Source organism: Parasteatoda tepidariorum, chromosome 4 (assembly GCF_982258835.1).
Source record: "Parasteatoda tepidariorum strain Cologne lab strain chromosome 4, Ptep-v5.0, whole genome shotgun sequence".
In the NCBI taxonomy this organism is placed as follows: domain Eukaryota; kingdom Metazoa; phylum Arthropoda; class Arachnida; order Araneae; family Theridiidae; genus Parasteatoda; species Parasteatoda tepidariorum.
In genome coordinates this window covers 67,317,022-67,583,989 of record NC_141758.1, presented here as the reverse complement: position 1 = coordinate 67,583,989, position 266,968 = coordinate 67,317,022, and the positions used below count along the sequence as shown (strand labels likewise).

The following is a 266,968-nucleotide window of genomic DNA, read 5'->3' as shown; positions in this document are numbered from 1 at the left end:
CGAGTCCTCCAAGTTGGGGTACCAGGGATTGATCCTTCTCTGGATCAGGTCCAAATTACGATCTGGGGGTGGATAAATGAGTTCTCCCTGCGAAACGTGATGTGACGCATGTGTGGTCAAGTCATTCTTGGCCATAGATAGCGGCCTTCTGTCTTAAATTAGCTTTGTTCTACCTTATACAGGGTGCGTAGCGTTTGTAAAAAGTACTTAAAGGTGCTTTTTGGGAGATTTCGTTTTTAAAAGCTTTTAAAGGTGCTTTTTTCAGCTGGCGTTTTTAAAAAGTGCTTTTATCACGAATAATTTTTTTTTTCCTTCAGTGATATCTGGCGGATCCCCTGCATTTCACGAAAAATGGGGTGTTTGCTACGTAATCATTCACACTAACACTTTTTTGATGTAGGGGGTAAGGGTACTTTTGTTCAGAGTCAAGTTGAATTCACTCGGTGATGTGGGGAAGTACTGATTGTTTTGATTTACGTCCGTTTCTTTTTTAGTTTTTTTTTTTAATGCTAAAACTGTTCATAAAAAGTTTTTGTTTTTCAATAATATCATTGATTCAATATGAATTTTTTGAGTGCTTGAAAAGTTTTTAAAAAGTGCTTATTTTTGATTCAAAGATTTGGCTACGCACCCTGTTATATTAGTCGCTGGTTCTACCGAAGCAATGCTTGCCGATTTGACAAGTAGCATCTTTAACAGCAAATTGGTTTTCATCAGTTTGAACTTATACATACAATTAAATTTAAAAAATTCTACTTTGAATTAAATGTTAAATTTTAACCTCTGGCGTTTCGAGTAATCAGTAAATAGTTATTATATAATTATAAACTCAAGAAAGAAAGACATACCTGTAAATTTCAATTACTTCTCCAGGTCATAATAGGTATGTGTAAAATTTTAAGTAAACTATATTGAGAAAGAGGAAAAAACCCTTGTTAAAATTTTTTTTTCAATTTAAACTTTTTTTTTTAAACTCACGAAATTTTCCGGAATTTTGACTTGGGCTCATAATTACCCCTGGATACAGAAAGAATTCCCTTTTTTCAGTCCTGATTCGAACTTTTTACTTGTATGTTGTTGCAAACCTTTTTTACAATCATAGATTAGTGTTGGCATATTGTTCCAGCAGCAAGATAAAGTTCATTTTACAAATCATTTAGGTTTAAATTTCGAAGTTAGTATATTGTTGACAAGGTAGGAAATGTTTTATAACTATTCTTTTTTTCAAATTACGATTCTTATGTTTTGAAATGACAGGTCGTCAATTCAAGATTCTTATAACGATTCTTTTTGTTAAATACAAATAATAAATCGGGTAACGAATCCACGTATACAAGAAATTCTACCCGCGCAAAATACACAGGAAGCAGTAACCCAGAAATATAGGCAGTGCATCCTAGTGTAAAAAGCACCACCCATTAAAACAGTGGTGTCAAGCTCAAAAGCTAACTTGGGCCAAATAAACAATGCTTAACTTTAGGCGGGCCGCAAAAAAAATCTATGTTCATAGGAACAAATATTTTTATTTAGAATAGTACATTGTAATAAGCATATAGTAGTATAAAGTTAAATTATTGTTTGAGTCCTGATACTTGGCATCTCTTCTCTGCTACTATCTTTCCTATTTCGGGAGAAATTTTATTCAAAATTGACCCAACGTGAGCGTTATTAATACGGTTTCGGACAGGAGATTTATTTCCACAGAAAATAATTGCTCGCACTGATAAGTACTTCCAAACATGGAAATAATTTCATATGCGAATTTTCGAGTATTTTCAAACCTTGCCTGTAAATATTTGTACATCCACTTTAATGAATATTAACTCTTTAATGTCTTGAATATTAGCTTACCAAGCAGAGAATAGCTGCACAAATCAATAAGCAATAATCATAACCCCTAGTAAGATAACGTATGTATAACTACATCTTATTAGGTAAGGTGTGACAGCTGATGCGTAGCAGTTTGCTGCTGATAGCTTAGTGTAAAACGGACTCCATTTCAGTCAATTAGAATTTAAAAGTTTCGCGCGTACAATTTAAAATGATCCGTATAGTTTATAAATAAAGTATATTATAATTTTATTTGCTGGTTTCGTTTCTAATTCGCATTTCTATTTTACTTTTCACCGTTATATTGACTGGGCCGCGAGTTTGACATCCCTGCATTAAAACATGCTCGCCAAACAAACACACACACACAAAAAAAGAATTGCGAATTTTTTTTTTCGAAATGTATTTTGAGTTTATTTTGAAGAAATGATTTCAGAGACTTGCATTAATTCTGTTATTGCTTATATATATTCATTCTTGCAAGATTCATAAAAAAAGCGCATGTAATTCTTTTTATAATTTTTTAAAAATAGCCCGGGTGTGGTCTTCAAGTTTGGCAAGAAATGTGCTTTAACACAAACCTTTCCTTTAATCTTTATGCTATGAATAGTTAAGAGAATGAACGTTTTCCTAATGAAAGCGACGATAGCTATATTATTACAAAATCTTTTTTTCTTTATTTGATAGTTTTTGGAATGAAACAATTTTCTCCATGAATACTAGTTTTCCCCTAGGGACCATTTATAAATAAAGTCACTTTAAAAAAAAATTGACCCCTTTGTCACATGTGTTGCACTATATTAAACATATACCAGCAGTTCATAATCATAACACTTGCATAGATCACATTTCAAATTTTATTTTTATTAACTATGTATTTCAATGATATCTATGATTCAATACTAATTAATTTTGTTGAAAAATAAGAAACATAAAAATAGCTAATTTTTCAAAAATGTTTAATGTGCTCACTTAAAATGAACGTTAACCAAATTTACTTCTTGGTGTCTCCTCTCTCACCCTAGACATGAATTGTCACAGTTTTAAGAACCCTTTCCCGCTCTCTCAATCGTGACATCATTTATGAACGGCCCCTTGAGATTATTACAAATAAAAGAATTGCTTGGAAATGGTTACAACTGTTAAGGGGGGGGGGGGCATTTGAAAAAAATTTGTCTTAGGTGCTGCTCGATATTCGGGTGTGGCAAGTTTCTAAACTTAGCTATTTTTAAATTTATAACCAAAGTTAGTGTATTGTTCTATGAGGGAAGAAAAAATATTTTTGTTCTGAGCAGTTGGAAATATTATGTGCTAATACCGTGTTATCCTTAGCTGTTATACACAGAGTATGTGTGTGTAATATATGTTTTATAATGTAAAATTCATGATGAAATAAAAATATTAAGGGGACCGGAAAGTTATACCGTTGCGGCGCATCAAATATTCGTTAATCTTAAAAACCAATTCATTTTTTTCGACCCGGCATTCAAAGGTTGTTGCTAATGGGCGTGAATACATTATTGATTAAAAATAAAATCTTTGTAACAAATATCAAATGCACCGAAGCGATATTAATTTCAGGTCCACCTAATAATATTAAAAAGAACAACATAAAAGAGATATCTGCATTATTTCTATAGTGTTTGCAAATTACACTAAACTTCAATTTTCGAGAGACATAATTGTAGGATTCTATTTCTTTGAGGTTTCGAAATGTTTAGTTTTTGTATAAATAAGTAAAAAAAAAAAAAATTTATATTAATGAAAAAAATATGAATAACATAATTTTTTATTGTATTAAGACATTAATTTCAACGGATAAAACTAATTTTCTCGGCTCAGGTAATTTATATGAGGTATAAGTTATTTATTATGTAGTACTTATTTAACTGATACAAGATTACGAACGGAATATGTTTGGTTACATAATTTAATGCAAAAGCTCCATGACCGGACATTCTCCATCGGGCATTCCCTCACAGTATCCGCCATATTGGTTTACCCCTAATCCATGTGAAGAACTGTATTCCAGTCCAGCAGCTATCACAACTGAAGATTTTTTAAAATTTATAATTACACAACTGCAACCATGAAGATGCAGTTGTGTAATTATGAGCACTCAAAAAAATTATTTTTTCCCACACAATATTAGTTTGATAATTATCCATTATAATTATTTGTTACATTCAGTCAGAGCCTGTATAAAATGTTGACTAAATTGTTATTACAAGCATTTTACTGTTTAACAATCAGCTCGACGATTTTGAACTAAAACCATTGATTTTACCGCCTATTCGCAATTTAATGTATGTTTTAAATTCTTGGCCATAGATGGTGCCAGTGGAAAACAAGAACAATCGCACCCCCTGCCTAAACAGGCATACGTCATCAACAATGTATGCTTTTACTCTGATTAAATGTAGTAGATGGTATTAAGAGCACTGTAATACTTGTTCATCAGTACTTTCCCTGGCTTAACAGTTCTTTCATACTTGTTAATGAGTATTTTTTATCACTAATTAAATTTATTGTAATGCTTTTGATGTTACGAGCATTACAATGAAAGAAATAAGTGATATAGTTTCAATAAATTTTCTCAATGATTTGAAAATACATTTATGATTCTGAGTTTTTAATTGTTTTTTTTTATTAGAAGTTTTTAGGTTTTTGAAAAACGTTTGTGTTTATTACGTTTTTCGTGAAAATTAAAGGTCAAAGAATATTTTCATTCCATCTGAATAAGTCCCGCAGTGGACTGATCGTTAAGACACGGTTCCCAGCAGATCACCGAAGTCAAGCATCACTGGCTACGGTCAGTGTGCGGGTGGGTGACCACTTGGATCAGTCTGCGTAGGGACCGAGGGTGTGCGGTATTGGTCCTCGTTAAACTGTGCTCCCGTAAAGTGCTCGACTTCGCGCACAGGTCGTCGGGCTACCGAAGCGGGGGTGCCATCCCTTCCGCAGAGGATCAAAATTGTGATGGCATGTCTTCGGATCATCCTCCGGGATGTTTCCCAGACCGTCGCCAATACCCCATTGTGCAGCTCTAGTGCGACGTAAAGTAACAACAACAACAACAACCATCTGAATAAAAATAAACTTTAAGGTTATTTTCCCCCCCTACTTATTTAGTCCAACTTACAAATATTAATTTCCAATTTACTAGCAAATAAGATACAAGGACATAAATTTATTACAATTTTACTTACTTAAAGTTATTTTCATTTCAACTTTTTGTTATTTTTATGCCAAATGAATGAATTATTTGCCCTTCAAAAATCTTGCGTGATGTTCTCTATTTTCAATATTTAGTTGAAAAGAAAACATAAATAATTTTGCTATTTTTAACCTGAAAATAATGAAAGGAATACTGAGGCCGTGAAAACAACAAATATTGATCAGAAATCTGTCGATTTAAAGAAGTTTGTTTTGAAATAATCTCTTCCCAAAAAGCTTTGAAAAGTAGAAAAAGCCGCCAACTTTAAAGGCAATACCCTATTATACAAAAACAAAAAGGAAAATCTTGCAAGTTTTCGTAATGAAAAGAAAAAAAAAAGAAAAACACCTAGTAAATATTTTTTTTAATAAACAAAAGTCAAGATGAAAGACTAACAAGTAATATAATTTTTTTTTTTTTAAAGTCAAAGAAATTTTTTATTTTAGTTACTTTTTATTAAATAATTAAAATTTTTTCTCTTATATAAAACTAAAATTAATTAATTAAATTTAATTTAAAAATTAATATTTGTGAAAACTGTATTAATATCAAGTGTCATCTATTGCAAGTTTAAAAAAAAATGTATTTGAACTAAAGTGGATGAATAAAAAGTATTTCATTAACGATTGAAAATTTGAGCAAGATATGGATGGTGTTTTCTACACTAGGGAGCGCTGCAAGCTCGGAACTGCGTAAATTTCCGGGTTACTGTTTCAGTTGTATTTTAAAGCCATTTGGCATCATTGTGTTTTGAGATTCTTGCAAACAATGCATTTGATTACTTATTACTTATGTTTACAATGCTAACAATACTGTTTACAATACTAAAAGTGTTAACACTAACGTAAGATGGTGCACAGCTTGCAACACGAACAAACAGTAATAAACAAATGGAAAGAGGCCAAATCAAGACTGCCAAAAAAGCGAGTTATTCAAAATCTAGCAACCATGTCACCTTTTTTAATAATAAATAACAAAATAACTAAAACACATTTTCACTCCAAACTCCCCAGAATTACATAATAGCATTAATATCTTATGAAATACGGCAGATTTAAGCTCAGAAATTATCTAGTTTATTTCTTTTATTGAAAACAAAATTATCCGTTTGAAAACATCGCCTATCAGAATAACATGTAGTAAGCAGCTGCAAACTTTTTAACCGGAACTAGAGTAGGTCCCGAGCTCGAGATTGTTATTGTTTACATTTCTATTGAAAACACCATCCATAGAGAGAGTGTGAACTAATAGTAGGAATTGAAAAAAAGAATATCTAGGAATGCCCACCTTAGATTTAAGTTTCAGGTCAACAGTTCCCTCAAAAGTAATTGCTTTCTGAGGATCACATGCCACTTTGGTTTTGTAGTTGAATTTAAGTTCAACTCCTATAATAATTTCGCGGTATGAGGTTGGTGCTTGTCTAAGTAATTGGCACAAATATTTGCGTTATAAGTTTAAATTAATTTACAACTGCTTTTACAATTTAAGCCGATATAAAATGGCTGGTAATCCAAAGTTTCATAAGTTTTTGGATTCTTGTAGATTTAGTTTTCTAGATATTTTGAAATATAGAGGATCTGTATCAGCATAAGTTTGTTTAATTATAGGATTTATTTTTAGAATTATTTAAAACCGATTGTGGCTCGGATCGACGAGAGAAAGGGAATCAGTGGAGGGGGAAGCTCCCTTCTTTGAAATCAGCTATTTCTTTTTTCTACAGCAACAGACGGCCTTAGACTTTGTTGCGAGGGGAGTTCTTTCTATAGGCAAACTATATGTGTATCTAATTTAATATGAATCGGTAGGGAAAAACAGATTTGTATTGGAAGATTCAAAGAAATATTTTATTTAATTAATTATATACTAGGGGATTTTACTCTCTATTTTCTTCGCTCACCAAACCTTATAATTGCTGCAACTTTTTTTTTTTTTTTGTTGTTGTTGAAGAACAGTTTGTTGTACCTTAATTAATGTGTTCAACTGAAAAATTTCAAAATGTATTAACATAGGACCGGGATAGCCTGGTTGATAGGACACTGGGCACATGTCCAAGAGGTCGTGGGTTCGATCCTCGCAGGCCGAAGACTCCCCGTGTAGTAAATGGTGACTGATGCATATTAAATCTGTCGAGTCTCAAAGTCCTCCATGTTCCCATAACAAATCAAACCTCTGGGGGTACTGATCCAGGAGTTTCCTTGTCTTCTGGATCGGTTCAAAATCACAAGGCTATGGAGTTGAACATTAGTAGTCGTAAATCCAAAATTGGGTCAGCTGTTCAACGATGGTTATAAAAAAAATGTATTAACGTAGATATGGTATTCAATAAATAGTCCCAAGAAGCTGAAGTGGTAAGATATCACCTGATTGGAAAATTCATTCGCTTCAGAAATAAACAAATATAAAATAACAGTCAACAAGCGTTACGAAAATAGGCACCCATTTTAAAGACTTGCCAGACGTGAAGGCAAAGAAAACAAAAATGATTTGAAATAAAAGATGTCAAGTTGCCAACGAAAAGTGGAAAAATAAAAGTGAGAACAAAACTAGAAAAACCACACAAGCCGAGGGAGAAAAAAGATGAGAAACATAACAAGAAAAATCACACTGGTCTAGAGGCAAATCAGGGTAAAATATATGGGCAGAGAATATATATAAATAAATTATGTAAAGAAAATATATCCAGATATGGTATTTCAAACTTAGCTCCCGATTCTATTGGAATAAAATTTGAATCTAATCAGTTTTTTGGGTTACCATAACTTCACGTACAATTTTTTTTAAAGAGTGATTAAAGTTAATTCCTAATAATATTTTATAATAATCATAATAGTATCTTATAATAAAAATAAAATTATTTTATTGTTTAATAATTTTAAAAGGGTCAATGGTATTAGGAAATTATTAGATTATTATGTAGGAAATTATTATGTTGATTAGATAAGATTGTTTTATTTATTGATTCAAAGATAAAGTTGGGTGTTATTGTTTAAATAATTTAAATGAATAAATTATTTTAAATAAATATTTAATTTTATTTAAAACATAATTATTTTAATTTTTATGAAAAAGGGGGGTAGACTAATAAAATGTGCGTACTCTAAGGGGGGGGGAGTAAGACCTTATGTACGGTAATGTACGAAGGGGGGAGGGGGTTAAAATTTCTCCATTTTTCTGTACGTACTTTTTGAACGGCTCCTAAGTTTAGATGTCGATTCAATGAAGCTTATCATAAAATACTATGTAATAGAATAATAATAAAGAAACATTACTTTTAGAGTACTTTTCAGTTAGCCGGGAGCAATTGAAAAGTCGTTAAAAAATACCTACTTATTTATGATTTCCTTAAATTAAAATGAAACTGAAATTTATGAGAAAATGTTAACTACTTTAAGAAGTTAATGTAGAAAGATGACCAAAGTGCGTAGAAAACAGGAAAGTTAACTAATATATTTTATTCTTCCACCTCCATATCTTTTTATTCTCTAATAGTTATAACTAACTCCATTCATGAATCATGGTCAGAGCAATCCTAGTAAAAGCAATGCCTGTCATCAGTGTGTCCATTAATAATTCGTCATGCTTTTAAACTGTCATCGTCCCATACTTCTTCCAATTATATTTTGTCTTCGCCCTCCTTTATTTTTGGAAAAGACATATTTCCTGTTACGCGAGAAGTGGATAATCGTCGTGGTAAAAACTTTTTATTGCTATGGAAACTATGATTTATGAACTAAAAATATTTTTTTGTTTTGTTTTGTTCGAAATTAGAGATGGAGGCAGCAGAAGTAAACACTGACGTTAACACATTTTTTGGCCGTGTAGAGAAAGCTTTGGAATATTTGATCCGCTTTTTACAAACTTTTTTTTCCATCTGTTTAAACAATTATTTTTTTCTTTAATTCTGAAATACTCCTTTTTTTTTTATTTGTGTAGAAACTGGGATAAATCTCCAGATTTGGGGGTGTCATGTCAAAGGTGTATTGTCTAATTGTCTTTCATTTTTTTTTTTTTTTTTAGTCTTTCTTAACATATTTTGTTATTACTCTCAATAACTTATGTTCTGTCCTGTGAAATTTTGCAGGAAGTTAAAATAACTGCTGTCATAGAAAATATTTTAAATAAAAGCAATGAAAAATTACCGTTAATAAATTTATAAGGCGTACAATTACAGAATTATGTAAACGACATCAAGATTTTTTTTCTTATTTTTACTTAAAATAATTTCCATTGATTCGGCCTGCATGCTTCTGTTACATAAAAGTAATTTTCATTTAAAGTGCCAATATATATATATATATATATATATATATATATATATATATATATATATATATATATATATATATATATATATATATATATATATATATATATATATATATATATATATATATATATATATATAATCTGGATTACGCCTAACAAGCTTTAAGAGTTTATGATTCATATATTTAAAAAAGATAATAGCTGTGTATTTTTACTTTATCTTGATATTTTTAAAATATACGCGTTTTTCATGATGTTGATAATTTTTATACTTAGCTGCAAAGGAAAGATTTACTGGTTTTAAAGTTTTTTTTCAGTGTACTGTATATTATATTATTATTTTAGATGTACTGTCATTGATTTTGAATTTAAAATTTTTGATCTTTATGGAAGATATTTAAAATTCGAAAGTGTCACTTGAATTTTTTCCTCGCATAAGATTTAAAAAATTTTTTTTTTATCGGAAACTGTAGCTATTATTATTTTACAAATACTTATAAAATAAGTGATAATTCTAATATTTTTTTCATAAATTTTAAGTTAAGAGGCTATAGAGTACATAAATAAGGTTTCATTAGTATAAACAATTTTATTTTAATTAATTACACTATGCACACAGGAATAAATACACTTATAGATTGTTTAGACAAGCATTTTTCTTTAAAAAAAAACAATTTTTAATGGTAATCAGTTTTAAAACTGATTTTAATTGTCCTAGCTCATTGGCTGTCATGAAAACACCTCTTGTTCTGATAAAGTCATTAAATTTCATCAAGCGAAAGCAGTTATTGACTTTGAACAGATTTTAATCAGCATTATCACTTTGTTAACAGAATATCTGAAGTCTTGATTTAAACCTCGAATTCAAATTTGGCACGTCTCTCAAAACTCAGATTCCTGTTTTCTTCCATTTTAATCTTTGTTTAAATCAGTGTACAAAAAACAGTTCATACATTCCAGAACACTAAACTGTTCATAATTCACCACGCGAACTGCTGGAACTCCTCTCTTGAGGTTCCTCGGCATCTGGGTTATCTTCTGGCCTGTTATTACCCAAAATGCCACTACCATTTCTCTCTTGGTATTTACCACTATATCTTTCATTATTCAGATTATTTAATTCTTCCAAAGCTGTTGTGGCCGATAGTTCTGCAGTATCAGCATTACTGATTGCTTCATGTTCATTACCATTTTCTTTTTCAATGGCTTCTTCCAGATCTGTTTGATTCGTGGTATCACGTTCTTCTTCATTTTCAGAGCTGTTCACCTGGTTTTTCTTTTCATTAGCCTCAGAATGTTGATCTAAAGAGGGAGATTGACTATCAGCAGCATGAACTTCAGCTTTTGTTTCAATAGTTATAGACTTTTCGTCATTTGAATCGGAATCATTGTCGACAGATTTATAAATTGTTGTTGCATTTACGATTCCATTTTCTTTTGTTTCTGATAATTGTTCATTAATGGAATTATTTTTCATAACCTGCATTACTACTTCTGGTAATTGCGAATTGCCAGATAATGCTTGATGATCAGAGTTTGTTGATTTTTCTAAATTTTCAGATTTTTCAGACGAGTTTGCCAATGTATCTTCAGTTTCTTCTGGTTCAACTTTATCTTCATCGTTCGTTTCTTTGTTTTCATTTGCTTTGCTGGAATTATTTTTCATAGCCTGCATTACTACTTCTGGTAATTGCATATTGCCAGATAATGCTTGATGTTCAGAAGTTGTTGATTTTTTTAAATTTTCAGATTTTTCAGACGAGTTTGCCAATGTATCTTCAGTTTCTTCTGGTTCAACTTTATTTTCATCGTTAGTTTCATCGTTTTCATTTGCTTTATTCGAATTTCCATCAACATTCTCTTTATGATCTTCAGTCTCAGAATTTTCTTCATTTGATTCATCTTTTTGAGAGTCTTGATTTGGAGCTTCATCTTCGTTTTTCGTGCTATCTGAGTGATTTCCTTTAGCATCATTTTCCTCTACTTTATCATCTTCCGTAGCATTTTCGGCTAATTCAGTTTCACTTACGTTGGCAGACGAGTTTTCTTCCTCTGACTTTTGTTCGTTAGCATTTTCAGATTCAGTTTTCGGTTCCTCGCCATTTTCATTCTCAGAATTTTCCTTCGTGTCACTGTCTGCTTTAGATTGCAGTTCATCATCATTTTGTTTCTCATTTTCTGTTTCATCGTCTTTGTTTTCTAAAGAAGTTTTTTCCTTGTCGTTTTCAGTTTCTGATTGTAGTTCATTATCATGTTCTTTAACCGAATTTTCATTACCATTAGTATCAGAATCAGGCTTTATTTCGTCGTTGTTCTCTTCATCTGAATTATCTTCTGCGTCATTTTTTACTTCTGAGTTTTCAACACTTTTCTTTTCGCTCTCTGTCGTAGAATTTAGACTAGTATCATCTTTAATACCTTCTTCTGGCATATTTTTAAATTCTTCATCTTTGTCCAACCTTTCTTCATTATTATTAGTATTTGCAGCGATTGAATTTTCTTCTTTGATTTTATTTGCATCAAGTTTTGGCCAGACATTTATTATTTCAGACATAACTTCCTTCTCTAATTTTTCTTTTTCGATCGAATCTTCATCAGGTTTTCCCGTTTCATCGGCAAGTACAGTTGTACCATCGTCGTTTTTATCTTTAAGCCTATCCTCCGATTCTTGAATATTATCCGAATTGGCGTTATCATTCGAGACACTTGTTTCATTTTTATTTTGTTCCTCTGATTTAGCTTGGTTCTCACTTGTTTTATCTGAAAGATTGCTAACTTGAGATGATTCATCATTGTCTGAGCCATTAGCAACGTTCTCCTCATGTGGTTCATTTTCATTATCATCTGTTTCTTTCATTGATGCAGATTCATTTTGTTCGTTGGCAGCATCTGACATATTTTCCTCATTTGTGCTAGCTTTCACCATTTCTTCAGAAGTGTCCACCGAGTTCTTTGTATTATCTTCTTTTGCCTCTTCTTCTTTTTCATGAAGATTTGCACTTGAGTTCTCATCATTCAATGGTTCTTCAGATTTAGGACAACTTTTATCTGTGTCACTTACAGCATCAGGTAGTTCTAAAAGTGAATCCTCTTTATTATTTGAAATATTTTCCCCAGTCTCAAGATTATCACCATTATCACTATCTGGATTCTTTTCTGCTGTTTCAGATTTATTGTCATTTTCACCTTCTTTAGATTTTTCAGATTCTGAAGCATTACTTATTTGTGTACTAGCCAAATTATTTTTCATAACTTGCATTACTACTTCTGGCAGTTGTGCATCGTTAGATAACGTTGGTGGTTCTTGGCCAGATGAAAAAGTAGCTTGTCGTGTCAGCTTATTTCTTGAATTCAAATCAGTGTCGTTTTCATTGTTTGCACCTGTTTCGTCTTTTATATGATTATCTGATGCATTAGAGATACTCTCTGAGTCAATCTCTAGGTGATCCTGCCTGGCAAGGACAGCCTTCTCTCTTAATGTTTCGGCCGAAGAGCTTCTCTCCATGGACGTTTCAGAAAGAGTATTTTTTGAATTTTCTTGTTTGTTAACATCTTCATTTTCTAATATGTCGGATGATTTGGCTCCGTCTAAAAGGGTATCATCAGTTATTAAATCTTCAACGTCTTTGCAAGTACTATCTTCATTATCATCTCTGCTTGTTGTTTCCTTATCTGAATTTTGATTTATTTCCTCGAGCCCAAAATTTGGATCAAGTACTTCTTTAGTACTTTGCAGTTGAGGTTCTACTTCTTTGTTTGTCTCAACAAGTTCACTCTTTGGTTCAGTAGGTTCATTATCACCAGACCTTTCAAGTGATGCATTTTGGTTTATACCTAAATTCGTCTCTTGAGAATCAGAATTTTGATCAGATTTCAAATTTGCGGGGAGTTCATTCGAGGATTCGTCAGTTTTGTTAATTGCCAATTCTTGTAGGAAAGATTGTAGTTCCTCCATGAGATTACTTTCAGTGACAAAAATTATTTTAATGCTATCGCTTAATGGTGATTTAAACAACAAGTCTTCTTGTGAAATTTCATCTGAATCTTTTTCATCTCTTTTTTCTTTTATTTTACATATAAAGGTTGCCTCTCCGAGTTTAAAAATGTCTTCGATTTTGTTTTCTTTTAACAGGAAAAAGGGAAAATTCGAAATGAAGAAACCGTTTGAGTAAGAGACTGAATCTTTCTTTAGAACTTTTTTCAATATATTAATCGAGTCACTGGTGTTGAAACGCTCACTGCTTTCGTCGTCATTTCTTACTAACTCATTAAAATCTATAAAGCACATACCCTTTTCGCTTACAATGAAATCTTTCAGGCTCTCTGAGTCGGTACTTATATTCTCAAATGCAAATAGAAGGGGTACTCTTTGATTTAGATCCCTTTTTGATCTTGTGGTGGAAACATTTTCTTCAGGGGAACTTATCTCAATTTCGTTGGGCAAGTTAGTCTGATCTGAATTATTGTTTGATGCCTTAGAGCTTTCGTTGCCCTCAGTAGCATTCGATGTATCTTCCATTAAAGTTTGAACGTCATCATTGGCTGTATTTTTGGCGCTGTTTCTTGTCTCGGCCTCTATTGCTTTTATATCTTCTTCAGTGGCATCTCTGATTTCAACAGTTGAAGGTCTTTCTTCTGCTTCTGGGGATGGTAGAAGAGCTTTGCAAGGTCCATCCAATTCACATTCATGACTTCTTTCATGTGATGAAACATCATTGTCGTCATCAAGTATATCTTTTCGTTTTTCAATTACCTTCTCAACTGCTATTATGATGTCTTCAACCATTTCTTCCACATCTTGGTCACCCACGACAACAGTTAGTAACTCTTTCTCGTCGTAATATTCCGCGACAGATATTATATCTTGTTTATATTTTTCTAACTCGTTTTCTATGTCACCAATTCTGAGTGTTCCGATGGACACTTCATGCTTAAGGAATCTTCTTAAGGCATCTTCTTCGAAATCAACCAAGACGACACCATCCATTCGAACTCTCCTACTGCGATATTCTTCGATGTCACCTCTGTTTCTTGGAAAACCAGCCACTGAAAAAAAAAGGAAACGTTGTCATTAAAATTTTAAAATATACTGCATTAACTCTAATTTTAAGCAACAATTACATCGGACAAAAAGAGAATTTTTCAATTCATGTACCATTTATTATATAAGTTTTGAAAATAATATTGTTTATTTATTTAATTTCCGAATTTTTTTACCGACATTATCAAATTATATTTTTTAATTTTTCCTAAACTCAATATTTATGACGGTTCTAAAAAAAACTACTAAACTCAGTGGCACGACAGCCCATAGAGGGCCAAGGCCTACTCTGCCCATCTCAGTTTGCTTGACCTTGGGCTCTGTGGTGCAGGAGCAGATGTTCCGGTTAGGTGGTCAGCCGAACGCGAAAAGCCCAGTGTTTAGTTCCCAAGCATGCTTGGTACTCATTTATCGACCCACTGAAAGGATGAAAGGCTGAGTCAACCTTGCCCGGCCCGAGATCGAACCCAGGACCTGTGGCACGGGAACGCGAAGCGCTACCACTCAGTCACCGGGCGTCATTTATGACGGTTCAGTATTTAGAAAACATTGAAAATTTAAGCAACTCTATCCTTTGCGCTAAGCCGACCAGATGCCGAGTGGTTAGCGTGCTTGACTGCAGAGTCGATGGTTGCGGGTTCGAATCCCGCTCAGGGCATGGATGTTTCTTTCTCTCTGTGTTCTACGTCCTTTCTCCTTTGTGTGATTGTGTGAATGTGACTCGCCCTATAAACGGGTTTGTGGTTGTGTGACGTGGGAGACGCTACTCCACTGTTGCCCACTGGGTAACGAGAAGAGAGTAGCAGTTCTGGCACTCCTGGCCAATGGGACAATACATCCCAAGTGCCAGCCATTAAGGGTTTTTTTGTGTGCATAATTTAATGTGGCTAAGATAAGCATAAAGAATTGGACATTGCCCAGTTATATTTTTTCTAAACAAAACCTAGTAAGTGTTAAAGAGATTCCGAAATGATTAAATGGCACCCGCTGTGAACCGAATGGACCCGCTGAATTAGTTGATTAATTGGAATTAGAGAATTTATGCTCAACACAAATCTGAACTACATGAAGTAAACATGGCTTTGATACGAAGGAACAAGTCCATATCCAGACGTTGATTAATTAAAATTAGAGAATTTATGCTCAAATGAGCGAAATATATTATATATTCATAATGAGCAATATTATATATTCATAATGAGCGAAATATTGGTGAAATATTTATGAAGCATTTTTATATGAAAGGAAAGAAAGCACAAAATGAAGCAAAAGTATCTTTGCAGATTGAAACAAATTTTGTAGTACTGTGTGAAGAATATTTCCAGAACTCACTATTTTCCGCTCACTTTCAGATTTTTTTTAAGGATATAATAAACTGAAAGATTTCTCAAGGTCAAGAAATTCACCTTAAACTTGAACTCATTGGATGATTAAAGTGTGCTTCGTTTAATAATAGACCAGTATCGATTAATTTTGACGGGAAACTTACATGTTCGTGAAATTCCAACTTCCATGGCTGAGATAAGATGACCACTATTAATCGATTCATAACAAACCAATTTCTTGTAACAGACAAGCTTTTCGAAGAATTCGATTAACTATAATTGAGGCATATGAATTGAGAAAGATATTAGAATTTTATTAATATATTTTTTTCATTAAAAAGGAAGTTTTATCTCGCATTGTTAATTTATTTATGGTATTTCAGATGTAGTGATTCTCAGTAAGCATGGAAAATATGGTGGTTTGGGAACAAAGCAAATTGAATTATCTTTTTAGAAGAAACCATATGTTTAACAAAGATGCATTTATATTCAACATTATTAGCATCAACATTATTAGCATATATTAGCATTTATATTCAACAAGCATTTACATTTAACGAACACGCATTTAACATTAACACTTAACATTAAAAATATCTACATTTAACAAACCTTTAGTATTAACAAATACTTAGCATTAGTGAGCATTAAACAATAACAAATATTTAACCTTCGCAAACATTTAACGTTAGCAAGCATTTAACTTTAACAAACGTTTACATTTAACAAGCATTCACATTATTTGGGCTAAAATTTGACCCAAACAACGGCGCTCCAGCTTCGAAGACATTTTCTGATTATTAATTCAGCCTATAGCCGCCATTTTAAAATTTACATGACAAAATGGCGTATTAGACCAATTAGATCAAATTTTTGGCAGACTGCGTGTGCTGTGTTTGCAGTTAACAAATATTTAACAAACATTTACATTTAACAAAATTTTTAATTTAACAGAAGAAAAGAAAATAAATAAAGTAAATAAATAAATAAAAAATAAAATGAACTGCAATAGTAAAAAACATATACCTTTATAAACTATTCGTATTTAACAAATATTTGCTTATAATAATTATTTACATTTAACATTTACATTACTTAGATCAGACTTTTCAAAAAGTGAAGCTGAAATTTAAAAACATCTTTTTAATTAAGGCAATGACGGTTAATGTCAGTGTAAAATTTCAATAAAAAAAATTCAAAATTTCTTATAATACTAAAAATTAAATTCAAAATACGTTTCTGGATTAAATAAATTTAAAAAAAAAGTAAAGTATAAATGAAAATGCTAAATATTTAAGATTTCACATTTTGCAATGAAGATGACATTCCAGAAGTCTAACTGTTAAAAAAAAACTACAGCAGCGGTTTCCAAATGGTGTTCCATGGAACCCTGATGGGTTTCGAGGAAAAGTTAAAAGGGGTTTAGAGAGTTAGAACTTTCTTCTATCAACAATCATTTTGGAGTTTTTTTAATCTAATCAATAAGCCAATATTAATTTAATATTTCATAATTATATATTAATTTAATTTTAATATAATTTAATATTAATTTAATATTTTATGAAATTATTCAAATTGAAATAACAAAAAACTTTCCTTTTTATAAAAAGAAATATACATAGTTTTTTTAATACTAGTGTTTTGAATAAATAAAGAGAAATACATGCATTAAAAAAAATGCATTCGTATTTCCCACTGGGATTTTCAAATCAAACTAACTTAACTACATTTGAAAATAAAGAATTTGTTTCTCAAATAACCATTTTTAAATATATAGCAGTTTCTTTTTAGTTTTAATTTCAAAGAAAACCATAATTCGGCACATTTTATTTGTTTTCAGTTTATGCATACATACCAAAAACAAATTCAGTACTAAAGACAAAGCTCCAGGACAGCGAATTTAATTGTAGGACATAAAACCTAATTTAAGATTTTTAATGATAAAACAATGAAAAAATTCATTCCTTTTATTTTATTTTATAACCGACATTAAACAGTTGTCCCGATTCTGAGTTTATGACTCTCAATGTTCGACTCCGTAAGCTTGTAATTTTAAACCCAACCCAAAAAAACAAGGGAATTCCTGGATTAAGCATAGGAACAAAGTAGCCTTCGAGGAGGATTTTTTGATGAAATTAACCTGAATTTGCGTTGCATGGAGTGGACAATGAAAATCTCTCATGGATAGCCCGATGACAAGGAGATTTTAATTCATGATCTGTCGTCATGATCTGATATTTTTACGTCTGCACTATGGTCGATGCGAGCTGGATGCAGAATTCTTATCAACCATCCACTGCTGATGCTGAGATTCGATCATGGTTCACTGGAAACTGGAATGCTGTATCCCTTGAGCCACCACGACTCCTCTTTCGATTTATTGTATATATATATATATATATATATATATATATATATATATATATATATATATATATATATATATATATATATATATATATATATATATATATATATATATATATATATATATATATATATTGGGCTTGCGACTACTAATGTTCAACTCCGTAGCCTTGTAATTTTGACCCAATCCAAGAGACAAAGGATCCTGGATCTGTACCCCCAGACGTATTGATTTGCTACGGGAACATGGATGACTTTGAAACTCGACAAATTCAACGTGCATCAGTCACCATTTACTTCGACCGGCGGGGATCGAACCCACGAACTCTTGGATATGGCCCCAGTGCCATATCAACCAGGCTATCCCCACCTTCTTTCGTTTTATTAAACAATCTATATTATATAAAACGCTAATACGTATGTATCAATAAAACCGATGATATTTCTTTTCTCGCGTTGGCAACAGTTTTCATTTTTAATTGATAGGATTCGGCGCGCAGGAGCACGTAGTGAGCATCATATGGCTAATCTATATTATATAAAACGCAAATACGTTTTAATTGATAGGCTTCGGCGCGCAAGAGCACGTAGTGAGCATCATATGCCTAATCGGGTGAATTCTCACCGAATTATCAAAACAATTCTCACAAAATTATCTTCATCGAAGCCGATGCTTTACATCCGGCATTAAGTACTATTTCATATTGTTTTACAACACCTGGTTTTAGCCCTCTGGTGGGAAAGACTTTAAAACGAAACTTACAACAGTTACTTTTCTCAACAACTGAAATTTAAAATAGTGTGATTAAGAAAAATATGCGAACTGTTTTCAATTTTAAATTAATATTGAAATGCACAGGTTTAGAATTTTCTACAGTGAAAAGTTTTCGGAACGTCAGTGTTCAAAAAAGTATACAAAAGCTAGACGTTAAGAACGTATCCAATGAGCGAGCAAAGCGAGCATCGGATTGCGAAGCAATCCGAAATGAACTGCGAAAGCAGTTTCGGGGTTGGCGAGCGCCAGCGAGCAGGGGGCAAAGCCTCCTAGCTTTAAAATAAAATACTATATTGTTGTTAAGTACATTCATAATTATCTTTATATACTTTATTTTATGAAGTTGGGGTTCCGGCGAAAAAAGTTTGATCATTTAGGGTTCCACTGTCGAAAAAAATGAAATTTAGAACTGCTGGACTAGAGTATATTGATTCAACAGAAATTTCTCCAGTGCTTAATATTTTCAACTAGGTAGTGTTTACTACTGTGTCCTGGGTTATCAAAAGCAGTACCTTATGAAATAAATTCAACAGTAGTTAAACTTAAAATCTAGATTGTTTGTAGAAAACTATTCGGATAATATGATGGAATGAAATATTTTAAAATTTCGATAAAATTTAATGTTATTAATGTAGTTTATTGGAAGAAAAATATCAAAGGACTTAACACTTCAAATATGCTGATATTTGTTATGACAACCAAAATATAGTAATTAGGTCTTTTTAATATCTGTATTAAAAATTAAGCTCAATATAATTTTAAAATTTAAGCCCAGTTTGAAAAAAATCGTTATTCATGTGTTTATTTTCAAATATTAATTCGAAAACTGATTGATTTATTGATTTCTAGCTAAAAGTTCAATGTTAATGTATAAAAAAATTTTTTTTTACTGGGATCAACAACTATTGTCCTTGAATTTATTTCACAGTTGATGATGACTTCAATTTAAATGTTTTATTATCGTTTTTTAAATGGAGTTTTTTTAAATGGAAATCGACCATACATTCTCCAATATTTAAACTTTTTTTTATGAAATTCAATTTCTGCTAAACGTGCTATACAGAATTTTGGAAAAAATAAAGCTTTTTGAAATATTTAATGTAATACGACATTGAAAGTAATATTTAAAAAATCCTGCATGAAACTTTTAACATTAAATAGTAGTAAGAATTACTAAATATGCAAATTTTAAAAATCAAAGGGAAAAAAATAAAAAAATTTCTTTTTACTAAACTTGTTTTATAATAGTCAACCTAACAACGCCATTTAATTCTTAATGAATAACAGGGAAAAAAACTCTGATATAATTGCAGTACTGTATGGTAGTAATACTTCGGGGAATAAAACAATATAATTTTTGTTAATAAAACCAAAATATATGGTATTTAAACCATTCATTTGGTAATTTTTCTGTAAAATTTCATAACGTAGTTGTTTAAGTAATATATACTTAACTACACTGACTCAATAAATACTGTAAAAAGTACAGTATATCAGATTTGTACTATTATTACAATAATGCAAATATATTACTATAGAGTTTATCTACTCGATACAATTCGTATTGCTCTTGTCACCGCAATACATGATACATCTTGCGTAAAACATTACGCATTGAGAGTTTACATTTAATTGCAGTCCCCTTAATCCATCAATGCAGTGCTTTGGGTCCTTACACTGGAAAAAATTCCAGATAAAATTACTTACATTTTATCTCAAAATCCAATTTTACTGTAAAATTTCATAACGTAGTTTTTTAAGCAATATATGCTAAACTACAGTGAGTCAGTAAATACTGTATAAGGTACGGTAAATCAGATTTTTTTTTCATTCCGTACAATGAGAAAAAAATAGCATGGTCAAAACTACTAGAATAAAATTCACCGTGTTTCTGGCTCAATGGGAACACTAAAAAGCTCGGTAATTTTCACCGAAGTGCTTTGGTAATGATTCTGGTAAAATTAACAACAAAATATAGTTTTATAATAAATATAGTCTTATAGTAAAATATAGTTTTATGATAAAATTGCGTACATATATGGTAAAATATGGTAATTTTATCAGAATACATTAGAGCATGGCATAAAAATCATTTATTCGGTTAAATTATTTCTCAATTTTGTATTTTTTACTAACTGTGTGGTAGAAAAAACACTAATTTTTAAAAACAGAATTTTCTGTTAACTATTACTATATGAACAGGAAAATTACGAAATGAATGGTTTAAGTGCCATATATTTTAGGTTTATTAACCTAAATTATGTTTTCTTATTTATTTTTATTTTTTATTTTAACCAGAAATATTATTATTGGTATAATTTTATTAGATTTTTTCTCTGTGTAAAATTTCACGGTAAAAATTGATTTACGGTAAAGAGTACCGGCACTCTAAAAGCCAGTACTTTTTACCGCAATCGTATATGCATTCTTTTACAGTATAGGTTTCAAATGTTTGTCTCTGACTCCGGCTCGTTCTGAGAAACCGACCCCAACTTTCACTCGATTAAATTAAAACTTCTCATTGAATTAATATAATTAGTAACATTACCTTATAGAATTTAATTTTTAATTATATTTTTAGAAGGATTAAGGTTCTTTTTCTGGAAATAATTATTGGTTCTAAAGACAGTACTAATTCTATTATATAGATACACTGTAAAAAATTTCGATAAAAACTACAGGCACTCAAGGTGCCCGTACTTTTTACCATAATATCCATTTTTACCGAAACACGTGAGCACAAAAAAAAATTGATTTAGCATGATTTTTATAATAATAATTACCGTAAAATTACTGAATCACACAAATTAAAGAAATATAAATAACAAATTAAATAGTAAAAATTACTATTTAATATTTTGCAATAAAAATAGATTTTAAGGTAAAATGGATTTTATGAATGATGCTCCTAAAGTGCCGGTATTTTATACCGTAATTTGATCCGGAATTTTTCACTGTGCAGTCTCAAAAATGTTCAAATGTGATAAATTAATTTTGTATGTAAAATACAATAAACTATACATATATGAATAGTTTATTTTATGTATTTTCACTCTAAATGTACATATAAAAAATGCTTACTCCTAAAAATGCTCACTCCAGAACCTTTAATTTTTGTGAGTTAAGTTTTAAATATAATTTAAGATCAAGTCATAAGTAAAGTTTGAATCAATAATTAAAACTCATCAATATATTGTAACAAAATAATAGTTACACTTCAGTTTAAATATTTATGTTTACAAATCATTGAACTAATATCGAATTTTGTAATGTAAACCATCTTTAACAGTTATATATATTATGAAAGGAGAATTGTCGTCTTTCTCTTTCATGTACTCTCATTCGTCAAAAAAATGACATGATATTATTACATTTAATGCACAAATAAGTTTCATATAACTGTACTTGCCATCATTATAAAAGAGTAATCCAAGTTATAACTGTATTTATAGTATGGAAATATTTATTTGTCATCCCTTCTTAATGTTATTATCTAATACTATTACATTTTTGATTTTCATTATGATTCAAACTTAAAAGCGAGAAAAAAATTTTGTTGCTCCTTCATTACATAGAAATTTATGGTAAATATGCACCATATTACGATAAAAATATTTCGTTACGGCTTTTTTAATTTATTATATTGATTTTGTTTAATACATTTTAAATAAAATCGTGTGAATTACAAGCATGTATAATGTATGCAGTTAATGTACGCAATTTAAAAAATGAACTCGAAATAACTATTTAAAACTCATCAATAATAAAAATTAACTTTTCGCACTGAATATTTCCTCGAGCAAAAAACGTTAAACAAATGTTTGTTGTAACTAAAAAAAAATCGAAAACTTGTTGGAAATATAGTAGTTGTAATTTAAAAAATATTAGATTTAAATTTCAATCCGATGGAATCAGAAACAAATGAGTAAACATAGCTAATTTTTAATTGAATAATTATTTTTTATTTTGATTAAACAATATGTTCATCGTCAAGAATCAAGAATTATTTTGAAGTGATTGAGGCGGTTGGTGAGCGAAGTGAGCAGAGTTTAGTGCCCCATAGTCAGTTCATGTAATATGATACTAGTTGAGATTATTAGCGAAGCTAATGAAATTAGTCAAGGAATGAAAAAGTTTGTTAAACACAAAATTTGATGAAGATCTCGCGATATAAAAATAGTTGTAATGTTTCATTATGTTCAGCAGCACATAAATGTTTTTTTAGGAGACATAATGAGGAATAGGGTGATATTAAATGACGGATATGTGTGCTGATGTGCATATGGCGTTCCGCTTTCACCAAACCGAGACGCATAACTTATTCATCAGCTGGCTTCTCTTATTTTGAAGTAAATTGGCGAGATTGAATGAAACGAAGCTTTTCGCTTGCATTATGTATAGGGGAACAAGATAAATTACGCGTCTAAGGAAATTAAGCTACGGAATTTTAAAGAGATAATTTAAGAAGCTAGATTAACTCAAAATCGATTTTTTTCACGAAACTATACGACTGGTAAAACAACATTTAGAAATAACTCTCGGAGATTCATTATTTCACATACTATCTGTACAGATGATGGCTTATGATGATTATATAGACATAATTAAACTGAAAAAAAAAAGGATCAAAACTACCGTGCTTTTGACTCTATGTCTCCAGCTCTATGGAAATCTCCAAAAAGTCTGTAATTTTTTTACCGCCGCGCATTGTAATGATTTTGGTAAAATTAACTATGAAACATGGTTTTGTAGTACCTATGTGATTAAATTTGCTAAAGGTGGAAAAATTTGGTACTTTTTTATGTTTGTATTTTTTACTAAATGTGTCGTAAAAAGATCTATTCTATAATTGAGAAAAACCAGAATTTCTGGTAAATCGTTACTACATGAATGGAAAAATTGCAAATCGAATGGTTTAAATACCGTATATTTTGGGTTTTTATTACCGGAATTATATATTTTTATTTAAAAATGTTATCACACAGATCGGTAATTTTACCAGAATATTTTTCTCTGTGTACAAAAGCAAGGATGATCTGAAATTTTTTTTTGCAGGATGAAAAAAATATTTTGTTAGTTAACGTTGGAAAAATTAGTTAACTAGAGATAGTTTATTTTAAACTAGATGTCAGCACAATCCAAATATATATATTTGTGATGCGTATAGCATAAGTGGCTCAGCTACGTATTCTGTTTGTATACATGGAAAATTCAAGTTAAAAAAAAAACCAAAAATCAAAAATGAATACATAAATTGTGCTTTTTTTATAATATAGTTTTCTTGAAGAAAAAATAGGCACTTTTATGATCATTTTCTTGAAAATAATAAGATCGTTAAGGAGTTAAAAAAAGTACTTTCAATGAAAATGGATCTTATAAGTTTGTAAAAATTGATAACTTTTCTTATTTCATGAATCGAAAATTAACATGAAAATTGATATCCAACAAATGCAGGACGCCTCGTCAGATTGGAAGGAAACAAAATGTTCAAGGAACATGTTCCTACTATTTTTATGGTCAAACCATATTGTGTATGAGCTATAGGAAGACCTAAATCTACGGTGCATTCATTGTCTTTAGGAAGATCTTAAAATATTTTAAATAAGAACTGGAACATGTTGGTAAAAATCATAATCTTTTATTGAGAAGGTCGTGATCCTCTCCAGAGATTGTTACTCCATTTTAAAGGAAGAAAGGCACTTTTACTTAACAAGTGTAAAGTGTTCAATGTTGCGTATGGTTCAATGTATATAGCAATGTGTAATTAATTATAAATTATAATTAATTATAAATTATAATTAATTAAAAATTAAAATTAATTAAAAATTATAAATTATAATTAATTACAAGTTATATTTAATTAAAAATTATATTTAAATACAAATAATATAAATTATAATTAATTATAAATTATAATTGATTATAAATTATAATTAATTACAAGTTATATTTAATTAAAAATTATATTTAAATACAAATATAAATTATAATTAATTATAAATTATAATTAATTTAAAATTATATTATAAATTATAATTAATTATAAATTATAATTAATTTCAAATTATAATTAATTTCAAATTATAATTAATTTAAAATTATAATTAATTTAAAATTAATTATAAATTATAATTAATTATAAATTATAATTAATTATAAATTATAATTAATTATAAATTATAATTAATTATAAATTATAATTAATTATAAATTATAATTTGTTAAAAATACAATATTCATAAATTTTAAAAATATTGAGTCCTCAGTTTTTCTTCTTATGAAAACTAAACTTGAAATATTTTTGGACCATTAAGGTATAACATTTACCCGAGGAGGGATCAATTTCATTTTTACTCCTTTTAAAATAATTGCTTTTCTGTTTTTACCTACACATTTCAAGACAAATATTGTTGGGTTTTATAGTATTAACTGTGATATTACTGACACATACATACTAACGTAAACTAATATTATTATTGAAATAATTTATAAAAAGAAGATTATTTTATATTATTGCTATACTTAGCGAATCTTAAATTAATAAGTTCATTTTCAGATTAAATCATACATTAAATGTAATACTTGTTAATGAGCGCTGCTTTCCTTAGTAAGTTAATTTTCAAATTTAGAGCATTTCAAATTTAGAAGGAACTTGATTAAAGTAATATTTCCTGCCCTTTGCAAAATGTTTTCTATAAAGTAAAATTAGCTATTAATTATTTTTAAAATTTTTTTATTTTTTGGAGATAACATGAAAAAAGTGGAAACAATTGATCAATGTGATTAAATTTTGTAAATGTCGTTAATTTTGGAAATTTTATCATGATACTTTAAAGCATGGCAGATAAGTCATTTATTTGGTTAAATTTACTTTTCATTTTTGTATTTTTTATTAAATGCGTGGTAATCAGAACTATAATTTTGAAAACCAGAATTTGAGTTAGATCGTTACCAAATGAATAGTTTAAATACCGTATACTTTGGTTTTAGTTCTCAGAGCAATTATTATTTTTTTTACCAGAAATGTGCGATTCGGTAATTTTGCCAGAATTTTTTCTCCGTGTATTTTGTCTATTTATGTAGCATTATTTGTGTTTTTTTTGCGTTTTTTTACTTTAATTGATACACATATTGTGTGTTTTTTTAGGAGGTTTTTCAAATATAAACAAAATAAAGCTTGATTACAGGAATAAAGCACAAATAAAGCAGAAAAAAAGAAAAAAAACAGACACATATATTTCCGATTTTATATTCAAGAACTTTTCTCAGGTGCACGGAGATGCTGAAGAAAAATTATAAACAAGTTACAAAAAGGGAAAGAAAGGCGGTTTAATCAGAAGGGAATGGAGAACAAGCTTGAACAAGATAAGAAACACCTGTTTCTTTTTTTGTTCAATCTTATTTTCTTGTCTCCCCTCTTTTATTGGATTAGCTAGTTCAAGCTTGTTCTCCATTCCTCGTAGTTAAAACATTTTTTCTTTCTTCCAACTTGCTTATTTTTCTTTTGAACTTCATGTTTTCCTTCTTCCTACTTGCTTATTTAGCAGCTTCTTGTCTTCCTTCTTCCAACTTGCTTATTTTTCTTTAGCAGCTTCTTGTCTTCCTTCTTCCAACTTGCTAATTTTTCTTTTGCAGCTTATTGTTTTCCCTTTTCCAACTTGCTAATTTTTCTTTTGAAGCTTCTTGTTTTCCCTTTTCCAACTTGCTAATTTTTCTTTTGCAGCTTCTTGTTTTCCCTTTTCCAACTTGCTAATTTTTCTTTTGCAGCTTCTTGTTTTCCCTTTTCCAACTTGCTAATTTTTCTTTTGCAGCTTCTTGTTTTCCCTTTTCCAACTTGCTAATTTTTCTTTTGCAGCTTCTTGTTCTCCCTTTTCCAACTTGCTAATTTTTCTTTTGAAGCTTCCTGTTTTCCCTTTTCCAACTTGTTAATTTTTCTTTTGAAGCTTCTTGTTTTCCCTTTTCCAACTTGCTAATCTTTCTTTTGAAGCTTCTTGTTCTCCCTTTTCCAACTTGCTAATTTTTCTTTTGAAGCTTCCTGTTTTCCCTTTTCCAACTTGTTAATTTTTCTTTTGAAGCTTCTTGTTTTCCCTTTTCCAACTTGCTAATTTTTCTTTTGCAGCTTCTTGTTTTCCCTTTTCCAACTTGCTAATTTTTCTTTTGCAGCTTCTTGTTTTCCCTTTTCCAACTTGCTAATTTTTCTTTTGCAGCTTCTTGTTTTCCCTTTTCCAACTTGCTAATTTTTCTTTTGCAGCTTCTTGTTCTCCCTTTTCCAACTTGCTAATTTTTCTTTTGAAGCTTCCTGTTTTCCCTTTTCCAACTTGTTAATTTTTCTTTTGAAGCTTCTTGTTTTCCCTTTTCCAACTTGCTAATCTTTCTTTTGAAGCTTCTTGTTTTCCCTTTTCCAATTTGCTAAGTTTTCTTTTGCAACTTATTGTTTTCCTTCTGTCATTCTGTATTTCAGCACAGAGAAAGGTTTTTGATTATAGACGCGAAATAATAGTGTATTTTCATGTGCTTTTTTACGTGCTTCATCACACAATGGCGTAGGCAGAGAGGGTTAAGAGGGGACTTCTGTCCCCGGGTGCAGACTTAGAGGTTTGTCAAATTTATGAAAGATGATTAAAAATGAATTCAAGGATAAAATGCTTTTTTTTTTTAAATAGTCCTAATTTCATTAGCTAATTACGAGCCCCATAACTAGTTCAAATTTTTATACGATTTAACTAAAAATTCAGCAGAATATCTATTAATATTTTAGTTTGCTTTGCACGTGCATTTAAAAAAAAAAAAAACAAATTAGCGACATGTTGAATGAAAAATGTCTGAAACATTCTTATTTAATTATCAGAACATACGTGTAATAAAAACTACATTAGTAATGTTTTCTATTTTAGTTTTATGAAGCACATAAAACTACGTAAGTAAAACACTGTTAAATTTTAAATGGAATCGAGTGAAAATTTAGAAGTTATTGAGTTACGTTGTTTTAACTTTTTGTTACGTTGTATTAACTTTTTTTCAAGCTGCGGAATCTTATTCAATTAAAAATTTATAAAAATTCCAAGTGCCGTAGATTTAAGTTTTTACATTATCTGAAAATTAAAATGTTCCTTTTAAAGTTCTACATCATATTCCAAGTTCCTAAAAACTAAGTTTGTCTCCGGGCACTGCTAACTACCTTTGCTCTGCATTCACATTGTTTAGCTTTGTTTTCTCTATGGTTTTCATACACAGCTCATATTATACACATCCTTCAAATAATAATTAAAAAAAAAACGTTACAAATACTAATTAAAGAAAAAAATGTTTTATTACTAGCACGTGACATACTGTAAAAAATGGATACTCACTCAAACATCACGAAACTTTCTCCGTATTTGACGAAACCGTTTCTCGGTAAATGCTCCGAGCGAAGTTTTTGTCAAAGTGGCGAAATAACTATCGTCATTTCTTCATGGAAACACATTTCGTCAAAATTAGAAAAATATTTTGTCATTTAATTTTTTATAAAAAAAAAAAATCGCGGTGTCTAATATCTTACTTTTTAAATAATTACTTTATCGTGGTCACCATATGGGCGGAATAGTGTCTCTCTAACAACACAAGAAGAACAAAGAGAGCGGGGTTATTGTTCGATGCTGGGTTCAATACCGGGATCCTCCTGCTACGAGGCCAATTCCTTGTCCACCATACCGGCAAGACGGCTTACTTCGGCACTTTGTTTTGATCCCTTAGTCTTCATTTCAGTTTCGTTTTTTAAATTTTCTTTATTTCAACAATCTCCCACGATGCACTACCATGAGGTTTCGAGTTGAGGAAACATTTTCGTCATCATTTTATTAAAGTTCACTTTTCGTCACAAACCATGAGATTTCGTAGCGAAATTATTCTCAAAATTAACGCAATATAGTTCAAGGATTTGTTAAAAGTGAGAGTTTCATTTCTGAGAGTGTAGTCTATGTTTGCTAACATATCTCAAAATCTAAATATAAATAGCATAAATCGACATCTCCGCGCGATGACAAATGGAAAAGATCCATGCGTTAATGTTTTAAAAATAGAATGGGTAAAGTATCCGATAATAAACGTAAAACCCTACCCAATGAGAGTGAAGCATCATTTTCGAAATGAAATACTCACCTTTCAACAAAATGAAAGCGTCCTTTAAAAATAGAGCTAAGTTGAACCTCACAAAACTGTTTGATATCCGATAACATTGAGTAAAGTTCAATAAAAAAGCTCAGATATTATCTGTTAAAAAAAAATTCCTTCATAAAGGTTGGCACTTTTCCAACACTTACATTTGGACAATGTAATGATTTGATTGGAAGTGCTCACTTCCGCAAAAGCACTCATGCACTTTTAATGGAATAGGGTGAATCACTGAATCTGGAAAAAAAAAATTTGTTTATATTCAGGTTCTTGTTAATTTTTATATCACAGTTTTTTTTTCAAGCTACCAATTTGACTAAATTTGAACCTTTTTACATCATTTTTTTATTTTATCAACCTTTGGTACACCTTCTTAGTGATTTTTCAATTTCTGCTATTAGTTCACACTCTCCCTTTATGTACTTATATATCTTGTCCAAATTTTCAATCGTTAATAAAATGCTTTTTATTCATCTATTTAAGTTCAAGTACATTTTTTCAAAACTTTTAGTGGATGGACACTTGATGCCAATACAGTTTTTTCAAATATTAATTCATTTGTTAAATTTAATTAATTTTTCTTTATTGACTTAAGTAGGAATTGACTTTAATTTTGTTTTAATATTACTTGTTTATTATTTTTTTAAAGTAATCGTTTTTAGTTATTTGTAGGTAAATTGTGACAAGAAGTTTCAACTGTTTTCTGACTGTAGATATTAATGTTTTCTGTATCTATATTTACCAATGTTATATATCAATATTATGTACTACATTCATATACAAAACACTCCAACGGCCTGTGATCCGATATGGTAGTGAGTGCTGAACTCTTAATATTTTATTTTATTTTATTTTATTTTATTTTATAACCGTCGTTGAACAGCCGACCCAATTTCATGGGTTTACGACTACTAATGTTCAACTCCGTAGCCTTGTAATTTTGAACCAATCCAGAAGACAAGGAAGCTCCTGGATCAGTACCCCCAGAGGTATTGATTTGTTATGGGAACATGGAGGACTTTGAGACTCGACAGATTTAACGTGCATCAGTCACCATTTACTACACGGGGAGTCTTTGGCCGGCGAGGATCGAACCCACGACCTCTTGGATATGGGCCCAGCGCTCTACCGACCAGGCTATCCCGGCCTATGAACTCTTAATAGAAAAGAGGAGAACAAATTGCTGATTTTTGAGAGAGGGATACTTGGAAGAATTTTTGGTGCAGTCTATGAGAATAACAAACGGCGCACCCTTTACAATCATGAGTTATATAAAAAGTATAAACAACCAGACATAGTTCATGTTATTAAGGCCAATCGCATTCGATGGCTGGGACACCTTTATAGATCTGAAGACCCCGCAAATAAGTAACTTTTTTTTTAAATCAGAAAGTACAAGAAAAAGGGGTTGTCCACCGACTAGGTGACTGGACGCAGTTGAGAGGGACCTAAAGATGATAGGTCAGAACAGATCAAGATGGCAAAAACTTATTGGGACGGCCTTGGCCTGTCATAGGTTGTAGTTCCCAAAAAGAAGAAGAATGTACTACATTATGCTTGTAGCTAAGATTCTTAACCTTTTTACAACAGCATTTCTTAATACAAGCATCAATGTTTTTCAATCGAGTGTCGGGTTGCCCGACTCCGTTTGCCTGACAGCTAATTTACCCTAAATGTTCATTTGCTTGTCAGTTTTTTTCTGACGGTAAAGTTTGCCCTACGGAATGGCATGTGAGGTAAATGATTTTAAGATTCCCTGTTGACAGTTGTTTTACTTTTAAATAAGGCATGGAGTTATTTTTAAACTGTTTCCTTCGATTTTTCAAGAAATTTGTAATTGAAATAGATGAAAATCTCTTTTTGCTTTGCGCAAACGTAATTAATCATTAAATTACATCAATAATGTTGAGTCACTTTCTGAGCTGTTTACCTATTTTCCTTAAATAATTATTTTCATTTTAAAAACTCATTCAATACTTTTAATAGCTTTTTTTATTTTAAAATTCGAATTGTTTTTTTTAGTGTATTTAGTATATTGATATTTTATTTAGAATATTTAGATTTTATTATTTAATCAAGAATATTTAGATTTTACTATTTTATTTAGAATAATCCATTAATTGAGTTCATTAATTGCTTGACTTTTTAATCATATTTCATATTATGAGTTCACTTGTAGCATGAATTAACCTCAACTATATTTTAATTCGATATCTATGTGGTATTTTAAACTGATTTGCTCTTTTTCCCCGACGCAGTTAACTTTTATCTGTACCAATAATTACTTTGGCATGATAGCAAGAAGTTTAGCATGCGCAGCTAAATGTCAAAAGTCATATCTTGCAGTTATATAAATATTCAAGTTTTTATGACAAGTTATTGCCTAAGCTTACTCAAATTTTTTTAGATTATAAGTAGTTTACAGTAATGAAGTACGTTTGCAGACTCATCAAAAGTCTACTAATATTTACGCTGGTTTTCATAAATGTTTAGTAGTAGACTGGCATTGCAATAAGCCAATTAGTCATTCCCCGAGTTATGATGACTAATGAATGCGTAGAACTACCTGTCTCTTTAATTTTAGGGTGTGGCTGAGCGAAACAAATTCAACAAGAGCCAATTCCACGAACTGCTTATTTCGTACAATAGCTGCAGCTCTGAGAGTTTCTTATTTTAAACTAGATCAATATTCTACCCAGAAAAACTGGGAAATAATTTTTCAGTTGAATTTAGTTGTATTTATTTAGTGAATCATAGCAACAGAGACACTGTAAAATTATTACCACCTTGAATTTGAATACCTCTAAATAAATTTGAATTTTTGCACTTAGAAAAAAAGTATGGTCAAAACTACCAGGATATAGTAAAATTTACTATGGGCTCTATGGGAACACCAAAAGCTCGGTAATTTTTGCCGTTGCGCTCCGAAAATGGTTGTGGTAAAATTAACAATGAAATATGATTTTATAATATGTAATAAACTTTTGTAAATGTGGTAAAATATGGTAATTTTATCATATTACCTTAGAGCATGACATAAAAGCCATTTATTCGGGTAAATGCACTTTTCAGTTTTGTAATTTTTACTAAAAGTGTAGTAATAAGAACTATAATTTTGAAAATCAGAATTTTCCGTAAACCATTATCATATGACGGGGAAAGATAAGTAAATAAATGGATTATATACTGTATATTTTGGTTTAAATAACCAGTGTTATAATTTATGTACCAGAAATGACATTACCATACAGTACGATAAAGTTACCAGAATTATTAAAATTAGAACTAGAATATTATATTTTATTAAGTATATATTAACTGAATAAAAACAAATTAAATTGTACAGAAGCACCGTAATAGGTGGAAATCACATTTATATAATATTTCGAAAAACATGCACAAACTCTTATCCTATACTTTAGCATAACAATTAATAAATAATTAGGATTTTTTTAAACACATTTCAATTTAAATATCGAATTCAAAAATAGTCCAAGTTCAAAGAGATTAAGCCCCTTTACAGTTTTGGAAGATAAGTTACAGTTTTGGTTAATAAAAATAAATTTATCCTCTTAAGTTTTAATTAAGTTAATTGGTACGATAAATTTTGTTATTTGTTATGTAATTGTTATATCCATTTTAATTTTGCAATTTATTTTGAATTTTGTTGAATTGCTCGGAATTTAAAAAAAATTAATTAATGAGCATGAACTGAAGATTTAAGAAAACAAAAGTTAAACTTAAAAGAACATAATCATACGCGGAGAAGAAATGTTAGACAAAATTACCAGATTGTAAGGAAATGACATTGCTGCTAAAGAAAAACAAAACTCTAGTAATAAAAGCCAAAATATACGCTATTTAAACCTTTCATTTTGTAATTTTTCCTTTCATCTGGTAACGTTTTAACAGAAATTCAGGTTTTAAAAATCATAGTTCGTATTACCCCAATTTTAGTTTGGAATAAATCTAAAAGGAAAATTGAACAGAATAAATGGTTTTTATGCCATGCTGTAAGGTAGAAATTAATGGCAGGCCGCAACTTTATCAAAATTTTATGTAGGATTCTTTTATGTTTGAAGGAACATTAAATATTACAGTCAGATTTTTACCAAGTTGTACAAAACAAAAGTATTGAATTACAAATTAGAATAAGAAGTAGATTTTTGAAAATATTTAATTGTTATTAATAACATTTTTAAAAATATTACATAAATAATAAAAATTCGGGTTACAATAACTTTAAAGTGCACTTATGTATTAAGCAAATAATGTACAACAGATATCTAATTGTTAAGATATACAACTTTAAAAAGGTTGGTATTAAAACTTACATAGTAGCGCACAAAATATTCAATGAGAAAATTGAGGTTTGCCTGCTGCAACCACCAGAGAATAGATATTTACATCTCAAATTTAAAATTTATAAATGTGTGTGCAAATATTTTCGGCCAAAATGAGTGGTTTCAAAAAGTTTTTCGGAGAATTTCTTCGAGAAAATTTCTGATATGCAAATGCTAAATTATATTCACAAAATACAAAAAAATGAAATAAAATAGAGCAACATACTCGATTATTTTTGTATTTGAATAAATATTTTCTTGGGTGCAAAACCTAAGAAATAAATTTCTTTGCACTGTTGGTATGTTAAACTTCACAGAAACGAAGAAATTAGGTTTTTATTAATGAGAAAAGTATTTTAAATCCATATAGATTTTTTACGAAAATTGTCCGCAAAAAAATGACAACTAATATATTTTAGTTCGCGGGCCACAAAAAAATGCCTCTCAGGTATCATGATAAAATTACTAAATTTTACCACATTTACCAAATTGTATTACATTTTATAAAATCATATTTTCTTGTTGATTTTTTCAAAATCATTTCGGAAGAACTTCGGTTAAAAATTTACGAGATTTCGGGTATTCCTATAGATTCAGGAATACGATAAATTTTATCATGATTGCTAGTTTTGACCATATTTTTTTCTCAGTGCGCGTGAATAGAAGTAAGGTTTATTCATTTTAAAATTAATGCAAGATAATAAGTATAGTTGATTTGTCCACTAATAATGAAATCCGTTTGACCACCTTAATTTACTAATTAACGCCCCAAAACAAAGGTGAACTAAAGATTTATGTCATGGTCAAAGTAATAAATCCGGTTATTATTAATGCTTACCAGTCACTAATAATAATAACCGGTTCTTTTGGTCTTAGTGAGAAATAAAAAAGGGGGAGATTTCTATATCGTGATCTGTGGCAGAATAATCGCTAAGTCTTGGTAATTTTTGGGCTGCTGCCCGTGAGAAACTAAAACAAAACATCATAGAAAGGAACCAACTCGAAGGGTATAACTCGTAGGCACCCACGAGCAAACATTTATATGTTTTTTTTATTTATTTTTATTTATTTATTTTCATTTATTTTTTTTAAAAATTTTCCAGTTTAAAATCAATTTGGTGCCTTGGCGATTGCAATTGGCGAGGAAGATCACGATACGGAAATATCCGAATTAAAAATACGAAAGAATGACATTATCCAAACTTCGTTGGTTATTATTAATAATAATAATGTGATAAATGCGCTTAACTTATTCACTTATACCGGCTTATTTGGTTATTATTAATATTGACCAGTTAGTATTAATAATAACCGATTACTCAAATTCGTAGTAACATATATATAAATTTGTATTTGTATGAACACTTGTAGGTCTGTTTTTTCATCACAACCACTTTGACAGACAACACATTTAAAGTAATCCTATTAAAAAGAGGATGTTAGAAATAATATTTAAGATGAAACTATTCTAAAATTGAAATAATATAATGCAAATGTATAAACTATAAGCTTTTATATTTCTTTATCCTTCAAATTCCTTATGATACTTTAAATTTGAAAAGGGATATTTTTATGTTCGAATTTCTATTGAAACATCACCATAAGTTCTGTAGAAAAAAAAACAACGTTCTTACAGGTATACAAATGGTATTAATGGTAATGGTACATTCTTACAGGTATTCGTACAACGTTTCTACAGGAAACAATGTACAAATTATTATTCATTCACAACAAAAGTTTGATTTCAAATCAGCTAATTTCTATTACAAATATCAATGCCAGGCTGACGACAGCAAACGATTCTCCAGTTACAATTGACCTTAACTGGCAAATCATTTGCTGTCAGTAACTAGCGAATTGTTTAAAAAAAGTTGTCGTTTTATTTTTTATTTTATTTTATAACCGTCGTTGAACAGCCGTCCCAATTTTATGGGTTTACGACTACTAATGTTTAACTCCGTAGCCTTGTAATTTTGAACCCAATCCAGAAGACAAGGGAACTCCTGGATCGAGTATTGGGAGAAATTTGCTTTCGTAGAGGACTTTTTTGATGGAGCTAGCCCACATTTGCGTTACATGGAGAGGAAGACCCAGAGAACCTCCCACGGTTAGCCTGACGGCAAGGGGACTCTAACCCATGATCCGTCTACCACTTAGGATATCTCACATCAGCACTGTGGTCGGTGCAAGTCGGATGCAGAATTCGTATCAACTGGGATTCGAACCCGGTTCGCTTCATAGGAAGGCGAACGCTCTATCCCCTGAGCCATCGCTGCTCAAGTTTTCGTTTTAGAATGAATGGTTGAAAATGAGCTACAATCACGTGAGTTGAGATATCTTTAGGAATATTAATTTGACGGTGGATTATGGTAGTCCGCTTATGCTCTCATAATTCAATGAGGAAAAATTCACAAATGATCATCTAGATAACCTGGCATAGCGAATGAAAAATAATTAAGTATTACAGAACGCTCAGTAAACAATTTTTAGATTAAAGCTATAAGTTAGCAATTATAACTGATGTTATCATCAAAATATTTGAAAGAACTGAATTGCTTATAGTTTAATTGGGTATTTGTTATACTCGAGAAGACGATTACTGATACAAAGACAAATGACCTATGACCTAAGCGCCAGATGATTGTTTATAAACAAGGTGTGTTAATGTCGAGCTATGTCTCTCCACATAAGTTAATTAATTAACGTTAATTAAATACATCTCCGTATCGCAAATCATATTTGTTAAAATATAATTATCTCCCTTCTACGTATGATATTTTACTTAACTTAGATTTAATATTTGTTTATGCATTTTATTGTAACCGTGATGTATTTTTGCTTTGTATATCTTGTGTTGTTTGCTTATGTTCTATATGACATCGTGCCTGTCTTTGCGTTAAATAAGAATTATATAGTGAAAGATTGGTAGAAATATTTGTGAAAGAAGGTAGAATGTGTCACATAAGAGAATTGATACTGGACGGGCTAGGCTTACTTGAAATATAACGGAAAGGACAGCTGATAACGCAAACAAATGACACGTTTCAACATCCAATCAGGATCGGGATAACCAGGCTACGTCACTTACAGGTATAACATTTAAAACAATAGCTTCCTCTATACCAATGAGAAAATTTAATTTTTTAAGTGTCTCTGATCTTACAAATATATTTAAAATTCGTAAATCAGCGTTCGTAATTTGCTTAAAATTTTATTCAAACACACAGCTTCATGTTGAATTTTGTATTTTAGTGCAATCCGGTAAACAAAAACACATCCTTTTTTTATTATACGTATATTGATATTAGTATATAGATATAGATATTATAGATATTAATATACTGATCATATATATATATGTATAAATATTCCATTCCTTACTAATTTAATTAAACTAAACTAATTATTATAAACAAATTATAATTGATAGCATTTAACTAAATTATCAACAGTACATAACCATGCATTTACACTAGTTGCATCATAAATTAACTTCATCATAGGATAATATTTCATATTATTTTACACTATTATTTAAAATAATATGTGTTACTTTTAAGAACATTTTTTAAGTACTAAGGTAAAGTAAAATAATTCATATTGAGAAAATTAAAATGACTTTTCTAAGGTTTTTCAATTTCTAAAGGGTAAAGTTGATTTTCTTGGACAGTTTCCTAAATTACTTTTTTCAAACCACGTGCTTTTTTCAATATTATAGAACTTCTTGCGCATTAAATTCAGGAATATAGACTTAAAAATATTCTATTGTATAGTATTTGGTGCAACTATAACGGTGTCCATGGCAACAAACTATGGCTGTTTTCTGCTGTTTGTGATCTGACTTTCCATTACTTTAGCTGTATTATAACAGTTAAACGGTAGGAAAAGCTAATATAGCATATAATTAATTTACTTTCGAAACATTTTATCTTTACTGTCTGTCGAAAGAAAGGAATAAAAAATTAAACTTTATTCTTTAAACATTTATACTTTTCTGCATATGTGAATAATGATAACGGTGAAATTTTAGGAAAGGAATATTCCGATTTTTGAGTATTTGCATGATGAAAACGGCATTATTACAATAAAAACAGGTTGAGAGGTGATGGCTCAGGGGATAGAGCTTTTGCCTTCCAATGAGGTGAACCGGGTTCGAATCCCAGCGATGGCTGGTAGATACGAATTCTGCATCCGACTTGCACCGATCACAGTACTGACGTAAAATATCCTCAGTGGTGGACGGATAATGGGTTACAGTCCTCTTGCCGTCAGGCTAACCATGGGAGGTTTTCGTATTTTTTCTGTCCATGTAACACAAATGCTGGTCAGTTCCATCAAAAAGTCCTCCACGAAGGCAAATTTCTCCCAATCCAGGAGTTCCCTTGTCTTCTGGATTGGACTCAAAATTACAAGGCTACTTAGTTGAACATTACTAGTAGTACATTCAAAAATTGGGTCGGCTGTTCAACGATGGTTATAAAGTAAAATAAAATAAACACAGGTTGCACAGCATTGATCATCCTTTATATAAATGTTTTTAGTATTATCAAATTGGTTTTCATATCATCTATTTTACATGTGATTTCGCAGGTTTCGGGAGTGTTTTTTTCTCTCTTAAGAATTAGTTTGCAACCCCTAAACCAGGGGTCGCCAAACTTTTTTGATGGTCGACCCCTACATAATTTTTCGAAATCTCCATCGACCCCCATAAAAGTAATTTTCTGTTAATTAAAATAAAACTCTATTAGATACTGTGTTCAGAGCTCATTCTAGGCAGAAAAAAGGGCAGGGTGCAAAAGTTTAAAAAAGGGCATTATTATTCTAAAAAGGCAATAATTTCACATTCTACACGGATTCTTTACACGTTCTATTAAAAAACATTGTCAATTAGTAAAAGAATTTTTTTTTTACTTAACTGAAAGTAGCAAAGCAATCATTAATTACTTATTTTCATTGATAAATTAACATATATATCGAGTTAATGAGCTAATTAGCTTAGTAATTTATTTAAAATGCTTGCATATATTAATAAAATGATAAATGTATGCTTTTAAGTGTCTGTAGTTATGATTAAATAATTAAAATGATTAATAATAATTATGATTTAATGATAGTGGAAGTAACTGCAAACTTTCAAAGACAAGTGCAACAATGGGTTGTAATGGCTATTTTTCCTTTCCCATATTAAACTATGTATTGACAGCAATGGCAAACTAGAGTTAAAAATAACAGTTCATGAAATCCATTGTAGAGTTTGGGGAAAAAGTAAAGAAGGGTTGAGGAAAGAAAGGGCAAAAAGGGTATGGAGTCTATTACATCAGGGCACTAATTTACTTCAGGGGCAACAAGGTGAATTCTTTTGACTAAAAGGGCAGCAGGGTGCTGCGCCCTGTTTACCCTGCCTAGAATGAGCTCTGCTGTGTTTGTACATTTATTTTATGATTTTAAACATTTATTAAAGTAATAGTACATTGTGTAACAATAGTTTTATGAAAAATATATTAACATTGAAATTCAAATACCTTATTATTAAATAATAAGTAATTATGCATAAGTAGATATACTAAGTAAAGAAACTGAAGATTTACTGCTTCTTGATCAATGAGAAGGGTGTGCCTGGTGCTTTTTTGCAAGGTTCGCTATATTGGGTTCAAAATTGGTCAATTTTGTAATCTTCGTGAAAAATACAAAGTGTTCTATAGTTTTGTCGTGGACAGTACTAATCCATATTATTAATGCTTACCTTCTTTTTTGTGCATTGATAATTAAAATTGATATCTAAACTAAACGAATGGTTTTATCGAAACAATAACTAATTATCCAAAACTATAAAAGTTTTAATAATGACACTGCAAATATTCAACACAGTTTGCAAAGATAGCTGAAACTGCGTATGATATTTGCATTTGTAACGTCAATGCTCGTCACACGTGACATTTGGACAAGTGCACATATGCATATGACAAGTGCACATATAAACTGCGCTGAGTTCGTGCCACTGCGCGGTGGTACGTAAATACTTGTTTCACCCCGGTAAATATACTTTTATTAATTCATGTTTTATAAAGAAGCTGATATTGAGTCAATTATAAAAAAAATTCTCAAATTTTGCATACTTAATTAGGTATGTGTGATTTGCGTATTGAGAACTGTTGTTCCCACAATCGACCCTTCCGATTCGGATCGACCCCCATTCGCCCCCCTGTCTTAGATCGACCCCCGCTTTTGTTAAATAGACCCCTGGGGGTCTATATAGACCACTTTGGCGACCTCTGCCCTAAACTGTTACATTTCTTTCAGTTTCATTTTTAGCAAAGATTGTAAAAAATGTAATTACAGGGTTATATATTATGGAACTTCCTACATATTTAACAAATATATATGGGTTTCGTATGGTATTTTGCGCATCATTTCTTAGATTATATTCAATCCAAGCTTAAAATTTTCGAAAAGTTTCTAAAATTATCACTAATAAATTTGCAGTGATTTTGCAGTGAATTTTGATAAGTATATCAATGCTGGTTGTTAATCTGTGTGAAAATAATATAGTTAGTATGGTTGATTATCTAAAATTAGGACATGCGCATCTACGAACATAAAAATAACTTCGATCATCAATTTCAACTGTTCAATTTAATATTTAAAAAAACAATAACAAACAAATTGCCGTAAACTGGTGTTTCAATACTTTCATACGACAAGGCATATTAAGAAAAAAAGTATAGTCAAAACTATCAGAATATTGTTAATTTTACCGTGCTTCTGGCTTTATGAGAATATCGCACTTGTTTTCCTTTGTGTATCAATTGTTTAACATTGTAATGCAATACGTTAAAAATAAATACAAATACGAAGTATATAAAAAATCTCCTAAATAGAAACCCATTACATGTATGTTTAAATATAAAAGTATTGCACATAAGCTTGTGCTAAACATGTAATTATTAAAAAACTAAAGTGTGTATAATAATTTGGTATAATTATTATAATATACTATTATAATACCTGATATAATAAATATTCTATATAATTTCTCTTGATATATAATATCTAATATAGATAATTCTCCTACGTGGCTCCGAAATTTTGGCTGTATTTCTTTTCCGCCGGTGGCAAAGTTTGCTTTGTTTTGTTTACGTTACTATTTCTCTTACACGGCGAATCGACCAATGATTGTCGCAAAAATGTCACATGCCAAATCTAGCTGAGGTAGCTCAACATATAGCGCTTTTAAAAACGGAAACTGAAATAACCAGAGAGCATCAGCTGCGGCAATCTCATACTATTAAGCTAGGCAAAAGTGAGTAGTCTTTGTCGATAGATCTCTATTTTAGTATTTTGTCGAAAGCGCTTTTTTTCACGAATTTATATATTACGAATTTATTTGACGATTTTTGATTTATACCACGAATTATACTATAGCACATTTCTAATAGGTTTAACGAATTACATGTCATTTGTTTGAATTCAAATTTATTTTAATGACTTAGTATTTACTAAAAAGATGTAATTTTTTTAAAAAAAAAGTTTTTATATGGATTTGAATGATTGTTTTGAATTCTTAGAATTTTGTGCATTTGCAATGTACCTAAGTTAGTAGCGAGCGAAGCGAGCTTGGTTTTCGAAGCAAACCATATAAGATTGCGTAGCAATTTTCGGGGGTTGGCGAGCGTTAGCGAGCAGGGGGCGCAGTCCACTAGTATCGTATATTTTATCCAATCATCGAATTTATATTATATATCGTCACATTTAACCAATTAATACGCGAACGTAAACTAGTGCAAACCGGTTTCAGCGACGTAAAAACAATGAAGCTGTATAGTATCACTTGATAATTAAGGTTTTACATATAATCTTATATTGCGTCTAATTTTTGGTCAGGAACTGTACCAAACAACATATTATTTTCTTACGAGTCTTAAGATAGGCAAATTAATAAAAACTGCTTCACTAACTGTTGACTCTTTTTTAATTATCATAGATTTAATATAAGTGCTATTGTGGTGACACAAAGTAAGAGAATATTTAGAAATTTTGCAAGCAAATTATGATAAAATGAGAACTGACATACAAATAAGCTAATGAACCCGAAAATATTACATAAATTATGCTTCTAATTTGGTTTATGTGTCAATAATGATCTATAATGGGGATAAAAGTCGGATTACTGTTGTTAATTTTTTTTCATCATGATGGTACTTCCTTTAGATATGGGTAAAGAAAATAAAAAAAAAATTCTAAGTGGAGCACAAAAAACTGAGCTCAATTTTACATTGTTTTTTTTATTTATTTATTTTTTTATATTTTTTCTTTAAAATTCAGAAAACACTTGTGTTAAATTCTATGAAATATTTTAAAATACGAAGGAACGTAAAGGTAGAAGTTTGTTCGTATTAAAAATTTTTAATACGTTAATTAATTTAAAAATGCATAACTAATTTCATTAGTTCTAATTGAGAAAAATTAAAGGGCAAAATATTCATGACATTTTTGAGACGTGTAAGAATCAAGCGATAAAATACCAAATACACAAGTCTTAGTATAAAATATAGATTTTATTTAAAAGGATATATGAATTAAATGAAATATTTAAATGAAATGATGAATTTTCCTTTCATAACATTTTTCGTTTGCCCGAAATATTAGAGAAATTGATGAAATTGATGTCTTAATATATTTAAAGTTTTTGTCATTTCCAGAAAAAATTTGCATAGATATTACTCTTGAAAACACAATGAGGATGATTGATTGGAGAATCATATTTTTTTTCGTATTGATGATGACTTTTATTAAACACATGTTTTTTCGTCCTTCAAAATTTATCAAGCATTAGATTATTTAATAACATTTATTTAAAAAACTTCGGGTTTAAAACAAATTTTTATTTTTTTGAGAAGTAAAATTTTATACATCTATTCACTGTAAAATGTTTTTTTTTCTCCTAGAGCAAAAATATGTAAAAATAACTCCGAAATAAATGCAGTCGAATTTGAAAACCCCATATACTAATCATTGAGAATAGGGACTTGCTCAAGCTTGAAACAGGTCTTAGAATTCGTCATTTGTAAATAACCATAGCGTTGAAGTAAGAAAAGGTTGATTATTAATCAAAAGATTTTCTTCTTTCATGAAAGAAATTTGGAATGAAGTTAAGTACGGTAAACTTTTATCTCATTTAGATTTTCTTTCCGAGTATTTGATCGTTAAACGCAAATAAAGTTTGAACTTCGTTACATTTGAGGATGCGTAATTTTGCTATAATGTGCAATTTTTGAGACTATTCAATTTTGAGCAAGCCACTATACTTAATAATGAGTACGTGGATTTTAAATTCAACTGCATTTGTTATGGAACTATTTTGATAAGTTTTTGCAAAATTTTGAAAAACTCTTTTTTACAGTGTTGCCTTTGAATTTGTCTAATACTAAAAAAAAAAAGAAAATATCATTTAATTCCATTTAAATATTCAGCTTAATAATACAATTGCAGTATTATATTGATATCATCTAATCTATTTTCTGATTGACACTGAATACATCATCATCTCAGTCGTAATAAAACAGTGACAGCAAACTTTTTTTGATAATTATAAAATATAACAATAGGAAAAATAGTTTTTTCTACATTTACGAGCAACAAATAATAACATTTCATGATATGCAGTAAATGTGAAATAAAGTAAAGGTGAAATAAAGTAATCATACATAAAAATTTTGAGCCTTATAACAATGATAAATTTATATTCAGATTAAAACCTTCAATTTTTAAATTTCTGGCAAAATCGTTTAAGGAAAAGAAATTATTAAATTTTTATTAATTAATAATCTGTTCTTTTTTTAAAATTTTTTTCTTGAACTTGTAATAATGAAATAAGGAAAAGATGATTTAACGCTAATTACAAAATTACGCTGCTAAATAATGCAACACATAAAATTTGTTTTAATTGATGCTACAAAAGTCACAAAGTTGCAATGTTACAAAAGTTTTAATTGATTCACCGGGATAACGCTAATTACAAAATTACGCTGCTAAATAATGCAACACATAAAATTTGTTTTAATTGATGCTACAAAAGTCACAAAGTTGCAATGTTACTAAAGTTTTAATTGATTCACCGGGATAACACTAATTACAAAATTACGCTGCTAAATAATGCAACACATAAAATTTGTTTTAATTGATGCTACAAAAGTCACAAAGTTGCAATGTTACAAAAGTTTTAATTGATTCACCGGGATAACGCTAATTACAAAATTACGCTGCTAAATAATGCAACACATAAAATTTGTTTTAATTGATGCTACAAAAGTCACAAAGTTGCAATGTTACTAAAGTTTTAATTGATTCACCGGGATAACACTAATTACAAAATTACGCTGCTAAATAATGCAACACATAAAATTTGTTTTAATTGATGCTACAAAAGTCACAAAGTTGCAATGTTACAAAAGTTTTAATTGATTCACCGGGATAACGCTAATTACAAAATTACGCTGCTAAATAATGCAACACATAAAATTTGTTTTAATTGATGCTACAAAAGTCACAAAGTTGCAATGTTACTAAAGTTTTAATTGATTCACCGGGATAACACTAATTACAAAATTACGCTGCTAAATAATGCAACACATAAAATTTGTTTTAATTGATGCTACAAAAGTCACAAAGTTACAATGTTACAAAAGTTTTAATTGATTCACCGGGATAACGCTAATTACAAAATTACGCTGCTAAATAATGCAACACATAAAATTTGTTTTAATTGATGCTACAAAAGTCACAAAGTTGCAATGTTACAAAAGTTTTAATTGATTCACCGGGATAACGCTAATTACAAAATTACGCTGCTAAATAATGCAACACATAAAATTTGTTTTAATTGATGCTACAAAAGTCACAAAGTTGCAATGTTACTAAAGTTTTAATTGATTCACCGGGATAACACTAATTACAAAATTACGCTGCTAAATAATGCAACACATAAAATTTGTTTTAATTGATGCTACAAAAGTCACAAAGTTGCAATGTTACAAAAGTTTTAATTGATTCACCGGGATAACGCTAATTACAAAATTACGCTGCTAAATAATGCAACACATAAAATTTGTTTTAATTGATGCTACAAAAGTCACAAAGTTGCAATGTTACTAAAGTTTTAATTGATTCACCGGGATAACACTAATTACAAAATTACGCTGCTAAATAATGCAACACATAAAATTTGTTTTAATTGATGCTACAAAAGTCACAAAGTTGCAATGTTACAAAAGTTTTAATTGATTCACCGGGATAACGCTAATTACAAAATTACGCTGCTAAATAATGCAACACATAAAATTTGTTTTAATTGATGCTACAAAAGTCACAAAGTTGCAATGTTACTAAAGTTTTAATTGATTCACCGGGATAACACTAATTACAAAATTACGCTGCTAAATAATGCAACACATAAAATTTGTTTTAATTGATGCTACAAAAGTCACAAAGTTGCAATGTTACTAAAGTTTTAATTGATTCACCGGGATAACACTAATTACAAAATTACGCTGCTAAATAATGCAACACATAAAATTTGTTTTAATTGATGCTACAAAAGTCACAAAGTTACAATGTTACAAAAGTTTTAATTGATTCACCGGGAAACATAATAAGAATATACAATAACATAAAAAAATGATACACGTTATAAATTAAAGTTTTTAAACTCTGTTCAAGGGAAATGGACTGGTTGCGAGATTTTAATTGTAAGTAAGATATTTAGTACAGGTTTTTATTTGTTTATTGATTTTGCTTTTTATAATCTTTTTTATTTTTTATTTATTAATTTTAAAAATGTTTTTAGCTTGCTTTATTAAATCAGCATCAGGAAATTAAACATATTTTTGCACTTTAATATAACATTATAAATTCTATGACCTAAGTTTCTTACAAAATATAAACATTGCATTAAGATTAGTGCGGAATAACTAATTGTAAATTATATAAAACTAGGAGGCTTCGCCCCCTGCTCGCTGGCGCTCACCAACCCCCGGAACTGCTTTCGCAGTTCATTTCGGATTGCTTCGCAATCCAATGCTCGCTTTGCTCGCTCATTGGATACGTTCTTAACGTCTAGTTTTTGTATACTTTTTTGAATACTGAAGTTCCGAAAACTTTTCACTGTAGAAAATTCTAAACCTGTACATTTCAATATTAATTTGAAATTGCAAGCAGTTCACATATTTTTCTTAATCACACTATTCTAAATTTCAGTTGTTGAGAAAAGTAACTGTTGTAAGTTTTGTTTTAAAGTCTTTCCCACCAGAGGGCTAAAGCCATGTGTTTTAAAACAATATGAAATAGTAGTCTGCCGCTGAACGCCGGATGTAAAGCATCGGCTTTGATAAAGATAATTTTGTATTTTTAATTCTCTGAAGGGCGCCACCAATAATAATATGGAATTTGTAAAATAAATGTATATATTTTTGATTGTTGAAGAAGCATATCATTTTGTGTTTTCATCAGTGTTCAGAAGCAGAACAACTATAAGTTTTTTATTTTATCACAAAAATATAAAATGTATAAAAAACAAAGAAAAGAGTAAGAAAATGAGTATAGTCATAGAAAAAGTTAAAATCATAATATAATATTTGTCAGTTAAAATAAAACTTTTTGTTTAAGTCATTGCTAACAATTCAAATTTCTCCGAGGCAATTAATAAATTAAGGTAATATTGTTAAGTTGAAACACAATATTTTTAGTTTTCATGTCAACAATACAATTCAATTTATCACAAAAACGATTGTTTCCATTGTTAAGTTCAATGCCAACAATTCAAATTTTTCTGAGGCAACTCTTAACCTCTAAATATTTTTTTATGTACACATTTCTAAATGTCAGTATTCAACCACAAAACAACTTAAAGTCCTCAAATTTAGCATGAAGTTGTAAAATGTAATGAAAGAGGGTCATAGCAATAATGAAAGTAGAAGTTAAGTTAGTACTGTAAAATTAAAACAATATTTTTAATCAATGAGCCAAGTTCTTCAAGAAGCAGTTGTAGAAGTAGGTTGTTTATTTAAAACTTTTTATAGAATTTCTTTAAGAGCACAATTGTTAATTTGGGCATTTGGCGATACAACACTTTTAGAATTGAAGGATTTGTTACGTCTCATAAGGTATCATAATTTTGATCTAGTTGCGCTTCTATGTCATTTTGATTTATGTTGCTAAGTTAACTTTCAAAAAATTCTATGGCTGGCAACAGCATTTTTATTTTTTAAGTTGTTTATTTTTATTTCTCTCAGAATTCGTTATTTTTTTAGCGAAATGTTTTTTAACCTAACAAAATTCTTTGCCGACTGTTTTCTCTATGAATGAAGAAAATAAAGTAAATATTTAACTGTTGTGAAAAGAAAAGAAAGTAAATATTTAACTGTTGTGAAAAGAATCTTATTTAGTTGTACAAAGTACTTCAGCCAAAATTTGGGAGCCACGTAAAAGAATTATATATTAGATAAGAAACACATCATTAAAAGGCAGAATGCTTTGTTTTCAAAACAAAACAAACGTTGCCACTGGCGGAAAAGAAATACAGTCAAAATTTGGGAGCCACGTAAGAGAATTATATATAATAGATGCTTGCAGCAGTTTAAGAATAGAAAAAGTATTTTGTTTATTAGTTTAATTACTAAAAGTAATAATTTAATTATTTAATTACCCAAGAGTAATAATTGTTGCCACGCATTTAGTAAAAAAATACAAAATTGAAAATAAAATTTAACCATATTTGATTTTATGCTATGCTCTAAGTTATCATGGTAAAATTACCAAATATTACCACATTTACCTAAATTTATCACATGTTATGAACCTACATTTTATTTTTGATTTTATAAGAGGTCATTACCAAAGCACTTCGGTAAAAAAAATTTGAACTTTTCGGTGTCCAAATAGAGCCGAAAACATATTCTGATAGTTTAGGTCATAATTGTTTTTCTTAGTGCAGAATGCAAATATTTGTGCACAATTGTTTCTGAATTTATCGCCAAATAAGTTGTAATCTTCGAAAAAATTCACAAGAATCAAGTTCAAGTAAATCGTGGGAAAATTTCATAGTTTAGAGCAGCATTTTAGAACTTTTTTTTATGTTTAGAACATAGTAAATATTAGGAACCGTGTACTTTAAAATTCAAAAAAATCTTGTTTTGCGTTGATGAATTATTTTTAACGGAATTTATTTTAAAGAAAAATATTACACTTACATAACAATCAGTTCATCGTTGAACTACAATGTCTATACTTTGAACCAAAATACGGTGAAAATTGGCTGTAGCCTTAATAAGGCGGTAAATTTACCGATATTTTTGTTCAAATTGTATCATAATATCTTGTATGAAATACGATAATACACTGTCAGAATTTTCATTCCGAAATTATGGTAAAATAACCGGCAGCAGTCTGTCCATCCAACTAACCGTAAAGCTCACAGTACAGAGCATTCTGCACCTTTACGGTTTAGAAACCGCTTACAACTAGTATGGCTAAAAAGCCATAAATACAAAACTATACAGGGTCACAAATTGGGGAGTGGGGACACAAGAAATTTTACATGTGTTGAAGGGAAGAGAGGAAATATTGTCATGCATGCTGGAACTCTCGAGTCCTCTGTCGGCCATGGGATTGATAGATTAGCCCTTTCGGCTATAATATGTACCCATATGCATTAACGCAGTGTTTCCCAAACTTATGATTTTTGTGTACCCTTTCTAAATTTTTCGTAACGCTGTGTACCACTAATTAAAAAATTAATGTATTTTTTACGATAAACAAATTGCACTTAAGTTAAAAATCATAACTGGCTGTTGACACCACTAATTATTAACTGTTAACTTTGGAAAAAATACCCAATAGAAAAATACGTAATGGCAAATTTTCATGGCTAGCTTTGTTTTTAAGTAAAATTTTTTGAAATTATCGTTTGCTGTAAGATATTGCGCATACGAACGCGTACCCTCTCTGAACTGTTCCCGTACCCCTGGGGGTACGCGTACCACACTTTGGGAAACACTGCATTAACGGAATGGCTTTATTAGGTGGGTCTAATTGGTGCGATGAAATTCTGTTTGCTTAATAGCATTAGGTAAAAGCAATTATTAAATGATTTTTCTCACAGTTAACTGTTTGAATACCATCTTATATATGGTTATTTGACTGTTTTGTGCGAATATGGTAAAATAAAAACTAAATAAATTGTTATGTAACCATTTTTTCCATAGAAATTTCTAACAGTGTATGGTTCAATTCAGTACTATATTAAGGCTCAGAAGGTCCGAGTAATTTTATGGTTCAACACACTTCAAAGCTTTCAAAAGTTTATTTTTTGTTTATGGCGCAAGTGGTAGAAAAGAAAATGATATGGTAAATAATCCTATCACATGAAGTATATTAAACAAGGAAGTTAACCTGCGAGCTATATGACACATTATAATTTATAATTAAAAATGTACCAATAAGTACATTTGAAATAAAATTTAAACATTTTTGAACTTACCCATTAAGGCATTAGAGCTTTGCACCATGGACATAGCCTGTAATACAGAATCCACAACAGCACATGCTGGTATGGAAGTAACTCTATAAAATCCTTCAATAGTCATACGAGTTTTAAGCATAGAACAAGTGGATATATGCACCACCCCACGTAACCTGCTCACTGCTTTCTCACATAACTCATCAATTTTAGAACCTAGTCCTCCCAAAACAGAAATCACCGGTACTTTGGGTTTTGCCAGTACAGGTGGTGGATTATGATACAATATGTATGTGTTCCTCAAGTCCTGTTGTTGTTGATCTGGCGAGCCTCTGGTTCGAACAGTTTTTGCACTAATTGGTGGCAAAGGTGTACTTTGTCTAGAATTGTCTGACCAAGACGAGTTAAAAGAATCTTGCTTCTTAGGGGTCAAAGGGGGTAAGATTTCTTTGGACTTTCGTTTTTTGTTGACGAATGTGCTCCAGTGGATTTTGGTTTCACTATTTGTTTTCACTTCGTCAAGACAACTTTGGAGATATCCTATGTGGTTTTCTGGTCTGTGGTACATAAGTCCAGCCATCAGGCTTTCGAATAATTGGGGGATTTCACGTTTGGACAGGTAATTCTTTACTTCCGCGTAGCTAACCATAGTGCCGGAAGGTAGCCGTCGATTCCGGCGTTGGGCTACCGGCGGCTGCGTATGGAACATTTGTTGACGATAGCTACAGACACCTGAAAATGAATGTTTCTCTCGAAAAAACCGGCAGTTTGGGAAGCGTCTGCGTAACTATGGTGATGTGTGACGTCAGATAGTCCAAACAACCTGCCAGCAGGCGGGAGAGAAAATTTCTTCTTTTTGGTAATTATTCGAGGAAAGGTCGCATCAGGACGACGAAGAAAATGTTGAAGCGATTGGGGGAAAAAAAGTAAAAATAAAGAAAATCGAAATAACAGGTTGGGCTTTACGAACCCTTAATGAGCGGTCAGTTAGCTATTCCAGAAAATATTACGTAAACCTCTTTAGTTAATTGGGAATACATTATTCCTTTATTTTGATTTTTCAGATAGTCGCAGATTTATAGGCTTTTTCTTAATTTGTGGAATGAAATTTGTTATGTTAATGAGTTTCGAAACTTATCAACTATGCCAAGTCTCTGAAATATTTTGTAGTTTTTTTTCTTCTTAAAGTTAAAGGAAAACGAGAACTATTACTTTTTTTTTTTGATTAATGTTTGAGTAAATTATTTTTAAGTCAACGTAACTTCTGCTGAAATCAAGTTTTGCAATTAATTTTGTCACGATATTTTTGAATTTATTACTTTCTGCATTTATGGAATAATCATTTATACATTTTTCCAAGGAAATAATTATTACTTTCAAACTTTTTATTTCAATAAGTTTTCTTTTCTAAAATAATTTTGAGATTAAATTACTGCTTAAAAATAAAATTGCATATAAGTGGCTCCGTTATTTTTATTTTGTAGCAGAGAAATACACAGAAAATCACTTGAAAATTAAATGTCAAGTCGTTTCAGATATGAAACTAGCTTTACATAAAAATCTAAATTTATGCAGCTTAATTTGAAAAAGCATAATGTCATTTCCTACATGATGTCATATGTATGAAATAACATTATGCTTACTCTTATGCATATTCATTATGTTTATTCATTATGCTTATAATGTCATAACATAATGTCATTTCAGAATAATGAAATGACACACAGTTTTCAAAATTTGCTAAGTATTTTTTTCTTCCAAAATTTCTTTGATAGTAAACAGCTTAAAATATAGTTAAGTTTCATACAATTTCTTAAAGTTTTAAATAAGCAATGTACTTAATATAGAGAGAATACACAAAATTGATATTTTGACTAGTTGATTATTTTCATCTTATTGTTCTTGCTATTAATTGTATACAAATTTTTTATAAGGAATAAAAAGTATCTTAAACTTCTAAGCAGATGCGAGAAGAGTTTTGAGGTATAAAGAATCTCAAAACTTGATTACTTGTGGCAAGTTGTTACTTATTTAGGAAATAATACAAAGGAAAAGTTTGTAAAAAAAGCTTAAAAAGTCATGAAGAGATGAATTACAGAAAACACTAAATTTCATCAAAAATGTGAAGTGAAAATTTCTAACTTTCACTTCACATTTTTGATGAAATTTAGTGCAGTAAATTCCTCCTTTCTTGATTTATGGATTTAAGTTAAATCTGGAAATTATTAAATTAAAAAACAAATACGAAAAAGCTTGCTGTTTTCCATATATGTGGAGGAAAAATAGGGGAAATTATATTTCATAAATAACAGTTATCAAAATTATTGCTATTAAATATTTTTATTAAAAAAATTAATCTACTTCTAAGAGAGAGGATGGTGGTTTTGCACTTAATAGCACTCATAGCATATCAATAATTCAAACGCATGATTCGAGTCTTTTTGCAATGATTTTTGTGAAAAAATTCTTGGTTGAATATATTAAAAAATAACTTTCTTTTTATCATATATTTGCTAACTTTTTAAGTATATAAAGGACAATCTTTGTTATGAATGTATCGTATAACACAATTATTTTGAAGTTTCATAAGTATTTTATTGTTAAAGTTTTATTTTTCCTAAACAAAAAAAAGGAGTAAAAATTGATTAAGTCTTAGATTTTAATAGAAGTTAAAATTTAGATGTTTGTGACTCTAGCGGAATTTAATTTTATACAAGAATAAATTTAGTTGAAAATTTTACATTCTTTAAAGGAGTTTAGGAGAGAAAAAAGGTGTTTAGGAGTGAAACAAGGAGTTTAGGAGTAGAAAAATATTTTAATATAAGTAACGAAATATTTTATAAAATGTCTTTGTTATAAATCACATCTAGCTAGAATGAGTAAAAATGAGTTCTCTGAAATTTATTCATAAGCAGATTTTGTTGCATGTAAATGCAAAACTAAATACTGTATTAAATAGCTTATAATAGGAATTTTAAAGACTTGCCTTCTAAGAAATTATTTTAGATAAATTATCTTTAATGTAATGCAGGACAGTGGTAAATTGAGGCAGTTGTGACATTTAACTGCCAAAATTTAACTCTTTCTTGCATTATATTATAAAGAAATATTTGTTAAATCATATTTCTTGATTACACTGGAGAAATTTTTTTTTTTTTACATTTATAAAAGAACTTGATCTTACTTAATTTAGACGAGGAAATTTCAAATCAGAAATGAGTTTTTTTTCGGGAAGCAATGGATTTTAATTATTTTTGTTTTAAAAATTCGTATTTTTAGTTCAGTTTAATTATTGTCTGAATGTACAGGTTTATAAGTGATGCATTGGTTTACGTACACGCGTATACGTATACCTACTCTTTAGAAAATAATACTTAGAAAGAAAGGAAAACATATGATCTTAACGTATCATATCATAAATTAAAATGCGCTATTGCCTTCTTCCTACCACTCCCTACGTAGCAGAGAAGTGAGGACACATAGTATTCACTCAGTGAATTTAAAAAAAATCCTGGTTCTGAATATATTATTAAATTGCAAAAAGCTGTAACCTGCAGTGAAGAATCGATTGTAGATTTGAAATCAGTATTGCGACGATATCTGAGATCCGTATCTAATGTAACTGGAAAAAAAATTGTTCCATATTGCTGAGAAAGAAAACTGAATAAGAATATTAAAATATTTTTTGAAAATGTAAAAAAGCTGCTCCACTGCTATACTACTAAAATTATGCGAAAAATACAACTTTGTTTGCACGGAAAAATAATAGAACATGTCGATTTTAAAATTTTCTAATTCCGTTATACTCCTTGCATCGGGGGAAAAACAACTTTGATTGCAAAAAAATCTGATGAAATGACAATTTTGAAAATCTGTTAAAGTTGTTTCACTGCTATACTACTTATGTTGGGTGAAAAAAAATTTTCATAGCGAAGGATGTTATTTTGAAAATCTGTAAAAGTTGTTTCGCCACAATATGAATTTCATTGCAGGAAAAACAACATTTTAATATAAGAGCTGCCTCTATACTACGTGACAGCATAAACTATGTTGCTTAAATAGCTTGGTACTTGTAAATATATTTTGTTTAAAAGCATGATCTACTGAAATGTGTTGTTCTCATTTGTTAAAATAAAATTATCCGTGGAAAAGAAACATAATCAGTTTCCATAATCGGGTCTTATAGCGCCGAATTTAATGGAGGTTAAAAGAAAGAAAATATTTTAGAATTCATTTTATTTTATTATTATTTAGTAATAATAATTTTATAAAATTTTTCATCAAAATATAATTTGATTACACGAAATCAGAAGGTAAAAAAAGGAAAGATATTACTATTTCTTTCATGTTAATGGAATCTCATAGTTGTTTAATTCTTATTTAATGAACGCTAGTTTACTTTTTTTAAAACTTATTTTGCCTTTGAGGGTTGTTAAAAGTGTATCACTTTTGAAAAGTATCATTCGACAAGAAGAATAAGATGTAATAATTAAAATGAAATGTTATACAATTTGATTAATTTAGGGCAATTAAAATTATACAACTTTTGAAAGATGTAATTGAATGAGATGAATACGGCGTAATAATTTAAATGAAATGTTATACAATTAGATTAATTTAGGGCAATTAAAATTATGCAACTTTTGAAATATATAATTGAATGAGACGAATACGACGTAATAATTTAAATTAAATGTTATACAATTCGAATAATTTAGGGCTATTCAAATAATACAACTTTTGAAAGATGTAATTGAAGGAGATGAATAAGACGAAATAATTAAAATGAAATGTTACACAATTGGATTAATTTAGGGCTATTAAAATTATACAACTTTTGAAAGATATAATTGAATGAGATGAATACGACTTAACAATTTAAATGAATTTTTACACAATTTGATTCATTTAGGATTGTTAAAATCATACAATTTTTGAAAGATATAATTGAATGAGATGAATATGATCTAACATTTTAAATTAAATGTTACACTATTTGATAAATTTAGGGCTGTTAAAATCATAAAATTTTTGAAATGTATCATTAGATGAGATGAATATGATTTAACATTTTAAATGAAATGCTACACTATTTGGTTAATTTAGGACTGTTAAAATCATACAATTTTTGAAATGTATCATTGGATGAGATGAATATGATTAACTGTTATACTAATTGATTGATTTAGGGCTGTTAAAATCATACCAATGTGAAAACATATTATTGAACATTTAAAATAAAATTTTATCATTTGATTACTTTAGGGCTGTTAAATTCATACAACTTTTGAAACATATCATAGAGTGAGATGAATACGTTTTAATAAATTGGTACTTAATCAAGTCCTCAATGAGTAAAGTAAAATAAAATATAGTAATAATAATAATAATAATAATAATAATAATAATAATGAACTTAAAAAAGAGAAAGGATAGCTAAAGACATTAGGAGTCGTTAAAATCCGTGTTTTATATTTCTGAGATCATCTCTACTGGGCGCATTACACTTTACAAACTTCTGTATGGGATTTGATGGTTCCTTTTCATCACACTATACTTAATGCTTTAAATATCTATATTAAGATTGATAGATATTTAAAGAAAGAAGAAATCTCTATGCAGTTGACCCCTTCCGTGTTTAAAAGTTATTCATTTTAAAAATCTATGAGTATGTGTTAATGAACTTGCAGAATGATTGATTAGACTATCAAAGCAAGAAATAGTTAAATCTATTTTAAGCCAAAATGTGCTTCAAGTAAAAAAAAAAACGAAAGATAGCGTTTAGCAATTTTCTTGCATAAAATTCTTTATAAAAATATATTTTAAATATAAAAGAAGCCTGAGACCTTTCCTTGAAGGTATTATAAATCCACGTTCCCTTTTATTCTAAAAATCCAGCTCCGGTTAATCTTATATCAAGTTTGAAATGAAAAGTAAATTTATATTAATATTTCAAAATAATGGAAAAGAAAAAGACATTTAATAAGCTTGAAAATATTTTGGTGTTTTAGACCTGTTTTATTGTAAATCAAATCAGGCCTATAGCTTGACCAAAATGCTAACTTAGGGATCAAAATCCTCTTACTTTTATTAAGAGACTAAGATCCATTAAATATTAATGAAGACCCATTTAATTTCATTAAGAGACCAAGATCCATTTAATTTTATTAAGAGACTACAAGCTATTCAATTTATTAAGAGACCAAGAACCAAGAGAAAATAAATTTTTAATTATCATAAAATCATGATAACTGCATTCTTTTTCTGAAGAGAAAAAGCAAATTTTTTTTGTTGCATATCTGCTTTATTTAGACTTATATGGAATACTACACTTCCTTAAAGAACGTCTTTTCTTTTACGAAATATTCTTTAATAGTATTTCTTTCACACGTGTAGAGATGTAAGAGTAGATGTTCTACTTTATGAAAGAAAGGAGACACGCGATGAGTGACCTTATTTCACACCCCTAGGGAATCAAGAAAGAAAGTGTAACAGACACGGACATTCCCCCCACTGAACTACTGAAATTCATTTTCAACACTACATCTACTAGAGAATTTTGAAACATATATTATAAAACAGTATTTTTATTAATGTTCCATTCAATACTATTTAAATTGAAAATAAGTGTATTATTGTTTTAATATTAAGTTGGTGAGCTTTTTATTTTAGACACAGCTCAAAATGCATGCTTATTACAATGGAAAAAGCTTAAAATGTATGTTTACAACAATGGAACAGCTTAAAATACATGTTTACAACAATGGACTCAGGTCAAAATGCATGTTTACTACAATGGAAACAGCTTAAAATGCATGTTTATAACATAAGGAACAGCTTAAAATACATGTTTACAACAATGGACTCAGCTCAAATTGCATGTTTACTACAATGGAAACAGCTTAAAATGGATGTTTACAACAATGGGAACAGCTTAAAATGAATGCATGTTTACTGCAATGGACACAGCTAAAAATGCATGTTTAGGACAATGAACGCAGCTCAAAATGTTTGTTTACCACATTGGGAACAGCTTCAAATGCATGTTTACTACAATGGAAACAGCTCGAAATACATGTTTAAAACAATGGAAACAGTTTAAAATGCATGTTTACAGCAATGGGAACAGCTTAAAATACACGTTTACTGCAATGGACACAGCTAAAAATGCATTTTTGCTGCAATGGGAGCAGCTTAAAATGATTGTTTAACAACAATGGAAACAGCTCAAAATGCATATTTACTACTATTGGAACGGCTTAAAATGCATGTTTACAACAATGGATACAGCTAAAAATGCATGTTTAGGACAATGAACACAGCTCAAAATGCATGGGTACAACAATGGACACAGCTCAAAATGCTTGCTTACGATAATGAACACAGCTCAAAAAGCATGTTTACAAAAATGGACACTGCTTAAAATACATGTTTAAGAAAATGAGCACAGCTGAAATGCGCATTTAAGATAATAGTCCTTACATTGTATTCCATTTTCAAACTTCTTTTATGAATATCAATCAGTTTTCAAATAATTAACTAAGGAATCCAAACAAACTCGCAATCTAATATAGTCCATTTACATCAACCATTTTAAGAATCATTAAAAGACAACAGTTGCTTTTACAAGGTTGTTACGGGTTCTATAAATTTTAAATATTTGTAGTATATTTATCTTGTTGGGATTTTGAGTTTTAAGACTAAATTTAGCCTTCAAAGTTCTAAATACGACGATATCGCTTGAAAAGTCACAATTTTTGGAGTTTTTTTGTCTTGATTTCCTTTCCCATTATTTATAATAGTTTCTGTGAACCTTACATGATTTTCATAAAATAGGGGAATCATCAGCTCATTAAAGAAATGTTCTATGAACAGGTTTATTATAATTTGCACGATTCTCATTTCTTTAACACTGCAACCAATATGATAAAAATTTCTTATTGAAAAACACAAGTATTGTAAAGAATGTTTAAATAAGACATAAACTAAGGGTTAGAAACATACACATACTTTATTCTACAAGTGATTTAGAGCGGAAAAAAGCGTTGCAGTGAAGATTCCAAAGAATTTCAAGATAGCTGCTTCCAGTATTCAGGAATGGTTACAAATTAAAAAAAAATTTCTAGATACATCAATTCAGAAAGAAGAACGTAGCTAACGAAGCAACTTTACCACATTATTAAAAACCACTAGTCTGTAGAAGTAAATTAAAGATCCTCGACATATTATCTGCTAGAAGATATTAGATAAGTTATCTTAAAAATCCTATTTTCGCCAAGAGAAGAAACCAGTCTCCAGAGATTTTCCGAAATCGAAGAAATATGAGTTGTTATAGTAGTTTGTGATACCATTGAAGTATTAATTTTTTAGTAAAGGCTACTGAAGAAGTCATTAGCATCATCTTCTGCCATACGGCTAGTTAGTAAAAATAAGGGGCATTGAGATTGGTTGGATAAGTTTTTGCATTTTTGATGTTGTTTTATTTTGTTGTAAAAAGGAAAACAAATTTATGGTTGTGTTTTTATGACCATTAAGATCAGATCTACAGTTTTCATTGCGTGAATACTTTCCTTCTTCTGTAAAACCATTAATAAGATAAATGTAGACAGTTTCCAAAGAAATGAAAGCAGTTTTGCTGCGCATTTGGCTTTGTTACCATTAAAGCAGGTATGCTGTACAAGATAATTTTTAAAGATGACCCAGCTGATCGTTAAAAATGACTAGTTATTAATAAAGTGAAATTAGTTTAGCTTTTTTCAATTCATGAATAAAATTGAGTTATGATGATTGATAGCGATTAATTTACTCTTTTTTTTGAAATTTTATTCCGTATGAAGAGCGAATATTCTGCTATTTATAAATAATTCTTTCTAGGATTTCTTTACGTGCATTATTGAGTAACAAATTTTACAAAATATTATGCTTAAAATTAAAAAATCAACAAATATTTTTATTTTTTAACAATACATTACTTTTGCAAAATTACATCCTAGAAGCATCTTTGAGAAAAGATGGACATTGACAGTTCAAAATAAGTTTTCATTAATTTTTTTTTTGAAACTTTAAATGTGTAAACTGCTTCGAAGTTTGAACCTAGAACATCCCCCCCTTCTCTGAGGCATCTTACAATCTTGCTCTCCTTTTTGTTTAAAAAGACCTTAGAAACTATCGTTAGCGTTTTTTATAACCGTATTTTAAATTAACCTTATTTTAAATAAATCTTATTTTAAATTGATCATATTTTAATTAACCTTATTTTAAAATAACCACTTTTCTTTATGTTGAGTCATCTTATTCATGTTCGTGAAGTTTAAGGGAATCTAATTTCACGATAGCGTGATTTAATTTCCCTCCGTTTTAAGGTTCCAGCAAATTCAAACTATACTATAGTTCACTACTATCCAACATTTTCATCAGTGGTTATCTGATCAAACCAATAAAAATCTTAAATCTTTTTTTTATACAAACTAACTATTACTTTAAACATTCTCTTTCGTTTCTTGAGTTAAAGTTATCGATAAATATTATTATTAAGCAGGAAGTCTGTAGATTTATTTGTAGCCCGGAAATAAGCTTTTGCTCAGCACAAAAGCACTTAGAACCATTATACTTTTCCGTTTGCTTATAAAGCAACAGCATTCTTGCGTGCATTAATATTCCTCTTCTTCAAAATCTCAGGAAAAGAAAATACTAGTCATTAAATCTCTATCCAGGTGCATTCATTGGCGATGAACTAGAAGTACTTAAGTTTGAAATTTTGCCAAAACACGAATACACCTTGCACGCAATAACCCTTATAAGATGATGATAAGCAATAGGAAAAGGCTCAGTTAGCTTACTGAATACATTATTTGCAAATAAATTTTAATTACTTTTGCTATGTTTATGAAAGAGCGAGACGAACAAATGAAGTCAATATTTTTTTTTTCTCATTTAAAAATGTTTTTCGTGATATTATGAAATTAGTTTTATTATGAACTACCTTAATGAGCATTTGTAAAGTGCTCGAAACAAAAAACAAACCATCCCGAGTTACTTTTGATCTAATGATTGAATCTTCACTTTCTAGGATTTAATCTTAATGGTTTGAAGATTGAACTCAAATATGCTAATTAATTAGTGCAGGTGATATTTTAAGCAACGAAATCAGACACAAAAACGCTTTTTTTCATACATACCTGAACACATCTTTTCTTACGACCAATTCGGACTTCTGACCCCCAAATATAGGGGTTAGCCGCAATCTGGGAAATATGGTTCTAACAGTCTGGTCAGGAGAGCGATCTAAAGTTTTAACTCCTAAATGTTAATTTTACTTTTTGCATATTTTACCATATCTCAAGAATTTTTTAAGCAAATTCAAGAAATTTTGCACACAATTATGAAATTCGCTCATCCAAAGTTTTTGCGAAAAAAAAAATTTAGTAAATACTTTTTATTTCTTATTATTTTCTCTAATAATAGTTGAAAAAATTTTGAATTTTAAGGTATAAAATTTGTGCATAATTTTAAAGTGACGAAATGCGAAATTTGAATGCAATTGGTCAACTAGTTCCTGAGAAATCGAATTTTAAATATGTCATAATTCTTATGATAAGTTTTAATGATATTGTAAGGCATTAATATAATTAATGCCTAGCAATAATCATTCGGACACCAAACTGTGAGAGTACAAGGAATGAAGACAGGCTAAAGAAAGCATTCTATTATGGCGTATGATTCCCTACAATGCCGATGTCATTTTTAATAAATCTTGCATAATGGTGCAAAAAGAACTTTGTGCAAAACCCCTTATGAATTTGAGCTTTCTTTTAAAATGTGCAAAAACTACTTAGAAAATTGCTTGAAACTCTTTAAATTCTTAAGATAATTTGAATCATAATTTTTTCATTAGTTGCCAAATGCGATTCACTTCAAAATTATAAAGAAGATTTTTTATTTTTTTCTCACGCATGCGCAGTATTACTCTAAACACTATTATTTTGCGTAGTTCTTAACGAATTTTTTAGAAACGAAGTTTCAAAACAAAAATTTTGTAATTAATTTTTAATTGCTCACAAAATTTTGTGTAATTTTATTGAATATTTAGTTATAGCAAATTAGTTATTTATAGCAATTTAGTTTTGGCAAAGTTATAGCAAAAAATAAAAATAAAAATAACGTAAGACAAAAAAAATTAGGTTTTTATAAGAATGTCCATACCCTCATAAATATTCCATCTTGGCTTGAAAAATTTCATACAGTTATTGAAAATACAACCAAAGTAATCGATATAAGTTACAAGCTTATTGCTTGATTTTCAGGCATAGGGTGTTCAAAAATATTTGCTTTCTTTCGTAATTTATTGTCAGTCCCTAAACCTTAGAAACTTTTAAACCTTATTGCTGAGTATGAAAAATCGCATGAACTAATTACATCTAAAGTAGTAAAATAATTCTCGAAATATTTCTTGAAAAATTTAAAAAAAAAGTCTTCTGCTAAAATGTGCCCTGTTAAATTAATAAAAACGTGTATTTTCCATTATTGCAGGGCAGTGTATCTTAATTGGTATTTATTATTTATAACAATATCATAACTGAATTATTATACTTTGAAGCTTGGCGTAATAATTGATGCAACTGAATTATAAAATTAAAAAAAAGTAAATACATGGAAAAAAAGTTCACGTCAGATTAAAACACTATATGGTGTACAGTCCGCAAAAAAAAAAAAGATATCACCCTGAATAACTTTCGTTCTAATGATCCGATTTTCACGAACTAAGTGTCAATCTTAATGGTTCCTGGGGGTGACCTCAAATATGCTAATTAATTAGTGCTAACTATTAATTAAGTTACGAAATCAGACACAAAAACGTACTTTCTCTGAATAAACATATATTTTTTTTTACATATTTGGAATCTAGACACTTGAATTAGGGGGGGTAGACAGAATTTTAAAACAAATGGGTCGTAAATTGGGTTGCAATAAAGGTTTATATATTTGGCGATAGTCCAGAAAACCGCCAAAAAAGTCGCCTGCGCAAATAAATATTTTAAGATAACCCATTGACTGATTCAAAAGAGAAACGCTTAATTTTACTAGGTTGCTAGGCAACCAATTTCTGACTGTAAAAAAATTGAAATAATGTTTTGTGATTGCTCTGAGAGGTTTAATTAATAGTTAATAGAAAACATCTCGAAGTTTCTAGGCAATAAACAATTTTTAAGTTCATTTATGTCCAAAAAGCAAAAAAAAAAAAAAAAAAAAAAAAAAAAAAAAATTATTTTATTCTCCTTTGAAAAGAAAATTTGAATCGATTTATAAGTTTTTAGAATTTAAATACATGAACTTTTTATCTGATATTATTTAGATTAAGCTATTTTTGCTAAGTTTATTCGAGGACTTCATACTAAAATCAAATTAACATAACTTATACAAAATTTTAGCTATATACAAAATTAGCTATATACAAAAATTTAGGGATAATGATTTTTACAGCTTTAATCGAGTCTTCTAAGCATGAAAGTTTGAAGAAAAAAAAAGTGCTTGAAAAATAAAATGTAGATTGTATAGTAATTCTAATGCACATTCACAAGGTTTTTTATAATTTACGATATTTCTTTTTTCTATAACTCAATGAATTGCTGAATGTTTAGTGACATTTTAAAAACATTGAAATATTTTATGTTTAAGAATAAGATATTGAAATAATATGTTGCATATTGTATGATTCATTGTTTAAAAAACTGCTTCATTTTGCTAGATATTTACGTTACATGGTTTTCTTTGGATAAAGATGATTAGCAAATAGCATCCACATGTTTCGATACATTCTGAAACTTACGTTCACAAATTCACCATAAAATGTCGCACAGCATATTCTTCAATTACGATAAGTTACATTTACCACCAAATACTGCTACTATGATTATTTTTGTTTTCTTATATATATATATCTGATATGATACTCTCTTTTTAAACAGAGCTCGTAAGGCCCTTAAGATACTGAAATGGGGGCACGAAAACTTAAAAGATTTTTTTTTCCTAATGCCCGCCTGTGTTAACATCCGTCAATTCAGGCATCTACAGGGCGACAGATATCTGAGTGGCCTAAGGATTCCTAACGAGCATCAAACATTCTCAAAATTAAGTGTTCATTCACTGGAAAATTTAGTGTGTATTCAATTTAAGAACTGTTCCTTCACTTGGTTATCTTACTACTTATTATTTAAACCACCTAAAGCTTAAAACAATATTATGTAAGTTATCAAAATTTTTTTTATATAATTTGCATTTAATAACAAATATGTCGACATGCATTTAATAACAAATACGTCATTTAGCTAAAATTACAAATTTTGAAATTTTTATGATTTTTTTTAAAGACAAGCTAAGCTTAAGTATTCCATCACTGGTTAGTTTACCCTATAAGATTTTGAGAAATTTGCGATGTTGTGAGAGATGCTTAAAAATGTTGACTACGTATTTTTATTAATATTTATAAAATATATATTCGAGAAATTTATGAATATTTTATTCCAAATTTATTCATTCGTATGTATATTATTGAAATTTTATCAGTTATTGAGAGAAAAAAAACTAAAAAATAAAAAATAATCACATTAAAGAAGCACAATCTGTTGTATAATCATATTCAATCAGAAGCATGCTTTTATAAAACTCCACATTCTCTGAATAAAATGTATTTTATTCAATAAAATGTTTTTTCAAATTTCTTTACTAAATTGCAAATAGAATTTTAGACGACTAAAAAAGAAACATCGTATTTTATAGCTTAAAAAATAAAAATGAAAAGATAAGCAAACGATTATTAGCGAAAAAAATATGAATGAAATTTTATGCTAAGCGCGCGAAGTCAAGTTCCTCGCAAGTTTATCACATTTTAATATTAATCGCCTCATTTAATCATTTCTTCATTGTCGCCAAATTATTTTTTTAAAAATAATTAATTTTAATTTTTCTCAGCTTCTAATAAATAAAAACAGTTGAAACTTTAGATTTTTCAATTGAAAAATATGTAGATTAATATGGTATAAAAAAATTCATACCTTATAATTCAAAAATTTTTCATCCTTAATTTAATTAAATAATAAAAAATAATTAACAATTATTAAAAATTATATTTTTCGTGAAATGATCTTTGGGTAAATGAGTTTTATGACTGGGTGAAATTTTCTTCGAATTGCTTTATTAGTTTTTAAAATATGACTAAAAACGTAAAAAGTGAAATTAACATTAAGGGGAACGAACTTTGGATCGCTCTCCTGACCAAACTATGGGGACCATATTTCCCAGATTGCGGCTACCCCCTATATTTTGAAGGTTAAGAATCCAAATATGTAAGAAAAAATATATGTTTATTCAGAGAAAGTACGTTATTGTGTCTGATTTCGTAACTTAATTAATAGTTAGCACTAATTAATTAGCATATTTGAGGTCACCCCCAAGAACCATTAAGATTAACACTTAGTTCGTGAAAATCCGATCATTAGATCGAAAGTTATTCAGGGTGATATCTTTTTTTTTTTGCGGACTGTACATACTTCTAGTTAAAAAAAACAAAAATATATGGTATTTAAATCAGTCATTTGGTAATATTTCCGTCCATAGAGTAAATATTTACTGCAAATTTTGATTTTTAAAAATTATGGTTCTAATTACCACACATTTAATAAAAAATACAAAACTGAAAAGAAAATAATTTAATCAAATAAATGGTTTTTAATGCCAAGCTCTAAGGTATCATTATAAAATTTCCAAACTTTACCGCATTTATCAAATTTTATCACATATTATTAAACGTTAGTTTATTGTTAATTTTACCAAAATCATTACGGCTTCGGTAAAAATTAATGATCTTTTTGGTGTTTCCATAGAGCCAGAAGCACGATAAATTTTACCATATTCTTGTAGTTTTGATCGTATTTTTTTCTCAGTGTATAATTTTTAAAGTTATTTTATTAAATTTTTTTAATAAAAAAATAGCATTTTTATTTAGCACTTTTCCGAGAGTTATACTTTTTAATAATTAAAAAATTCCTCCTTTTTTTACACCGTTGAAACTAATTTTTAATACACCGTTAAAACCTATTACTTATTTTTACACGTAAAATTCAATCTCTAATTAAAAAAATAACAGTTATTGTACTTTATTCTGGTACTTTTAATCATAATTTTTTTCTCTGTGCGTAACTTTAAAAGCTGTTTTATTATGTAATTTTTCTTTTATAAAAAATTAAAATTTTTATTTGGAAATTTTTAGAAGGTTACATTCCATTATAAAAATTAATAAGTTTGTTCTTTTGCTCAGCGTTAAAAGTGTTATTACTTATTTTTACACCTAAAGTTCTATCACTAAAGAAAAAGAACAGCATCTGTCGGAAACAATATCATGAGTTATTACTAATTTCCGCGTTATCAACCAGGCGCGATCCATTATTATAATGTAGACAGAATGTTTTCATTCGATACTCGGCTTCGAAATGTAAGTTTTGTTTCAGCCAAAATCATGCAACTAATGCCTCGAAAACCGCCAAATATAGAAACAATAGGTTGATGACCGTGAACTACTACATTTTTGGTCAATAACACTAAATTCTTTTTTTGTAGACAAATTTCCATAAAAGTGGGCTTTATTTCTTGGAATTATCGTTTGAAAATAGAAAGTGAGGTAAAAGGGGAGTAAATATGCTTTTAAAAAGAATTAGCTGATTAAGAATTTCTTGGTAACGGAGAAAAGCAAAGCACCTGTCATTTTGATCTCTTTGCTAATTTTTTTTTTATCTGGTAATGACTGTTGAATATGGCCTCACGGAGAGAATAATAATGAAGCGTCTCGGGTACTAGACAAGAGTTTTTTTTTTTTGGTTGTTAGTTATAGTTTCTTGACTGATGTTATTAATCTAAAGGTTAAGGAACTCGTTTTAAAGGTTACAAAATCGAACTTAATGATTCCTAATTTCATTGATAGTTTTTTTTTAGAAAAATTTTTATGCTTTAATTTTCTAACTTATAAAGACGTGATAGAAGTATGTTTTCATTATTCTTAAATTCATATTAATGTGAGATTTTTTTTTGTTGATGAAAAAATATTGATCTAATTTATTGGTTGTAAATTAAGAAAATTCACTACAAACAAAATTTATAGAAAATTAATAAGTAAACATACTGGTTTGATATGATGTATTATGTGATTGTGATACGTTTTATTTTAGTTTTCAGTAAATTAATAAAAACGTAAGACATTTTTTGTTAAAATTATCAGATATATTTTATTTGTACTCAAATAAAAAAAATTTACAATAAATAATATTAAATAAAATTTAATTTACTGTTTCCATGTGATAAGAAATAATGAATATTTGTGAAATGTTTTTATTTCTTTTTAATAAATAGTCATATTCATAATAATGTGATGCATTTTTTTCAAATAAAAAAACTGCTATATTTTAATTGTTGTTTATTGAGCAAAGGACGCACCGAACGAAAGCATTTTTTCAACAAAAAAAAAAGTGAGTAGAGTCGTGGTGGCTCAGGGGATAGAGCGTTCGTCTTTCAACTAGGTGAACCGTGTTCGAATCCCAACGAAGGTTGGTCATTACGAATTCCGCATGCGACTCTCACCGACCACAGTGCAAACATCCTCACTGGTAGACAGATCATGAGTTAGAGTGCCCTTTCCGTCAGGCTAACCATGGGAGGTTTTCGTGGTTTTCCTCTCCGTGTAACACAAATGTGGGTTAGTTTAATCTAAAAGTCCTCCACGAAAGCATATTTCTTCTAATACTTGATGCAGAAGTCCCTCTGTCTTCTGGATTGGGTTCAAAATTACAAGGCTTCGGAGTTGAATATTAGTAGCCGGAAACCCGAAATTTGGTCTGTTGTTCAAGAATGGTTATAAAATAAAAGTAAGTACGAAAAAGTAACATTGTGAATAGTAAAAAAGTATATATATTTGTACATAGTGTACAATTATACTATGTACAATTATTTATAATAAAGAATAACATTAATTATAAAAGTAATAAAATAAAAGAACCGTTGCGCTTTATTTATAGTAATTGAGATAATTGAGTAATTATTTGGCGGAAAAGTAAATAAACATGAATCAGAAATAAAAGGAATTGCAACAAAGTAAATGAATTTATAATAAATTTACCAGTAATTCTTAGTAATTTCTACAGATAATCAAGGGAAAATTGTTATAATTTTGTTTACATTTAAGTTTATCGTATAAGGTAATTGGGTAGATAAGAAAACTGACTGTAATTTTTTTATTGCAAAAAAGGTAGATGAGTAATTGTTTAGCATAGAATGAAGTAAACAAATATCAACATAAACGCAAACGGAATTTAATAAAATCGTACATTTTTATATTATTATAAATTGCAATTCATCTGGAAGTAAGCTAATAAAAATCAACCTGCCGAGCTAGATAAAATTAGTTTTACCATTTTGTTCACACTTCAGTTTATTTACTGGAATCATTATAATAGGATTTTATTAATTGTGAGTAATATTGAGTAATTATTTAGCACAAAAATGAAAAAATAAATTGCTGGAATTAAAGTGACTAGTACATTCAAAAGCCCTTTCCCTAATAAGACGATAAAAAATTTCAACATCACATACATAAAAATTACAACGGACATACATACAACGAAATTCTAATTCTATATCGTGAAAAAAAAATGCTGGTAAAATTGCTGTAATGCATTGTTATGACATTTCCGTTATAAGAACATAATTCTGGATTATAGAATCAAATATACTATATTTAGACCATTCATTTGCTAATGCTTCTGCTCATATGGTTAATGGTTTACCGGAAATTCTGGTTTTTAAAAGTATAGCTCTTGTTAACACATATTAAGTATTAAAAGTACAAAATTGAGAAGTAAATTTAACCGAATAAATTATTTTTAAGCCATATCATGATAAAATTACTAAATTTTACCACATTTGCCAAGTTTTATCACCCATTATAAAACTATTTGTTATTGTAAATTTTACCAAAATCATGAAAGCGCTTCGGTAAATATTACCAAGCTTTTTGGTGTTCCCAAACTGCCATAAACACGATAAAGTTTACCATAATCTGATAGTTTTGACCATACTTTTTTCAGGGTACATTCTATTCTATATATTCCATTTTCATACATAATTCAATAAGGACAGCTGTTAATATGTAATTTTAGATGATTTGTAAAAATGAAAACAAAAAAGTGTACAAATAAGGTTTCAGACTATTATTTGTGTGTAGAACTAGTAAAAATGCTATCGAAATCTGTTAAATTGCAGTTGATGTAGGCTCATGTAATAAAAATTAAAACATACATAATTGGAGAATGAAATTTGCATGTGTTTCAAGCAATCGTCTTTCAACTCCGCTCCGTTACCTCCTGCAATCAAACCTGTCTTATTGTTGTTCAGTACGTCCTTTTTCCTGTACTGCCATTTGTCACATTTTGATATCGTTTTTGCTTTTTGCCTGCTTAAATATTTATTTCTAAATCTCAATGAGAGTAATTTTTGGGTTTGAGTTTTGATGAAGATACTAAAAATATGTATGAAGGGTGATCTTTATTGAACACCTTGTATATCCTATAAATATTTTATCGCTTAGTTAAGGTACCAGTACATCACCATACTTCTATAAAATCATCAAAGTAATAGTAAACATGATGTACTTCAAATATTACATTAAATTTTGAATATAATCCATATTTCTATAAAAAATATAAATAGTTTTTGTTGATATATCAAAAAGACTTTTCTTGTAAGGAAAAGGATGTTGATTTCAGATTTGCTACGTAATTTCAATGAAATATCTTTCAAGGTTTATAAGATAGCATTTATTTTTTTTCGAAATATTCCATGGCAAAAGATATACTAATGTGTTTTTCATAGGAAATCGATAAGGACTTTCCAATCCCAAATTAAGGTTTTATTGATTTTTTTCTATGAAATTGGTTTATTAAAATTTTAAAAACAAACACATGTTTGATATTTACTACTATATTTTTGAAAAACACTAATATTCTAATCATTTTTTTCAAAGTATGGATCAGTTATATAAAAAGCATGAAAATATTAATGAATTGCAATACAATGAGAGACCCACAGAAGAGGATTTGTATTCTTTTAATGCCATATAAATAACAAAAACTATTCAAGCACACCATGAAATATGATTCAATAGAGGATACGACACCAACCAACCAACAATGAGAGACACCCAAGACAACTTTTGACTTAGTGGTCGGTTTTTTATGTACTAAAATGGTGTTTTGATAATTTAATCTTGCATACTAAAATGCATATTTAATGACTCAGATAAATATCACTTTCTAATATTCCTTTTTTAAGTGTTGTAAGTGCAAAAAACAAGAAAGGATTAAATGGTAGTGGATAGATTAAATAGGAGACACCTAAAATAACTTTTGACTTAGTGAGTGGGTTTTTATGTACTAAAATACAATCTTGATAATTTAATTTTTCATACTAAAATGCATATTTAGTAAATGCATATATATATATATAAATATATATATATATATATATATATATATATATATATATATATATATATATATATATATATATATATATATATATATATATATATATATATATATATATATATATATATATATATATATATATATATATATATATATATATATATATATATATATATATATATATATATATATATATATATATATATATATATATATATATATATATATATATATATATATATATATATATATATATATATATATATATATATATATATATATATATATATATATATATATATATTCTAAATGCAGATAAATATCACTTTCTAATACTCCTATTTTAAGTGTTGTCAGTTCAAAAAACAAGAAAGGATTAAATGACAGTGGTAGCGCAATGAGAGGTAATCTGAATAACTTCTTAACTGGTGATCGGATTTTTGTCACTAAAATGCTATTTCATGGTTTTACATTGTATAATAAAATTCAATTTTACTTATTTTAATAGATACTACCTTTTAAACCATATTTTTTTAAGTATTGATTGATGATTAACGATAGTGATGCAATAAGCTAAGAACCCTGAATAACTTTTAAAGTAATGATCAGATTTTTATGTACTAATACATAATTTTAATATCTATGTAATTTACGATATGCTAAGAAACTAGTACAAATAATAATTTAAACAGCAATCAGGTGCAAAAGTTTACTTTCTCTGAATAAACATACCATGGATTTATAGGTACATATTACAGGTAGTCAAAATTTCGTTATAAGGAGTGTCCCGTAATCACCACTTTTAAAATGTATTTTTAAAACCATCATCCAAGAACGAATTTAAAACAATTTGCATTTATAAAGGGATGTAACTGAATGCTTAATTTCAGAATAAAACAAAACAATAATTCTATCGAAAAATAACGAATTACTACTGAAAAAGGTGTGCAATGCCTTTTTAGTATTGATTTGTTGTTAGTGGTGTACTTTAAAACCTGTTTAGCTGTCTGATTAAATTAGAGGTGTCTCTAACAATCGTGTTCCATATCTATTCTGTTTTTAAGCCATAAAGCAGGTTTTGATAAATGTTTGATGCAGGATATGAATGTTTTTTTACTTAATTTTTGATAAAAATTCCAAAATTATATTTTACGGGTGGTCATAATAAAACATCCCGTATGAAATAAGTATTCTATAAATTTATCATGAGAGCTCTTCGCATTTAAAAAAAGCAAGCTTGAAATATATTTTCTTCACATTGAAAACAAAATAAAGAATTTTTTTTTGTTTAGATGAGTTTCTTGGAAAATCAGAAAAATATAAAAGCTACATTTTTAAATACTTAAGAAAATCGTAAGATTGTTTAAAGTAATTTGTTTTATTTTATAATATAATCAATCGGAAATAATTGTCTAATGTCTTGAAATTGTAGAATTAATTTTTTTCATAAAACAAACAATAGAATAGAGTCACTCATTGTCTGGCGGAGGGAATTATCATCGCCAAAAATACCACCGTTTACGAATTCTAGTTAAGTTGCTCGTGTGACAAGTCTCCCTAGGTAACGGTATACAGGCTATTCTGTAATAAAAGGACTTACATATTTTTTTAAGCCTCGTCAAAAATCAAATCAAAAACACATTCATATTAAGATTCGAAAATTAATATTTAAGCGATGAAAAATAAATATATTTAAAAATTGTAAGCGTAGAGAGAAACACCGGTTAAAGTGCTTTAAAACCAGTTTGCTTGACTGATAAATCTTAGAGGTGTTCCTTAAAAGCACCTTTAAGATCCTCTCTTTTCAACCAAAACGAGCTTTTGTGCTATTACCCTCGTTTTTTTCAGCTGTTATTCGGCAGATTTCAATGGATTTTTTTTGTTTCTCCCTCCCCCTCAATATTAACTAGTGATGTGTATATTTTTTTAATTCAGTTTTGAAAATAATTCAAAAATGACATTAAGTGTCATTCCAATCAAGTCACTCTGATTATGATCTGCATAATTTAAAAAAGAGACCGGTCAAAAGTTTGGGCTCTTTATTTATTTATTAATTTTTTTTTTTGCGTTCTACTCACAATTCCTAAATTAAGAGCTATAATCAAAAACCTGGTTTTAAAATTATTTTAGCTGATGGTAATTTTTAGTAAGAGTCGTTTTCTTTAATTATTTATTAATATTCTGCAAAGAAATTGTGATTGTTAATTTCAAACGACAAAAGAAGAAACAATTGTTATTCCCATTTTTTTTACACTGCACAACTGTTTGTAATAAAAATCAAAATTGAATTAATACAGAATTAATACAATATAAACAAAACCTGCATTAGTGTTTCTATTTTAGTTAACCGTTTCTCTCAAACAAATCTTCACCTTTCGAAAAGTCAGATTTTTGGCAGAAATATCACCCAGACAAGTCTAACTACAAAGTCAAGGTAATTTAAGAATTTTTCATGTTTCTTTTATCCAAAATCTTGGTAAAGATTACTGCAATTTGTTGAAACAAAAAGGAAAGAGGCGTGATAAATTTTCCCTACCCAACAATTTCGGTAGGGACTCTGGGGAAAAACAGGCATCATTACTGCTGTTAATCATCTTGTCGTATCATTTCTAAAGAATTTGAATATTTGCCGAGTAATACATATGTTTCTTGACTAATGGAAAATTGGAAACACTGCTGGGTGTATTGTTAATAACGAATCATTATTCACTCATTTTGTGTTAAAAATAATGGGTAATGGGTATTTTTGGATCTAGACGAATAGCCATTAAAGGTTAAAAGCTATTTTGTCTACCCAGCTGTACGTTGTTATTTCCAGAATGTTGCTTATAAATCAAGGCACTATAAATAAGTGATTAAATTTTTTTTTAAACTTTCAAACGCTATCTCTGCAAATATTATACTTTTTATAACACAAAGAACGACAAGTTTAAATTAAATTTGGTAAAGAAAAATAATTCAGAAATCTTTAGATTTTAAATATTTTCCTCTAATGCAGGCATAATGTGGTACACTTTCGTCTTTCGTATAATTGATGATTATTTTATTATAATATTTAAGCAAAGGAATGTCACAATGTACTTTAAATAGGTTGACAGAGAATGATAGTCATATGATATTCTGTTTCAGAGATGATTCGTGTTATAGACATATCAAAAGTAAAATGTTAAGTGATAAGGTGTTATTTTCTAAACACCCAAGGAATAAAATAATTTTAGAATTATATTTAAGAATGATAGTGCTTGGATACCCTGTAACAAAAATGGTTCATGTTAGAGCCGTAGTAAAAGTAAAATGTTAGATGATAAGTTGTTATTTTCTAAAAAAAAAATTGAAGAATAAAATAATTTTAGAATTACTTTTAAGAATGGTAGTGTTAGGATATCCTGGAACAAAAATGGTTCGTATTATAGCCATAGTAGTAAAAGTAAAAAGTTAGGCGATAAGTTGTAGTTTTGTAAACAACCAAACAATAAAATAATTTTCGAATTAAATTTGAGAAGGATAGAGCTTGAATATCCTGTTACAAAAGGATTCATGTAACAGACGTAGTAAAAGTAAAATGTTATTTCTTAAAAAAACAAACAATAAAATAATTTTAGAATTACATTTGAGAATGATAGAGCTTGAATATCTCGTTACAAAAGGATTCATGTAGTAGACGTAGTAAAAGTAAAATGTTATTTCTTAAACAACCAAACAATAAAATAATTTTAGAATTACATTTGAGAATGATAGAGCTTGAATATCCTGATACAAAATGATTCATGTAGTAGACGTAGTAAAAGTAAAATGTTATTTCTTAAACAACTAAACAATAAAATAATTTTAGAATTACATTTGAGAATGATAAAGCTTGAATATCCTGTTACAAAAGGATTCATGTAGTAGACGTAGTAAAAGTAAAATGTTATTTCTTAAAAAAACAAACAATAAAATAATTTTAGAATTACATTTGAGAATGATAGAGCTTGAATATCTCGTTACAAAAGGATTCATGTAGTAGACGTAGTAAAAGTAAAATGTTATTTCTTAAACAACCAAACAATAAAATAATTTTAGAATTACATTTGAGAATGATAGAGCTTGAATATCCTGATACAAAATGATTCATGTAGTAGACGTAGTAAAAGTAAAATGTTATTTCTTAAACAACTAAACAATAAAATAATTTTAGAATTACATTTGAGAATGATAAAGCTTGAATATCCTGTTACAAAAGGATTCATGTAGTAGACGTAGTAAAAGTAAAATGTTATTTCTTAAACAACCAAACAATAAAATAATTTTAGAATTACATTTGAGAATGATAGAGCTTGAATATCCTGTTACAAAAGGATTCATGTAGAAGACGTAGTAAAAGTAAAATGTTATTTCTTAAACAACCAAACAATAAAATAATTTTAGAATTACATTTGAGAATGATAGAGCTTGAATATCCTGATACAAAATGATTCATGTAGTAGACGTAGTAAAAGTAAAATGTTATTTCTTAAACAACTAAACAATAAAATAATTTTAGAATTACATTTGAGAATGATAGAGCTTGAATATCCTGATACAAAATGATTCATGTAGTAGACGTAGTAAAAGTAAAATGTTATTTCTTAAACAGCTAAACAATAAAATAATTTTAGAATTACATTTGAGAATGATAGAGCTTGAATATCCTGATACAAAATGATTCATGTAATAGACATACTAAAAGTAAAATGTTATTTCTTAAACAACCGAGCAATAAAATAATTTTAAAATTATGTTTTATGCTAATACTGCAATTACATTTTTATGAAATCAAAATGGCTGAGTGTTTTAAACTATTTTTACATGTCTTTACATAATTTCAGATTTATGTAATCTTTTTAAAAATCAAACTGCATCAATAAATGGAATAAAAAATGATGTTTTTTTGCTGCAATATTATTTTACTATAAATTGAGTATGTTTGTGTCATTTGATATGCGTCATTTTTCTTAAGACGTGAATGAGAAAAATTAAAATGATTTGAAATATATCTACCTATCGTGTTCCCTAAGTCTAAATTTTAGAGCGTCTAGTCTAATTTAAACTTAAGGAACACGATAGATATATCTGCTATCGAGAGTATGAGAAATCATCAACTGCTGAACATTTCTGGAATCTTTGGCATTTAATTCAATCTCAAAATTATTTCTACCCCGGTCGAATCAGCTCATCTTGATACACTAGAATCCTGTTTTATTCATATGAATGGTGATTCCCATCTTAACAACATTAGTTTGAGTTCCATCCACTTGATCCTCCAACACTTGCTCTGGAGTTCCTTTGCCTTCAGGATTGGGTTCAAAATTACAAGGCTACGAAGTTGAACATTGGTAGTCGTAAACTCAAAATTGGGTTGGCTGTTTAACGACGGTTTCAAAATAAGATCAAGCACATTCCCATATCTCTTCATATAAATAGTGCAAAAACAGAGAAAAAACCAACAATAAATTTGATCTCTTTCTCTACTCTTCCCCAATCCCAGTAGCGGCTGAGAGGAGAGAAGGGTGAAACCCCGATTCAAAAATCTCTGCTATTGTGTCCCTAAATGTTGCTTTTTCCATTATATGCAAGGACTGCACAAAACTTTGAGGGAGCAGTTTATATTATGTCTATTGAAACTAGCCTTCTTACCCTGTGTATTTATTCTTTGACGCTGCAGAGATTTTGATGGAACGAGGAGTAGGTTCTTTTACTAAATTTATGAGGGCTAATTTGAAAAACTGAATCGATTCTTTTAAAAGTAAAACTCTTGGCCCACTCTGAAAATAATGTTGTCGCAAGGGAATGAAAAAGGGAACAAACAATCAAAATAGAAGTGCGGCTGATACCAATACTACTATCATTTATCGATAACATATTAAAACATTCTCCGTTTGTGTTTCTGACCCCGGAAATCAGTGTATTTGTTCGAGCATGGCGCTCTCGGTTTCGGTCATGGTTACCTGATCCTTCCCAGTTCGCGTGCCATATCTTATTAAAAAATATTTCTCTTTTTTATCTGTCACATAGTTTAACTAGTACAAGCAAGTGATAAAATCGCCCACCTTGAATTTGCAAAGCCGGCACTTATTCGTTTCTTGACTTCGTCGTTCGCAAAAAAGGGTGGAGTTCTAAAAGCAACGTAAAAATTATTTCTGTACACGTTTTGGCATCAACCGCTATTCATTATTCAAACTTTGGGATAAATGAGCCTTCATTGTTTCTAGATTTGGTTAGGTTTATTCAGATTAGCTGCTATGGAAATCATGCTCTAGGTCTAGTTTAATGATTTAAGCACGCCAAGGTCGAGGTTTTTTGGAATTTAATATTCCAATAATCGTTACTGTGTACTTAGTTTTTTCTGTTAAAAGAACATTTATCGGCAATAACTGCTGCTTACCATTTATTGTGATGTAAAAGTAGAATTTTGGAAAGTGGACGATAAAAGAAGGGCTGCTCGTAATTTCTTTTATGGTCTGTAATTTAATAAAGCTTGCTAAAGGTCTTTGAAAATTATAATAATTCTTTTGAAGAAGGTATAATTTTACTTTCGATTGCAGTGAAGAGAAGCAAGTTAATTTTGTTGGAGCTAAAATTACGCTTATGTTTCTTTTCTGATAATGATTTGAACTGAAGTATTCAGAAGATCATCCACATAATGATTGAATTTACAGAAAATAGGAGTTACAAATAAAAATTTAAACGAAAATAACAAGTAATAATTATTGCTGTTTTTTTTCTGATATTGTTTTGAGCTAAAACATTCAGGGAATCATGCGCAAAATGAATAAACTTACGAAGAGTACAAACAACAAAGAAAAATTTAAAAGAAAATAACAAGTTAAAATTATTTCTGTTATTTTTCCGATAATGTTTTGAGCTAAAATATTCAGGGGGTCATGCACAAAATGAATAAATTTATGAAGAGTACAAACAACAAAGAAAAATTTAAAAGAAAATAACAAGCTAAAGTTATTTCTGTTTTTTTTCCGATAATGTTTTGAGCTAAAATATTCAGGGGATCATGCACAAAATGAATAAATTTATGAAGAGTACAAACAACAAAAAAAAATTTAAAAGAAAATAACAAGCTAAAATTATTTCTGTGTTTTTTCTGATAATGTTTTGAGCTAAAATATTCAGGGGATCATGCACAAATGAATAAATTTATGAAGAGTACAAGTAACAAAGAAAAATTTAAAAGAAATAACAAGATAAAATTATTTATGTTTTTCTTTCTGATAATATTTTGAGCTAAAATATTCAGGAGATCATGCACAAAATGAATAAATTTATGAAGAGTACAAACAGCAAAGAAAAATTTAAAAGAAAAAAGTACATACAAAAAAAGTAAGATTCGATTGAAGTGAAATGAGGTAGGTAGGTACTTTATTTACGTCACATTAGGGCTGAACAATGGGCTATTGGCGATGGTCTAGGAAAAATCCCTGAGGATGATCAGAAGACATGCCCGCTCAATTTTGATCCTCTGCAGAAGGGATCTCATTTGTGAGGCTACTTCCTCAATTTAGATATAGATCAGAAGGGGAGGAAAATTTTCAACAGATCCCTGTACCTATGATACTGTTCAGAAGGGAACGGAAGGAAGTTCATTTCTTTTAGAGTTAAAATTACAACTGTGTTTTTTTAATTTTGTTTTTGATAATAATTTGTGCTGAAATATTCAAGGGATCATGCACAAAATGAATATATTTACGAGAAGTACTGAACAAAAAAAAAAAAAAAAAAAAAAAAAAAAAAAAAAAAAAAAAAAAAAAAAGCATTCATGTTCAATTTAAGTTAAAGAAAAGCAAGTTAATTTTATTGGAGCTAAAATTGTATTTTTTCTGATAATGTTTTTAGCTAGAATATTCTGAAGATCCTGCATAAAATTACTGAATTTACAAGAAGTGCAAGCAAATTTAAAAGAACGTTTAAGTTTGATAGATTGACCGGGTCAAAATGAGTTACAAATGTGTCTGTGACACATAAAATGGACATATGTCACTGTGCAGTTTCATATTTTGGTTTTTTTCTTTTCAAAATTTAAAACAGAACTGCATAAAATGACCGGTAGCATTCATGACCTGCATGTTCAAAAAGACCAGTCCGTTCAAGGATCACACTATCTAAAAATATTTAGTCCGGAGAGGATTTTGAGTAAAAGTTTTTTGAAAAAATAAATGTACAGAAACGCCTTTTTGTGTGAATCTGTCAAAAAAATAGACATTTAAGTAATAATTATGTTAATCAGAGGAATATAAACAGATGTTGAATCAAGATTTGCCGCAGCGCAACAGTCCAGACAGACCTTATTAAACAAGAAACACTGAGATGAGTAGTGAAATATTTCTCTTCAAGGCTAATTTTGTTTAGTTTAAATCTTTTTGCATTGTTGGCAGAAAGATCTACGTAGTAACTAATATACGAACGATCCTGTTCACCTTCACCTTTAACCACCTGTGATTTCTATTACCTTCGTGAGACGAATGGTCAGGAAAGATAAAAAAGAGTAGTTTGTTAAAAGGAAATCTTGGACAAGGAATAAAAAAAATCATACAGTTAAGCTCGAAGTGATTTTAAACTTTAAGTATTTCCCCAAACTATAGTTGCATTTTTGAATATAATTGAACAAACTTTGAGACACGCGACATCTGCAGTTGTTAAATAGGTAAATTTACGATAATATTTTTACTATTATGCAAAGATTTTATGTATTTTATCGAGAAAAATTCATATTAAGATTTTTGTGCAGTTTCATTATATGAGATTATTAGTACGTTTAATTTTTAAAAACTTTATTTTCCTAATTGTTCTAGTAAATATTTCAGACCAGAGAACTCCGAGTTAATTGTAATATATTATAGGATTACTTTTGGAAGTCCATAATATTGTTATAAATAAAATACATAACAGTAAATAATTCTATTTTTAGAAATAATATTTAATTTTTTTAATTCTTTACTGTCGAAACAGTTTTTAATTGCTGTTTAAACTATTATGATTGGCATTAATTAGGGAGATAAATATTTCGAGGTGCTTGATTTTTTCTCCTCTAACTTAATATCTAAATTTCATGAATTGAAAATGTAAAAAATAGTATTATTTATATCTTTGTATTTATTACTCAATAATTTCATCAGTATATGCGCATTTATTTTAACCTTTCAATCATTTTTCTGTAATTAACATGAGCAAAATACTGAATTCATTACTGCTGGCTTGAGTTACCTCATATTGAGGGGTAACTTAAAAACCACCCCATGTTTTCTTCATTCATTAGAATGAAATGTGGAATTGTTTATACATATATATATATTATTATTATTATTATTAGTTGGAGGTATTAACATGATAAACACTCGAGTTTAATTTTTATTGCGATTCTTCCTAGTTGAGGGCATAGAACACCCAAAAGTGTTTTGAAACAATTTTTGACTGTATATTATAAAGTAATATGATGTTTGCATCGGGTAAACAAAGTGAGCATTTTAGCCAACCACATATTGAGTTGTTTCTACAAAAATCATGCAGTGAGCAAACAAGTTGAATGTAATTTTACTTCAATTAATGCTTTAAGTCTAGGCCAATTTTGTAGTTATTTTTTATCCTTTTTCATGCACTGAAAAGCGAAGTGAATAATTTTGAGGCAAATTGTTTTCTTAACCTCAAAGCACTTTTATCAACCCACTAATGTTTTGCCATAAAAAGTGGAATATATATGAAAAAAACGGATGAATGAAAGACGTGTGTACAATTTGTTAATCCAAGTGGTTTCTGCTATCTACCACTTTAGTTTCAAAAAGCATTGTGCAAACATTGGAAACAGATTTAAAGATAAATATTTATATTATAGTAAACAGAACCACTTTATTTCTGCGAAACACTTGTGTTGCGAACCATAGCGAAACACTTGTGTTGCACTTGTTTCTTTTTCGAAAAAACGCGCTTACAGTGAAATCTCCTTCAGGCCACGAATACCGCTGTACGAAGCGTATTTTGCTGAGTACCCCCACCGATATTTTAATAATAAGAGTCTCCGGTGGTCATTGGAATAATATATCGCTCCGTTTGTTTCCATGGTATCATGTCTGTTTATTTGTGTCCGTTGCTTCGCATCAGTTTCTGATCTCGCCACTTTACACAATCAGTTTGAACCTTTGCCGAGTAAAGAGGAGTATAACTTGAAATATTTACCCTAATAAGTTGAAATTTCGAAAAGAAAAATGGAAAACTTATTTCTTAGTGAGTCAAATAGCAGTGAACAAGAAAGATTTCATGAGGCTCACAATAATTTTCTTAATAAATCATTTTAGTAATGCTCTTATAACAATTCAATAGTTTTGTTACTTCCTGTGAAATATCTTTTCAAATACACACGAATATTTTTCGCAAGTAGTCAAATAAGCGTCACCCCAATACGGTTGTGGCGGCCCGATCAGAAACTTTGCTGTCATCCGAATATGGGTGACGCGACAGTCAACGCGTTAAAAGGGCTTTAGATTCAAATGGGTTACGAAAATATAGAATATTTGATCAATAAAAATGATTTTTTAATACTTGAAAGATTTTATACAAGAGAAGGATGTATAAAATATAAACTTTTAATATCTGTGCTATATAAAATCTTAATATATTGATTTCATTGTAGACTAAGAGAACCTGTGCCTGGCTTATCCACTCATAAACTGCCTTAATTACTTCTTAGTCATCATTAGTTTTGTAAAGTTAATATTTCTTTGTAGTTTTATGTATGAACATTTTGTGAACGTGTTATAGTTATAACAAAATAAATGATTTCCAGGATTTGAAAGAAAATCATCTTTGCCTTAAAAAAAAAACCTTTTGGAGAACTAATAACGTGATTCGATAAGAAGAAATAAAGGACAATTATACTCGTTAACGTAAACTTTTATCAAAACTTTAAACAATACTACTGAAAGCAATGAATTTTGATTTTGCATTCAGGTTAATTTTTTTTATAATAAAAGAGGAGATATAATATAAGAGATATTTTGAAAATGCAATTTGAATAATTTTTGATAAAGCTCTAGTCAGTAAAATTATAAAAAAATGGTATGACAATGAATAAAATTAAATTTTGGAACTACTTGAGATTTGAATTTGGGGCGCACTTTTATCATACATGCTACTATTATGACTTAAAGTTCCTAGCTATTTATTCTTATTCTGTTAAGCTGTGTTAATGCTTTTTTGAAGAATAAAATTGCAAACCGTTAAAATAACGAAATCAAAGCATTGGAATGACTTGGTTCTTTCTTATTTTTTCTTTTAAAACTAATCGAATTTTATAGTCTATATGAGATGCATAATTAAAGTAAAAAATAGAATATAGTGTATGCGCAAAAATGTTGTTTTTATTGCAAAACAAGCTTGATGCTTTTGATGCCTTTATCAAGCGTTGCTGCCTTGATCATCGAAAAAAATTCTAAAGAATGTTTACTTTTATAAAGATAAATAAATCAATTCCCTATTTTCTCATGTTTCTCAAATCATAAAAATGTAAAATTTGTTTTTACTTTCATTTTTTCCTTTTGCAGTTAATTTATGATGTATTTTATGCATAATTTAAGTAGTTTACTTGCAATTAAGTGCCTAGGACATAATATTATTATACAACAAGCATGTCCGAAACTACGATAATGGATTTTTTTTAAAAATTGTTAAATTATTTAAATTTTTTATCTTAATGAAAATACACACATGATTCTAATATGTGTATTCTGACATTGAATAATTTATTCTATAAGTTTTAAAAAAGTTTCATGTTAATAAAACCTTAGTGTTTAGTTATTAAAATTCCATTCATTAACAATTTCGATTACTTTTTCCCATTATTAGTATTAATACAAATTGATTGCAATCATTTATGTATATTATGTATCTGTAGATAAGTTATAAAATTTTGAAATTAAAATAACTATGCTTTACAATTTTTCCTTACTTGTTTAATTTCAATTACTTTCTGTAGTTTTTCTAACGTTTTGGTCACAAAACTTAAATTTGATTATTGCAAGGAATCACGTTTGCATATAAAAACTCCAATCCCCCACTTTTCAATTAATTAAAGGATAACAAAGCATCAATAAATATATAAACACTGTTATCATATGAAAATGACATGAGTCATGTTTTCACTTTAGTATAGAAATAAGAAAAAAACGAAACTGAATTTCAAGGTAATCAAGATAATATATGTGTCTAGCGCAACATTTTTATTTTCCTTTACATTCATTTTTAACCTTGTATTTTAAATTGCTTTAAACTTCCTCTTTAAACGCGTGATTCTATAGTTAAACAGAGGCAGAATAATTTACATTTAACAGAGTAACATTTTAATACAACGGATATTTGCATCTTTTGCGGTTATAGGTAAGCTGCTAATAGTATTTTTTTCATGTTCAAATGTTTTTGTTCTTCTCTTTCACGATTGTTTGCATATATATTTTTCTATCTTAAATAAGATTTTCTTCCAGATTCACATAATGGCAACAGCTGGAAAAGTAAGCTGAAAAATCAATTTTGTACTCTTATTAATTTTATAAAATTATTAAAATTTTTAATTTGTTTAAGTTCGAAAATCGTACATGTCAAATTGATAAATGCAGCTCTGCCTTGAAATCTTTCTGCTTGAATTTAGAAATTTTATTTTATCAGTATCCTTGTAATTTCGCAATTATGTATTTTTCTTTTTGGTAAAAAGTACTCTTTTTAATTAAGTCAAATATTGCTTCGCAAAGTCTTTTTTTAATAGATGGCAATATCAGCCTTTTCCTTCTTTTATAGAGTCATATTTCGGATGCAAATAGTACTGTAGTTTTGTGTATATTTTTATGTATAATGATCTACGCTAGAATTTAATGCTATTTAAACATCTGATTGTTGACAGTATTTGCTTTTTAAGATAGCCGACTGGAAGGAAGTCTACGATTTTAACGAAAATTTTTATTTTTTTAATTACTCATATTTCAACTTCAGTTTATTAGCTTTTTAAAACCCATTAAAATTTTTATCACCGATTTTTAGAAATGATGTTAGGGTTGCTTTTTCTTATGTTGACAGACGAAAATGAAACTAATTTTTTTCTGATTTGCTTTTAATATTTGGACTCTTATTTAAGTGAATAAGGACAAATGAAATTAATTTTCACAAATTAATTTTTGACTTTTAAATTCTTTTTGTGGTCAGAATTTTCTAACATTTCAGAATTTTCATGTATTTAAAATACGTTTTTAAATGAATTTTGATTTTGATAAAATTCCTTTTCGCACACTAACACGCATAACAAAAAAAGTTTATTATGTAATTCTTTGAAATTTTGAATGTTGATTTTATGTTAAGTTTGTTGTTTTGTCTAAATTTGAATTTTGTTATTTTTATTGAACAAAAGTAAGAATATTTAGAATTTTTCTTTAAAAATACGAAATTAAACAATGTAATTAGGTATACTGTATTGTTTTTTCTTTTAAATTTCTTTAAGGTTTCAGTTCAAATTACATTATTGATCTAGAAATTTTTTTTTATAAATTTAGGAATAATAGGTCTTTGTAGAGCTGTTAGCGTAACATAAGAAATATATAGTTTGTAAGAGCGAATTTGCTCTTATTTTGAAAAATATTTTATAAATTTTAAACTTCATTTTAAATTTATAACTGTAGGACTCCTGCTTACCTGCTTAGATTCCTACTTATAAATTAACATTTTAATTGTGTCTTTTTTAAAAAACCAGTTCTTAGAAAACCAGTCAGAAACTTTAAGGTCTATTTCTATATTGTTACCAAAACTAATTACAGAACCCAGATAGCAGAAGTTACGTACGGTTTCAAATCTATCTGAATCAACTTCAAAGTATGGTTGTGTTGTTCTAGCTTTAAGTAGAACCATATATTTTTTACTAAATTTATTTTAATGTAAAATTTTTTATCTGGCTTTCCAAATTTAACACGTGTATCCTTTGAATCTCTCTCTCTGTTCTAGCAAACAACAAGAATGTGCAGCGTCAATGTTTTAAATGATGATATCATTCAACATTGCTGCAACCATTATAAAGTGCAGAATTAAATAATATTTTTGTTTTTAAGTGATCAGTAATATCATGCAATCAAATTAAAAAACGATAAATTTATTAAGATAATGTAGTTCAACTTGTCACTGTACTAATATTTGAAAAATACTATGGATTAAAGCGATTTAAAATTTTCACATAAGTTTAATTATTTTCAGAAATTATATTTTACTTAAAGCATTTACATTATTACGCGCTTTTTATACGCTCAACTTCTTTGAATATTGATCAGTGTATCGATATATTATATTGAACTATATATTTTAAAAGAAATTCTTAATTTGTAACAGAAATTCTTAATTTGTAACAGAAATTCTTAATTAGTAACAGAAATTCTTAATTAGTAACAGAAATTCTTAAATTGTAACAGAAATTTAAGTAACAAAATGTTAAGTAACAAAATGTTAAGTAACAAAATGTTGAGTTACAAAATGTTAAGTTTTAAACCATATTTCAATCTTTGTAGAACTATGCTATCTTGTAATCAAGTTTAATCCATAACAATCCGGAAGTTTCAAGTTTACTTCCCTCTAGGTATACTTAAAATAGTTTATCATAATATTAATCATAATTATAAAAATAATAATTACATAAATAATAATTACATAAATAATAATTACATAAATAATTATTAAATAAATTGCAAATATGATGAAAATAAGTGTAATAAAAAATGGTTTTAGCTAATCATACGCGCGGTATTGGATCGAATAAGGAAAACTGTCAATGGTCCATTAAGGGTTAAGAAACGCCAGAAAACAAGGCAATTTAATTCAATATAGCAAAGTACAGCAAATTGGCCCTATGTCAAGCTTTAAAATGTTTAAACTATTTTAACTGTGAAATTCATATAGTTATGTATTTTACAGTGTTTCTTTTGTACGTTATTTGAAATTAATGTCACGAGGTTTTGTCTTTGCGTGTTTATAGTGTAACACGAATAACGACTTCTTGGTGTGACTGAACTCGTTTGAAGTACACTTGTTTCGTGCGGTCAAAAAGTTTGGCCGGCAGTCTGGAACATGTGCCACTAGGATTGATTTTTAATGTTCCTCGTGGCACTTCTTAAGTCACTGATTAAACAATAGCGTGGAAAAAGTTCTTTTGATCTTTTTATTATAATTGAACGCCATCTCTCTAAGAAACTCGTTCAAAGGCGATAGAGTTAAAAATGTATGGCTTGCGAAAATAAATTTGAGACATAGGATTGAAGTAGATTGTTAAGATTCTTTATATATGTATGACGCGTATAGTTCTGATTCCAGTAGTTGCTTTCTTTTAGTTTCCATTTCGAAACATTTATTATTAAATTTCGCAAGCTAAAAGTTTTATATTTTACACATTCTAACTTTTAGAAGTACAATTCTCAGTTTTTACCCAGTGCTCCAAATATGACTGACGATTTAAAAATTCAATTAAAAAAAGTAGGTAAAAATGGGAGGTTGACTGCAGTCTGAATGGAAAATCATAGAATTTATTCTTCTGAAATTAAAAATTAAATACAAAATTAGTCGACAGATGGTAGATGAATGTGAAAACAGGACATTCTGCTCCATGTCAGACTGTAAAATTTGAAATATTTTCAAGAGTGATCCTCCGACTGCCCCCCTTGTTTCTTCAACGCTGTTTTTCGAAACTCGGTTACCAAGGAAAATAAAAAAAAGCTATAGTTTTAGTGCCTTACACTTGAAGCAATGAGATAATTTCATACTATATATATATAATCTTGCCATAAAGAATTATCTGGGCTTTAGAACAGGCAAATAACTTAAACATTTTAAAAGTAATTAAACTTTTTTGTAAAATCAACAATTTGGTGCTTCTTTGTACCTACATGAAAATTATCAAAATCACTGCCATATTCTCAGTTTTTGAAAATTTTTATAAACCCCGGGAATTCAGAATTGGAGTAAGTTTTTAAATATTAAAGAATTAAATCACAAACGATTTTCATTTTCATTAAACTGTGGCTTTTCTTTATATTGACGTTTTGCGCCATTTTCAAAATAAGCGTAGAAATCGCTGGCTTTAGATAGGCTAAACTTGACCTAATAGTCATGAGTAACAGTTTCAAACTCATAGCAGTTATAAAAACAGCAAATTATTAGCAAAAAAGTATCATTTCATGCCTGAATACACTGCTCTTTTAAGCTTTATTCATTTAGCTATGCCATCTATCGGAATTCTTTAAAACTAAATTTAAAACTTAGAATTTCTAAAGTATCTAAACAAAATGCAGAAAACTATACATTGTATTTTGTTTTCTACATTGTGAGTTATCTTTGGGATACGTGGACCATTTATAAGTCATTCAAGTATGTCCATATGTTCTCTACTATTATATTCTAAATTTCTCAATACATGTTTTTTTTAAAACACGCTTTTCACAATGTTGCATTGAAAAAGTCTGAAGAAGATATGTAATTTTTACTTTACTGGAAGCTGTTTAAATGTTGTAGCATAAGTGATAAACACTTAAGGCTCCATTAGAAAACTCTTTAAAACTGTTAATTGAATTAGCTGTTAACAAATCTTTAGTCAAGATCATAAAGAATGATTTATTTTCTAAGCTTTACTTTCAAGGTTACACTTATCTCTTCAAATCAGAGTTAACCTTTCTGTATTTAATTACATTCGCAAAATTTTTAAATATAATGTTAGTTTAACATAAATAGTTGATAAATTTTCAATTTAATTAATTTAATAAATATTTTTGATTTTTTTTCCCAAGCCAATTATATGCCGGGCAGCAGTTCTATGGGAAAAGAGCCAACCTTATTCACTCGAGAATGTAGAAGTTGCTGTCCCTAAAAAAGGTGAAGTGAGAATTAAGGTGAGTATATAAACATTTTGTTCTCATTAGATAAAGATGTTTAAAGATTGACATGTTAGGTATATTCATTGTATTTCTTGACATCAAAAGGGTATATTAAGAAATTAGATTGTTAATATTTAGTACATTGCATTTGGAAGGCCGAAATAGCCTGGTTGGTAGGGCACTGGGCCCATGTCCAAGAGGTCGTGGGTTCGATCCCTGCCATCCCAAGACTCTGGTGACTGATGCGCATTAAATCTGTCGAGTGTCAAAGTCCTCCATGTTCCCATAACATATCAATACCTCTGGGGGTACTGAATTGGAGATTGATCGTTCTCTGATTCAGGTCAAAATTACGATCTGTGAATAAATGAATGGGTCCGCCCTATAAACGGGTGTGAAGTATGGGTGTGACAGAAGTCGAATTCCGTGCCATAGATGGCGCCACTAGAACACAAGAACAACTTCCTTAATGGTATACGTCAACAACAACAGCATTGCATTTAGAGGAGGTCCTACCAACACCTGCTACAAGATATGAAGCTTTTACAGGGGTTACCATAAACAAGAAATCGATCCTTTAGTAGTGCGAACGCTGCTATATTCTTATTTTCCCCTACTGCGCAGTTTAGTTGTTCGGAGATTATGACATTCTTATTTCCCCCGAAATGAGCATTTTACATTCGTTACGTCTGGATTACTGAATTGATCCGTCTAGAAGCCTTCTCATTAGGAGGAGTTGCTACTACTGAAGAAGCTAGATTTTTCAAGGATTTTCCTAAAAAGCTTTTTTACTAGAAATATAAAGAGATAAATGAGCAGAGAAACGTAGACGAAATTGTAAGTTTGCAAAACTCTACAAGAAAAAAATAAGCTGATTGATATGAGTTAATAAAATTGAAAAAAAAAATTTTTTTTATTGACTATCTCAGTACTTTTTTTAACTTTATTCTATTGCCGTCGTAGAACAACCGATCCAATTTTTAGGCTTACGACTATTAATAACTAGCTTCACCCCCCCCAAGGGGCATCCGGAGACATACCGATAACTCGAAGTGCGCGCAAAATAATCACATAAGCAAACATATTCAAAAAGTTTCAAATTAGAGTTTTAACAAATGGGGAGAACGTTAAATATGAAATCCAGAAAGCAGCGTTACTTACAACTGAACTAAATACAAACAAACATTACAATGAATGTAAACAATATTAATCAGAAGAGATTATTGATGTTGCCTCTTCACTAAGGGTAGAAAATTAAATAAAAAGAAACAATTATACATGGGTAACTCAGAATACAATCACAGTTGACAAAACAGTACTTAAAGTATCAAGTTCTAGGAAAAGATTTTTTTTAACACAGTGAAGTGCAGACGCGAGTACGTTTCTCAATCTATTCGAATTCATGCAGTGACTGAGTTCACTTATTCTTTTGCATTAACTTATTCTTTTTATTTTACGTTGTTTTTCTTAATGAACTGAGTTAATCGAAAAGTTGCACTACGCAAAAGGATTTCAAGTAAATTAATCTTCTAAAACAAATCAAAATAATAAGTGATTTCCATAGCATGACGAAATAATCGTTTGGAATCATTTATCAGGATATGGTTTTGTCAGCAACGAAAAAAACAAACAAAATAGGAATTTTAAATAACAGTTTTTTTACAATGTTAACAGGATCCCTCGAAATCAGCACTTTTTTTGAATCAGAATTTGTTTGAATCCTTCAATATTAACAGGGATTTCTCTACTTATTTTTGTAGATTGTATCGTCAGGAATTTGCCATTCTGATGTCCATTTTCAAGATGGAATGATGGATAATTTTGTTTTTCCTGCAGTTTTGGGACATGAAGGTGCAGGAATAATTGAAAGTATTGGCGAAGGTGTCACTAGATGTAAAGAAGGTAAAATTTTTCCAAGGTTAACGCATTCTTTTTATTAGGAGAATCATTGCACAATGCGCGCGCACACACACAAAATATTGATTGATTGATGTATAATTTATTTAGGTCAAAGCTAATTAAAGTCTCTGCTAAAACTAATGAGTCCATTTGGCAAATTTAATTTAATGTAAAAATTTTTGAAATCGGGTAGAATGATTGCTGAAAATTGTTATTTAGCACTTTTTGAGGATAATTTCTTAAGGCAAAATCATAAGGAAATTACCATAGTGATTGAATTAAGATTCAAACAACGATTTCAAATCCTAAAATGGTTCTTAATTATAGATGGATTTATCCGTTTGGGGAACATAAAAAAAACTTTTAAACAATGATATCGATGATTCGGCATTTATTGATATTACTACCTTATGAAGTATTTGATATCTTGATATTATAATTAAACAAAAATTAAGTTTTCGCCTTTTTTTTAAATAATGCTTCAGATTATTTGAAAAAAAGGTATGTTTTGTTCAACCGGAATCCCATGCTTTGTTTTTATTTTCGAGATAGTATATGTTAATATTCAGATCACAAAATGGAATATCAAGTCTAGAAAAATGGGCATTTTTGACACCTGCTTCTTTTTATTTTAAATCAAAGTTCAAAGGCCGAAAAAGATGCTCGTGACATTTGTACTGTGTATGGAGAGGGTGCCATTGCTGTAAGAACAGATCATGATTGGTATGCCAAGCTTAAAAATCGAAATTGGTATCTGAAAGACGCGCCTTGTTTTGGCCACCCAATTGAATTCGATAAAGAACGATGAAATTAACTTTTGCACGAAATTTTGCATCAAACGACTAAAAATTTTGTAGCCAACCAAATTCATCATAATTGTTTAAGCAATTTTAAGATTTAGAACATAGCCAACCCCTGCAATTAAGTATACTCGCTCAGATTTTCGGAGGATTTCTAAGATGCGAATCATCTTAATAGATTTTCCCATCTCTACTTTATGTACTCCTAGACGTAATTAAAGATTTAATTTATACATGCAATCTGAAAATCTGTACTATGTTATGTTGCATTACTTTTCATGCACAGATTTTTCATTGTAGTTCTAAAGCTTGCGACAAAGCGATGCATCACGATGACCTTATATGACCTTATGACCACGTATGCAGCGCCTTTCTAAGATAATGAGCTTAACTACCGGTTAGAGTTAGACCATCATTATATTGCTCGTCTGTAATTTTTCATTTCAAATTTATGGTTGTTTAGATCCAATAATAACTGTTTGGGTGTTTTTTTTTATTTCAATTCTATAAACTGTTAGAATGTTTCTTTTTTAAGGATGTAGTGATGCACGAAGCACGTTTTATCTTAGAACGTAAGCTAAATTAGGATTTGATTAAATATTTTAAGATATCCCTGTTTTCTTATTTTTAATTTTTTTTCTACAAGGAATAATATGCATATTTATATGCTTGATAAACATCATTCCTCTTATTAATTTAATCGAAGATCTCATACGCATTTGAAAGATACTGCATGGTTGTTTTTCGATAAAATTGTCAATTAAGATTGCCTATAGTTTGATTACATCATAGAAATAAATAAATTAAAAACGGAACATAGACAGAGACACTAATCCAAAAGTTGCTGAGTATCAATTCTTCAAATGAAATAAACGTTTCCTTTTAGTGTTGCTAGTGGACTATATTGTGAGTAAAGAGAAAAGAAATTTTGAAAAATTCGGTGTGGAATGCCCTTATTCATTATTTGTTTATGCTTTTTAACAACTATTTAGAAAACTAAAGAAACTTCGAAAAGACATGATGAATCTATACTGTGAAAAAGTATCTTGTTTTTATCCTGAAATTTACTTTTTATTCAAAAATGCTTAGACAATGAGACGTTCAGATTACAATCGAGAAAAACATGTCCAATTGAAAATATATGGTTGGTTGAAAAATATCTGATAATCATTAAGGTTGAAAAATCGTGGTTTATATATCAATCAATCGCATAAAATTATCCTTCCATATGTTGCTTCTTGCTTATAGATGGAATGGAAAAAATTGCTTTACTTTATTTTCAGGGGATCTAGTTGTGTTGGCTTTTGAATCTTATTGTGAGGAATGTGATTTTTGCAAGAATCCAAATTGCAACATGTGCATGAAACAACCGGTAAATGAAATTACACTTTTACATTTTTATTTTAGAGAGTAATTTATCATATGAATTGAAAACTATTTCTTCTCTTTTAAAAAGTGAATTTATGCAATTAAATATTAAAAAATAGACTTTCATGTCTTTTTGTGCATCAGTATGCACGTTTTAAATGCAAATTCAGGAATATACCTTTTTTTTAAAATTATTTTTTATTCTATTATTTTTTTAATTGCAGAACAAAATTGATATCTGCAAAAGATTAAATAAAATAATAAAAAGTATAAAAAATAGAATAATAAAAAAGTGAAAAAAAAATATTTAAATTTATTTGCTCCGAGCTAACAAAAATTACCCAAAAGTAAAATAATCTATGTACTAAAAAGTAAAATGAACGAATTAACGGTACTAACTCGTTAAAGAAGAAAGAAAAAAAAATTGCTTGACAATTTTTGACGTCAATGATGCTTAATTAATTTTGGTACTAAGTACTACAACTTTTGTGTACATCGATGAATCTTCAAAAGGTACAAAAGGTATTAATTTAGATATAATCTATTATATTAGTACATTTGTTAACTATTAAAACTGCATCAATACAGGGTGGATTTATTATAGATACTGTGGAAAGGGTTTTTTACTGTCCCTCAACAAGAACAAATACTACTCCAAGAACAAATACTGGAGAAAATTGATTGGTATACACATTATATACAATTATATTGCATTTTAGCTTCTTCACTAATGAAAAATATCCTAGAAGAATCTAATTCACAAATTTATATGTTTTTCATCAAAAAATTCAATATGTTTTTATACTGGTACCAATTATTTTAAAAAGCATTCACTTTTTTGTTACAGAGGAATAATTTGCAGATGGATGGCACATCTCGTATTACATGCAAAGGAAAATCTTTGACTCAAATGTTTTCAATCAGCACATTTTCTGAATATACTGTAGTTTCACAATTTAATGTGGCAAAAGTAAATTCCTTATAACTACAAATTTCAGCTTTGTGCAAAAATGCGTAGTGTTACATAATACTTTACATCCATTGATAATTTACGATTTTTTCTCCATTCGAAGTGATGTATTTAGCTACGAGTTTCCATGAAAAATAATTCCCTTTCATTTGTGGGAAAAGTGAAATACTTTTTTTGTCGTATGCCTTATTTTTTCTTAATAACTTTTGTGAATTATTGCCGTCAGTATTTCTTTGCTTTTTAAAAGCTTATATAAACAGTACCTAACAAAAATTTAACCATTTAATTACATAAGTGCAATAGTTCTTATAGTAGGATATAAACTCAGTGGCACGACAGCCCACAGAGAGTCAAGGCCTACTGTGCCCATCTCAATTTTCTTGACCTTTGGGCTCTAAGGTGCAAGGGCAGATGATCCGGTTGGGTGGTCAGCCCAACGCGTAAACCCCAGTGTTTAGCTCCCAAGCATGCTTGGTACTCATTTTATTGACCCACTGAAGGGATGAAAGGCTGAGTCAACCTTGCCCGGCTCAAGGATCGAACCAGGGACCTGTGGCACGACAGCGCGAAGCACTACCGCTCAGCCACCGGGCGTCATAGTTGTATATAATGGAATTTAATTAAAAATCAAAATCTAGTTAAATATAGAATAGTTAAAATTTATCTGAAATTTTAAAGACTCGTATCTTTGTTCTACAGGATGGACCTGGCTGAAACATGCCGAGGTTTCAGTCAGAAAATTAAAAGTGAAATTTTACCAGTAGGTGGTACTCTAACGAAGTAAAAAGAGAGATAAGAGTACAAAACTAAAAGAACAGTGGAATATTTTAATTATTTACATACTTATAATCACATTTTGTAGGTAAAAAATATGCTAAAAATGTGCCATGGTACTATCAACATATATAGGCATGTTTTTTTTTTCAAGAACAGCAATATCTAGAAGCAAGGTTTTCAACTATTTCTTTTAGACAGAAACTAATATCACGTGATCTACGCTACATATATCCGAAGTTTTATTCGAATATGTTCAATAGGATAAAACCTATTGAATAGATTCATAGAGCGTTCGCCTCCCAATTAGGTGATTCGGGTTAGAATTCCAGCGATGGTTGTTTGCACCCGGCTCACACCGACTACAGTGCTGACGTAAAATATCCTCAGTAATAGACGGATCATAGGTTAAAGTTCCTTTGTCCCTCAGATTTACTGGGAGTCGTTTTCGTGGATTTTCTCCCCATGTAAAACAAATTATCGCACCGGCCACAGTGCTAACGTAAAATATTTTTAGTGGTAGATGAATCATGGGCTAGAGTCATCTTGCCGTCAAGCTAACCTTGAGAAGTTTTCGTGGTTTTCCTCTCCATGTAATGCAGATGAGGGTTAGTTCAATCAAAAAGTCTTCGAGAAGGCAAATTTCTCCCAATCATTGATTCAGAAGTTCTCTTGTCTACTAGTGTTGGTCTAAAATTACAAGTCTACGGAGCTGAACATTAGCAGTCATAAACTCAAATATTGGATAGGCTGTTCAACGACGGTTTTAAAATAAAATAAAATAGTTTCGCATTTACTAACATCCGAGTACTGCTAATTAAATTTAAATTGGCCGTTGACAATATTGGCACAGGCTATTGACAATGTCAACCGTCATCTATCGAAAGGTACCTTCATATAGAATCAAGTCAGCATGTCTTATATACTAGTGAATAGGAATTGAACAGTTGTAGTTACGCTACATTACTCTTCCACCAGAATTTTATCTGTTATAGATTTCTATGAATGGATACCACTAGTTGATTAATTGCTGTTTTACGAGAGACTGTAAGAGCTGTATTAAGGTCACCGGCTTTTAAGTGCTGGTCGTGAGAGCTATATTAAGATCACGGTTGTGGGTGTCATTTTTCGCGTGCTAGCAGTCAAGTTGTGTGATCGAAACTGAATAGCAACACAATGTTGCAGTCACAAATAGCAAGTCAACTGTTCACTACTGACAATCCATTAAAAGCAGTGTTCAAAGCAAAGTAGATGTACTAGTCGAGGTAGTTCAGATCACGCCCGGGTCGCCAATGTGGATGCACGCCACCGACAATATCAACCTTCATTTATCTGAAGGTACTTCCTGATAGAATCGAGTTAACATGTCTTATATACTAGTGAATGGGAATTGAATAGTTGTAGTGGTAATTAAGTAACAAAACCATATTGATACTATTGTTGCAAAATTAATAAATACTAAAACCATCTTAATGGAAAGATATTTCCTAATTTGTGTTGATGAACAAAATGTCATGGTGTCATGCATAACTTAAAAAATGCTATTGTTTGGAAATTTTTTCAATAGTTTTCAAACCAAAATTTTCAGAAAAATATTTTTAAAAAATCTAGTTTGATGAGCTTTAACATTAGCTTCTTAAATAGGTTAACCCTAAGGCAAACCTGTCCTCTTTATGCCTGGTGGGTTGCTGCCTGCCGACTGGTTATGGAGCTGCCATAAACGCTGGCAAGGTGACGCCTGGATCTTCCTGTGCAATATGGGGTCTCGGAGGAGTTGGCATGTGTGTTGTCATGGGCTGCAGAGATGCTGGAGCTTCTAAAATTATCGGAATTGATCTTAATCCCAAGAAATACGAATTAGGTGATTTTATAATTCCCTAAGGTAGTTAATTTTGCTTTTCAGTTTTTAAATAAAAATTCTGCAGAGCTAGTTCCGATCATTTCGTTTTCTTCTTCTAATACTGATATCATACCATTGCTATTTTTGGAGATTTTATTCTTCGCCAAAAAGGAGAAGAGTACAGTTTGTCAAAATGGCATCTGAACTTGGAAACAAATGAAGTTAGCTTTTATTTTAATAATGGCACACGAGATACTTTTATAAAAATCAGAAGTAATTTTTTTAAAGTGAAGATGAACGTGGGAAAAAGAAATAAGTTCAAACTAAATTAGTTATTTTATTTTGGTGAAGCGAATCAAAAATATATGTTTTTCGATACTTTATAGGATAACACATTATTTCTCAGAAGAAAAAAATTGCAATGTGTTGCGAAATTCCCGCAGTTAAGAATGAAAGCATTATTTGGTAAAAATAGTTCATTAAGTTGTAAAAAAGAAAAAAAAAAGGAATTGCTGAACAATTAAAATCGTGGGAGGGCCATAAATGTGAAAAAAGTTCTTATGCTATCTAACAGGAACGTGTAAATTTCAAGTACATATTTCTTGGAAATTAAAGCTCTTAGCAATGTTTTATGTTATTTATCTTCTCAAATCTTTGAATTTGCTTTATACATGTTAAATAAACATAAAGCAACTTAAGGTCCACATCGCCAGGAAATTTAAATGCAACATCGCTCATTCCCTTTTTAAGATATTAAACTAATTTTTAAAGACTCTTGATCGCAAAAGCGGTAATTTCGAAAGATGATAACAAATGTTCCTAACACTTTCAGAAATTATGTGATCATTAGGAAGTTGCAAAATTCCGTGGTCTATTGATATAAACGTGAAAACAATTCATTGGTTATTGTAAGATCAGTTCAAATGATGGTAAAGTTTTGCAAGTGCTTAAATGAACTTTTTAACACATGCGTGGAGGTTTTGTAGTAGATAACCAGTTCTGTACTTGTTGATAGTTTCCTGTTTATAATTCCTTGTTCCCAATAGTAAGTGACATAAGTGTTAATGTTAACTCAATGATCGAACTCATGATCGTCCTTCTTTCAGCTGGAGTTGTAAGAATTTTTAATTATTACTTTTGCTGCAGTTCATATCTTGTTGTCTAAATTATTATCGTAAAATAGCCAATGAAAACTATTTTTACGATAGTTAATGAAAACTATTTTTTACAATTATAAATGAATACTATTTCAAGCTCATTTTTTTCATTTTAAAGTTAATTATGGGGTACTTGAATTAAGTTTACATTGTACTTGAATTAAGTATTCTAACCTATGCAAAAAATAAGCACAAATTAAAAACAAATCTACAATATTTTCATACTGCAGTATATATTACAGAAAAACTTGTTACACGAATTATTAAACTTCAATAAAGCTTTGCTTTTAACTAAGATGTAAATATTGACACTCAGAGAAAAATTTTATTTTGAAATAAGGCATGTATAAAGTTTTCTTTGTATTTTTAGCCAAGGAATTGGGAGCTACTGATTTTATAAATCCAAAGGAAGTTCCTAATGTTCCAGAAGCTTTAGCGAAAATGACGAATGGAGGAGTTGATTTCTGCTTCGTGTCTGTTGGAATACTTTCTGTTATGGTAATAATTAAGATATTCCTTAATAGTCATAAAACAGCTTTGTATTACGCATAATATTAAAAGCATATAATTGGAATAATCAAAATTACTACGAGAATATAGTATCAGATCAAGAGTTGCACCAGTGTATAAACAGGTCGGAAAATTCCAAAATATATTTTTTTAATTGAATGTATTGAATTGAATTGAAGGAATTTTTTTTAATAATCAAATTATGGAATTTTGTGAATACGCCATGAAAAATAGAGAAATTGTTAAGTTTTACTACTTTTTTGAATATTCATATTTCGACATTAATATTTAAATATTAGAACTTTCTTTTATCAAATTGTGATAAGTATTAATTACCAAAACATTTATTGTTTTAAAGAGTTCCATATCCTTTTTTATATCCCAATTTTTATATCCCAATTTTTATATTCTTTCTTATAAAAAATATAATTACTTATTTTAAGATTTCACTTAATTAAACTGTGATAAAAACTACGTCTTTATTACGCATCAATTAGTTTTTGAAGTAGATTTACACCCCTTTTTGATTCAATAGCTTTTGCAGGATATTTTTGAACATTTATTTACTATTACAAGGATTTTACTTCATAAATTGAGAATACATTTAAATATGAATCCATAATTAAGCAATAAAACACAATCATAAAAGATAATATAATTGATACTTACACGATTACGCACACATTTATTTACTTTAAAAAATTTGTTTCCCTATAAACATACATAAAATATTTACTTTACTTTAAAAGAAAAGTACCTTAAAACAAATAAGAAAGCACACTTAAAGTCGTAAAATTCTTTTTTCTTTTCTAAAAATATTTTTCTTTTGTTTTAGATTCATATTAGCTTCTATATTTTTCACGCAATTTCTAATTCCAAATAAAACTCTTAATTTAAGTGGAAATTTATGTTGCCACGCTATAAATACTTTAACTGAAGGACTCCAAAATACAGTAATCGATAACTGCCAATATTCTACAGCTGCTTTTGATATTTACGGAAAGCAAATAAATCGTCTGCAGGCGAATGGAATTCGTGCATTTAATGATAATACAATTCTTCTTCAAGAATATGAATGTCGGATGATATGAGAAGTGCTTTTTAGTTCCTTAGGGAATGATAGATTATTATTATTACCTGCCTTTTCGCTAATGCGCGGAACTTTTAGATGAAATTGGGGTAAACGACCGACACACTATTAAAAGCGGTTCTACCTTTATTTGTAAATATGACTCCAGTATAAATAAGCATTTTTAAACGGTTCGAAAACTGTACATTTTAATATATGTTATCTTTTAAGTTTCTATATATGGTTTAAAACAATATTTTGTGACATTTTAACGTATTAGAAATTCCAAAGAAATCGATTTATTTACTTAAATTTTTAAGGACATTTCATCGCATATTATTTTACATATTCGTAATCAAATTTTTTTCTATTTAAGTAGTTAATTACGTTTTGAGAATTATTACAATAATTTATGCTACACTGTTGTGTTTAATTTACTTTACTTTTAGAAATTTGTCGATTATATGTTTGTTTTATTGAGCACTAGAAACAAAATCGAATATGAATGTGTAAAGAAATAATTACCAAAACCAAATGAATAATTATCGAATTAGCGAACAGTTTAAATGTGTTTTAATGCTTCAAAAGTATTTAATTTCAAATGAAACTAAAGGAGGTTAAAGGTAATTGTTGTTAACGTGTTACATTTAAATATTGCACTTTATTTGAGTAAATTTTTGCTGCTGCTTTTAATTCCATTTTCCCCTTTGCCATTTTAGTAACGGTTTCTTTACATTGAAATAATAAATTGAGTTCCGGAATGCAATTTTATTTTTTACATATATATAATAAGGCTATTGATTAAAGAACATCTACTCAGCAAAAAAAATTACAGTAAAAAGTACTGACATTTTGCATGCCGGTACTTTTTACCGTATAATGTCACGGAACCTGAAAAATCTGATATACCATAATTGTTATAGTAATATTTACTGAGTCACAGTAATTAAACAAATTTTACTGTAAGTACGGTAATACGGTATAAAATTTTATGATTTTAATAGATTTCGAAGTATAATGGATTTTACGGATGCTGCACTCTGGGGGTCAGTAATTTAATCGTATTATTCGTAGTTTTATACAGTGTAATATATGCATATTATTCTAGATAAAATTTTTTTATTAGAAGTTATTTTCTTAATATGAATTAACTTGCATCTTGCGTATACATTATTATGCTTGATTAAAACTTTTTATTAAAAATTACCAGGTTTCGTCACAAATGCGCTTTTTCGTTTTATCTACTTTACATATTTATTTACTTATGCCTGTAAAATTTTTTCGAATTATTTTGTTTTAAAAATATGTATATTTTTTTCGCATTTTCCTAGAGAAAATTAAATGCATTCATATTGATATTTATTGATTTGTTTTTACTCATCTCATTATATTATTCTTTGGATAATTTTCCTAAAAAGGTATAAATACATATTTATCGTTTAGAAGTTTTGAAGATAAAACAACTTATTCAATTATTAACGCTGAGAAGACACTTTATTAAGTAATATTTTACAGACCTTTCGATCTAATAATACTTTGTAAGTTACTAACCAAGGATTTTTATTAATGAGCTATTTTGAGTCATTTTTTCAATATCATTTCAGAATGAAGCATTTAAGGCGAGTCATCCCCATTGGGGAAAGACAGTTATAATAGGAATGGGTGATATGGGAGCAGCAGTCAAAGCGGGAGTTCTCGATCTTCTTTTTGGAAGGCAATTGATGGGAACATTCTATGGATGTAAGTACCGCATAGAGCATTTATTAGATAGAATATTATATTTCGCGGATTTTGGATTGTTTTGATCTCGATTCTTACCAGGCAAAAGTTTTTTTACTAGAGAATCTACAATTAATCTATGAGGCCGGAATAGCCTGGTCGCAAGGAGTCGTGAGTTTGACTCCAATCGACCGAAGACTCCCTGCGTAGTAAATGGTGATTGGTGCTCGTTCAATTTGTCTGGTCCCAAAGTCCTTCAAGCTTCCACAACAAATCAATACATCTATGGGTACTGGATTGGAGATTGATCATTCACTGGTTCAGGTCAAAATTATAATCTGTGGATGGATGAAAGAATGTATGAATGGATCCGCCCTATAAACGAGCTGCGACGCATGTGTGACTGAAGTCGCATTCATGGCCATAGATGGCGTCACTTAAAGACAAGAAACGCACCCTCTGCGTTACGTTTTTCCTACTATACGTTTGTCTTTCTTAAGGATGTCTCGCTTCTGAAGTAAATTTACTAACAATCCAGAGGCCCTTAACGACTGGCTCTCTTTTATGGAGGTTTTCCTCTTGGTTGTAGTTTGTCGTAATTATAATGCAATCTCTTGTTTCTTTTAAAGTTTGATACCTGAACAAAAGTTTACAGGAGATCCGGCCGTTAAATGCAGCTGGATTAGAAAATCGTGTCCCGGAAATATCCCGATGATTTATCCTCTTTTTTTTAGCTTGATAACAGACTTTCAGCGATTAAATTTTGTTTCGTGCGTTTGTTTCGTAAACTTGAATATCGTTTATGTCTTACGAAGTTTCGTTCATTTCAGCTCTAATGACATTAAATCATCCTTCCTTTAAATTCAAAACACGTTTTTAAATGTATAGTTTCCTCATCATAATGTCATGAAAAATTCTGCAACCATTAAAATGGTTTGAAAGATTGCATGAATTCATTTTCAGAAATTTCTATAATAGAGAGCGAGCAGGCTTGGATATTAATGTATAAGATTTCAATTTGAGTTATTTGTTTTGGTACATAAAAAAATACAAATGTTTTAAAATTAATTTTTATTATCAAATCTATTTTATTTTCAAAATTTTTTTTTAAAGAAGCATTTTTTACTGGTTTTGACAGAACCGGTTTTGTTTGACATAAAACTAATCTAGATTTCTTCTTTTTGACAAAAACCTGTTCTAGATTCCACAAAAAATAAAATTTTCTTAATATTTAAAAAAGGCATTTGCATGAAAAATTTTATTCCATAAAAATTTATTTGCATTTATATTGCTTTAAAAATGTATTGTAAAGAAAAAGAACGATGTTTATTAAGAAGTTAAAACTGTTTTTAGACACAATCGGGTAAGATGTTGGAATTTGAAATGCTGTTAAATAAAAAGAAATTTAGTCTTGTCAAAGCAAATGAATTTCTCCAAAAATTGTTTTTTTTAATTATTATTTGAGTTTAAATAAATGTAAATTCACATGGTTCAATGTGAATAAATGAAAATTCTGCATTTCCAGTACTTTAAAGTTTTTATTTACTTTTCAGCCTACAAAGCAGTGAGAGACATTCCACAACTAGTGGATAAAATTGTGAATGGAAATATACAAGTTGAAAAGCTCATAACGCATCGTTTAACACTGGATAAAATCAACGAGGGCTTCAAAATGTTAAAATCCGGTGAATCGTAAGTTGCTTACTGCTCATTCTCTATGAATGTTTCTTTTTTAACAAAAACATGTTTCTTTTTTAACATACAATTTTCATTAAGATTGTAGTATACCTTTAGAATTAATGTTTAACAAATTTGAAATAAATTACTCAAACTATGGATTTGTTATACAGAATAACTCTAAATTATCATTTTAAACCTTGATGTACGATAGCAACTCATTGTAAAAAAGTAAAAATATGCAATATAAAAGTTCAGTTACAACTACAGTAGATCCTTAGAAGTATACGAAGTTTATATTTTCTTATATGTTGGGTTCATAGTTTTTGATTTATGAAATGATAACTTTGATATTTATAAAGACGTTTCTTTGAAAGATCGATTTTATCATCTAGTGTGTAATTAATTATGATCTGAGGAATTAAATAAAATGCATTTAAGAATTGATCGATTAGAAACTTTATTCACTTCAAATTTAGTATATAAATTGAAAATAACAGCCAACTTGCTTCGAGCACTCAAAAAAAGGCGCTCTTTTTCAAGACTTGCCAGAGAGGCCAGAATAGTAAGGGCTAGAATAATAGGACGGGCTAGAAGTAATAAAGGTGGTTTGAAAAATCTAATGTAGCCATCGAAAAATGGAAAAATGAAGTTGAAGAACAAATTTGAAAATAACACAGTAGCTGAGAGAGAATAAAGATAATAATAGAACAAGAAAAACCACAGTGGTCGAGAGAGGCATATCGGGGTAAAATGCATTTTCTCGAGCTCTGGAGAGGTGGTGAGGAACTAATGTCGTTAACAAGGGAACATATTAGAATAAAACAAGATTCCAAGGCATTAAGTTCAGCTGATGTGACTAGGGTGGAAATAATTTTGGTATAGACGAATCTATTGCCTTTAAGTTGGACCTTTAAGTTGCCTTAAGTTAAGTATTTTATTGTCATGCTCTAAGTTATCATGATAAAAGTACCAAATTTTACCCCATTTACCAAATTTTACCACATTTTATTGTTAATTTTACAAAATGTTTATCAAAGTGCTTTAGTTGAAATTGCTGAACTTTTTGGCATTTCCATAGAGCCAGAAGCACGGTAAATGTTACCATATTCTGGTCGTTTTTTATTACCATGCTTTCTAACTTAAAGTTTCTCTATTTTCATTATTTTTCATGTATATACACATCAATCTATCACAAATATAATTCGTTAAGAAATTGTCCTGATTTGGAATTTTAGAAAAATTTTTAATTCTATGATGAGACAATTTCGCCTACATTTTTATGTAAGTAATTAATTTTAAATAAAATGCTTTTTACTTTTTGCTGAAAGAGTATACTTTTACTTTTTTAACTAATAAATTTCATTTTATTCTTACAGGCTAAGGACTGTGATAGATTTTAACAAGAAGGAATAGATAAAAGAACAACAAACTCTGGCAACGTTATTTTTGATGGAAATTAAATTCAATATTGTAATAAAGATAACAATATTATGCTGGCTGCTTAAGATTCAATAACGCATTTTATTTTTGTACAATTGTTTTTTTTCTTTTAATGAATATAATAAAATATAAAATTATTTTTGTTTAATTTTGAAATAATTGTTATTCTATGACTAATGAAGCTGGAATGTATTTATTATGTGCTTAGTTAAGTTGACGCCCTGTGGCTGAGTGGTAGGGCTTCGCGCTACCGTGCCACAGGTTCTGGGTTTGATTCTCGGGCCGAGCGAGGTTGACTCTGCCTTTCGTCCCTTCAGTGGATCGATAAATGAGTGCCAAGAATGCTTAGGAACTAAACACTGGGGGTTCCGAGTTCGGCTGACCCCCTGACCGGAACATTTGCTCCTGCACCCCAGAGCCCAAGGTCAAGAGAACTGAGATGGGCACAATAGGCCTTGGCCCTCTATGGGCTGTCGCGCCACTGAGTTTAGTTTAGTTAGTTAATGTTGAATAAAAGGTTCAAGGTTTAGTTATTTCTTATGTTTCAACATGAAGATCTTATGAGTTCTTATTTACCGACTGGAACTTATCTCTACTCATATAGGTTCATAATATTTTGATTTGCAAAATCAAGGAAATTAAAAATACCCTTATGGTGTGAGGTTTAGCTGTAAACTCAGTAAATATCTACGATTTTTCTACCTTGTGTTAAAATATAAAACTTTGCTAATCAAAATATAATTTTTAATCAACTTAAAACCATAAATGAATTAACAGAATATATTTACTTTTTTTTGTTTCATTTTTAAAGGAAACAATTTAAGGGTTCTCTTTCACAAAAAAGGCATTTTACTAATTCTTTGCTTATACCAAAACAGTCAAATGCCATTCTCTGCGGAGTGTTAAATGTTTGAGGTCTTATAGAATTAGCAACATTTTATAATTCTGTGATGCCAACTAAGAACGTCTTTCTTATTTTTGTGATTGCTGGTTTGCGGTGACTCAGGACTGCGGTTCTCGCCTCCCATTGAGGTGAGCCTAGGTTCGAATCCCAGTTTTGTCTGGTCGTTACAAATTCATCTCCCGGCTTGCACATACCACATTGCTGACATAAAATATCCCGAGTAGTAGACGAATCATGCAATTGAATACCCTTGCCATTGGGATAACATAGGGAGGTTTTCGTCTCCATGTAATGCAAATGCGAGTTATTTTGTCCAGATGTTTAATTCAAAAGTTTCCTTGTCTTCTGGATTGGGTTTAAAATTATGAGTTGAACATTGTCATAAATTCAAAACTGGATCGGCTGTTCAACGCCGGTAATAAAGTAAAATTTCTGCCGACGTGTAGAGCTTGTCGTGAACAGTTTTTGTGACAAAAACATCCTGACGTATGTAGCATATGTTATCTAACACAAGTTGTCTATCTAGCACAAGTTGTTAAATTTGAAATTCGTAGTCAAAAAAGAAAATTTTGGATCGCAACGGATAATTATTGAACAGAAATAAAAATGGATTTCTCTTTTTAAAATAACTAAAGTTTTAATGAAATTAAATTAACTATGCGTGAAAATAAGTCAAAAGAGAAGAGGAAATGAAATGAAAGTGAATTAAGAATGTCGGGTATATTATTATAATGCGAAAACTTTTATGATTCGAAATTTTCTTTTGTATTGAAATGGTCCGAGCTGGTTTTGAATCAAAATTTCTAAATCAAAATAATCACAAAACAAATAATCAAAAACAGAATAAAATTCCCTATTGTAAACATTTAAATATTTTCAAATTAATTTTCAATAAATTTTAATCAATTTGGTGCTGGAATAAACATTTTTGGAAATAATAAGAAAAGCAATCTAATATACAAAGGGCACAAAGTATTAGTAATTTCCAGTAAAAATTTTTAAATTTCATTGCCTGAAGGACATACCAAGAAATAAGACTGATTAATTAGTGTTGAAGATTTTAATGCTATAAAGCGAGGTATAGTTTTAAATGATAAATTTAAAAATAATCGTAAATAGTTTCTGATGAAGAAAAACTTAAAAATGAGACTTTTGAAAATTTTTATTTTCGAGGAATTACTAATTTAAATTTTAGATTTTTGTTATTTAAAACTACGAAGTTTAACTGGATAAGGTACGTAAAATTCCGATCATTAAATCAAAAGTTACACAAACCAGAAGAGTCGTACCTCAAAAGAAATTGTTAAATGGGGCAATGCTGGTTACCTACTATTCCTCTCATGTATTTTATAATCCTGGTCGAAAATATATAAATAACAATATATTACAAATATAAAGAGCCTACTAGTCTTATTCATAAACAGATAATACAGAGAAAAATTCATAATTAAAAAAATGAATTTCGAATTAATTTTATACCCTATTAGCGATAATTATTTTCACATTTTTCTTATTATTATATTCAATTAAATTTATTAGAAACTCTAAATTAATTGATATTCTCTTTCATTTTTTATTGGATGTAAAAAGGGTTGCAAATTACCCTAAATTAAAAATTTAAATTTGAATTTTGATTGCTGTCTTAGATTGCTCAGAATACATGTGAAGTGAGATGAATCATTTGGACACTGGTATCAGAGACAAAAATATTACTAACCGAAATCATTCGTGTGAGAGGTATCAATCTCAATGGAAATAATATTGTCTCTGAAATTCTGTGCAAAATAACCAATAAAATTCTCAGGAAGGGCACGATAATCATTGCTTATAAAGGAAGTTACTCTGATGAAGGGAAGATTTAAGAGGTATTAATATACCTCTTAAATCTTCCCTTATCGTAAATATGAATTCTATTCCTTAATCTTAAATATGAATTCTATTGTGTTTTCAAAATTATGTATGAGAAAAGGTTTCTTTGGTCGAATATGAAAGATCTTCGTACCACAATTCATTGTTTGGCACAATTCTTGGAATAAATACGAAAACAATGGGTGGATTATGGTTCATGATCGAAAACGCTCCGTTAGCGCAGTCGGTATAGATTTCACCTATTTCGCTGCTGGAGAACTGGGTGTCTTGTTCGATCACGACAGCTATATAAACGCTTGGCGTATATACATAGAGAGGATATTTCCGTATCGTGATCTATCGCGCCAATTACAATAGCCAAGGTGCCAAATAAATTTTAAACTTGCAAATTAAAAAGAAAATCATGTAGATATTTGCCCGAGGGTGGATGCAAGTTATACCTTTCGAGTTGGCCCCGTTCTGTGATGTTTTTTTTTTAGTTTCTCGCAGGTCGTTGCCCTGAAGTTGCCAAGATTTGGTGATTATTCTGCCACAGATCACGATACGGAAATCTCCCCTATATGACAAGGTACACGTTATATCTGTTGTGACTGAATGTCCCCAATTTGGTAGTGGCCTAGAAGTTTAGAGAAAAGGGCACCAACCTATGCGCTATCTACGTCATAGTCAAAATTACGTGGTTCAAATTCTAAATTTATCTAATCAAAAATACTTGACTTTCCTGCCATGGCCGTTAAACGATAGAGCCTGAACAATGGGGTTAGATGCTTAGCCATGGTTGGGTAGTCTGCGGAGTATGAGCAAGTGGGTACTTTATTTACGTAGCACTAAAACTGCACAATGGGTTATTTGTGACGGTCTTGCAAACATTCCTGAAAGATGATCCGCAGACATGCCATCATAATTTTGTTCCTCTGCAAAGAAGGCTCCTCTGCTTTTATAGTCCGAGGAATTGCGCGAGAAATAGAGTATTTTGTGACAGAATAGTTCAACGATGACCAATACCGCGCATCCCATGCAGGCTGATCAAAGTGGTCACACATCCGCTTACCTGACATCAGCTAGTGATACTTGACTTCGGTGTTCTATTGGGAATGGTGTCTTTACGTCTAGTTCATTGCGGAAACGAGAGTGGAGCATAACTAATGAGTGGCAGTGTATGCATTGATCTAAAATCTTTAATATTCTTATTTTTAATGATACATTAAGAATGGTTATAAAAATGTACACTTTATACAATAATACTCTATATATAATAGCAGCTCCTATACATTTTGTGAGTTAAATTACACTTCAAAAAAATGCATTTGTCCTAAGAAGCAGAATAATTAAAAGCATTCTAGGTCAAAAATTTTACCTTTTCATATTATAAAGAAAACAATCATCTTGTAAGTTAAATTCAGGTATTTTAAAATATTAAAAAAAATTGCCTTTATCTAATTTTTGAAAACTTAATATCAATTTGTATAATCAAACAACACGTCAATTTTGTTTTCCAGAAGTTTTGCTTTTCGTTCAGCACTATCACGAATTTTACGCAAACTGTCTGTAAATTGGCATCTAAGATTGTCAGTTTCCTTTTCAACTCTATCGATTTCTTTTTCGAGAACTTCGTTCTCTTTTCTTAACTTTTCGATTTTTCTTTGCCTATAGAAATCTTTCGATATAACTATGTCATTACCGATGACTTTTGCACTATCCAATTTTTTTGTACCTCGTCCAGATTTTCGTTCAGAATTAGTTTCTAAGTCTCGGTTTTCACTGATAATATATTTTAGCTTTGATTTAGACTTTTTAATGCTTTCTTCAAGTTCGTGTATTTTCTGTTTCAGTTCTTTTATAACAGCCAAATCCTCCTTAGTTATGTTTTTGTAATACTCGTGTAATTGTTCTTTGTACGATAAACAAGAATTACGAAACTTGTGTTCTGCGATTCTCTTAGTTTCTAATGCTTCCGTTTCAATTAATTCAATATTGAATTTCAAGTCGAATGTGGTATCCTCAAGCATTTTTGTAAAGGCCTCAGTATTTTTCTCTATTAACTTTTCCTGATGCTCTTCTAAATCTTGTATTTTTTCAGCTGCGCTATACATAGCTGCTCTTTTTGCAAGATGGACCCTACGGCTGTTGACTTCCAGAACTTTTTCACTCTCAATAAACTCCTCTTTCAAACGATTTAGCTCTTTTTGGTGGCGTTGAGCAAGATGTGCTATTTTCGTTTCTGTGTCAGAATTGACCATTTTTTCATGCTGTATACTAGAAAATTCTCTATAGTTTAAGCCTTGTTCTTTGTCATTGATTTCTTGCTGCACTTTTAGCTGTAAATCTTCCATTTCTATGTCCTTACACAAAAGTTCATTTTCCATTTCCAAAAGATCTTGCTGCCGTAGTTGGTAGAATTGTGCCAACTTATCGCCAGAACTTCGGTAGAAACTACAATGTTTTCTCATTTCTTCAATGCCTTTTTCTAACATACGGGCGTATTTTTTCAATTCGTCGGTCGTCATTGTGTTAACATCGTAGCCGACTTCTTCGTCCTCTTCTTTTTTCTTTTTTTTATCTTTCTTTTTCGGAGGCATTGTTTTTAAAAGTATATTTCACTTATATTACCAGAAATCAGAAACACTTTAAGTCTCTATGAAGTTGGTTGAAGAATTTTAAGAAACTGCTTGTAGGAAACCGAATCGAATAAAAATTTGAAAGTTAAATAATGCAAAAACAAGCAAATTGCTGAAAATTTAAATTTTTCTTAACTTTTTAAAGTGGAAATATCATCTAGAAATAGTTGAAATCAATAATTAAATTTCCATTTCTCAATAATACATAATCAGAAATTTTTTACATTGCATCTTTCTTTAACTTTTTATATTCTCATGTTAACCTTAGAGTTTCTGAATCATCAAGACAGGTAAGATACTATTACTGGACAGATTTTAATACATATTGATAGATAAAAACAATGAGATACCTGCAAGTGACGTAATATGGGTATCTCAATCCTGATTGGTTGTTGAAATGTGGAATTTGTTTACGTTAGCAACTGTTCGTTCCATTCTACTTCGAGAAAGCCAAGCCCTTCGAGAAGCCAAGAGAAAAAGGCGTGTACTGCATAAAAAGATAGAGTTTCCATATCGTGAAGCTGCTGATGCATTAATGTATCTTACGGTAGGCACTAGACCAGACATGGCATACACTATTAGCATTGTTTCACGTAAATTAGAAAATCCCTCCAAAGAAGATTTTATCAAAGTAAAGCGAGTATTTAGATACATTGTAAGCTCCAAGCAAAAATTCATTATCATGCTAAAGACCCGGAGTTCTGGAATGCTTCTGTGATACTGACTTTGAAGCTTACATGAAGATGATAGGTCGACGAACGGTGATGCTATATCCTAATTAAATCAACGTCAAGCTATGGTAGCAATATCAGCCAACGAGGCTGAGATAGTTGCAGCAAATGAAGCCAAAAAGGAATTCATATGACTTAAAAAACTTTGTAGAAGAATTTCCTCCTTAAATAAAATGTCAATAATTTTTGTTGACAATTGTGCATCTGTCAGACTAGCTCAGAATCTTGAGTTTAATCGTAGAACTACGTGCATCAGACTAAAATTTCTTCATTTGTTAAAAAAGTTTTCGAAGAAGAAATTAGCATACAGCAGGTCTCAACAGAGTTTTAACTTCAAACTTTGAGAGATGTGCAATTCAGTTTTCTTTTTTTTCCTTTTAAAAAGGGTAAAAGTTGAAGTATGCTAAATAGAAAAAATTGCAATTTATATATTTTGTAATCTGGTAATCTGGCCAGGTCAGTAATTTCATATATGAGACCAGCTTTCTGTTTACATTTTTATCGTTCTTTTTTTTTCTTTTTGTTACTGTGCTGAATAAGCACTGATTTAACTTTAAGATATCAGTTTTAGTATTTAATTTTTGCTTAACTCAATAATTTCTACAAAACTAACATTTCAACGATGCTAAATAATTCTCACAAGTAATTGAACAAAAAAGATCTTAGGACGGAACTTTCGAGATATCGTTTAACTTTAAAAATGATTCGTTTGTAAAGATTCCTCTTCATGTAGTAAAATACTAATATTACCGTTCGTTCGGCGATTTCTTTATACGCATTACGTTAGCATTTTTAACTAGAGGGTTTTTGCAAAATCTCTTTCTATTTTTCAAGTGGCCCCAAAGTACCAAAGAGAGATCAAAACAATGTAATTATGGTGTAAAATTTCAAATTTTAAATGGATACATTATAAAGGAATTTAACATTTTAAAACCAAAGGGGGATGTACCTCCATGGTGAAATTTTGAGCAATTTTCATTATTACTATAGAGAGCGAAGTTAAGATGAAACAAAACACTAATTTTTAACTAAATTTCATCAGTGAAGTACAAAAGATGTACAGATATACAGTCTTAAGTTAACGTATACTTTTAATTAGTCGCAATTAATTTATTAATGTACAGCGTAATGTTTATCGACAACTGGATAAATTTTACAGATACAAGTTTGATGATCGTTTTTTTTTCTTTTTTTTTTTTTAAAGTTTATTGTAAACAAATAAGTAAAACATGCCTTGATTAACTTCAGTCAATTCGTGATAATCGTGATTTATTTATTAAATAAGTAAAGTTTGCGTCATTTTATCATTCTCTGATTTAGCAATTTAATTTCCTTAAACGAATTATCTTTCATTTTCCGCACGGTAGAAAAAAAATTTCCTAATAAGAATTTTGAAGTTAATATTCATTTTTGTTTCATGGTAGAACATTTTTGTTTGTTTTGGGTTTTATTTTCTAATTTGAAAAATATAATTATATTTTCGCAATACTTATTATACCAATTTACTGGTGATTATTTTAAAAATAAATAAATACATAAAATGTGATTATAAATATCCTAGTATTATTATAGTTAATGTCTATTAACCTACGTCGTTCAATCATGTCAATCATGCCTTTTATAGACTTTAATTTGTAGAGGATGTTATTATTTCTCGTAGTAATTTTTCATTCTTTTTTTATTGATTATTTGGTATTTAAAAATAAATTATTTGTTTCTGTACATTATATCAAGAAAACGAATCTTTTGGCAGTACTAAGTTACGCTTGTACCGGAGATCCACCAATCAACATGAAGTATCAACACTCCTCAAAGGGTACGCCGACATGTCCCTCATCTGTGGTAAGTTACTTACACGGATTCTGAAAAAAATAATTCAAAATAAGCAAATAAATAAATAAATAAAACCTGAAATTAAATTCAATAACAGCTGTTGTAATTATAGCAGAAAAAAATAATTTTGATTTCACACTGAAAAGCATTCCGGATCAAATTCCGGTCAGAAATACTGGTAACCGAGTGCAGCATTTATAGAATCCATATTACCATAAGAAATTTTAACCGTAATTTTTACAGTATTATTCATTTAGTTACAATCATTCGATAATTTTATAGTAAATATTACTGTATTTCAGATTTGTTGTTCCGTAAAACTTTACGGTAAAAACGCATTTTACGATCAAAATACTGGTACCACGGTACTTTTTACCGTAATTTGACCTGGAATTTTTTGCAAAGCAATTAGCAATCAGCTCGTTAACCGAATATTTAAAAACTATAAGAATTTTCTTTTAAAATATGATAAAAAATATTTAAATGATCTCCCTAGAAATTTACTTTTATTAGAAAGGGACCGAATGTCAAAAAATTCTTCGATAATTTTAAAAATTAGAAAGATGAAATTTAATAATTTTAGAAAGACGAAGTGAGAAAAAAAGTTTACGTTTTTGAATTTTATTATCTTGTACTACAGTTTTCTCCATCTAATTTGTTTTGGGATGTAACACTGGAGTAAATGTTTTGGAATTCAATTGTTTGTTCCAAAAGTTATATTAACAAAAATAATGGAATATTTATATCGTTAAGCAGAGAGCTTGAATTCTTAACCGTAATTTAGAATAAACATTTTCCATCTATTAAATTGAAATGAAATATTTATTATTAGTTGATAAATAAATAAATAATCAGATTTTATTTTTTATAATCATAAGAATTGCGCTAGACAATTTTATTGAAATTGATTTTAGATATTTAAACATTTTAATAAAGTTATTTTTGACATAAATCCAATTTTTATTGTTGCGAAAACATGATTTGTTGATTTATTCCATTACTATAAACATAAATGATTTTTATAGCAAGAAAGTTTTCTAATTTTTGGGTTTTAATAACTTTCACAATAGTATTCGGTCTCAAAAAATATTCTTAAAATTCTGTGCATACTAGATCAACCAGATGTTTTTCTTCTCTTTTGGTATTGTTTCTAATGCTGCTTACCAATACCAGTATGCCTGCTTGGTGAGGCCAGAGTGTGCAATTGTTGTTTTTCAGTGGCGCCATCTAGGGACAAGAATATGACTTCACACGACACAGACAAGAATAAGACACACGTTACAGCCTCTTTATAGGGCGGACCCATTCTTATATCAATTCATTCATCCACAGATCGCTCTTTTGACCTGAACCAGAAAACGACCAATTTCCAATTCAGTACCATAGAGGTAGGATTTTTGTGGGAACATAGAGGACTTTGTGACCAGACAGATTTAACACGCACTAGGCACCATTTGCTACACGAGGAGTTTGCAACCCACGAGGATCGAATTCACGACCTTTAGCACATGGGCCCAATGCCCTACCAACTTGGCTATCGCGGCCATTCTTTTTTTACTTCTTTTTTAATATATAATGAGTTTAAAATAAAAATGCACAAATGCAAAAATAAAAATGCACAAGTTAATAAACACTGTAAAAAATTCTGCATTTATATAGTTAAAATTAGCTTACATTTAAAAAAAATTATTTTGTTTAATAGTAACAAAAGACGAAACTTAGCTTATCGTAAATAAGATTTACGTTAACATGGAAAAGCATCACTCAATCAGAAAAAAGAGAACTCTCTTTCAAGGACACCGCTTCATATCTTGCTTTCAGAGACAAGGATTTCTGAAAGCTCTCTCAGCTTGATAACGTCGCGGAAGTTACTATGAAACAAGCGTTTTAAATTGAACAACAGATTCTTCCTCTAGTCGCTGCTCTGTTTCCTGTTCTGATATAATTAAGTGAGTAAGAATAAAAATTCGATTGTACTTTCTACTTAAATAATTTTATGTTTAGTGTTATTTCAGTTGTTATTCACTTTTAATGTGTTTGAAAATTAAATCTTATAGTTGAATTGTCGAATGTATTGTATTGTCGAAATATATTAAATTACAGACGCACTGAGAAAAAAAAAGTATGGACAAAACTACCTGAAAATGGTAACATTTTCTGAATCTATGGGAGTGCCAAAAAACTCAGAAATATTTACCGAAGCACTTTAGTAATCATTGTGGTAAAATGTAATAAAATATTGCCTTATAATGTGTGATAAAATTTTGTAAACGTAGTAAAATTTGGCTTTATTTGGTTAAATTTACTTACGTGGTAATAAGAACTACAATTTTGAAAACCAGAAATTCCGGTGCACCGTTACAATATGAACGCAAAAAAATTACCAAATTAGCGATTTAAATACCGTATATTTCTGTTTTTATTACTAAAAGTATGGCTTTTTTTTAAAAACGAAAAGTCATAACTATACTGTGCACTAATTTTACCAGATTTTTCATTCTCATAACAAGCTTTGCATTCATATTTTTTTTAAAAAGAAAATATCAAAATTTACTTTCACGTTTTAAATATGACAGGGACTATTTTTTTGCAGCTCCATCATAGCGTAGTTTGCAACATAAAAGTATATTGATGTGTGTCATTTTATTAATGATTAATAGAACACATTTTATTTCAGAAAACCGCCTTTAAATGGTTTTAGGGAGTCTTCTATTGCTTAATTTTAAACTTATAATCAAATAAATAACCAAAAAAGGCAAGGCACTTTTTGAGTAACTAACTGAAAAGTAGAATTAATAACAAAATTGCTGTTCAATCGACGAATTCAATCGAAGAAAGAATTTTTATGTACTAAAAGAAACTATAGCTGTGAATGACTAATAGGTATGCAGATATTAACAATTTATTTGTAAATGCATATATTTGATCTAAATTTTATTAATTAGCACTGTTACTTTTTTCTGAATATCAGAAAAATATGTGAATGCATTTTTAAAAGAATGTTTTGGGAGTATGATAACTAATTTTGTTAAGCGTGATTTCAAATTGCGATGCTAAATGTGCAAATTAATATCCATGAATAGTTTCAGAATCTATCTTTAAGTACATGAAATATATATTATTGTTTGGGGGTATTGACTGAAAGTTTTCATGCGTACTCAACTTTTTTTCCACTATATTATCAATCGATTTTTCTTTAGATTCTTACGCTATTTAAATACCCTAAAACCTTTATTTCGTTCTTGAATCATTTCAAATTTTTTTTATACGTTTTCCTGTATCACTTATCATTTTTTAAAAAAGATGATGAAAATTTTATACAATTAAAAACTAGATTATGATAAATATTTTATTGTTGTTTACAATATGTAATTTAATAATTTGTAAGATTAAAATATATAAATAAAAATTACAAAACATATTTTTGCATTTCAGTTCTTGGCTATGTCTACAGCAGGTAAGGTATGAATTATTAAAAATATTATTTTATTCCTAAGTTTTCATTTTAAAAACATTTGGGAGAACTCAATAAATGCTTTGAATTGATATCAGTAATTTTCTTGAGTACTATGGAGCTTTTGCCCACAATTTTGTTAGTTTTACATAAAAATATCGAATGTTTTAGATTAGTATTTATTTCTGCCTTATGTTCTATATATATTTGTGACCATTACATTTATTAGAGTTATTATCAATCACTGAATTGATAGTAATGACTGTCACATGTCTTTTATACACAAGTATTTATAACCGTCACATTTATTAGTGTTAACAATCACTGAATTGATAGTAATGATTGTCATATGTCTTCCATGTATAAATATTTATAACCGTCATATTCATTTGTGTTATTAACAATCACTGAATTTAAAGTAATGACTGTCACATGTCTTTTATACACAAGTATTTATAACCGTCACATTTATTAGTGTTAACAATCACTGAATTGATAGTAATGATTGTCATATGTCTTCCATGTATAAATATTTATAACCGTCATATTCATTTGTGTTATTAACAATCACTGAATTTAAAGTAATGACTGTCACATGTCTTCTATATATAAGTATTTATAACCGTCGCATATATTAGCGTTATTAACAATCACTGAATTTAAAGTAATGACTGTCACATGTCTTCTATATATAAGTATTTATAACCGTCGCATATATTAGCGTAATTAACAATCACTGTTTATTCCTAAAATCTGCTACACGTACCTGCTACACCTTTTTATAAGTATTTTTAACAACCATATTTATTATCTTTTCTTTAAAATCATTCAAATATTCTGATCAGTGTCAGAATGGTTCAAATATTTATTCTGTAGTATGTTCACGGAAATGATACACCGAAAGTAAACAAATAAGTTGCCGGAATCTTGATCAGGGTTTTCGCTTTACTGGATTTTTTCTGCATTTTTTATTTTTACAGAATTATTCTACAAAAGAATAACAGTTTAAAATCATTTGCTTTCTTAAAACGTGGTTTTTTCTGACGCTTTTATACAGGACTAAAAGTTGAACTGTTTTAGTTCTCCATCCTTGTATGAATCAGAACAAACAAATCACAATAAAAAAGGTAATAAATATTCTCCACGCCAAACAGCCAAACACGTGATTGACATCGCCAAATGACACATGCAACTGTCTAAGGGTGTTGCATAAGGGTGTACAGTAGACAAGTCCATATTTCCGCTTAAGGGGTTAGGGTAGAAGATATGTATGGAATACCAGCAGTATACTAAATACGGCATGAGACTCGATGCTTGTACAAAATTCACTAAAAATCGTAAATATTATTTTATTTTAGTTAATTGAATTTTAACATATTATGTTTTATTAATATGACATTTTTGTTTGAACGCCTTTTTTATGGCATATAAATCGCTACTCTACTCTTGTAACTACTCAAATTTCCCATATTTTCACGGAACTTATTCTCCACAGCAGTTTTCTTCAAAACATTTAACTGTTATCCTCAATATCATTTTACAAGATATAATCTTTGGCATACAATATCGTAAATCAAAAATGCACAATGCGCAAAACAATTAATTAATTAATAAAAACGGACCGCCCTGAATAACTTTAGATCTAAAGATCGGATTTTTACGTTCTAGAGCTCAATCTTAATGAGTCAAGAGGCTATTCATAATTTTTCATTATTTTATTTAAGAATGATCGAAAAAATTTTGAATTGTAAGGTTTACAAATTTTTGCATCATTTTAAAGAATGTAATCTTATATGGCAAAATAGAAAATTTGAACAAAATCGGTCGAATAGTTCCAGAGAAATCAAAATTTAAGTATCTGACTTTTTCGAAAATAAATTTCTATATAATTCAATTATTGTATAAGGTTGTGTATGATACATATTTCTCACGAAAAATAGTTAAAGCTTTTATACACCTTGTTCCAAAGTAAAAAAAAAACATTTAACACACAAAGTAAAAAAACATAAACACGCATAATTTTTTTTTAATTTCTCATTTTATGCTTCATGCTATATTTCAGCCAATCACTTGTCGTGCAGCAGTTGTATGGGAACAGAATCAACCCTACAAAATAGAGATTGTAGAAGTTTCTGTGCCAAAAAATGGCGAGGTGCGAGTTAAAGTTAGTAATAAATTTTATTTTTGATATAGAGTTAATTTTATTTGCTTTACAAATAGTATAAGATTTTTGTGGCATTTCTTTCTAAGCCATACACCAGCATATCAGTTGCGCCTGAAAAATTCCTCATTCGAGAAATTTTAAATTCTTATTATGTAAACTGAAGTGGATCAACTAACTCCATCTTAGATCATTATGTGATAAAGAAAGTTGAAGCACAATGAGTGTACTGTTTTTCTATCTCGTATAATTTGGGCTACCCTCTGTTGGGCAGAAGAAATAAGCTGGAGGTGTACTAGGTTTAAAATAAGAGAGGTAAAGAGACTCATATAGCACAATTCATGAATAATATTTACTTTTCATGAATAATATTTACTTTCCACGTAAGTGCAAGCGATTTACTTTAGCTAATTTTTTTGTTCCACTAGCAACGATTGTTATTGTTGTTTTAAAAGCTTCAATGTTTAGAATAGATTATACTATTGAATACAAGTATTTTTCGAGTGTAATGTGATAAATAATTAACTTACTATAATAATTTATTTGAGGAGCATATTTTTATCTAATTTAAACAGTCATGACAAGTTAATTAAATTTAAATTCATTGAACAAAAAGCGAACTTAATGATAGACACTGAAATAAAAAGGAGAGAAAATCTTAATGAAGTTGATGAAGCAATATGCGAGGCTGAATTTGACGAGTTGAAAGCATATATTGATTGTTGGCGTCTTTTAGAACGGGAACTTGTAAAATTTGCAATTTCCGAGGAATAAGATTCTGTATTTGGAGAAAATACTTCGTCGAGAATAACGATATTACTTTATCCTGAAATTCAGCTTCCGGTTTTTAATGGAGTAATCAGAAAATGATTAGATTTTTGGAACAATTTCAAAAAATTGATAAAGATTCTAATCATGATAAATTTTTGCATCTATCACAAGCCATGGTAAAAAAAAAATATATGCTGAGGAGTTGAAACGTTTTCGGCAATGTGGAGACAGCTTTATAAAACCTATGGGCCCCAACTTAACAGTAGATTTGTAAAAAAGGAGCTATTAATTCAAGTTTTTGTGAGAGATCTATTTTCTCTTGTCCTACAAAATGATTGCAATCAAAGAAAATCGCAGAGAGGGCTCTATGATATGTTAGAGACTAAATCACGTGTGTTTAGGAGACCTGAGGATAACCAGAGATAACCAGACATAACCAGAGATAAATATGCATCCATGCTGTTTCCCACGATGATGGAAAAAAAAACTTTGACAGTTCATGCTAATAATGGGCATTCTTTATAATGAAATATTTTATATTGCATCCAGTTATATTGTAAATAATAATTAAAAATAAAAATCAGGAATTTTTGTAGGCCTTTGATTTGTAATTTAACTTCAAAATATATTACTTCTAAGGGTATAATCACATTAAATTAATTGTATTCACTAGTTCTACTAAATTTTGTCTACAAAATTTATCAAATGTTGAAAATATTTATCAGTTTATGTTATTATTTATTAACACTAAATAGCCAATTGATAAACAAATATTCATTAATCAAATAGTCAATATCATCATATAAGCAATTTTTACTGATTTGAGTGAAACCGTAAATAATTTTTTTATGTTCATGCTATTGATTAAAAGAAAATTCATGATTTAAAAAATTTAAATGCTAATTGCATCACATTTATGCTTTGAAAACACATTTTGATTTCGAAAATCTAGTAATAAAGACGATTTTTTTTCATTGGCTGTGGGGTTAGGAGGCTGAAGAATTTATAAATCATCTTAAAAATTCGATTTCCTTTAAGTTTTATATAAAAAAAAACCCAAAACGCAAATTCTTTAAAGCTGTTTCATAACAGTTATTAATTTTAAGTTCAAAAACGGGTAATTCTGGTAAAACTGGTTATTCTAAAACTGGTAAGAGAAATAACGACAATCATCTATTTAGTTTTTTTTTTAAATAAAAAGCAAACCAATGAGTTGTTTTCATTCTCAGTTGACGTCATCAGGAATATGTCACACAGATAGCCATTTTCAAGAGGGAATGTTCCCAAGTGTCGCGTTTCCATTAGTTTTGGGACATGAAGGAGCAGGAATAATTGAAAGCGTTGGGGAAGGTGTTACACATCTAAAGTCAGGTTAGTAAATTTATATTTTCTTAAATATGTACAGAGCCCCCCTCCCCCCAAAAAAGAAAGAAAATGGACCATCCTGAATAACTTTTGATTTAATGATCGGATCTTCATGTTCTGGGATTCATTCTTTATGATTTGAGATGGTGACTACAAATATGCTAATTAATTAGTACTGACGATATTTCAATAAGTTACAAAATCAGACACAAAGACGAACTTTATCAGAATAAACATAGCTATTTTTCGATGGATTCGGATTTCTGATCCTTAAAATATAGGATGTAGCAGCAATCTGGGAAATATTGTCCCCATAGTTTGATCAGTAGAGCGATCCAAAGTTTGAACCTTCTAGTATTAATATTAGTTTTTTTTTGCGTATTTTTCCATATCTCGAGAACTTTTAGAGCGAATTGAATCATTTTTACACACGATTATAAAATTCGTCAATCCAAAGTTCTGTGCAAAAAAATAAATTTTAGTACCTATTTACAATTTTTTATTATTTTTATCAAAAAATTTTGATTTGTAAGGTGTGCAATTTTTTTACATCATTCAAAAGTATCTAACTTTACATGGTGAAATACAAAATTTGAGTTAAATCGGTAGAATAGTTATTGAGAAATAAAATTTTAAATATACGACATTTCTAAAATTTGATTTCCCAGGAGCTATTCAACCAAACTTAAACCAACAAAGATACAAAATCTCTCTATTTTTTACGTTATCCAGTACTGACTAACTCTATTTTTATTTATTGATATTATTTTTTTAATTTTTTTCTATTTTTCTATGGATTTTTTTTTTTAAAAAATGGGCCTGTTCCAAGCCACGTGAGTTTTGAGCCCGCTCCTAATTTTTTCAACTTTTGAGGAGTTAATTGGTTACAGTTTACGGTTGTTATTTCCCTTTTGAATTTTCAGTTGATTCAAGTTATGATTTTCCTTCGGTGTTATTATTTTTAATTTAATAACTATTATTTTATCAACACTTTGAATATTTCTATCTGAAGTTTTTTTCTTCAAATAACAATAAAATAGATAAATTCTTAAAGGATAATAAAGTACAACTTATGATTTTTACAAACTTAGGAAACATTACTTCTGAATGTGGTTTGATCGTTCTACTTTAAACGTACCAATAAAATTCTTAATTTCTTAATGTATATGTCATATGAAATTTTGTCTCGCAGTGGACTGATCGTTAAGACACGGCTCCCAGCAGATCACCGAAGTCAAGCATCACTGGCTGCGGTCAGTGTGCGGGTGGGTGACTACTTGGATCAGCCTGCGTAGGGACCGAGGGTGTGCGGTATTGATCCTCGTTAAACTATTCTACCGTAAAGTGCTCGACTTCGCGTGCAGGTCGTCGGGCTACCGAAGTGGGGGTGCCATCCCCTCTGCAGAGGATCAAAATTGTGATGGCATGTCTTCGGATCATCCTCAGGGATGTTTCCCAGACCGTCGTCAATAGCCCATTGTGCAGCTCTAGTGCGACGTAAATGAACAACAACAACAATCATATGAAATTTTATTTTGATAAAATGCAGCAAAGGATATTGTCGGTTCAGAGTTGGGAAATATTTTTTAAAATGAAAATATTATTTTAAAAACAATTGAATTCTACTACACAAAATCATTTATTAATAACAAAAAAGACAAAGAAAGAATGTCTCCACCATTCTCTTAAAATGAAAACCAATGAAACTTTTCAGTTTATTTTCGAACGCTACCGTCTGAATAGTTTAGAGCGGGCTCCAAAATCCGACTTTTTACCTAGTACATAAATCATTGCAATTGAAGGCCGACAAGGCATTGGTGTATAATGGGCACATTTTAGTTAATAACGTTTTTAAAAACTGTGTGTGCATCTGAAAATATATTTATATCGAATGATCTATCATCATACTTTAAATACTATATTTCTGATTCGTCCTATCTAAATTTTTTTTCTCTCATATTTGTTTTTTATTTGTTTATTTATATTGTAAAAGAAATTTAAAAATAAGCTTAATTGATTTATCTTTAGGGGATTTAGTTGTGTTAACATTTGAAGCATTTTGTGGAGAATGTGATTATTGCAAAAATCCTAATTGTAACATGTGTCTGAAACAACCGGTAAGGTATAGTATAAATAATATGCAGGTATTATGAGAGCTTTAATATATTTAAGTTGTTTAATATGGTTAAGTTGTCAACTTCATACACCTTGGTAGGTTGACCCTTTAAGGTTTTTTTCGAAATCAGCTTCGAATAAACCTCAAATCAACCTTGGCACCTCAAAACAACCGCAAAAATACCTTAAATTTCTGCAAAAGTATCCATTCAGAAGCTTTCCTATTCATATGGTAACAGTTTACCTGGAAATTCTAGTTTTCAAAATTACAATTCTTATTATCACACATTTAGAAAAAAAATACAAACTTGATAAGTATATTTAACCAAATAAATTGTTATTTTTGCCATGCTCTTAGGTATTTTGATAAAATTACCACATTTACTTCATTTTATCACACATTATGAAACCATATTTTATTGTTTTTTTTTTTTTACCAAAATCACTACGCAAGCTCTTGGGTAAAAATTATCGAGCTTTTTGAGATTCCCATAAGGCCAGTAAATTTTACCATATTCTGGTAGTTTCGATCATACTTTTTTATTCCGTGCGTAAATAAATTTTTGTTTGAAAAAAATAAACTGATAATTTGTTTAATTTTGTATTATTTTACTACCTCTTGTAACCTTTTCTCGGAGTTGTAATAACAATTTTATTCAAACTAAAAAATTGATTCAAATGGCTATAAATGCAGAGAAACATATTGTTTCGAAACATTACAACATTGATCATTCGAAACACGATTCAATATAATTCAACTTAATGATCTTTTTCAGACAGAAAATAGATTCCTTTTCTTCTTTATCGACCGACGGAGGATTATGTGAAAGCAATTTATTTATTTATTTTAAACTTGATTTAATATTTTTTACTTTGTTACATTCACTTATAAGAATCTAGTTTCAAATTTTAAAGCAAATATTAATTATTTTTGCAATAAATAAATAAATTGCTTTATAATAGTTTTACTTGGAGGAAGTTGATTTTTTTTGTCTAAATAGGACCCTTAGACCAAAGAAAATTAATCTTATTCTGTTCTTGAAAAATGATGTTTACTAAATATTTGATAATATCACTGAAATTCTTAATTGCTAGGCGATTAAAGACTGATTCTTATTTTAAAGATACATTTTCGTGCAAAAGGAAAATACTTTTTCAATTTCTACTATTAGTACGCACTCTCTCTCTATATATTTATATATCTTGTTCAAATATTCAATTGTTGATAAAATATTTTTTATTCATCCACTCAAGCTCAAATACATTTTTTTAAACTTGTAGTGGATGTATTTTTTTTAAACTTGTAGTGGATGCATTTTTTTAAACTTGTAGTGGATGTATTTTTTTAAACTTGTAGTGGATGTATTTTTTTAAAACTTGTAGTGGATGTATTTTTTTAAAACTTGTAGTGGATGTACTTTTTTTAAACTTGTAATGGATGTATTTTTTTTAAGCTTATAGTGGATGTATTTTTTTTAAACTTGCAGTGGATGCTTTTTTTAAAAACTTGTAGCACTTTTTTCAATGATTAATTTATTAATTGAATTTAATTAATTAATTTTAGTTTCATATCGGAATTTTTTTTTCCCTTTTATAAGATATTTAGCATGATATAACTTCAGAAATAAATATTTTGCCACTTAATATTGTGATTCTGTCATATGTTTATACACATTTATATTAATTGTAATTATTTAATAAATGCAACTAAAATAAAATTTTTCTTTATTGATTTAAGTAGAAATTGATTTAAAATTTTTTTATATTACTTGTTTAAAAGAGAATCTTTATGCTTATTTTTAGAGGAATCATCTTCAAATGGATGGCACATCCCGCATGTCATACAAGGGGAAATTCCTGAGTCAGTTTTTTTCAATAAGCACTTTTTCAGAGTATACAGTGACATCTCAATGGAATGTTACTAAAGTAAGTTTCGAATGTCAGTTACTGAAATTAACCCTTTTTGGTAACCATCCCTTCTTGGCATTTCTTTAATAATGGAAGTAAAGTTTAATTTATTAAAAAATCAACGTTAAAATAATTTGAATGTTAAAATAACTAAAATTTTTTCAGTGCTTATATATCCTGTGGTTTCTATGTTAATTTTGAGAATGGTGAAATGCAAATATTTAACGTAAATATGCATTGACGATTAAATTATCTAACATTTGGAAATTTATTTTAGAGTTGCATTGCAAGATCTCATAAAAAAAACTAAAATTTGGAATTATTCATTGATATTCATAATTTTTATTTCGGTACAAGAAATTCACCAATTTGGCAATTTTTGAAAAAGTTTAATAACTCTTAAAATACATTTTTAAATCAAGACAATTTTTTTCGACTAGATCTATAGTTAAAAATTAAACTGTGCTTCGAGTTTAAAGCTCTTAAAATGTGACTTTTCAGTTTTTTTTAAAAAAAATCCTTGAAATTTTAAAAAACACATTTTTAAACTTTTAAAAAACATTTTTAATTCGAGAAATTTTTTTCAGCATGATTTATCGTTAAAAATTAATTTGTTCTTTGAGTTTTACATTTTTTAGGTTTCAGTCTTCTTCTACCAAGAAAAGCTGTGAAAGCTTTAATTTAAGACAATGTTTTTCCCCAAGAGTTAGAGTTAAAAATTAAACTGTTCTAATTTTAAAGCACTTAAACTTTACCTTCTTAGTTTTCTCCCTCCTATCTATTTTTTAAGCAAATTTTTGTTTTTGTAGATGTAGATCGACGTGTTAGACAACAATAAATTGACACCATTTCATACTCGAATGCAAACATTCACGAATGGTGCAAATGCGCGTGAGCTTGGTGTAAGGATTCTCTTTTTTTGTAGATTTAACTGTGCTCTTTCAAGTTTATGTGATTTGTTGTTAATTTAAAATAAAGTTTTTTTTCCAAATGATTGTATGAGTTGTTCAAAATCAAATTTACAGAAGTATGACACGACCCATTTTATAGTGTAGTTTGTGCAAATTATGACATTAGTAATAATGTATTCAAACTACCTCATAGTAAGTTTTTTCTTTTAATTGGCGAGGATAGTATCAATCTTGTGATATAAACTGATCTTGAAAATATTTTATAATTTAGGAAGTTTCATGAATGCTGGTTTCATTCATATATATTTTAATTTTTTCTTTTAAACAGGTTAATCCTAAAGCAGACCGAATCACTTTATGCTTGCTTGGTTGCTGCGTGCCTACTGGCTACGGGGCAGCAGTTAACACTGCTAAGGTGACTCCCGGATCCACTTGTGCAATTTGGGGTCTTGGAGGAGTTGGCATGTGCATTATTATGGGTTGTAAAAATGCTGGAGCTTCTAAAATTATTGGGATTGATATTAATGACAAGAAGTTTGAATTAGGTATGAAAATAGTACATACATGAGATGTTTATTCATTAAACTTAAAAATTAGAAAAGTTAATTGAAACATATTTTATGTGAGCAAATTTAAAGGTGTTTTAACATCTTTATAAAAAAGTTACTTTGGGCTGTTTTAGCCCAGTGGCCTGGGAAACATTCCAAAAATATCTCAACAATAATTTCACTTTTCTTAAGTTCACAAGAGCAAAAACTGCTCCTAAAACATCATTAAATGTTTCATTAAGTGGGCATCTATTACTATTTGTGAAATTATTATGCGAACCATGGTGAAATTTGAATAAACAATCAGAATTGCTATAGTCTTCGGTCGCGAAAGCGGGTTGATGCTTTAAGAGAATAAAACACTCCTCAAAAATGTAACGGACTGCAATTAATACTATTTATTAAGTAAATGGAGAGCGGTCAAACATATGCTGCCCTCCACCGCAGATATTTCATACTCACAACTACTCTTTTTCGAAGTTTCACTCCTTATAGTTGCTATTCTCATGTACAGAGGGCACTGCTAAAGTACAATATTTAACAGCATTAATGAACGTTATGTGTGTATGCATTAATTTTAAAGTCCTGGAAGTTATTGTGAATGATTGACTCATATGAAAAAGCCGTTCTACGGTTTTTAGTTGAAAAATCATTGAACCATTAAAGATTAGTTGGATAACCTGAGTTTTTATAATGGTAGGTAGCTACTTTATTTACGTCGCATTAGAACTGTACATTGGGCTATTGACGACGGTCTGTGAAACATCCCTGAGGATGGTATGAATACATGCCATCACAATTTTGATCCTCTGAAGAGAGGATGACTCCACTGATTTGTACTTTACGGACCAAAGAACTGCACGCACGCGAAATCGAACGCTTTGAGGTAGAACAGTTTAGCAGTGACCGATACAGCACACCCTTGCCTCGGTCTCAACAATCAATCGATTAATCAAATCAGCTAATCGAAATCATGCTAATCAAAGTGGTTACCCAAATGTTAAGATCTTACCATCTGTTAAGATCTGTAATCTTACTGACCGCAGTCCTTGTCATTCAAAAATTCTGGTGTCCAAGCCGTAGTCATTATTGCATTATTTCGGAATTTTACTGGGAACCATGTCTAAACGATCAGTTTATTGATGAACTGTTTTTTTATAACTTGCTTAAGAAAGATTATTTTATGTAGTCTTTTATGAGGATATTTGAAATTTATGTAGATACTTTAGTTTTGCATTGAATTTTGGTTTGATAAAGTTGTTTACTGAATTGTTATTTTGGATTTATAGCCAAAGAATTAGGTATGACACACTTCCTGAATCCCAAAAAAGTGTCCAATATACCAGAAGCCATAGCAAAATTGACCACAAGAGGAGCTGACTTCTGTTTTGTCTCAGTCGGAGTAGTACCGGTCATGGTAAGTGTTAAATTCATAAATTTCTTTTACGCTACTCATAATTAAAGAGCCTCGAAAATAAAGGTTGAAATGAAATTTTTGAGTAGAAAATTATTTTAGTCTTATTTGGTTACATAAAATAAGTCTATTTTTGTTTAAGTTTCGAAGATCTCAGTAGATGAATGCAAATAATAATTTTTGAGTCATTCAGAGTAGAAGAATGTTTCAAGTGCATTTGGGAACAAACTGTTTGCGAAATACTTGTCAGTAAAAATAGTGTCATGAGCTTCAAATACAGAGGAAAAATGTCGATATGTTTTGAGTGAATGAATTAAAGCACTCATTCTTAGGTAATTTGCACACGAATGACGTATACAAATAGATTTTTAAAAAAATTCAAAGTTGATAACGAAAAAAAAAATAGAAAAATAAAGATGAAAGAAAAAAAACCCTGTAAAAACCACAGTATCCGAGGAGAAGAAAGATGTTTTTAAGAGGCAAATACACATTTGGAATAGAAAGGGCGACACAGAATTGATGTCATTAACTATAGAATAGGGATATGAATGAACAAAGATATGAATTAATGAACAAAGATATGAATTAATGAACAAAGATATGAATGAAAAAAGATTCCAGAACATCAAGAGGAGTTGATGTGAAAAGGGTAGAAATAATTTTGTTATTATCGAAGTTAAATTTATGGCCAAGGTTCCAACAATAGGCGGCAATGTCAAATTAGCGTGCAGTTTTAAACACAATAGCTTAAAAACCTTAGGAAATCTGTTTTTTAAGAGAAAATTAAAACACTACGAGTGCAACCGCAATAATGTACAGTTTAAAAGGATATTATTGATAACAGTTAAAAAGGATTTAAGTAATATTAGGACTCATCAGTTGGAAGCGTGTGTGTAGGAAATTAAGGCAAGGCTTAATATTGAATTTTTTATTGTCAACGTATAAAATTTATCGCTAATTTTTTATATTAACTAAAATGTCAACTGGAAGCTTTATATCTACTCATCGTTTCAATTTTAGAGTAACACGTACTGTCATAAATTTTACTTTTCAAACAACATAGTTTTTCAAATAATTCCGTAATCACTTACTTTTATTTAAATTGCAGTTATTAAAGGTACTTAATATTTTACAGAATGAAGCTTTCAAATCCAGTCAACTACATTGGGGGAAGACAATCATAATAGGATCTGCTGATCAAGAAGCTTTCGTTAAGGCGGGGGTGATTGATCTTCTGTTTGGTAGACAGCTATGTGGTTCTTGGTGTGGATGTGAGTACCTTTACGTTAATAACCATTATTTAATTGTTTTATTTATAGTTTAAGCTCAAATTTGATTTATCAATAATTTAATTCACTTTTACCATTTAGTTATTTTAAGTTAGTTTCAAAAACCGACATGCTTCTGACTTTAATTGTTGAGATTGAATGCTATTGTTTCACGCAATTAAAATGAATTGTTTATTATAGAGGCATGTAATCTGTATGCGAATTGTTTACCGCAACAAGCGGGGATTTTGCCACACATTCCTGAGCCCAACACTAGAGAAGTCAATTGATTTCTTGGATATAGTCTACAATATGCGGCCCTTCTTATGGTTGGAGATTTGAAAATATGCCAATATATATTGTTATTATTGTAATTAATTTGCGTCACACTAGAGCTTCACAATGGGCTATTGGTGGTGGTCTGGGAAACATCCCTGAGGATGATCGGAAAACATGCCATCACAATTTTGATCCTCTGAAGAGGAGATGGCACTCCCGCTTCGGTAGCCCGATGACCTGCACGTGAAGTCGAGCACTTTACGGTAGAACAGTTTTACGAGGACCAATACCGCACACCTTCGGTCCCGACACAGACTAATCCAAGTGGTCACCCACCCGCACACTGACCCCAGCCAGTGATGCTTGACTTTGATGATCTGCTGGGAACCGTGTCTTAACGATCAGTCCATTGCGGGACGCCAATATATATGAAAACTAACCAAGAGCCAATCACATAACAGTAAACAAACGTTCTGGCAACCCAAAGAAGACGTCATTGACAGCAGACAGCGAAAACGGTGTTTCATCAAAACTGAATGAAAATTTTCGCCAAACCTAGGGCCCCTCGACTTAATATCTTAACAATTATTTTAGTAGCTTCAGGAAATAAACAATTATCTCTGGCTTATTTTTGAAGGTAATTGTCTCCAGTTAGTTTTAAGTGACAGTTGTCTTCTCTTATGTTTGATTCGAGAATCACTTTGGTAGTTTCAGAATTGGTGATAATTGTTGCTGTTTTTTGTTGTTGTTTGACAATTGCCTTCATCTTCCAGGAAGCAATTAGTTAGATAGTTTCAGGACTCGAGACAATGGTCTCCTTTTGTCCGAATAGTGTTTTAGACCTTAGACTCAGCTATGTGTCCTAGGACAAAACATTTGGAGAGGTAAGTGTGTTCTGGAAACATTTTTCAGTCCTGGAATTATCTTAGGGAGCTATGTAAGATGTCATAGGCGAAGTTTAAATTTTAACTAATTCGTTATAATTTTTCATACGTTGCTAAGTATAAGTTTTTGATTCTAGTGCATATTGTAGAATAAGAGAACAACAACTTCTGCAGCGAGTATCTGATTTTGAGCACATTTTTTTCTACAGCTTATAAAGCAGTTCGTGATGTTCCTGATCTTGTTGAGAAGTCTATGAAGGGAGATATACAGCTTGAAAAACTAGTTACTCACCGTTTGCCTCTTGATAAAATCAACGAGGCTTATGAGATGCTTAAAACTGGAGAATCGTAAGTTAAACTAATTTGTTACAAATAAATTGGATTCTATCTACAATAAATGAAATTTGGTAATGAATCTTAATTTCCTGCACAAAATTTCCTTCTCTGTTTTTTTAAAATCATAGTGTTATTTTCTTTTTGTACTCATGATTATATCTTTTGATTCAATATACACAGTGCTTCAATAAAAAATATTGAACTAAAAAATAGAAACTTTTTAGATTTGGGTAAAATGGCAAGTTTGGCAACTTTTTTGGTAGAGGGAAGTGATGTGCAATAATGCGATTTTGGTGTTCTATTTTTGATCATAATCACGATATTGTAGTTTTTAATATGCAAATAAATAAATGAATCTACACGAATAATTACTTAATAGTTAATTTATATCTTCTTTGACGACAATTTATAATTTCTTCTTAATTAATAATTAAATTAGTTTCAATGTAAGTACTATTTTTAATCTTAAGAACACGCATAAAATCAATTGAATGTTATAAATCCATAAATCTTCCGTTAAAAATCCAATTGTAATAAAAAATCTTTTATGGCTTGAAACACCCTTAAGTTGGTTTGGATTTACTTTCTGCTCGTTTTTATCAAAAGTTGAGGTACTACATGCTTTCTGTGCTTGATTTGAACATTAAAATAAGAAATATGGGAGAAAGGAACATTAAATATTTTTTTTTATGAATGCAATATAAAAACTTGCGGCAAAGGCTTAAAGACTAAAATTATTTAGAACAAATAAATAAATAAATAGCCCACTGGGCAGTATAGTTTCGTATTCGAGAAAACAGTACATCACATTTTTATATGAGCAATGCATTGGCCGCAGCCCATGTAATGACCATGAAAGAATATTTAAAGCAGAAACTTGTCTGTCAGTAATAACTATCGGTTTCAGGTCTTGAGATCTGTTCGACCAATTTATCTGGCAAATACCTCCACATTAAAAAAAATTTCGTGTATGATACAGTTTTAGCGGCCGGGGGCAGTCTTCAACCAAAATTGAATCAGAACACAACTGATTCCTTAAAAAAGTGAATTTAGGTGTTCAAGGACACATCCATTCGTTCTGATACCGATAAAAAAATCTTTAAAAAACATGGGGGCAAAGGAGGACTGTACGAAACATTGAATTGGTTCTGATATTTAATGTTTCTTTAGTTGATTCTGATATTTAATGCGTAATCGTATATTTTTATAACTGAGAACTTTTTGCGCATGCGCAATGTCTACTTTGATTTGATCAAAATAGATGTGAAATGAGAAAAAACGATGATGGGTTGCTTTGTGTTTAGTTTGATGTGCATACGCGTTTACATATGCCTTATGACTTCAGAAAGTGCATATTTCAGTGTAATACCATTTCTTTCAGTAGGAACGTACTGTAATAAAAGATTTTGCTTTCGCAGATGAATAGTATTTAGTACCAGGTTAATGGTTGCAATATTTTTCATAACATTATCATAGGGAAACTACAGATTTAAAAACATGTTTTGAATTTGAATAAAGGATGATTTAATGTCATTGTAGCCGAAATCAATGAAATTTCGTAAGACATGAACGATATTTAAGTTTACGAAACAAACGGACGAAACAAAATTTAATCGCTGAAAGTCTGATTACAAAGCTTAAAAAACAGGATAAATCATCGGGATATTTCCGGGACATGATTTTCTAATCCAGCGGCATTTAAAAATCGAATCTCCTGCTTGGAATTTTCATAAATAAAGAGCTTTATTCTAAACTTTTGTTCAGGTATCAAATTTTAAAAGAAATAAGATATTGGATTATAATTGCGACAAACTACAACTCAGAGGAAAATTCCCATAAAAGAAAAGGTTTCCGGATTGTCTGTAAATTTACTCCCGAAGCGAGGAATCCTTAAAAGAAAGACAGACCTTTACCAGGAAAAGCATAAAGCAGAAGGTAAGTTTCTTGACTTTAAGTGACGCCATCTACGGCCATGAATACGACTTCAGCTACATTTACGTCACAGCTCGTTTATAGGGTGGACCCATTCATACTTCCATTCAGATAGTAATTTTGACCTGAACCAGAGAACGACCAATTTCCAATCCAGTACCCCCAGATGTATTGATTTGTTGTGGAATCATGGAGAACTTTCATATCATAACCATAAAAAAGATATCTAACTGAACATAGGAGCTAAAATTTTTCTTAGGTAATGGGCACTGGAGAGTACAGGACACAGATTGGGGAGTGCAGTACACTGGAAACTCTTCATGCGTTGAAAGGGATGTAGGAAATATTGTGGTGTCAACGTTAGGACTCGAACCTCAACTCTGTCGGTTTTAAGACAGAGAGATTAGCCCTCTCGGCTATAATATGTACGCAGTTTCAAGGAACTTAGTGGATTCCTTAGGCTGTGCTTAGTTGGTTCGATAAAATTCTGGTTGTTTAACCGTATTAGGTTAAAGTAGTTAATGAATGGTTTTCAAACAGTTAGCCGTTTGATTACCATCTTATTTATGGTTATTTTACTGTTTAGTTGAGTATGGTAAAATAAGAATTAAATAAACTATTATTTAACAATTTTTTCCCGAGAAATTTTTAACAGTATACTAGTTATGATATGAAATGAGTGCCATTCTTCAGCTTATTTCAATTTTTAACCAGACTATTATTTTGCCGGACTATAAAGTTTCAGTATAACAGAATTTTCAAGAGATGTTTTGTTTAGTACAACAATAATCACATTGTCAATGTCACTAACGCGAACTGTTCCCGAACCTAATTGACAGTTCATTTTGATTATCAGTTGATGCTGCTGTATACATAAAGTTAAATAGTGTAAGTCTTAACCGATTTCCAGACATTCTTTTCTAGCTTTAAAGAAAGAACTTATTGTATAATTGTCAGCCTTATTGTATAATAACTTTCTACAAATTCTTTGCGTTTGGAATTCAAAACGCATCAAACTAGAGTCAAAATATTTGAGCAAAAATTCGAATTTGTCCTTTAGAGTAAGAGCAATAAATTGATCACGTGGTATACCTTTAATAGAAAAACGAATGCCATATGATGTAAAAACACTAAGGATGATGTAACATCTTTTTAAAAATATTTTTCTGAAACTAGTTAAATAAAAATATCTATTTTATGTGGGGAAAAAAAATTTTGATTCCAAAAATCACTTACAAAAAACCAATATGATTTTGCCTTCAAATTCAAATTCAATATAATTTAACCTTTTGTTTAAAAGTAGACAAAGCATTTACAAATTAGAATTTTGTATACACAATATTTTCATTTGTTAAGGTCCGTCGCGTCAATTTGTTTCCTTATCCCTAATTCAAAAGAAGCGTAAAATTGCTCTTTTCAGACTGATAGCATTTTTTTATACATAAATTAACGCGTTATGTAAGTCAAGATCGGAAATTGTACATTTTGATTAGCTGTTAATGCTGCCATCCATTTAAAGTTAATTAGTGTAGATCTATATCATTTTTTTCCTAGCCTTGAAGGTAGAAATCTGCATCAACCATGTAGTAAAATAATTTACTACAAATCTTTTGCTTTCCAAATTGGAATGTGATGATCAACGAAGCGGCAGATTATTCACTTTGACATCCGAACAAGAATCTTCGAAAATAAATTGATAACCTCGTGTAATTCGACTGTTCTACTGGCATTTGTGATAATATGCTGAAGTTTCTAAGACATAGGTGGCATCAAGGTCGCCCGAAAGATAGATATCGTACCGAAAACAATACTTTAATAAGACAGTTCTCTTTTTTACGCGAGAAAGTGCAATGAAACCCCGTGAAGCAGGTCAAAATAATTATCAACTGCTGTCATATGGGTATAAAAATATGGTCTGAAGTTAAGGGGAGGTGGTTATATATTTATACACCTATAAAAGCTATATTGGATGGCTTAAGTTATCAGTAAACTGATCAGAAAGGTTTTAGTTTGGTAGAAAATAATCATGGGGAAATTGGTAAGTGATTGTTTCACATTTTGCTCAGGGGAAATTTTGAACTATTTCAAAAAGGACAACAATAGCTCAACTTTCATAAGAATCTTCCTGATTTAATCTTAGAATATTAAAATAAAAAGCAATTTAACCATAATTAGCGTAGTTCCGAAGAAAAGAAAATTAAATAAATTGATTAACAATTTGAATAGAAAATGAAATTGATTTCTGGGTATAATGAATTGTAGTTTAGTACTTATATGAATTCTCCTTCGTTGCAGTAATTTTACTTTAATATAAATTGAAAAATCATCAAATAAATAAAATTAGAAAAGAAAAGTTGTAAATAAATATAAAAATTGAGTCAATACATAAATTCAACTTCAAAAAAGCTTAATAACAATCTGTTTTGACAAAAAGTTTCACGTATATTTTTAAATTTACTAGTTATATTTGAATCCTTATTCATTTTGCTTTCATCTTGGAAAATAAATAACTTGCATCGTAAGTTTCAAATAATGAACTAAAGTTACTGTTATTAGACTTATTATGTTTGCATACTGAATTCAAAGTGAGTTAGGTACCAACTTTTTATACTGTATGTAAAATAATGAATAAGGTAATCATCTTTCTAAGCAAATACTGATAAATTAGATATTTTTGTCCTAATAGTGCATAATTTTTTTTCATAGTATTATACAACTGGTTTTATTCATAGTAAGAAAATATATTTTATTTTATAATTTTGTAAGTTTAAATAACACCGAAAGAAAAATAAGCATTGTATTTAGAAAATGTAACTTTTGATGCAATGATTATCGTTTTTAATCTATGCATTCTTTAAGGTTCAAAGATTAGAATTTAAATATGCTTATTATCTCACTATTTATAAAATTAGGTTACTAATTATATTATCTTATTAATGTGTCTTTTTACTAAATTTTTTGTTTATCGTTGCACTTTTTATGCCTCATCTAACAGTCTAGTCGGATTTTTAATCCATTCGTTTCAAATTATCTCAAAATTATACAATAGATATGCTCTTTCTATATCCTCATTTAAATAATAGTATGAAAAATAAATAATTATTTTTTATATAAGTTGCTTTCAAGCACAAAAACAATGTGGAAATTATATTTCAGAAAGGTTTCAAATGTTACGAAAGCTAGAATTTTTTCTTTTCTTCAAATGATCCCTGAAACGTTATTACTAAGTTTTCAAAGCGTAATAATATCTACTTTTCTACAAAAATTAACAAAATATTTTTGAAATGAAAATTATATTTTTAAAGTATTTTTGAGGTTATGATTTTTTTTCGTGGCATTCCAGTTTATAATTGTGATGTTTTATGCTATATGACTTATTAAAAGCACCGCTTTTTATTTCACTTCTACTTTTACGATTTATTATCTTGCGTAAAAAAGTGGCTAAGAATGCAACATGTCTATTTATACCCCTCAATAATAAAAATGATAAGTTTTTATGTTATTTTTACTAATTTTTTATTAACATTTTTGAAACTTGTTCAAAATGTTATCTTGGTTAAACTGCTAATATTTCAACAAATACGTTGTTGGAATTATTATAACTTTCATCTACTTTTAAGAAGTGAAATTTGAATAAATGTTTAATGTATGAGCTATTGTTGCGACTAGTTTTATTATGAACTTTATGTGCATTGCCACATTATAACTTTAAAATTCAAGTCTACACGTTACGTTTGCAAAGCGATTTTATATTTCTGTTGTGCATATTTAAACTGGAAATCAGGATTCTTTCTGACAACGGAAGTGGAATACGTTATTTGCAAAACTGGAAACTTGTTACGAACCAAAGGGAAATTAGAATTGTAAAGAAACTCATGACCCCGTTTGGTTCATCTGTGCTTCACCTGCAATGGATTCTGTCCCATGTGAACTTAAAACATTAGGTTATTGTTGATGGGCCAGACAAAGACGACAATTCCATGATTCAGATTAACGCGGAACCACTGACGTACCTTAAAGTATACCAGAGTAAAAAAGTTTTCTATAAACATCTCTTGTAAACAATCACCATCACATTTCTGGTATCTTAGTGGGAGTCCTAATGCTTCAAACAGTTTTAAAGGTTACAGAAGAGATCAGATTGCTTTAGCTCGATTGTCCACTGGACGCTTAAAGTCCTCATATTTTCCATGGTGCTGAGTATTAAAGTAGAACGAGCTCATGGATCTGATCTGATATAGATCAGAGGGACGTGTCACATCATCAAATTAGAAAAAAAAAACCCTTGATGTATAAGGGAAAAAGTACACAGAGGAAAAAAGTGTGTTTAAAAATACTAGAATATGGTAAAAATTACCGTGTTTCTGACTCCATGAAAACGACAAAAAGTTCGGTAATTTTTACCGAAGTAAAAAGTTACTTTTCTGATTTGCATTTTTTACTAAATGTGTGGTAATAAGATTTATAATTTTGAAAACTGGAATTTCCGATAAGCCATTACCATATGAAGCGAAGAATTACCAAATGAACGGTTTTAATTTCATATATTTTGGTTTTATTAACCAGAATTACGTTTTTATTTTATTTATTAAAAAAAAATTTTTTTTTCCTCCCGCAATGCTATTACTCTACAGTTAAGTAATTTTTCGAAACTTTTTTCTTCCGTATTGGTTTATTTTGGGTAACAATTGTTTCATATAAAAAGGAAGTTATGCATAATGCTCATATAATGTAGTTAATATCAAGAGTTACGCAAGTCAGAAGGGGAACATTATTTTTGTAATTGAGAATAATTTTTTCATAATTATTATAATGTTAAAATTTTTTTTTAAAATAATAATTCTCAAAGTTGCAATATCTCTTGACAAATGTATTTTATAGCTCTGTGGAATATTTTTTGATTCGTATGAATAGTTCCTAAGATATAGCAAAACGTAATTAAAGGATGAAATTAAAATTTAAAAGCATAAACATTCGCCTGATCTCCTAACTAAACTATTGAAATGATGTTTTCAAAATTTCTGCCCCCCCCCCCAACTTCGTTCTTTGAAGTGCGTAAAAAATATGTTCATTTACAAAGAATATGTTCGTGTATCTGATTTCATAATTTTACCTACAGACAGCATATTTGAATTTCAGTGTGTGTAATAATGAACTGTTGGTAACGAATCTTACTTTGTGAAAATGCAATCATCAGATCAAAATTCACCGAAGGTGATTATTTTCTTTTCAATTAATTAGACAAGAACGTTCCTAAGAGAATCAGAAACATTTTTTATTTTATTTTTTGAAACGTAAAAAGCTTCTTTTTATTGAAATTACAATTAAAACAAACTTTTTATTTACGCTTCAGAAAAGTCTTAAAACTAGTTTTATGTACTATTGAGTTACTTTCAAGTACATAGTGAAAATAAGTATGATCGTGTTTCTGGTTCTTATGGGAACACCAAAAAGCTCAGCAATTTTCACCAAAGCTATTTGGTTAGGATTTTGGTTAAATTTACAATAAAATATAGTTTTATAAAGCGTGATAAAATTTGGTAATTATGGTAAAATTTGGTACTTTTTTCATAGTTCCTTAGACGATATCATAAAAACCATTTATTTGGTTAAATTTACTTTTCAGTTCTGCATTTTTACTAAATGTGTGCTAATAAAAACTATAATAGTAAAAATTGGAATTTTTTGTAAGCTGTTAGCCGTTCGGCTACCGTCCTATTAATAAATTTGATTATGATAGCATAACTACAAACAACGTTTTCAGTGAAATGCACTCAAATCTCAGGGCTAAAGAGAATAGAAGGGCTGGTTCACTCCTTTGAAGAAACTCTCGCCGCACCAATCCTCCGATTTTCTCTAGTGACGTCACTTTGGCGCAAGGCTCACACTTTTACTTCAAGAACAGAGCGTTCGGCCTTACTAACTCTTACTAATATTGGAGCATTTCTTTTTGTGACATATTCTAAGACATTTGCTATTTTCTATAATGACTTTCCTCAGTTTTTGCCGTGAATTTACGAAATTTTAAAACTATTAACGAAATGCCGGTTTGCGCGATTGCAACTTGCAAAAATTCTGATACAAAAACAAAAGGAAAAAATATAATTTTCCCCGTGTTCCCTAAAGTAACTGAACAACTATGTAAAGAATGGATTCCGAAATGACACAGTTTATATAAAACAGCAATACATTTTTTCTATCGTTAAGAACTTTTATAAAAATTCGTTATCTAAATGGAAACCGCCTCGATACTTCAAAAAGAAAGGCATGTGAAAAAAATTAAAAAATGGATAAAGTCAAAGAAAATTAAAACGCAAGTATAATTAAAATATATAGTGTACAGTTGAAATTCTCCTAATTTCATAACTTATTTCTTGAATGTAGTTATTCTAAATATTTATGATTCTTTTAAAAATTATATTCTCTTGAATTTAAATATCTATAAATTATATCATCTTAAATTTAAATATCTATAAGCAATTGTAAAATTTCTAATGTCATTATGAACCTAAATTATTATTTTGTTTCAGTAATTAGCGTTTAAGGTTGATGTTTCCTAATGATTAAGTATGAACAAATTGCTATTAACGGCATATTTTAAAATCGTGGATTCTAAATTTAACTCAACTTATTGTAATAAAAGAATATGTAGATAAAAAAGTGTCGATATATGCTTTCATTTTTTTAATAATTAAGTTAAAACTGAACTTTTAAAAAATAAAGTATTTATAGTGTCATTTTCGCCAACTAGTAAAATATTTTTATAAGTTTAAAATGGTATTTCTTTAATATAATGGCCAAGAAAGTTTTTTAAAACTATGTTTATGAATGGAAATAATGTGTTAATTGCGTAAAGTTTGAAAGCTAATAACCAGAAAAAGTCTAACTTATTTTTACAAAGAGAAAGATGCAAAGTTATCATAATATCTTAATATCTTTGCGTGTGATCTTCCGAGATCTGTGGATACAGTGACGTCATGAGAAGGGAAATCGTAGCTTCAGCTCTAAGAGCGGAGTGAACTAGCCCTTCTATTCTCTTTAGCGCTGCTCAAATCTAGCGTTCATAAAATATGGCGATATAGTACTGGCCTTTTAGTATTTAAGACTTTTAATTAGTAATAGTTTCTTTAAAAAAATCATTTTTTTTTTCAATTATGTTGTGCTTATCTCTAAAACTTTTTCTAATGATATAGATATCGATGTAAGGATGAAAAGGCCTTATTGTTATATTATAATAAAAAAAGATGCTACAGTTTGCAAACGCAAATAATTATTTGCTGCGAATTTATAAGTAAAATTTTAAAAATATGAAATTATTGTTAACGATGTTATGTTAACGATGAATGAAAGAATATCAAAGTAATATGATTATTAATTATTAAAAAAGTTTAGTATTAAAAAACAAAGCAAAAAAGCTTTAGGCGTTGACATTTTTTAGAACAGCAAGAAAAGTGTTGTCTTCTCTATAATTGGATAGTAATAATTTTCTAAAGAAATTGCTAAATTATAATTGCCTTAATACCATTTAATGCGTGCAATGTGTTATTGTAAATGTAACACATTAACTTCTAATTAATAAGAATGCCTAAATTAATTATAATTTCACGTTAATCATTATTTTTAGAATTAGCGGGGGCAAAATTATCTCTGCAAAGTTTCGGCAGCGAAGATTTGACCCAATACCACTAACAATAATATCAATTGATAACTTTTTTAAATGTACGTAATGTATGGTTCTGGCATGATATTTTCATTTCAGCCTCTTTTTTGATGCGCACTGGGATTTTATCTGAATGTTGTAGTGAGATAATATGAGCTAAGCGCTTGAATGAACTTAATAAATAAATGAATGAATTCATTTAATAAATGGATCAGAGAAAATGTCTGAATGTAAATTTGAATAAAATGAAATAGATGAATGAATGATTAAAATATCGATGAATGAGTGATTAAAATTTGTGAATAAATAATTTAAAAAATTTATAAGAAAATTATTGTGTCCTTAACCATTTGCTTACTGTGCTTAGCAAACTTTTGCTATTCTGTTCCACATATTGTACCAGCCGTAAGCAAAGGGTTAAAATAAATTAATGAATAAGTTAATCACTTAATTTATTGAAAACATAAACTAATGTAGGGAAAAAATGTTATGCATGTTTAGTTACTAGAAATGCATGCATGAATGTATGACTAACTGAATGAGCCAAATGAAGTAATAAATAATTCAAATAATGATTAAAAATAAGCAATTAAAAATAATGAGTTGAATTTAAAATACGTCAAATAGGTTATTGATGAATGAATGAAGTAATGCTTGGTTTCGTTAATTGTCCACTAGATAATACCAATTTTTCTTGCTAATTATTTTATATAATTTTATTGCTATTGAATTTAAAATTTTCTTGGCATTAACATTTGAGTGACTGCGTCACGGAAAAAACTATTCACTACAAAATTTACATAATTTACTGATATTTCTGTTAATTTGTAATGAAGGCGTGATATTAAATTAAATTGAAAATATACTAAAATAACAAAAAATGCATACTTTCTTTCAAATTTAAAACTTACATGTTATAAGTATCTCCTTTAAACTATATTCGTTGTAAAACTATTACTAAATACTAAAACTTTTACAAGTAACTCACAAGTGCTTTCCAAAATATGTTCTACTAGGTTTTAGGCAAGTAAAATAAAAATTTCAGTAGGAAAAAGCATAATAATATACTTATAATGCATAATAATATACTTATAATGTATAATAATATAATTATGACGTTTAATAATATAATTATTATGTATAATAATATAATTATAATGTATAATAACATAATTATAATGTATAATAATATACTTGTAATTATTTATCAGAACTCATATGTAAATTTATAGTGAGTTTAAAAAAGAAAGTTGCTGCAAAATTACAGATAAATATTCAAAGGAGACTCGGTAATTTTACAGAAATAAAGCAAGACTAAGTCCCGAAAAAAAATGACCGTTTTTCCTCGAAAGTTACTACTCAAAGAGCCATGTCGAATAAATGGGAGGTTGTTTACCCATAAAGTAGATTAGAATATCGGAAAAAAGCCTCTTTAATAAAATTCACAGTAAAAAACCTACAGTTTCCAGAAATCTGTTAACGAAAATTCCGATTTTGTGCATTTGAACTAGTACTAGTGCACATTCTCGTTTTTCTCTCTGTATTTTTACAGGAATTTTGAACTGCTAAAATATTTTATAACTTCATTTTCATAGAAACTTTATATTTTTGGTTAGGATCCAAAATGTTCACAGCAGTGACAATCGATGTAATAGAATAATCTATTCTATACTCATATTTAAATATTTTTGAAGAAATAATATCTCGTACAGCATTGATAAGGCGGTTGTAGGGTTAAACGAAAAATGCTTTTATTTATTTATTTAATAACTCAATGGTATCGATATGTTGTATGGGAACAAAAAGTTTAAAATGATACCAATTATTTTGAAACTATCACCCCTTTTTATTTAAAAGTAATTTTTAAAAAAATAATTAAAATGAACTAATTTTTTTTAAGAAGATGCGTTTTACAGAAAATAATAATTATTCTCAAAAGTTTATTAAATATTTCGTTTCTTCCTCTAATGTAACTTTTTTCATTTGAACTTTAAATGCAAATAAAATGTATGGGCTAACTAAAGCGCAGTTGCTATTTCATTTCTAATTTTTATAATAATAATCGTTTTTATTAGAATAATAATCGTTATAAAATAAAAACGATTTTATTTATAATAATATCGTTTTTATTTATAATAATATCATTTTTATTTATAATAATAATCGTTTTCAGTTCTAATTTTCATAATAATAATCGTTTTTACTTGATCGTTTATCGTTTTATCTTGGATGCTTAGAATAATAATCGTTATATAATAAAAACGATTTTATTTATAATAATATCGTTTTTATTTATAATAATATCGTTTTTATTTATAATAATAATCGTTTTTATTAGAATAATAATCGTTATACAATAATAACGATTTTATTTATAATGATATCGTTTTTATTTATAATAATATCGTTTTTATTTATAATAATAATCGTTTTCATTTCTAATTTTTATAATAATAATCGGCAATAAATATCGTTTTTGAATAAGCTACATTTTTTGTAATTTTATTCAAAAATAAGTAAGTTTTATTAATCAGTTAGATAGTTCACTCTTGTCGGTCAGAACTGTATTCTTTATTTCAAAATGATTTAAAAAACACTATTTATAAGTAGATTTTAATGGTTTAAAGAAGTTTAGTTAATTGTGCAAAAATGGTTACAGAAGCTTATTTTAAAGTTAAAACACGCAAAACAAATTTTCTTTGAATATTCCCAAATTATTTTTCTAGTCAAAAGCAGGAAGTAAATTTTAAACAGTCACATTTCTCTCTGGTTTAATACATTCAAAATTCCATCAAAATTAGGTGTTTTCACTGAATTTAAGATAGAATTCTTGTTCATTTTTTTTTTGCATTTCCTTCATTGTTTGTCTTTTTTTAAATGTTGTAGGAAAAAAATTAATTAATTTGCCTGAATATAAATGAACACAATTACAAGGGGGAATAATTGACTTTCAATTTTTTTCTGATGTAATTCAGAATATTCGAGACAATTAACTCGAAATAAGAAAAAACACATATCTCGTATTAAAGTCATTATCATTTTACCGCCGATATAAACTTTAACGTTTGTTTCGTTCTCTCTACTTTTATTAATAAAAAAAATATATATTGGACATCCATTTAATAAAAATGAATGTTTCTTTTTATCTTTTAGGTTAAGAGCGATCATTGATTTTGACATGAAAGCTTAAAGAAAGATTAATTTCCGACTGTTAGTTATTAAACTAAAGTGACTGAAATTCTTAGGTAGTTTATGAACAACATAGAGCAACAGTTTCACTTGAATGCTGAAAAAGACTGCTTAGAAAATTCATAACATATTGAATTTCAAAATTATAATTTTCTGTAATCTACATAAATAAACATATTATTTTTAACTTTTTTGATGTTGTAATTCTATTCAATTATAATTATTGAATATTTTTTTAAATCATAAACAGCCCTCTTACCCAGGATTTTTTATTATCTTTATTTTACCATTCTCCCGATAAATATGTAAAAAAAAACGATTTTTTTTCATTAATTTTTTGATACTCCTTGTAAAAACACAAGGAGTATCAAAAAAATCGCATTCACCACTATTTTGCGTCAATAATTGAAAATTTATAAAAAAACCTGCAGCAATTCTAAAGGAAAATAATGTTGCGTAAATTACATTAGAGGTCTTAAATAGTGTCCCCTCAAAATGTTGCGTCATTTGGTAATCGAAAAACTAAAAAAAAAAAAAAAATTTAAATTATTGAAAACACATGCTTTTTCTGCATGATTTGAGCGTTTTTCGTACGGTTCATTTTTTTTTAACATTTTTCTGACTATATGGAAACACCAAAATGCTAGGTAATTTTCAGCGAAGCGCCTGATACGACCTTTGTTAAAATTAAGAATAAAATATGAATTTATATGTGTTAAAATTTTGTAAATGCTGTAAAATTTCGTAATTTTATCACAATACTTTAGATCATGGTATAAAATCAAATCCACAAAATCTGCAAAGGCACAGATTCTAAAAGAAAGTTTATAGTTTCTAACACTTTAAGAAAAAATATTTTTCAATTATAAAATGTTAAAATTATTATAATATTATCATAATTTATAAGATTTACCCATAAACGCAAATAAATAAAAATCTAGAATTATCAATCATGATCTTTCAATATGTGTGAAGTATTCTTAGTAAGCCAACCATATTTCTATAGAGATAACTTAAGAGCAATGTCAGACATTTCTGTTTAAAATAAAAAACAAAAAATAATATTTTTATCAAAAAAAAATTCTAGTGTGATTTTAATTAAAATTAAATATTATTTTACTTTTTCTGGTTTCTCAAACTTCAGTAAAAATGATTTACTATTAATGAAAAATAAAAAACAGTTCTTCGAATATATATTAGGTAAGTTTGAATGCAACTAAAAAACGTTTAACAACCTGATTTGCTTAAAAAATAATTTTTCACTTTGCATATTTAAGGAACTATTGAGAAAGAATGATTAGCTGAAAACAAAATACCCAGAAGTATATTCATGTGTATATGGTAAAGATATGAAATAGTCAAAAGAATTCTTTATCATTTTAACTTTACTTCAATTTAAAGTAAGAAAACGCAAACATAAGACAAAAATTTTCAACTTTACAAGAATTAAATATGGGCCACTATTTTGCAACAAAAAAGTTTGACTTTCCTAACTATGAGACTTTGAAAATAAAATTTAAACCATGCATCATATAGAAGCATCATACTATGTTATGTGACCCAAGAAATTTTAATATTCTTACGTTTTTAGGTTGACTTTGTAAGTTAATGATACTGTTGACTTATTATTCAAAACATAAAGAAATGGATCTTTTTTTGCTAGATATTTCTTATTTAAATCTGCATAAAGCGTTCCAGAAATAACAAAAATATGAAAGAAAAAAACATTTTGTGCCAGAAAATAATACCTCTCTGACAGATTTAAGATTAAATTAAAAATATGGCATGACTAAGAATTCTCAATGCAAACTAAATGTTTCCGATAGCATGATTATCAAATTGGCTGTCTCAATCTTTAACTTATTAAAAGTTTTTTTTTAAAAAAATAAGAAAATACTTAACACTTAAATTATATTTTTATAACGTGAGAAAAGTAAACTTTTAACATAACAACTCTTATTAAAGAAAGGTAAAAAGATCACGAAAATTACATTTGCCATTAATTTCGTAATCAGGTAGATTATAATAAAACTTTCAAATTTCAAAGCAAAATCAAGGATGGATTAACTTCCATTTTTAGAAATAAATAATTATTAAAAATTATTCTTACACAAAATTATCTTTGACTTAATGAATTTTACAATTGTGAATATAAACTTTTGATAAGCTCAAAAAGTTTTTGAGTTAGAGTGAAAAGCTTAAAAATTGAAATTAATATTAAATGGAATAAAATCTTAACTGCTCTCTTGACTAACCATTAGGACTAAATTTACTGAATTTACCAGAGGGTAAAAAATCGTAATCCGTCGAGAAAAACGATATGTTTAATCATAGCAAGAACATTTTTAATTTTAGTTTCATAACTTCAGATCTCGTCTGAGGAAATTAATAAGCATATTTAAAGTTAGGCACTCGAACAAATATGATTGAGTCTAATTATGTGAAAATCCGATCATTAGATTTTAAGTTATTGAGGGTGTTCCATTTTTAACTTGTATCTGTAATTATAAAAACAAATGTCTGTCTCTGCGGTTTTTATAGACTCCCAAACCATTGAAAGGGAGCGATAAAATTTGACGTACTGATAGTTCAACGCATGTGAAAGGTCACTGTCGATATTGGAGTATTTTACTACGAATCGTTCAAGCGGGATGAGCAAAAACAAAATGGAATTTTCTGATTGGTTAAGCGTTAGCTATTGTTGTAAATTTAACTATAGATTGTTTTATTTTTCCTAACATTTCAAAAATGATATCAGTGATATTCACTAATTTACAGCTATATTTGATCAAGAAAAGATTTTATTGCGCTTACTTTATTTAGTTTTAATTTTTTCCCCGCTACGTCAGATAAATCAACGAACAACGTTAACGTTGTTCGTTGTTCACCCAATCTGAAACTACCTGTCATCGATCATCTGAAACTACCTGTTTATTTTGTTTATAGTTATGCTTTTAAAACGTGTAACTATAAAAGTAAATAGATTAAAGTTGGCAAAATTTTAAAAAAAAACGAGTTTTATACTGAAAAACAAAATTAATGGATTGCACTAATTCATTGAGGAAAACGCCAATATTAATATAATAAATGCTGAGACTTTTATTAACTACAATAAAAATCAATTTCAGTAATAGTTATTAATTGAAGTAAAAAAAAAAGCTATGTACTAAAAAGCAAAATGAGGTCTGCGTCAACAAATTAAGGTTATCTGGAAAAAAGTCGCCATGGACAGAAGGCGTTGGAGGCTACGTGTGATTGAGGCAGTAAAGGCCTGTAAGGGGCTGTAGGGCTCATGAAGAAGAAACCACGTATTATTTTGATTTTAGATGAATAAATTTTGTTTATAGATTTCGATAAAAGTAAATAATTTAAAATCACCGGTAATTGAAATGAAAAAAAAATTAGTAAAAAATTAAAATTAGGAACCATGAACAATCACTACAAGTAGATACCGCTTAAATAATTTCATTAATCCTACTACTGGTATCGTAGCAATTGGTGTAACTTTACTAAAAATTCCGCAAAAGATTTCCGTAGTTTCAGAAAATATATTTCCAGTGATAGATAGCAAAGATGCTTTAATGAATTGGAATTAAAAGAACTTTTTTGTACCATTATTTATAAATATTTTAAACAGTATATTAAAAAGTGAATAGAGAAATGGCCATGCTCTAAATTTCCTATAAAAGTCTCTTAACAATTTTATATGATTTTAAAATTTCTGCTTTAGTTTGTAACCACTGATAAATACATTTCGCATTATATTCAAATTCTACTCAATGAAGGGGATTTCGTAGTGCTGTTCAGCGCTAATTTATTGGTTATTTTTGTTTTTTTTCACTCCGTACGACGAACGGGTTGTAATAAACAATATTCCCTATACATTGTAATTGAGATGAGTCTCAGAGTCAGTGATAGGTAGCAAGAACCAATCAACAAATACGTAGCGATAAAAAAAAATTACGACACTATCAATTACTGTATTGAATTTTGAACTTTGAAAATTGATGTGATTGATGGACGAGAAAAACAAAGTTATAAATTCATGTGTCCGAAATAAGAAAGATTAGAATGAAAAGAAAACTGATTAATGATAAATAATAAAAATTTTACATATTTACACTCTTGATGGACTTTAATAAGCTATTTTGATCTCCATTTTATTTTTTTCTCAAAGAAATTAAAATGTAGTGATTAGACATTTGATTAAATATTAAGTTTTATTGGTTTCGAAAACAATTTAGAGTAAGTATTAAATTTTGGTTTAATAAGTCTGCAAACGAAAATATAATTTTGTTTGACAAATCAAAACATTTTTAAATAGAATTTAAAAAAAATAAAATAAAATAAAGATAGAATATTTTCCGTTTAACCATAAGAATTTTACTTTAGAGCAGGAGAATGCGAATAGCAATATTTCAACACAAAATATAACTAATACAAATCCGCTTCCAGAATTGCGTTTCGTTAAACTGGTTTCATTTCAATTTGAATTTTAATGCTATTTATGAATATATAAAATAAGTCATTAAAATAATCATTGAATATGTTTTGTAATTTGAAGCATCGATTTGATATAAGTATAATATTGCTACTATTATATATGAACTATTTAGTTTTCTTACTTTTCTCATTCTCGCCATCAATTTTGTTATATTTGAAGCTAAGTGTTTTCAAAAAAATTATTATAACAACACTTAGATATGATATAGATTTACAGATACTTAGTCTTTTATGATATATATAGAATTACATTCTTATGTTATAATATAGATTTAAAGTTACTTAGTTTTAGTTATTCGTTAATTTTGTTACATTTGAAGCTAATTTTTTTTTAATTACCATAGGAACACTTAGACGTAATATAGGTTTAAATTTACTTATAGTTACCACGAACCAATTTTTTATTTCCTTATTTAAGTACAACATGGAATGTTTATTAGCAATTAGCTCACCCAACTACATGAAATTGTTACAAGCAATTTCTACGCACACTTTTTATTGTTTTTAAAAAATAGAAAATATTTTTCTTTGTTCATAAAAAGGTATAAAATAAGTAAATTTCGCCAGTAGCGAAGTATTATACAAATAAAGGTACACAACCGTCTATATATATATTTCTCTTATTGCGACAAAAAAAGCCTCATTACAACTCCCCGAATGGCAACGCTAGAAAATCGACCAATGATTGCCGCTAAAAATGTCACATGCCAAATCTAGCTGAGGTGGCTCAACATATAGCGCTTTTAAAAACGGAAACTGAAATAACCAGAGAGAGCATAAGCTAGGCAGAAGTGAGTAGTCTTTGTCGATAGATCTCTATTTTAGTATTTGGTCGAAAGCGCTTTTTTTCACGAATTTATATATTACGAATTTATTTGACGATTTTTGATTTATATCACGGATTTATTTGTTTCACTAGAATTTATTTGTTTATGCAAGTTTTTCCATTGCAATTCACTTATTTCAATTTTTAATAGACTTAATTTTAGCCAAAATTTTAACCTTTTTAAAGAGTTATCAGTTTTAGAAATTTTATCTTAAGATTTTATACTATAGCACATTTCTAATAGGTTAAAGGTATTACATGTGATCAAAGTAAAACTTCATAATTTTTTCTTGTATTTGTGAAAAACAATGACAACAGTCGAAACGGTAAGATTACTTTTTGTTGCTATATTAAATTAACAAAAGATTAAGATAGACTAGGTGTGAAATTAATAGCCATAATTTTTCAGCTGTTATTGGAATAAATTTCCAGTTTTATATACTAGATTTTAACGTATATGAAATTAATCGGATCGAAAATTACCGGATATGAAATTGGTTTGTAGTAATAAGATGAAAAAAAAAATTTCCTTCATTCTCACAGAAACCTGTTTATATAATTTAAATGTTTCACTTAATTTTTTTTTCTCTTTAAAATTTTATTACAATGCTGATTTTAGTAGTCGTGTTGATTTAATAAGAGTTACGCCCTTCAAAGAATTCCTTGTTAAAAATACACTAAAACAAACACGAAAACTATTTCGGCAAAAAAAAGTTTTTTAGGAAATAGGATCCAAATTATAATTGTAGTACTGTTCTTTTCGTTTATAACATTTTTAAAGCTTTTAATGATAGATATTTTAATTCTTTTCTGAGGAAACTTTATCAAATTAAGTTGGATAGAATTGAATTTTAATGCTATTTCTTGAAAGAACAGTGAAATTAATAGTTACATTTTAATGCAACATTAAACAAGAACATTGAAAAAAAAATATTAGAATCTGTTGCTTAGTAATTAAAGTTTTATCAGCTTCTGTTTAAAATAAATTGTTCAATAATAGTTTTTTTCGGCATTATAAATTTATTAATTTACTAACAAAGATAAATTAATCTTCAAAAATCAAAACTACAATTGTTATAAACTATTTGTTAAAATAATTGTTTATAGTTGCTAAATATTTTTAAAGTGATATAATAAGTGCATATAAATAGCAAAAATTTAGGAAAAAAATGCATAAAAGTCTTAGAGCTGCATGTAATAAAAATCACATTCTCCTTTTTTAAGGAGACTTTTACAATCTCAGCTTTGAACAATAATTTTGCCTATCAGTTGTTATCTATATATTTCTCTTACACGGCGGCAAAAAAGGCCTCATTACAACTCCCCGAATGGCAACGCTAGAAAATCGACCAATGATTGCCACTAAAAATGTCACATGCCAAATCTAGCTGAGGTGGCTCAATATATAGCTCATTTAGAAACGGAAATTGAAATAACCTGAGAGAGCAATTCAGCTGCGGCAATCTCATACTATTAAGCTAGGCAGAAGTGAGTAGTCTTTGTCGACAGATTACTATTTTAGTATTTTGTCGAAAGCGCTTTTTTTCACGAATTTATATATTACGAATTTATTTGACGATTTTTGATTTATATCACGAATTCATTTGATCCGGAAATAGTCATTAATTTGAATTCAAATTTATTTTAATAACTTAGCATTTACTAAAAAGATGCATTTTTTAAAAAAAAAAAATTTGTTATATGGATTTGAATGATTGTTTTGAACTCTTAGAATTTTGCGCATTTGCAATGTAAAGTTAGTAGCGAGTGAAGCGAGCTTGGTTTGCGAAGTAAACCATATAAGATTGCGTAGCAATTTTCGGGGGTTGGCGAGCGTTAGCGAGCAGGGGCGCAGCCCACTAGTATTAAGAAAGTTTGCTAAAGTTAATTAGTTATTTATTAAACATTAAATTTTGTGTTCATTATAAATACATTTTAAAATTCTCTTATTAAAAAAAATTCTCCACATTTCATCTTACTAAATATTCTTGTAAAATGTCCAAAATAATGAAAAGCCTCTTTTCGAATTTTGTATGAAATACAAGTTTAAAGTTAAGTTAAAGTTAGTTTGTAGCTACATTTCTTAATAAATGCGTAATAAATTTTCTTAATAAATTTTTGTTTCATAACATGCTCTGGAAAAAATGAATTTTATGGTAAGAACGTATCGCAGTTAGCAACCTAAGTGCTGATATTTTTTACCGTAATTTTATCTGGAATTCTTTACAAAATGCAAAAAGATGAAAGTTTCAATCTACGGGTTACGTATGCTGAAGCATTTTAAAATGTAAAATAAAGTTAAAGTTTGAAAATTACCGTAATATATTGTGTTAAAAAATGTTTTAATTGCATTGGCGAGTATTTGAAGAGAGGATTTCGCGAGTGTATTTGGTGATGGTATTTGGCACAAAAAAGTTATTCAATATTTTTTAATATAACTGATTTCTTTCAGCCAATCACATGCCGAGCTGCAGTGCTATGGGAAATAGGAAAACCCTACTCCATTGAAACAGTTGAAGTAGCTGCTCCTAAGAAAGGAGAAGTTCGAGTGAAGGTATGTTTTCCTCGTTAGTATTTATTTAGCTATATTAGAGCTATATCATTCAATATAACTAATTTAGACAGAACTATAGTTATTTTCAAACAGCAAAAATTATTTAATTGAACTTTTTGTAACTAAATGTTAATACTTTTAAAAAATGAAGCATTCCTGATCTCCATATTTAGCAGCATTTCTTTTCCTGTCCTTAATTTAATATTTAAGTATCTTACTTTAAACCGTAATTTAATTGGAAATATAGCATTTGCTACTTAAAAACCCATCTCTGATTTATTACCAATAAAAACACATTACCCAAAATTTTAATAATCTTTGTCCATTCCTTAAGATATATGTGTTTTAATGGATTTCACTGTTTCAATTTTATATGTATTTCCAAATGTAGGAAAAGCGAAAGTAGTAAGAAATTCTGGATCAAATTACAGAACAAAAGTACCGGCTCTCAGGTTACTGGTACTTTTACCGGAACCGGTTAATGATAAAAATGGAATTTACGGAAAAATGGACATCATGGTTGATACACCCAAAGTGCCGGTACCCTATGTCGTAATTTGATACGGAATTTTTTGCAGTATAAATGGTTTTGACAACCAGAGCCAGCTCTGTAACCACCTTTCTTATAACGATACACTGTTTCAATTTTATATGTATCTCCAAATGTAGGAAAAGCGTAGGTAGTAAAAAAATTCCGGATCAAACTTCGGTATAATTACCGGCCCTTAGAGTGCTGGCACTTTTTACCAGAACACTTTACGTAACAAAAAATCTAATTCACCGTATTTTTTTTAAACTTTAATAATTACCGTGAAATCACTGAATCACTCTAATTCACTGTAAAAAAAATACTGTATAACATTTAATGACAAATAAGGAATTTACTTTAAAATGGACTTCCAACGTCCAATAGATGATACACCCAAAGTGTTGGTACTTTTTGTTAAAATTTGATTCGAATTTTTTTACAGTGTAAATAGTTTTGACAACTAGAGTCAGCTCTCTATAACCACCTTCCTTATCACAACTATATTAGTTTCCGGTTTTAACAACCTTCCTAATAACAAATACCTAAAACAAAAATGCAGCATTAACTTAAAGTTATGAGTAAAAATATGTTGCAGTAGGGGAATTGGTCAACAAAAGTTATCATAAGATTTTCTTCAGAAAACAGTTCAGGAATTTTAAGATGATTTGAAGAATTTTTCTTTTTCTGTAAAGTATCTTCGGATTTTTTGTAAACATTACCTTATTCATTTTGAAGAAGCAACATTTTTTAAAAGTCCTTGACCAACTTACCACCATCATGTTCTGATTGTTTGAGCAGTCCAATACCTTTTCGCAAATATAAATGGCTAATTTCTGCGTCATTCAAAAAAACCAGATTCAAAAGAAGTTTTGTTAAGCCCATAAGCATTTTCAAAATTCGTGCAGAAGATTTTCTACAAAATTTGAAGTGATAAATAAGCTAAAAACCTTCAGATTTTCTTCTGGGCCTTATTTTCAAAAATACCTTCTGATTATCTTGGTTGGGTATTCCAGAAAACGTCCGAAATGACATTACTTAGGTATTGTTTTCTACAACGGCAGTTTAATCACGAGTTGAGAAAGTAGCGCTTCCTTCCTTTGCCGACTATGCATTTCGGTAAATACTAATTTACTATCTTTCTCAAATATGCTATTATACTGCTTGCGACACGTGAAAAGTGTTAAAAAAAATTCCCAGTTCTAGACGAATCATAGGTTATAGTCTATTATTATTGGTCTAAATGTGAGGTTTCTGTGATGATGCGCCAGGGACTGTGAAGGGCATTAAGAACTCATCTGATACACGTATCAGTTATTCTGAAATGAAGCAAAAGGCTCTTTTGAATCACTTCATATAACATATATAAGTATTTCAATAATTATGAAAGTAGAGTATAAAAGCTGATTCTGTGGGTGAACCAAACGAGTTTAACTCACAAAAATAAACTATTTGGCCAAAAGTATCCGCACACCTGGCTTTTATGAAGGTGGAAGTATAATGGTGTGGGGGTGTTTCTCGTGGTTTGGCCTGTTAGCTCCTGTAGTTGGAAACATGAACTCTGAAATGTATGTGAGAATTCTGGTCAATACTGCACTTCCAACTCCATGGCAATATTTCGGCCCATTTCTCTTCCAGCAGGATAACTGTTCCATTCATACATCGGGCTTGCACTGGCGTGTTTTGAGGAAATGGGTGTTTAAAACCTGGCCTTCTCAGAGCCCACACCTAAAACTCATAGAACACCTTTAGGTCGAATTAGAAGGCAGATTACGTACCCTGCCAAATCGACCCTCCTAACTGCAAGTACTTGCTTCAACTGCGATGGAATCCTGGAAGTCAATTCCTATGGCCACCTATCAAGAACTGGTGGAATGTCTTTCCAGACATGTAAAAGCTGCCATAGATGCAAAAGGAGGACTAACATCATATTGATATGTACCTCGAAACGCCCTGATAGTATGTTTTCTCCTCATACTTCATGCATTTCACATTCAACGCATAAATATTAACATTTCTTCATCAATCAAAATAAACTTAGAAAAAGTATTGCAAAAAATAAAAAATTAGGAAGTGACAGGTTGAGACAAATTTTTAAAATTAATAAACATTAAGTCCGGACCCATTATGGGTCACAGATTAATAAATCTACGAACAGAATCACATAAAATCCTCCACTAAGGATCATCGCAGAATGAATTTTTCTGGTTGCTTGATGCCATTAACTTCACGCTGAATAAGTTTTGTTCTACGTTTCATACGAATGCAGTTAAGAAATATAGAGTATTCTTCGAATTCAGTAATTGAATGCAGAAAGACTGCAAAGCAATACTTTGAAATTTCTTCTTTTAGATGGCATCAGTTGGTATTTGTCATTCAGATCTTCACGCACAGAATGGAATGGCCAAAAAAATTCCATTTCCAACAATTTTAGGACATGAAGGTGCTGGATTTATAGAAAGTGTTGGAGAAGGTGTGGAACGTTTTAAGACAGGCAAGTATGAAACTACTCCGTAAACACTATTCTATAAAAAATAAAAATTCCATGCGTAATATAATTAAAAAGCTTTATGACTTATGTTTCTCACGACTGTAAAATGCAGACTATGGGATAAATTCTTAAATCTTATCTTTTAAACAAAACGCAAAGTCATAGGATTTTAAGTTTTTTAATTTTGCTTATAGGTGATTTAATTGTATTTACATTTATATCTTATTGCCGTGAGTGTGATTGGTGCATGAGTTCAAAAACCAATGCCTGCAGAAAAACTCCGGTAAGATATTCTTAATCTTTTTCCTTTAAATCAAAATCCAAGTAGATTTTATTCGAAAAGCAATATAATGTTTTATCTAAAAATCTTTTTACTATTTCACTGAAAAGTCACAAAAAGTTTGCTAATTAGTTTTATTTTCCTGTGATAGATAATACTTAAAAATGCTCAGCGAAAGTAGTTCAATCATCTGCTTTCAGATGGCGTTACAAAATTTTCACAAAATAACAGTCTACATTAAAAAAAAACTACAGCTAGTGAAACCAACGGGACTAATTCTTCAAATTATGTTGGTTTAATCTGAAGGATTAATAAAATCATTTGTAGTGAGAATGAATCAGAAGTGCTCTGCAAGTAACACTCTACATCAAAATGACCGTAATATGCAAAAATGATGAGACTAATTCTTTCAAATACGCTTTTTGAGTTCAATCTATAGTGAATTAAGACCAAAATATCTAAACCTATTAAAATTCCAAATAAAAAAATAAAAAAATAATGGAACATGTAAAATCATTATTGCTATATATCCCAGCAAAAACAAATCTGTAGGTCCAGCTCCACAAAACTGCTGTTTGCCACCAGCTAAAGCGACGGGTCTGTGCCGGCAAAAGTCACTTTCAACTGTACTAAAGTGAATGGCTGGCCTTCTGTCGAGCCAACAATACCGGCCTATCGATGGCCGGTAGTACCTAACCCAGCAGTTACTGTCTAAAACGCGCTGGGTGAGTGATTGCCCGACATTTTCCAGTAGAGGGTAATCAATGAATCAATAATTGAGGGCCAGCAATTTATATACACCCAGCAGCATCCCTTTAGTTTATAGAGGTTTACGAGAGGTCATTGACCTAGTTACAGGAGTAATTAAAACCCACAAACCTAATTTTTTATTTAATTCAATTAGCTAAATAAATATCTAGCTATCCAATACATTTCTGAATAAATTATTAATATATGAACTAAGAAAATATTTCTAGGTTAATTTTTTCATTTAAATTGTTTTATGCAAAGAATATTTTTTACACAGTTCAACCCCTTAGTCCTAAAGATTTGCTGTGCACAATCTATGCTTCCACTTATCAATACATTTTTAAACTAGGTAAACATATGTAATAATCTTTTCTTTACAGTGATATTCTACTTAAAAGCAGAATAATAAAACTGCTGTCCAGAATTATGAAAATTCTGTATCTCACAAGTAATTTTTCAAGCTTTAACTTGAAGTCAATATATATGTCTATAATAGCTTGTAGTCAGTATATATATGTTTTAAAATAAAAGCTGTGTTCTTAAGGAATCTAGTGATACTATTGTACCCTATACAAAAATAAATACAACCTACAGCCGATAATATTAAGAGGCTGTCCAGAGATGATCATTTAGTGCGATACTGATCATGAATTCATGTTTTACTGATTATATTTAGTCTTGCAGCAAATTTAACAAAAAATAGGTGTATTGGACAAAAATGTACTAATGTAGCCAGTCATGTAATGAATTGAATGTACCCTGAAATTAGTTAAATGAATAATCAACATTGTCTCTTGCAAACATTTTATTATACAAAGACATATAAATACAAAGACATAACCTTAATCAATACAAATATTACACAAATTTCAATTTAATTTTAAAAATAATAAAAACAACAGAGAAATCATATCTTTGTCTACATAGAATCACTTGGAATAGCACAGAAGAGTTCTCCTGAAAGAGAGGATAATAAAATAAAAATTATGCAAATCGTATATTTTAAAAACATAAGTATTTTTGTGAAAATGAGCTTTTAAAACTAAAATTTCTATCGAAAAGTTTTTGCTTTTATCATTTCATTGATAAATTTTGACTCATCAAATTAGTCTTCAAATTAGTAACACCATGCAAAACATACACCTGTCTTATAATTTAGAAAGATTTTGAACATAAAATTCCTTTCTGAATGAAATTATTGAATATTGACTCACGAACCCATTAAGATTGACAACTAGTACATGAAAATCTAACTGTTAAATGAAAAGTTATTCAGGGTGTTTAATTTTGTGCTCACCTTTGCTCAGAAAATATTTAATTTTAAAAAACATGCAGTTTTTTCTTCATTAATTTTATGGTGCTCAATTTTATTGCATTTAATATTTAAAACAATTATGATATTCTAATGTAAATTATTGTTTCAAGGAAAGGTATAGAAGAAAAATTACTTTTAAATATATATTACTTACATGCACGAATGTATCAATAGTATTTCTTTTTTGCTTTACTTTTATGATTAAATTTTTAATTGTATACCCTTGACAAAAAAAATTTCAAAATTTACAACATTTTTCATATTAAAATAGGCATCAAAACAATAATATGTATTGAATTGAAACCAGAATTGAAACCATATGAAAAAAGGTTGCTCAAAATTTGCTAGTTAAAAAGGCAGATAATTTTACAATTCTGTAATAACTTTATAAATCAATAAATTCTTAAATTACTTTAATGGTGATGCTTTGTGAAATTAATATTTTCCTCATATAAAAAACACAAGAACTAGATAAGAATAACGACAGATTTGACCAATGTCACGATTTCCGTAATGTCTTTATATAACTGGTATAGATGTAAGACAAAAAATGAAAAGTTTACATAAATATTAATAACATTGTTTACATCTCTGATGAAATTTCTTTTCTTCAAATTTTTTTATTAATTTAGTTCTTTCTTTTAACAAAAAATATTTGTTAAATACTCCATTACTATGCCTAGGAATAAAAAAGGGAAAGGTGCTTCCTAAAAAAAAAAGGGTACACCGAGTTTTTAAAGGGCTTTTAATTAACACCGTAAATAGTTAACAAAATGTGTACTATTATGTAACAGCTGAATTCGATTCTTAACGACTGTAAAATTACCATCCTATACCTACTATTTTACATGTATATTTCAAAAAGTAGTTCTCACCCATTATCAAAATGAGAAAAATTTGTAGCTTACAAAGAAAAAAAAACATGCTAATAGAAAATCATTGTGCAATAGAAAACATTGTGCAATAGAAAAAAATATTGTTAAACTTGAAGGCTTTTTCCATAATTTAAACTATTAACTAATAAACGATTAATTAAAAATAAATATTGAAAGGTACATATTTTTAAAAAAAATATTCATTTCAAATTTTTTAAAAAAATCTTTTAATAAACTTATTGATACTAAAAAAATCTTTTAAAAATTTAACCAGTTGAGAATTAACAAAGTAAATATTTGTAATGGTATCTGAATCAAACTTATTAACACGAATAATTTTAAAAGTGTGTAATCATCATTTACACATTAAATTTTTTAAAAGGAATATTATCAGACAGTGTTGTCAAAGGGCAGTGAGGACGGTTGGCCCTTCTCGAGGAGGTACACTGCATTTTTATTTGATACAGAAAAATTAGTTGTCATTTTCTGTAGATTAGAATAGCAGGAGTTGCACATTAACCACTTTCAACATATACTTTTCGAATTCTAGCAAATAAACTCTGTAATAGGATACACACATTATGGGCCACAAATAAAAAGAAACAAAACTTATTTAAATCTAATGAATAATTCAGAGAAAAATTAGACTGAAAACATTTAAACCTGTTTGATTGCCCAAGGACAGGAGCGTTACAATGGGCGTTTCCTTATTATAGACTTTTTTCCCTTTTTTTTTTTAAATTGCAGGCATTGGGGGGTTGTCCCATTGGCCACAGGAATGCCAGAACTACTACTTTCTTCTCGTTACCCAGTGGGCACCTGTGGTGAAGCAGGGTCGCCCACGTCACACAACCACAACCCGTTTATAGGGCGGAAAGTTAAAAAAGAATCTTTAAAAACTTCAACATTTCAATATGCAATTAAACTAGTTCTGATGTTTTTCATCTCGTTTAACTCATAAAATCGTAAGATTTCTATAATCTTTTTGCTTCTGTCGCACTTAAATGTTAGTTTAGAGATTCCTAATGTGTTTACATTTTAAACTTCTGTTTCAAGAAAACTTTTTTGTTTTTAAAAAGGTAGGTGTATATATTTTTGCCAAATAAAAATATTTTGTACTATTGAAGAATAGATAAATAAGTGAAATGTAGGTGTTATTAACATTATTTCTTAGTTACCATAAATTAAATTTACTTACACATTTTATTAAGAATTTTTTAACTTTTACGGGGCATTTTATTTGCTTGGACTAAAAAATTGTTCTTATCGCAAAAATTTTTTCTACCAAATAATGTCTTAGAAGGCATTCAATATTGTACAGGTTAGTTTCAAGATGCTTCAAATCAGTACTTTGTCGTTACTTTTTTTTCTTCTCTTTAACCTACACGTTTTTAAGCTATGTTAACAAGGTAGGTTTTTAAATATGATTGTGTTTTCACAATCAAAATCTTACTGTACTTAATAAAATTTTTAAAAAAATATTTTATATACATCAATAAAATTTATAAATATAACACTTTTTTTCATTGAATAGGGAAGTGAACGATTAAAATGAAAATTAATAACCATTATTAAAATATAAAACTACATACAGTGACCAATCACTTCTGCGCCACCTCTTTTATGTGCCTTTTGCATATATACAAAGGTTTTCAAAGGCCCTTGATCATTATATAGGAAAATAATAATAATTATAATTCTTTATGCATCATTCAGAAAATAAATATTTCAATTCAGCACACAATTTTTTTTTAAAAGTCTAAAATTTTGATTTTATTTTTTGTTTAAATAGAAAAAAATAATCCCATTTTTTAGAAAAAGTTTTCAGTTTAAAGCAATTTGAATAAGGTGTCTTATCTATCACACCACCCACATTGAAACCACCATATATACCACCCATATGCTTTCAAAATTTATCTAGCAGTGTCTTTCCCACCACCAATTAAAACGTTAGTTTTTGGTCAAGGAATGTAAAGCTATAGCGATTACTATTACTCAGTTTACGCGAAAACAGAGATGACAAAAACATTACTCGAAATCATTAAAAACAATTAGAAGGTTTAGCCGCTATTCACGACTATTTGTAGTTTTATTCAGCTATTGAAACTTTTCTATCTAGCTTTTCTTATTTGTATGAACTTACTGTTTTTAAAATCTTATGGACTTTTTCTCTTGGTCCCAAAGACTGAAGCATAATGAGAATTCACTGTATTTTATAAATGAATTCGCTTAATACATTAAAATGTCCCTAATCCTTCTTTAAAATCATAATTCAAATAATAATAATTAAAATAATACTTCTCAAAATAATAAATTATTTATGCACATCAAAGATTCTGCAGATGATAAAATTAATAAAACTTACAGAAATTCATGGTGGACTGGCACAGGTTTACCAACATTTGAAGAGCTAAAAGGGAAAAAAAAGGGTCTTATTTTTATGTAAATATTAACTTGAGATATACAGTAAAAAATTTTTTCAGTAAACTTTTAGCAGAAATTTAAAAAACATTATACAACGGACACCCAGAAAGATTAAGTAAAAATTAGAATAATATTTTTTAGAAATTTGAATGAGAAAAATAACTTGCAGGCTACGAAATTTTATTAACAGAATCGTCATCAATAAAACAACAAAATTTTCTAAGTTCGCCTCTAGGATCACAAAATTTAAGGTCAGCGTTTAAAATCTTCCAAAGAGTTAATTGAAATTTATTTTTTTATTTTCACTTAAAGATTCTCTACAAAAAATTATTGTAAATTTAGCTTTCGCTGAATCTGAAGCTTTTCTTATGTGCATGAACTTACTGTTTTTAAAATCTTATACACTTTTTCTCTTGGTCCCAAAAACTGATGCATAAGGGAGAATTCACTGCACTTTATAAATAAATTTGCTTTATACATTAAAATGTCCCTAATTCTTCTTTAAAATCATAATTCAAGTTATAATAATTAAAATACTACTTCTCAAAGTACCTAATATTAAATTAATTATGTACATCCAAGATTCTGCATATGATAAAAGTTAAAAAACTTACTGAAATTTATGGTGGACTGGCACAGGTTGAAAAGCTAAAAGGAAAAAAAAGGTCATATTTTTATGTAAATATTACCTTGTATACAGTAAAAATATTTTACGGTAAACTCTTAGCAGAAATTTAAAAAGTCTACCAATGGACACCCAGAAAAAAGTCTAACCCAATGGACACCCAGAAAGATTAAATAAAAATTAAAATATTTTTTAGAAATTAGAATGAGAAAAATAACTTGTAGGCCAGGAAATTTAGAATGAGAAAAATAACTTTTCGACCAGGAAATTTTATTAACAGAATTGTCAACAATAAAAAAAAACACAAAATATAAGGCTAGCATTGAAAATCTTCCTAAGAGTTAATTGAAATTTATTTTTTTATTCCCACTAATAGATTCTCGGCAAAAAATTATTGTAAATTTATCTTTTGCTGAATCTGAAGCTTTTCTTATTTGCATGAACTTACTGTTTTTTAAATCTTATACACTTTTTCTCTTGGTCCCAAAGACTGGTGCATAAGTGAGAATTCACTGTACTTTATAAATGAATTCGCTTAATACATTAAAATGTCCTTAATCCTTCTTTAAAATCATAATTCAAATAATAATAATTAAAATATTACTTCTCAAAATAATATTAAATTATTTATGCACATCAAAGATTCTGCAGATGATGAAAAAAAAAATAAGTTAATTGATAAATCATTTTAACTATTAATAAATTTAAAAATTTGTATCAGGGGAATTGGTTGGTAATAGTTGCTTTTCTCAATTTAATTTATGTAAAATAGAACAGTTTCACATAAAAGTCATTTTTGAAATTTAATTTATTTTGAAAAAAACTTTTCAAATTGATTATAATCAAATTTTTGTCGTTTCCATATGGTTCGCCCCCTAGTACAATAATTTAAAATATGTGCGTTTAAACCCTCACTTTGCTGTGGTCAGACTGACAGGCAAACAACAACTATTTTGCTTAAGCCAAAACAGATTATGAAAATAAAATAAGAAAATTATCAATAAAAAAAAAGCGGCTAGATTTTTTCGTTAAGCCGTGTTTCAAACTACTCGTAAATTTACGTTTAAATTAGTGTTCAATGGAATCTAATATTAAAGCATATTGTGTCTAATAAACTATTATTAATAATTATATTAGTCTAGCACTTCCATACAAAGCTCAATATAAGGATTTGATATTTAGTTTAAGAAAAAAAAAATTCCTTTAAGTGATAAGATGTAAGTTGTCAATGGAATAAGAGTTGAATTTGGAGCACTTCAGCTACTTGGAAAGTGAAGTTGATGAGAACAGAGACGCAGTACTTCACTCAGTTGGAAAATAGTAGAAATTTCAATTGCAAGTTACCATTGTTACAAACATGAAAGCGAGATAATTCAATAAATAATAAATACATTAAGTAATAAAACTTACAGAAATTCATGGAGGAGTGGCACAGGTTTTCTAACATTTAAAGAGGTAAAAGAAAAAAAAAGGTCTTACTTTCATGTGAATATTAACTTGAGATATACAGTAAAAAAAATTTCGCTTAACTTTCAGCAAAAATTTAAAAAGCATTACACAACGGGCACTCAAAACGTTTGAATGAAAATTAGAATAATATTTTTCAGAAATTAGAATGAGAAAAATAACTTGTAGGTCAGGAAATTTTCTTAACAGAATTGTCAACAATAAAACAACAAAATTTTCTAAGTTCGGCTCTAGGATCACAAAATATAAGGTTAGCATTGAAAATCTTTCAAGGAGTTAATTGAAAAACTTTTATTTCCACTGAAAGATTCTCTGCAAAAAATTATTATAAATTTAGCTTTCAGTGATTTGGAAGCAGTTATAACTTGTTTTCTCAATAGAATACAAGTTAAATTTGAAGCACCTCGGCTACTTCGAAAGTGGTCAAACATCCTTTTAAGAAGTTGTACTTGTAAATAAAATGGTATTATATTCTGTCTATAGCGGTCAGGAAATGATTGTAATTTAAATTGTCAACAAGTACAGAGCTCCTGTAGATTTTAGTACTCTAACTAGTCGAAAAGTAGAAATTTTGATCGCATGTTACCAATACGAGTGCGAGTTCATTAAATTAATAATAAACACAGCAAGAAATAAGAAAACCTATAGAAATTCATGGAGAGCGCTAACAGGTTTTCTAACATTTTTAAAACTAATAGAAAAAGAGTTGTTTGTTATTTTTATAGAGTATGAATTTTGTTTTCATATTGTATTGAACTTTTATATATTTTTGTAATCCCTATAAAAATCGGGCATTATTTTATATGAATATTAACTTGAAATTCACAATAAAAACATTATTCACTTAACTCTTAACAAAAATTATGAAGTAACTTAACATTGATTTCAAAATATAAAAGAATTTTGTAATATTTTTTGTATAAGTGGGGTTAGCCAATATACAATTAAGTATGAGCAACTGCGTGCTAAAAAACTTTCCATAATCTATATTTTTTTTAGGTTGTTTAAGAATTCACAGCACGATTCTTCGCAATTATTTATATTAACATGTACAAATAAATTTTTCATCTTAATTTAAACTATTTAGTATAAATTATTAAACCTTTACCTATTTTTACACTTGAATTTAGCTCAAAAATTTCATTAAAATGAAATACATATAACAGAAACAATTTTTAATATTACTAACAGCAATTAGTTAACTAAAATCTAAATATTATTTAACATAAAGAAATAAGTTTTAATGAAAATTCTTGATTATTACACAAACCTATTTTCATAATATACTTAGATAAACCTGATTTATATCATATGCTACAACATATTATGAATTGCACTTAAAGAGTCATCATACAACAGAATTTATATTTGTTTTTGGCGTGCTACTGCTCGATTGTCGCTAAAAATTTGGCGGCGATCTTGGTGTTGATAAAACATTTGTCTGTACATTTTCATTGAATTAAATTTAATATTTTTTATTATTCTATCTTAGAAAGGTGTTAATTATGATGTATTAATTGAATAAAGATGATTGCCAATCTAAAACATAGCGCCAAAACAGCACTTCAAACGCGGTTCTTTGTAAACCGAAATCTGCACGTCGTAAACATATTTGAACAATAGTAAATCAAAAATGATTAAAATAATAACTTCAATGTAATAGAAAAAAATAAAACCTTACCTTTTTTGAAAATTATAAGAATCCAACGTGCTTCTTTTTCTAAACAATAAATTCACAGTTACAGTTGCTCGCTCGACCGCTTCACTGGCGGCAGCAGACAACTTTAAGTTGGTGGCCCATTGGGTAGATTCAGACTGACGGGATGCGGCTGTTTGTAATGTACACGCCCAACACTTCCTACAATGTTGGCAAAAGTTCATAGGGTGGCCCAGCAATCAACCCAGCTGACAGTAATTTGCACCTTCACTTTTCAATCAGTACCGTCAGTAATTTCGAAGATGGCCAGAACTTATGTTTTTGCTGGGATATTATGTAACGGGATTATTCTTCTTCTTCAGGAGCGCACCAGCCCTTTGCAGGCCTTGGCTGCCTCAACAGCACGCCTTCTCCAGCTCCCTCTGTCCATGGCAACTCCCCTCCAGTCCTTAAGTTTTAGGACTTTGAGGTCGTTTTCGGTGTCGTTGAGCCATCGAGTAGGTGGTCTACCTCTAGAGCGGGACCCCTGAGGGTTCTTGAAGGTGGCAATTTTTACAGGGCTATCTTCAGAGCCTCTCCATATATGGCCGAGCCATCTTAGTCGGTTGCTTCGGATTATCTGCATAATTTGAGGATGTTTATAGAGCCCATAAAGTTCAAAGTTGTACCGTGTTCGCCAACATCCCCCCTCTGGTATGGCACCAAAGATAGTTCTAAGTATCTTTCTTTCAAACGTTTCTATCGGGCGTTGGACGTCAAGGTTGCCTTTAATTTATACTTTTGAATTCTTTTCAACAAATAAACTAAATAAAAATTATAGATTACGGGTCACAATTTGATATTTGAGCGGAAGAAAAAAGAAAAGAAAAAACGTAGTTGGAATTTACAGACGAATCATTAGGAACGAGGAAGATGAGATCAAAAACAACAAAGCATATTTAATTGGATACCTGTAAGTGACATCATCGTAGGTAAATCACGGCATTTGTGGAAATCAGAAGCCAATCGAATGCGTTGCGTCGATTACAGGTATATATATATATATATATATATATAAGTTCAAAATGAAGAAAAAAAACAAAGAAAAATTATAGACATATGAAAAAAAGGGGGTGGGAAATAATAAGTAAAAAAACAACAAGCAATATTTTATTTTTAGAAGAAAAAAAAAATGTTACTTATTGTTTTTCTTAACTTTCTTAGTGTTTTCTTGTATTTATTTATTTATATATATATATATATATATATATATATATATATATATATATATAGATAGATAGATATAGATATATATGTTACCCGCAAAGTATGAAACGCCGGCATTGTATAGAATGCCTGACGCTTTTAGGCAAAGTATGAAATAAACGTCCTGATGATATTATGAAAATGAAGGGCATGTTATTGTGAATGAGCGAAATCGGTGGCTGTTGACTTTCACCGGGGAATGTTGACAATCACATAGTCGCTTTAGTGAATGTCCGAAATATTTATTTCATCCAATTTGATATTAATTTATTCGTGGATATAATAACATTTATTCGATATTTTAATACTTACTGACGATAGATTAGAAGAAACATCAGTGTTTGGAGTATAGAGCAAATGTATACCGGGCAGTGACCATTGACCTTAAAAATACATCAGTGTAGGGTATACCGGGCAAACGTATACCGGGCAGTGGCACTTAACCTTAAAAAAACATCAGTGTAAGGTATACCGGGCAAATGTATACCGGGCAATGGCGCTTAACTAGGCCTAGTATATATTTCGGACATTTACCAAAGGTCCAGTCATACTAGTTCTAGTTAAGTGCCATTGCCCGGTATACATTTGCCCAGTATACCTTACACTGATGGTTTTTTTTAAGGTCAAGTGCCACTGCTCGGTATACTCTACACTGATGTTTCTTCTAATCTACCGTCAGTAAGTATTAAAATATCGAATAAATGTAAAACTACCGATTTCGGTCATTCACAGTAACATGCACTTCTCAAAAATAAAAATGCTATTCTGAAAAAATACTGAGAGTGCCATTGAAAAACATTTATTCAAAATGTGGAAAAAAAATTAAAAAGTTATGCAAAACAAAATTTAAGCCTTTCTTATTAAGGGAAACATTTTCACGTAAAAAATATGAAATTAACCCACTTGTTGCAGCATGGCAGGCTTGAATTACATTTCATTAAATTTTAATAAATTCCTCCATTTCCATGTAGCACAGTAAAAAAATAATTTTTGTTATTCGTCGAAAGTCACAAGCCACGCGTTAAAAGTCACGAGCCTTGCCAAGTGATATTTGAAACGAATCGGATATGTATTTTATACTTTGCCGATTTCTCATTTGGCAATCTATAGAATGCCTAGGAAATGTGTGAAATATAAATCATTCCATACTTGCCGGTAACATATATATATATATATATATATATATATATATATATATATATATATATATATATATATATATATATATATATATATATATATATATATTACGTTTAGTTTAGAGAATTTGAGGCACAATGTCTCTATTTCTTATTATTTCATTTATTATAATTTTTGTCATTGTATTATGTCAGTATTTCACAAAAACCAACTATTATTTCTACTATAGCATTGTTCAACAAAATTTAAAAAATATTCTAAAACCTTAATAATAAATTAGTATTAGTTAGTTATATAAATACTTTTATTCCTTAAATTTCTTACACATTATTATTTATTTGCTGATCTTAAACAGTAAACAAAGGTTCTGATGCTTCTTTAAAATTTTGTCTATGCAGAAAACTGGTTTTCAAATGGATGGGACGTCTCGCATCTCAACCAAAGGAAAAATGATCACTCAAGCAAATTCTCTAGGATTATTTTCGGAATATACCGTCACATCTGAATATAACGTCACAAAAGTGAGTTCATTTTAATTAAAATTTATTTAGTATTTAATTTTTGATAATGCAAATTTCAAGCAACAATGTTTCTAGGGAAATAAAAATAAATGACTCTTGAATTATTCAAGTAATTGTACTTGAACTTGTTCTTTGAAAATTTTTAAATAAGCCATAAAAGAAAACTTTCTGATAAAAACAGTAGCATCAATAAAAACAAGAGGTTAAAGAGCTTTTTTTTAAATTTATTAGAATTTGCATTTATAACATTTATTTAAGAAATTCCTGAATATTTATTTACTTATTTTGTTACACATCAATCAAGTGCAAAATGATCTTGGTCATCGTGATTATAGAAATAGTCTTCGGCGTCACTCACTAGCGTGCAATATAATATATGAAGGTCGCCATCGTGTATATACATTATAGTAGATGAGAAATCCGATCTTATTATACCGATTAAATTTAAAAATTTACGTAATACGTTTTTTTGTTCTTTATTTTTTATAAGTTTTTAGTATTACTTACAGTTTGAGTCATTTCTATAAACTGCAAGATTAAAATTCTACGACAAATATTTTACTAATATATAAATAAATTAAAAGTTTCAGCATCATAATTTATTTTTCTGTAGCTGTAAAAAACTTTCCAATTTTTTATCAACAGTTTTTGCTGGTCCTTAGCAAGAAATAACAACTTCTCTTCGCAGGTTAATCCTAGTGCTGATCCCAATATGCTGTGTCTAGCAGGCTGCTGCCTTCCAACTGGCTATGGAGCAGTCATGAATGCTGGAAAAGTGACCCCAGGATCGACATGTGCCATTTGGGGTCTTGGAGGAGTTGGCATGTGTGTAATTATGGGTTGCCGTGACAGTGGAGCCTCAAAAATTATTGGCGTCGACCCTAATCCTAAAAAATTTGAATTAGGTATTATTTTCCCGTCTTAACCTGATTAGTTAACATATTGGAATCTAATTAAGTTTCCATACTGGTCCAAAATTAATTTTTGTGGGACGAACAAAATATGCAGGGTAATAATAATAATAAATTTCTAGGGAAAGAAAACACCTCACTCTAGCGCAATTTGTTGTTCATTTTGAAATTTATATATTTTCAAAGGTCTTATTGACTTAAGTGAAAATTATTGTTTAATACTTGTTTGGTAATAGATGTAGCGGTGGTAATCTTTGCATTTAGGCGATATTGGTTCGGTCGGCATAGTGTTAAGTGATAATGGAAAACAATTGTGATGATGTGAAGGTGATTATGTGGTAAGTATGTGAAGGCAAACACACAAATAAAATTTTAAAGAAATATCTAGTTTTTCGTCGCTGTCATTCGTAAAATCGAAATAAGACATCTAGTTTCAGATATTTTGCTTCGATTTTAAGATGTGTTACAAATTCTTTAAGATCTATTTGTGATTTATATGAAAAATATCTCCCTTATATCTCAAAACAAATTAATTTTGATTAGTTTTTCGAATCTGTATTCGAATCTGTGATATGAAATATGATTTGTTATTCGAATATATGATTTGTTATTCAATATATGACTTGTTATTCGAAATATTCGAAATTATTTTTTTCAGATTTTTACTTCGCTTTCAATTGTATTTTGTTGTTGTGTTATTATAGCTAAGCAATTTGGTGCATCTGATTTTGTGAACCCTAAAGAAGTAAAAAGTGTACCTGAAACTCTAGCTCAAATGTGCAAAGATGGAGTTGACTACTGTTTCGTCTCCGTTGGAAATCTTTCGGCTATGGTAAGAGTTTAGTTTACATCACAGGAAAAAAATTGATAAAACACAACAAGTTCATACTTTCATACAGAAAAATTGAAGATTTCAAGTTCAAAATTCTATTTAAAATTTGTTGACTTCTGATAGCAAAAAAAGGAAATGAAACTTAAAAGTTATGTTTCTCGAAAGTAGTTCAAATTGTTGACATGTTTAATTTAGGCGACATTTTAAGTTATGAAATAAGACCTAAAAACACGTTCTTTATAAGAACAAACATGCCTTTTTTCGGTGAATTCTGGACTCTTCATTCTCAAAATTTGCAGCTATAATTTGAGGGTAAGGAATCGGGTTCCTTGTGCTATTCATCCACTTTTCCTTCGAGGTTAACATCTTCCTTACCTGTACTATGCATGATTCCTTATCGCCTTACGAGATCATCGCCAACAAAACTAATTTTTTTTATTTTTTGAAATGCAGGATGCTATTTAGGAAAAGTATAAAATAATTGTCCTGATGAGGTTATTCTGTAAATGATGTGCATGTTACTGTGAATGACCGAAATCGGTGGTTGTTGACTTTCACCGGTGAATGTTGACAATCAAATTAGTCGCTTTGGTGAATGTCCGAAATATTTATTACATCTGATTTGATATTAATTTATTCGTGGATATAATTACATTTATTCGATATTTTAATACTTACTGACGATAGATTAGAACAAACATCAGTGTTTGGAGCATCGGGTAAATATATACCGGGAAATGGCACTTGACTTTAAAAAAACATCAGTGTAGGGTATACTGGGCAAATGTTTATCGGGAAGTGGCACTTGACCTTAAAAAAACATCAATGTAGGGTATACCGGGCAAATGTTTACCGGGCAGTGGCACTTGACCTTAAAAAACATCAGTGTAGGGTATACCGGGCAAATGTATACCGGGCAACGGCACTTGACCTTAAAAAAACATCAGTGTAGGGTATACCGGGCAAATGTATACCGAGCAGTGGCACTTAACCAGACCTAGTATGACTAGACCTTTGGTAAATGTCCGAAATATATACGAAATATATAGGTCTAGTGCCATTTTTGCTATAGCTTAAATCTTAAAAAATTAAACAAAGCGTTTGAATCAATTTTAAACTGATAACGAAATTATTGCTTTAAAATTAAAAAAATAATGATAAAAACTGCGCCAGATAAGAGTAATTGAAGTAGTTGCTTCTTCAGCGCATGTAGCGCATGTGCGGAAAAAAATTATCCACGTGCATCTAAAAGTGGATGAATATCCGAAGACACCAAGGAATCGGAATTTGTCGAAACAAAAATGCCAGTTTGTTCAATTATTATAAGAAAGTAGGTTTTTGTCTCTGTTTTTGTAACTTAAAGCATTGTCTGCATTAATTAGTTAGAAAATTTAACATTGAACCCTTGAACCGATAAAAATCCGCTTATTCAATGAAAAGATTTAGAGTGTTCCCTTTTTTTGCTTCGCATACTGTATGTATGTATTATCATAATGTATCTGCAACTGTCATAATGTATGTATTGTCATAATGCTTATGAAAACTTACATGCTTATTAATTTATAATAAAAGCAGTCGTACTATGCTAATTATTTTATATTGAAAACAGTCTTATTATGCTAATTAATTTATATTGAAAACAGTCTTATTTTTTATTAACCTCTTCATTACCTCGGTCCTTGTATGTGGACCTTCGCTCCTTAGCTTCTCAACACACGCTATAAGAAAATTTACAGTTTTACTTTCACTGAAATTTTCGTAGGGTTTAAACTTTCTGTGAATTCCAATAGATTCATATAACTAATTTGGGTCAAATTTCACTTAAACAGAAGTGATTTTCGAAACAATATACGTGCTCGAAAACGTAAGTAATTTTAAATATTGTATAATTTAGTTATTCTAAAAACTTGGCATTTCCGGCAAAATTAAATTCCTAGTGCACTTTAGCATTCAAATAGAGTCTCGGTGCTGCCATCTAGTGTGGCAGTAACTAGACGTCCAAATTAACATGGTCAACGGTATCTCACACATTGTGGTGGTCCTGAAAGAGTGGATACCACTTCTGGAGAACGCACTAGGTCTGCTCATCGGGAAGACTGATTGTGCAGCTCATAGGAAGTAAAAAAAGAGTTATTCTAAAAATATTTTTTTCTTTTGAGTTAGTAGTGCTGTGATCTATATAAATCTTTTAAATTTATATTTATTTAATATTTAAAAATAGTACAGTACAAAGCATGCAAGTCTCCGTATGTGTACCTAAGTACGAATAGCAAAATTTATGACAGCATATAGTCAAGTGAAATCTCTAAGTATTATGAGTATTTAACTTTATATCTATTTTGTAATATTTTTATGTGTATTTTAATTACATAAAAAATGAAATTAATTAATTGTTTTATATTAAGATACATACATACACTTAATAACTTTAACTGTTTATTTTTTCTCCACTTTTTGAAATTTTACCCCAAGTATTAAATATTTTTTTTATAATTAACTTTAGTTTATTTTCAAAATTTATTTATTTTTCTAAATAATTATTAAATCCATTCATCACTGTATTTAAATGGACCATAATATAACAGTTTGCATGCTTGTCCAACTTTAGGTACATTTTAACATTCGAAATATCTATCTATATTATATAAAACTCTAATACGTACGTATGTATGTATGTATCAATAAAACCGATGATATTTCTTTTCTCGACAGTTTTCATTTTTAATTGATTGGATTCGGCGCGCAAGAGCACGTAGTGAGCAACCAGATAACAATAACCAGAGTGAGCATTATCAGGTTGTTCAATTCAGATTCATGCACTAAAAACATGACAATATTTAATTTAAACTCAATTAGGAATTAATTAATTGAAGTGAGAATGCTTTAAAAGGCCGCTGTTGAGTTGATATTTTTCTACTGGGAGCTACTTAAACGTCTAAAAAACGTTTAAGTGTTTGTATTGAATGCATTGAATTTTTTTTATATTTCGCGTTTATTTATGCATTGAATTTTCACGCTTTAAAATGCAGAATATTAGTGAAGCAATATTTGATAATTTATTTTGCTAATATGTTTCTTATTTAGCTAATGTTTTGATTTTTTCACCATGTACAATCTAAATAGCTAATATACTTTTTTAAAAGCCAATAAGAACATAGGTAGAATTCTTCTACATAAGTACAATACTATGTCTTTGATGATAAAATACTATGTCTTTGATGATAATATATTATGTCTTTGTGCTAGAACATTGTGTTCATTGGCGAGCGAGCGCAGCGAGCCATGGTTCACGGCGTGAACCACATAGGATTGCGTAGCAATTCTCGGGGGATGGCGAGCGTTAGCGAGCAGGGGGCGGAGCCTCCTAGTATTATATAAAACGCTAATACGTACGTATGTATCAATAAAACCGATGATATTTCTTTTCTCGCGCTGGCAACAGTTTTCATTTTTAATTGATTGGATTCGGCGCGCAAGAGCACGTAGTGAGCATCATATGGCTAATCCATGTTATATAAAACGCTAATACATTTTAATTGATAGGCTTCGGATCGCAAGAGCACGTAGTGAGCATCATATGTCTATCTATCTCCGATTGTCACCGAGAAAAAAACGGTTGGTTGGTTATGAGTAGGGGAGAGTGGGGTCAATTGTAACATTTTTTACTTAACTATTTTTAACTAACAAAAAATCCAATATATTATTAGTATTAATTGACAGACGAGTAAAGTAGACTATCCTCTACTAGAAAAAAAAATAAATACCTAATTTTAAATGTTATTATATTAGTTATTAACAATTTTTGACAGTCGAGCACTTGTTACAATTGTCCCCACTTACGGGGTCAATTGTAACAGTTCATAAATGCAGCTAAAACATAGTTAATTATACATATTATCATAGTTGTGATATATTTCTTTATTGATCAAAATAGTAGTGATATTTTAGGAGTAAAAATAATAATGAGCAGAGACCTAAAGGGTTAAGCTTTTAACTTTAAGGGGTTAAAAATTTTAATTTATGCTGTGAAAGGTGACAAATAAAATAATGCGCATGCAACATAATATAAATGATATAGGAAACTATTGGTGGTTCTTAAAGACTTAAGTAATGGTTTGCAAACATAAGATTATTTATTTTCAGCTGTTACAATCGTCCCTTTACTTATTGTTACAATTGTCCCCAAGACGCCATTTCAGCTTCATTTGTTAAAAACAATGCTAGTTAATTAACAAAACTAATCTTTTTTTTTATTGAAATGTTAATTAAGGTGTCCAATTGCATATTCGGTTACTAATTTTTATTTGCTTAAACAAAATTACTTTGTTACAATATAATATTCTAATACCAAAAAAAGTACTTGCGTGGCGTGAAAATATCTTTTGTGATCTAACTCTTTCAAAAGTACATAAAAATGATTGCCATCAGGGGTGTAGATGTAGATTTATTAAATACACCTTGTGCGCCACCTAGGAGCCAAATCTAGAACCCGACACTCGAAATTTTTGCTCTGTTACAATCGTACCCTGTTACAATTGACCCCACTCTCCCCTACTGAAATAGTTCCTTTTCATTGGCAGAAATGAGAAGTGTTATGCTATTGCTATTTTATTTTGAATTATTTTGAATTGAGCGCTTTACTATTCCACGTTTTGTTATATTACTAGTTATGAGTTGAATGCAGTTTTAATATTTCATATTTATTTTAAGTTAAATTTCACGAATCTTAATAGCCTACGTAATTTAACAACTTCATGCTAAATTTGAGGACTTAATTTAACAATGGAAACAATCGTTTTTGTGAAAAATTGAATTGTATTGTTGACATCAAAACTAAAAATATTGTGTTTCAACTTGACAATACTATCTTAATTTTTACTTATGTAATTACTATGATCCTTTTTTATTTTTCTATATATATTTATATATATATATATATTTGCATTTTACAACTTCATATTAAACTTCTGTTGTATGTCTGAATACTGACATTTAGAACAAAATTAAGATTTAGAATTGCTTCGGAGAAATTTGAATTGTTAACAATGACTTGAACAAAAAGTTTTATTTTAACTGATAAATACTATATTATAATTTTAACTTTTTCTATGACTATACTCATTTTCTTACTCTTTGTCTTTTATACATTTTACATTTTTGTGATAAAATAAAAAATTATAGTTGTTCTGCTCCTGAACACTGATGAAAACGCAAAATGATGGGCTTCATCAACAATCAAAAATATATACATTTATTTTACAAATTCCATATTAGAGTGGCGCCATTCAGAGAATTAAAAATACAAAATTATCTTTAGCGAAGCCGATGCTTTACATCCGGCGTTCAGTGGCAGACTATTTCATATTGTTTTACAACACATGGCTTTAGCCCTTTTGTGGGAAAGACTTTAAAACAAAACTTACAACAGTTACTTTTCTCAACAACTGAAATTTGGAATAGTGTGATTAAGAAAAATATGTGAACTGTTTGTAATTTCAAATTAATATTGAAATGTACAGGTTTAGAATTTTCTACAGTGAAAAGTTTTCGGAACTTCAGTGTTCAAAAAAGTATACAAAAGCTAAACGTTAAGAACGTATCCAATGAGCGAGTAAAGCGAGCATCGGATTGCGAAGCAATCCGAAATGAACTGCGAAAGCAGTTCCGGGGGTTGGCGAGCACCAGCTAGCAGGGGACGAAGCCTCCTAGTTTATATTATTTTACTTAGTTAAGAGCTGAAGTCCACGTATGTGTACCTAAAATTACTATCCTCGTGACAATATATTATAGATTTTGTAAATCTTATTATGACTTATTGCAGTAAAATCAAAATCCAGAACTGTAAAAAAATTTTTTTTTGCTACTCCTTTCTACTTCAGTAGTGAAGAGGTTGTAGTAAATCATTTCATAGCCTTATGTGAGACTTTAAGTTTCGTGTTTACCATTTTTGGGATCAAATACTAATAAATAATCAAAATAAAAAATAATATTTTTAAAAACCACGTTTTTGTAGTGGAGAAAAATAATTGAAAAATAAAAATTTGAAAAACGAAAAACGTGGGGAGCAGGAAATACATAACTGTAATGTTATATTAGTGTGTGTTCGTGTGTTCATAAGAATATGTGTATGTATATCTGTAATTCTGATTGTATCTGAATGTGGATGTGCATGTGAAACATGTTTGTGCATATGCATGTATATGTGGATGTATAAGTGTATGTGTATGTGGCTGTGCATGTGTATGAGTAAGAAAATGCGTATAGGTATGTATATATGTACTGTTATGTATTTCATGCTCCCCACGTTTTTCATTTCTCAAATTTTTATTTTTTAATTATTATTCTTCACTACAAAAACGTGGTTTTTAAAAATATTATTTTTTATTTTGATTATTTATTTTCTGCTTTCTAGTTTTGTGTTTCAAATTATTTTTTTAAAACTATAATTTTGAAATTTTTCAATTATTATTCTTCACTACAAAAACGGGGTTTTTAAAAATATTTTTTTTTGTTTAGATCATTTATTTTCTGCTTTTTTGTTTTGCGTTTAAAATTATGTAATTGGTCTTAAATATCATAATAAGATAATTGCAGATTTATTTCAGTTTCATTTCACCTTATATCTGAAATTCAAAGTTTTTATACGAAAACAATAATATCATATCAAAATATTTATTATGAGAATTTGAATAACGAAGGAAGCAAAATAATTTTCATAAGATTTATATATATAAATATCAAATTAAATTTATTTTTATTATATTTAAAATATCTTTTTCAGATCATATTTTTATCAATTTGAAATGAAATATATAAATCATTTATGCTTCTGAAGGTCTCAGTTGTCGCATTCTTATCATTTCCTTCATTCCATGGTGTCTTGCCCGTAAGTTTTGAGCAATCGAGGTCCACTATTCTTAATCCGTTCAAGGATCGAACACGGCTTAACGCGACATATGTCTGTCCTTTAGCAAATAGTTCAGATTCAAGATATACGACAGCAATGTCCACCGTACACCCTTGCATTTTATAGACTCTGCAGACCCAGCACAGTATTAGTGGGAGTTGTGTTCGCTCGATTGTTCCATAATTTCTGAGGGCTGGTGTGTGGCTTTGGCTTGATTAAATGAATTCCATCTCTGCCAAAGTCGACACGAATAGCTAGAATATCGGTATCGTAGACCTGATCACGTCGAAATAAAAGCCAAATAATCATTTTAGACTCCATCCGGTGATGTGTTACATTTAAGTAGTGCAGAGTTTCAGTCACTACAATAATTCCTATATCTGAGCTCAATCAAGAAAGCATTTCAGGCAGTTTTTCACTAACTTCAAAGAAATCGAAAGCAAATAATGTGGCATGTCCTTCAAAACCGTATTGGCCAAATCTGCCTGGAAATTTAATAGCTTTGATGTACAGAATGATGTGGGATGTAAATGTCGTTCTGGTTCAGCCGGTGCAGCAATTTCACCAGAAATATCACCTGGTAGCAGGTTATTCCAATACGCCCTAGATGGAGCATGACTTTTTGAGCTTTTTAAGTGCGTATTGCATCGATAGCATACAAGCAAATTATTTTTAGCGACAAGTTCCGGTGGCAAGTATGAGTTTTCTGATGAAAAACGATATTTAGCTATTTGATTAGGGTAGCATTTCTTCTGGCAGATATCACAGCACTTGTCACAATAAGTGTCTATTGTTGAGTAGAAATCTGCCCTATCAGTAACCCGTTGAGCATAAGCGTCACGTCGATGTTTCAGTCTTTCTTCATGTTCCTGAATTGACTCTCCAGCTCTTGAGTCAGAGTTTCTCAAGCGATTACATTTCTCAATCGAGAGAAATGTTGATCATCTGTTTCATTTGCTCTTTGTCAAAAAATACACAAAATAAAAAGATGACCTCAAAGAAAGACTTCGAATCAAATAATTAAGAAACCTCTACTACTACGTTTAGTATAAAAAAAAGATTGGGAAAAATATACTTGAGCGTGCCCCTTGGCGAAATTGGCGACTTATGTTTGGCACCATACTTGTTTGCCCGTAACGCCGTGGTAACCCACAAACAGAACATTTATATCTATTACTAATTAAACCTTCATTCATACACCAGTCAATCACTGTTTTGTTTTCATTGTTATTGAAATCGTACAGAAACTTAGGATTTATCTTATTGACAGTATTCATTTTTAGTACCAGAAGCAAAAATAACCTTACCAGCCGGTATCCAAAGTAGAACTAACGGATCTTTGAAATTACATTTAAAAATTCATTTAAAAACAACGCTAAATTCTAAACTAATCAGAATCACGATTAAAATCTTAACCAATCAGAATCACGATTGTTTTTCAACATCGCCTAGCTTGGCGATCAATCGCGATCACAGCTTGGTGGGGGCACCCTCAAGTATAGTCTACCCAAAAGATTTATTTACAAAATTACAGCATCGCCGAAAATTCAAAAGACAAATCTTAAACTCTCTGAAAACTATTTACATTCTAAAATTATCCCCATAGCAACCACAAAACTCTTCTCGTTGCCATACAAACTGATAAATTATTACTGATAAATAAATTATATAACAAAAAATACGATGCGCATAAGCACATAGTATTTTACACTCTTGTTTCATGTCTTCGTGCGTCATTGTTAAGTCGAGAAGAACGTGTATCTGCATTCTCGTTTAATCTCACTTGATCCATTCGTTGTTTATCTTTATTCCGTCCGACAACACGCTGATTTTTCGGAACCTCTGCCGCTTGTTTACGCCGTTTAGTTAATCTTGCAAACGTATCTGCTTCTGATTCTTGTTGAAGCGTCTCTAACCGCTTTTGTTTTATTTTCTCCAGTCGTCGCTTGCGTTGAGTGGCTGTCTCTTTTGCCATCGTGGAAAATTTATTTCTTTGTCAAGACTACTACAAGACCACTACTAAAATAATAGAACTTTAACTTAAAATTGGGGATACAAAAATCTTTATAGAAAAACAATACCTTTACGACTTTTATTTGTTTTATGCTGATGACAACCAAAACAATCTGGAAATGAATGAGAAAAAACTAGATCCCACCACGTGATTTTTCGGCCAATAAAAATACCCCGACAACAATAAAAAACTTATCACCTGACATGTGACACTAATTTGAAATAATCAAATCGACAACAAAACAGGATCTCGAAAATAATAATTTTTTTTTAATTTTAATTTTATTTTACTTTGTATGTCTTCTTTCGCTTCATTTTCATATATTGTCATCCAATTCTGAACTGTGTACCAAGTTTAAAGTTTGTAGCTAGTCGGGAAGTTAGTTTAAAATCGATTACAAAATTCCACCCGGACAGACATACATGGAGGCAAGTTAATATAAACGTGGTAACATGGAGGCAAGTTAATATAAACGTGGTAATAATAATTTTTTTTTCATTTTAATTTTATTTTACTTTGTATGTCTTCTTTCTCTTCATTTTCATATATTGTCATCCAATTCTGAACTGTGTGCCAAATTTGAAGTTTGTAGCTAGTCGGGAAGTTAGTTTAAAATCGATTACAAAATTCCACCCGGACAGACATACATGGAGGCAAGTTAATATAAACGTGGTAACATGGAGGCAAGTTAATATAAACGTGGTAATAATAATTTTTTTTTCATTTCAATTTTATTTTACTTTGTATGTCTTCTTTCTCTTCATTTTCATATATTGTCATCCAATTCTGAACTGTGTGCCAAATTTGAAGTTTGTAGCTAGTCGGGAAGTTAGTTTAAAATCGATTACAAAATTCCACCCGGACAGACATACATGGAGGCAAGTTAATATAAACGTGGTAACATGGAGGCAAGTTAATATAAACGTGGTAATAATAATTTTTTTTTCATTTTAATTTTATTTTACTTTGTATGTCTTCTTTCTCTTCATTTTCATATATTGTCATCCAATTCTGAACTGTGTGCCAAATTTGAAGTTTGTAGCTAGTCGGGAAGTTAGTTTAAAATCGATTACAAAATTCCACCCGGACAGACATACATGGAGGCAAGTTAATATAAACGTGGTAACATGGAGGCAAGTTAATATAAACGTGGTAATAATAATTTTTTTTTCATTTCAATTTTATTTTACTTTGTATGTCTTCTTTCTCTTCATTTTCATATATTGTCATCCAATTCTGAACTGTGTGCCAAATTTGAAGTTTGTAGCTAGTCGGGAAGTTAGTTTAAAATCGATTACAAAATTCCACCCGGACAGACATACATGGAGGCAAGTTAATATAAACGTGGTAACATGGAGGCAAGTTAATATAAACGTGGTAATAATAATTTTTTTTTCATTTCAATTTTATTTTACTTTGTATGTCTTCTTTCTCTTCATTTTCATATATTGTCATCCAATTCTGAACTGTGTGCCAAGTTTGAAGTTTGTAGCTAGTCGGGAAGTTAGTTTAAAATCGATTACAAAATTCCACCCGGACAGACATACATGGAGGCAAGTTAATATAAACGTGGTAACATGGAGGCAAGTTAATATAAACGTGGTAATAATAATTTTTTTTTCATTTTAATTTTATTTTACTTTGTATGTCTTCTTTCTCTTCATTTTCATATATTGTCATCCAATTCTGAACTGTGTGCCAAATTTGAAGTTTGTAGCTAGTCGGGAAGTTAGTTTAAAATCGATTACAAAATTCCACCCGGACAGACATACATGGAGGCAAGTTAATATAAACGTGGTAACATGGAGGCAAGTTAATATAAACGTGGTAATAATAATTTTTTTTTCATTTTAATTTTATTTTACTTTGTATGTCTTCTTTCTCTTCATTTTCATATATTGTCATCCAATTCTGAACTGTGTGCCAAGTTTGAAGTTTGTAGCTAGTCGGGAAGTTAGTTTAAAATCGATTACAAAATTCCACCCGGACAGACATACATGGAGGCAAGTTAATATAAACGTGGTAACATGGAGGCAAGTTAATATAAACGTGGTAATAATAATTTTTTTTCATTTTAATTTTATTTTACTTTGTATGTCTTCTTTCTCTTCATTTTCATATATTGTCATCCAATTCTGAACTGTGTGCCAAGTTTGAAGTTTGTAGCTAGTCGGGAAGTTAGTTTAAAATCGATTACAAAATTCCACCCGGACAGACATACATGGAGGCAAGTTAATATAAACGTGGTAAAAAACCAACTTAATTAGTCATTCATAACTTACATATTTTTTAATAGTCTTATATATTAAGATGTCAATTTTTCTTGTGTGCAGCCGATTTTGGATCCATAACTTATGTTTCAACCGTTGGTTTTCCAGGAAGAAGCATTTAATTCAAGTCATCCTCGTTGGGGAAAGACGGTTATTATCGGTCTGCATGATAAAGGATCAAAAATAAGAGTTGGAGTTTGGGAGTTGTTATATGGCAGACAAATACTTGGGACAATGTATGGATGTTAGTATTATCTATTTACTTTAGTGATTTAAAGCCATAACTTTTATTAGTGCATGCTTAATACATAGTTTTCTTTTAATGTATGGTGTTTTATCGTTTCCCATTGAATATTAACTGAATACCCATTCTTCGCACGAGATGAAAAAATAACGCCGTAATCAATATGTATTAATCAATTATGCATTAAACTTAAAAGCAAATATCTGTACATTTCAAAAAAATAATATTTTTTGTTGAGGAAAAACTGTAATCGCACTTGTTCGAAGTAGTTTTTTTCTACGTCCGCATGTTATCAGACTGTTCTGATTCGCCGTTAGCTTTTGAGCCCAAGAAGGCTATAAATACTAGTAACTCTGTTTATCCGATGTTCTTTTATATCTCCTGTTCCAGTGTACGTTTCAACTGTGTAACTCTCTGTGTAATGTTCTAATAAACATGTCTTTCTCCGATCCACTGATCTCTGAATTTCATTACATCAACAGCAGAGCGTGGTTTCGATCCACTGATCTCTGAATTTCATTACATCAACAGCAGAGCGTGGTTCCAAAGCACTGTTTAGATTATCTCTAAGAAGTGGCAGCTGAATAAAAGCAAATCAGAACTTTTTATTGCTCGAGGGTTTATATTTTGTTTATTTGAGCAATGACAAACCAACTGCACAAAGAGCAGTTCGGTGTTGTTCCCTTTGATGGTACTAATTTTCGATGTGGCAAAGACGCGTAGAAGCCATATTTTCTGCGAAAGAATTAGAAATACTTTTAGAAAAAGAACCCGAACCAACCAAAGAGACTGAGGTCGTAAAATCAAAGAAAGCATATGACATGCTGATTTCCTTGTTGAATGATCAAGTCTTTGCCTCCCTTCCTAGTGAGAAGTCAGCTGCAGCTGCATGGAAAAAGCTCCACTCAATTTATGAGGCGAAGGGTGCAGTCTTTCAAATACTCACCCGGAAGCGCCTGACTACGATGTGGAAGAGTCGAGATGTTTCTATGAGACAACACATTGAAGATGTCAAAAAGCTCGTGAATGATCTGCGAATCTCCGGTGCTGAGGTGAGCAATTTAGACACAGTTGTTTTCCTTTTGATGTCCCTGCCACAAGAGTATGAAAATGTTAAAGTTGTTTTATAGAATCAACCGAATGAAAGTCTCTCCTTGGAATTTGTCTCTCAAAGACTGATAGACGCTGAGGCTTTGTTGTTTGATTTCAAAGGGGAAAATAAAAGTAAAAAGGAAAAGTTTCTTTCGGAAAAAGTGACTTTTTCCCTGAAATCATCTGAAAATTCAAATAAACGTGGTGACTTATTTTGTCCATTTTGCAAGCGTAAAGGACACACAGCCAAATATTGTCGTAAAAATATTACCTGTTTTAATTGTGGCAAAACAGGTCATATGAAGAGAGACTGCAAATTTTTAAGCAGAATGAAACCAGCTCATCCGCAGCATTTTTTTTTTTGTCATTGGAGATGTCATTTGTGACAAGTTCATCATCGATTCGGGAACAACATCACATATGTGTTCGTATAAGGAATGGTTCTCATCTCTTAAGCCTAAGTCTGGAACAATTTTTAATTAACAGTAAGATAAGATACATATAAAATTTAGCAAAGTTATTTTTGCAATACCATATAAAGTAAGAATTATTAATTTAGAATACATATATACAGTAATTCGTAAAAAAAAATAGTTTGTTAATCAAACATCCCCGTAGTACAGAGAGAATCTTAAGACAAATTCGAACTAGGCTTATCATAATAGAAGCGGATAGAAGGTATGCATTATAAAATGAGTTAATACAGTTCTCAGAAATTTAAAATATAATTATCCTTATTGCACAGTTAAAAACATACATATTAAGCGACAAATTTTAGCTTCTGTCAGTGAATATCAGCTTTATGTCTTACTTAGCGTTTCTCGCCAAGTGCCAACCAAGGTATTTTCGGAAGTGAAAATATATCTCGTATATTTATTAAGAATTTGGTGTAAGACTATTAAATTTTAAACGTTTGGTTTAAAATTACGTCCTTTAAATCGTATATATACCTTCGATTTGGTGTTAACCTGGAATAAAGTATTCCTTCATGCTATTTTTTCGGTAGTTCAACATTATATTTGGAGAGATATTACGTCACAGTTTTTACAGTGTAATGTCTCAAAATCTCAAAATGAACTCTTTAGGGTCGCTTTCAGTTATGTCCGGGGGACTAATTTACTATCCAGAGACTTTTAACGACTTGCTCTCTTCTTTGAAGATTAACTATGTATATCCAATTAAAATGCAAGCTTTCATTTCTTTTAAAATGTGTTGCCTAAACTAAAAAAATAGTCATGAATCAAAATTTTTTTACTTAAAAAATGCCAAACAGAAGAGCGAGTCGTTAAAAGCCACCGAGTAGGAAAAACGCTTCCGGGGTCTCCCTCGTGATCTACAGACTATACATAATTTTCAACAAAAGCTGTAACAATGGTCTATTTTCAGCTTACACTGCTGTTAGAGACGTCCCTTACCTCGTTGAAAAAGTATTAGACGGAAAAATACAGTTAGAAAAGTTGATTTCTCATCGTTTGCCTCTCCACCAAATCAATGAAGGCTTTGACTTAATGAAGACTGGTGAATCGTAAGTTACAATATGTTTCAGCTATTCTGCATGAATTAATGCTTTTTATAGCATTGAAGTTTATTCAGTGTTAAATTTTTATCACAAGCACGAAACATTCATGACCCTATTATTATAACCATGCAATTGTATTCTTTTATTATTATGTAATTTGTTTTTCCAAAATTTAAGCATGTACTTTCAAAAATAACCTCTATAAGCTGGTTGCTCTAAATTAGATTTCTGTCAACCTTCAATGGTAAGTGTAAATAAAACAACTTTAAGCACCTTGATTGATATGAAGTTATTTTATTCACGCTAACTTCATGAGGTTGATTGTTGATTTTCTAAGGTTTATTTTAAAAGTTAACTTCAAATAAATCTAAAAAACACCTTACATTTTCGGAAGAGTTGGCGGAAGAAACATAATCTAAACATCCCAAATTTAAAAAAAATTGCTTCATAAGAAACTTTTGTCAATTCATAAGAAACTTTTGTCAAGGAGACAAATTTCATTTTATTCCTTTCACGTTCCATCGATATTTTCTTGGAACAATATACATAATGTGAAAAATTCCTTATCAAATAACGGTATAAAGTACCAGCACATCATCCGTAAAATCCATTTTACCATAATATCCATTTTTACCATTTTATTCATTTTTACACTAACATTTATTTAATTAGAGTGATTCAGTGATTTTACGGTAATTATTGCTGCTAAAATTACGATATGTCAGATTTTTTTGCTCCGTAACATGTTTCAGTAAAAACGGATTTTACAGTAAAAGGTACCTTCACCCTGAGTTCCGAGACTTTTTACCGTAATTTTAGGCGAATTTTTTACTGTGCTGATACAGTTCTCTATTTATGCTTTTTTTCCCAAGTGTTTCACTTTAAAAGAATTAAACTTATGAAATTGGAGAATTTTTATGGATAAATTTTATCTTTTATTCAATTTTATTATTGGTATCAGTTTTATTCATTTTGTAATCAAATCATTAACATAACTACATTAGGAAATGGGAACGAAATTATTATCACAATCACATCATAAATAATTACGTTTTAACATGTAAGTAAAACTGCGAACATTGGTCAGTTTGGGAACGATTAAAATAATTTTGGTATATTTTAAATTATGTTTGGAAGTACTATGATACAACACGATGAACTTTTATCAAATATGCAAAGATTAGATAATTAGGATCCAAAAAGAGTCTCGGTGCTGCCATCTAGTGTGGCAGAAGCTAGATATCCAAATTAACATTACCAACGGTATCTCACCCATTGTGGTGGTCCTGAAAGAGTGGATACCACCTCTGGAGAACGCACTAAGTCTGCTCATCGGCAAGACCGATTGTGCAGCTCATTGAAAAAAAAAGATTAGATAATTTTTTCTTAAATTGTACTTTTTAATTGACTAGTTATTTAAAAATTTGGAATAATTTTCAAAGTATAAATGCCTAAGAAAATAATTTTCTATCAATATTATCTTTATAAAAAACTAAAAAAATTTCCATTTATCGACTACAAAGCAAATGTTTTCTAATGTTGAGTGACTTAATGTGTAGTACCGTGTTAATTCCGATGTTTTATGATTTCATTTTGTTCCAGAATCTTCCTTAATCCAAACATATATTTTGTTACTTTTAAATATTTTTCAGGTTAAGAGCAATTATTGATTTTGACTTGAAAGCTTAGGTAGTGTGTTTCAAGTTGAGGAATTCTTACTCGTAGAAGAGGAATCAACAAGAAGAGATTTTTGAAATTGACTCACTCCTTTTTATTTCGATGTTTTGTAAAACAATTCATTTTAATTTCAAAATACATTGATATTTTTCAAGCGCAATTGTTTTTTGAAACATAATATACAAACATGTTTGATGTGATTATAGCACGCATAATAAACAACTTGTTTTAAAATTGTTGTTGTCAGTGATGTTGTTTCACAATTTTGTAGTGTAATAAAAATCAATATCACAAGAAAAATATATATTTGATAGGTTTTATTTTTTTCTTAAAAAACGTTTATCTGTGCGTGTATTTATTTATTATAACTCCAAAATTGCTTGCACTATGATTTAGACATCGGCAAAATTTTAGCCACCGATCCTCAAATTAAAGTGAAATCATAAACTAGATCGTTCGGTAGAGCCGTTAGAAAAAAAAAGAATTTTCTCATTGGTTAAGCGTTAGCTCTTGTTTTAAATTAAATTATAGACTATTCAATTTTTTCACATATTTTTGACATAACATCACAGATGTTTGCTAACTTAATACACTATTTGATTAAAAAAGGAAGAAGTATTGCATGCTCTTTAATAATTTTTTCGTAATGTCAGATGGACTATGATCAATTTGAGCGTGGTAGCATAGCCCGACGACGTCACCATAATAAGTATTTAAGTTAGCCGAAACCACATGTTTATTTTGTTTGTAGTTACGGTGTCTTATAGCGCATTTCCATGTAACTGATCAACGGAAATTGAATTTAAAATAATCTAAATAAAAAAATATATTTTTAAAAGCCACGTTTTTTGTAAATAAGTGAAAAATAAAAATATAAAAATTATAATTTAAAAAAATTTAAAATATTAAATGAAAAATTTAAAAACATTATAATTTGAAAAAAGGACTAAAAAATATAAAATAATGTTTTTCAACTTTATACATATTCCTATCTTAGAGATTGTCATTAAAAATTGGCGAATCTGAACTTTGAATAGCTTTGAAAAATAGGTCTATAATTGTAATCAGAAAATTCTTGAGTTCTGGAATGCCAATATAGACATATAATTTTGCGAATGAAATGAAGCTATTGTACATTATGTCACAAGGTATACTTCAAAGACTGGACCAGCAAATGTAAACAAAGGTGTAGACAAAGCAATTCGGCAAATTAGTCCCGAAGAAACTAACATTGCTGCAAAGCTCTTCAAATCTTGCTTGTAAGATTTAAAACGAAAAACGTGGGGAGCATGAAATTCTTGAGTTTGAGTAGCTGTCTCCTTCACCATCGAAGAAAATTTATTTCTTTGTCAAGACCACTACTAAAATAATAGAACTTTAATTTTAAATTAAGGATACAAAAATCTTTATAGAAAAACAATATCTTTACGACTTTCATTAGTTTTATGCTGATGACAACCAAAACAATCTGGAAATGAATGAAGAAAAACTGGATTCTACCACGTGATTTTTCAGCCAATAAAAATACTCCGACAGTAAAAATCTCTTCACCCAACATGCAATACTAATTTGAAATAATGGAATCGACAACAGAAGACAATCGCAAAAAAATTTTTTTTTTAAATTTTAATTTTATTTTACTTTGTATGTCTTTTTTTTCTTCATTTTCATACATTGTCATCCAATTCTGAACTATGTACCAAATTTGAAGTTTGTGGCTAGTCGGGAAGTTAGTTTAAAATTGATCACAAAATTCCACCCGGACAGACATACACGAAGGCAAGTTAATATAAACGTGGTAAAAAATAAGTTAATATACCAAAGAGCGAAACAGACGGCGAAATAGTATTAATTCCTTTGGAGAAACGTAAAAACCGCCAAACAATTCATGAGGCCTATGATATTTTATTAATTTTGGTATCAGGTAATAATTAAAAAAAATAGACCGTGTATTAAATATATTAAAACTAAGGGAAATAATAGTACTTAGTCGTTTACGGGAGACTTAAATGATCGTTCTACTATTATTTACAATGATGATAATTAATTAGATTTAGTAATAGGTATTAATTAAAATAAAAAATAAGTTTTGTACTAAAAAGCAAAATTAATAAAGAAATATTACTATTTTATTTGGAACTATTACTATTTCGTCCATTACAATTTCGTCTACTTCGTAAAGAATCATTAAACCATTATTAAAGCCATTAATGCTGAATTAATTTTTTAATAGGTACTAAATGAAACAAAAAAATGAGAAATGCACTGAAAGGCAAAATTAATGAATTAATTTTGCGATTTCATTTAAAGGAAACATAAAAAACCGCCAAACTATTATTGACAACAATGATGCTGAATTAATTTTTTAATAGTAATTGGGTATACTATAGCCTACGTCACAGATCGTGTTATTCCTACTAAATTTAACTAGTAAACAGCATTTTCTGCGAACCTGATTTCTAGCAACAAGTAAAAGCATCAAACGAAGTGTCTTGTTTATAAGTCGCTACTCGCCAGGTTGGAATTGTATTAGTCTAGTTCCTTTGGAAATAATTTATATTGTTGTTTTACCGAAGTTTATGAATTTAGTAAACATATTTAAAACTCAGTTTATTAATTAAACTAAAAGGTAAATGTTATTCCTAGTAAGTGGAAGTAGTTGTGCTTTTTTCATATTATACCCAATTAAAATAAAAAGTTATTTTGGTCATATATTTGAGAGTTTCATCACAAATCACGTGATTTTGTAATTCGAATGATTTTCAAAATTAGCAAAAGATAGCTTATGAGATGCTTAAAACTGGAGAATCGTAAGTTAATATAGTTTGTTACAAATAAATTGGATTCTATCTACAATAAATGATATTTAGTAATGAATCTTAATTTCCTGCCCAAAATTTCTTTTAAAAAAAAATGATAATGTTATTTGCTTTTCGTATTTATGATTATATTTGCTGATTCAATATACAGAGTGTTTCAATAAAAAAATATTGAGCTATAAAATATGAACTTTTTAGCTTTGGGTGAAAAGGTAAGTTAAATAATGGCAAGTTTGGCAACTTTTTTGGTAAAGGGAAGTGATGTGCAATAATATGATTTTGGTATTCCATTTTTGATCAAAATTACGATATTGTAGTGTTTAATATGCAAATAAATAAATGAATCTGCTCAAATAATTATTTGATAGTTACCTTACATCTTCACTGTCGACAATTTATAATTTCTTTTTAATTAAGAATTAAATTAATTTCAATATGATTATTCTTTTTAATCTTAGAAACATGTTAAAAATCAATTGAATGTTATAAATCTATATATCTTCGGTAATAAATCCACCTTTAATAAAAACAATGTTTTATAATGGCCTGAAACACGTCTAAGTTGGGTTGATTTTTCTTTCTTCTTGTTTTTACTGAAATTAATACATGTTTTCTGTGTTTGATTTGAAAATGAATGAGCATTGAAGTAAGAAATATGGGAGAGATGAACATTAAATAGTTTTTTTATTAATGCAACATAAAAACTTGCGGCATAAATTTAAAGACAAGCATAACTTATAACAAATAAATAAATAAATAGCCCACTTGGCAGCATAGTTTCTTATTCGAGAAAACAGTACATCATATTTTTATGGGAGCAATGCATTGGCCGCAGCTTATGTAACGACCATGACTCAAAACAGAAACATGTCTGTCAGGTCAATCCCAAATAATAACTATCGGTTTCATGCCTTGAGATTTGGCTGACCAATATATCTGGCGAATACCTCCACATTCCAAAAAAAAAAAAAAATTCATATGATTTAGTTTTAGCGGCCGGGAGCAGTCTTCAATCAAAACTGAATCAGAACATAACTGATTTCTGAAAAAACTGAATTTACGAGTTCAAGAACACATTTATTTGTTCTGATACCAATATAACAAAAACTATGAAAAACATTTGGGGAAAGGCAGATCGTGCGAAACATTGAGTTGGTTCTGATATTTAATGCGCATATCTCTTTATATATGTTTCTCTTACACGGCGACAAAAAAAGCCTCATTACAACTCCCCGAATGGCAACGCTGGAAAATCGACCAATGATTGCGCTAAAAATGTCACATGCCAAATCTAGCTGAGATGACTCAACATATAGCGCTTTTAAAAATGGAAACTGAAATAACCAGAGAGAGCATAAGCTAGGCAGAAGTGAGTAGTCTTTGACGATAGATCTCTATTTTAGTATTTGGTCGAAAGCGCTTTTTTTCACGAATTTATATATCACGAATTTATTTGACGATTTTTGATTTATATCACGAATTTATTTGTTTTACTAGAATTTATTTGTTTATGCAGGTTTTTCCATTGCAATTCACATATTTCAATTTTTAATAAACTTAATTATAGCCAAAATTTTAATCTTTTTAAAGAGATATCAGTTTTAGAAATTTTATCTTGAGATTTTATGCTGTAGCACATTTCTAATAGGTTTAACGAATTACATGTCATTTATTTGAATTCAAATTTATTTTAATGACTTAGTATTTACTAAAAAGATGTAATTTTTTTTTTAAAAAAAGTTGTTATATGGATTTGAATGACTGTTTTGAATTCTTAGAATTTTATGCATTTGCAATGTGCCCAAGTTAGTAGCGAGCGAAGCGAGCATTTTTTTGCTAAGCAAACCATATAAGAATGCGTAGCAATTTTTGGGGGGTGGGCGAGCGTTAGTGTGCAGGGGGCGCAGCCCACTATTTAATCGTATATTTTCCTATCCGAGAACTTTTGTGCATACGCAATGTTTACTTTGATTTGATCAAAATAAGGATGAAATGAGAAAAAAGATGATGAGTTGCTTTGTGTTTACTTTGATGTGCATACGCGTTTACACGTGCCTTATGACTTCAGATAGTGTACATTACAGTGTAATATCATTTCCTTTAGTAGGAACGTACTGTAATGGAAAATTTTGCTTTCGCAAACGAATAGCATTTTATTTCGAGGTTAATTGCAGTTCATTTTAACACACTTAGATCAAAAATATGATTGGTAAGGTAGCACTAATAACGTCTAATAGTAATGCTGGTGTAACGACTTTTATATAAAGAATTAAACAATGCGAGAGAGCACTGAATAAAATCAAAATTTTATTTGACCTATTTATCTGACTTGCAACCTTTGAGCTTCCGAAGAAGGGCATGCATGGTAGAATATTACAGCAAACTCTATAGTTTTGGATCACAAAACAGGACTTCGGATTTACTAACGAAGTGGCAACATAGCCAAAGGCTCAAGCGAAACAGCCCTTTCAGCCAAGTATTTTCGTCCAACATAACTTTTGGAAACGTGGAACAGCACTTCCTCAAGCAGAGCACAGACCCTGCGGAAGGTCTTTCGGAGGTGTCTTTCCACACCGATCTCCCGGTGGCTGTCAACAACCAAAATGATCACTCTGAAGTTCTTAGACAAGTAGCACTTGAGAGAATCTACACTATCCTAACGGAGGCTGTTCAAATATATACGGATGGAAGTAAGGACGAAGACAATCACACCGGGAGTGGGATCTTCATCAAAACTCAGATGAGCGAAATCAAGATCCAGAAAAGGAATCCCGACCACTGTTCCGTTTTTAGGAGCGAGCTTATCGCCATCGATGATGGACTTGCCTCAATACTATCTCTTTCAATCCCGAAAGAGATTTGGATCCTTACCGACAGTAGAAGCGCGGTTCAGCACTTGGCAAGCTGGCACAGAGTGAGGGACAATACTAGCACGAACATCCTTTGTAAACTTTTACACCTCTCCAAATATTGTCGAATTCATGTGCATTGGATACCCTCACACGTAGATATATCAGGCAATGAAATGGCAGATAGTCTTGTCAAGGCAGGTGCAGCTGAGGCCACTGCGCCTCCAGCGTCTCTTACATCCTCAGAGCTCTTCTCCATTGCTAAAGTCAAAAATCAATCAGCATGGCTCAATCCATCCAGACACAATTGGTACCAGGGTACCAGACCGGGTAGCTGTTTGACAGCTGACAAAGACCGTCAGTCTCAAACCGCCATCACACGTCTCCGCTGTGGACACCTGAAATCACTGAGATACTCTGGAGGAGAAAAGTGCTTTGCCCTCTGTACCAAGTGCTCTTCGGCCCAGGCATCCCCTGAACATCTACTGGACTGTCTCGGTCTTTTAAAACAAGACCTAATTGAAAGACTCTTACTCGTTTTAGACTTTTTGAAGGTGAACAATCTCATGGACCTTGTCTAGCTAGGCTAGAAATGGGGATTTGAAAGAAGAAGAAAATTTTATTTAATTTTAATTCCAAATCTTTAAAATTGGGTGCTTACACTTCAAGAAGAAGAAGATCACAATACCCACACATGTGACCTATGACGGCAGCTCCAGCTGATCACTTATAAGCCAACTGGCGTGTTGAATTGAGCTAAGTTTCTCTACATTAGCCAGAATGTTAATAAACAAGAAGTTGATTAAATGCAGTGCCGTATCGCTCATCGAATTTGTTGAAATTTAATTCTTTCTCGTCTACGTCTTTTACTTAACTTAGATTTATTATTTGTTTATGTATTTTATACATAACCAAATAATAAATAGATTTATTATTCGTATCGCTCATCGAATTTGTTGAAATTTAATTCTTTCTCGTCTACGTCTTTTACTTAACTTAGATTTATTATTTGTTTATGTATTTTATTGTAACAGTGATATATTTTTATTTTGTGTACCTGACAACTTCATTGCTTATTTAGTTTGTTTATTTTTTACTCGACTTCATGCCTGTCTTTATGTTAAGTAAGAAATATAATGTGAAAGAACTGAAATCTTTAAGGAGGAATCTTTGTGTAAGAATATAGAATGTGTCACTTAAGACAATTGATATTTGATGGGCTTGGCTCATTCGAAATAGAATGTAAAGAACAGTTGCAAAGATAAGCAAATGCCACGTTTCAACAACCAATCAGGATCGATATACCCACACTACATTCACTTGCAGGTATCCCATTGCCAGCCAGATTTTTAATCATCAAATTAAAACTTATGTTTTTCAAAAGAATCAAACAGATGTTACATTATATGTTGCTTAGCAGCTAACAATGCCTTTTCATATCTCATCTCTTAACCAATGATATTTCAAATTAGTTCATTTCACTTCCCAGATCTGACGACGTTACTCAGGGAAATTTTTAATATAATCGTTTTCACTTACAAACTTAATTAGGCATAATTTTTTTCAATTGAAGCAGGCACAAAAACATATTTCTTACTGTGTAAGCAAACATTTTTTCCCCAGCGCAATTGACACAATTGATTCAAATCAGCAAGATATACCAACATTTTCTAGCTATGAAATTAATGGCTTAACAAAAATATTTCCGCAAGATTGATTCGCATAACGTAGTTTATATGTTATGAATTTTTAGTCACATCTTCGGAACTAATAATGCAAGTTAAAACTCGTTGCCAGCAAATACGAAACCAATGTCACCAACAAAGTTTTTGTTTTTGCTAAACGTATTTTAATATTAATCAAAGAATTTTGAATCATGCATAAGGTTTAAAGAGTTTTATACTATATCATTATGCCTAAAGGTTTTTTTTTTGAAATCCAAAACTCAATAGCAATAGGTAGCTTTTAGTGTTGCAAATGACGTAATTTGAATTTCAAAACTTTATAATAAGAAGTGTCTTGAAATTTCATCAAATTGTAATTGCAACGATTACTTTTTTTCAAACTTACTTACTAAAATTCAATTAAAAATATTAAAAAAAAATTTATTGAACATACATATCTATTTTAATAAATTTCCTTGTTGAACCAAATTAATGGGAATTTTGAATTAAAATTTTAAAAAGTGTTGCGTAACAAAAATTATTATTTTAGAAAGATATTCTTTTACCATTTTTAATTGTCTCCTTTTATTAATCTAGTTTGAGGTCAGTGATTGATTTTTGTATGACTGTATAAATTCTGCAAGTTGAATCACTCGTTCGTTTCGTCAAAAAAATTTTTAGAAATTTTTATTTTATGTATTTTTTTACATCTGTAGAATAAATATTGTTTGTGTCAAATTGAAAAGTTCTTCATATTTGCACAATTCTTTTTGTTATTAAAATTTTTATTAATTAAAAAAAATGCTAGCTTTTGTACATACACTTACACAAATTACTTATACTTAATTACTTATAATTGCTTAAGTTACTTATACTGAATATTATCGCAGCATAACTTCAATTTTTTTATGTTGGAAATTGTGTTATACCAATAGTATAAAATTTTATAGGAATAAAATTTTTAAAAATATAATTAATTACAAATAAACGCATTTAAGATAACAATAACTTTTCATTGTTTACTTGCACAAAATATCAAGTTTGATGATGGTTTTAATTTTTCATAAATTCTCCCTTTTTGTTAAATTTGCTACTAAGCAAAAAATCATTTGCCGTAAGAAAAGATACTAGATCACTATTAACATAAAGGATGAAAGTGCATCTTAGTTAAGCCAAACATTTTATTACAAGCATAAATACTGCAGTTATGTACCAGAAGAGGATTAAAAAAACACTTCTTTTACCAGAGAATTCTTGATATAATTCTATGTAAATGGAATGAAGAACAAAGGAAAACAATAGATTATATCGTTTTAGATCTTTGTTAAAAGATTCTTCATGCTTTTAATAGTCTTCAGAGAACTATTCTTTCAAATCAAAGTCAATAATTGATCTTAACCTAAAATAAAGAATGGTATCTAATATAAGAATCACAACTTTATAAGAAATCTTTTAAAATTCTTTCCGTTAACTATTCTTTTAAATCAAATTCAATAATTATTCTTAACCTGAAATAACAAATGATGTCTAATGTAACAAATACAAATTTGAAAAAATACTTTTAATAGTCTTCTGATAACTATTTTTTAAATCAAAATCAATAATTGCTTTTAACCTAAATTAAAGAATGGTGCCGAATGAAAGAAATTCAACTTTAGAAACTTTTAAGGGCTTTTCCGACAACTATTCTTTTAAATCAAAGACAATAATTGCTCTTAATCTAAAATAAGGAATGGTGTCTAACATAAGAAATACAACTTTAAGGACTTTCAATAGTTTTTCTGATAACTATTCACTATTCTTTTAAATAAAAATCAATAATTGCATTAAATCTAAAATAAAGTAATGGTGTCTAATATAAGAAATACGACTTCATCTAAAAAAGAATTTAAAGTCTTTCCGATAATTATTCTTTTAAATCAAAGTCAATAATTGCTCTTAATCTAAAATAAAGAATGGTGTCTAATATAAGAAATACAACTTTATATAAAACCTTTTAATACTTTTTCCGATAGCTATTTTAAATCAAAGTCAATGATTGTTCATAACCTAAACTAAAGAATGGAGCTGCAAGGCGACTCTGTAAGTGCTCTGTTTAAACTAAAAATTTATTCAGTATGTAAAGCTATTAACTGTTTCCATTTAAAGGTTAATTCAATTAAAGGTTGATTCTATTTTGCCCCATATATATGGTGGTTCATAATCATTGTTCTCAGTGCATATTTTCTGAATCATGATATAAAAACAGACACATTAGGCTTCTCAAATTATTATTTAAGTTTTACAGCAAAACAAAAGCGTTATCATCGAAGTAAATGCGAACGAAAGTGAAATTATAATAATCAAACATAATTTATTCTTTGGATGAAGCTAAGCAGAGATCGTCCTTTTTGACAACAAAACAACAAAACATAAAAAATACCTTCTAATGTTTTGAAATTTCTCAGTATACTGAATCTATATTGAATCTGTTTTGTTGAAAAAATGGTTTTTCACAGTCTTTCACCAGATCACTAACGGAATAAGACCATTAGTTGAAATTCTAGTTTTTGTCATGCGTTCTAGTTATATCTAGTTATGATTTCGTAATATAAGTTTATCTTTTCTCCATTCATTTTCCGATTACTTTCTTCACATACTCTTACTTTTTGGCAATTACTTTATGGTTTTGGGCAATGTATAAATAAAATTGCGATTCGAATTTGACAAATTTGACAATTGACGCGAAATTCTTACTATCACGATTTCTTCATAATGAAACACTCAAACCGCAGTGACTCAAGAGATTAAACTCGCGTGACTCAGGATTGAATCCTTGTGATGATTGGTCGATACAAATTCTGTTGACATGAAATATTCACATCTAGAGCGAGTACAGATTTAATTCGTAACTTACATAGAGAAAAAAATTTGTTTTCATATGATACAAGTTTGTTGAGACAACAGATTTGTTTTTGATGTAAAAACTAGTTCGGTGGTAAAAAACTCTGATTACAGATTTTCTTTATAATCTTTACGGAAAGAAACATATTCTTGTATTGTAAAAAACCACCATTGAAGCAACGGATTTATTACCTACATTTTACGGTTTTACGCAATCAACATACTAGTTGGCGGTATAAGACAGTAAATTTTACCAGATTTTTTTTAGCAGTTTATGTTAACGGAGGTGATTGTAGCATATTCTGAAAAAGAGAGAGAGAACGGAATTACTTTAATTTTTCTCACATTTTCTACGATATAACGATCAGTCAGCGTTGAACAGTGAGCCTTTTCGTAAATCTGATGTAATTGGAGTTATCAATGACGGTGTCAATGAAACATAAGCTAAAGCATAATAAATAAAATTGTATCTTGGATGCGCTATCTAACTTACGATTCTCCAGTTTTCATCAATTCAAAACCTTCATTTATTTTGTCTAGAGGCAAACGATGAGTGATAAGCTTTTCTAACTGTATCTTTCCGCTAACAACTTTTTCAACTAACTCAGGAATATCGCGAACTGCTTTATATGCTGCAAAAAATTAAAGTTAAATATTAAAAAGAAATCATCAAAATAAGAAAAAGCAATTATTCATAAGGAATGATTTTTTACAAGAAATAAAACACAAAAATAGACATACAATGGTTTCTGTTCCATAAGTTTTTTCTGCCTCAAAATACAGAATAAGAAAACATTTGAATGTACACTGAGAAAAAAATAAGGTTAAAATTACCAGATTATGGTAATTTACCGTGTTTCTGGTTCTATGGGAAAACCAAAATACTCAACTACATTTACCGAAGCGCTTTGGTAATGATTTTGGCAAAACTAACAATAAAGTATGGTTTTTTAATCAGTGATAAAATTTGGCAAATGTGGTAAAATCAGAATTCTTTACAGCACGGCATACAAACCCTTTATTCGGTTAAGTTTTCTTTCCAATTTCGTATTTTTTACTAAATTTGTGGCAAATAAGAGCCATAATTTTAAAAACCTGAATTACCGGTAAACCGTCATTATATGATCGAAAAAATTTCCTAATGAATTGTTTAAGCACCAGATTTTTATTAGCCAGAATTACTTATATTTTTTATTACCAAAAATGTTACTACCATACAGCAAGGTAATATTACAAGATTTCTTTTCGTCGTGATATAGTTAAAATTTCGGAGCACAGCCGGTCATGACTAATAGAATTATTAAAGACTAAATATGCATCATAATATCTCAACTATCGGCTATAAGTTATGTATGAAGGGATCGGAGGAAAATAATAATAATTCATATTGTTAAAATATTGAGAAGAGAGATTTTTTGACTGGTTAATAATAGGGAATATTGGGGAAATATTGGGGAAAAACACCTTAATATCCTTAAGTAATGAGATATTTCAGTGCATTGTTCTGAAGTCTAGCGAAAATTCTGGAATTTTATGGGGAAACAATATTAACTAGTATAAAAATATAAAATTACTTAAAAATGATTTTAAAAAAATTTAAAACAATTGTAAAAAAATAAAAATAAAATTGTGTGTAAAAATAAAAATAAAATTGTGTCAGAGCAGCACTTCATCAGGGGACACACTGTCTGCAAACACACAGGAGCCTTTCTGTTGCTAGTGGCAAAGCCAAAACTAACAGTGCCCCGAGGTGTGTCCCCTGATGAAGTGCTGCTCTGTAAACACACAATTTTATTTAAATATTTTTACAATTATTTTAAATTTTTTTAAAAATCATTTTTAAATAATTTTATATTTTTATACTAGTTTATATAATCTGAATTTTGTTTTATCTGCCTTGTGCGCTGTTCCAATTTGAATTAGTGTAGTATTGGATAAATTATTTTCCTACCTCCTGTTTAATAATATTGAGTTAAATAATTTCGACTTAAATATTTGAATTTATATTTGAAACAATATTAATTAACAATTTGATTAAAATTTTATAAATTGTAAAAATGTATTTAGACCAAAAAAAATGTATTTTGTATTTTTTTAAATTATTTTTTTCCGCGTACACATTATAAGGTTAGCGGGAACCATAAATATATGATATTGAAATTCAGTACTTACACCCATAACGTGTTCCCATAAGTTGTCGACCATACAGTAAATTCCATACACCAACATTCACAGTAGCGCCAGTTTCACCCAGACCAATAATAATGGTTTTGCCCCAGTATGGATGGCTGGAATTAAAAGCTTCTTCCTGTAAAAATAAAAAATCGTAATTTTACATGTGAAAAAATTCTGGCAAAATTACTCTTCTGCATGATTATGGCATTTCTGGTAAAAGAAAGAACCCCACATAATTGTGGTAATAATATATGATATTTAAACTATTCATTTTATAATTTTTCCGTTCTTATGGTAATGGTTTACCGAAAATTCAGTTTTTCAAATTTATAGTTCTTATAACCACACGGACAGAGGACATATCTTTCATAAGTCTGTACAAATTTTCACATTTGCCGATGACATTGACATCATAGCGCGAACACAATCTGACTTAAAGCAAGCTTTTCTATCCATGGAAAAAGAGGCAGAAAAAAATGCATCTCACTATTAACCAGGAGAAAACCAAGTATATGCAATGCACCAAAATAACTGATTCTACCACTCACTTGCAAATTGGTGAATACAAGTTTGAAAAAGTAAACAGTTTTTTTTATCTTGGTTCTGAAGTCAACGTTAATGGCAACATCGCACCCGAAATACAAAGAAGAATCAATAGTGCAAGTAAATGTTTTTATGGATTAAAAAAATATTTAAAATCAAACCTACTAAAAAGAGATACTAAACTGTTAATTTATAAATGCTTAATCAGACCTATCCTAACATATGCCTCAGAAACTTGGACAACAACAGAGAAAGATGAGAATTCCTTGGGAATCTTCGAACGTCGGATCCTAAGATCCATTTTTGGGGGCAAACAAGTTGATGGTACTTGGTACAGACGTTCAAACTCAGAAATCTATCGGGCTTTTAGAGAGCCTGATGTTGTCAAGTATGTAAAAATCCAAAGAATTAAATGGGCTGGTCACATCATTCGAATGAACAGTGAGCGTTCGACAAACATAATCTTTTTGGCTCAGCCCATCGGATCAAGGCCCAGAGGTCGACCAAAGCTTAGATGGGCCGACTGCGTGGAAAGAGACTTTTCAGTCTTAAAAGTCTCAAACTGGAAGACAACTGCCAGGCGGAGGCAGGCCTGGAGGAAGTTGATAGAGAAAGCCAGGCCCACCCGAGGCTGCCGTGCCATTGAGGAAGGAAGGAAGGATAACCACACGTTTAGTAAACAATTTTAAATTGAAAAATAAATTTTACCGAATAAATGGTTTTTATGCCAGGATGAAAGATACCACGATAAAATTACATTAACCATATTTTAAAGCACACATATTATAAAGTCATATTTTATCACATATTATGAAACCATATTTCATTGTCAATTTTACCAAAAATCATTATCAAAGTGTTTCAGTAAAAATTATACCGAATTTTTTGGTGTTCCCATAGAGACAGAGGCATTGTAAACTGTACCGTATTCTGTTAATTTTGACCATAAATTTCTTTCTCAGTGTACATTTTGCTTATGAAAGAATTAATGTATAGTTACTTTAGTAGTTAAGGAATAAATTACAATTCCTGAATGACAAATTTTTTTTTGAAAATTTTTAAATTTTTTTTACTTTTAACTATCAAAAAAATAGAGTCGACGTTGAACCAAAATATCGTGAAAAAACTTTTATAAGGTTCAACTTAACTTAATAAAATTTTAAGTTGAAAATCAGCTAAAATTTAAGTTAGTTAAGTTTTAGCTAAGCAGAACATTGAGACGGATTAAACTGTATGACAACAATTGTTAATTGTATTATAGAGACTATTATACTTGGCACTTTTTTCTGGGAAGTTTGAAAAATATTATGGTATAACAAGATTGAACATTTCTAATATTTAAAAATGCATGGGTCAATTTTTTTCTGAGCATTATTTTTTATTTGTAATTTTTTTAAAAATGTATACAGTACAATGCGTTAAAAATGCTAAAAATATTTTTAATAGATGAAATCTATGTGTTTGACGCAGCTTTTAATTAAAAAAAATGGTTCTTTTTTAGTATCGCGTTTTAACTGAAAATCGTGTCGTGTTTGCTGTTAAATTTAGTCATTTTGATTACGGCCAAAGTGATTAATTTGTGTTGATGTTGAGGCAATTAATTTGAGTTGATACCGAGGTAATTGATTTATGTGAGTTGATACTGAGGTAGGTAAATATTTAGAGTTGATACTGAGGCAGTTATTTTGAGTTAATACCGAGGTATTTAATTTGGTTTGATTTTTGAGGTAATTAATTTGAGTTTATACCAAGTTAATTCATTTGAGTTAATTACAAGGCGATTATATTTGTGTTGATAAAGCGGCAAATAAATGAGTTCCAATGAATAAACAAAAGTTTTCTTAATATGTAATGAATAATTTTATTTTAACTTTCCTAAGTTAAAGAACAAAACTGACACTTTTTTTTTAGTACACCGTTCAAATTTTACACAAATTTTCCCTTTCTCTTTATTAATAATATCAAGAGTATTTTTAAGTGCAAGAAAATATTTTTCCTAAAATATAAAAATTTAAATTCGAACAAAAATCTACCGAAATGAAGTGAGTAGTTATATTTTACCATAGCAGAAAGATTTCCTACTGACACGAAGCAGTAGTCTACCCCATCCTTGCACATATGGGCCAAGGTTTCAGGTACGCTTGTCACTTCTTTAGGATTCAAAAAATGAGTCGCTCCGAATCCTTCCGCTAAAGCAAAAAATCATATTTATAAATAAATTTCACCAAAAATGCACATCAAAATGCAAATGCAAACTGTAGTATATCTGTAGAACCATTCATACACTGAGCTATTCAACACCCGGGTATGTTTTACATTACCGTGTACACCGAAGAGCCATTACATTATGACCACCCTCCATCTATAACAATGGGCTTGCCCAGGTTTTCATGGTTTCTCGCCCAGGAACAATGTTTTCATGGGGCACATTAGGACCCATAATCCTCATAGAACAATGCCTGACGTCTGTAAGCTACTTGAACATAATTGCAGACTAAGTTCACCCATTCATGGCAACAGTTTTTCCTACGGGGGATGGTGCTTACCAACAGGGTCGAATCGTATGGATTGGTTCGAGGATCTTCCCAGTAACTTTCAAGTCATGTCTTGGCCCCTAAATTCACCTGACCTTAATCCAATAGAGCATTTGTGATCCTACTTGGAAAACCAAATTCGTGCTGCCACGCTCGCAATGTGAGGGAATTGCAGGACCAGTTGGTGAGCGCTTGCTATCAGATACCTCAAACTACCTATCAGCACCTTGTGGAATCAATGTCACTGCGGGTGCTAGCAGTTTTGAGGACTAAAGGTGGTCCTACATGTTATTAGCAGGGTGGTCATCATAATGTAATGGCTTTTTGGTGTATGTTATTTGTATCTGGACTATCTATGTAGCATTTTATTAGTTCTTATGAAATGCTATTTTTTGATCAAATGATATCTAATGTTTCATTTTTCACAATTCTACGTTTAAAGATTTATTTTATTTATCAAGTTCATTAAATGTTACTAATTTCAGCATTACTAGTAGACGAATTACTAGTTACCTTCTTGTAAACGATTACTTGTAAGGGATTACTTATAAGCGATTACTTGTAAGCGCATTTACCAAATGTTACATTAAGTAATACTTCAGAAGCTATATGGATGGTAATTAACTTAAAAATTTTTCTTATAGAATTGGGTACTTGTAAATATAGAAAAAGCTTACCGCTTAAATAAAATGGTTTGACTTAATCACTTGGTTGTACTTGGCGACTTATTAAACTTGGTTTATTATAATGCTAAATCAGTTTTCATCAGATTTAATAAGATACATACAGGTGGCGTCATGCACCTGCGTCGAATCTGATTAGCTGTTGAATCGTGGCATAATGATTTGATGAAAATACTATTTGTATGCGAATTTAATTCGGTATTGTCAATTAAACTTAAAGAATGAAACTTGAAATAAGTTTGAATGATGTTCAGGAGTTTAATTTTATATTTCTTGAAACATAAGATTCGGTCTTGAATGCAAACAACTCCATGCAAAAACAATTTCGAACAGGTAAAGTGTTTTTTTCTTTCAAGATTTAAAATGATATTTATATTAACTTGAACTGCATTTATATGTACTAAGTCCGGTTCACGCTCTCTACAGAAAAAAGCATTACGTTACTCATTGGTCTGGAATACAAATAAGGTGTTAATATATTTTTACAATTTAAACCACAGTCTTACTCAACTTAGACGATTCAATGCTACTTCTCTTTAAATTAAACAAATTAGTGGAGAAATCACGTTAGAAAAGTAGACAGCAATTAGGGCAAAGTATATTTAAGTGCGCAATGCTGATCCCTGCGTAATACTATATATTTTCTTGTGACGTCTAGATGAAACTGAGATAATTTACAACAAAATATATGAATAAAGGGTGTATGAATGACGTTTTTCCCTCAAGATTTAAAATGATATTTATATTAGCTTGAACTGTATTTATATGTACCAAGTCCGGTTTAAACTCTCTGCAGAAAGGAGCATTACGTTACTCATTGGTCTTGAATGCAAATAAGGTCTTAATATATTTCTACAATTTAAACCACAGTATTATTAAACTTAGACGATTCAATACTGTTTCTATTTAAATGAAACAAATTGATGGGGAAATCACGTTAGAAAAGTAAACAGCAATTAGGACAGAGTATATTTCCCTGCGCAACGCTGATCAATATTGTATATTTTCTTGTGATGTCTAGATGGAACTGAGATAATTTACTACTAAATATATGAATAAAGGGTGGATGAATGAAGTTTATATGAATGACGGATGTTTTTTAATCTTATACTATTCATGCGAGTATCAGACTCATACTCTATGTAACACCCAATTCCAGATAATGGAACATGAACCATACCTAATTGAAATTTCTTAGGATTAGGATCTATTCCAATAATTTTCGAGGCTCCACTGTCATGACATCCCATGATGACACACATTCCAACTCCTCCAAGACCCCAAACGGCACACGTCGATCCTGGTGTCACCTTTCCTGCATTTACGGCAGCCCCATATCCAGTTGGAAGACAGCATCCCGCTAGACACAATATTTTTTGATCGGCAGCAGGATTTACCTGAAAAAAAAATAGCTATGTTAGTTAAAATTAATGTAGATTTTCTTGGCTTTTATTAAATAAGATAATAAAAATTAAATATTCACTGAAATTTATTTTCTGCATGGAATTATCTTTGGGTAAATGAATTTTATAATTGTGTGCAAATTTTTTTTACTTTGCTTAAAAGATTCTCAAGATATGGAGAAATACGCAAAAAGTAAAATTTAGATTAAAGGGTCCAAACTTTGGATTTCTTCCTTGATCAAACACTAGGGAAAAGGCAATGTTGGTGTTGTTGTCGTCGTATGCCGTTAAGGCGAAGGGGGTGCGCTTCTTCTTGCTTTCCAATGGCACTATCTGTATCCAAGAATTCAACTTTTGCCACACGCTTAGATCACATCCCCTTTATTGGGAGGACCCATTCATTCATCCATAGATTCCAATTTCGAACGGAATCAGAGTACGATCAATCTCCAATTCAGTACCTCACCTCCCCCGAGGTATGATTATAAAAAGCAAGGACTAAAAAAATTAACTAGTAGAAATTTTATATATATATATATATATATATATATATATATATATATATATATATATATATATATATATATATATATATATATATATATATATATATATATATATATATATATATATATATATATATATATATATATATAAAATGAAGGTAAAACTAAGGAAAATTAGAGACATATAAAAAAAGGGGGGAATAGAATTAAAAAAAATAACAAACAGCTAATTAAAAAAAAGGATGAATTTTTTTTTAAAAAACACTGGAAGAAAAAAGATATAATCTTTTCATCAGCCCACACGATTATATCCGCAAAAAAGAGTGCTTTATGATATTGTATCAATGTAGCCAAAGCAAAATATATTAATACAATAGTGTGAGGAGCACTCAAAAAAACTTTTTACAAAAATTACAACTAATAAAATAGAACACAATAAGTAAAAATAACACGTAAAAACAGAAAATAAAGAAAAAGAAAAGAAAAAGCAGTATAAAACAAAAACTATAAAGCGAGTAGCGAAATCAGATGTACTTACATGAACGGGAAATTTTTCAAGAATGATTTAAAAATGTTTTCGCAACAAGATTGCCAGATTACAAAATATGAAAACAAAAGCGCAAATTGATGTGTAACTAGAGGGGTTTTGTTTTAAGGTGACGTTCTTACTACAGATATTATATATACATATATTGATTTTGGTATTATTGAATTTTAATACATCAATTAGTGCTAAATTACTGTATGAATACCAATATAACATTATAAAGAAATATGATTCTTGTTCTTTTATTCTTAATTTATCATGCTGCAATAAAAAAATATGTAAAATTGTTAAAAAACATAAGAATACTTTTGAAATATTTCGTGGTCAAAATAATTGAATATCATCTTTAATTGAAATATCAATTTAAGAAAAATAGAAGAAGGATAGAAGTGTACGCTTTGTTGCATTCTGTTAAGGATATCAATAATGCATTTTTTATCAAGTTTCAATGGTTGGCGTTCAGTGGAAAATATTATCTACAGTTTTTCTTGTCAGCAGCACTATATACTTAAGAACTTGGTTAGAAAAAAAAGTACTAGTTTTTCTTTCCTAAGCAGAACACAGCAAGCAGTAAAATTCTATTTTCTGTCATCTTTACATAAAATCGTTACGTCGAGCATATATCTTTCAAGTCAGAGTATCAGTTTGAGAATAAATTTTTCTTAAACCTTAGAACAATTTTGAAAAAGTCGGAAGTATTTTTCTTAAAGAAAATAATGTGTTGTTTATAAAACATTGGCAGGTTTTTCCAAATTTTTTGACGATTAGAAATAGTAACGAAATTTAAATTATTTTTAAAAAAATTACAAAAGTTGAAAAAAGATTGAATGAAGATAAAGAAAATTTACTTTATTCAACATACTTTTGTAATGTTATATTGGGAAGTTACGGTATATTCAGAAAATAATCCCAAAGCATTTAGTTGACTTAGAGCTTTTTCTTTAGCTGAAACTCGTGATGTGCCATCCATATGAAAACTATTTCTCTGAAAATAGATGTAATTTTTTTATATTAGTAAGCAAAAATGTATTTATTAATTCATGATATAAGACAAATTTGTATATAAAGTGCATTCAATGACTAAAAGTAAATTAGCTATTAATATGCAAGCTCTTCATTTTTCACATTGCGAAAAAATCGCTTTAAAATTACAACTAGTTCAAGCATACTAGATTAATATATTACGGAAGTAAGTAGTTAAAAGTATCATGAAATTACATAACATTTGAGAAAACTTTTATATATAAAAATGAATGTCTGTCCGTGTGTGTGTTCTTTATAGACTCCTACGCCATCTCATCAAAAGCGATGAAATTTAGCATACAAATAGTTCGAATCAAGAAGAAAATCACTGTTGGCAGTAAAACATTTTAAGACTAACCGTTCGGTATAACCCAAAACAAAATGGAATTTTCGGATTGGCTGCGTGCTAACCATTGTTTTAAATGTGACCATAGATAATTGAATTTTTTAAATATTTTCAAAATATCATCAGTGATATTTGCTTGTTTGGAGCGCTATTTTTTTAAAAAAAAAAAAGGTTTGTTGTAAGTAGTTTAATATTTAAATAATTTTTATTCGCTAGCGTCAGATATATTCAATGATTCAATGAGCAACGTTAGTGTTTAAGCATTCGTTTGTTATGTCACCAAATTAATATATCTGAAGTTATCTGATATACCGCATGCTTATTTTGCTTATAGCAATTCTTTTAAACTGTATTTCTATAAAAATAAATCATTTGAAATTAACGGTAATTGAGATGAAAAAAAATTTTATGAAAATGCAAAATTATTGGATTCATGGACTTTGGAAATAGCTGTTTGTCACTTCAGAAGCTTAAATAATCCGAGATAAAAAACAAATAAGACTTTTTACCGTAGTTTTTCTGCAGTTTTTAGCTTTTGGACTCTGACATAAATCACAATCGCCACAGTAAGATTCAAATGTAAACACGATTAGGTCCCCTTCAAAGAAAAATGTAATAATTGTTTTTAATTACAACCAATATTTTTTATTGTTTGCTATAAGATTTAAAACATTTGTTTGAAGTAGTTTCAAACTTGCCTGGTTTGAAACGTTCCACGTCCTCTCCTACACTCTCAACAATTCCTGCACCTTCATGCCCTAAGATAGTTGGAAATGGATGATTTTCTTCGCATCCCATTTGTGCATGAAGATCGGAATGACAAATACCAACTGATGCCAACTGTGAAAAGACAAACTTGAATGGAATATTGGTTAACATTTCTAGTTTTAAATGCATGGATTTAAAGAAGCAATATAATAAATATGTCCATTTATTAGAAAGGTTACTAACACTAGATAGTTTCTCATACAGGGAGTGGGAAGATATCATTAAAACAAATTAATTATACAAGCTGTAATCGTTATTATCAAGAACAATTCTCATATTTCGACGATTTTCGGGATAAAAAGAACAAATAAAAATTACATAATATTCACTTGCATTTAACTAATACCTCCTAGAAAAGTGAAGGCCTCAACATGGGTTACAATAAACAAGAAATTTGATCCTTTAGTAGTCCAAACGTATGCAATAGCTCTAACACAAAATTTCCCACTGCTCAGCTTAGTAGCCCGGATGTAGTGATTTCTTTTTATTTGACCTCCACTGCGCAGTTTATGTTCGTTACGTCGAACTACTAAATTGATCCCTGTGAAGGCCTTATTTTTTCTAGGAGGTGTTGATTTGACTAAAAAAATCCGTTTACTGACGAACTTCAAAACTCTCCCTGCCCGAACTACATGTAATAAAATGCTTCTGTTTTTTCATTGTCACATAACCTTGATTTAAATTGTTTTTGGTTGAGTTCATCTTTCTTTAGGCTAATATTCTGCCATGAAATTGGAAAGGCAAAGAAAGTGTTTTTCGATGGGTTTCGAAAAAAGTGGCTTAACAATCATTTCTAATGCTAATATAATGAACGCTGAAATAAAATTTCTGAAAAGTAATGAAGCAAAATTTCGTAAAATTATTTTTCGTAATATGTATCATATCACGTAAAAATATCACAAATATAAGAATCTCAATTTTGTATTTTTTGTCACTCACGATGATTTTTCTATCGCACAGCAGAATAGGTGCATTGAATTTTGGAAAACTATCTATATATTAGGCAATTTTCCTCCACGCCATAAGAAACAATTATTGTCTTATCATTTCCTGTGACTGCAATAGACGTATTGTATGTTAGGGAACTATCCTATCTTAGGAAACTATCGTATATTAGGCACTTTTTCCCAATTTCGAAGAAAACTATAGTAAACTTACCGTTTCGTCTATTCTAACTAGACCAAAAAATAATATATAGTCATTTGTAAACAAAGAAGATTCAGACATCTTTGGCATTAAATAAATAAAAGTCATAACGGTATTAACCGATAAATATATACATTAGGAAGCAATTTTTTTGCTACTTTTTAATGCTTGAGATTTTCTTTTAACATATCTTAATTACTTTCATACCACTGATTTCAAATCATTGATCAATTTCCTTCTCCAAACTACAGTTTTTCAATGACATTTTTAATATTTTTTTGTCGAAATGCACAAGTTTAAAAACGTCATACTTAACTGGGGTCGCGTAACTTCTAGAATAGTTTAGGTCATATCATCAAGTTTAAAATTTTCTGAACAGGTCATAATAGAAATGTACTCCACCAGTGCACAAAGACAATTACGAACAAGGGCTCCTATACAGTTTTAATCCTGATGATGTGCCCTAACTCATCTGGAAGTTTGTTGTAGCATTCGCTTCACCAAAAACCAAGAATAGTTTCTGGTGTAGTGAAACCCAGAGAATATTTTTTCACACTACTTGGTGTGAAGTAGCTGCCATCATTTTTGATATTCAGCAACACTGTAATTTATAATTACTTCTTATTTTTACGATAAGTTCACTCAGGGGCAAACTTTAGTTTGAAAATTCTTATCAAATAATTAAAAAAAAGAGAAAAATAACAAAATGAAAGAGATTTATTATAACAAAATGGAATATATAGTAAAGTGAAAAACATTAGAAACATACTTTCACTCGAACTTCTCCTTTTTTGGGAACATCTACTACAACAGTCTCAATGGAATACGGTTGCCTCTTTTTCCAAACCACAGCAGCTCGGCATGTGATAGTCTGCTCAAATATAAATAATTGCATATTATTAAAAAAAGGAAGTAAAGGTTAGCCATTTCATATATTAATTTTCCATTTTAATTATAGTTTGAATTCGATTTAGCTTTAAGACAGTACTAAATTTGTAAAAATATCGCGTTCTGAGAACATGGAGGTTAAAGCATATCATGGACGCGAATTCTATTTCGTCAGCTACATAGTTGAAAAATTTCGAGCAGGATTAACCGAAAAATGGTTCTATATCTTTATAATAACCTGAACCATATTTTCGAACTTCTTGTGCACACTGTTAAGTTTCTAAGTACCTATGCGCTTCAATGTTAAGACAACTGTTTTAAGAGTGAAATATAGTTGGAAAATATGAAGTTTCTAAGAGTCATGCTTTTTTTAAAAAATAAAAATCAGGTTGAGGTGCAAAAAAATTTAAAACTTTTTTGTTAAATAATTATATCCATAACATTTACTATCTGAATACACTGTAAAAATTTGTTGTAATTTTTATCGCAACTTTTGAAGCAATTTTTTACACATAGTTGTCTTAAGAATAAATAAAATCACTTTTTGCTATGAAATCGGTTCTTTTTAGTCACGTGCGCCATTTAACCAATCGAAACGATTTCTGCTAACTGAAATCGCTTGCTGCCATTTTCAGTTGGTTTTAAAATATTCGCTGTGGTTAGTATTTTTTTTACAATACATAATGTTAAATTAACTTTCATATTTTGGCAGCGGTGTGGATTAAAAATTAATTGAATTCTGTTGAAGCAGGTGGAAATTTCTTAGTTTATGAAGTAAAAATTTAATCTATAAAGTTGTAAAGCTTAGAAAAGAGTATATGTTTTTTAGAATAGTGTTTTAAGAAGAACGTATTTAAGAAGACTGAATTTATCAATTGTCCTAGAAAATTGTGCAAATTGTCAAGTGAGTTTTTATTTTATACATAATTTTTCAAGATTAATTGTGTAGAATGCAGTACTTATACTCTTAACGAGGAGTTAATTCATTTTTTTTTGCGGAAAACAAATATTGTGATTAAATTAAAACGAGAACTCAATTCATTATACTTTGGTAGCTGTCCTTATCAAGGTCTTATAAGAATTCTATTTGTTTTTATAATTTCTGATTTCTTTTGCTGCCACTGATAAAATGCATATCGTACAAAACTCAAATGTTATGTAATAAATATCAAATATGCTAAAATAGATATAAAATATTAAGTTGATATATTTGGAGATATTTTATATTTATTGCACCAATGATAAGCAGTTACTTATACTGTGTAAATAAGTGTTTTACGACACCTTCAAAGGGATATAAACCGAGAAAATTACTTGATAGTGGTTAATTTTGTCTACCTTAAGTTGCCCACGAACAATATCATCTCCCCAAGTGACTTCTCTTTTGATAGGATGAACTACAAAGAACGTTGTTTGATATAATAAAGTATAGGGGAGAGTGGGGTCAATTGTAACAGGGTACGATTGTAACAGAGCAAAAGTTTCGAGTGTCGGGATCTAGATTTGGTTCCTAGATGGCGCACAAGGTGTATTTAATAAATCTACATGTACACCCCTGCTGCCAACCATTTTTATGTACTTTTGAAAGAGTTACATCACAAAAGATATTTTCACTCTACGTAAGAACTTTTTTTTGGTATTAGAATATTAAATTGTAACAAAGTAATTCTGTTTAAACAAATAAAAATTATTAACCTAATATGTAAGTGGACACCTTAATTAACATTTCAATAAAAAAGATTAGTTTTGTTAATTAACTAGCATTGTTTTTAAGAAATGAAGCTGAAATGGCGTCTTGGGGACGATTGTAACAATAAGTAAAGGAACGATTGTAACAGCTGAAAATAAATAATCTTATGTTTACAAACCATTACTTAACTCTTTAAGAACCACCAATAGTTTCCTATATCATTTATATTATGTTGCATGTGCATTATTTTATTTGTCACCTTTCACAGCATAAATTAAAATTTTTAACCCCTTAAAGTTAAAAGTTTAACTCTTTAGGTCTCTACTCATTATTATTTTTACTCCTAAAATATCACTACTATTTTGATCAATAAAAAATGTATCACAACTATGATAATACGTATAATTAACTATGTTTTAGTTGAATTTATGAACTGTTACAATTGACCCCGTAAGTGGGGACAATTGTAACAAGTGCACGACTGTCAAAAATTGTTAATAACTAATATAATAACATTTAAAATAAGGTATTTATTTTTCTTTCTAGTAGAGGATAGTCTACTTTACTCGTCTGTCAATTAATACTAATAATATATTGGATTTTTTTTTAGTTAAAAATAGTTAAGTAAAAAATGTTACAATTGACCCCACTCTCCCCTACTATTACATATATATAATATTATTATACGTTATATTTTATACCCTTGATAGAATAACGTAAAGCCACCGGAAGGACATAAATGATTATAAATAAAAATATTGAAATTTTTATCTTATTAATTGAAAAGCTTAGTGGATAAATCAGGTGATGACATTTTCAGAAAGATTATAATCAAGAAAAGAATAAAAGTTGAATCCAAACAATTTTATTACCGATTTATTAAAACGCTGAACTTAACATTTTTTGTCTCATTTTATTAACCTTTTCATAATTTGAAATAAAAATCATGCAAACATGCGAAAAACTAATGCAGCTCAGTTATGTTAAGATAAAAGTGAAAACAAAAGCCTTTATGTTACATTAAACACACCCATATTGATGCAACCACTTTATGTCATTTTCACTGACTCATGAATACTCCTAAAAATGTCACTTACCTGGTTCTTCCACTAAGCTCTTCAATTGTTTCGATATATGACTTTCAGTTTTGTGTATGATTCTGTAATGTTGTTCAGTGCAAATTTATTGATTTTACTCTTTTTATTACTGACCCCATACAAAGGACGGGAATTCAGATTGTAAAGAAATAAAAAAAAATCTTACCTTGCCAACTGTATCCATTTTCACTCAAAAATCCTGAAAGGAAGGTTAAATTTAAATTAGCTGCCTAATTAATAAAAGTAATGCAAATTTTTGTTTAAAATATTCATTCGCACACAGAATGTTTTGGAAAAATAGTTAAATAACAATTTATTTAATCGTTATCGAAACAGTCAAATAACCATACTATGGTGGTATTCAAATTGTTAACTCTGAAAAAAAAAATCATTTATTGATTATTTTTACCATATACATTTCAGCAATTAGAATTTTTTTCACTCCAATCAGACACACAGCCAATGAGAATCTAGTTCACGCTCTACGGAAGCTGGAAGCTAAGCCAATTGTGATAAAGATTACGAATTTCTATTTTTATTTTCCATCATCGAATGCCTAACACAATAGCGGATGCCTAATAAGCTTATAGTAATGAATGTCTGGTGAACACATTATAAAGTCAGTGCAGATTGCAGCTTTCATACTTTAACCGGAAGAGCAAATTTGTCGATCTCTCGACTTGTTAAACGGAGGTTCGCATCACGTTTGTTAAGACAAAAATATTCCCTTCATTCTTTCGGCAAATGTTCTGCACCCCTCCAATGTTCTGCATCCTTCCATCAGTGACTCTGGATTATTGAAATACAAACTTATTCACGCATTGGTGGCAGCACAACTGAACTGTCCAACAAAAAAAAGTATAGTGTTTTACATCTCTCACGATAAATGGCATAATTAGATAAACTAATTGATCCATATTCTACGCTCCACTTGAAAAAACACAACTACTACCTAAATCCAATGACCAGTTAAAATTTTTTTGTTGATTTTTTAAACTATGCTAGTTTTAACTGGTTGCAAAATCGAACAGTTTTTTTTATTCATGTTTCTTTAACCATATCAGTGGTAAGCGGTTTCATTACCGTAAATGTAAAAAACTGTTCCTTGCCTTAAGCTTTATTGTTAATAGAAGGGACAGACTGGTGGCGGTTATTTCGATGCAGTTTTAATAGAAAAATTCTAACGGTGCCAATGAACATTTTACATATATAAAACAGATATTAAATACGAATATATTTAAGTTACGAAAAGGTGAACGCCATATTTATATTTAAGTTTAAAATTAAAAAAAAGGTTACCGTCTAAAAGATCACAGATTAGTTAACTGATATGTAATTCACTAAAATGTCAGTTAATTACTGCATAATTTGCTTAGAATTCTCTAAATTCTTAGACAATTTAAATAAAGAAATACATTTAAAAAATTTATTTTCCTTTGGTTTTAACTGACACAATTTCTGAGTAAATGAAATAACAGAATGATTATAAAAAGTCGAAAAATGGAAATAAAAGTTACTTAACATGGAAAAAAAATTATTTTGTCAAGTTTTTAAAAGGAGAAAACAAATGTCTTTCGCTTAATTAATACTTAATTAAGCCTCAATTTTGTTTATTTTGACAATATTTTCTAAAAGTGTTAAAAAGATTAATTTTAATTAAATATCCTAAAATTATATTTTAATTGGTTAAAAAATTCATCAACTCTTTCTTTATTACACTGTAAAAAATTGTGGTGTTTGGTTGCCACCATTTTCGCTGCTGAGAAACTAAATACATTTTTGCATTGAATTGATTCTAATGAGCATGAATATGTGTGTAGTCAGTTAACATATAAGCAAAAAGTGAATAAATAAATAAGGAAAATTATAATAGTGAAAATGTAAACAAGAAATGCTACTACGTGTACTGTTAAAAATTTTAGTTTACCTCGACATCTAAAATGGTGGCAGCTATACATCTAAGTTTTTACAGTGTATCCATGAAAGAGATCTCACAAAAGGTAACAGAAATGAATCTAATTTAAATTATGAATATCGCATTAATGAAATTTTTCATTAGTGTAAACAATAATTTATTTTTAAAATTATTTTTTAAATATTTGTTTTCATTAAACAATTTTCAACCCATTTGGAATTGTTTCAAACTTTAAAATAAGATGCCAATATGTCATTTAATAAATTATTTCCTCAATTTTGAAAAAGTCTGAAACTTTGGTCATATGATGCCACTTAACAGATTTAAAAAGAAGTGGGTACCTTCTTCTGTATGTTTTATATTTTACATGAAAGTGCATTTTTAATTACCTTTGACAGATTGGAGAGATGAAGATGAAAGCTTTCGATTTAATTCCAAGAGTAATATTCTAACTTTTAATCACTACTTATCATTGATCAATTATCTTTCCTTTCTTTTTTTATCTTATGTTTGGAAACGCATTGGTATCTGTTTTTCACGTCCTGTTAAAAGTTCAAGATTTCATATGATCACTGAACGACTTATCCCTTCTTCTTATCTTATTCAAGTAATTTTCTGAAGTTCAAATTTATATTTAATTTCCTGATCTTAAAACAAAGTAATTATATCCTAATTTATAACTTTTATTTTCATATTGTTCTTGAAAAGTAATTCTTTTATACAAATAAACTTCATCAGTATGCCATATTTATTATTTGTTTTTGTGATCAACCTGTTTAATTCATTAAAATAATTTATGTGCATGGAAAACATGAAATAAAACTTTTTGGACAAATAGTAGAAATATTAACGAGGATTGAATTCCCTATACTTTATTACTTTATCAAAAAATATTATTGTATCTGTTAATTTCTTAAGAACTGATAAATAATAAAAGAATGAATAAAAAAAGGGAAAACAACTGTGGGTAGTGAGTAGACTGACAAAGGATTTCGAATTCTATGTTACAAATATGAAAATCCCCTTATATTTTATAAATTATATTTAAAATCAAGACAAGCAAAAAAAAAATAAAGTTTTTTTTATATGGACGAAACGTTACGTTATAGAAAATTGGTATTTTGTATTCAATGATGCAATAAATATGCAATAAAAATAAAAATTAAAAATATTTTGCGACTTCTTCATTGTTTAAATTTCATTCCAATTTATATACAAAAATGAAAACCTTATTAACCACATAGAAATAATGAAAGCGAACTGCTTAATATCTATTAATTGATGAATGTAATTGTCCTTTAAATATTTCATCTATAATTACACGAATAATTAGTTAATACTGACACCAGTATATTTTTAATATTATACTCAAAAAGATAAGACGAAATAATTTTGGCGTGGTACATGAACTACTAAAAGTATTCAATTAAAATTATTAAATTAAAATTATTAAAATAAAATTAAAAGAAAAAGTGCATTTTGTATAAAATAATAAAGAATAATTTTAAGGACGATTGAAGTTTATTTTTAAACTTAATTTACACGCAATACTTCAATGAAATAGTTAGTCTAAATTTTATCTTTTGTGCATTATATATTAGAAATATTACTTTTAATTACAGAACTTTTTTGGACTTTTATGTACTCAGAAAAATTTTTTACGTTCTTGAACCGAAATATGATTACCATGAGCAGTTATTTTGCGCAAATTTTCTTCTACTCTTATCATCTGTAAAATTGAACCGAGTTTCCTTTCTAGTTGAAACATATTATTGTGCAATCAAGTTCAAAAAAATATAATTTTTACCATAATATAATTCCACTTTACACCATAATAAAGGTAGTATCAAGCTTGTGTTAAACTTTAATATTTCTGACATATATCTACAGTGCGCAAAGTAAAAAATGGCAACAAACTGAAAAACTTATGACCTAATGATCAGATTTGCACGAAAAAGCACTAAAAAAAAGTTTCCCAATATTGAGCAAAAATACGTCAAAATAGCTACGAAACAAATAATAATCGAATTCGAAAACGCCCATGTATTCAAAATTGAAACAGCATATACTTATTTTTAATTTTTTGCGAAAATATTAAAAATATTTTATTTATATTTTAATATTTTGAAAACATTTGCGAGACAGATGCTTACACACTCACACACAAATCCTTTATTTTTAGTCCATGAATGCTTAGTTTCGAAATTTTTCTGCGCTTAAAGCCGAATTTTGTAAAGCATTTTGTATCTCAGATGTAATTAGATATACTTTCTTTTATTTAAACAATAGCTCTAACTCAATTAATAGAGCTGTGATAATTCCTCTTTTTAGTTATTATTATTATTTGTCGCCCCTAGATGGCATTACGTTTTTAGAATAAGCAAAACATCTTTGCAGAAGCTCATTCTATTAAAATAAAGATTAATTGTAATCAATATCAATTTGCATAATGCTGTTGCTATACACCAATTCATGATAGTCAAAATGTACCGCAATCAAACAATTTTCTTCGGGTACTTATCTTTTTAGAAAGGACGCAGAAATTCATTCCCCAGTATCTATATTAAAACTGTACAGAATTAATGCAGTATTAATAAGCATCAATTATACTAATATAATACTTTGTGCCTATATTAGCGTATTTGGTACAGATTAAAACTACACCAATTGCCATAATGCAAGTAGTGCCTATTATTAAAATTAATAAATCATTATTGCCGACTATAATAGCATGGAAGTTTTCTACGGCTCCTCTACTCCCTCAGAAATCGGAAACTCTCACTTTTGACAATTCAGCAATCCTTAAGTTGTCTTTCTTAAGCTGTTTTTCACGTTTCTCCAAAGGAATTAATACTATTTTGCTCTTTGGCATATAACTTATTTTTTAAATTCAAATTTCGTTGATGAGTTACAAGGAAATACGTCATAAGAGCATAACTATAAACAAAATAAGCATGTGGTTTCAGCCAACTTAAATATTTATTATGGTGACGTAGTCTGACTATGCTATCAAGCTCAAATTGATTATTTATTTTATCTACCATAACGAAAATTTTATTAAGGAACCTGCAATAAATTTCGTCCTTTCTAAATCTAATAGAGCAATAAGCTAGCAAACATCTATGATGTTATCTTAAAAATATTTGATCAATAGAATAGTCTATAACTTAATTTGAAACAAGGGCTAATGCTTAACTAATGAGAAAATTCCTTTTTTTTCTAAATGCTCTAACGAACGATCTAGTTGAAAATTTCAACCTAATTTAAGGATAGCTGACTAATTTTTGCGTGCAGCCGATGTCCAAATCATAGTGCAAACAATTTTGGAATTATAAGAAATAAATACACACAAATAAACTCTTCATTTCACTAGAATAGATAATGGTTTTGGTTAGAGCAAACGGCGTTTAAAATGGCGAATCTCAGAATATTTTTTCAATTTTCAATGTGAGAATAAAATCTCACAGAATTTGAAATTAAAATCTTGAGAATTTGTAAATAAAGCAAAATTCGAACACATATTTTTCTTACAATATTGATTTTTATTACACTATGAAATTGGGTAACAACATCACTGAAAACAATATGCAACAATAACAATTTTAAAACAAGTTATTTATTATATAATGTGTTATTATCACATCAAACATGTTTGCACATTTTGTTTCGAATAGCATTTGTGCTTAAAAAAATAGCACTAAATTTTGAAATGAAATTGAACTGCTTTACAAATTATTGCAATAAAAGTCCATTGCAGAAATATTTTTTGGTAGACTCCTTTTCTACGAGTAAGAAGACCTCAATTTAAGACACACTACTTAAACCTTCAAGTCAAAATCGATGATTGCTCTTAATCTGAAAATATTTAAAAGTTATAACATATATTTTTGGATTGAAGAAGATTCTGGAGCAAAATGAAATGATAAGACATCGAAATTAAACATTGTACTACACATTAAGTTGCTCTTCAAGAAATATACTATACAATATAATATAATATATATTATATTATATTTTATATATATATATATATATATATATATATATATATATATATATATATATATATATATATATATATATATATATATATATATATATATATATATATATATATATATATATATATATATATATATATATATATATAATACAAAAAGTAAATACTTTTGTATTAATAAAAGAATTAAATCTCTTTCGTTTTCGTTTTAGAACGTCTGATGGCTTAAGACTGCAATTAATTCAAGCTAAATACAACACTGATAACAGGGCTGTAGCCCTGATATTACAAGTCGGCAGCATAGTTGCTTGCTGAGGAAACCTTTGGAAGAAGCTTAAGATTTTCTATCTCTGGAACTAAGCGTAACGGAGGCTGACTGCTTCGTGGAAATTTTCCATCACCCCCGGAGGAGAAAAAAAATCGGCAGTGAAAAAAACGTTGAAGGAAGGAAGGAAGGGCGATTTTCCACCCGTACTACTTGTACCTCGTCGCGCCTGAAATGCTGATGTAGATGGAAGGAAGGAAGATGGCTGGAGATTGTCCCCTGAAACCAGTGAAAGTATCCCATCCGATGACCCTACAATTCCATAGTGCCTCTAAGTTGGAAGAAACATCATCCATGGTAGTGACTCGACACCGAGTGATCCTACAATTCTTACTACTCAAGTTGTGAAATAAAAAGTGAATAGTAATAGTATAGGTGTGATTAATTTATATTATCAGAAATATTTCGGAGTTGTATATGAGGTTGGTTTTATTGGGTGTAGGTGAGATTGAAATTGGAGCTAATTGATTAGGTTTATTTTGGTGCAGAACATAACCTCATTTTCGACCCCAGCTGTATTTTGTACACTTGCCAACGTTATTTTTAAAAACATCTGACTTGTTTTGTAAGGGAAAGCTAATTATGCAGTGTTCGTTTCGTTTAATTTGCATCCGTTTTAAATAGAATTTGGAAAAATAAGTTGCACAATAATAAACGAATCCAATTGCATGGTTATAATAATAGTGGAATGAATGTTTTGTGCTAGCGATCAGAATTTAACACTGAATAAACATCAATGAAATAAAAAGCATTAATTCATGCAGAATTGTTAAAACACATTGTAACTTACGATTCACCAGTCTTCATTAAGTCAAAGCCTTCATTGATTTGGTGGAGAGGCAAACGATGAGAGATTAACTTTTCTAACTGTATTTTTCCGTCTAATACTTTTTCAACAAGATAAGGAACGTCTCTAACAGCGGTGTAAGCTGAAAAAAGACCATTGTTACAGCATTTGTTGAAAATTATGTATAGTCAGTCAATCGATCACGAGATGAATCCCGGAAGCGTTTTTCCCATTCAACGGCTCTTAATGACTCGCTTTTCTGTTTGGCATTTCTTTAAAGTTAAAAAAAATATTCTTGACTTTTTTCAGTTTAAGTAACACATTTTAAAAGAAATGAAAGCTTGCATTTTAATTGGATATACGTAGCCAATCTTCAAAGAAGAGAGCAAGCTGTTAAAAGTTGCTGGATTGCAAATTAGCCCCTCGGACCTAACAGAAAGCGACCCTAAAGAGTTCATCTCGTGATTTCGACTCATTACATTGTAAAAACTGTGGCGTAATATTTCTCCAAATATAATGTTGAACAACCGAAAAATCGAGTGTACATATACGATTTAAAGGACGTAATTTTAATCTAAACACTTAAAACTGAATAATCTTACACCAAATTCCTATGTCACACAAGAAATATTTTCACTTCGAAAACTCCAAGGTTGGCACATGGCGAGCTTTGTATATCGAGAAACGCTAAGTAAGACATCGTCAGAAGCTTGATTACAAGCTCGCAAGAATTTGTTGTTATTTTCAAAGCTGATATGCATTAACAGAAGGTAAAATTGGTCTCTTAATATGTATGTATGTTTTTATAACTGTGTAATAAGGATAATTATATTTCAAATCTCTGATAACTGTTTTAACTCATTTTATATTGCATAATTTCTATCCACTTCAATTATGCTAAGCCTAGTTATTCTAAATGTATTCTAATTCATATGTATTCTAAATTAATGATTCTTACTTTATATTGTATTGCAAAAACAACTTTGCTAAATTTTATCTGTACCTTATCTTACTGTTAATTAAAAATTTTAATATTATAGAATAGCAAAAATGGTGCCGGCCACTTTTCATCAAGAGGTGTAAGAATACATTGGTGTAGTGAAAAAATAGATCCAAGAGTTATATATAGCATTTCACTTCACCAATTTTATAGCCACCATTTTTGGGTGAGAGATACAATTTAATGTAACTAATTTGACGTAAGACGTTAAAAAAAAATTTATTTTTACCATCACGAATAACATTAGAAACTTATAGCCCAAAAGTATTTATTTCTTACAAATAATAAATTTACAAGCCTTTTAAAAATATTTTAATGTTAATTAAAAAGAAAATTTGAAAATCTGTTTTTACAAACTTCACTTAAAAAGTGTATTACGCAGTCTGTAGTTGGTTGAACCATTATAGTGTGCAAATTTAATAGAAAGTCCATAATATTACGGTATTAACAATTCTTTTTCAACTGATTTTTATGATACTATGCTTCAACTGGAAAAATTGAATATGGTTCAATTTAAAACGTTTTTAAAGTCTCAGTAAATGTGCATACCAACGATATGATGTGATGATATTATGGTTCAAAATTAAACTGATTATTCCAGTAAGTGGTGACGTACTTATTTCATTATTTTTTTAGAGAATGCCTTTTCAAAGTTAGAAATTCGGAATGTGATAGAAATTATGAGTCAAACAGTATGTTAAAAAATATATGTTGAAATATGCTGTCAGCAATTAATGAAGGTTTGGGATATATAAGTCGCGTGGCTCAAAAAATTTTCAGCTTACTAAACTCAAGAAAAACTAAACAAGGGAGCAATCAATTTAATAATTATAGTTTACAAGTTATAGTTCAATTCAAAATTACATTTGCAAAGAAATTAACTGTAATTTTATACAATTTAGAAAAATACAAGATTAAAATGAAGTTAATCTAGGCAACATTAATTGGGTTGAGGCTTTTGTAAAATGTTTGATCTTATCCACATTGTTTAACGCTATATTTTAGAGACTGCTAATTTAGAACCTACTCTTTCGAATAAGTCGTTTAAACTTTATACTTTCTGAATAAGCGCACAAAGCTCTCAAGTTTGGAAGACAACTAATAAACATTGTTGTTAAGTTTTTCTAAATACAAATATGACATTTACATAGGGTTTTCAGTAAGGACCACTCTTAACATGTAGTTTAAAAATCGTCATAAAAAACGAAAGCAAAACGTTGCACGTTGAGGTCACAATTTAGTATTTAAGCAAGAAGAAACTAAATTGCTTTTGAAATTGGACAAATGGTAATTCTGGATGGCGAAAGTAATTAACAACAAGACAGGCTTTATTGCAGAAGGAAACAAAGAGAAGTACAAAAACGATAATTAGAAACCAGTTTTAGTGTTTGTTATGCCTGTCTTTCTCTAAAGAAATATCGATTGCGTTTTAACTTTTTCCGTCGGCTACAAATGAGTTTCCTACCTCTAATGTTGCATATTTTTTATTTTCAGTTTTAATAAAGGTTCTAAAATTACACATTAAGAGCAGTCCTTATGAACTACTCTACATGTGATTTAATTTAAATATTTTATTTGGAGATAATGAAAATTATTTTATGATTGAAACTTAAATTATTTATTAACTAATTTTCCTACTTCTTAAATGAAAAATCATTTGATTGAAAAATGGTTTGAACTCTATCTTTAGTAGAAAACTGTTGCGAATTCTTTATTGTAGGTTATTAAATTATGAAAATAAATTATGTGGTGCAACATTTTTATTAATAAAAAAGTGAAATTATCTGCCATCGAATAACATTAGTTTGTAGCTAATATAGCTGATAAAATATATTATTTAGTAATAACAAAATAACTTTGACACCCTGCAATCCTCTGTCAAGCATAGCATTCAAGAGAATGAGCAATGTTTTTGTTTAAATTTTACTTGATGTTTTAATAACGTATGCCAACAAAAATAATGACAAAAAATTTATTCTACTTTCAAGTTCATGGTTATAGCGACAAAATTTTGAAATTTTTAAAAGTCAACACCTACTTTTTCTTTGAAATGTAATTTACAGTCACCATATGAGGAATTGCAAATATATCTTTAGCACAAATATTGGCAACACTAGTCGGTTGTGGAAAGAGTAGGATGCATCATGCATACTCAAGTGCTATATTTCTTTCTGCATTAACTTTAGTAAGCTTTTAGTCCAGCTGAATCACTGACTCATCGAAAATTTACAAAATGTTATTTTCATCGTCTCTGCCTAGCACCGTATTTAATGCCAAATTTATAGTTTCTCCTAATTTTTCTTACTATGAATATGACGTACCGTGGAAAATAAAATGTATATGCTACTTTTTCTAAATTTTATAATTCTATCATTGTAGCAGTAACCGTGAGATAAAAAAAAAACGTTCTGAAAACTATATTTAAACGCATACAATACATTTCTGCAAAACCTTTGTTCTTTTACTTTTGAACAAAATGTTCGAAACAGGGCCATATATAAGCAAAGTTAACATTATAATTATTCCGTGTCCTCTATTAGTCAAATTAATGAAAATATTAAAATTTTTTTTAAATGCATAGGTATTTGCTTTTAAGTTTAATGCATAACTGAGCAGTATTGATTAATACAGATTGATTACAGCATTCTTTTTCTATATCCCATGCAAAGAATGGGTATTCAGTTAATATTCGATGGGAAGCGATAAAACATCAAGAATTAAAAGATAACTATATATTAAGCATACACTAATAAAAGTCATGGCTTTAAAGCAAACAAGTAAATAGATAATACTAACATCCATTAAAAGTCCCGAGTATTTGTCTGCCATATAGTAACTCCCAAACTCCAACTTTTATTTTTGATCCTATATCATTCAAACCGATAATAACAGTTTTTCCCCAATGAGGATGACTAGAATTAAATGCTTCTTCCTGGAAAACCAACGGTTAAAACATAAGTTATTAATCCAAAACCTGCTGCACACAAGAAAAATTGATATCTTAATAGATAAGACTATTAAAAAATATGAAAGTTATGAATGACTATATTAAATTGGTTTTTCGTATTTGATTCCAAAAATGGTAAACAAAACTTAAAGACTTACATAAGGTTATGAAATAATTTACTACAACCTCTTCACTATTGAAGTATAAAGGAGTATAACAAAGAAATATTTTACAGTTCCGAAGTTCGATTTTACTGCCATGAAGGAATTTAATAATTGTACAATTATACAATGATGAAGGGATTTAATAATTACTAAGACGAATAAATATATTTTAAAAAAAAATTCGAATTAAAAAATAATATTTTTAAAAATCACGTTTTTGTAGTGGAGAATAATAATTAAAAAAAAATTGAAAAACGAAAAACGTGGAGCGCATGAAATACATAACAGTAATGTTATATTAGTGTGTGTATGTGTGCTCTTGAAAATATGTGTATGGTATATCTGTAATTGTAATTGTATCTGAATGTGGATGTGGAATATGTTTGTGTATATGCATATGTATGTGGATGTATATGTGGCTGTGCATGTGTATGAGTAAAAAAATGTGTATATGTATGTGTATATATACTGTTATGTATTTCATGCTTCCCACGTTTTTCGTTTTTCAATTTTTTTTTTAATTATTATTCTCCACTACTAAAACGTGGTTTTTAAAAATATTATTTTTTACTTCGAATTTTTTTATTTTAAATTATAATTTTTTTAATTTTTATTTTATATTTTTTAAAAGTTATTACTTTTTAATTATTATTCTTCACTACAAGGAACGTGGTTTTTAAAAATATAGATTTTTATTTAGATTATTTTTCTTAGTCAAGAGTAGTCAAGACTACTACAAGACCACTACTAAAATAATACAACTTTCATTTTAAATTAGGGATACAAAAATCTTTATAGATAAACAATACATTTACGACTTTCATTAGTTTTATGCTGATGACAACCAAAAAAATCTGGAAATGAATGAGGAAAAACTGGATCCTACCACGTAATTTTTCAGCCAATAAAAATACTCCGACAATAAAAATCTTTTCACCTGACATGTAATACTAATTTGAAATAATGGAATCGACAACAAAAGACAATCTCGAAAATAATTTTTTTTTAAATTTTTATTTTATTTTACTTTGTATGTCTTTTTTCTCTTCATTTTCATGCATTGTCATCCAATTCTGAACTATGTGCCAAATTTGAAGTTTGTAGCTAGTCGGGAAGTTAGTTTAAAATCGATTACAAAATTCCACCCGGACAGACATACACGAAGGCAAGTTTATATAAACGTGGTAAAATGCGAAGTTTTATTTAACTGCAATGCAGTGTGGTATTAAATCTCAATTTCAAAACTATTTTAATTATGCAAACCAGTCAAACTAAATAATTTTTGAAACCAAACTAACGTTAAATATAATTTTTTTTTAAAAAAAACATTAAGTTTTATTTAAGTACAATGTTTTAGCTGCAATAAATCTCAGTTTCAAAACTGTTTTAATTTTGCAAATCAAACTAAATAATTTTTGAAAATAAACTAACGTTAATTATAAAAAAACAATTTCACACTTGGGGCTAAAATTTCAAAAGTTGGAGAAAAAATAAACAGTTATAGCCATTAAGTGTATGTATTTATCTTAATGTAAAACAATTAATTAATTTAATTTATAGATATAAAATTAATAAAATTAAATAGGTATAAAATTAATACTCATAATACTATGAGATTTCACTTGACTACTATGCTGTCATAAATTTTGCTATTCGTTCTTAGGTACACATACGGGGACTTGCATGCTCTGTACTGTATTATTTTTAAATATTAAATAAATATAAATTTAAAAGATTCATACAAATCACCGAACTACTAACTTGAAAGAAAAAAATATTTAAAAATACTTACGTTTTCTAGCGTGTAGATTTTTTCGAGAATCACTTCTGCTTAAGTGAAATTCGACCCAAATAAATTATATGAATCTATTGGAATCCCCAGAAAGTTTAAATTCTACTAAAGTTTCAGTCAGGGTAAAACTGTAAATTTTTTCATGGTGTGGTATTTTTGTTTCGTCAAATTTGGATTCTTAACCTTCAATATAGCTACAAATTTTGAGAATGAAGAGTCCAGAATTCAATGTAAAAAAAGCATGTTTTTTCTTATGAAGAACGTTTTTAGGTCTTATTTCATAACTTAAAATGTCGCCTACATTAAACATGTCAACAATTTGAACTACTTTCGAGAAATATATTAAAGTAATAATATTGTAGCATGAAAGCTTTAATTTTTCTGTGTGAGAGTATGAATTAGATATATATTACGTTTTTTGATTTTTTTTTTCTTCCTGTGATGTAAACTAAATTCTTACCATAGCCGAAAGATTTCCAACGGAGACGAAACAGTAGTCAACTCCATCTTTGCACATTTGAGCTAAAGTTTCAGGTACACTTTTTACTTCTTTAGGGTTCACAAAATCAGTTGCACCAAATTGCTTAGCTATAACAACACAACAATAAAATACAATTGAAAACGAAGTGATTCAAAAAACTAATCAAAATTAATTTGTTTTGAGATATAAGGAAGATATTTTGTCATATAAAGCACAAATAGATCTTAAAAAGTTTGTAACACACATTAAAATTGAAGTAAAATATCTGAAACTAGATTTTTCACTTAATTATTAAGTTAAATCAGGATATAACCTGATATTATTGGATTTTACGAAAGACGGTGACGTAAAACTACATATTTCTAAAAAAAAATTTTTTGTGTGTCTGCCTTCATATATTTACCACATAACCACCTCCACATCATCACAATTGTTTTTCATTCTCACTTAACACTATGCCGACCGAACCAATATCGCCTAAGTGTAAAGATAGCCATCGCACACTTTTTAACAGCTGCATCTATTACCAAACAAGTATTAAACAATAATGCTCACTTCAGTCAATATGCTTTGAAAATATATAAATTTCAAAATGGACAACAAATTGCGCTAGAGTGTGATGTTTTTTTTTTCTTCCTAGAAATTTATTATTATTATTATTACCCTGAATATTTTGTTCGTCCAACAAAACTAATTTTGGACCAGTATGGAAACTTATTTAGATTGCAATATATTAACTAATCAGGTTAAAACGGAAAAATAATACCTAATTCAAATTTTTTTGGATTAGTGTCGACGCCAATAATTTTTGAGGCTCCACTGTCACGGCAACCCATAATTACACACATGCCAACTCCTCCAAGACCCCAAACGGCACATGTCGATCCTGGGGTCACCTTTCCAGCATTAATGACAGCCCCATAACCAGTTGGAAGGCAACAGCCTGCTAGACACAGCATATTGGGATCAGCACTAGGATTAACCTGAAAAGAGAAGATTGTTATTTCTTGATAAGCGCTAGAAAATTGGATATTTACTGCTGTAGAAAAAAAATCATAATGTTGAAACTTTTTATTCAGTTATACATTCGTGAAATATTTGTAGCAGAGCAGAATTTTTATCTTACAGTTTATAGAAAGGACTCAAACAGTAAATAATACTAAAAACTTCACACAAAAAAACGTATCACGTAAATTTTTAGATTTGATTATTCTAAGAAGATCGGATTTCTCATCTACTATAATGTGTACATGATGGCGACGCTCGCCTATTATATCGTACACTAGTCACCTATTATATTGTGAAAGGATCATTTTGTACTAGATTGAAATGCAATAAAATAAGTTCATAAATATTTAGGCATTTCTGAAATTAATATTATAAAGGCAACTTCTAATAAATTTAAAAAAAGTTCCTTAACCTCTTGCTTTTATTGGTGCTACTGTTTTCATTAGAAAATTTTCTTTTATGGTTTATTTAAAAATTTTCAGAAAACAAGTTCAAGTGCAATTACTTGAATAACTCAAGAGTCATTTATTTTTATTTCTTCAGAAACTTTGTCCGGGCTTGAAATTGGTATTATCAAAAGTTGAATACTAAATAAATTTTAGAGAAAATGTACTCACTTTTGTGACGTTATATTCAGATGTGACGGTATATTCCGAAAATAATCCTAGAGAATTTATTTGAGTGAGCATTTTTCCTTTGGCTGAGATGCGAGACGTCCCGTCCATTTGAAGACCAGTTTTCTGAATTGGCAAAATTTTAAAGAAGCATTAGGACCTTTGCTTATTGTTTAAGAACAGCAAATAAGTACAAATGTGTAAGAAATTTAAAGAATAAAAGTATTTAAATAACTAATGCTTCGAATTATATTAATTTATTATTAAGGTTTTAGGATATTATGTAAATTTTGCTGAACAATGTAAGATGGTAGAAATAATAGTTGGTTTTTGTGAAGTACTGACATAATACACTGACAAAAATTGTAATAAATAAAATAATAAAAAATAGAGACATTGTGCTGATAATTCTCTAAATGTTATAAATGTGTTATATAAATATATATACAGGGTGATTCTGAAAAGATGGGCAAAATTTTAGGAAGTGATAGTACACACCCAAGCAAACAATTTTTATCAAAGAATGCATGGTCGAAAACAAAGCGCAAAGGTGCTGGCGCATTTGGAAAGTTGTTCGATGCAAACGTGAAAGCTCCATTCCTGTTGCGAGTTACTGCACTGTGAGTTATTATTTGCATGTTATGGGAAGAAGAAGAGCTCGTATGCAAATTTTTCGTCACGATTCATACATAAAAGCTGCTAATTCGAGTGCTATAATGGCAAAAAATATTAAAAAAATAATTGGCTTTTTGTGGGGACAGCTGAAGGCTCTTATGTATGAGACTCCCATTGAATCTGCAGAAGAACTTGTCGCCAAGCTTTCAGCCACTGCAGGGAAAGTTCGTGATGGTGTGTTTCAGAATGTTCGCCTATCTTTTCTTCGCCGTTGTACTTCGTGCATAGCCACTGTTTTGAACACTTATTGTAATCACATGCCATTAAATTTGCTTTTATAACTTAACTTCATCGTTCTTTGTGTGTTTTTGCCTCATATAGGAACATAAACTTTGACGCCCTCCAGCGGTTTTGCTTTTTGTTTTCGACTATGATAAAAATTGTTTGCTTGGGTGTGTACTATCACTTCCTAAAGTTTTGCCCATCTTTTTAGAATCACCCTATATATATATATTTTTTTTTGTAATAACTAATATTTTTATATATCAATCGAATTTTTGTTAAGAAATGCACATAAGGAGCGCAACTAAATATATAGGCACGTGAAAAACATAAAAACGTTATCAATTTCTGAAAAATTCCTTTTGGGGAGGACGGGATAAAAAAAAAAAAGAAAAGAAAAAGCAAAACCAGTTTGAATAGTGAGTGAATAGTTTCCCAAGCGGGAATTTCCCCCCCATCTTACAACCGATGAAGTGACCGATCCGACACCGATGAAGTGACCGATCCGACACCGATGAAGTGAAGTGATCCGACAGTGTGCTTTAAATCGGATTCAATTGGATATTTGTAAGCGACGTCACGTGTGTATTCGACTGACCTCTGACTCCACAAATGCAGCGATTTACCTAAGATTATGTCACTTACAGGTATCCAATTAAACATGCCTTTTTTTTTTTTTTATCTTATCTTCCTCGTTCCTAATGATTCGTCAGTAAATTCCGACTACGTTTTTTCTTTTCTTTTCTTCCCGCTCAAATATTTAGTTGTGACTCATAAGCTATAACTTTTATTTAGTTTATTTGTAAAAAATAATTCAAAAATGCAGATCAAATGCAATAATCTCGTTACATCCTGCATACAGCAACAATGACTTTGCACGATCTATTATTTATTTATATATTTGTAAGTTTAGTTGGTAGGTTTAAGATATTTTGGTCTTAATTCACTATCGGTAGAACTTAAAAAGCGTTGTTGAAAGAATTAGTCTCATCGGTTTTACATGTTGCGATGACTTTGATGTCGAGTGTTGCTTCAGAGAACTTCTGATTTATTCTCACTGCAAAAGATTTTATTAATAATTAAAATTAAACCAACATAATTTGAAGAATTAGTCTCGTTGGTTTCACTTGCTGTGGCTTTTTGATGTAGAGTGTTATTTTGCAAAAATTTTGTAGCTCTATCTCAAGGCAAATGATTGGACATTTTTAAGTACTATCTATCACAGGAAAATAAAACTAATTAGCAAACTTTTTGCGGCTTTTCAGTGAACTAGTGGAAAGCTTTTTAGATAAAACAATATATTGCTTTTGGAATAAAATCTACTTGGCTTCTGATTTCAAAAAAAAAAAAAAAAAATGATTAAGAATATCTAACCTGAGTTTTTCTGCAAGCATTGGTCTTTGAACTCATGCACCAATCACACTCACGGCAATAAGATATAAATGCAAATACAATTAAATCACCTATAAACAAAATTGAAAAACTTAAAATCCTATGATTATGTGTTTTGTTTAAAAGATAAGATTTAAGAATTTATCCCATAGTCTACATTTTACAGTCATGAGAAACATAAGTCATAAAGCTTTTTAATTATATTACGCATGGAATTTTTATTTCCTATAGAATAGTGTTTACGGAGTAGTTTCATACTTGCCTGTCTTAAAACGTTCCACACCTTCTCCAACACTTTCTATAAATCCAGCACCTTCATGTCCTAAAATTGTTGGAAATGGAAACTTTTTGGCAATTCCATTCTGTATGTGAAGATCTGAATGACAAATACCAGCTGAAGCCATCTGAAAGAAGAAATTTCAAAGTATTGCTTTGCAGTCTTTCTGCATTCAATAACTGTATTCGAAGAAAACTCTATATTCAATAACTGCATTCGTATGAAACGTAGAACAAAACTTATTTGTCGTGAAATTAATGGCATCAATCAGTCAGAAAATTCATTCTGCGATGATCCTTATTAGAGGTTTCATGTGATTCTGTTCGTAGATTTATTAATCTGTGACCAATAATGGGTCCAGACTTAATGTTTATTAATTTTAAAACTTTGTCCGAACTTGTCACTCCCTAATATCTTTATTTTTTAAATTGAACTACTTTTTTAAGTTTATTTTGATTGATGAAGAAATGTTAACATTTATACATTGAATAGGAAGTGCATAAAGTATGAGGAGAAGACATACTATCAGGCCAAAACACCCAGTTGGTATGGACTTAGAGCTTTCCGAGGCACATATTAATCTGATGTTGGTCCCCCTTTTGCATCTATGACAGCTTGCTCATAGACTTTCCACCAGTTCCTGATAGGTGGCCATCGGAATTGACTTCCAGGCTTCCATCACAGCTGAAGTGAGTGCTTGCAGTGAGGATGTTCGATTTGGCTGGCTACGTAATCTGCGCTTTAATTCGCCCCAAAGATGCTCTATGGGATTTAGATAGAGCCTTGAGAAGGCCAGGTTTTCAGCACTCATTTCGTTAAAACACGTCTGTGCAGGCCCCGGTGTATGAATGGAGCAGTTATCCTGCTGGGGGAGAAATGGTCCTTCCCCGAAATATTGCCATGGAGTTGGGAGTGCAACACTGTCCAAAATGTCCACATATATCTCAGAGTTTATGTTTCCAACCACAGGAGCTAACAGACCTAGGCCAAACCACGAGAAACACCCCCACACCATTATGCTTCCACCACCACCATAACAACTGGCTGTCTGAATACTTTTATCCAGAAAGTGTATTCTGGTGAGTTAAATTCGTTTGGTTCATCTACAAGATTAACTTCTCTAGTCTCATATTAATTGAAATATTTGTATGTTATGAAGTGATCTAAAAGAGTCTTTTGCTTCATTTCAGAATAACAGATCCGTGTATCAGATGTATCAGATGACCCATGCAGATGATTTCCATTCATAGTCCATGACCCACCCTTCATCATCACAGAAACCTCATATTTGGACCAACAATTATCGACTCTAATCTATGATTCGTCTAGAACTGGGAATAATTTTCTTTAACACAGTACTTTTCACGTGTCCCCCCAAGCAGTATAATAGCATATTTGAGAAAGAAAGTAAATTACTCCTTGGCGAAATACATAGTCGGCAAAGGAAGGAAGCACTACTTTTTCAACTCGTGATGAAACTGCCACTGTAAAAAACAATACCTAAGCAATGTCATATTGGATATTTTCTGGAATGCTCTCCAAAAATAATCAGAAGATTTCGTAAAAATAAGACTCAGAAGAAAATCTGAACACAATAGCTTATTTATCACTTGTAGATGCACAATTTCGTAGAAAATCTTCTGCACGAATTTTGAAACTGTTTTTGGACTTGACAAAAACTTTTGAAGCTTCTTTTGAATTTATTTTCTTTAGAATGACGTAGGAGTTGGCCACAAATATTCGCGTAAAGGAATTGGACTATCAAAGCAGCATATTGGCAAGTTATTCAGGACTGCGCAAATACTTTAAAAGGAATGTTTCTTCAAAACGAAAAAGGTAGTGCTTACAGAAAATCCGAAGATATTTTACACTAGAAGAAAAATTCTTCGAGTGTTTTCTGAAGAAAATCCTATGATTATTTTTAGAGGAATAAACCCTTCATTTGCCACATATTTTTATGCACAACTTTAAGTTTATGCTGCATTTTTGTCATAGGTATTTGTTATAAGGAAGGTTGTTAAAATCTTGCACTAGTATTGTTATAAGAAAGGTGTTTATAAGCTGGCTCCAGTTGTCAAAACCATTTATACTGCAAAAAATTCCATATCAAATTATGACATAAGGTACCAGCACTTTGGGTGTATCAACCATAATGTCCATTTCTCCGTAAACTCCACTTTTACCATAAAATGTTATACCGTAATTTTTATAGTAATATTTGTTTAATTCGAGTGATTCAGTTATTTTACTGAAATTATTATTGTAGAAATTAAGGTAAATTAGATTCAACGTGTTCCTATAAAAAGTACCAGCAACCTGAGTACCGGTACTTTTGTTCCGTAATTTAATCCAGAATTTCTTACTACTTACGCTTTCCCTACGTTTGGAGATGCATATAAAATTGAAACACCAAAATCTATAAAATCACATATATCTTAATGAATGGCACAAAAACTATTAAAACTTTGGGTGATGTGTTTCTAATCGGTGATGTGCTTTTAAATAAAACAAATATTATATTTCCAATTAAATTATGGATTAAAGTAAGATATTTAAATATTAAATTAAGGGAAGGAAAAGAAATGGGGCTAAATATATTAATCGGGCCTGCCTCAATTTTTAAAATTATAACATTTAGTAACAAAAAGTTCAATTAAATAAGTTTTGTAATTTGAAAATCAGTGTAGTTCTGTCTCTAAATTAGTTCCGAAATTTTTTGTAAAATTCCTTATGTGGAAAACATACTTTTACCCTTTCTTAGGAGTCTTCTCCTTTCTTAGGAGTTGCTACTTCAACTGTTTCAATGGAGTAGGGTTTTCCTATCTCCCATACCACTGCGGCTCGGCATGTGATTGGCTGAAAAAAATCAGTTACATTAAAAAATATTGAAAAAAATTTTTTTTTTGAAAATACATACCATCGCTAAATATTTTCTCGAAATTTACTCGCCAAATACTCGCCAAAGCAATTAAAACATTATACTTGGGTAATTTTCGAACTTAAGCTTTTTTTTTTACATTTTGAAACGTTTTAATATACGTAATCGGTAGATTAAAAGTTTCAACTTTTTGCACATTGTAAAGAATTCCAGATCAAATTGCGGTAAAAAGTATCAACACTTAGGTTGCTAACTGCGGTACTTTTTTACCATAAAATCCACTTTTACCAGAACATGTTATGAAACAAAAAAACTGATATATCGCATTTTTACAGTAATAATTACATTAAAATCACTGTAAAAATTAGGCTATAATATTTTACGATAAAAATGAATTTTACGGCTGATGCAACCAAAGTGTTGGTACTTAATACCGTAACTTAGTCCAGAATTTTTTATTTTGCAGAAAATGTTTTTATGATAACAATTTGAATTATTTAAAACGCGATTCTTTATTTAATAAATTGGAAATTTCAACACCCGTCATAATTGCAATTTCTTTGATAGTTCTATTTACAAGAATATTTAGCAAAGTAAAATGCTGAGAATTATATTTAATAAGAGAATTTTAAAATGTATTTATAATTAGCACAAAAAATTAATGTTTAATAAATAACTAATTAAATTTAGCAAATTTTCTTAATAAAACGACTGATCGGCAAAATTACTGTTCAAAGCTGAAATTTTCAAAGCTTCTTTAAAAAAGGAGAATGCGACTTTAATTACATACATTAAACCAAACAGCACTGAAACTTTTATGCAGTTCTTTCCTTAATTTTTTATAGGCACTTATTATATCACTTTAAAAATACTTAGCAACTATGAACAATTATTTTAACAAATAGTTTATAACAATTATAGTTTTGATTCTTGAAGATTAATTTATCTTGTTTAGTAAATTAATAAACTTATAATGCCTAAAAACACTATTATTGAACAATTTATTTTAGTAGAAGCTGATAAAACTATGAATCACTAATATTTCTTTTTCAATGCGCTTCGTTAATGTTGCATTAAAATGTAACTATTAATTTCAATGCTCTTTCAAGAAATAGCACTTAAATTCAATTCTATCCAACTTGATTTGATAAAGTTTCCTCATGAAAGAATCAAAATATCTTTCATCAAAAGCTTTAAAAATGTTATAAAAGAAGAACAGTACTACAATCATAATTTGGATTCTATTTAGTTACTTTTTTTTACCGAAATAGTTTTCGGTTACGGAGAGATTCTTTGTTTTAGTGTATTTTTAACTAAGAATTCTGTTAAGGGAGTAACTCTTGTTAAATCAACGCAACTACCAAAGTGCATTGTAATAAAATTTTAAAAAAGAATTAATTGAATCATTTTATGTTACGTAAACAGGTTTCTGTGAGAATGAATGAAATGTTTTTTTTTTTTAATCTTATTAAATTATTACTATACTTGTGTATGTCCAAACTAATTTCATATCCGTTAAAATCTAGTATATAAAATTGGAATTTATTCCAATAACAGCTAAAAAATTATGGCTTTTAATTTCACACCTGGCCAATCTTAATCTTTTGTTAATTTAATGTAGCAACAAAAAGTAATCTTACCTTTCCGGCTGTTGTCATTGTTTTTCACTAATACTGGAAACAATATAGAGGTTTTACTTTGATCGCTTTGATTTCCTTGATTTCCATGAGAAAAAAAAATAAAATGATGGAGATCAAAATATCTTATTAAAGTCTATCAAAAGTAGTGTAAATATATAAATTCTTATCGTTTATCATTAATCAGTTTTCTTTTCATTCTAATCTTTCTTATTTTGGACACATGAACTTTGTATTTTTTTCTTGCCTATCAATCACATCAATCTTCAAGGTTCAAAATTCAATACAATAATTGATTGTGTTGGAATTTTTTTTATCGATACGTATTTGTTGATTGGTCCTTGTTACCTATCACTGACTCTGAGACTCATCTCAATCACAATGTATAGAGAAAATTATTTATAACTAGTTAAATACCCGTTTTTCGTACGGAGTGAATAAAACAAAAATAACCAATAATACAAAAATAACCAATACTACGAAATCAACTTTATTGAATAGAATTTGAATATAGTACTAGATGCATTTATCAATTATCGCAAACTAAAACAAAAATTTTTAAATCAAATAAAATTGTTATGAGACCTTTAAAGGAAATTTAGAGCATAACCATTTCTCGATTTGCTTTTTAATGCACTGTTTAAAATACTTGTAAGTAATGGTACAAAAAAGTTCTTTTAATTCTAATTCATTAAAGTATTAATGCACTATCTCTGATATCACTGGAAATATATTTTCTGAAACTACTAAAATCTTTTGCAGAATTATTAGTAAAGTTGCACCATTTTCTACAATAACAGTAATACGTATTTACGAAATTGATTAAGCGTTATCTTCTTACAGCGATTTTTCCACGGTTCCTCTAAAAGTACCTTCTCTTCATTAACTTAAATTTTTAGTACATAAAATATTTTTTTTCAATTAAATCACATTACAAAAATGAATTAAACATTATTAGTGCATATAATTGTACGGATATTTTTTTTTATTTTTCTCATAAGCGATTTAGTACTACTTTTCCTTTATTTTTACCTTTCAATGCATAACTATTTTTTTTTCATTTCAATTACCGATGATTTTGAATTATTTACTTTTATCGAAATCTATAAACAAAATCTATTAAACTAAAAACAAAATAAGACGTGGTTTCAGATAACCTTAATTTGTTGACGCAGACCTCATTTTGCTTTTCAGTACATAGCCTATTTTTTTTAAAATTAATAACTAGTACTAGAATTGATTTTTATTGATGTCAATAAAAATGTTGACATTTATTATAATAATATAGTTCTCCTCAATGAATTAGTGACATCCATTAATTTTGTTTTTCAGTATAAAACTCTTGTTTTTTTAAAATTTCAATTTCGTTGATTTTAAACTATTTACTTTTATAGTAACACGTTTCAAAATCATAACTATAAAGAAATCAAACAGGTGGTTTCAGATGATGTTAGAAATTTGGTGATGCAACGAAGTTAATGTTGTTCGTTGATTTAGCTGACATAAATAAAATTAAAACAAAATATTAAATTAAGTGCAATAAACACTTTTCTTGATTCAACCGTATCATTAACTTACAAAATTGACCTAAAAACGTAAGAATATTAGATTTTACTGGAGCACATTACATAGTATTATGTTTTCTCCGTGATGCAGGATTTTAATTTTATTTTCAAAATCTCATATTTATTGTTGCAAAATAGTGGCCCATATTCAATTCAGGTAAAGTTGAAAACTTTTGTCTTATCCAAGTTTACAGTTTTCTTAAGTTGAAATAAAATTGAAATGAAAAGCAATTCTTTCGACTATTTCATATATTTACCGTAGACACATGAAAATATTTTTAAGTACTTTGTTTTCAGTTAATCATTTTTTCACAATAGTTCTTTAAATATAAAAAAGTGAAGAATCATTTTTTAAACAAATCAGGCTGTCAAATGTTTGATGGTAACATTCGAACTTACCTGATATATATTCGAAGCAGTGGCTTGCATTATTTAGGAATAGTAAATCATTTATACTGAAGTTTGAGAAACCGGAAAAAGTAAAATTATATTCAAATTTAATTAAAATCACACTAGAAAAAGAATTATCCATAAAAATATTATTTTTTGTTTCTTATCCTAAACAGAAACGTTTCTAGCATTATCTCTATAAAAATATGATCAGTTTATTAAGAATAATTCGTAAATTTTGTACAGCACATATTGAAAGATCACGATTAATAATTCCAGATTTTTCTTCATTTGCGTGTATAGGTTATTTTTATGAATTATAATAATATTATGATATATAATTGCAATATTATAGCAATTATTTTAATTATATATCATAATATTATTATATTTCTAACTCGCCTGCAGTCAAACTTCTATTTAAACCAATTCTTAACGGGCCACGGGGTTTTCAGAATATATCCGCAGAAATTCTTCAATAAACGAGCAAATTGTAAATTTTGTGGCAGAGTACAAGACATTGACCATCTTATAAAATTTTGTCCCAAATTCCAGATGATCCGTGGCAGAAAATGGGATCAATACACTCAATATCAACTTTATGCTGATATTGACTGCAGGGAGAAAATCATCGAAATTCTTAAATATACCCTCGATGATCTGCTTGCCCCTGCGAGCACACCTGACTAATTTTATCTGGTTTTATTTTTAAACTTTCGGCTTTTAGGTTTTCTGGTTTTAAATTTCTGCTTTTAGTATTTTACTTCGGCACTTGCCGTTTCCATGACTTTATTCTCCCCTTGAACTGGCATCTTCATTATACATGGGACGTTCGAAATGAAATCTTGCTCTTGGTCAAATTCAGCACCCTCTGTCTTACCTGGTGTCATCTTTGAGTGTTATCCTCTCAGTGAAACTTTGGTTTACCTTAGAACATTTTTAATCTTAGAGGCACTTAGCCTTGAAAGGGAGACACTTGAACTTTTAGTCGACTATTTTATTTATTCCACTAGGCTTATTTTAGTCTTTTTTATTTTTAATGTGATTTTTCATATTTTACCATTTGATGTTTCACCTGACCTTACTTTTATATGTTTTTACCTGTATTTTTGATGCTTTTATTGTCGGTTGATTTTGTCCACATTGATGTTTTAAGCTCTTTTAATTTTTATTCTGTTTTATTTTTATTTTACTTTTTCAATTTTGGGATTTTTCCTATGTGTTTTAATCTTTTCAATTTAATACTTTTACTTTTCTGTAGTTTGTTAGTGTTTATTCACGTGCAAACGGGTGAAACCCTTATCCGCAAACTCCTTCGGGGGTAAGTCGGTTACTATTGGTCTTACAGCAATTATAATACTTTGTAATTTAAAAATATTTTTTCGTTAAGTGATAGGAACTATACATAATTTTCCTTTAGATTCTAATCCTTTGTAGACAGTTACAAGTAAAAAAAAGTGAAATTATAAAATTTATTTAAGAAAAAATAGAATTCTAAGAAATTGGCCATACTAAAAACAAAACAATCAATAATATTAAAATTAAATGAGATTTATTTTATTTAGAATAAGTAAAAATATTAGGAGACACGCACGGAGAAAAATATTCTGGCAAAATTGCGATACTGTATGGTAATTACATTTTTGGTATAAAAAATTTAATCCTGGTTATTAAAACTGAAATATACGATATATTAAATATTAATTTGGTAATTTTTCTGTTTATATGGTAAAGGTTTACCGGGAATTCTGACCTTCAAAAATATAATTCTTATTATCTCACATATATTTAGAAATATAAAACTGAAAAGTAAATTTAACCGAATAAATGGTTTTTATACCATGATCCAAAGTATTATGATAAAAGTACGAAATTTTACCACATTTACCTAATTTAAACACGTATAAATTCATATTTTATTCTTAATTTCTCTAAAATCGTTATCGAGAGCTTCGTTAACAATTACCTAGCTTTTTGGTGTTCCAATATAGTCAGAAAAATGGTAAATTTTACTATATTCTTGTCGTTTTTATAAGTGTACCAGACATGACAATTTTCATCGTATATGGCTTAAAATAAATTCGGGAAAATTATTTAAAAAAGTGAACCGTAAAAAGAACATTCAAATAGTGCAGAAGAAGTATGCGTGTTTAATCGTTCTTGAAATTTAGATAATATTTGCTTGCTTTTTTTTTCGATTACCAAATGACACAGCATTTTGAGGGGGCACTCATCTAAATACCGCTAATTGAATTTACGCATTATTATTTCTCCTTAGAATTCCTGCAGTTTTTTTTTTATAAATCTCCAATTATGGATACAAAATAGCGGTGAATACGATTATCGGCTCATCAACTTTATCCAGAGAATGATAAAAATGAAGATATAATAAGAAATCCCGGGTAAAAGGGTTGTTCATGATAAAAAAAATATATTAAGGAATTATAATTTAATAGAATTATAACATCAGAAAAGTTTTAAATAATATGTTTATTTATGTAGATTACAGAAAAATTATAATTATAAAACTCAATATGACTTGAATTTTCTTAGCAGTCTTTATCAACATTCAAATGAAACTGTTGCTCTATGTTGTTCATAAGCTACGTAAGGATTTCCGTAACTTTGGACTACAGTCTACTAACAGTCAGAAATTCTCCTTCTTTAGGCTTTAATGTCAAAATCAATGATTGCCCTTAACCTGAAAGATGAAAGAAACATTTATTTTTATTAAATGGATGCTCAATATAATTTTTTAATTAATAAAAGTAAATAGAAAGATTCGAGCCTTAAAGTTTACATAGGTGGTAAAATGGTGAAGTTAATTGTTTTAATAAATATGTATTTTTCTTATTTCGAGTTAATTGTTCTGAATTACATGAGGAAATAAAATTGTAAGTCGATGCCCACTTAAAATTGTGTGCATTTATATTTAGGTTTTAATTCAAATTAGTTAATTTTCTTTTCATGATATTTAAAAAGAAGACAACGAAAGAAATCTAAAAGAATGAGCAAGAAATTTATGTTAAATTAGACGAAAAACAACTACTTTTGATGGAATTTTGAATGTATTAAACCAATGAAAAATGCGACTGTTTAAAATTTACTTCCTGCCGTTGACTAAAACAATAATTTCGGGAATATTTAATAAAAAAAATTTTTGTGTTTCAACTTTAAAATATGCTTCTGTAACTATTTTTGTACTATTAACTGAACTTACATTCACCATTGTAATCTACTTATAAATGGTATTTTTTATATCGTTTTGAAATAAAGAATAGGGGAGAGTGGGGTCAATTGTAACAGGGTACGATTGTAACAGAGCAAAAATTTCGAGTGTCGGGTTCTAGATTTGGTTCCTAAGTGGCACACAAGGTGTATTTAATAAATCTACATGTACACCCCTGCTGGCAACCATTTTTAGGTACTTGTGAAAGAGTTACATCACAAAAGATATTTTCACGCTACGTAAGTACTTTTTTGGTATTAGAATATTATATTGTAACAAAGTAATTTTGTTTAAACAAATAAAAATTATTAACCGAATATGTAAGTGGACACCTTAATTAACATTTCAATAAAAAAATTTGTTTTGTTAATTAACTAGCATTGTTTTTAACAAATGAAGCTGAAATGGCGTCTTGGGGACGATTGCAACAATAAGTAAAGGAACGATTGTAACAGCTGAAAATAAATAATCTTACGTTTACAAACCATTACTCAACTCTTTAAGAGACGCCAATAGTTTCCTATATCATTTATATTATGTTGCATGTGCATTATTTTATTTGTCACCTTTCACAGCATAAATTAAAATTTGTAACCCCTTAAAGTTAAAAGTTTAACCCTTTAGGTCTCTGCTCATTATTATTTTTACTCCTAAAATATCACTACTATTTTGATCAAATAAAAAAATATATCACAACTATGATAATACGTATAATTAACTATGTTTTAGTTGAATTTATGAGCTGTTACAATTGACCCCGTAAGTGGGGACAATTGTAACAAGTGCACAACTGTCAAAAATTGTTAATAACTAATATAATAACATTTAAAATAAGGTATTTATTGTTTTTCTAGTAGAGGATAATCTACCTTACTCTTCTGTCAATTAATACTAATAATATATTGGATTTTTTGTAAGTTAAAGATAGTTAAGTAAAAAATGTTACAATTGACCCCACTCTCCCCTACAGTTATTACCTACAAGAGTGAACTATCCGACCGAGCAATAAAATTTACTTATTTTTGAATAAAATTACAAAAGATGAAGCTTACTCAAAAACGATATTTTTTGCCGATTATTATTATAAAGATTAGAAATGAAAACGATTATAAATAAAAACGATATTTTTATAAATAAAAGCGATATTTTTATAAATAAAAACGATATTATTATAAATAAAATCGTTTTTATTATATAACGATTATTATTCTAATAAAAACGATTATTATTCTAATAAAAACGATTATTATTATAAAAATTAGAAATGAAATGGCAACTGCTCTTTAGTTAGCTCATTCATTTGATGTACATTTGAAATTCAAATGAAAAAGTTGCATTAAGGGGAGAGAAACTAAATGTTTCGTCAACTTTTGAAAATAATTTTTATTTTCAGTAAAACGCAACCTCTTAAAAAATTAGTTCTTTTTTAATTATTTTTTCTTAAAAATTATTTTTTCTTAAAAATTATTTTTAAATAAAAGGGGGGATAATTTCAAAAAATTGGTATCATTTTTAAATTTTTGATTATGTGCAACAGCTCGATACCATCACGTTATTAAATAAATAAGTAAAAATATTTTTCGCTTGACCCTGCAACTGCCCTGGCGATGCTTTAGACATATTATTTCTTCAAAACTATTTATATTTCAGTTTAGAATAGATTATCCTATTACATCAATTGACACTGTTGTCAACATTTTGGATCATAACAAAAAATATAGACTTTCTTTGATAATAAAGTTATAAAATATTTTAACTGTCCGAAATTCCTGCAAAAATACAGGGAAAAAGACGAGAATGTGTACTAGTACTAGAACTAGCTCGAACGCACAAAAACGAATTTTTCTTTAACAGACTTCTGGAAACTATAGGTTTTTGCTGGGAATTTTATTAAAGAGGCTTTCTTTCAGATATTTTAATATATTGTTTTTTACTTCAATTGTAAATAGCCATCCATTTACCCGGTGCGGCGTGTTGAGTCGAAACTTTTGAGGAAAAATTTCATGAGGTCATTTTTTTTTCAGGATTTACAGTTGAGTCTTACTTTATTTCTGTAATATTACTGAGTCTCCTTTGAATATTCTTCTGTAATTTTACAGAAACGTTCTCTTTTAAATTCACTATAATTTTACACATGAGTTCTGATAAATAATAACAAACATATTATAATACATTATAGTTATATTATAATTATATTTATTATGCACTATTATTATATTATTATACATTATATTTTCATTATAACATAATTATAAATTGTATATAATATTATACATTATGATTATATTATAATACAATTATACATTATATGTTATGATTATATTATTAAATATTTTTGCAGGAAAACTTTTAAAGCGTAAGATAACTTACGATTGGCCAGTTCTCAGTAAATCAAAGCCTTCATTGATTTTATCTAGTGGTAGACGATGAGAAATCAGTTTTTCTAACTGTATTTGTCCATTCAAGACTTTATCAACAAGATGAGGAATATCACGAACTGCCGTGTAAGCTGCAAAAAATATATATTTTATTTAAATAATGTTCTAAGTTTGTCTTATGAAGCATGTAGGAAACTAATGTGCGTTATCAATAATAAAATAACAAATTATATTTAGTATTTTGCATGTGAAAAATATTTTTTGCATTAAAATTATACTAAATGAAATGCTGCAGTGCATTCAAACTATGAAGAATTATAAACGCAGTTTCAATCGGAAGATCTTTTGCAGTTCTGATTGGTACAAAAATACATCTGAGCTTTGCTTTAGCAGTTCAAATATAAATTTTATTTGAAGATCCTCTAAGTCTCATTGATTTTGAATAAATAAAATGATCTACAATATAATGATAGAACAATGAATTCATTAATTAGCTTTAAACTTACATTAAAAACAAATTTTAAAAGTTTTTAACGCTAGAAAGACTGAAAATTAGTATATATCTATATTGCCCCAAAAAGTCAAAATGACTGGATTGTAAAAGAATAAATAATGTGTAGGGAAATTTGTTTAAAATATATTTTTAATATTTTTATATTATTTACAGTTATATAACAAGATATTAGTAAATATGAACAATCAAAAGTTTATAAGTTGTATAAAATTCTAAGAAATTGTGTCATTATATACATCCTTGTTTTTCGAATTGAAATTAAAAGCAGTCAAAATGACTTCCTTAGGTAATCTAGAGCTAATTAATTTCCTAAAGTTTTAATTTTTGGCAAATATAAAAATTATTTTAATTTGCAGATTATTTGTAAGATTAAGTTCTTTTCATTTCGTCGCCCGGTGGCTGAGCGGTAGCGCTTCGTGCTGTCGTGCCACAGGTCCCTAGTTCGATCCTCGGGCCGGGCAAGGCTGACTCAGCCTTTCCTTTCAGTGGGTCAATAAATGAGTACCAAGCATGCTTGGGAACTAAACACTGGGGGTTCCGCGTTCGGCTGACCACCTGTCCGGAACATCTGCTCCTGCACCCCAGAGCCCAAGGTCAAGAATATCTCACCGCTGAGTTTAGTTTAGTTTTTAGTTTAAGTTCTTTTCAGAACAGGTAGAAATATGGAAGGCATGCTTAAAAATGTTCTTACCTTACGCAAGCTAAGTTAATATCTAAAGATCTTTAGAATTCTTTTAAGAAATTATCAAAATTTTTTTTTTTAAAATTATTAACATTATACTCACATCCATAATATGTGCCAACCAGTTGTCTGCCGTATAACAACTCCCAGACCCCTGCTTTCATTGTCGATCCAGTATCATTCAGGCCAACAATTACAGTCTTACCCCAATAAGGATGACTAGAGTTAAATGCTTCTTCCTAAAGAAACAGTGGTAAAAAAGAATTTAAATTTAATGAATGAGACACACTTAGTTTTCAGATTAATTCAAAAGATACGTGTCGGAAAATAGACGCGTGCACCATTTTTATTCGGGAGCGTGAGCTATGCTTTTCAAGACCGTAAATGAAGTGAAGAAATTAATTGAATCGATAAAACAACAGCGAAATGGTATTTGTTTTGATAAACACTCGTTTTTATACCGTAAATTTGAATAAATTTTGAGAAATGTAATTTTTTCACTCTTTTTATAAATATATCATTTTATTAATTATCGTGGTGTGGTGCAAATGTGGCACTCATTTCCTAATATCCTCAACAGGGTTAACCGAATGTGTTTCTACCTAATTCTCTATGTTGGTTCACAGTTCGTCGCCTGAACCAAAATACCCTAAAATGCTCTTAATATAATAAATATAAAGTTGAAAATCAAGAAATCGAATCATTCAGCAAATGAATTGCTAGAACAGAATTAAGAATTTATGTAGCTGTTGTTTTAGTTATTTTACGTCGCACTAGAGCTGCACAAGAGGCTATTGGAGACGGTCTGGGAAACTTCCTTGAGGATGATCCGAAGGCAAGCCATCACAATTTTAATCCTCTGCAGAGTGGATGGCACCCCTGCCTCTGTAGCCCAACGACCTGCACGCGAAGATTAAGAGTTGAAGTTGATTCACTCTTTAATCAAGATCATTGCTTTTACCCTGCCTAATTGAATCATGAAAATCAGAGTCTTACTTCCAAGTTCCAACGCTATCACGCTACTTTGCTATCACTTACTCATTCAATGATGAATTCGGCTGCATTATAAGTGTAAAAAATTGAATACAGACGAACACTTGACAGACTCCATTTTACTTCAATGTTGATGCATTGCGCGCTTGGGTTGGAAAGGATGAACATGTATATTAAATACACTGCTACATCGGATTAATTTCATGACTGAGTGGACCTTAAAAATTTGTCCTCGTATATCCAAATTTTCCAATTTTAATTTTTAAATGTTTCATCTACGGCCTACATAATTGAGTACTGCACTTCAGAAGAAGAATATCACAGCTGATATAGAAAACAATCAGTCAGCTGATTGTTTTCTATATTTAATTTAATAACTGTAATTTATCAGCAGATCTAATTTCAGGTTTACCAGTACAAAAGTTCAACTTCGTAGCCTTGTAATTTCGAACCCAAAAGACAAGAAACTTCTGGATCAACTATTGGACGAAATTTTGCCTTCGTGAAGGACATTACGATGGAACTAATTTGCATTGCCGTTATATGGTTGGCGTTATAAAACTACGAAAACCTTCCACTGTTATTCCGAAAGCAAGGAAGCTCTAACCTGTGATTCGTCTACCGCTGAGGATATTTTACGTCAGCACTGTGGTCGAAGCCAGCCAAGTGTGGAATTACCAGCTGATCGTTCATGAACAAAATGGCGTGTTAAAGTTGATCTAAATTTCAGAATGCAAATTAACGAGAAATTAGTTAAACACAGCGCTGTATCTCACAGCAAATTTAGTGAAATATAATTCTTTCTCTTCTACGCCTTCTACTTAACTTAGATTTATTATTTGTTTTTGTCTTTTATTGTAACCGTGATATGCTTTTGTTTTGAGTACCTGGCAAATTCGATGCATAATTAGTTTGTTTATGTTCTACATGGTTTCGTACGTGTCTCTGTGATAAGTATTAAATATATAGTGAAATAATTGAAATCTTTGTAACAGAATATAGAATGTGTCAATGGAATTGATATTTGACGGGATTCGTATACTCGAAATATAAAGGAAAGAACAATTGTTAATCTAAACAAATGCCACGTTTCAACAACTAAACAGAATCGAGAAACCCTCACTACGTCACTTGTAGGTATACCATTTTTTTTTTCTCTTGAGCTGATTTTCGATAGAAAACAGTTTTATCGTTGCTACTATATATCGAACTATAATCTAATTTTATATTTTTATTTTTTCTCAAATGCTTGATGAAACACGTGGAATAACTTTTTAACTATTCAAATGAACAAAAACTAAGTTTAGCCAATGTGTTATGAATTCTTACCATAGCTGAAAGAATTCCAACCGAGACAAAACAATAGTCAACGCCATCTTTGCACATTTGAGCCAAAGTTTCAGGCACACTTTTAACTTCCTTAGGGTTCAAAAAATCAGTTGCACCAAACTGTTTGGCTGCAATAAGTATAATCAGTTAGAGATAACTCTTAACAGATGAAAAAATTACTTTCATATTTCTAGACGAATAAAAATTTTATGTGGCACAACAAAATCAATTATCAAGAAATGGGAGATATTCATATTTCAAAACGTTTTCTCTATTCATTTCAGATCACGAATATCTTAATTATTTCTTTTAATTAATTGAAAAGAATATCTTTAACATGTTGTGATGTGTATTTAATTTACTTTCATAAATAAAAAAAATTAAACCTTGAATCGAAGATTTATTAAAAAATATATTTTTTATAATATCCATAAGTCTATCTTTTCTTCGGGTTGAAAGGATAAATCGAAGATCCAATAAAATATGAGTAAAGTTCTTCGATTGCAAACTATTCACAGGTAGGATTTAAAGTTTTTTGAACTAAGAAGCCGCCTCCGTTGTGGAAGGAGTAAGTTAGCGGTTTACTTGTTTTTTTTCCTTTTGTTATTTAGCTGTTGGTTATAACGTAAAATGTCACTAGTAGCATGCAGATCATGGTTTTAGAATCCGTGATACTTTTCGCAGGTTGCAAAAAAAAAAAAATTTAGCTAATTTTATTTTTAATTTCTTTTTACTTTACTTAATTATTTTTATTTCATTTTATTATTATTTGTTCTAAAAATAATTAAAATAAAAAGTCGTTGCGATTTACATTTTCCGGCAACTTTTTGCTTGCGCCCGTCTAACCGAAAAGTACCGAACCCCCTTATACTAACTATGAGTGGTGTAGTGTATCTACCACTACAAAAACATGATTCCAATTCACTGGTATATAAGACATGTTAACACGATGCTATGTTGCGGTACCTCTTCATAGATGAAGGTTGACATTGTCTGTAACAACTCACCCCGCATTGGTGACCCGGACGTGATGTGAGCATGCTTCCCTTGACATACTCTCTCACTTCGATATAAACACGCCAAGGGTACCTTTTCATAGATGAAAGTTGACATTGTCTGTAACAACTCACCCCACAAATGATATTTCAGATTTTTTTCCCTATTGTTCCTTAAAAACTGGTTAATTTCTATTTAAAATGTATTACACTAAAGCGAGTATATTTTAATGCTTTATCTAAGTGATCTATTACTTTTTGAGCTTTGTTCATAAATTGTAGGGTGACCAAAATAAGCATTTGGTGGCTTCAAATATGATATTGATTAACTGTCTTACGTCTTAATACATTTTTCTAACAGCTAATTTTCTGTAAATCTTGATGTGTTAATTTTTAATAACAGATGCTTTTCATAACGTACCTAGTTCAAACTTTTTAGCATTGGGATCAATGCCAATAATCTTAGATGCTCCACTGTCTCGGCATCCCATGATGACACACATACCGACTCCTCCAAGACCCCAAACGGCACAAGTTGATCCTGGTGTAACTTTCCCAGCATTCATTGCAGCTCCATAACCAGTAGGAATACAACAGCCAGCTAGACAAAGGGTGTTGGGGTTGGCTTTAGGGTTCACCTGCAGCACAAGTTATAAAAGTTTCAAAATTGAGGGGAAAATCCACTAATTTTAATATCGGTGCTTTATTATCGAAATATTTCTCTTTATATCTCTCAAAATCATTATTAAAAGTATGGCAATAATGAAACAACAAAACTCATAAGCATATAAAAAAATACAAATACAAAAATGGAATTTTTTTTTTGTCTCAACACCTATTGTTTTGAAGCTGAAAAAGAACAACGTGGAGAGACAAATAATGGTTTAATCTACAGTAGAGCTATCCAGTCTATAGTAGAAGTTTGCAGTTATGAAGTCTACAGTAGAATCATCCAGAAAGTAGCGAATTATGGATGGTGTTTTCTACACTAGGGGACGCTGCAAGCTCCATACCGCCTATACTTCCGGGTTACTGTTTCCGGTGTATTTTAAAGCTAGTTGGCTCACAACGTGATCATTGTGTTTTGAGAATCTTGCAAACGTGGTATTTGATTACTTATTATTTGTTTTTATAATGCTAACAATACTTGCGCTCACAATGCTAAAGGTGCTAACACTAGCGTAAGATGGTACACAGCTTGCAACAAGAACAAACAGTAATAAACAAATGGAAAGAGGCCAAATCAGGAGTTACTCAAAACGAGTTATTCAAAATCTAGCAACCATGTCACCTTTTTTAACAATATATCTATAAATAACTAAAACAGATTTTCACCTCCAGCTCACCAGAATTACTTAATAACATTAATATCTCATGAAATACGGCAGATTTGAGCTCAGAAATTATCTAGTTTATTTCTTTTATTGAAAACAAAATTATCCGTCTGAAAATATCGTCTCCCAGAATAAGCTGTAGTAAGCAGTTGCAAACTTTCTAACAGGAACCAAAGCAGGTATTGAGCTCGAGATTGTTATTGTTTACATTTTTATTATGAAATAACAAGCTTAAAGGCAAACTAAAAAACCACCTCGTGAAGCACTAAACTAAGAAAAGGAAATATATTAAAAATAAATTAAAGTGGAAGCACTGATATACACGGCATACTGACATTATTTCATGTTCATGACTTCGCTCTGGTATGAGGTAATTATTTTTTGTATTTCATCTTCATGCATATACATATATACAAAATATGGTTGATATAAGTTATTATATATAAGGTATCCTGTTTTGAGTACGTTGCGTAACGTTAAATTATTTTAAAAAAGAGAAAATAAATAGTATTAATTAGATTATAAGCTATGATGAAACGTACTTTTGTAACATTAAATTGAGATGTTACGATATATTCAGAAAATAATCCTAAGGAACCCATTTGACTGCATTTCTTCCCTTTGGCTGCAATACGAGAGGTACCATCCATTTGCAGATTGTTTCTCTGTTAATAAATACAACATAAATAACTTTTTAAATCAAATTAGCATAAATAAATTGAAGTAAAAAAGAGTATTCATTGGAAAATTAATAAAACTGTTAACTTTTAGTTGCAGGAAGGCAAAAAAATAACCAACGATATAAAAAATCGATTAAAGAAAAACGGAAGAAAATAAAAATAGATGTACTGTTTTCAGGGATCTGTTTAGCAAACCAGTTTTTATTCTCATAAAAGTTTGAAATTGAGGACAATAGATGGCTGAAAATAACTGCCTTCTGCTGGATGTCTGACCATTCCAGTATATTTATTTGCACGCGAGTCTATTAATCAAGTTTTTAAATTCCACAACTTTGTTAGTGCAAAAGGTGGTTATTTTGATAATATTTTTTTTTTTTTTTGGAAAATAAAGTTGACATCACGATCTGCGAACGAAATTTGTTGCTAATTTTGATGCTTCGTGAAAAATAACTTCTAGTTTCCGAAGTTCTGATTTTTATGACGTACCGGTTTTCATTTAATAGATTTTTCGAACTAATAGTTCTTTTTTGAAGAGCTGTTGCTTTATTATGTTGAAAGATAAGCAAATTCAAATCGAAAAATTTTATGGTGAAATCTGGGACCAAAATTAATTAAGGAACACTTTATATAATAACTAATACGCATTATTTTTTTATTCACCAATATTTTCATTACAGAGTGTATTCGACTCTAAGTAAGAGAATAAAAAAAAAAACAGTTTTTGGTTACAACATAGTAGACAAAGATAAAAAAAAATCAAACTCACTGGCTGTTTTCGGCACACATTTGTTTTTGGGCTCATACAGTAGTCGCAGTCCCTGCAGTATGCTTCGAATGTACACACTACGATGTCACCTATAAAAGTGAAAGTGCATTAAACAAATGCATTTAATATTCCCCTCATAGAAGGTTTAAAAAATAAATTTACCTATATATATATATATATATATATATATATATATATATATATATATATATATATATATATATATATATATATATATATATATATATATATATATATATAAATAAAATTAAGGTAAAACTAAGGAAAATTAGAGACATATAAAAAAAAGGGGGGGGAATATAATTAAAAAAAATAACAAACAACTAATTAAAAAAAGGGTGAATTTTTTTTTTAAAAAAAAGCTGGAAGAAAAAAGATATAATCTTTTCATCAGCCCACACGATTATATCCGCAAAAAAGAGTGCTTTATGATATTGTATCAATATAGCCAAAGCAAAATATATTAATACAATAGTGTGAGGAGCACTCAAAAAAACTTTTTACAAAAATTACAACTAATAAAAATAACACGTAATAACAGTAATAACAGTAACATATAATAGTAAAAATAACACGTAAAAACAGAAAATAAAATTAAAAAAAAAAAGAAAAAGCAGTATAAAACAAAAACTATAAAGCGAGTAGCGAAATCAGATGTACTTACATGAATATATATATATATATATATATAGTTAAGTTTAATTTGTTTTAGTTTTTAAAGTTTAAATTTTTGTTTTAAAACAATATCAATTTTAAAAGTGGTATACTTCTGATTCCCTTGTGTTGGAAAAAATAACAACAACAAAAAACTCATTAAACAATATGATTTTTTCTGAACAACAATCAATATTGTTTTGTGCGAATTCTATGAAAACTAGAAGCACTGTGTTTTTCTGTTCTAATTTTTATAAGACAAGTAATACTGCGTTGTTCTGTACGAATTTATCTTTAAGAGTTTGGAGCATTACCTTTTTCAAACCTATCAACGCCTTCTCCTAGACTTTCGATTATACCAGCACCTTCGTGGCCTAGGACAGTTGGGAATGACCAATTTTTGTCACTTCCATGCTGCATATGAACGTCTGAATGACAAAGGCCAGCTGATGTCATCTGAAAATATAATTGCATTATATGTAAGGTAAAATTGTACACAATTTTGTGTTAAGTGCAATTTTTTACGAAATGAAACCAATTATATGTAAAGCACCGTTATGAGAATTCCGCAGAATTATAATGAATTAAGAAAGTAAATTTGTTTCACAAGTAAACGTTCTTATATTACACTCGTGGAAATTAATAAAGTATTTACATGTGTTGTAGATGGCTCAAAATATCTTCAGTTGAGAAATATGCAGTGGAGTTATAAAAAAAATCTATAACCTGAATAAAAATTAATCTCTGTAACGCTCAATAAAGACTTAATTGGGAAATACAACGATATAAGGGACCATCCATAAATTATGGCAAATTTTTTAAAAATATTTTTATACCTCTTTGGCATGGAATGTCATATCTTACCAAATGCTATATTACATCAACGAATGCTAGAAGATTACAAACAAAATACGCCACAGATCGTGTTCCAAAATCTTTACTATTATAATACTTTAATTGCTTGTTTCACAGTACCTCGTATGGATAAAAATGATTAGAAAGGTACTGATTTTGATGAAAAATAGGAAAAAATATGAAAATTAAATAAATAAATATTTAACCAGTCTACTTAAAAATTTTATTTTAACCAAAATATGTGATGCCCCACTTCTTGTTGAGTCCTCCCTATCGCTTGTCCTAAACTTTAATTTGAGGATGGTCCCCAAAACGAAAAATCTACCACCATATAAAAAATAACAATCTAAATTTGTAGTTCAATTTTTGGACCGTACTTTTGTGTTCAAGGTACTCTCCATATCTAGTAGTTGCACGATTGTAATTGAATAACTTTAATGATCCCTCAGACTATTTTCAATCTATTAATTTGAAAACACAATTTCTTACAATTTTGTGATTTTTTCCGAAATTTAATAGATTACTAATAATTTCACTTTATTGCGTATATTAATGAAATGTTTGAAGCTTAAAAAAATATAAATGATTGTGGTAGTAGATTTTTGAAATAGTTTTTATTTAAAATATAGTTAGAGGCAGAAAATTGCATTATGTTTTACGGTTTTTGAAGTTTATATTATACTTGTTAAATTTGTGTCAGGGCATTACGCTTTATCAATGATGTAAGCGTATCACTGCTAATAGATATAATACCCAAGTATATGATCTGAATAAGTCAAACATAATATCGTAGTTAATAATAATACCAAGAAACTGAAGAGGTATTATACTTCCTTAAAAACTTCATTGGACTCAAAAATATAAAAATGGTAATAAAAGTCGACAAGTTTCAAGCATTCAAAAACAGATGTCATTTCTTTAGACTTGTCAAACTTAAATGCCTCTCAAGTTTTGGGAATGTTTTTTTTAAACTATGGCTTTACTTTACGTCTGACAAGTCTAGAGAGTGGGTGACTATTTTTTGAGAGCTTGAGACTTTTATAATCATCTTCATATTTTCCTAAGGCAATTAAATTTTTAAATCAAAAAAATTTCGTAGTATTAGAGTTTATAACAGTAGACATAATTTGACAATATTAGCTTGTTTGTTGCTAGCTCAGTATTCGAAATAATAAAAAAAAAACCACCATTAGAGTTGTTCACTTCGTTTTTAAAGTATGGTTTTGAGTAAAGATTCCATCCACATACCTAGCTGTAATAATGTTTTTTTAGAAAAAAAATCACTGTGAAATTTCACATACTCTAACTCGAACTTCTCCTTTTTTTGGAACATCTACTTCGACTTTTTCAATGGAGTATTGTTGTCCCACTTCCCATACAACTGCAGCTCGGCAGGTGATTGGCTGAAAAATAATTTTGATTATGTTTCATCGAATTATTTTTGACATTAAAAATTTGAGTTCTAAAGACACTAGCTGGAATAAAATTTTCGCTCGTCACTATTTTGCATTCCTGAAAAGAATGAACCTGAAATTCGAAGCATATTTATAGCAATGATAATTATTTCAAATCAAAATATGTTTGTCTTTTAATGTTTTAATGTTTCCAAAATCAATGGTTTCGTAAGTGAAAAGTGAGTGACTCAGAATTCTTTGTTCAAATTAGAAGAAAAAGTCGTTGCTTGAATTCGAAAGACTTCTACTCTTCGCTTCAATTAGCCCCTTAACGATCGATTAATTTTCAAGAAAACAGTCATAAAAGTGTCGATTTTGCCAAATGCATGTAGTTGATTAGTGCTGACATCCAGTTTAAAATAAACTATCTACAATTACCTAGAAAATATCCTGGTACTGCCATCTGGTGAGTAAAATGAGAAATAAAATGTTTTCGGGTTTAAAAAAAATGAATTAGTTTTATTCTTATTGGCACGTTACTACTGAACACTTCAGCCCGGAAATTTAAGGGGAGCGAAAAATAGAGGGCGAAAACTCACCCCGTCATTTTCACGCGAGCGAGAAGGAAGGGATTAAATCCCTGGATCAATAAGGCATGATAGTCTGATTCAGTCATATGCATGCCTGTTTTTCAGGCAGATGGGTGCGATTGTTCTTGTTTTCCAGTGACACCATCTATGGCCAAGAATTCGACTTCCGTCACAGTCATACGTCACACCCGCTTATAGGGCGGGCCCATTCATACATCCATTCATTCATCCACAGATCTTAATTTTGACTTGAATCAGAGAACGATCGATCTCCAATCCAGTACCCCTAGAGGTATTGATTTGTTATGGGAACATGGAGGACTTTGCGACTCGACAGATTTAACGTGCATCAGTCTCCATTTACTAGACGGGGAGTCTTCGGTCAGCGGGGTTCGAACCCACGAACTATCGGACATGGCTCCCTACCGACCAGGCTATCCCTGCCCAGGCACGATAACCTAAACGTGCAAATTGAAACTCAATTTTTCTTTTATGTATCCGACTACTTTCGACAATGTTTTTGAAAGCAATAAAATAAAATTTAGAAAAAAACGAGTTTATATGCTTTATTGTGCGCAAGAACTCATAAAACTAGCAAAAAAATTATTAATAATTATTATTTTTAAACGGCTACTTTAGGTTAAAATAAAGCATTTTTTGCATATATGCTAAGCAGTGAAAAAAGTTCCATCACCCAAAACAAAGAATCCTTTGAGGATTTTATTAAGAACGCTATCAAGGCTATGTTTTGAGCTATTATCTTAAAAGCAAGTACTACTGAGTAAGGCATCAATGTCGCTAAAAAAAGCAAATTTTTAACAATGCGAAAAATTATTCATAAGAAATGAAATTCTCCTTTTTTTTCTTATTCTGTTGCTCAAAACATGAGCGCCATAATCATAAACACTCATGAATAATTTCAAAAATTATTTTAAAAACAAGCAATATATATAAAAGAAAATTACTTAGGCTAACAAAGAAAAATTTTATTTTAGTTACTTTTTATTAAATAATTTTTAAAAAAATTATCTCTCACATAAAACTAAAACTAATCAATTAAATTTATTTAATTAGTTAATATTTGAAAAAACTGTATTAACAACAAGTGTCATCCACTGCAAGTTTAAAAAAATTATTTGAACTTGAATAAAAAGTATTCTATTCTTGGATGAATAAAAAGTATTCTATTAATGATTTGAAATTTGAACAAGATATATAAATGCATATAGGGAAAGTGTGATCTAATAGTAGAAATTGAGAAAAAAGAAAGGTGCGTGGTAGCTAATAGAACCAAATTAAATTTGGTTGAGAAAAATCTGGAAAACCAAATTTAATTTGGTTTTCCAGAGTCGATAAAAGAGCACTTTGATAAAACGGTAGGATCAAAGTGTAAATCAGTATCTGAAATTGTAAGGTTATTACTTAGTTAAAAATGTTATTTTATAATCAAAGGATTGAGTTCTTGTTTTTATCATTAGAAACAAAATTCTGTTACAATTACTGACTTTAGACAATTGTTATATAATGCTAAGAGTTATCACTGAAAAAAAAAACTGATTGTATACAGACATGGAGGCAACAGTCTACAATTGTTTACTAAGAATTAAACGAAGAACTTATGATGTTACTGTTTAATGAAAATCCATTTTAAAAATAAATAGTGTACATTGTTTTTAAAAAAGGAAATCTTATTTTTTTTTACTGTACAATAAGTTATACTTTCTCAAGAATTATATTGCTAAATCGTACAACTTTTTTTCTTATCTTTTCTTAGCTAATTGAATGTATTCGTGTCACGCGATTTTCTTATCCTAGAGATTAAGAATAAGTTGATGTCAGAAATTAAATATTTACTTAATTTACCTGATACATTAGCCAAAGAGTGTAATTAATTAGGTTACATAAAAAAATTCCCATAAGTTTATGCACTCTTTATGTTCATTTTTGTGCAAACATTTTCAAATGGTAATATTATCTAGGTTATGCTGATACAAAGATAAAATTCTACACGAAGTTCACCCAGGAGTTAAAGTATATGCATATTTGTTTAACTGATAAGTAATTATCATTTAACATTCAGAGCATTAACCTCATAAAACTGAGCATAACTTTTATTTTAAGTAAGGAAAATATTTGAATTTAATAAATCACTCAAAATTTATTAAAAAAATTTAAATAATCTTTAGCAATTTTAAATTTTAATTGGAAAATAAAATTTAAATAAGAGATGTTCAGACTTAAAAAATATTAAATTTATTTTCTGTTGCAATTAGTGCATTTTATATGCATAAAATCTGTTTACAAGTGAAATTTATTTGCTTGTAAAAAAGATAGTTTAATATCAGTGTGGTAACTAATGGTACTCAAAATATGAAATGCATCAGTATAAAATTTTAATATTTATACTAAAATGCATACAAATCAAAAATGCGATAGAATGTTTTGGTTACTCAGAAATAATTCTAGCAATAGTTGGGTATTATATTAGGTAATATTTTATTAGTTAACTACAAACGCAGATATTAATTAAAATGCTTAAAAAAAAGATGTTTTGTCAGAAACTTACTGACTTTTTTTCTATTTAAGTACGTCTTCAACCTAACACACTTCACAGTCCGTTTTAAAAGGATGACTCAATCATACATCCATCCATTCATGCATCCACGGATCGTAATTTTGACCTGAACCAGAGGACGATTAATCCAGAGGTATTGATTTGTTACGGGAGCTTGGAGGACTTCGTTGCCCGACAGGTTTAAATGTGCCAGTCTCCATTTATTACACGGGGAAGGCGACTGGAATAAGACTCATGTCCTTTTGGGCCTAACGCCCTACCAACCACTAGTAACTCCTTTACTAGTAATGCAGTTATGCACACAGACAGAAAAGAGTAAAAAATTCTGCCAAAACTACTGTATTAGTATGGTAATGAAATTTCTGATACAGAAAGAAAAACCTATATCTTAAAAAAAAAAAAAAAAAAAAAAAAAAAAAAAATATATATATATATATATATATATATATATATATATATATATATATATATATATATATATATATATATATATATATATATATATATATATATATATATATATAATAAATAAAAAAAATACAAGAAAACACGAAGAAAGTTAAGAAAAACAATAAGTTTCATTTATTGCGCTTAAGCTGCAAGTAGACAGAACTCATTAGATAAGTTCAAAATGAAGATAAAACAAGGAAAAATTATTGACATATGAAAAAAAAAGGGGGGGGGGAAATAATAAGTAAAAAAATAACAAACAACAGTTTTTAAAAGAAAAAAGAAAAAAGGATGAAATTTTATTTCAAAAAACCGGAAAAAAAAAAGATATAATCTTTTCATCAGCCCCCACGATTATATCCGCATAACAGAAATAAATAAAATTTCATCCTTTTTTTTTCTCTTTTAAACTGTTGTTTGTTGTTTTTTTACTTATTATCCCCCCCCCCTTTTTTTTTCATATGTCAATAATTTTTCTTTGTTTTATCTTCATTTTGAATATATATATATATATATATATATATATATATATATATATATATATATATATATATATATATATATATATATATATATATATATATATATATATATATATATATATATATATATATATATATATATATATATATATATATATATATATATATATATATATATATATATATATATATATATATTCCAACCATTCATCTAAACCATTCATTCGGTATTTTTCCGTTCACATGGTAATGGTTTACCGGAAATTTTAGTTTTCAAAATTATAGTTCTTGTAACCACACATATAGTAAAATTATAAAATTTAAAAGTAAATTTAATCTAATAATTGGTTTGATGTCATGCCTTAAGATATCATCATAAAACTACCAAATTTTTTCACAGATCATAAAACCATATTTTATTTCTAAATTTACCAAAAATCATTTCCTAAGAGCTTTGGTAAAAATTATCGAGCTTTTGCGCTCAATTAGAGACTGAAACATGGTAAATTTTACCTCTCTGGGAAAATTTACGGCACCCTACTGGAGCATATTTTTTTCTCAGAGCATATTAAAAACATTTTCTTAAAAACATTCTTATTACAGAGTTGTTAAGAACTCATTACAGAGTTCTTAAAAACATTTTCCAAAAGAAAATAACTTTAATAAATATTTAATACTAGGTGGCTCCGCCCCCTGCTCGCTAACGCTCGCCAACCCCCGAGAATTGCTACGCAATCCTATGTGGTTCACGCCGTGAACCATGGCTCGCTGCGCTCGCTCGCCAATGAACACAATGTTCTAGCACAAAGACATAATATATTATCATCAAAGACATACTATTTTATCATCAAAGACATAGTATTATACTTATGTAGAAGAATTCTATCAATGTTCTTATTGGCTTTTAAAAAAGTATATTAGCTAATTAGATTGTACATGGTGAAAAAATCAAAACATTAGCTAAATGAGAAACATATTAGCAAAATAAATTATCAAATATTGCAGTTACTCACCTAAATTCAAGTAAATGTGTATAATAAATTAGTTAATGCTAGAAATTCTGAAACTTTTAGAAAAAAAAATTTATTATTTTAAAATATAAACTTTAAACCCTAACTTTTCCTTGTGAGATAATAATCCTCAAAAAGTCTTTCATTTTCAAGAACACAAAAATTTGTTTTATCGCCAAAATGAAATATTTTTTGGTGATCAGCATTTTTGAAATCAATTTTTATATTAATTAACAATTATAATAAAGTACATAACATTTTAGAACAAAATAAGGATGTTTTACATACAATAAATTAAAATGCATGACTGTTAACATTACCCGAGAAATACCAAGTGGAGGTCGCCATGTTGCATTTCTAATCGGGGAGTTTTGATTTTGGCAGTTCCCCTTGCCAACTGCCAATAGAAGTTTCAATTAAATTTTTTCCAAAAAACATTTTTTTCTGCAAAGCTCTAAGAAATTAACTGAAAGGCTGTCAAATGTCGCAAAAGTCTGACCTTGTGACTTATTTACAGTCGTGGAGAAGGCCAGCCTAATTAATTCCTAATTGAGTTTAAATTAAATATTATCATGTTTTTAGGGCATGAATCTGAATTGAACAACCTGATAATGCTCACTCTGGTTATTGTTTCCGTTTTTAAAAGCGCTATATGTTGAGCCACCTCATGTGACATTTGCCATGTGACATTTTTAGCAGCAATGATTGGTCGATTTTCTAGTGTTGCCATTCGGGGAGTTGTAATGAGGCCTTTTTTTATCGCCGTGTAAGAGAAATATATATATAGATAATTTGATTATCAAAGATGAATTTATAAAAGTTTGTCACTTACTTAATGGATAACCGAACATTAAAAAGAAAACATTTCTCTTTCACTTTTTATTACGCTAAGTTCATTTCCTCTGTATGTAGAATAATTTAGTCCATTATATAAGTATTTTCGAAGTCTGGATTTTGTTCTTTACTTTAAGCTTACATTAAGAGCTAAAATTGTCCTTTGTTTATATCAGCACTTTTGGCTTTTCTTTTAATTTCAATCATTTTTTTGTTTCAGCGTAAAATGTATAGAAAAATTTCTGAAAAATTGTAATAAATTTCTCGAAAGTTGTTGATAAAAGGGAAAAGAATCGGCTTTTATAGTCAAATATTTTCTCGTACAAATGTTTTCTCCCCAATAAAAATAAATATATATAAGCTAAACAAATTGTGAGATGATTGTAAGGAAAAAAAAAGTTATTGCGTTTTTGAAAAAAGCGAAAGTTGTAACCTATACATAAGTAGAAAATTTCAAATTAAAATCAACTTTCCTGTAAATTGTAAAGATATGAATCATGAGGATGAAATTTTGACTATTTCAGAATGTAAAAAGTCAGGGATTTATTTCAACTAAATTCAGAGAAAATTGTTCAAAAGTCACGTTTTAAAGATGCACAGCCCCATTAAACTTAAACAATATTTTATTAAAAAAAGTAAAAGTATCGAAGTAAAAGTTATGGTTTATTCAAATTCAACTTAAACTTTTTCTCTGAAAAGCATATTTAATTACAATAAAATAATGTTTTATATACTTTAAAAGTCATAATTATTTGTGGAATCTTCTTTGATTAAATAAGGATTCAGACTTTGAAATCAAAAGTTAGGTATTGATAAGCAAAAATTTTTTTATCATAAAAATTAAGCTCACTTTAGAAGAGCATTTGTACTTAGACTGGGAAATAAAATACTTCTAATTTCTGGAAAAATAACAAATAAAAAAAAAACCGTGAAAAAATAATAAGTTTTAGAATTCGCAAAAAATCGTAGCAAATTTGAAAACACGTGAAAATAATAACAAATTTGAAAAATCTCGAAAATAATAACTTAATAATTAATGTTGAATAATTATGTTGTATTTGTTAAAAAAAATGGATTTGGGGACAATACAGAAAGTGATACAAAAAAAAACATAAATCTTACAGAAAAATATTATCAGAACGACACACAAAAATTTATAAATTAATTTGCATGCAAAAACTGTAAACATACTGTAACGTATCATAAGCTATATCAAGAACTATTCAGTTTTTCTTTTAAATAAAAACTTTTATTAACAAACACAAACATTAAGAAATATGCAATACCCGTAACGGGATAGTGAAAACATCATAAACAACTAGAAAACCCGTAACGGGATATAAGGAAACTCAAATTCCACAATAAAACTAATCTAAAAAGAATCAACAACTCTGTCGTTCTAAATATTGACTTCTAATTTAATCGTCTGCTTTTATTTTTAAGTTTATCTCTTTATGCGTTTACTTTATTTTAATTATGATTTTGCAAACCCATTATTTCTTTAATATTTTTAGACTTTACAATCGTCTGCTTTTATAAATTCTTTAATATTTTTAAACTTTACAATACTTTTAGTTTAACTTTGAAATTATAATCAAAATATTTTCTTAAAGTATTTCAATCCATCAATTGTATTACACTTTAAAATTAGAGCTAATATCGCTACTTTAATTTCATCTGTTGCAAAGTAACAAACAGTATACTGTACCTTGCCAGCTGTTGCCATCCTTGAGTGAGTGTTCTGAAAGAAATATTCGAAACACTGTTATTAATATATATTATATAAAATAAAAAAAGTAACAATATAAAATAGTTCTACAACGAATTACGTAAAATAGAGGAAAACAGCTAATTCAAATACAGGCGTAATAAGATTTGTTACCTTTCTTGTTCCATGTAAAACGTGGATGAATTATGTTTAAGTAATTATTTCTAACCATCTTTTTTAATTTAAGGTAAAAAGTGATGTTATGCGTATTATTTTATGTTAGCCTATTTACACCGGCCACAAAAAGTGGTCTGCATATGAAAAGCACTGATGCGAAAAAAAGCACAGATTTGTTTTCAACAAATGTATATTTTTCTCTTTGACAGTCCAGAGAAGTAGTGCACATTGTTCCACTTAAGCTTTATTGATGTTAATATTTAAAGTGGTTATAAAATGCATTCGTTAATATTTTTATCTTCATTTAATGAAATTGTTCTAAAAGATATTAACCACCTCTACACATAAATAAATTAAAACACTTTTATTTCGGTATTTAAAGAAGCTGCGTTGTTGAAAAAAATCATGCTAATAAAATGAAATTGAAATGTTATATCACTATTAATGCAAAGAATCTTAAAAAGGAAGTGTAAAATATTAGCAGCTGTGACAGTGCTTGAAATTCAGATTCAAATATAAGTGTTTGTACCATTATTACAATATAGCAGACAAAACTATTTTAATTTTCCTAAATAAATCTTAGAAATGAAATATTTGTTCCACCACTTTTTCTGTTTTTTGATAAAACGAATAATTTTTTAAAAAGATTTTAGGCAAAAATGAGTTGAGAACGAATTTTAATTTGTGGTACTTAAATTATTTTTCGATATTTTATTTAATTTTTAATATCAAAAAACAATTTTTCTTCCGCATATAAAAATAGTTGAAATAAACAAAAGAGTGATTAGGGAATTTGAAGTTTTCCCTGCTATACGTTTTCTTAAGAACGTTTTTTTTTTCTTAGGTTGGATTCTGTGTTGCGAGTTTTAGAAACATTATAAAAATTTTAAAATAAAAAAGATCATAGTGAAAATATTAAAATACCTATTCAAAATACAATGAAATATCTTTTTTCAAAGATGAACGATAAGAACTCTAAGAATTTAAATAACTTGATTTGCATTTCTGTAGTTTAAAACTAACCCAACTTAGTTCTAAATTTTTACATTATGTATTTTATCATTCAGCGTAAATTTCTGAATTCTTTAAATCTCTTATGCTATGTGTCACGTTAAATATGTTTAATTTTGTGCATTATAATTGCATTTTTTTTCTTGTACTTAGTTTAAATGTCTGATTTTACTGTGCTTCAAACTTACAATTATGAATAACAATAGACGAATATAAAACTTATTTTAATTTTTAAGCACATATTGTCTTTCATCATCCATTTTTACAAATTAAATTATTTAACACGAAAAAAAAAATTTTAAATATGTAAATCTAATTTTTTTGCAAATTACACTTCTAAAAGCACTTTTTAAACGCATCTTCAATTAAAATGTTTATTCAGCGCGTTTTCAATTAAAATAATTACAAAAATAATGTTTTATTATTCTTTTATGATATGTGCCGTTGATTTTGATAGTGAAACAGTTCTTTTTTCCTAAGTTGAGATATTTAAGGGTTAACTTTTGAATGGATTTAAAAATATGGATGAAGGTTCATCAACTTGGGTATTTGTTTTTTACACTACAATTTGATTTAACTTCCATATGCAGTGATGATTATTAAAATTGTAAAAAGAAATAAAAATTTTTAGCTCCTAATAGACTTATTCCACTTTCAAAAATAACGGTTCATATGACTGAAACAATACTCTTTCAACCGTACTAACGAACTATACAGCTTATTAAGAGGCAAATACTATTTTCACAATGTTCCATCAATGATAATTTATATGAATTTCAATTATTGTTTTTTTTTTTTTTTTTAAACTCTTTACTTTTTTTTAAGCATTATCATCTAGATGTGAATTATTTTATTGAAAACTTATTGTTATAATGGCTTTGAATTTGGAAAAATATTTAAAAGTAGAGTTGACTTACTTTTCAAAAATAGGAGAAACACGAGGGTTAAGAAATCTGCCCTAGGTACACCAGGAATCACGTGAAGGCGTTCTTTTTATTTGCTGTCTACGATATTATATCACTCGCTTATCACATTATGCTTTCTTTCATTTTTGTTAAAATTTTGCTTAAACTTTATTTTCTCATTCAGCTTTGATTTCTATAGTTGAAGGTCAAGTTTAGAACAATTCAAGTGCGATAAAGCTTTTGTGCTTTATCAGCTTTCCTTAAGGTCTTTCAATCTCTTGTAGATAAAAAAAATTGCTCTGAAGATAGCTTTAACAATAGCATTAACTGGAATTTTAGTAAAGTGGACACATTATCGAATTTCTTTTCTTTTCAATGTATAAAATAAATATTTTTTTTTATAATATTTCTCTTCTTAATATAAACACAGACTCGTTCGACAAATTTTTTAATTGTTGTCGTTCGCTTTCAACAAAATAATCACGTGGCGTAATCCTCATTGAGCAAATAAATCCCAGATAGCTTAGTTGTCATCGACATAAAATTAATCAAAGCTACAGTGATGTTCATCTGAAAGATTCTTTTAAACACCTTTTCCAATATATATTAACACCTTTAAAATTAATATTGAACTTTCGTATTATTTTGTGATTTTAATTATTAATATATATATATATATATATATATATATATATATATATATATATATATATATATATATATATATATATATATATATATATATATATATATATATATATATATATATATATATATATATATATATATATATATATATATATATATATATATATATATATATATATATATATATATATATATATATATATATATATATATATATATAAGATATATATAAGATATATATAAGAAGAGAATGGAATGATAACACGTAGCCAATCACAGAAGACTTCTGGTTAGTAACGCACAAAACAGCCAATCAAAATTGAGAACGCATGTGTGTGAAAAGGTAAAAATTTTTAATAATGCTGTCAAAAAATACAAAATACAAGCTGACTTCAAATAAAGCTCAGAGGACTTCGAATCAAATAATTAAGAAAACTCTACTATTACGTTTATAAAAGGGAAGATTTATTAACTCAACCACAAAATTATAACATCGCTATTCCAATAAAAACCAATCTCACACTTGTTACGTAAAGATATAAAAAGATCGAACAGAACGATTATTTATGCATACGATTATATATGATTATTATGAACTAAACTTTATGCAGACGATTGTTTATGACGTCATTAGATAAAAGTGTCATTAATGCAATATTATCCAGTGTTTATTAATAATTTTGAGTGGCAATGTAAAAAGATAGTTGTTCCAAAGTTTTATAATAAAATGTTTGTTTTTTATTAGTATTCAGTATGACATAAAAATTAAATTGCTTAGTTTAATTTGCCGAATTTCAGTTACATATGTTTTAATTATATAATTTGCTTTTTGTCTGATTGAAGCTAAAATATTTTGTCAGTTGACAGTATTGAAGTTAATTGGGCAATTACTTTCAATGGTATTTGCTTTTTGAAATATTACTCCGCATCAACTTATTAATATTACATGTTTCAATTTGTTTGCCATATTATAAAGTTCTTTTTTTCATTAGGTTTCAATTTTTTTCAGTTTAAAATTTAAATTACAGGGGTGGGGGATGAAGCACTGTATAGGGAACTTCCGGCATCCTATAAGATCATCAATGATTTGAGTTAGGCTCTGCCACGCGTGCTTCGGATACGGAGATTAATCTCCGGCTAATGCCCTATAGCAGTGTTTTCCAAACTTGTGACTTTTGTGTAGCCTTTCTAAATTTTTCGTAATGCTGTGTGCCACTAATAAAAAAATGAATGTATTTTTTTCTATCAAAAATTTTTACAGAAGTTTAAAAAAATCACAACTGGCTGTTGACACCACTAATTATTAACTAATTATTAACACCACTAACTCTGCAAAAAAATAGCCACGGTTAGCTTTGTTTTTAAATAAAATTTTTGAAATTTTTCTTTTGTTATCGCATAAAAACCCGTACCCCCGCTAAATTATTCCGGTTCCCCTAGGGGTACGCGTACCACACTGTGGGAAACACTGCCCTATAGTAATGTGTCAAATAATATTGCTTCCTCGCTTTATATAAGTTTATAATATTGTTTGTATTAAAATTGCTTTATATAAGAAGTTTATAATACTGATAATAAGCACCTCTGACTTCTTACAATCCTATCATATTCTCTTTATGTGATGTTGCTGCAGAAAAATTGCCAGCTAATCTCCAGCAAAACGACTTTAATTCTGTTCGCGAAGCAAACAAAAATGTAATTGCGTAGCAATTATCGGGGGTTGGCGAGCGGCAGCGAGTAAGGGGGCGGAGCCCTCTAGTATATATATATCTATAAATATATATATATACAAGTAAGTATGTATATGCAAGTATATAATTTCCTCCGTTTCTCTCTTTTTTCTTTTTATCCTTTGTGTATTTATTGTGCTACATATGCTGTTGTTGTTGTTAATTTATGTCGCACTAGAGCTGCACAATGGGCTATTGGCGACGGTCTGGGAAGCATCCCGGAGGATGATCCGAAGACATGCCATCGCAATTTTGATCCTCTGCGGAGGGGATGGCACCCCCGCTTCGGTAGCCCGACGACCTGCACGTGAAGTCGAGCACTTTACGGACCAATACCGCACACCCGAGGACCAATACCGCACACCCTCGGTCCCTACTCAGACTGATCCAAGTGGTCACCCACCCGCACACTGACCGCAGCCAGTGATGCTTGACTTCGGTGATCTTCTGGGAACCGTGTCTTAACAATCAGTCCACTGCGGGACGTGCTACATATGCATATACACAAGTAGAATGCATGTATGCATTCGCTGCTCGCTTATACTTATATATATATATATATATATATATATATATATATATATATATATATATATATATATATATATATATATATATATATATATATATATATAAGTATAAGCGAGCAGCGAATTCAAATGTACTTACACGTACAGAAATCTTTCAAAAATGATTTTCAATTTTTTCGTAATAAGATTGCCAGATTACAAAAAATGAAAACCGAAGCGTAAGTAGATTGATATTTTATGTCGTGTTCTTACTGCTGTACTGAAGCGCGTTTAATTTGTTAGTTACCTTGGATTGACCGGAAAATGGATGTGCGCAAGGTAATAATATTATATTGGATATTTTAAAGTTTATAATTAATAGGGTTGATATTTAATTTCACAATTCTAATGATTTTAGAAAATTAACAATTATTTCCAAAGAAGAAATGCTTTAGCGCTTAATATTATCTAACATTAACTTACTTTCGTTTTCAATTTTTTTCTGTTTTTAATTCGTTTTTCTAATTCCGTGTGTTTGGAAGTTGCTGTTTGAGTCTATTGTATTGTTAACAGAAATAATAATTGAGCCCCTGAAAAAATTTGTGCAAAACGAGAAAATCAGGTTTCTTTTTTTTAAAATAATTGTTAATTTTCCAAAATCATTAAAATTGCGTAATTAAATATCAATCTCATTAATTAAAAACTTCAAATTATTCAGGATTATATTATTAACTTGCACACATCCGGTTTTAGGCCAATCCAAGGTAACTAACAAATCAAACGCGCTTCAGAACAGTAGCAAGAACACGTGATAAAAGATCAATCTATTTACGCTTCTGTTTTCCTATTTTGTAAACTGGCAATCTTATTACGAAAACATTTTAAATCATTTTTTAACGATTTCTGTACGTTTAAGTTCATTTGAATTCGTTGCTCGCGTATACTTGATATATATACATTCTACTTGTGTATATGTTACCGTTAAAGTATGAAATCCGTTATTTTATAGAATACCTAGTTATTCCATGAAATAACTGATCGTGTCCGTTAAAGTGTAAAACTCTCTTGTATTTCATGGTTTAACTAGTTATTTCATAGAATAACGATCTGCAACCCGTTAAAGTGTGAAATAATCTATATCATATATCTCGCACGACAAATACATTTACCTTCCACCCCTACTGCATTTATTATTAGATTTATTATTATTCGAAGATTATGTTTCAGAAGATGAAGTTGAGCAGAAAATCTGCAAATTGTGTTTTGATAAACTTAATGTTCAAAGAGAAAGACAAAAATCAGAAAAAAGTTTAGAGATTCAAGCGAAAAAGATGAAATTAATGTCGGATAAATCTCATTCTGAAGCCTCTGTGGGGTTTACCGTCCGTGCCTGAAGTTGACAGAGGAAAAGGTGATACCAAATCTATTTTAGCTATCATCATAAAAATAACCGAAGAAGGAATTTTCCAATTGGGCACAAGAAACGGCCGCATAAAACAATTTTTTTCCCGATCCCAGATCAGTGTCTGCGAACAAAAAATTAATTAAAATCGAAGAAGTACTGGATGTCGAAATATAGCTCCGGTCGGTTGTTACAGCTCAAAGTTTAGGTACTGGTCAGGGATTTAAAAAATGTTCGTGTAAAACCCAGTGTGTCAACAAAAAGCGTTTTTGTTTTAGAAATAATGTTCTTTGTAATACCAAGTGTCATTTTAGTAATCCTTGTTGCAACAAATGATTTCATGGTACGTTTCCAAAAATACAATTTATACGCTGCATAAATTAGATGAATTGTTTATTTTACACTTTAACTGTCTCTCATTAGTTAATTTATAGAATACCTAGTTATTTCATAGAATAACTAGTTAAAGTGTCAAATTAATAACATATTACACACTTTAACGGACACGATCAGTTATTGGAATAACTGAATATGATGGAATAACTAGGTATTCTATGAAATAACTGCATTAAACACTTTAATGGTAACATATATGCTTATGTAGCAAAATAATTAAATACATAAAGGATAAAAAGAAAAAAAGAAAGAAACGAAGGAAATTAAGAGTTTTTTTTTCCATGTTTTTTCTCTCTTTCTTTATATATATATATATATATATATATATATATATATATATATATATATATATATATATATATATATATATATATATATATATATATATATATATATATATATATATATATATATATATATATATATATATATATATATATATATATATATATATATATACACTTCTCGTATCTTTAAATCGTGACACTTTCTCTTATACTAAGAATTTTTCAATGCAATTTTTAAGCTATAAAGAGATACTTTAACGCAATGATTATCAAACTCTTTATACCTAAGAACCAAATACTGAAAAAAATTCTTGATAAAATTACGGTATAAAGTACCGGCACTTTGGGTGCACCAGTAAAATTTATTTCTTTTAAAAGTGTAAGCATTCGAAAACTTCTTAAAAAAGAATTACCTGTTACTTTTTAAAATAAAATGATTAGGCAATTTTAAAATAATTTATTTAAGAGTGCAATCACTTAAATTGACATTAATGCTAAACTTAAGAGCTGAGCCGATTTGGTGAACATTGTTTGTACTATTTAGATTGTCCTGTATCACAATTCAGTAACCTATACAGTTCAGTGTTTTGAACAAGTAAAATAACTTCGCATTTATTACTTCTAATTGTGCATATACTTAAGTTTAAATATTTTTTTCAAGAACAGTTCATTTTTTTTTAAATCCAAGTGATCGTTCCTTTAGTTATGATAAACATTTTTTCAAATAATTCTTACATTAAATTATGCAAAATAAATATTTTATAAAAAAAAATTACCTTTATTTTTTATTCGAAAAATTTCGACTTTTAAGGAAAATTACATAGGGAAACAATGGCCCATTACGGGGTCAGGTGAGGGGAGCGAACTGGGTACGGTATCTAGAGAAATGTGGTCATTGGCACTGCTATTTATTTAAGAAGCCCTTCCCCTCTTAACCGAACTCAACTGAGGAAAAATTCTAAATATACTTTTAATCCTCTTTATTTAATTTTCACAAATAAACCATTGATAGATGTTTACTCGATTTGGCACTTCTTATATATTGCGAGATGACCCGAGTTCGAATTCCAGAGATAGCTGGTATTTTCATTCCGCCGCCCCCCCCCCTCGCACCGACCATAGTACAGACGTAAAATACCCTCAGTAGTAGACGGTTAAAGTCCCCTTTTCACAAGGCTAACCGTGGGAGGTTTTCGTGGCTTTTCTCTCCATGTAACGCAAATGCAAATTAGCTTCATCAGACAGTCCTCCAAGAAAACAAATTTCTTCCAATACTTGATCCAGAAGCTCACTTGTCTTCGGGATTGGGTTCAAAGTTACAAGGCGTCGGAGTTAAACATAGTCGTAAACTCAAAAATTAGGTCGATTGTTCAACGATGGTTATGAAATGAAAGATGTGATGCTCCAAATTTGAAAAAATATTAATAGTATATACGTCTTGTTAAAGAAATTTATTTTACAAAATTACACACTAAAGGCAGATGTTAGTTTCGGTCAATGTAATCTTTTCTATATAGCATTTATTTGTTAGTCGCAAAATGAAATTGATTATGGTTGAGTAATATATATATAAAAAAATGTTGTTAATTTTATAGTTGCTGGCAATATGCTTTCTTGAAGAAAAAAAAAACAGATATTATAAAATCTGAAAATATTTAATGGCCCTTTAGCCCTTCAAACCAACATCTTTTTTTGCTGATGAACAATACTCATGCTCTTTGCAGCATGACAAGCATCCAAAAATATCAACTCATGGGCATATCACAGTTTTTCTTCATTTCAGAAAAAAAAAACATTTTTAAGAGTCAGCGTTTCATTTTAATACAATTTTAGGTGACTAAATTCAATTCTTACTACAGCCGAAAGAATTCTTACAGATTCAAAGCAGTAGTCAACGCCATCTTTGCACATTTGAGCCTAAGTTTCGGCCACACTTTTCACTTCCTTAGAGTTCACAACTCAGTTGTTCAGAACTGTTTATCCATAATAATTCGCCAATAAAATTAAATTTGAGGTGAAAATTTTGCCAAATAAAATTTTCGTACTGTTTTCAACATCGCGTTGTTATCACATAAATATCATTTTTTCATCTAATTTTCTACTTTTTTTTAAAGTTATGCACTAACAATTTATCTTCTTATTGATTTGAAGGTTAAGTTCGGAACAATTTATGTGCTATAAAGTACGATTAAGGCCGGGATAACCTTAATCGTATTTTATAGCAGTCCAAGAGATCATGGCTTCGATCCCCGCCGACGGAAGACTCCTCGTGTAGTAAATGGTGACTGATGCATGTTAAATCTGTCGAGTCGCTAAGTCCTCCATGTTCCCATAACAAATCAATACCTCTGGGGGTACTGATCTTGGAGTTTCCCTGTCTTCTGGATTGGTTCAAAATTACAAGGTGACGGAGTTGTAAACCCAAAATTGGGTATCCTGTTCCACGACGGATAAAATGAAAAATAAAATATCTAATATTTTATCTCTCTTTTTTCAAACCAAATATGCTATTATGCAATACCGATGCCCTAACAATAAATTACTAGCTGTTATTAGTGTCCATTTATTGTTATTAGAGTCCATACATTAATATTCGTCAATCGGGTATCAGAAGGACGTATACGACCACTCTCTCAGGGAGAAGCTCCATATTAAGTGCGCCAACGTCACCCACCCTAGTAAGAAGGACATATAGTACAAAGAAGAAGGAAAATACATCCATGCCTCTGACCGGGATTCGAACCTGGGACTTTTCTGACCTGAGGTCAGCCCTCTGACCACCATATAAGCCAGTCAATATAAGGGTTAAGACAAAAATATTCAATAGCAAAAAATAACGAAAACTATGTAATAGCTATGAAATATATTTTGTAATTTTATTCTATTTTAAATAGTTTTTGGTTTTCAAAAGTTTTTAAGTTTCAGCTATTTAAATTGTTCTTATTTTTTACTTTGATATCTAGTTGAGTACAAATTATGCTTTATTGTAATTATAAAAATGTTTTATAATTTTTTTTCATGGCTACACAGTAAACTTCCATCTAATTAAATACAGGGTTTTAGCTTCAATATATATTTTTAAAATCTTAGTCAAATTTGCAGTCAAACTAGTATACACAAAAAGGAGTGATCACAATTTAATATTCATGTTAAGAAACAAAATCGATATTTCGAAATAAGTCGAATCACTTTCGAATGTTGTTTTTGTTATTGTAGTTCATTTACGTCGCACTAGAGCTGCACAATGGGCTATTGGCGACGGTCTGGGAAACATTCCTGAGGATGATCCGAAGACATGCCATCAAAATTTTGATCCTCAACAGAGGAGATGGCACCCCTGCTTCGGTAGCCCAACGACCTGCACGTGAAGTCGAGCACTTTACGGTAGCACAGTTTAATGAGGACCAATACCGCACACCCTCGGTCCCTACGTAGACTGATCCAAGTGGTCACCCACCCGTACACTGACCGCAGCCAGTGATGCTTGACTTCGGTGATCTGCTGGGAACCGTGTCTTAACGATCAGTCCACTGCGGGACCACTTTCGAGGGAAAAACACCAAAACCGAACTGATTTCCTGATAAAAGTCAATGGTGCTAAAAAACAGTATTTCTTCCTTTTTAACTGGACCTCTTAAAGGTTTTGATAGTTTCAAAATCAGCTTCCTTAGTTCATCAGTTTTCATTACTAGTTTGGAAACATCTTTAATCTTATTCTAGCAAGTATTCTAAAAATACACATTATGGTTAGAATATAATAAATCAATTAATAAAATGTAAAATATTTTTGCACGGGGAAAAGTTTTAACTGAAAAAAATTTAAATTACAATTTTAAAAATTAAGCAAGGAAAAATACATGCACGTAAAATTCTTTTGGTTTAAAAAATTAAAGTTATAAAAGTAAAATGCACGGAAAAAATACATGTATGTAGAATAGCTTTTAAGAAAATGCAGTTAAAAAATTACATTTATAAAAATAAAGTATAGGGAAAATATATATGCACATAAAGAATAGTCCAGAGAAAAATTGAAAGTTATTAAAAATAAATAGAATGTACAATAACAGAAGTCCTCTAGTTTTGATTTAAAGGAGTACAAAATGATACAAATTTTTCTGAATCATTCAATCTAAAATATAAAAATAATTTAATGAACAAATCCTATGACAATAAAAAAGAAGAACAAGAAACAAAAGTAGCCTCCATTTAGTTCAAATCTCTCAGCCATCATAATATAATAAGAAATAGGGTTAAACCATTTGTAACGTCATTTAATGACAATAGGGAGAAAAAAAACTATGTAAACTCTCGCTAACTTATTTTCAATTACTTTACTTTTAGATGGACTTTAATGATGGTATGACACGTTTATTACAGTTGTCAATTTATTCTTGATTAGTTAGTAGCCAGTTTCTTTCTTTTACACATCCATATTTTTGATTGAAACCATTTAGTTGAAAAAGCCTTGACATATTTTAAACAGAAACTTTTTATATCGTCTGGATTAAATTTATCTGAGATGGCAACAGCACATATCAACCCCGAAATCATCGCTTATGATACATTTTTCACGAAAGGGTTAACGCAGTTTTGTCATAGGTGATGTTTGAAATTCAGGTCAAAAGCATATTTTACATTTTGGAATGAGATTTGAAAGGTTATATTGAGAACAATCGACGCTGAAAAATTTGATGCGTTTTTTGAGTTTTGAAAATTTCGGTTCGCGTGTTTTTGCCCGAATGAATTAAAGTAGTATAAATAAGTATACTAAAATAATATGCAGGAGCAATTCAGTTATTTTTGTAATGATAATAATTTTAATTAATATTTAACGAGTTAAAAATACACATTAGTAATGATATTAAAGCGAAGGGGAAAATAAAGAAGAAAAAAAAGAGAAAAATTAGCATTAAATGAGTTAAACTTAACTAGTACTACCAAGTCTCTGTTTAATGGAGCTCTATTCAACAACGACAGTCTCGATTTAAAGACGAAATGTTTGGTCCCTGCATCTTCATTGTAAAAAATCTTTAATTAAGGACGACTTTATTTTTGTTTAAAAAAGAAATGTTTTACGTTCCAACTTTTTTTTTTCCTCAACGAAGTAATCTTTTAGGAGACGAAAAAAAATTTGGTGGGAATAGAGTAGAAATTTGGAGTAATTGCTGGAGTAATGGTAACAAGTTTTATTTTTCAAAATATAACATTTAAATTTGTACACAATTTTGTGCTTAAATATATAAAAAAAAAAAACCTTTAAATTATTTACCTCTTGTAAAAATCTTTCATTGATTTGAAAATGAAAATTCGTTAAATGTATTGTGTGAACAAGAATTTACAGTTGCAAATTTTGAGTCTTATTTTATACATTATAACTAATTTATAATTTTGCTATTAGCTATGTAAAAGTACAATCTGTATTGAACAAATTTTATTGATAAATACCTTTGGCATACTATCTTAGAATTGTGTTTAGTTTTTATATTTCAAAGGGCAAGGTTGACTCAGCCTTTCATCTCTTCAGTGGGTTTGTAAATGAGTACCTAGCATGATTGGGAACTAAGCACTGGGGGTTTCGCGCTCGGCTGACCTCCTAACCGGAACATCTGCTCCTGCTCTCCAGAGCCCAAGGTCAAGAAAACTGAGATGGGCACAGTAGGCCTTGGCCCTCAATGGGCTGTCACGCCCCTTAATTTAGTTCCTTTTTATATTTAACAACATATTGGTCAAAAATTAGTATGTTGTTCCTAATTACGAATATAATTTAGGGTTTGTAGTTTACAGTAAATATAAAATTTGATTGTAATATTTTAAAAGTTCTTTTTATAATTATGAAAGAAATAGTAAATAATGTATAATTATAAAATAACAGTAGTTTTAATCGCAAAATAAATAGTTCTACAATACTCCTTTATGCAAAACATTTGAAAAAGAACTACAGTGGCTAAAATTTCTTAAGTTCTTAAATTAAAAAAAAAAACTTTTTCATCCATTTTAAATATGAGAAATAAATTGTCAATCTTCAGAAGTGTGAAGGAAAAAAGTTTCCAAGTATTCTTTATTCCACAAATTCCGTTCACTTTACTTATGGTAGAGGTCGTGAGTTCGATCCCTGTGTACAAAATGGTGACTGGTGCGCGTTAAATCTTTCGAGATCACAAAATCCTCCTAATTCCCATAGCAGATCAATACCTCTGGGGACACAGAATCGGAGATTGATCATGCTCTGGTTCAGGGCCAAATTACGATTGGCGAATGGCTGAATGGTGTGTGAATGTGTCCTTCCTGTAAAACGATATGACGTATGTATGTTGCCCCCGGATCATCCTCAGGGATATTTCCCAGGCCATCGCCAATAGCCAATTGTGCAGTGTTCGTGCAACACAAATAAAAGTACCATACCGTACTACTTAGCTTAAGGACAATTTTCCACGGTACGATTAAAGTCGTAAAAGCAAGCAGCCAATCGCTCATAAATTGCAGTTAAACTTTTAAAGTTATTTTTTCTCCACATAATCGTGTGGCAATTTAAAAGAAATTAACTGCAATATCTAATAAAGTGATAAAAAAATCGTAATTTTTTTGGAGTACATTTTTAGTATATTTTTTATATGAAAAGTAAAGCTCGGTGATAAAAATTTTTTGTAAAAATAAAGAAATAAGAGTCTGTATAAAGCATATAAATTCAAAGTAAAGATATTTGAATTTTTAATGTGTATAAGATAGCTATTTTAAATCTTAACAGAAGTAAGAAGTAAAGAAGTGATTATAGTTTACAGAAGTATAGAAGTATAATAGTTTTATTATGTTATTTTGATTAAATAACGTAATAAATGTGATTTTGATTAAATAACATGCTTATGTTATTTAATCAAAGCTATAAATTTTTGTTTTATTCAATCAAGGTTAGATACAAGTGTTTCTAGGGTTAGTATAAAATAACTAAGCTTTAAAACAAACTTAAGCCATACAACAGTAGATCTATAAGAAAATTTGGTTGTTAGAAGGAGATTTAGAAAATAATTGCACCCACTTATGAAACTCATTTAACCGAAGGCAATTTCATGCAAAAAATTAATTTTAATAATTATTATCGTTTAATTTAACACTGGACGAAAAATTTTCTAATTAATAGCGATAAATTTTTAACACCATATTGATCTACGTATTTTTTAGCAGTGAAATCTAAAGTTTCAATTGTTTTTATGAAGAAGAAGCTGAGAATATTTAAGTTAATTATTTTTAAAAAAAATAATAAAAAAATATTTAAATGGAATGATTAATGATCAAATTTGGTAAACTTGCAGTTAACTTGACTTACGCAAGCTTAGCGTAACTTTCAATCATTTTTTTCCCTCGCTTTTATTTGATATCGTTTTTTACTTCAATTATAAAATAAGTTACTTTTTTTATTCGTCGGCCATTTATGCTTAATTCAGTATAGAGATTTGAATAAAATATTATATTTAACTAATGTCAAGTCTTATCAAAACATGT

At 29.4% G+C, this 266,968-nt stretch overlaps 8 protein-coding genes and 1 long non-coding RNA gene across 19 annotated transcripts; 3 read left to right on the top strand and 6 right to left on the bottom strand.

Annotated features, from left to right (window-relative positions):
* Nucleotides 1–10,135: 10,135 nt before the first annotated feature.
* Nucleotides 10,136–49,600, bottom strand: LOC107449198 (uncharacterized). The gene is made up of 2 exons (XM_016064671.4): nt 48,849–49,600; nt 10,136–14,359 (listed from the first exon to the last, which is right to left on the bottom strand). The coding sequence occupies exons 1-2, from the start codon at nt 49,534–49,536 to the stop codon at nt 10,287–10,289; spliced, it is 4,761 nt and encodes a 1,586-aa protein (XP_015920157.1). The 5' UTR covers nt 49,537–49,600; the 3' UTR covers nt 10,136–10,286.
* A 27,260-nt stretch (nt 49,601–76,860) lies between these two features.
* Nucleotides 76,861–100,642, top strand: LOC107449196 (alcohol dehydrogenase class-3 chain L). 4 transcript variants are annotated; one of them, XM_016064668.4, is made up of 11 exons: nt 76,876–77,027; nt 80,854–80,880; nt 85,174–85,275; nt 87,021–87,162; nt 89,243–89,331; nt 90,175–90,297; nt 92,716–92,932; nt 94,439–94,566; nt 97,252–97,387; nt 98,920–99,058; nt 100,423–100,642. In XM_016064668.4, exons 2-11 carry the CDS (start codon nt 80,863–80,865, stop codon nt 100,457–100,459), a joined length of 1,131 nt encoding a protein of 376 aa, XP_015920154.1. In that variant the 5' UTR covers nt 76,876–77,027; nt 80,854–80,862; the 3' UTR covers nt 100,460–100,642. The 4 variants fall into 4 exon arrangements, with proteins under 4 accessions (XP_071038503.1, XP_015920154.1, XP_015920153.1 ...); XM_016064667.4 differs by lacking the exon at nt 76,876–77,027 and adding an exon at nt 80,440–80,749; XM_071182402.2 differs by lacking the exon at nt 90,175–90,297 and having other exon boundaries at nt 76,861–77,027.
* A 4,042-nt stretch (nt 100,643–104,684) lies between these two features.
* On the bottom strand, nt 104,685–106,066 carry LOC107449185 (dynein regulatory complex subunit 4-like). The gene has a single exon (XM_016064637.4). It carries the CDS (start codon nt 105,836–105,838, stop codon nt 104,717–104,719), a length of 1,122 nt encoding a protein of 373 aa, XP_015920123.1. The 5' UTR covers nt 105,839–106,066; the 3' UTR covers nt 104,685–104,716.
* A 4,202-nt stretch (nt 106,067–110,268) lies between these two features.
* LOC107449201 (alcohol dehydrogenase class-3) lies at nt 110,269–125,871 on the top strand. The gene is made up of 10 exons (XM_016064672.3): nt 110,269–110,390; nt 111,877–111,903; nt 113,958–114,059; nt 116,057–116,198; nt 118,221–118,309; nt 120,111–120,233; nt 121,455–121,671; nt 122,964–123,091; nt 124,224–124,359; nt 125,729–125,871. The coding sequence occupies exons 2-10, from the start codon at nt 111,886–111,888 to the stop codon at nt 125,869–125,871; spliced, it is 1,098 nt and encodes a 365-aa protein (XP_015920158.2). The 5' UTR covers nt 110,269–110,390; nt 111,877–111,885.
* A 3,819-nt stretch (nt 125,872–129,690) lies between these two features.
* Nucleotides 129,691–179,535, top strand: LOC107446064 (alcohol dehydrogenase class-3 chain L). Of its 3 annotated transcripts, none has more exons than XR_011637030.1 (10): nt 129,691–129,825; nt 146,418–146,519; nt 149,398–149,539; nt 149,731–149,819; nt 161,713–161,835; nt 162,524–162,740; nt 163,451–163,578; nt 174,878–175,005; nt 177,492–177,630; nt 179,277–179,417. XR_011637030.1 is itself a non-coding variant. In XM_071182401.1 (10 exons), the coding sequence occupies exons 1-10, from the start codon at nt 129,814–129,816 to the stop codon at nt 179,311–179,313; spliced, it is 1,125 nt and encodes a 374-aa protein (XP_071038502.1). In that variant the 5' UTR covers nt 129,691–129,813; the 3' UTR covers nt 179,314–179,535. The 3 variants fall into 3 exon arrangements, 2 of the variants coding, with proteins under 2 accessions (XP_071038502.1, XP_071038501.1); XM_071182401.1 differs by having other exon boundaries at nt 174,878–175,013; nt 179,277–179,535; XM_071182400.2 differs by lacking the exon at nt 129,691–129,825 and adding an exon at nt 144,233–144,291 and having other exon boundaries at nt 174,878–175,013; nt 179,277–179,535.
* LOC147811035 (uncharacterized) lies at nt 151,354–159,260 on the bottom strand. 4 transcript variants are annotated; one of them, XR_015433113.1, is made up of 5 exons: nt 158,954–159,260; nt 157,216–157,245; nt 155,795–155,828; nt 155,122–155,166; nt 151,354–151,523 (listed from the first exon to the last, which is right to left on the bottom strand). It is a non-coding gene; the product is annotated as an uncharacterized LOC147811035 (long non-coding RNA). The 4 variants fall into 4 exon arrangements; XR_015433114.1 differs by lacking the exon at nt 157,216–157,245 and having other exon boundaries at nt 158,954–159,090; XR_015433115.1 differs by lacking the exons at nt 157,216–157,245; nt 158,954–159,260 and adding an exon at nt 158,543–158,680.
* An 8,261-nt stretch (nt 179,536–187,796) lies between the features above and the next one.
* Nucleotides 187,797–207,267, bottom strand: LOC107446066 (alcohol dehydrogenase class-3 chain L). Its single transcript, XM_016060600.4, has 11 exons — nt 207,170–207,267; nt 205,032–205,064; nt 201,960–202,061; nt 199,975–200,116; nt 199,786–199,874; nt 198,770–198,892; nt 196,632–196,848; nt 194,296–194,423; nt 191,689–191,824; nt 190,010–190,148; nt 187,797–188,032 (listed from the first exon to the last, which is right to left on the bottom strand). Exons 2-11 carry the CDS (start codon nt 205,047–205,049, stop codon nt 187,996–187,998), a joined length of 1,131 nt encoding a protein of 376 aa, XP_015916086.1. The 5' UTR covers nt 205,050–205,064; nt 207,170–207,267; the 3' UTR covers nt 187,797–187,995.
* Nucleotides 207,268–210,301: 3,034 nt separating this feature from the next.
* Nucleotides 210,302–227,133, bottom strand: LOC107446067 (alcohol dehydrogenase class-3). 3 transcript variants are annotated; one of them, XM_016060602.4, is made up of 10 exons: nt 226,983–226,999; nt 225,210–225,320; nt 222,450–222,591; nt 222,170–222,258; nt 219,902–220,024; nt 219,043–219,259; nt 218,256–218,383; nt 215,689–215,824; nt 211,896–212,034; nt 210,302–210,635 (listed from the first exon to the last, which is right to left on the bottom strand). In XM_016060602.4, the coding sequence occupies exons 3-10, from the start codon at nt 222,589–222,591 to the stop codon at nt 210,599–210,601; spliced, it is 1,011 nt and encodes a 336-aa protein (XP_015916088.1). In that variant the 5' UTR covers nt 225,210–225,320; nt 226,983–226,999; the 3' UTR covers nt 210,302–210,598. The 3 variants fall into 3 exon arrangements, with proteins under 3 accessions (XP_015916088.1, XP_087017397.1, XP_087017398.1); XM_087161271.1 differs by lacking the exon at nt 225,210–225,320 and having other exon boundaries at nt 226,983–227,133; XM_087161272.1 differs by lacking the exon at nt 226,983–226,999 and having other exon boundaries at nt 225,216–225,320.
* A 4,272-nt stretch (nt 227,134–231,405) lies between these two features.
* Nucleotides 231,406–254,561, bottom strand: LOC107446065 (alcohol dehydrogenase class-3 chain L). The gene is made up of 11 exons (XM_016060598.5): nt 254,513–254,561; nt 252,408–252,440; nt 244,666–244,767; nt 242,824–242,965; nt 241,835–241,923; nt 240,931–241,053; nt 239,476–239,692; nt 238,060–238,187; nt 235,841–235,976; nt 234,534–234,672; nt 231,406–231,635 (listed from the first exon to the last, which is right to left on the bottom strand). The coding sequence occupies exons 2-11, from the start codon at nt 252,423–252,425 to the stop codon at nt 231,599–231,601; spliced, it is 1,131 nt and encodes a 376-aa protein (XP_015916084.1). The 5' UTR covers nt 252,426–252,440; nt 254,513–254,561; the 3' UTR covers nt 231,406–231,598.
* Nucleotides 254,562–266,968: the final 12,407 nt, after the last annotated feature.

Excerpts from the sequence above, each read along its gene's own strand:
- LOC107449185 (XM_016064637.4), bottom strand. The coding sequence starts at position 105,838 with ATGCCTCCGAAAAAGAAAGATAAAAAAAAGAAAAAAGAAGAGGACGAA.
- LOC107449198 (XM_016064671.4), bottom strand. The coding sequence starts at position 49,536 with ATGTTCCATACGCAGCCGCCGGTAGCCCAACGCCGGAATCGACGGCTA. Across the intron at positions 14,360-48,848 it reads AAGCTCTAATGCCTTAATGG|TGGCTGGTTTTCCAAGAAAC; the intron begins GTAAGTTCAAAA and ends TTTTTTTTTCAG.
- LOC107446066 (XM_016060600.4), bottom strand. Across the intron at positions 199,875-199,974 it reads CGTGGAACGTTTCAAACCAG|GGGACCTAATCGTGTTTACA; the intron begins GCAAGTTTGAAA and ends TTTTCTTTGAAG. Across the intron at positions 198,893-199,785 it reads AAAACTGCAGAAAAACTACG|AGAAATAGTTTTCATATGGA; the intron begins GTAAAAAGTCTT and ends ATCTATTTTCAG.
- LOC107449201 (XM_016064672.3), top strand. Across the intron at positions 114,060-116,056 it reads ATGGCGAGGTGCGAGTTAAA|TTGACGTCATCAGGAATATG; the intron begins GTTAGTAATAAA and ends TTTCATTCTCAG. Across the intron at positions 121,672-122,963 it reads TGACAAGAAGTTTGAATTAG|CCAAAGAATTAGGTATGACA; the intron begins GTATGAAAATAG and ends TTGGATTTATAG.
- LOC107449196 (XM_016064668.4), top strand. Across the intron at positions 94,567-97,251 it reads TTGGAATACTTTCTGTTATG|AATGAAGCATTTAAGGCGAG; the intron begins GTAATAATTAAG and ends ATATCATTTCAG. Across the intron at positions 97,388-98,919 it reads GATGGGAACATTCTATGGAT|CCTACAAAGCAGTGAGAGAC; the intron begins GTAAGTACCGCA and ends TTTACTTTTCAG.
- LOC107446067 (XM_087161271.1), bottom strand. Across the intron at positions 219,260-219,901 it reads CTGAATATAACGTCACAAAA|GTTAATCCTAGTGCTGATCC; the intron begins GTGAGTACATTT and ends TTCTCTTTTCAG. Across the intron at positions 218,384-219,042 it reads TCCAAAAAAATTTGAATTAG|CTAAGCAATTTGGTGCAACT; the intron begins GTATTATTTTTC and ends GTGTTGTTATAG.
- LOC107446065 (XM_016060598.5), bottom strand. Across the intron at positions 242,966-244,665 it reads AAGGAGAAGTTCGAGTTAGA|ATGACATCAGCTGGCCTTTG; the intron begins GTATGTGAAATT and ends TTATATTTTCAG. Across the intron at positions 239,693-240,930 it reads CTCAATTTAATGTTACAAAA|GTGAACCCTAAAGCCAACCC; the intron begins GTACGTTTCATC and ends CTTGTGCTGCAG.
- LOC107446064 (XM_071182400.2), top strand. Across the intron at positions 161,836-162,523 it reads CTGAATATAACGTCACAAAA|GTTAATCCTAGTGCTGATCC; the intron begins GTGAGTTCATTT and ends TTCTCTTCGCAG. Across the intron at positions 163,579-174,877 it reads TTGGAAATCTTTCGGCTATG|GAAGAAGCATTTAATTCAAG; the intron begins GTAAGAGTTTAG and ends TTGGTTTTCCAG.